The sequence below is a fragment of the Grampus griseus genome, assembly GCF_964374135.1.
Source record: "Grampus griseus genome assembly, chromosome: 3".
In the NCBI taxonomy this organism is placed as follows: domain Eukaryota; kingdom Metazoa; phylum Chordata; class Mammalia; order Artiodactyla; family Delphinidae; genus Grampus; species Grampus griseus.
In genome coordinates, this window is record NC_139019.1 from 171,884,501 (window position 1) to 172,122,157 (window position 237,657).

General features: G+C 61.2%; 12 protein-coding genes across 21 annotated transcripts; 3 read left to right on the plus strand and 9 right to left on the minus strand.

Moving 5' to 3' along the window:
* The first annotated feature begins 4,522 nt into the window (after positions 1-4,522).
* On the plus strand, positions 4,523-7,827 carry GAMT (guanidinoacetate N-methyltransferase). The gene is made up of 6 exons (XM_082651052.1): positions 4,523-4,772; positions 5,798-5,943; positions 6,154-6,217; positions 6,505-6,572; positions 6,761-6,871; positions 7,429-7,827. The coding sequence occupies exons 1-6, from the start codon at positions 4,592-4,594 to the stop codon at positions 7,567-7,569; spliced, it is 711 nt and encodes a 236-aa protein (XP_082507178.1). The 5' UTR covers positions 4,523-4,591; the 3' UTR covers positions 7,570-7,827.
* A 602-nt stretch (positions 7,828-8,429) lies between these two features.
* Positions 8,430-15,161, minus strand: NDUFS7 (NADH:ubiquinone oxidoreductase core subunit S7). 2 transcript variants are annotated; one of them, XM_082651671.1, is made up of 9 exons: positions 14,860-14,895; positions 13,818-13,952; positions 13,131-13,164; positions 12,382-12,450; positions 11,745-11,862; positions 10,264-10,443; positions 10,034-10,080; positions 9,142-9,230; positions 8,430-8,598 (listed from the first exon to the last, which is right to left on the minus strand). In XM_082651671.1, exons 2-9 carry the CDS (start codon positions 13,825-13,827, stop codon positions 8,501-8,503), a joined length of 645 nt encoding a protein of 214 aa, XP_082507797.1. In that variant the 5' UTR covers positions 13,828-13,952; positions 14,860-14,895; the 3' UTR covers positions 8,430-8,500. The 2 variants fall into 2 exon arrangements, with proteins under 2 accessions (XP_082507797.1, XP_082507796.1); XM_082651670.1 differs by lacking the exon at positions 13,818-13,952 and having other exon boundaries at positions 14,860-15,161.
* Positions 15,162-17,870: 2,709 nt separating this feature from the next.
* Positions 17,871-36,744, minus strand: PWWP3A (PWWP domain containing 3A, DNA repair factor). Of its 3 annotated transcripts, none has more exons than XM_082652606.1 (14): positions 36,707-36,744; positions 35,571-35,699; positions 34,911-34,996; positions 33,527-33,597; positions 31,290-32,021; positions 30,055-30,156; positions 28,305-28,375; positions 26,917-26,993; positions 26,412-26,472; positions 24,896-24,971; positions 24,507-24,557; positions 23,656-24,092; positions 22,421-22,509; positions 17,871-19,313 (listed from the first exon to the last, which is right to left on the minus strand). In XM_082652606.1, exons 2-14 carry the CDS (start codon positions 35,622-35,624, stop codon positions 19,259-19,261), a joined length of 1,962 nt encoding a protein of 653 aa, XP_082508732.1. In that variant the 5' UTR covers positions 35,625-35,699; positions 36,707-36,744; the 3' UTR covers positions 17,871-19,258. The 3 variants fall into 3 exon arrangements, with proteins under 3 accessions (XP_082508732.1, XP_082508731.1, XP_082508733.1); XM_082652605.1 differs by lacking the exon at positions 36,707-36,744 and adding an exon at positions 36,584-36,689; XM_082652607.1 differs by lacking the exons at positions 34,911-34,996; positions 35,571-35,699; positions 36,707-36,744 and adding an exon at positions 34,659-34,876 and having other exon boundaries at positions 33,527-33,665.
* Positions 36,745-83,964: 47,220 nt separating this feature from the next.
* On the minus strand, positions 83,965-97,706 carry EFNA2 (ephrin A2; the record flags this gene model as incomplete). The annotated part of the gene is made up of 4 exons (XM_082651292.1): positions 83,965-84,086; positions 84,746-84,811; positions 86,872-87,185; positions 97,564-97,706. The coding sequence occupies 4 exons, from the start codon at positions 97,704-97,706 to the stop codon at positions 83,965-83,967; spliced, it is 645 nt and encodes a 214-aa protein (XP_082507418.1).
* A 6,957-nt stretch (positions 97,707-104,663) lies between these two features.
* Positions 104,664-107,304, minus strand: FAM174C (family with sequence similarity 174 member C). Its single transcript, XM_082650175.1, has 3 exons — positions 107,010-107,304; positions 105,778-105,894; positions 104,664-105,020 (listed from the first exon to the last, which is right to left on the minus strand). Coding segments are annotated over exons 1-3 (402 nt in total). The 5' UTR covers positions 107,294-107,304; the 3' UTR covers positions 104,664-105,019.
* A 1,009-nt stretch (positions 107,305-108,313) lies between these two features.
* Positions 108,314-113,028, minus strand: CIRBP (cold inducible RNA binding protein). Of its 2 annotated transcripts, none has more exons than XM_082650174.1 (7): positions 112,951-113,028; positions 111,782-111,890; positions 111,591-111,697; positions 111,359-111,497; positions 111,197-111,278; positions 111,010-111,080; positions 108,314-108,691 (listed from the first exon to the last, which is right to left on the minus strand). In XM_082650174.1, exons 2-7 carry the CDS (start codon positions 111,882-111,884, stop codon positions 108,687-108,689), a joined length of 507 nt encoding a protein of 168 aa, XP_082506300.1. In that variant the 5' UTR covers positions 111,885-111,890; positions 112,951-113,028; the 3' UTR covers positions 108,314-108,686. The 2 variants fall into 2 exon arrangements, with proteins under 2 accessions (XP_082506300.1, XP_082506299.1); XM_082650173.1 differs by lacking the exon at positions 108,314-108,691 and adding an exon at positions 109,859-110,633.
* Positions 113,029-122,537: 9,509 nt separating this feature from the next.
* MIDN (midnolin) lies at positions 122,538-130,197 on the minus strand (the record flags this gene model as incomplete). 4 transcript variants are annotated; one of them, XM_082652478.1, is made up of 8 exons in its annotated part: positions 122,538-124,590; positions 125,328-125,573; positions 125,802-125,946; positions 126,103-126,408; positions 126,492-126,620; positions 128,566-128,628; positions 128,836-128,923; positions 129,965-130,197. In XM_082652478.1, the coding sequence occupies 8 exons, from the start codon at positions 130,195-130,197 to the stop codon at positions 124,313-124,315; spliced, it is 1,488 nt and encodes a 495-aa protein (XP_082508604.1). In that variant the 3' UTR covers positions 122,538-124,312. The 4 variants fall into 4 exon arrangements, with proteins under 4 accessions (XP_082508604.1, XP_082508603.1, XP_082508606.1 ...); XM_082652477.1 differs by having other exon boundaries at positions 125,802-125,949; XM_082652480.1 differs by lacking the exon at positions 126,492-126,620.
* A 5,096-nt stretch (positions 130,198-135,293) lies between these two features.
* Positions 135,294-137,246, minus strand: ATP5F1D (ATP synthase F1 subunit delta). The gene is made up of 4 exons (XM_082652194.1): positions 136,990-137,246; positions 136,346-136,499; positions 135,765-135,853; positions 135,294-135,645 (listed from the first exon to the last, which is right to left on the minus strand). The coding sequence occupies exons 1-4, from the start codon at positions 137,128-137,130 to the stop codon at positions 135,523-135,525; spliced, it is 507 nt and encodes a 168-aa protein (XP_082508320.1). The 5' UTR covers positions 137,131-137,246; the 3' UTR covers positions 135,294-135,522.
* A 4,493-nt stretch (positions 137,247-141,739) lies between these two features.
* Positions 141,740-147,852, plus strand: CBARP (CACN subunit beta associated regulatory protein; the record flags this gene model as incomplete). Its single annotated transcript, XM_082652438.1, has 9 exons — positions 141,740-141,832; positions 141,909-142,048; positions 142,313-142,377; positions 142,720-142,864; positions 143,064-143,235; positions 143,449-143,586; positions 143,995-144,205; positions 145,587-145,797; positions 146,802-147,852. The coding sequence occupies 9 exons, from the start codon at positions 141,740-141,742 to the stop codon at positions 147,850-147,852; spliced, it is 2,226 nt and encodes a 741-aa protein (XP_082508564.1).
* Positions 147,853-149,196: 1,344 nt separating this feature from the next.
* STK11 (serine/threonine kinase 11) lies at positions 149,197-166,891 on the minus strand. Of its 2 annotated transcripts, none has more exons than XM_082650564.1 (10): positions 166,175-166,891; positions 158,119-158,202; positions 157,227-157,316; positions 156,505-156,637; positions 156,278-156,414; positions 155,399-155,526; positions 153,148-153,205; positions 152,733-152,926; positions 150,565-150,778; positions 149,197-149,738 (listed from the first exon to the last, which is right to left on the minus strand). In XM_082650564.1, the coding sequence occupies exons 1-10, from the start codon at positions 166,462-166,464 to the stop codon at positions 149,516-149,518; spliced, it is 1,551 nt and encodes a 516-aa protein (XP_082506690.1). In that variant the 5' UTR covers positions 166,465-166,891; the 3' UTR covers positions 149,197-149,515. The 2 variants fall into 2 exon arrangements, with proteins under 2 accessions (XP_082506690.1, XP_082506691.1); XM_082650565.1 differs by having other exon boundaries at positions 149,601-149,738; positions 150,565-150,783; positions 166,175-166,890.
* Positions 166,892-186,573: 19,682 nt separating this feature from the next.
* SBNO2 (strawberry notch homolog 2) lies at positions 186,574-230,096 on the plus strand. Of its 2 annotated transcripts, XM_082652384.1 has the most exons (32): positions 186,574-186,702; positions 199,153-199,344; positions 203,799-203,872; positions 204,467-204,575; positions 216,346-216,507; positions 217,677-217,760; positions 218,052-218,148; positions 218,476-218,630; positions 218,737-218,870; positions 218,951-219,041; positions 219,140-219,283; positions 220,866-220,983; positions 221,268-221,373; positions 221,792-221,945; positions 222,674-222,850; positions 223,339-223,436; positions 224,181-224,263; positions 225,167-225,358; positions 225,605-225,774; positions 226,340-226,471; positions 226,933-227,068; positions 227,142-227,254; positions 227,381-227,452; positions 227,564-227,672; positions 227,778-227,852; positions 227,943-228,086; positions 228,164-228,258; positions 228,331-228,423; positions 228,581-228,712; positions 228,929-229,005; positions 229,105-229,295; positions 229,403-230,096. In XM_082652384.1, exons 2-32 carry the CDS (start codon positions 199,192-199,194, stop codon positions 229,879-229,881), a joined length of 4,149 nt encoding a protein of 1,382 aa, XP_082508510.1. In that variant the 5' UTR covers positions 186,574-186,702; positions 199,153-199,191; the 3' UTR covers positions 229,882-230,096. The 2 variants fall into 2 exon arrangements, with proteins under 2 accessions (XP_082508510.1, XP_082508511.1); XM_082652385.1 differs by lacking the exon at positions 203,799-203,872.
* Positions 230,097-231,694: 1,598 nt separating this feature from the next.
* On the minus strand, positions 231,695-234,091 carry GPX4 (glutathione peroxidase 4). The gene is made up of 7 exons (XM_082650942.1): positions 233,963-234,091; positions 232,856-232,950; positions 232,634-232,778; positions 232,376-232,527; positions 232,238-232,262; positions 232,019-232,078; positions 231,695-231,946 (listed from the first exon to the last, which is right to left on the minus strand). Exons 1-7 carry the CDS (start codon positions 234,044-234,046, stop codon positions 231,914-231,916), a joined length of 594 nt encoding a protein of 197 aa, XP_082507068.1. The 5' UTR covers positions 234,047-234,091; the 3' UTR covers positions 231,695-231,913.
* Positions 234,092-237,657: the final 3,566 nt, after the last annotated feature.

The following is a 237,657-nucleotide window of genomic DNA, read 5'->3' on the forward strand; positions in this document are numbered from 1 at the left end:
GCGGCTGGGCCCGTGAGCCATGGCCGCTGAGCCTGCGCGTCTGGAGCCTGTGCCGTACCGCCAAAAAAAAAGAAAGAAAGAAAGAAAATACTTTCAAAAATACAGACACCTACCAGGGCTAAAACAACAAGCAGCTATGTACCTGCCACTGAAACGAACACATGTTATTAGCGTTTTTGTCACGTTTGCTTCAGATCTTTTTAAAAAAATGAACTTGACGGTTTGCTTTTCCCTCCTCCCCGTTCACTTCCTTCCTCCCACCCCAGGGCAAACGGTGGGACAAAAACGGGTATGTGCACACTTTCCTGAATTTACTCCTAACGTGGGTTCAGGCATACCCAATACACAGAATATAGTTTTGGCTCTTTTTTTCATTGTGGTAAAATACACGTAACATACAAGTTATCGTATCCCTTTATAAATACACAGCTTGGTGACATTAAGCACATTCACATTGCTGTGCAACCATCCCCACCATCATCTCCAGAACTTTCTCATCTTCCCAAACTGAAACTTGGGAAGTTTCAGTTTGACTCCCCAGCCCCTCCCCCAGCCCCTGGCCCCCACCATCTACTTCCTGCCTCTGTGGATGTGACTCCTCCAGGGACCCCCTGTGAGTGGAATCAGACAGTATTTGTCATTTTTCATCTAGCTTATTTCACTGAGCATCGTGTTCTCAAGGTCCATGCACGTTGTAGCGAGTATCAGTGCTTCACCCCTTTTCACGGCTGAGTGATGGTCCCCTGCGTGGAGGGGCCACATAGCGTTTATTCATCATCTGTTGATAGACACTTTGGTTGTTTCTACCCTTTGACTATTGTGCATAATACTGCTAAGAACGTGGATGTACAAATAAATGCCCATTTGGTCCCTTTTACTTTAAAACATAACTACATGTAACACTGTATACACAGAAAACATACAGCTATGTGGACATTGCCTGGTAGAGGGGAGACCTGGGCAGAGGGTAGGGATCATGGGGACCTTGTTCTGTCATAGCTGCCATGTGACTTGTAATTATGTCATGTACTTATTCTTGTCCATCCCCCCAGTAGGCTATGAGCTCCAGAGGAGTCAGGGCTGGGCCCCCTGAGGTGAGGAATTCAGTATGTGCTGAATAAATGGGTGACTTTCACTTCCCAGGAAAGAGCTGCGGGCTGCTCTGTAAGGGGGGCTGACAAGCTTTCTGCTCAGGGCCACACAGTAAATATGTTTGGCTTTGCCAGCCTTCAGGTCTCTGTGGCAATGACTCTGTGCTGTTGTAAATTGGAAAGTGCCAGAGTCCATATGTAAACAAGTGGTCCTGACTATAAACTTTATTTACAGACATGCCAGTGTGACTGTTGTATAATTTTCACGTGTCTGGAAATAGTCTTTTGATTTTTTTCAACCATTTAGAAATGTAAAAAGCAGGACTTCCCTGGTGGCCCAGTGGTTAAGACTTCCTGCTTCCCCTGCAGGAGACATGGGTTCAATCCCTGGTCAGGGAACTAAGATCCCACAAGCCTCGCAGCATGGCCAATAAATAAATAAATAAATAAAAATGTAAAAAACATTCTTAGCTCACAGGCTGTATCAAAACCACAGAAGGGGGCTTCCCTGGTGGTGCGGTGGTTAAGAGTCCGCCTGCCGATGCAGGGTACACGGGCTCGTGCCCCAAGTCCGGTAAGATCCCACATGCCGCGGAGCGGCTGGGCCCGTGAGCCATGGCCGCTGAGCCTGCGCGTCCGGAGCCTCTGCTCCGCACCGGGAGAGGCCACAACACTGAGAGGCCCGTGTACCGAAAAAAAAAAAAAAAAAAAAACACAGAAGGGGGATGTGACCTGCAGGCCAGAGTTTGCCAACTCTATAATGTTAGAATGTTTTGATCAACTGTGTCCCTTTTGTTATCAGAAAATAAATATTTTCCTTCTTTTAAAACATCTTTTAAGACTGTGGTCTGGAGTCAGGCACACCCCTGTTCCCATCCCCTCTGCCACCGATTTGCTGTGTGTCCTTGAGAAAGCCACCTTCCCTCTCTGAGTCCGGGTCTGCAAACTGCAGATAACAGCAGCACACGCACGCTAGACTCTCTTGAGAAAAGTGGACACAATGAATGACCACGTGTCAGTAATTCATTTGAAGACATCAGCTGGGCAAGAGTGGTCACTCCATTGAGAGAAGAGGACCCCAGCCAAGGCTGGAACAGAGACCCCTTGGCTGAGTCGCCAGCCAGATTGTGCCATGCCATCAGCCACTCTTGGAGATAGAGTCCAGGCTGCATGTAGGTGACAACTGGGAGGTGGCAGCTTGGCCAGACACGGGCGGTTCCTTATTTCCTGGGCACCAAAGCTGCAGGAAAGGATCCCAGTTGACCATCGCCTCAGCTTCCTCTTAGTGTCTGTGTGGGCAGTAGCCTCTGAGACTGACCCCTACTTCTTGATATTCATAGCCTCCTGGGATTCCCTACCCTTGTGTACCTGGCTTCTAACCTGTAGGATAATACGGCCAGGGTGAGGGGATGTCCTTCTGTGATCAGATGGCAAACGGTTCTGACTTCCATCTTGCTAGAAGCAAGTTGTCACTTCAGGGAGCCCCACATGGCCAGGGACTGAATGGAGTCAACAGCCAGTGAACAAGCCTGGAAGCGGATGCCTTCCCCAGCTCTGGGCGACACCTTGACTGCAGCCTTGCCAGAGGTTGTGAAACACAGGACCCGGCTAGGCTAAGCTGCACCTGGATTCCTGACCCACCGAAAAATGATAAACATGTGTTGCTTTAAGTGGCTACATTTGGGGCAATTTGTTACATAGCAGTAGCTAATGAATACAGCCTGCCTTCTGTCTCCGGCCGGGCATTCCAGGGCATTGCTTGAGTTGGGTGCCAGTAGTGAGTGCCACCTGTTTATGTGGGTGGCCCAACGATACTGGCATAAGGATGCCTGCAAAGCCCCCGCCACAGTAACCAGGACAGCTGTAAGGAAACTAGACAACACAAATTCACATGGGCTCACGAATTCAGCGTGAGCCCAGCCCTGGTGCCTGGTGACATCTACTCATCCTGCCTCCGCCTGAGGGTCTCATGGAATCCGTGCTGTCCCATCCAGACCACATTAGACCCAATGTGCCCTCAGGAGTCATCAAGCATTTTCTGTGTGCCAGACGGGTCGGACAGACGATATAACCATGAAGAAATACCTTCGCTGAGTGAAATACCAAAGAGAGGTACTGAGAGATGAAACAGCTTCAAATGGGCCATAAGCAGCCTGGGGGGACCCGGGGGGCCTCCCAGAGGAGGTGTGGGCTCGGGCATGAAGCAGAAAGAGAAGTAGACCAGGCCAGGGGAGAGGGGAAGCTGTCCAGGCAGAGGGGAGAGCATGTGCAAAGGCCCAGGGGCAGCAGGGACACAGGAGCTCTGCAGGGAGTGGGAAGGGCCACGGGGAGGACTCTGGAGCCACGTTAAGGCTGTGAGCAGCCATCCAGAGGTGGACACAGAAGGGCAGGGCTGCCTGGGTTCAAACTCTGTGACCTCAGCCTCTCGGGGCCTCAGTTTCCCCACGTGTTCACTGGGATGTGCAAAACACTTGGCCCAGATGGGGTGTTCCAGGCTCACAGCCGGTGGCCCCCTATGTGCAGATAGATGGGAAGGGGAAGTCATGTTTCAGAACCTAGAGGAAACCCCAGCTTACCTTGGGGGCTGGTCTCAGCGTGGCCGGCAGAGGACACAGCTGACCCCCAGGGCTGCCCTGGGGCAAGGCTTTAAGGGTGGGCGCTGCAGGGCTGCCCCGCCTGCCGTCATGGGCTGGAGGGCCCAGGGACCGCTGGGGTGGGCATTTCAGTCCCAGCACTGGAGGCCCCTGTGCGCTAAGCCCCTCATCAGGCCCCTGGGGTCTGAGGTGACCTGGGAGAGTGAGGTGGGCTCAGGAAAGGGGAGAGGCAGCCCCGCACAGGAGTCAGAGTGGGGTTCATCAGGGGTTCCCACACCCCACCCTCCCGGCCATGAGATTACCCGTTTTGCCTCTGGAGCCTCAGTTTCCCCACCTGTAAAATAAGGACGATAGAAGAAACCACTGCAGCGCTTCTGAAGATTAAGTGATTGTATTTATTTATTCTACTTATTTTGGCCGCGCCATGCAGCTTGTGGCATCTTAGATGCCGGACCCGCGTCCTGGGCGGTAAAAGCGCAGCGTCCTAACCACTGGACCGCCAGGGAATTCCCTAAGTGATTTTATATACTTAAGGCACTTCCAACCGTGTTTGGAAAATCCTTAGACCCTCACACCCCGGCAAGGAGGGGGCTATTGACGCGGTGGTGACAGACGAGGAAACCGAGGCAGGAAAGCGACTGGGTGAGGACTCCGAGAGCTCGCTGCTCTGGTGCCGAGTCCGCCCGCCAGGCGCTGGCGGCCCGGGAGGCGGGGGCGTCGCGGGGGTCCGGGAGTCAGTGGGGGCCGCCTTCCCCGCCGCGGCCGCTAGGGGCCGCGCGGGCCGCTGGGCAGTGCAGTCGCGCCCCGCCCCCGCCCCGCCTCCCGTCCGCCCCCTGCCCAGAAGGCCCTGCAGGGACGCGGCCGTTCCCCTCCCCAGCTCCCGGGGCGCGCCGTCCAGTCCGCAGCATGAGCGCCCCCGCCGCGACCCCTATCTTCGCACCCGGAGAGAACTGCAGCCCCGCGTGGCGAGCGGCGCCCGCGGCTTACGACGCGTCGGACACGCACCTGCAGATCCTGGGCAAGCCGGTGATGGAGCGCTGGGAGACCCCGTACATGCACGCGCTGGCGGCCGCCGCCGCCTCCAGAGGTAGCCCCCGCCGGGCGCGCGGGGTCGACCGAGGCCGGGGCCGCTGGGACCCGGCGCCCGCCCGCTCTCCAGCGACGTGGCGGAACCTCTGCGCTCCTCTCTTTCCTCGCCTGGAAAACGGGGCCGCTCGCGAGGGCAGCGGGGTAGTCCTGGGGCGCTGCGGGCGCCCTGAGTTCCGGGAACCCTCTCTCCGGGGAGCACCGAGGCCCCGACCCCAGGAAGGGGTCGGGGTGGGCCGGGGGATGGGTTCTCAGCCGCGGAACTCAGCCGCCGGACCCCACCCGAGGTCGAGGACAGGGGAGTGGCGGCCTGGCGAGGTGCTGCCCAGGCCCACGTGGGTAATGCTCCTGCCCAGGAGTCGCGGGAGGCCCTGCCCTGGCTAAGAATAGCTCTGGTAACGCTGAGGCCTGGAGACAGCTGTCGGGGGTGGCCCTGCACCTGGTGTCAGAGCCCGCGGGGTGACGAGGGCTCCCCACGACCCCCAGAGGCCGGGTGCACCAGCTCTGGGCCTGTGTTCCCATCTGGCAAATGGACACAGCCAGTGTCCCTGCATGGTTAGGGCGTTTCTCCCCTCCTCTTTGACCCAAAGGGGCTCGACCCCTGCCCCTCACTGTTCCAGGCCTGGGCCTTGAATCCTGGTCCTCCCTTGCCCTTACTTAGTAGACTTCATTGTTTGTTGTGGGGGGGGCAGGGGACGCTGCCCAAATCAGGAGATAAGCGCCCTCAGTGCAAACAGCATGGGCCGGGGCTCAAAGTCCAGGGTCTGCCCTGCTCCGTGGGCCAGACCAGAAGCCGCTGTCCGTGGCCTCCCCGGCAGGCCACCCTCTCTGGCTACTGGCCCCGGGCCCACGCTGTTCCCTCTCAGGGCTGCTGTGTTCTGTCCCACCCCCCACCTTTGCTCTGCAACCTGTCTCTCCTAGTAGCAGTCGTTTTTCTCTGCCAAGGCCCTGCCCCCACGCCCCCTCCTCCAGGTAGCCTCCCCAGCCCCACCCAGTGTGTGAGGCATGGGCTCTCTGTCTGCCCAGGGGGCCGGGTGTTGGAGGTGGGCTTTGGCATGGCCATCGCAGCTACGAAGGTGCAGGAGGCCCCCATCGACGAGCACTGGGTCATCGAGTGCAATGAGGGCGTCTTCCAGCGGCTCCAGGACTGGGCCCCGCGGCAGCCACACAAGGTGCCCGCCTCTGCCCGAGGTCCCGCTCCTCACGCTCCTCAGGGGGAAGACCCTGCCCACGGAGTGGGCTGGGGACCTGGGGTGGCCGCAGACTTGGGGGAGGTGGTCTTCTCTCTTGGGAGTTCCTCTGCCCCCTCCCTTGCAACAGGTGGAGAAGTCCTGGGCCCCCTTTGACCCTCAGCCTTATCTTTCTTTCTCCCCTGCACCAAGGTGGTTCCCCTGAAAGGCCTGTGGGAGGAGGTGGCACCCACCCTGCCAGACAGTCACTTCGATGGTGAGAGGCTCTGGGCACTGGGCGGGGGGCCTCTGCCTGGTTTGCCAGCCCCTCCTTTGCCTGCTTCTGAGGCACACATGCCTTGATGTGTCACTGGGGTGGCAGAGCCCGGGGGGCAGGCACAGACACACATACAGGAGCCTGGCACTCAGGTGCGTGGACATCTCAAGAACGACCGGATGGGACACAATTCGTAGGGGCAGCTGCAGCATAGCGAACTCTGGGTTCCCGGCCGCCTCAACTTGCAGCCAGTGTCCTGACCACGTGGCTTCTGTTCTCCCGAGCAGGGATCCTGTACGACACGTACCCGCTGTCTGAGGAGACCTGGCACACGCACCAGTTCAATTTCATTCGGGTAGGATCGCTTGCGGTGGGACGGGGTCTGCCAGCCCTAAGGTGGGGGTCAGCCCAGTGGGTGCGCCTGCCGTCTCCACAGGAGGCACCTCTCCTTCCGGCGTTCCTCTGGCCTGGTGGGAGGCCCGCTGGGAACGCCTCTGCCCATCCCCACCCCCTCTTGACCACTGTCCCCCCAACCCCGGCCAGGACCATGCCTTCCGCCTGCTGAAGCCAGGGGGCGTCCTTACCTACTGCAACCTCACCTCCTGGGGGAAGCTGATGAAGTCCAAGTACTCGGACATCACCACCATGTTCGAGGTGCTGCAGCCTGGGCACTCCCTGCCCCGCCCCACGCCCCACCCCTGGCAGCGACTTTGGGTGGGGAGGCAGATGGGGTCACCTGAGACCTGGGGAGGGCCCCTTGCCTCTGGCCCTGGGGGCTCATCTCTTGGGTGGACTCTGAGCCTCCACTTGTAAGTCAGGAGAGGTTTCTCCCTAGCTCAAGGACCTTAGATGGCTCCCAAGTGCCCTCAGGATACAGGGATTCAGCCCAAGGTCCCCAGCGGCATCCCCTCACTCTGCCCTTGTCCACTCAGGGTGCACCTTTATGGGTCTAGCCACCCCTTGTCTTGGGCCTTTGCCCACTCGGTTCCCTCTGCCTGCGAGGACGTGTGGGTGAGCAGCCTGGTGATACCCCATGACAGCCAGGAAGCTGTGTGTGGACACCTGGAGATTCCCACCCAGACCTGGGCTCCAGCATTTTCTTAGCAGCCCCGCCCTGCCCCCAAGGGCCTTGGCACTTGTAGGGGTGGCTGGCAGGGTGCCTCCTGAGGCCCCAGGGCCCTGGAGGTGACTCGGCACCTCCCTCTGGCCAGGAGACACAGGTGCCAGCCCTGCTGGAAGCAGGCTTCCGGCCGGAGAACATCCACACACAGGTCATGGAGCTGGTCCCACCGGCCGACTGCCGCTATTACGCCTTCCCGCAGATGATCACGCCCCTGGTCACCAAGCACTGAGCCCACTGGGCCCACCGGCTCAGCTGCCCACGCCACCCTGGGGGCTCTGGGCTTCAGGAACCCCTAACCCCCAGACCCCTACTGAGCGCCTTCGTGGCCGGGAGTGCAGGCTCTGGCCCCTCAGCCCTGGTCCAGACCCACACCAGCCACATGACATCAACAAGCTTCCCTAACCTTCTCTGCAAGGGGACGGCCACTACCTTCCTACCATGGTCCTGAGAATGAAATAAACACTAACACTGGGTTTAGCCAATCAGCACGAGGACACAAACGTGTGCTTGCTTTACTCTTCCTGCCCCTCCAAAAGAAAGTGAAAGGAAAGAAACCTGTTAAATTGACCACCACCGAGGCAGTGGCTCTACCACTCCAAAGTTTCTGATCCTGCCTTTGAGCCCCCCGCTGTGCCCCCTGAAGACATTGCCAATTAGTCACCCATGGCCCCTCCCGCCCGCCCTCTGGTGGGCAGCTGGGGTCCCCAGAGGAGGTGGAACTAGGTCAGGACCTCATAGCAGGTGGCAGCCCCAAGGCCCAGACCCTCTGGTCCCACCCAGTCAGGCTGCACCACGATGCCTCGCTCTGAGTCGACGCCCCTCCAGCCCCAGCACAGGGACACCATGGATCTGTCTGCCCTGGACCCTGGTGCCCAGCTGGTCGCCGCGGTGTCGTCTGCTTCACCCCGACCCGCTCTTGGACGTGTCCACTCCCCTCCTTCATGGGTGGGGCCTCCCACTGGGCCACGCTGGGCCCGGCTGTCCACTCCAGGGGCCTCGGCATCTCCACGCACAAGAGACAGGCCTGACCCCGCCCACCTCCCAGGCCCCCACCCCGGCCCCCACACCACGTGGAGCAGGGCAGCCAGGCGGATTTATGGGCTTTATTGACCGCCTCTGGGGGAACAGCGCAGACGCCGCAGGGCGGCCAGGCAGCGGCACTACCTGCGGTACCAGATCTGGAGCCTCTTCTCGCGCTTGATCTTCTTCTGCAGCTGCAGGATGCCATAGAGCAGGGCCTCGGCTGTGGGCGGGCAGCCTGGGGGCAGGTGGCACCTCAGTCTTCCTGCCCTTCCCCCTCCCCTCCGCTCTGCTCCAGGTGGGGGCAACCAGGCCACTTCCCAGGGTGGGGAGGGGCAAGACAGGGCTCTGCACCAAGAGAGCTGGGGGGCTTGGCCCATCACGGGAAAGGAGCCAGAGGGGGGCAGGGTGGGCAGCTGCTGACCCCAGGGCCGACCTCCCAGCCAGGATGAGGGAGGCCTGGGCTACCCCTCCCAGGCCGAGCTGCCCTGTCCCTGGCCCTCCCGCCACGTGACCCGGCTCGGTACCCGGGAGGACAATGTGGGCTGCCTGCCAACCCCCAGGCCACGCCAGCGTCCGGTGAGGACCCTTGGAAAGGAATGGGGGCAGACTCTTCAGACTGGGAGATCCTCCAGAGACAGCGAGGGGGAAAGGCTGCGGTGTCACTCTTATTCTTGGACCCAAATCTGCTTATTCTTAAAAGGGGGCAAGCTGTCTCAGTGGGGCTGTGGGGATTCTGTGAATCGGGTGAGGGCCGCGTGGGCGCCACCTGGGGGCTCACCTGGGACGTAGATGTCCACGGGCACAATACGGTCGCAGCCTCGCACCACAGAGTAGGAGTAGTGGTAGTAGCCACCTCCGTTGGCGCAGCTGGTGGGGAGGGGAGCGCCAGCCGTGAGAGTCTCTCCAGCGACCCCGGCCTCCATCCCTCCTCACAGCCCCCAACCCGCACCCCCTTCCAACCTCAAGCAGGTGCCAGGCGGTCAGGAAAAGGGCAAGACTGGGACACAAGTCACAGGAAAGACAGCGGCCACCTAAGACCTTCTGTGGGACCGGGTAGGACAGAAACAAACGGTGGGACTATGAACAGACCACCCTCAGTGAGAGAAGCCAGATGTGAAAGGACACAGCGTGTGATTCCATTGATGGGAAACGTCCAGAACAGGCCAGTCCACAGACAGAGAGTGGGTTCCCCAGTCAGGGGCTGGGGGAGGGGGTGGGGAGTGACTGCTGATGGGGACAGGGCTTCTATTGGGGTGATGGAATGCTCTGGAATTAGATAGAGGTGATACTTACACAACACTAAGAATGCATTAAAATCCACAAAATTGTACGTTTTGAAAGGGTGAACTTTGTAGTATGTGAATTCTACCTCAACCAAAAAAGTCAGGTGACTAAATGGCTTTTAATGATATGGAGAAATGAAGTGCTGGCTAGACGGTGAGGAGGCTGCAACGCCCCCCCGAGCAGGACGTCCTTCCTGTGGTCATAACACAGAGAAACAGAATGAAACTGGACAGGCTGTTGGGGTGGGGGAGCGACTGTAACAGGACAGAAGGGGACGTCCTGGACAACCCCGATCAGAAAGCAGCACAGAAACGAGACTGGAAGAGACAAGCCAGCGTGTCACCGGCGTGTCTGCTGCTGGAGCCCCCGCCCCGCCGGGCACTCACCTCCCCATAGACACGACGTAGCGAGGCTCTGGCATCTGGTCATAGACCTGGAAGAGACAGGGGTCTGCGTGCAGCTCAAGCCTGGGGGGTGGGGGGGGGCGGGGCTGGGAGGAGGGGAAGGGAGGGTTGGGAGGAGGGGGAGGGGAGGGTTGGGGGAGGGGGAGGGGAGGGTTGGGGGAAGGGAGGGGTTGGGGGAGGGGGAGGGGAGGGGGGTTGACGGTGAGGCCCACCTTGCGGAGCGCGGGGGCCATCTTGTTGGTGAGCGTCCCAGCCACGATCATCACGTCGGACTGGCGGGGGCTGGCGCGGAAGACCACGCCGAAGCGGTCCATGTCGTAGCGGGGCGCTGCCATATGCATCATCTCCACGGCGCAGCAGGCCAGGCCAAAGGTCATGGGCCACAGGGAGCTCTGCAGGGCGGGGCAGTCGGCCCGTAAGTGGACGAGTGGCCCACTGTGTTTAAAGAAATTGGACGATTTCACATAGAAAAATCTGTTCCTAGCCTTTTCTGGGCCCTGCCCACAGCAACCATATGACCTCCAGACCCCGAAGGCCGCCCTGGACACTGGTCATCGGCCTGGGCCTGATGCCCCAGCCCAGGACTATGTGACAGGAGGGCCAACTGAGTTAGGCCCATGGGTCTACACTTCCCAGCAGCCACGTTACCAAAAGGTAAAACAGACAAAAATAAAACCAAGTGCAATTAGCTTTAATAATATAGTCCACATAAACCAGCATATCCTAAATCCCGGCCTCCAACATGGGCACTTGCTGCTCTGAGTGCCCAGTGGCCACACACGGCACAGGTCTAGACCCCGGGGCTCAGCACCCTGGAGGGTCTTGTTCCCAACACCACCTGGACTCAAAGTGCCAATTCCTCCAGGAAGCCCTCCTGGTTGCCCTCTGACTTCTCTCCATCCTTTGGTGCCCGATATCGCCCCTGCCCCCACCCACAAGCTGTTCTCCACCAGAGCTTTCTCTGCTTGTCTGTGTCCAGTCTGGGATCTGGCCAAGGTCCCTGCTGCCCTGTGGATGTCCCAATTCAGGTGACAGGGCTCGGGTCACACAGCAGGCAAGGGCTGCCCAACATGGCAGGGCCATGACTCCACAGCACACGGCCACAGCGACCATCGCTGCCCTGGAGCTGTGGGCCTGGAGGGACACTCGCTGTGGACTCGCTGGTCACACACAGACACCAGGACAGCACCAGCCCGCCCGTCAATGGGGGATTGTTACCCAGCTGGGCGCCCCGAGAGCACTGAAAGGAACCACTGTCCTGGGACAGAGGACACATGTCCGGGGGGAGACATGGACAAGCACGTGAGCAAGCAGACTGTCCCACGGCGAACGTGGGGGTGGGGTGGGGGATTAGGATATTTGCTGGGAAGGAGCTACTGTTTCCATCGTGTATTTCCAGTTCAAAACATGGGTTTTACGTTAAGAGAGAAAAGAGAGGAATGAACAGAAGATGGAAGGAGAAGAACAGGAGGGAGGTGGCTCATCTTCTCTGGGGGCCGATGCGGGGGGCAGGGAGCACCGAGGGAAGTCAGGCCAGGAACTGCTGGGGGCAGGGCAGGGGTCCTGAGACAGAATCAAAGCCACAGGTCCCCACACGGAGGGGCCCTGGGGGAGTCCGGCCCACTCCATAGCCATGGGAGTGTGGCTGAGCAGCCAGAGGGGGCCCCACGGACGCAGACGAGGAGGGGCTCACCCGGCGGGCCCAGTTGATGAGGTCGTCCAGCTTGGCCACCACATACTCGCCCCGGCTGCTGGGAAGGGCGGCGGATTTGGGGACCACGGCTCCGGCCTGGGACACGGCGGGGTGGGTGCTGGGCACGGGACACAAAGCAAGGGGAGGCATCAGCCAGGCAGGTATCCTGGCCGGGCCCAGCCCACAGCAGCCTCTCCGAGGGCAGGACAAAGCCGTGGTCACGGCGGGTCCCCAGAGCAGCACTGGGAGTAGCCGTGAGGCCAGGTCTGCAGCATCCCTGCGCCCGGGCCTGGGGCAGGACATGCCTGCTCAACAACGGAGTGAAAGATGGTGTGGACGGGCCTCTACCGCCTCACTGAGGCCCAGCAGGACCCTGTCCTCTCGGGGACTGTCTCCCCATCTGGAAAACAGGCTCGGCCGACACACTCTTTAGCGAGAGCCCTCCTGGTCTGGAGTTGTGCAGCCATTGGCCTGCGCGCACAGGAGCGGGCTGGGCAGAACTCTGAGGGCAGGGACCCCCTCACATACCCCGCTGGGTGGTGGGAGTGCCCCGGAGTTGCCACAGGCTGCTGCTGTGCTGGGGTGGGGGGATGTGGAGACTTCAGGGTGTGTGGGCTCCCGGGAAGGCCGACCTCACCTGCTCGGGCTGTCAGCAGCCAAGCTCGGATGGACCCCGCGCACCTGCAGAGCTGCGCCCACGCCAGAGCTGCGGGGAGACAGACTGCCCATGACTAGCAGCCCAGGGCGCCCCAACACGCTGTGACAGGGTTACCCCGGGGCCAGGATGGGGAAACTGACCAGGGGGTCTAACCCAGCCCACTGCCGGCTTTTGTAAATAAAGTTTTATTGACACATAACCACACCTACTCACTTCCTTGGTGTCTGGGACTGTTTTTACAGAGGCAGAGCCAAAAACGTTTACCATTTGGCCCTTTAAGGAAAAAAAAAAATCTGCTGATCCCTGGTCTAGAGAGTGCCTGGTTTTCATTTGATACTTCCCTCATTCTCCCCGTCTTCCCTTTGCTTTGCAGTGAGTGTGTATTTTATCTGTAGGAAAAAGGCCGTATCAAAACAAACTCAGCCCAAATCTGAGGGCCTGGCAGCCACCTGCCTTCCTGCCCCAAGGAGGCCTACACGGGGCTGCCATCAGAGCAAACGTGCTGAATGCCTTTCGTGCGCCAGGTAGCGACTGGGCTCTGAGGGTACTAGGGCAGGCAGACGTGGGGCTGGATGCCAGGCGGCCCCTGGCCTGGTGCTGATGGAGGGCCCGCCCGGATCTGAGGCCCCCTGACAGCCCCCTCTGAGCCCCTCCCTGCCAGGGCCTCACTGCGGGGTGTCAGGATCAGAGATGCAGACACACAGGCAGGCAGGCAGGCAGGCACTCACCGAAGAGCAAGGATCCCACGGAGCAGGCCAGGAGCTGCAGAAAGAACCACAGGGTGGGGGCAGTGAGTTGTGGCAGCACCAGAGGCCACGAACAGCCCAGACGGTCCAGCCTCCAGGTGTTTGCCCATCAGGCCCCCCACGTGGCGCACCCGCCCTCTCACCCTCAGTCTATCTACATTCCATTTAACAATTAATAAAGAGCAATCTTTCAGGGGAATTCCCTGGTGGTCCGGTGGTTAGGACTCCACGCTTCCACTGCAGGGGGCCCGGGTTCAATCCCTGGTCGGGGAGCTAAGATCCCGCAAACCGCAAGGTGTAGCCAAAAAAAAAAACCAGTGATCTTTCAGAATGTGAACCAGACAGTGTCATTCCCCTGCTTCCAACCCCACACTCCACGTCAGAGCCACCTTCCCTTTCCTCAGGAATGTCAGTGTCCCTCCTGTCTCAGAGCCTTTGCACTTGCTGTCCCCTCTGCCTGGAGCACCACTCTCGTGGGGCAGCTTTCAGCTCAAATGCCTGGGTCTACACTAGCTCCGCAGGCCCTCTAGATCCTGTCGCTCTGTTCTAACTCTATCCACATGTCCTCCTGTGGCGCCTGCCTCCCCCTGATGCTAGGGCTTCCCTGGGTTCCCCAGTGTCTGTCTCGGCCTCGGCTCAGCCTGACAGGCATGTGTCAAGTCAACAAACCCATAGACATCAGCGAGGCTCCAAGCCCTGGGCTGGGAGTTCCGGGGTTTCAGAGGCTGGGCAAGGAGTCCAGGCCAACGGCCCAGCCTCGGACTCTTGTGCAAGCTGTTCCTCTTTGAGCCTCAGCTCCCCCACCTGAAAATGTAGGGCTTTGGGTAATCTCACAGCACAGTAAATGTCCTTCACCTCCAAGGTGAGGGGATTCCAGCCTCTGGACCAGCCATTCTTAGCAAGGGGCCGCTGGTGAGGATTCAGCAGACCGGTGAGCTTGCACGGGAAAGAAAAATACCCTCTCTATTGTCACCAACGTCTTACTGAAAATTGGCCTTTCCTTAAAATCTGAGTGTAGCCAAAACCACACCAGTATTAGCGAGACCGAGGCTTTTCAACAACAGAAATGACAGTGGTTTCCTAACCCCGACATAGAGGCTGCAGCCAACCCTGTGTAAAGGAACGTGTCCACTTCTCACTCCTTCAAAGTCACAGCAGTAGGCAGATCCGCCACTAAACCTCGGCTTTCCAGGCATGAATAATGAAGCACCCGGGCTGCGAACTGACCCCCGGTTCCCAGACAGAATCCTGGCAACTGTCAGTATAACCGCTTTCCTTTGCAACCCTGTGAATCCATCCTATGCGTTTAATCGCTAATCGGAGGAAAGGTCCGCGGAGCAGCCAGGGTTTGGACGCCTTCTCTGCGGGTGACCGTCCCCTTCCCGGGGTGGCAGGGTGCCCCGGGGTCGCGTCCCTGCCCGGACAGGCCGCGTGACCACCAGCGGTTCCAGCCGCTCTCTGGGCCTCAGTTTCCTCGGATGTCGGGGCTGCTGCCCCCTCGCCGCCTCCTCCCGGGAACTTCAAGGGCAGCATCCCGGGCCGAGCCTGGGTCCCTCCGGCTCCCGCCCTGGCCCTCTCCGAGGCTGGGAGCCTGCGTTGCCCTCGGCATCCGCTTCCCCAAGCGGCCGGGCGGAAAGGCGCCCGGAGCGACCCAAGCCCCGACCCCGCCCCCGCCGCCCCGACCTCGCCCCCGCCGCCCCGACATGCTCACCCGCCAGCGCCGCCATCTTGGCCTCGGCCTTCAGACAACCTCTATGGTCCGTCCTCTTCAGAGCTCCGGGTCCCCGGGGCCGTCGCCCAAAGTGCCTCGGCTCGTGCTCGGAAACCGGAACTCGGGCGGGGACGTTCCGCCTCTGTGGAATCCCCAGCACCGCGCGCCGCCGGACGCCCCACGCGGGATAGAAGGATACGGAAGTGCGCGGGGAGGGTTGTGGCAAAAGAAGGCGAGCCGTCCCCTCTCTTCTTACCCGGGGAAGGAAAAGCGAAAGCACGTCCCTGGGTGGGCTCGAACCACCAACCTTTCGGTTAACAGCCGAACGCGCTAACCGATTGCGCCACAGAGACGGTGCTAAGGCCTGCTTCCAGGCGCCACCCTACGAGGCATGCGCGGCCCGCAGGGGCGGCCCGAGCTGCGCCTTCACGCAAGCGGCTCAGCGTGGGGCGGAGTCGGGGGTGGGGGCAACCCCCTGCTGCGCAGCCGAAATAGCTCAGTTGGGAGAGCGTTAGACTGAAGATCTAAAGGTCCCTGGTTCGATCCCGGGTTTCGGCAGACGTTTTGGTGCCCCCCGCGAACAGCGTTCTGTTTTGCTCCAAGCTGATCCAGCTTCTCCCAGCACTTTTACCCAGAATGTGTCGGTTTTGACCTCTCCTCCCCAGAATACTCTCCATTCTTCAGGTGAGGAGCTGGGCTGCTGGCTCATGCCAATGCGGGAGGGCTTAGAACAAGGCCTCATCCCCATCCACCCCGGTCCACCCCCAAAACTTATGATCCCAGCCCGAATGACCCCCTTCCCCACTCCCATTTACAATATTTTTTAAGTGGCAGGATCAGAACGAACGTAATTGTCAAAAGAAACACTACTGAATACCAAAAGGGAGTTTGCAGAGACACCTTCTGCTCGGATGTCGTTTAACTGTGACAGTCCTGCTGGGTACCTATTCTGCCCATTTTACAATACATATGGGGAAACTGAGGTTCCCCCGTTCCCAACGGGGGAACGCAGGTGAGGAGCAGGGCTGGCTCCTGGCGAGGGAGGACCACCCCAGGTGTGTCCTGGAGCCCGACTGCGCGGTCCCGGGAAGGGGAGGCGGGGCGCCGGTAGGTGTCACCATCCCGGTGGTGACACACAGGAGAAAAGAGAGGGGCTGGGCCGAGGGCTGGGTCTGTTGGGAATCCTACACCTCCTTGCCCTCAGTTCCCACAGCTGGCCAGGCTGTGGAGCTGGAATTTTTTAATTAAAATAAACCTTGTACTTCCAAATAGTTTGATTCAAAGAAAAGTTGCAAACCTAGTACCAGAGTTCGCTGTACTCATCACCCAGTCTCTCCTGCTGCTAACATTTTACACTGACGTTAACAATTCATGACCCAATGTATATACATCGCCAGCTCACGTCCAGGCATTATTCAGGCTCCTGTTTTCTCCTAACGTTCCTTGTCCTGTGAGCCAGGCACCTGGGAGCCGAGCCCCCAGCCTCGCTCGAGCCTTCAGACACCTGACTGCGACCTCCTGAGACCACAACCCAGTCAAGAGAGAATGTTGCTTCCAGCCGCCAGGGGCCGGTACACTGCTAAGGCAGGGATGGATAACTAATACAGGAGGGGCCATCGGCTGTCAGGGTGATGGATTGGATGGGGAGCGGGGGGGGGGGGGTGGATAGGGGAGGTAAGAGCCTGCATCAGGAAACTGGGACTGTCAAGGGCAAGCCCTGAAACGGAGAAGCAGGTCTGACAGGGCAGGGAGTTAACAGAGGGTTCACCATAATTCCAGGAACACTGAGGGTGAGGGGGTGAGGGCAGATGGGTAGGTGGGGAGGAGGTGGGGGGGGAGAGGAGGGGGAGCCAGGGCTGGAGGAGGTGGGGAGCAGGACCTGGAAGGGACGGAGCAGGGGCAGGAGGATGGGGGGTGCAGGGGCTGAGAGGGGAGCCGGGACAGGAAAGCCTGGCCATAGAAGCCATGCATTGGGGGGAGGGCCACTGACCGCACTGCATAGACGTGCCTGTCTGATTTGAGATTCTGTGTGTGTGTGCATCCCTCGTCTTAATCAGCTTCCTAGATAAATGATAGACTTAAAGAGGTGCTCAAGTGAACACAAGGAAAACTCCCCCTTCCAGGAAGTGGTTTTGTTGATGCACTGCTCCTCACACTGGGGGGTCTGATCGTCCCCTCATGCCATCTGGGCTGGAGCGAGAGAGGTACAGCGACTGTAGGACAAGCATCGCAGGGTCTGGGGTCAGGGGTCTGGCTGAAAAAGGTTCAGGAAGGGTGGCTGTGAGTGGTGGGAGGTGACCGGGGCAGGGGTGGACGCCTGGGGAGGGGACAGGACACAGTGGGGGAGCAGGGTGGCCGTGCAGAGGTGTGGGCTGCTGAGACGCCAGCTGGCCGGAGCCCAGACAGCTGAGGGGGGACACCGGGTGAGGGTGGGTGCAGGGAAGCTGGGGCTGTGGTGGACGGGGGTGCAGGAGGCCACGGGCCGGCCGGTGGGGGCCCTGGCTGCACCCCGTGTTGTGCTGGGTCTCTCTTCTTGATGCAGAAGCAGCCCAGTGCGCTGGCTTCCCGGGGGCCAGGGCCACCTCACTGCTCCTCCTGGAACATTCCTCACTTGGTCGGCTGGCTCTGCCTTCCTAACTACTACCCAGCGCCAATTTGGGGCATCAACAGACGCCCACCCAGCACTGCCTGCCCCAGTGGCCCTGGGACAAAGTTTCAAGACGAACAAAAACATAATACAGTGGGAGTGAGGAACTGAAGACACCTGCTGGGGCACAGGACTGGGATGGGGCTGGGCGCCGAGCAGCGGAAGCCTCCAGCACTTCTGGTCAGCACCCGGCACACCTGAAACACCGGCTCGGCTGGGCTGACATGGGACCCGCCCCCCCCAGCCAGGCTGGGGAAGGAGCCTCCAGAAGCAGCCATCGGGGACAGCGTGGCCGGCCCGAGTGCCCGAGGTGGGCTGCGCGTGGGGCCCAGGAAAGAACAGGCAGGGCTGCAAAACGGCATTTAATTCCAGTCTGAATAGTTCAATTCCACAACCAGAGCTCAGAACACAGATATATAAAAATACTTCACGATAACGGAATAGTCCACGTGGATGCCTCACCCACAAGAGCACCCTGTTCTCCATCCTGACCCACTTCAAGGAGGCTTGCTGTCTAGACCTTTCTAGAAGGGAGCGAGGCCACGGTGGAGATGCTAGCGGGGCCATTCTCCCAAGCCTGGCCCACACGGGATGCCCCTCCGACCGCCCTGGGGGGCAGCTCAGCGGGACCTCCAGGGCCGTGTCTGCACCTCTGCTTGGGTTTCAGCAAAACCAGCAGAGACACCACACGCAGGTCCCCGCAGTGATCTCTGCACCTCCTTCCCGCAGGGACCCAGCCTCCCGTCAGGATCAGGGCCCGTGTCCCCGGCGCCTGCGAGAACCTCTCCCCAACTGTCCTCTGCAGCGGCCGCTCGCTGGCCGGTGCCGGCTTCAGGGAGGACTGGCCGAGCTCAGATGCCGCGGCGCAGCCATCATGGTGGGGACTTGGCTGTTTCCTTCCACAGGCAGCCTCGCGTCAGCTTAGAATAAATAATCCACCGTGTGTCGCTTTAAACCAGAACAGAATTTCTGTGACCACGTCAAGGACCGGGCCTTCACACAACTCTCTCCAAAGGTGGGGGGGGGCCCCTGAGCCTGGAACCCTCAGGCATTGGGGGACCCATCTGTGCTTCGGGCTTCCAGACAAAGGACTGGTTTCCACTGGTGCCGGGCCGCGACCCCACAGCCCAGGCCCAGGCCGTGCACACAATGACCTTGGCCGGGCTGGGGGGCGCAGCAGCCCGGTGGGATCGTCACAGCTATCTGGGCAGTTGGCTGTGCGGTGACAAGGCCGGGCGGGGAAACCCACATGGAGGCCGGGCGGAAAGAGGCTGGAAAGACTGCCGGTCCGTCTGCTCTCCTGCACGAGTCCCAGCAGAGGCTAGAGCACGGGAAAGCAGCGGCTCTCGGGTCCTGCCTCTTACAAACACGGGTTTGCCTCAAAAACACGTAACAGAGGCACAGCAAACTCAGGAGCCGTCATAAGAGGAGCCATACACAGGAGGGAAACAAACGGAAAAATACACTGATGTTGCGGGAGCCGTACGTTCGTATCAGAGTCTTTAAAGCTCCTGTTTAATGTTGGGTACAGTGCTTTTCAACACAAAACACAAACGTGCACCTTCTGTGAACCTACACGGTACAGTCACAGGTAATGACGTAAAGTTAAAAAAAAAAAAAAATGCCTCTGTCCTTTCAAACCCTTTAAGGAGCTGTACCTTCCACAAGAGCCAGGAAAACAGAGGCAGCAGCCGTCAGGAAGGCCAACGGCCCGCCTGTGCTCCAGAGCGCAGGGCCTTGCCTCCACCGGCCTCAGCTTCGCCGGCTCCTTTCTTCCAGGAGCTGCGTATCAAATATTTCTTTTTCCCTGCAAAACCAAAAGGAGATCACTTCGTTTTAGTCAGCAATTCCCTCTCCCAAGGCAAGAGAAATCAAAGAAAAATAAACAAATGGGATCCTAACCAAACTTATAAGCCCTTGCACAGCAAAGGAAACCATCAACCTATGGACTGGGAGAAAATATTTACAAATGATGTGACTGAAGAGGGCTTGATTTCCTAAATATACAAACAGCTCATACAACTCAATAACAGAAAACAACCCAATCGAAAAACGGGAAGACCTAAATCCAAATTTCCCCAAAGACATACAGATGGCCAACAGGCACGTGAAAAGACGCTCAACATCACTAATTATTACAGAAATGCAAACCAAAACTACAGTGAGGTATCACTCACACTGGTCGGAATGGCCATTGTTATGAAGACGACAAGTAACGGGGGATTTCCCTGGTAGCGCAGTGGTTAAGATTCCGTGCTCCCAATGCAGGGGGTATCACCTGATCCCTGGTCAGGGAACTAGATCCCACATGCATGCCACAACTAAGACCCGGTACAACCAAATAAATATTAAAAAAAAAAGAAGTCTACAAATAACAAATGCTGGAGAGGATGTGGAGAAGAGGGAACCCTCCACCCTCCTCCTACACTGTTGGTGGGAATGTTAAGTTGGTGCAGCCAGTATGGAAAACAGTACGGAGATGCCTCAAAAAAGTAAAAACAGAATTACCATATGATCCAGCAATCCCACTCCTGGCATATACCCAGACAAAACTCTAATTCGAAAAGACAGGTACTTCCCTGGCGGTCCAGTGGTTAGGACTTCACCTTCCAATGCAGGGGGTGTGGGTTCTGTCCCTGGTCAGGGAGCTAAGATCCCACATGTATCATGGCCAAAAAACCAAAACACAAAACAGAAGCAATACTGTAACAAATTTAATGAAGACTTTAAAAATGGTCCACATCAAAAAAATATTTAAAAAAAAAAAATCTTAAAAAAAAAAAGAACAGATACATGCACCCCAACATGCATTGCGGCACTCTTCACAACAGCCAAGACATGGAAACAACCTAAATGTCCATCGATGAATAGATAAAGAAGATGTGGTACACATATACAATAGAATACTACTCAGCCATAAAAAAGAACAAAATAATGCCATTTGCAGCAACACAGCTGGACCTAGAGATTATCATACTAAGTGAATTATTGTAGTTTTTTTTTTGCCACGCCACACAGCTTGTGGGATCTTAGTTCCCCAACCGGGGATGGAACCTGGCTGCGGCAGTGAGAGCACCAACTCCTATCCACTGGACTGCCAGGGAAATCCCCATACTAAGTGAAGTAAATCAGGCAGAAAAGGAGAAATACCATACGACGTCACTTATATGTGGAATCTAAAATATGACACAAATGAACTTATTTACAAAACAGACACAGACTCACAGACATAAACAAACTTATGGTTGCCAAAGGGGAAGGGTGGGAAGGGATAAAGTGGGAGTTTGAGATTAACAGATGCACACTGGTATATATAAAAAAGATGAACATCAAGGATTTACTATATATCACAGGGAGCTATACTCCGTATCTTGTAACAAACTGTAGTGAAAAAAATCTAAAAAAAAGAACACAGACACACACACGTGTACACATATAACTGAGTCACTTTGCCGTACACCTGAAAGTAACATAATATTGTAAATCAATTATACTTCAATTAAAAACAAACAAACAGGGCTTCCCTGGTGCACAGTGGTTGAGAGTCCGCCTGCCGATGCAGGGGACACGGGTTCGTGCCCCGGTCTGGGAAGATCCCACATGTCGCGGAGCGGCTGGGCCCGTGAGCCATGGCCGCTGAGCCTGCGCGTCCGGAGCCTGTGCTCCGCGACGGGAGAGGCCACAGCAGTGAGAGGCCCGTGTACCGCTAAAAACAAACAAACAAACAAACAAAAAAACCAACCAACCAAAAAAAAAAAAACCATAAACAGAGAAGTGAGTGTTTCATAGGGACCAAGTTTCAGTTTGGGAAGATGAGAAAGTTCTGGAAATGATGGTGGGGATGGTTGCCCAACAGTGTCAATGTGCTCAATGCCACTGAGCTGTGCGCTTAAAACGGTTAAGACGTTGAATTTTACGTTATGCGTATTTCACCACAATGAAGAAAAATAAACTACAAAGAAAAATTGATGAAACAGCAAATTGTCCTTTAAAATGGCTATCTGTTAACAAAAAATTACATGATCAGTTAGTTGACTGGCTGCCCCTCTCAGGATCAACAAGGAATATGATCCTGAGGGGGACGACCCAAAGGTAAACGGAACACAGCAGCCTAAGAACCCCAAGAGGAGACCCAAACCCTGTCGTGGTGCCGAGGCTCGATGGTTTGCGCACAAGAACCTAAACGCAACTACGGTGTGAAAAGAAGCGGGAGGTGGATGCACCAGGACAGACCCACTGCCCGACTGACACCCGGCCCAAGGGACCCCTGGCTGCCCAGGCTCGGCGCCTGAGGCGGCAGGGCGCGGCCGGGGCACAGCCCATGGCTCTCCATAGGCATCTGGGGTGCCTGCAGCCGGTTGAGGCTGCGGGAAACTCAGGACGCCCTCCGACCGGCAGCCCGAGCGGGAGGGTGGTGCCAGCTGGAGATGGGCCGCTCAGACCTCACTCTCCCGGGAGCACCGTCTCTTTACCGGGTGTGCAGGGCAGCCGCTGAGGCTGGGGACAGTCTGTACCACGAGACCCTAGTTGAGTCTTCAGCCTGTCACCGCCACGCGGCCCCGCCTGCTCCCAGCGAGGCCTGGCAGCCCGCCCAGAGACAGGATTAGGGGCTCCAGACCGCCAGTCCAGGGCGCTAACCACAGCAACGTGAGAGGAACATCTTGATCACCGCATTCTTCCCACCAGCCAGGGACGTCCGGGCAGCGGCTGTTGCTTAATCTCACTGTTTCCTCAAATAGCCGTGGCATCGAGGCAACGGGGAAGAACGCTGGGGAGGCAAACATCAGCCCCACGAAGGACGCAGGGCGTGGCGGGCCCAGCTCTGCCCGCTCGGACCAGGGCCCCTCAGCCCAGCCACCGCAGCCGCCGGCGCGTGGAGACGAAGCCCTTCGGGACGCAGCGCGGCCTGCCTACCGGTAGCTGAGTGAAGGTCCTCGTATGTACTTCTCCTCAGCCGTCTTGTAGTCCACAGCATCCACAGCGGAAATCGCGCAGATGATGGCCTGCAAGAGGGCAGCACACGTCAGGCTCGGGCCAGGCCCGGCGGCTCGCACGGAGCTTGGAGGAGGCCGCGTGGGCGGGTGGTCCAGCCACGCCCCGGCCGCCAGGGCCCTCCCAGCTCAACACTCGTGCAGTCTGCAAAATCTCTGCTCCTGGTGTTTCCTAATTAAATCTACAATGCTCTCTTTTGGATGAGACGAAACTTCATGTCACTAAAAGCAGCGAAAGGCAAAACCTGGGGACTTCCCTAGCGGTCCAGTGGTTAGGACTCCATGCTTTCACTGCCAGGCCTGGGTTCAATCCCTGGTTGGGAAACTAATAAGATCCCACAGGCCGTGTGGTGTGGCCATAAAAAAAGAAAAAAAAAGGAAAAAAACAAGAAAACACAAAGAAGTAATCTGAATATACAATAGATGTCTGATATCAAAAGATCACTGTTACTTTTTGGAGTGAAATCATAGTATCGTAGCTATTTATTTTTGAAGAGTTCCTCTGGTTCAGAGCAGGGTCTCTCTCCCCTCGGCACAGCTGACACAGGGGCCGTCCTGGACTGTGGGGTGTGGAGCAGCATCCTGGTCCCCACCCACAGGATGGCAGAAGCCCCCCACTCGTGACGACCACAGACAACCCCAGACATCCCCCAGTGTCCCCAGGGGGCAGGATCACCCTTTGTAGAGACACACATGAAAGTATGCACGGATAAAAAACAATCCAGAAGGAGGGACTGGAGGTGCAAGTGGAGCAAGGCCACACTATTCCAGCTGGTGACGGACACGTGAGGGTTCACGGCGCTACTTAATTTTTCTTAACGTATTTGAAACCTCCACAACGATAAAGCTCAACACTTTAGAGCCTGGTGACATTTTCCCACACATTCATTCATGGCCAGCAGCATCCTCCCTGAACTGAAGAACGGCCGAGGGGCCGTGCACCAGCTCCTCGACCGCCCGCGCCCCAGCTGAAGCGCGTTCGCAAAGCTTAAGCTCCCCTTCCCCGGGGCCAGGGACCGGCCGAGGGGCCCAGGCCGCAGCACCCAGCCCACAGCACCTCGGGGAGACGGCTCAGGCGGCACCGCCCCAGGAAGGCTTCTGGAGAACGACGCCCAGGCCCCGGCACCCCAGGGTGCCGCAGGGTCCGCCGGCGCTCACCTCGGGCAGAAGCACGTCCAGGACGAAGCGGATGCCGTCCGCGTGCCCGCGTGCCAGCAGCCTGCTGCCCGCCTCCTGGTACACCCCCTGCAGGTACTTCACCACCAGGTCCAGCTGCTCCTCGTCCTCCAGGTAGGTCTCCACGCAGGTCACGTACTGACCCGAGCTCAGGAACGTTTTTAGCCACCTGGACGGCTTCCTGTTCTTCAGGATGGCCCGCAGGTGGCTCTCGGCACCCCGCGCCTTCACGATGTACTCCACCAGCTTCTGGTTGGCCCGGTCCCGGGCGGCCCGCGAGCGATCAGGGAGCACCTTCCTGCAGGCCGGCCTCCTGCCCCGCGGGTTCCCTGCCGAGGCCTCCTCGGGGCCCACCCCGCTCAGCGGGGGAAACCTGGTCCCCTGGACGTCCCGCTGGATGGACTTGCGGACGGGGGAGCCTGCGGAGGAAGCGCACTCCCGTGACTGGGCGCCCTCGGCTGTGCCGGGACAGTCCCCGAGGGCTCTCCCCCCAGTAGGACCCCCGCCCCTCGTCCCAGCTCTGCCCTCCACCCTGCTTCAGCGGCACCCTGCAGAGGCCAGTGACAGGAGGGCAGGGAAAGGGCCACGCAGATGCCCCGGCGCCAGGCGGGTGACCTGGGCGCTGGCGGCAGGTGTGGGTGTGCAGCCGCCCTCCCGGCCCCACGGCAGAGGGAAGCAAGGGGACCCCGTGGACCCAGGCATGGCTGGACCGTAGGCCTCAGGCTTGGGGCGCGCTGCCCGCCGCACACACCCCTCCAGAGCTCAAAGAAGACTGCCGCTCCTAATGGGCAAAAGAGCGGGTCCCACCTTAAAGGAGCTGCTGGTGAACTTACTTATATCAGCCGCGTAGTATTCCAGGAAAGAGCCTGCGAAGGAACCACAGCCTGCACAGGGGCGGAAGGGAAGTCAGGTCACACACAGGACTGGACTCTGCCGGGTCGTCCAGCCGGTGTGCACCCCGACCTCAAGCCCGAGGACCCCCCATGGCCGGACCTGGGACAGATAGAAACCAACCCCGATTCAAAGGAAACTGTTCTGTTCAGACCCAGGATGAGCCTCCACCAGGCGCCTGCCCATCCGCAGGGATGGGGAGAAAGCCTGCTCGGGGCAGGGCTAGACAGCTATGGGGACCGGGCCACCCTCCGCCCTCGGGGGCCCTCAGGGGAGGCCCCGCACTGCTGCCCCCCGTCACTTCGTGCAGGGGCACCGGAGCCCCACGTACCCAGTCGGACCCTGTAGTCGGTGATGAGGGAGACGCACCAGCCGATGGCCTGGTCGAAATCCTCCTTGGCCTCGTCCTGCAACAAAAGCCAGACGGCGGGCATCAGCCGAGAGCACCTCCGAGGTCCTGCGTCCTCAGTCCCCTCGTCCAGGAAGGGGCCTGCAGACGCCCCCACACAGGGCTCCCTGCGAGGCATGTCTGGGGCCGGGGCTGCTCAGAAAACGGTCACCTGTGAGCCAAGCCCTCGGGGCCAAGAGAGACACCACAGACCCTGAGAGCAGGAGGGCGAAAACCCACCGCAGGGCAGCTGACAGGCCATCAGATTGACAAGACGTGAGGTTGCAGGAGATGAACCCTGTGGAAGACGCCTCTGGGCCCGTGGCCCTCGACTGTACACGGTCAGTGGGAAGAAGTGCTGCCCCGGGGGAGGGACCCCTGGCCTGTGATCCTCACAACAACCGAAGGCCGTCACCCCCGGTGAGAACCCCTAAGCTGGGATGACCAGCAAGACCAGCCTGAGACCCACAGGCGTGTGATGGGAGGGGCAGGCAGCTCCAGAGGAGGAGGGTGCTTGGGCCGTGGCCAGGCCCGCTGACCAGCACCTGCGACAGCAGGGTGGCGCTGGCACATGCCTGAGCTCCCACGGCCCGTTTCCAGGGGACGTGCCCAGGCATCCGGGTCCCGCGAGACCTACGCGCCATCTTCTTGAACCCAGGCGTCCTTGCGATAAAACCCATTCCTCAGGTATTTGAGGCACACGAATCTCAAACTCGATTCCCCCCCCTCTGCCCCCGCCCTCCGGTCCCAAGAGCCCAAGGCTGGGTCCAGCGTGGGTGCCGACCTTCCGAGCAGTGCCCGCACTCAAGGCCCGTGGCCTGCTGCCCTCAGAGAACAGATGGTCGGCGGGAGACGCCCCGACAGCCCTACCGCATCCCACTCACCCTGGGAACCAGCTCAGACGCTGCTTCCCACACGGGAAGGCATCACCCCATGCCGAGCGCAGAGCCCGCTGACCGGGGGCCAAGCAGACACCCACGTTGGAGCGGGGCTCACGGGCCCCACTGCCCGACCCAGTCGCAGTCTGTGTTTTTGAAAGTTGGGACAACGAAGTGGTGGGTATTTCAGAGTTAACAGACAGCACCGTGTGGACCAGCTCCTGGGGACTCGGGCTGGGCCAGTCACAGGGCCACGGCAATGGTGTTCCCTGATGTATGTGGCACTCAGGCTCAAGGCCTCGGGGTCTATGGTGCCCTTCCCGGGGGCGGCTCAGACACAGCCGCAACTTGTGGGCCTTGGCCCTGGGCTCTCCCACCTCCCTTCTGCGCAGGGCGCCCTGTCCTCCACGCCAAACCTGCTCAGTGGGGAACGGCCAGCAGCCGCCCGAGGGGCAGTGACCCCCAGCGGAGCAGCCGAGGCCAGGCGCCACTCCCACAACTACCGCTGTCTGAAGGGCCTCGTGGTGGTTACCAGCCACCAAGCCAGCCCTTCAAAGCAGCGCAAACAACCATCCACGTACCAGAAGCGCCTGCTTTTCTTTACAATCAAAGTGCTTCAGTCGCCGGAGAGACACCGTGATGCTGGAAGCAGAGAGAGCAGAGGTTCACGGGAACCAGCCCCATCTCGCGACCCAAAAGCGTCCTTCCTCTGGGAAAGCGTCGGGCCTCTGCCAGCGCCGGCTCGTCGGTGGAGGGAGCCCCTCGGAGCCGGGCCCAGGTGTGCCCACACTTCCAGGCCGGCTCCGGGCAGACGGTGCTCCTGCCCTCAGTCGAGGACTAGGGGGGTGACTGGGCAGGGGGCTGCTCACGGCCCCTGCAGGGAGCCAACTCTGCTGGGGCCCAAGGAGCGTCCAGCAGGGCTGACTCTGGAAGCCGACAAGCACTCTGGAAAACCCGACCATCTGGCCGCGTCCCTGAACACCACCTTCACAGGGATCCTCATCTGGGGCTCTGGACCCCACCCCAGCCCCCTTCGCCAGCGTCCACCCAGAAGCACTCGGCAAGAGCAGAGAACAGTGGGTTTACCCTCTCCCTTTGGGGTTCATGTTTCCTTCAATGAAAAGCACACTCGCTTTCTTATCTCTTCGCCTGACGCTTTTGACCTGTTGGCAGATCCAAGAAAACCAGGTGTCAAGGACCCAGAAGGTCGTGGGTTTTCGACACTTTCCTGATGTCACCTCATCAAGCATGTGACGAGGAACGCAGCCGGCTTGGACTGACAGCCGACACCGGGGAACGCTCAGAAATCGTCGCATGGCCCTCAGCGCCGCTCCGACCGAGCAGAGCCAGGGCTCTACAAGAGGAATCACGGCCGCTGCCTTCAGCACTTCCGCTCGGCTCAGGGCGCGATCCTCCTCACTCTGGGGGATGGGCAAAGCGAGCTCCGGGAGGCCCTGCCGGGCCCAGCAGAGGTCAGGCGGGAGGCGGCAGGCTGTGGACCCCGGAGGGGCCCCCCCTCCGTGTCACCAGCGCCGTCGGTGAGGCTGGAGCCCGCACACCACTGGCACCCATGAACCAGCAGGGCCCCCGGGAACTGGGGAAAGCGGAATGGCGGGGAGAAGGCTGCCAACCGCAGGGGGACACGGCACCTCGGGAAGCGAGGGTCCCCGATAATCAGCCCCCCAAACCCTGCCACGGAGCTGCACGGCAACCCCGGTTCAACTGCACGTCTGCGCTCTATCTACAGGTGCCGCAAAGATTTCATTCTGTCCTTCCCGGGACGGTCAGTCACGTGTCAGGAGGCCATGCTGACCTGGACGAGCTCAGACTCATCGCGACAACAAAAGCCGCTCCACTGTGGCAGCTATCTTTTGGATTTACACGCCACTGCCTCTTCCTAAAAGTTAAAGGACTACAGCTAGAACCATCAGGACCCTGTCCCTGCCAGAAGACAAAGGGGGGGGGGGAAATTAAGGTGGAAATGGCAGGAGCGAGGGTAACCGGGTGGTGCCCCTGCCTCACAAATTCTCCAACTGACCATGGGCACCGTCCAAGCAGGCGGAGGAGGCACAGCCAGGACGTCAGCCACACTTAAGGGTGTCCCCTGCACTGGGGGCGCAGCCAGGACCTCAAACACCTGCTGCGCAACCGATGCCCACCCTAATCTGCTCGCTAAAAAGCTGAAATGTAGAATATTGAAAATGAGCAAACTGTGGGCATTTTTTGGAGGCGGGCTTTCTAAGCCTGCTTGATAAAAACCTGACCTATAAGCCTCACAATCCTTTGTGCCAGAAGGCTGAGACCCCCTTCCCTTAGGGAAACGTGTCCACGTCGATGCTCATGTACCCAGCGTTTCCCCAGTAACAACAGAACAGTGAACCAGCTGCCCGGGTCCTGGTGTCAAGAATGGAGGACGCTGGACCTCAGGCTCGGGGGACCAACTGAGCAAGCAGGGGGCAGAGAAGGATTCTTACCACTGCGGGCCAGAAGGGGTATTTTTGGTATTTAAGCCAGACTAGCATTCCTACTTCAAACGAACGTGGTTCTAGAATCGAAAGAAAGAAAGGAAAACAAAAAGAGACAAGTTAGATCCATATCAGGCACAAAAAGCGACCGCTGGAGAAAACACAACCACGGAGACACTGTTCAAGCCCAGCGTCGACCCGAGAGTCTGAGGGGCAGGTTTGTAACTCCTGCCCCTGGAACCCAAATGCCGACCACAAGCGCGGCCAGGGCGACAGCTGGTTTCCTAGCAGTGACCGTGTGCCGTGCTCGTGGGGACAGGGGCGGGCGGGGGCTCGGTGCCACCTCTGCCACTGCTCTGTAAGCCTCAGGTTACTCCAGAATAGAGCACTTTTTAAAGAGCTTGGCACATAAACAGAAAGGAGACCACAGCACACAATGAAGACCCCATATGGGGACTGGATTTCTGAGAAGCTCATCTGTCTGGGAAACTGGGGGCTTTAAAGGGTTAAAATAAAGAGAACTATTCAAGCAATCGTAAGATAACTACAAGTAACTTCTCAACAAAATTTAACTGCATCCTCAACCAAAAAAGTTCCAGAATGTGTAAATAACTCAAATATTCAAGAACCGGCCGCGCTGTGGTGTCTGACAGGAGGAAGGGCTGTGAGAGAAAGGGGACCTGGGGCACAGGGAGCCGCCTGGGGCACACACAGAGCACTGGTCACCCGCGAGAGGAGCGTCGTGGCCCCCAGGACGACGGGTCACGGGTGCAGACAGCCAACCCGGGCCGACCGGCCAAAACACCAGCAAACCAAAACCAAATGGAAGACAAAACCGGGAGAAAAGAGCCAACGCCCGGGTTTCTGGGGCTGTAACTGACCCCCATGTGGAGACGGGGACGGAAACGCCCTCTGCAAGAAGGCACAGCGGCCCCCCTGCGCCCAGCGAGCCCGCGGGGAGCTGACCCCAGTGACTCCCCAGGAGCCCAGGCACTGCAGCCCAGGCGGAAGCATCCAGACACCCCAGTAACCAGCCGCCACCAGGAACAATCGGCAGAGCCCGCGGGAAACGCCCGAGACTCGCGTACACAGAAAGGGCAGGGAGCCTGCTGTGTGGGGACGACGGGGGATGGGGTGGGGTGGCTCCAGGCCAGCCCCCCGGCCGTGCAGGAGAAGCCCCCAGGCCTCCCGTGCTGCTCGTGCTGCAGCCTGTGCACGCGTAAATGTTTCACAATAAAGAGATCCAAAACCACCCCCAGACCACGTTAAGACTAACGGTTAACGGGCGAGTCTAATACTGAAACCGGTCCTCAGTTATTTAGTTGAAAGCAAACTAGCTTTCCATTCCTGGCCGGTTCTGACCTTGGGGCCTGTGTCTGACCCCCTTCCGGGGAGGACAGGGGCAGCTGACCTGTGCCCGGGGGCGGGGGCACTGTGCACACATGGGGGCGCCAAGCCCCTGCTTCTCCGGACGCCACCCGGGAAGGCTGCGAGGCAGCGCCAGGCCACACCCAAGTGGTGGCGACAGAGCCCATCTATTCACTTGGCTGCCGTCCTCCGTCCCCTCTGAGGGGACAGCAGGGAGGCTGGGCTGTCGCGCCCCAGGGAGCCCCCCTCACGTGGCTGTCCTGGACAGCGGACCCCGGACTCCCTGTCTGTAAGCCCTCGGCTCAGGACGAAACCCAGGCAGCGCCGCGAGAGACCTTCCCCGGACGTCAGGCACCGCAGGCCTCCCCCAAGGAAGGCGCCGCCCACTCACCACGGTATAGGAGGATTCTCGGGGGCTCCTCGTCCTCCTCGTCCTCTGCCAGGAGACAGTTCACGGCGTCCAACTCCACTGACTCTTCAGAAGGTGGACGGGCTGCCAACAAGGGTAGATCAGACTTTCCCCGTCACAGTCATGGGGACTCAGCCCGGGAACAACACCTCCTGATACATGGGCATCGGCGCAGAGAGCAAAGCTGCCGCGACGCAGACTTCCTCGCGGCCTCGCTCAGGCAGGGCACGTCGGTTAAAGCACATTCAACAGAATAAGAGAGAAAGGAGGGCAGGAGAGACCGCGAGCGCAAGCAGGGAAGGTGGAGGAACTGGGCAAGTGGTCCTCGCGTGCGGCTTGTCCCTTCACGCAGGCGCCCTCGGACACGCGGGGAGGGGGTGGCCCTGGGGCCAGGCCCCTTGGGAAACCATCCCCGCGCCTCCAGCGCTGGGGAGAAGGCCCCTTTCAGGGGCCGAAGAAAGGCAGAAACCCAGGAGTGACTGCGGGGCAGGCAGAGCGCAAGGTATCAGCCGTGCAGAAATGAAGATTTGCAAATTAGCATTTCAAAACTAAGTGGGATGCTACAAGGTCCAAACGGAGAGAATCATAGCGCCTGGCTGCAACCACACAAAAATACACGACACGGGAATCCTTAAAAAGTCAGGAGCCTTTCAAGTGAGTTAATCACTTCTGAGATTCCTGCCAATTTAACGGAGTGCATCATGGCTTCTGCCACGGGAAGAAGAAAGGAATTAATCCTCGGGGAGCAGATGCAGCATTATCACAGCCACATGCTTCGGCCCCGCGCCCCTCCACTCCCTCCCTCCGCCTCAAAACAAAAATAAAAACACGCAAGTATTTGGGAGCAGTTGAGGTAATTATAGCCCAGTGGGAGAGACAGACGAAAAGGACTTAGGAGATCTCTGCTTGGGATCTATCTTGGTAACAATCTAATTCAGGATCTGGTTAAAAATACACGGGTGGGGCTTCCCTGGTGGCGCCGTGGTTGAGAGTCTGCCTGCCGATGCAGGGGACGCGGAGCGGCTGGGCCCGTGAGCCATGGCTGCTCAGCCTGCGCGTCCGGAGCCTGTGCTCCGCAACGGGAGAGGCCACAACCGTGAGAGGCCCGCATAACGCAAAAAAAAAAAAAACACGGGTGTCTGGCTCCGGATGGGCCACAGGAGAAGCAGACGCCGCCCCCTCCCCGGCACACACCTCCTCCTCTCCGGGGCTTTTACCTCCCTCCAGGAGCTGGGCGTCTCTGGTCTCCTCTGCGGGGCCGAGCTGAGTGGGGCTGCGCGGAGCCATGCGGGGCCCCGGCCTCTGGCCGCTGTCCGGGCACAGGTGCTGGGCAGGGTGGCCACGGGCACTGGGGCCGCCCCGAGGACCCTCGGCCCCACCTCCGGGAGAGGAGCGCAGGGCTGCCAGGCCGGCCACCATCTCACTCTCTTCCTCCCGAGCTCCCTCTGAGGACGGAGGCGCTTCCTGACCCCAGCTGGGCCCCCGTGCTAGGTTCCTCTCCCGTTTACTCGGTGTCGTTGTCCGGTTCACCGTCCGGTTTGCCCGGTGTTTTCTGGATCCCCGTCCGTCCTGAGCACCACTGCCGGCCAAGGAGACAGCTCGGGCGCGCAGGCCTCCGCTTCTCCCGAGCCCCTTCTTGTGGTCCACTCTGCACCCGGGGTCCTCCTTGCGAGCGGGCAGGCCGGACAGCCTCTGGGGCGCACGTTCCCTCCTCGTGTGCCCAGGACTGCCCGACGCATCTTCGTGGAGTAAAGGCGAAGGGCTGGAGTGGCAGAGCGAGGAGGCCGGTTCCGTGGGCTTCACTCTCAGAGACTGAGTGGTCCTCTCTTCCCTGGAAGAGCTTCCTTGACGCGGACGGGTCCTCTCATTCAAAACATCCAGAGCCACGCGGAGCGACCGCCTGTAGGCCAGCTCCTCCAGGGGCGTGGCAGCAACCTCGTTCTGCAAGGCTGAAGGACAGAAAAGGAGCAAAGCCTGGTGATGGGCCCTCCACCGGCTGGGGCGTCTCATTGGGATCGCTGGTCTCGGCACCTGAAGGGAGGCTGACGCTTCTCACCTACATCTTCCCAAAGGAGGGACCCGGACGACAAAACAACAGTTGAGGGCTGCAAGGTTTCCCTTTCCCAAAAGCAAACTGACTGACCCTACCCTGATTGGGTTACAGAGATACATTCCTCCAGGTTACAAAACAATGCCGCCGGCAAAACCCATTCAGAGTTTGTCCGATCCTCTCTCAGCCTCACAGTTTCAAATTCAATCAGGGTCAACAGAAACCCACACCAACTAAATAAGAACTCTGTGGGCAGTGCACTCTGGGGTGGGGGTGACGAACAGACAGCTACGAGGCTCCTCTGCAAGGGCGTTTCCAAGCCAGCAAGCGGCACCAGGGGCCTGGGAACTTCAGCCTGAACAGCCTTCCTCGTTCACTCTGACGCGCAGGCGCCGTGCTCTTTATCTGAACGAGGGGACAGAGGCGACGCCACAGCTCAGCAGGCATAGATTACGCCTCCATCAACAGTGTTTGCCCGTCTAAAGGCAAAGGCATCCACAAGCAAGTGGCCCCCCAACACGGGCTGCACGGACAGTCACGGCATCCGAGAGGTGCTGGTCGTTGCCGCCCGAGGTGGGCATCGTGCTCTGAACGAGAGCTGTTTCCCCAGAGACGCAGGAACATGGACCCTACGTCACAGTCACCTCTGGAAGATACCCTGGGTAACCTTTATGCAAGACAGAAAGCTCTCCGCACGTGAAGTAAGCACTCCCAGTCTCAGCAGGGAGAACGCTTCCGCGTCTGGGCCTGCGGAAGGGCGCGCCTAGGCCGGTGCCCGGTCTGTCTCCCCCAGGGTGTGTGCACCTTGGGCAGAGCTGGGCCGGGCTCAGGCCAAGTCTGTCTGACCTGCGACGAGATGCCAAGGAGGCCGGAGTCTGGGCTCCATTTCCAGCCCGCCTCACGCCGCCCCCCGCCCCGACAGCCCGCAGACACCGTGGCAGCAAGGCTGGTGCCAGTCACACCCTTTTTTCTCCCCTGGGCTCAGCGATAGAATTTAAATACACATCCAACTGCTTCTCAGACCTTGGGCGGAGGCCAGACCAGCAACAGAAGCACCTCACTCTTGCTACGCGATAAGCAAAGAACATAAAAAGAGGAAAAGCCTCTCTCCCTTTCTTCAGGGAGGCGCCCCCCTTCTGCACGGCCTGCAGGGCCGCGGATGTGGCCTGTGGACCCTGACGCCACCACTGGCCATCCTGGGAGTCAAGAACAGGATGGGCTCGAGGGGCAAATTCTAGAAAGGGTGAAGAAAACAGACCCATCTCCTCCAGCTCAGGGAAATCACGTTCCCTTGTATGAAGGGGAAACCCTGAACAGGGTCGCTTTGCAGACCCGAGTCTCCATCTTCTCCCAAACTGCCTCTTACTTCATTAAAACCTCAGAGTTACTCAAAAACATGCTTACCTAACGAGGAAGCGATGCCTTCGATGTGAGACTTCTTCAGGATCTGGGCTCCCGTGCTTTTCACCTTAATTCTGCAGGGACAGGAACGGCCATTATACGCCACCAGCCATGCCACCAAGACGTTTTCAAACATGTTTTGCTTTAAACGACAAAAGAATTAGATTCATTTTCTTCCTTTGCACCCTTCCACTCAAACCAAAAGTCACGGCCAACTGGGAATTCATGCACCTGAGGTGAGAGGCAGCAAGGACCCTGGTGAATGTTTTTTTGTTTTTTCCTTTCCCCTTTTAAGACAGAAAAGGTTGGCTGGATTTAAGAGCAAAAATGAATTCAGGGCTTCCCTGGTGGCGCAGTGGTTGAGAGTCCGCCTGCCGATGCAGGGGACGCGGGTTCGTGCCCCGGTCCGGGAGGATCCCACATGCCGCGGAGCGGCTGGGCCTGTGAGCCATGGCCGCTGACCCTGCGCGTCCGGAGCCTGTGCTCCACAACGGGAGAGGCCACAACAGTGAGAGGCCCGCATGCCGCAAAAAAAAAAAAAAAAAAAAAAAAAAAGAATTCAAATTGTGACTTTTATGCGGCAAATCCCACTTTCAACTGCACAAATAACTCCTTTGTTAGATTCTCAGGGTAGAGGATAATGTCACTAAAAGCTGTTTACAGACCAGCAGGTGTGTTTTAGTTTAAAAGGATGGGCTTTCCTTTCAAACTCGAGTATTCAATTACCTTCCCAGCCTCAGGGAAAGTGTGAGCTGTGGACTAAGCAGGCTTAGGAGCGGCTCTGAAGAAAGAGGGATGGGGACGCAGGGAGGCAGGGGCAGGAGCTGACTTGGTTTCATTCTCTATTTAGAATTGGGAATTCTCCCGTCAGACACACATGACCTGGGCATTTTAATCCTTCCCGGTCATCTACGTCCTTCCACCACGGACGATCAAGAACACAACGTAACGTGCTTCCCCCACACCCATGTGTTTGCCTTCTGAACGCTAAACGACAGTTTCTTATGAGAGGCACAGGCTCAAACATCAAATATCCCCAAACTCAGGGGACTGTTACATAAGTTTCTGAAAAAAAGACACACAAATACATCTGTGGGAAGGAAACAGCCCTACTTGAACCCCAACGAGCGTTTACCTCCCATTTAATTTACATTCGTTCCATTTTTGTACTGATCTCGCTGGACATCAGTACCTCGTATGCATCTTCAATTTCCAAACTTTCGTGAAATAAAATCAGTTGTTTTCCTCTTTGGGTTATTTTGACCCCATTTATAACTAAAAAAATAAGAAGCCCTTAAGAGTGCTCTTCGCTTTTTTGGGGAAGGAGTGGTGGTATCCGAAATCCCATATGGAAAAAAGATAATATCACAAAAACACAACACTTAACTTTTTGTCTAGGGAAAGTATCTGAACGTTTAGAAAAAATTCCTTTTTTCTCTTATTTTTGGCTGACTTCTCAGTTCCGGCCAAGACCTACATTAGAAAAAAAGAAAAAGGAAAACAAAGCCTCGTTACTAAGACACAACAAACAGCTAACACAATGTAAGAAGCCGTGGCGACCCATAAATACAAATGCAGCAGATGATTCTTAAAGGAGCAAAGGACTCCAGAGGCAGGGAAACCGAGGCACAAGGTGCAGCAGCAGATCCAGACCAGTACCAGGGTTTTATCTGGCCCTCTTCCCACTATGCTGCTGGGAAGTCTCCCCGAGATACTCCTGTTATTTACTATCAGGGCTCCCGGCCAGCTATTTCCTTGAGTTACAGCCTCACATGCCTTTTTATAGCTGACTCTGTTAAATTTGTGTTTTTTTTTTCCCCAGTGTGAGGAAAAAAAAAGACACTTTCGGAAGCATAACCTTGTAAGCACTCAACCAAAACCCCATTAGACGGGGAAGGAGGGAGAATCGGTGCCAACGGAGAGGAGCGCCAACTGTTCAGACTCAATTATTTCGCTGAAGCAGCTCCTAGGTATCTCCTGATAAAGATTTTACTTGTCACCCGAAAGTCATTTCTAATTCCTGAAATTACAGAAGAATGGCTGTCACCTTTGCAGGCCATAATCGCTTTTTCCATCTGCAGAGGACATACTTGGCATCCATCGTGATTTAGACTCATGTGGTAAGCAGTAATGATTTGGCACAAACAAAGTACTTGAAGGTCTGACGCGATGTGCCCTGCAACAAAATTTGCACGGTGGTTTATAACATCGTTTGCTTCCCATTTCAATGCAGACACAACCCTCAAGGGCAAAGGTTAGCGGGGCTGATCCTCAAGGAGATGGTTCAATTCCATCATCCTGCACTGAGTGGGCTCAATGCCAAAAAGAAGTGACTGGCCTCAGTGCCTAGGGAGACGCCTGGATGATTTTCATAAATAAAATACAGCCAAAGTCCCTCCCAAAGGTTCTGTCTAGATTACTTTTAAAAGGCTCCTGAATAAATCAGCCTGCCTCCAACGTCGGCGGGAGAGGCGTTGTAAACAATCAAAGCTTAAAAACAATCAAAGCTTACAACCCTCCCATGTTTGGGGAGTTAACAGTTGACCACAGCGCAAAAAAATAAAATCAGAGGAAAATGACTGCTCTTTTGGCTGCCGTGTCCCTGAAAGGACTGGACAGCTGCAGACCGTTGATTACATCAATGGGGAAGGCTGGTCTGGCGGTGACAGTAAAGAAAAGGACGTGGGGGGGGTTCGTTTGTGCAAAGAGGGGTTCACCCCGGCAGGAGAGGGTGGGTCCAGTTAGCAGAGGATGGGGGCTTCAGGGAGCGGGGGGGCTTCAGGGAGCAGAGATAGGGGTTCAGGCAGCAAACGAGGGGCTTCAGGGAGCAGAGGTAGGGGTTCGGGGAGCAGAGATGGGGGTTCAGAATGCAGAAGTGGGGTCCAAGCAGAAAAGGGGTTTAGACAGCAAAGGGGTTCAATGAACAGAGACGGGGGCTCCCGCGGCAGGGCGGGTTACCGCCCTGGGAAGCCTCTTTCGGGGTTCGCCCCTCCCCCAGGCCCGCCCCGCCGCCTCAGCCCCCGCCCGGACGACCCGAGGGGCGCAGCCCGCCGGGCTCACCCAGCGCCCCGCCTCCCCAGCACGGCGTCCCCGAGCCCGGTGCGGAGGGCGAGGTGGCCGCGGCGGTCCAACAGCGGTTGCACCCGCGCCGCCCCACGCGCAGCCGTCCGCGCCCGCGCTCACCGCCTCCGCCGCCGCCGCCGCCGCCGCCGCCACCTCCGCCGCCGCCGCTCCCGCGTGCCGGGGGCGGGGCCAGGCTGGCGGCGGTACTAAGCCCCACCCCCACCGCCGACCAATGGGGAGCCAGCGTTCGCGCCACGGCCCCGCCCCTTCCGCCCGGATGGGCGCAGAGAGACAGGCGGGCGCGCGCTAGGCTGACTGAAGGGCGCGGGCGGGCCTGCGGGCTCGAGGGGGGCGGCGACGGCGGCGACCTCCATCTTCTGGCCCGTGCTCCCGCCTCCTCCTGCCTGCGCCTGTCAGGCCCCCTTGGCTCTCGAGGCCCCTCCCCGCCAAGGCCCTGAGGAAAGCCTCGAGAGCCTTCCAGAACCTTCCATGGCCTGAGGCGCCTGCGGTGAGGCGTCGCGGCGGTTCCGACCCGCGCCCACCAGAGGGGTGGTCGTGCGTTTCGCACATGACCCACTTGTGTGGGCGGTGACCCGGGAAGCAGGTGCCCCGCCGGCCGCGTCAGTGCGGTGGTCGCCGTGGGGTCGGTGTGAAGACACAGTGTGGGGTTCAGGTGTGTGAAGTGGCGACCCCACAGACGGCCGCACACGCTAGTGTGTCCCCTCCGCCCGGACCCAGAGTGTCTGTTGGGTCGAAGGCAGAATTCGGGGTTCGGCGTCTCGTGGCGCCGCGTTCGGGAGCCGGTTCTGCTCGGCCCGCTTCGTTTGGGGAAGTTTTGTGTCAAACGCGGCGGGTCGCGAGGGGGCCGTGGACACCGGTGCAGCCCACGCAGGGCCAGGTGGCCGCTCGCCCCGGTCATGCGGCGGTCGGAGTCCCTGTTCACAAGATCAAGGTGTTGAGCGGGGTCCCTTCGTGGCCTCCTTAGGGCCCCGAATGCATGGAAACACGGCGGGGCGTCTCAGTCCACAGGCCATTTGGATGCTCTTTGAGAAAATACAGATTCCGCCGTGGTGCAGGCTGGGTGGCTCGGGGGTGTGTGTGTGTGTGTGTGTGTGTGTGTGTGTGTGTGTGTGTGTGTGTGTGTGTGTGTGTGTGTGTGTGTGTGTGTGTGTGTGTGTGTGTGTGTGTGTGTGTGTGTGTGTGTGTGTGTGTGTGTGTGTGTGTGTGTGTGTGTGTGTGTGTAAACACGTCTTCATCTTTGACGTGGTTCATGGTTCAGTAACAAACATAATACGTTTTTTCTGCCATCATCCAATTAGCAAAGGTGAGAGAAATCCTCAGGCCCGGGCCCAGCGCGGGATGTGAGATGGGCAGCCGTAATTCAGGTCTGTGCTGAGACGTGTGAATTGGTACCTTTCTGGAAAACGACTTGACGTTATCTGTCAAATGCCTCGAAAACGTTGCAGACCCTCCAACCCTGCAATTTCCACTTCCAGAGATTTATCGTAAAGATATAATCAGATGTGCACAAAGATGGGTGTGCAGTGATGTTTTCTGCAGCGTTACCTATATCGTGGAAAAAATCAGGAGGCCCTGAGATGTCCAACAGTAGAGGTGTGGTTAGCTAAAACATGATCGAAGTTATTTTTTGAAATGTCTTCGGTAACAAGAAATATTTATGATGCATTTCCAGTAGAAGGGGAAAAACTTTTAATGAAAGCCAAACAGACTCTGAGAAGGGTGGATCTTGTCAAAGGATGTTCCCTCACTGACTCTGCCAGTCATTTGTGCTGCTTCAGAAGTAGACCCTTTGGTGCAGCTGTGAGTCTCGATGATTTGGGGTGTGTGCTTATTCTTTAAACGAATGTTTGAGAGACTACTTGGTGACAGGAACTGGCCATACAGTGGTGAGGAAAATAGCACTCAGGGAACTCAGCCTGATGGAGAAGACATTTAATAAAATCACAACTAAGACTGAAACACTTTATGCTGGCACTACTATATGCACTTTGCAATTGTTAATTTTATTTAACGCAAGAACCCTAAAATGTTAGTATAATAATCGGCCCCGGGACTCCCCTGGTGACGCAGTGGTTAAGAATCTGCCTGCCGGGCTTCCCTGGTGGCGCAGTGGTTGGGAGTCCGCCTGCCGATGCAGGGGACACGGGTTTGTGCCCCGGTCTGGGAAGATCCCACATGCCGTGGAGCGGCTAGGCCCGTGAGCCGTGGCCGCTGAGCCTGCGCGTCCGGAACCTGTGTTCCGCAACGGGAGAGGCCACAACAGTGAGAGGCCCGCGTACCGGAAAAAAAAAAAAACAGAATCCGCCTGCCAATGCATGGGACAAGGGTTCGAACCCTGGTCCGGGAAGATCCCACTTGCCGTGGAGCAGCTAAGCCCGTGCGCCACAACTACTGAGCCCACGTGCCTAGAGCCCGTGCTCCACAACAAGAGAAGCCACCACAATGAGAAGCCCGCGGACCGCAATGAAGAGTAGCCCCTGCTCGCTGCAACTAGAGAAAGCCCGTGGGCATCAACGAAGCCCCAAGGCAGCCATAAACAAACAAATAAATAAATAAAAAGAATTATACCGTTACTATGATGCATTTAAAGATAAAAAATAATAATCAGCCCCGTTGTTTTGGTTATCACTGTACAGCAAAGGACCATGAAGCCCATTAGCTGAAAGAACCGAGTTGTTTGCTCACAGTTGTGCAGTCTGGCCTGGGTTCAGCTGCGTGGTTCTTCTGCTGGTCTCGCCAGTGGCCACATGGGTGCTTGTGTTCACCTGGCAAGTCAGCCAGAGCCTGGGCCTGTCGGGTTTGTCTCTCCACATGCTCTCAGGGCCTGGCCCCTCCACATGCTCGCTTCAGCAGGGAAGCAGACTTGTTGCCTACACGGCTGCTCAGGGTTCCCAAGAGTACAACGGTGGACACTGCCAGTCCTTCTTAAGGTGTAGGCTTGGAGCTGGCACGGTCTCACTTCCACCATGTTCTCTTGGTGAAAGCAACTCACAGGGCCAGTTCAGATATAAGGGGAGAGGATTATACCAGCAGATGTGATTCATTGGGAACTTTCAAGGAAACTAAGATAGAAAGAGGTTAAGTCACCTGTCTAAGGCAGAGCTAAGACTTGAAACAGGAAGTCCCACTCCAGAGTCCAGATTGGTAACCACTGTACCAAAAAATAAATAGACGTTCTGAAGAAGTTAATACAGGAGAAGCGCAGGGAACTTTGAGAATTACAGAGACAACCTTGTCTGGAGCAGGGGTGTGGGTGGGGATCAAGGAAATAACGTTTAACCCTGAAACCTGATGTCTGATTGGGTTGGGAGAGAGCTTTCAGAGCTTAGGGAACTGTTTAAAGGCTCTGGGGTGGCAGAAGGCCCAACTCGTCAGAGGAACTAAGTGAAGCCTAGTGAGGCCAGGACCAAGGTGGAGGTGGAGTGACACAGAGGAGTCCCTCGAGGCTTGGATGTGCCCTAGGAAGATTTTTTTTCTATCTTATTATTTTTAAAATAATTATAGATTCATAGAAATTTACAAAAGTAGTACAGAGAGGTCCCTTGTACCTGTCACCCAGCTTCCTCCAAAGGTTATCTTATGTAACTATAATATAGTATCAAAACCAGGACGGTGACATGGGGACAGTGCGTGTAGACTTCTGAGTCATTGTATCTCTTGTGTGGATTTGTGTAACCACCAGTCAAGATACAGGGCATTTCTCTCCCCACAGAGAGCTCCCTCCAGCTACCCTGGGTAGACCCCCACCTCGCCGCCACGCCTAACCCCGGGCACCAGGACTCTTCTCCATCTTTGTCATCCTGAGAATGTTCTACAGAAGCGACAGTGCAGCACGGAACCTTTGGAGGTGTGTTTCTCTTACTCAGTGCAACACCCGGGCGATGCCTCCAAGCCCTCGAGTGTATCAGGACTGCCTTCCTTTTTGTTATCGAGCAGTATTCCATGCTGTGTGTGTGCCGGATAATCTCCCTATCTTAAGGTCCCTAACCTCAGTCCCATCTGCAGAGTCCCCTTTGCCATCTCACATGATACATACAGAGTTTCCAGAGATGAGGGTGTGGACATCTTTGAGGCCCATCTGCCCACTGCAGGGATCGAGGGGCAGTGGGGGGGTCTGAGTCACCTAGGCCTTGGATGTACCATGTCTGCCCCACATCCCACGGGTCCAAACATACCCACCCAGCTATGCCTAGGTGCAGGCCGGCTGGGAGAGTTGTCCTTATTCTGGGGGCCACATGCCTAATCAAGAATGGGGTTCTTCTATTTGAGGGAGAAGGGATATTGGAGGGCAGCTGACAAACTGTCACAGCAGAAGCCATCCACACCTCACCCCTGTGTAACTCAGAGCAGCATTTTTGTTACTTGGGACCCTTACCATAGCATGTAAAATAGAGGGGAGGCTGGTGCTGTGACTCTGGGGGGCCAAGAACAAACCCCAATGAGAAAGGCACCTACGTGTCCTGAATCGCTCCTGCCGAGACCCCAGGTGCCAATGGCCACACCTCAAGCTCTTGTGCCAGCGGCCTCCTGTTGGCCGTTCTCCACCCAGTCTCCCCCCTGCTGTCAGTGTCTTTAACTGGGTGGCAGGCAGAATCCTGAGCTGGTCCCCAATGGCTCACGCCCTTGAGCATGGGTAGAACCTGCGATGTGATGAGCACCACATCCTGATCATATGATACTCTGGCAAAGGCAAAGGGATTTTCCCAATGGAATGAAGGTCCCTAATCAGTTGACCTGTAGTTAATTAAAAGGGAGATTATCCTGGCTGGGCCGGGCCAGATCGAAGGAGCCATTTAGAAGAGAAAGAAGACTGGGTTCTCCTGGAGGCTGCAGAGGCTCTCCTGTGGTCCATGGGGAAGGGAGATGCCATGCGTTATGCAGCTCCCAGGAAAGGAACTCAGCCAACAACCTGTGAACTTGGAAGAGGCCCCAGCCTCGGATGCAACACAGTCCCAGGTGACACCTGGATCACCACTAGGGGACCCTAGCAGAACACCCAGCCACACGTGCCCGGGCTCCTGACCCACAGAAACTTTCAGATGGTGTTGTTTTAAGCTGCCATTTGTGGTAACCTGCTGCAGTGCAGGCGTCCCTTGGTCCACTGAGGCAGAGTTCCCAAGTTCCCTCTCCCGCCTTCCTCCGTTTCTGTTCTCTCCAGGGCCACCTCCCCCTCCAGTCCCAGCTCAAGTTTCGTGAAACCCTCCCTGGGAGCCCAGCCCAGGGAGCAGGTTCTCCCTCTGAGCCCACGGCCGGTCTGAACCTAAAGCATGGTGGTCACTGGCACTGCTCCCGTCTGTTTGGTTCTCTCTCCTCCGTAGGGCGCATCCTGCCCACTTGATGCAGACGTGGTCAGGGCACTTGCTTTGGCTGATGAAGTGTGAGCAGAGCACCGTGGCCAGCATGCATGTCCCCTCATCCCCTTTCTGTCCACCCTGGGGACTGGCTCTGCCCCTGATGCTGGCTGCCCCGCCAGCCGGGCCCGGGAGTAAGGAGGATGGTGATACACGAGCGCCACCAGCTCTGGTGGACAGCTGGTGGATGAGTTCCCGTGGCTGCAAACAATGACATCCCTGACCCCAGACTTCCGGAGACATCTGAGATCGAGGTGTGGGCTGTGCTGGTTCTTTCTGGGGGCTTGAGGGAGAATCTGCCACACACCCCTCTCCCCGCTGCTGGGGGCTCTGACAATCCTTGACTTGTAGACACAACCTTCCCCTCCCTGCCTCCATCTTCACATGGCTTTTTCTCCCTGCCAGGTGTCCCTGTGTCTCCTCTTATATGGACACCAGTTGTTGGATTTAGGGCCCACCCTAATCCAGTACGGCTTCATCTCAACTAATTACGTCAGCACAGACCCTATGTCCAAATAAGATCACATTCTGAGGTTCTGGGTGGACCTGAATTTGCGGGGGGGGGGGGTGATGTTCAACCAAGTCCCACTAGTGTCTGTGAGAAATGAACCTTAGTTGTTTATAGATGCTGAGCTGCGGGGTGTTTGTCACTGCAGCACCACCGTGCGAAGCCTCGCTGATTTATGCCGTAATGTAATTATTTGTCTGCATACTCATCTACCCGAGACGCTGACCTCCTACTGACAAGAGACAGTGTGTCTTTCGTTACTGTATCGTAGAGGGTGGTTGGGGGAAAAATTAATTTTACCAGCTGGTATCAGAACTCATTTTAGAGACCAACTGGGCTTGTTTAGGAAAATACCGTAATTAGTACTAGGGGACGGTGAGCGAGGCCCTGAGGACGTGAGATGAAAGGGCCCACAGGGAGACAGCTAAACTCTGCATGAGAAAATAGCTGCATTCTGGAGGAGAGGGAAAGGAGCCACGAGAGGTGGGGACCCATGGAGATCAAGAGACAGAGAGACGGCGGAGCAGGTGGGGGTCAGGGACCTCCAACATCCCATTCGCGGGCCTCGAGCCACGAGGCGGGATTGGCCCGAGCCTTGAGGAGCTGGAGCAGCTAAGCTAAAGCAGAGAACTGGCCTGCACGGCCCAGCCCAGCAGCCCGCTGGGGCCCAGCAGCCAGGCACCCCGTGCAGCACCTGGTAGGCGTGCAGCACAACCGTGTCCAGCAAAGATGAATGCTAGCGTGGTTGCTGGAAGGCGCCCGCGATTCACAAGAAACCCAAGGAGAACCAAGCTACTAATTAAAACAAGGAAACCCTAATGTGCCCAGGTCCCCACAGAGCCGAGGCCCAGCTCACCTGGTACTGACGTCAGCCAGACGTGGGCGCAGGGCCGAACTGGAGGGATGGCACGCGGGCTTCCGTCATGTTCTTTGGCCTTGTCTGGCTGCCTTAGGCCTGTATTCTGTATTGTTCTGTTTTTTTTAAAAAAAAAGTAAAAAATTTTAAGACCACCAACATAATGCTAGCTCTTCTGTGATCTGTGTCCGCCTCTGTCTAGGCCCCAAGGGGTCGTCAAGTGCTGCTGAGCTAACTGCTCTTTGCCGTACCGTGTTGACCCCCATCCCCACAGCCGCCCCACTGCCAGCTGTCCCGGGAGCCCAGACTCCTCACTTGGCCTTCAGGCCTCATCCATGGCTCCACTGACCACTGTGAAGGAGCCGTGTGCCCTTCTCAGCACTGACCCCATTGTGCAGTGGCCGGCTTTAACGCCAGGGTAGGGTCTCCCCCTGCGACTGCTGATGCTGAGGCCAGTCGTTTTCGGGGGGGGGGGCGGGGCGGGGCGCAGGCACTGTGGGGTGTAGAGCAGCATCCGTGGCCCCCATCCACTCGATGCCAAGGGCACCCTCAGTCGTGACAACCACATATGTCCCCAGACATGGCCCAGTGTCCCAGGGGAGCAGAATCCCCCTCGGGTGAGGCCCACGGCCACAGACTAATTGCATCACTGCCAGCAGTCCTGGAAGTAGCCGTGCCTGGGTCAGCTTGCTCCCTGCAGTGTCCTCAGGACGAGCCCTGCACCTGCACCCAGGGTATGCTTGACTACTGGGGTCTGAACAAATGAAGGGAAAGGCAACCCTCACAGCAGGCAGATTTCCTCCAGAACTTCCCTGTGTAGGTCAGCCCTGCCCTTTGGGCGGGGGCCACAGCAGGAGGAGGGGAGAGCCCAGGGGTCAGGCGGCCTGTCCCGGGACGTCCCTCACCAGGTCCCAATGTCAGCCCACCCCATCTTTCTCCCTCCGCCATCTCCTGGCATTCCCAACCTGATTTTGGCAAATGGAACTTGGTTTTCCTCTTCACGCAAAACCTTCCTGCCTGAGACCCGAGACAGTCCAGCCACGCACCTCAGTAACCAGCCGTGTGCATTTGGCACATGGTTATGCTCGGGGCTCAGGACTTGGTGCCATCCACGGGGGCTGTGCTGGCAGGGGACTAGCACCTCAGATGAAATGCTAACGGGGCAGCAGCTGGAGTGCCTGGCCCGGGAATCCCAACACAACATAGATTCCGTCTGTAGAGCGCTCCAGCTACCCCCGGCCTTGGAGAGAAAAGTGTGTCACCAGACAAGGATGCAGCCCCTCCAGAATCTGGAAAAGGCAGGAACCAGAGTCTCCCCTGTAGCCTCAAGAAAGAAATGCAGCCCTGCCCACACCTGGATTTTAGCCCGTGAGACCCATGTTAGACTCCTGATTTCCAGGACTGTGAGAGAATCAATGTGTGTAGTTTTAAGCCTTTGAAAAAAATTGCAGTTGTGGACAACAGAATAAGAAGAAATTTATCCATGCTTTCTAATCCTCATTTTATGTATTTCCAACCCACCTTTATAAATACCAAAAATATTAAGCATGGTGATATTACTAAGAACACAGTTCAAAAACACGTACCATCTCACACCCATTAGGATGGCAAATACTAAACAACAACAAAAACACAGGAAATAACGAATTGGTGAGGATGTGGGGAAATTGGAACCCTCTTGTGTGGCTGGGGGGAATGAAAAAAGTACAGCTGCTGTGGAAAGTCTGCAGGGTCCTCAAAAATTTAAACATAGAATCACGGTATGCTCCAGCAATCCCACTCCTCGGTACATACCCAAAAGAAGGGAAATTAGGGACTCAGAGATATTTGCATACGCATGTTCATAGCAGCATGACTCACAACAGCTAAAAGGTAGAAACAACGCAAGTGTCCATGGACGGATGATGGATAAACACAGTGTGGTCCATCTACACACTGGCATGTTATTCCGCCTTAAAAGAGGAGTGACTTCCCTGGTGGCGCAGTGGTTAAGAATCCACCTGCCAATGCAGGGGACATGGGTTCGATCCCTGGTCCAGGAAGATCCCACATGCCGCAGAGCAACTAAGCCCATACGCCACAACTACTGAGCCTGCGCTCTAGAGCCCGACAGCCACAAGTACTGAAGCCCGCTCGCCTAGAGTCAGTGCTTCACGAGAAGCCACCGCAATGAGAAGCCCACGCACCACAACGAAGAGTAGCCCCCGCTCGCCACAACTAGATAAAGCCCGCATGCAGCAACAAAGACCCAGTGCGGCCGAAAATAAAAATAAATTTAAATAAAAAGAGGAGATTCTGACACCTGCTACAACGTGGATGAACCCTGAGAACGTGATGCTCAGAGAGGCGCGCTGACACAGAAGGACAAATACTGTCTGGTTCCACTCACATGAGGTCCCTGGAGGAGTCAGATCCACAGAGACAGGAAGTAGATGGTGGGGGCCAGGAGCTGGGGGAGGGGTGGGGAGTCAGTGTTTCATGGGGACAGAGCTTCAGTTTGGGAAGATGGAAGACTCCAGGAGATGGATGGTGGGGACAGTCGCACGACAATGTGAATGTGCTTAATGCCACCGAGCTGTGCACTTAAAAATGATACATTTTATATTTTACCACATAAAATTGTTTTTCTCTCTAAATTCATCCCTACAAGCAAGCATTTCCTGTACCGTGTGGGATGCTTCCTGGTGTGTTCACTGTTCGCATCAGAGGGCGACCGACACCCCGCCAGGAACATGACCCCGTCGTGGTCCCCCTTCAGTTCTCCTGTCGCTGCGTCCTCCACTCCACGGAGATCCCCGGCGATCCCAGACCAGGAAAGGGCGGTGCGCTGCAGTGTCTCTTCAACAAAGAGTCCAGGATTAGGCCCCATTGAGTTTCCATCCTGTTTGCCTTTGATTTTTTTAAAAAAGCCTTTCATTTTACCTATTAGGCATTTCAGGGCAGGCTGCACAGTGTCATCTGCATTTCAAAAAAGCGCCGCTGTGAGGATTTGTTTTCTTCCTTTTTTCTGTTTCCTTGTTCTTCTCCCTGATGTCGGTAATCTACAACCGTCTTTTGTTTTCTTCAAGGTCCTCTATCATATTATCTCACATTGTTCCAGGCAGTAACTTTCTTCTTTGTCTGCAACTCGTCCACAGGACACGGCACTGACCGCCCCCGTCCAGTCCCCCCAGGGTCCAAGCCAGCACTCAATGTGGCACCGAGAACCCAAATTTCTCAGGGTCACCCCAGCCCCGTTTCGGTCCCACCCAAGACACACGGAGAGGAAATAAGGATTCTGCCTTTCTAAGTCCCCGAGAAGCTCGGCAGCCACTCTCGGCCGCCAGCTGCAGGAGGACCCCAGAACTGAAGCACCGGGCTGGCTCCTGGCTCCAGGCTGGGCCCCAGCGGGAATCGGGCTGCACACCAGAGGCACCGTGACTGTCGCCTGCGTCTCACTGGGCGGGTGCCCCTCAGTTCCACCGTGTGGATTCGAAGGATTGTTTATTTCTGTGTCTAATTGTCACGGGGGCAGTTTTCAAAAATTGTGGTAAAACACACATAATCTAAAATTACCATCTAAGTGCACAGCTCAGTGGCACTAAGCACATTCACACTGTCGTGCAGCCATCGCCACCCTCCATCCCCAGAACGTTCCATCTTCCCAAACTGAAAGCCCGTCCCCATGAAACCCTGACTGCCGTCCCCCACCCCCGCCGGCGACACTGGGGCCGTTTTGAAGCTTGGGTTCAACTTTCCGTGTCCATACACGTCTGTCGTTGGACAGAATAGGCCATCATGGATCTGGTTAAGAGATAATAACTGCAAGCACGTAGTGTTTTAGTTGAGGCATATTTTATATTCGCCACGGTTCACGGGTCAGCTTACGACACGCACCGTGGTATATTTAGGCTTTTAATTCTTTTGATAAGGAGCAGACGACTTCACTGTACAATCTTACTAAAACAAAGTGGGACGACGCCGGGAGGTGTCGGTCTCCCTACCATCCAGAATTCCATTCTCTAGAATGTGAAACTGATCAATAAAAATTGAAAACCCCACGACTGCATGTCAGAGCGACAAGAGCTGGAGAATGGTCGAGTTTCCAGCTGATGACGAGCACATCTGGAAGACGGACACGCTGCTGCCCTGTTCGCGCCCCCGAGTGCACCCCTCTCCCAGGCCGCCCAGGTCTGTGTGTCTCCCACCGTTTGGGACATCAATTGCTGACGCCCTCGGCCTGGCCGCTGAACGGCCCCACGTCACCCATCAGCGCTCACCAGGACGCACTGCCTCGGTGGTACAATATAGCTGTGAACGTTTCCGTAAACAGTCCCTTTTGTTCTTTCTTTTCTTTTTTTTCTTTTTGTATGAAAATCCTAGGCTCTGATACCCGCTTTCAACAGCGCCATACATCAGAATATAAGGGAGTGAGGGAAACAGAGGAAAGATAATAAAAATAAACTTTTGTTTGGATACAGAGTGCGTTAGCTGTATTCGCAATCGTGCTGCCGCTGGCTCAGTGATTTGCCTCGTCCTCGGGGGCGCGTGAAGTGGCAGAAGTAGCTCTCAGGATGGAGACACGGCCTGGCGAGGGCGGGCCTGTGGTGGGGGCCTGTGCTGGGGGCCTGTGTCCTTCTGTAACTTGACTGCAGGAGCCATGATTCACATCTGCACATGTAACCGAATGGCAGGGAAACACAGACAGATGCACACGTGGAACTGGCAGGATCCGAATGGGCTCCTGGGTTGTGCCGGCAGCAGTGGCCTGGATTTGATGCTCTGCTGTCTGGTTACCCTGGTGTCTGGGATCTAGCTGCTCTCTGGTATCTAGGTGCTGTATTATCTCGGTGCCATGGTTACAAGATGTCACCGCTGGGGAGGCTGGAGCAAGGGTGCTCTAGTACCTACAGAACTGCCTGTACATTTCTTTGCACCTTTCTGTGACTCTAGAATTACTTCAAGTAAAAAGTTTGAAACTGCATTTAAAAAAATGAAGGCAGTGCTCCAGAAATCAGTTCTCTCCCCAGGCCGGCGGGGCTGCAGGTAGACAGAGGCGAGTGGACACCTGTGTGACCACACGCCATGGAGAAGGCCTTTGAGCCCGCACGGCAGGGCGGGGAGCGGGAGGCCTGGGGATATGGGCAGGTCCTTCCTCTTGGGGGCTGCACTGTCCTGATTCTGCGTCCCCCTCACACTCAAGTCAGGAACGGTTCCCATCTGTTCAGGAGACTTGGGGGCCTCTGAGCAGCCCTGGCTACCCCCCGCCCCAGGTTCCTCCCGACCTCAGCGTTCGCAGGATGTCTGCCTGTGCCCCGACCCGCGAGCGGGCAGCTCAGAGGGCCCGGACTGTGGGGTGTCCCTGATGGAGCCCAGCTCCGTGGGGACAGAGCCCTGTAACGCATCTAACACCCCGCAGCACGTTGTGTTTCTGCAAACCCGTGTCAAGGTCGGCGTCCCCTACTTGGAGACAGTGCGCGTGTCCTCGTTAGGATAAAGGAGGGCGTTAACATTCTACTAGCAACCGGAGGTTCTGGAAGCAACAGGAAAGCGCCGTCCTGAAAACGCAGCCATGGTGGAACCCACAGGACTCCAGGTGAGAGGGAGGCCACCGCTGTGCCCCTCAGGAGGGCAGTGGCTTAAAATGAACTGCCCCACCGCCACAGTGACCCCGACACCCCCATGCTGGCTCTGGGTGCCTGGAAATTGCAAGGACTCCCTGAAAGCACCTGTCCCATCGGGGCACCGTCTCTGAAATCGGGGAGGCTGTCGCGGCGGGACGGTGCCCTCAGAGCTCTCCAAAAACAGTGCCTGTCCCTAGGATGGAGGTGGCGAGTTGAAAGGAAGCTTTTAAGTGCTGCTCCCGTCTCCTGAAGCCAACAGTCCCAACACAAAGGTGCCGGCAAGGACAGGACTGGAATCCCAACGACCTTGACAAGATAAAGACACCCTTCAGCAGTGGCGAGTCCAGTGTACAAAGAGAAAGTGGGTGTGGGGCTTGAATCGGACCTCCAAGTCCACGTGTGAAGACCTGAGCCTCAGGACCTCAGACCGAGACCTTGTTTGGATATAAGGTCGTTGCAGGTGTAATCAGGGGGCCCTGATCCAACACGATGGTGTCCTTACAAAAAGGGAACATGTGAACACAGATGGGCACAGGGGAGCGCTCTGTCAGCCTAGGGCAGGGTCTCCCCCCCCCCACTGCTGCATCTGCGGTCATCCTCTTTGGGGACCGTCCTGGCCACTGTGGGGTGTGGGGCAGCCTCCCTGACCTCCACCCACTCGATGCCAGGCGCCCCCCAGTGTGACAGCCACAGATGTCCCCAGACGTCGCGCAGTGTCCCCTGGGGGCAGGACTGCCCCAGTGAGACCCATGACTGTGGGTAAATCTCTATTAAAGGTGTCTCAGGTGATGTGCTGCCTTGTTCAGTTTAAAAGAACGTACAGTTTCCTTTAAAATGGTCCTAGAGAGACGCCACCAGCGATTAAAAGAAGTATTTCCTTCTGAAATCCAAGGAAGGGCGCATACTTTTTTTTTTTAATATGAATGACCAAACATTTGAGTATTTTTTTTAAGGACACAGAAATGTTACTTTTTGTTTTCAGATTCTGAGATCTGAGGTTTTCCTTTATTTATTTATTTTTTTTCAGAGTATGATTCCCGTTGAAGTTCAAACACAGGACAAAGTAGACATTTCCTTTAGGATTGCAGATACAAGTGGTATCCTTTCATTTTTAAAGGTCATAAAATATGAGTAAAACATACATAACGCCAAAACGAAATAATTTTAGAAAACAGAAGAGCCCGGTTATCAATGATGTGAAATATGCCAGAGGTGCTGACCCGAGGAGATCTGAACAAAGCATGGGTGTCAGTTCATCACGTCTCGAGTTCGTTGTTTGTGACAAATGTTCTGCACAAGGGGAACCAGGTGTGGGGCTCCCAGTTCCTATCATTATTTTATCGTAAATCTAAAACCCCTCTGAAATCTACAACTTATTCCGAAGCGACAAGGAAAGTGAGTTTGGTTTTGAGAAATGGGCGCAGAGGTGCGGGGACAGTGGGCCCAAGGGGAGACTGGGTGGCCATGGGCCGATGGACGGTGTCCAGGTGCCCTGTGTGCGAGGGCAGAGCACCGGGGAGAGGCCGGGGTAAGCTCTCCGTTCCAGGACCCACTCAAGCCGGCGCCTGGTCCTTCCGAGGGTGGTGGCCTTTACGATGCCTCGTGACTGCGGCGGAGGGAGCCATTGCTCCCAGGGCGGGTTTAGCGCCCGCAGGGCAGGGACAAGGCCCGACTGTGGGGGGCGGGGGGAGGAGCCAGCAGCAGGCGTGGGGTCGGCCAGGTCCCAGCCCCCGTGCAGCCCAGCCCCGTGGCCACCTGGGGAAGGCACACACCGAGCCGATGACAGTGCCCACCCCGGGCTCTCCCCTGACCCGGTGAGGGAGGGACGTGGACAACGGGCATGTCTTCTGCAATAATAGTAAAAATCAATGCCTGTGTTCGGTTAAAGGGCAGCCGTAACAAAGCACCACGAACAGGGAGGCTTAAAACAACACCTGAGATCAGGGGTCCCAGGATGGCTCCCGCCGAGGGACCACCTGCACCCCACCCCCATCCCCGCTCTCTCCCGGCTTCCGGGGGACACGGTGCCTCCGAGTGTGTCTGTGTCCAAACGTCCCCCCTCATAAGGACACCAGTCCTGCTGCGTTAGGACCACCTGCTTCCGTGTGACCTCCCCTTAACTAAGTACTCCTGCAAAGACCGCGTTCCCACACAGGTCCCACTCTGAGGTGCCGAGTCAGGACTTCAACTTCTGAGTTTTCTGGGGGGGCACAGTTCAATCGATAACAAAACCCGAACTCTAAGGACGTAAGTCCACATGCGACCGAAGCCAGCACCGGCGCCCAGACCGTTCTCTCCCCTCCTTCCTGGGCACGCGGCACAAGGCCCCGTTGTCCTGGCAGCCCCACGTGGCCACGTGACCTCTCACGTCGGGAGGAGGCACAAGGGCATCTCGCTTGGGATCTCAAGGGCCGGCCGGGCACCTGCGCGCTCCTTCCCACTGCCTGGACCTGGCCCGGCGCCCATCCTCACCTCCCGTGCTGGGACACCTGCTCTACGCCTGCTCCCCCGCAGCTGCCCCGTGAGCTCCGCCGTGGGATTTGAGGGCGCTGCTGGGCAGCTTTGCTCTCCCATGGGGGCCCCACCCCTGGCTGTGCGCATGACAGTGATACTGAGGCCGCAGGTCCACCTTGACCCCCAGAGCCCAGCCAGGGGTCCCGCCCCTTGGTTGTCAGCTTCTGTGGCAACGACCCCATTTCCAAACAGCATAGAGGCTGGGGCAGCTCAAAGATCAACCTGAAACCACATGCCAGGACCAGGAGAGAAGCTTGCGTGGGCCCAGAGGCTCCCAAACCCCAGGCCCTGCACTGCAGGGACTGACACCGCTGCAGTGCCCGCTCCCCGGTCCTCCAACTCGGGCACCAGGATGCAGCCCCTCTCTCGGCAGGATTCTCAGAGCCAGCATGCAGGGGCCCAGGTGGCTCCCTGCCCCATCTAGTCTCCCAGGGCCCACGCTCTGAGGCCTGGGCCTCGGTCTGGGTCCCTGGGGGAGGCTTAGGGGTGGAGGGGCTCTCTGTGTCTGCCCCCTGGCCACGCCCAGCATTCCCCAGCTCACAAAAGCTTTGTATATAGTTTGTCTCAAGGCCACAGGGATGGCTGCTGAGAGCCCAGACAGAACATTCACAATTTCCAGAGCAGGTGTTAGAACACAGCTCCCAGAGGTGTCCCTACCCTGGTTCCAGGACCTGTGGACATGTCATCTCACACGGTGAGGGTCCTCATAAGAGGGAAGAAGGAGGGTCTGAGGCCGAGAGAGACGGGAGATGCTGCGCTGCTGGCTGTGAGGATGCAGGAGGGGCCGCGAACCAGGGATGCGGCGCCTCTAGAAGCTGGAAAAGGCGGGAACCGATGCTGCCCTGGAGCCTCCGGAAGGACCAGCCCTGCCCACGCCTGGATTCAGCCCCGTGAGACCCGAGTCGGACTCCTGATGTCAGCACTGTGAGAGAACCAAGCTGTGTGGTTTTCAGCCACCAAGACTGTGGTGACTTGTTCCAGCCGCCATCGTTAATGCCCTACAGTGAGAAGCCCCAGAAAATCAGCCTCAGGGTCACGCAGAGCTCCCTCTGGCTCCAAGGACCTAATGCTTCAATGACAGCCTGTCCTAAACAGTAAAAACACAGTCTGCTTATCGAAACGCTTTACATGTTCCCGCCCGAGTGGGGGCACCAGGAGGTGCTGCAAAAGTGCCGAGCAGACATTTGAGGAGGACACCACGAGTCCAGGACCCCGGGTGGGGGACTGAGAACCACCAGCCGGCCGGTTCCCACACGGCCGCCGCACACAAGCCGGTGTAGCTCTCAGCCCAACAGGAAACTAACAATGCTTCTTGTCCAAGCGTTCCCAAGTTGTTCTGTTAACCATCCTCTCAACAGCTCCCAGAGTACTTGTAAGTAGACCATGAACTGAAACCCTGACCTACTTCCCAGGACCGGGAGCCAGGTTGCAGTGCAGAGGACGGAGACACAGGCAGTGCTGTCGCCCAGGAAGGGTGTTTGCAGAGCTTTGCTGGGAAAGGGCGTCATCACCCTATTGCAGAGAATCGTCAGGTCCCCAAGAAAAAGGGGCGTTCCGTAAAGATGAGCGGGAGACCGATAAGAAAAGAATTACAAATGGCCAATAAACTCGTGAGAAAGGTATTGTTACCCTGCGTGGGAAATTAAAAATAGGGACTAACTCCAAATAGTCAATTTTCAAAAATAATACCAAGAATTGGTGCCGACGCAAGTGGTTAAAATGTCATGTTATGTTCAATATATTTGACACGCTTTTTAAAAATATTGATAATGTAATATTCCAGAAACCATTGAATCGTACACTCTAAATACGTGAATTATGTCTCAGCAAAGCTGTTTGTTTTGTTTTAAAAGCAGTATTATGCTATGGCCTCAACCTTTTAATTTATATATTTTATTCTTAAAATATATACATATACATTTTATATTTACACATGTTTGTATATGTGTAATTAGTTTAGTGAATATTTTCTGCTCTCTTTTCTGAGTTTTCTCCAAAATTTCTACCACTTCAAAACTTTGTAACTTAAAAAGGGATTTTATGAAACCTACAATAACAAATGCTGGAGAAGGTGTGGAGAGAAGGGAACCCTCCTACACTGTTGGTGGGGATGTAAGTTGGAGAAAACTCTAATTCAAAAAGATATATGGGGGTTTCCCTGGTGGCGCAGTGGTTAAGAATCCACCTGTCAATGCAGGGGACACGGGCTCGAGCCCTGGTCCGGGAAGATCCCACATGCCACGGACCAACTAAGCCCACGCGCCACAACTACTGAGCCTGCGCTCTAGAGCCCATGAGCCACAACTGCTGAGCCCGCATGCTACAACTGCTAAAGCCCGCGTACCTAGAGCCCGTGCTCTGCAACAAGAGAAGCCACTGCAATGAGAAGCCTGCGCACCGCTACAAAGAGTAGCCCCCGCTCGCCGCAACTAGAGGAAGCCCATGTGCAGCAACGAAGACCCAACACAGCCAAAAATAAATAAATAAATTTTTTAAAAAAAAGATACATGCACCCCTATGTTCACAGCAGCACTATTTACAGTAGGCAAGACAGGGAAACAACCCAAATGTCCATCGACAGATGAATAAAGAAGATGTGGTACACATACACAATGGAATACTACTCAGCCATAAAAATGAACAAAATAACGCCATTTGCAGCAACATGGATGGACCTAGAGATTATCACTAAGTGAAGTAGGTCAGACAGAGAAAGACAAATACCATATGATGTCACTTATATGTGGTATCTAAAATATGATACAAATGAATGTATTTACAACAGAGAAATAGACTCACAGACATGGAGAACAGATTTGTCGTTGCCAAGGGGGAGGGGTGTGGGGGAGGGATGGATTGGGAGTTTGGGGTTAGCAGATGCTAACTATTATGCATAGGATGGATAAACAACAAGGTCTTACTGTATAGCACAGGGAACTATATTCAATATCCTGTGATAGAATGTATAAAAGAATATAAAGAAAAGAATATAAAAAAGAATGTATATATGTGTATAAATGAATGACTTTGCTGTACAGCAGAAATTAACACAACATTGTAAATCAACTATACTTCAATAAAAAATAAATTAAAAAAAAATTGCTTTTATGGACCCTTGGTACGTATGATGCGTTGATCTTCCTCCCAAAAAGCCATCACCCCAGTCTGACCGTGAAAAACATACCAGCAAACCCCAAGAGAGGGGCGTCCACATAACTCCTGACCCGTTCCCCTCACGAATGCCCAGGGCTCCAAAGAAGGCACATCTGAGAAACTGTCACAGCCCAGAGGGGCCCGGGAGACGAGGGCCTGGGCGTCTCGGGGGACCCTGCAGGGTCCTGGGGCAGAGAGCATGTGGGCTTCCACGAACCCTGACGCAGCAGTCAGTGTGGGATTGTTAGTTGTGAGCGACGGACGTACCAGGACACGGTAAGATGCTGTCTACAAATGGGGGGCACTGGGGGCAGGGCACATGGCAACTGTGCGCTGTCTTTGCAACTTTTCTGTGACTCTAAGACTGTCTGAAAAAATAAAGTCTATTAATAATAATAAAAGGTCCAGAAAATTCTTTACAAGCATGGCGTTCCTTGGCCTGTGAAGCAGTCAGCCCGGTTTGTCCTGGGGGCGGCCAAGGGGTCATTCTCTCATGGGCAGTGGGCGCCCGGCTAAGGCCTGCGCTGCATGCTGCACATCCGGTCCCCTAGAGCCACTAATCCTTCCACCCTGGACCAGGGCCCGCCCTGACCTGGGGCTGGGAGTCGGGGGTCCCTCTGTACCCGTAGGCATCCACACGCCCCCACTCCCACCCCGCCGGAGCCCCAGGCGGCACACGGAGGCGTTTGTCTCCCGCAGTTTTGAAACTATTTACATTTTCACCTCCAGGCAGATGATGGGTTTCACTCGTGTTTGGAAGCAGATTTCTGTGATGCAATTTGCGTACCTGGTGCGCTCCTGGGGGCCAGGAGCCTGGTCCTTCCTGCCCAGGCCTGTGCAAAAGCTCTGCTGTACGTCCCGAGATTCCCACGCCCGCAGCAGCTCCAAGGTCCGGCCTCCCGGGCTCAGGGTCTCCCGGTGCGGTGGGCCCTCCCGCGTGCGCACCACGGCCTCACCTGCGCCTCTTCGCTGGGCCCTGCAGGAGTGCAGATGACCCCCTGCAGCTGGCAGTGCTGCACACAGATGTGTGTGTGTGTCAGAGGGGCTCTGTCCGGAGAGGCTGCAGGTGCAGCGAGTAGGAACCCAGGCTGTCGGCCGAAAGGGGGTTTCAGAGAGACGACCGGTAACTTCAGTGAAAGCGTGAGCCGCAGCACCTGGGGCCTGCTTACCAAGAATCTGCAGCCATCCAGCGTGCGACCCCACTGATGGGAAACGTCCAGGACAGGCAGAGCCACAGGGACAGGGAGCGGTTCCTGGTTGTCAGGGGCTGGGGAGGGGGTGGGGGTCACTGCTGATGGGGACGTGGCGGGGGGCCTTCCTTTGGGGTGATGGAATGTTCTGGAATTAGATAGAAGTGATAGTTGTACAACAAATGCCACTGAACTGTTCACTTGAAAATGGTTACTTTCACTTTATGCAAGTTTCACTTCAATGGAAAGAAAAGAACTTCAGGCACCACTTCGGGGGGGGGGGGGAATTTGTCCTGTAAGCCGGGCATCCGACGGGCCCTGGCCTGCTCTGCTGGTCGGAAGATATTCTCCATAGGCGGGGCCATGACATCCCCACCCAGGGCTTCACAGAGACAGGGACCCCCCCCGCCCCCCAGTGGGAACAGCCACCACCTCTCAGCCCAGAAAGCCGTTGTTCTGTGTGCAAACGGGGCCCAGACATCCAGCTTCTTCCCCCACCTGCAGCCCCAGTTAAGGAAATACAGACCCCGGGTGGGGGTGAGGATATATTAGGAGACTGGGATTGACATACACACACAGCTATGCATAAAATAGATAACCTGCTGTAGAGCACAGGGAACTGTACCGAGTACTCTGTAATGACCCATGTGGGAAAAGAATCTTAAAAAGACTGGATATATGGATATATGTATAACTGATTATTTTTGCTGCACACCTGAAACTAACACAACACTGTAAATCAACTATACTGCAATAAAAGTTAATTAAAAAAAAAAAAAGGAATACAGACCACAGTGAGGAAGGGGGCGCAGCCTGGCCCTGAGGGGGCACATGGTGGCCAGGTGCCTAATGCACACCTCGGACCCCCGGTCCCCAGAGGTGCACCAGAGCAAGGACCAGCCGGCGAGGCAATCAGCCCTCTGGTGTGAATCATTGCCAGTCGCTGGGGTGCGGCCCCTCCACGCACAGCCCCACGTCCCTGCTGTTTTGCACTAATTATGCATTCGCCGGAGGAGAGGAAACGCCAACGCCCGGCCTCGTGTTTTATTCATGGTTCCTGGCTCTGTGTAACCATTACAGGATTTTAGCAGGGAGGCCAGGCCGGCACAAGGAGCTGTGGTCCCCACGCCGCCAGGCTTCTCTGGAGGTCAGGGGAGGGACAGCTGGCACCTCCAGGCTGCAACCCCACCGCGGGTTCTGCCCCGACAACTGGAGGCTCTGGCTGGAAATGTGCAGTGCCTGGTAACTTCTGGAACAGGCTGATGGGGGACAGAGGGCTGCTTATTAAAAAGAAATAAGACTCACCGCTTCCTGTGAGTCTGCTCTCTAAGCATCTCGGAAGTTGGGTCTGCCCTCATTTCTTTTCAGCGCCTTTCTGTAATTTTGCATTTTCTATGATTTTGCACCAGGCAGCTCGGAGGGTTGGCCTGAGCTGGACTGGGGGTTCCAGAGCCCCCCTCCCACCTGGTCCCCCAGATCGGAGCCACGATCCTTGGTGGTCAGATAATCGCCCCCTGCCCTCAGCCCAAGCCCACCCTGCTGCCAGCCCCTGTCACAGCTGGTCAGTGCCTGCACCGTCCCTGTCACTGTGCGTGGAGGGAGACCCCGTGCCCCCGAGGGAAACACACCAATCAAGGGTCAGGACGCTGCTGGGCAGGGGTGTGGCCGGTACCCGCAGAGCTGGCCGGAGGGGCTGCGAGGACCCCTCCCCCGCTGCTCCCCTGAGAGCCCCCCAGTGCCCAGACGACGAGGGTCTCACTGTGACCACCATCGGCCAAGAGCTGTCACCCCGCCTTGTTCAGAGGGTGGAAAGGAAGGTGTCCCATATTGTCTCCCCCAAGGGACGCACAGATCAGCGACAAAGACAGCCAGCCAGGAAGGGCCCCGGGTCCCCGCTTTCCGCAGCGGCTGCAGGGATGGCAGACAGCAGGCGGGGACGGCAGAAAACTCGGGACGACAGTCCGCATTGTGCGCCCTTCTCCTCACCGCGCCACAGGCCGCAGCTTTCCGCAACCGTGTCCATCCGATTTCGGGAGAACCGGACCCCGGGGGAGGGTTCAGCGGCCCATTGTGCCCCCACCTCCCCCCCCACGCCCCCCCACGCCTGGGGTCCCGCTGAGCATTGGCCCGCACGGCGTGTCCGGGGTTGGACGCCGAGGCCCGGGCCTTGTCCCCTTGTCATACGACGAGCTGAGCAGTGGCGGGTCACCCCCTCCCCCCCGCAGGTCACTCAGTCCCTCCCGGCCCACCTCATCCCCTCTCAGCCCACCAGGGTCCCCCTCCAGGTGCCAGTCTGCCCTCCCTTCCGCATCGGATCAGGGAGCTCTGCCTGCTTGCTGTGGGTCAATGTTCACGGGCTGTTCAGGGAGGATTGAATGTAATCTGCAGGAAAATTTCCAGAAGGTTAAAGGAAGCAACATTCTGCTTGCAGCCAAAGGGAAACAAACTCAGAACCCAGCATGGAATTTCCTGCCTGGAGCAGTGGGCAGGGGGGCTGGGGTGGGGGTGGGGGCGCAGCGGCTCTCCGGCCTGCACATGGGGCTTCCTGGGCAGGGGAACGGGGTGGGCAGCCAACCTGCACAGCCCCATTCATTCGTCCCCTCCACTTTGCAGATACGGACCACCTCTGCCCCCAGGGCCATCCTGGGGCCATCGAGAAAGGAGACAGAATGTCCCGCCAACCCCAAACCACACTGCTCAGCACCGCCACACCTCTCTCCCACCATCCAAGCCAGACGGGAGAGCTAAGCCCTGGCCAGAAGGAAGGAGACAAAGACCCAGAGGAAAAAATGGACCAGAGACAAGGCAGCAGGTGTCAAAAGACACAACCACTAAAGATACCCCGGGGGGGGGGGGGGAGAAAAAAGGATCGCATCGCCTGTGATCGCACACAAGTTAGAGTAACCACCTACCTCTGGGGCTTTTAAAATAGGCCAAGATGAAAAAGGAGGTCCACCCAGCCTTGCCCGGCCCGCAGGCATGCGGACCTGAGCCGCCCTCCTGGAGGGCAATTAGGTGACATCTGTCCAGAGCCCTCAGGGGGCGGGGCTGCCCCCTGGGAAAAGTCCCAGCGAGCGTCAAGCCACGGCCCTGACCGGAAGGAGGACGGTGCAGACACCAAAAGTTCTGTCCCAGGAGAACAATCCACGTGGGGAAAGGGCCATGATGGTGAAACACTTACGCTTTAAACGGGTTACAGATGAGCAGGCGAAACACCTCTGATCGGGAAAAGAAAAGTCGATGAGCACGTGCACACAGGCGCTCAGATACACGCACACGCACACACGCACACGCACGCACACACACACGGACATGGTGGGGCCAGGGGCTCACACTCCACGGTGCCAGTGTGGGTCCTGGTAGCCAAACTTTGTGGCTTGGTCTGGAGTGCTTTTCTGTGCCTTTCACGCCTTCTCCGATGCTGGTGCGCCATTGTCACAAGCAGTAAGAAGACAAGAAGTGTCTGTAATGGGCAACGCGCCACAGGGAGACCCAGGAGTTGGCCAGCCCGCAGGCGAAAGGGCAGGCATCCAGAAGCCGGCTTTGCACCCCGGCCCGGCACTGACACTCATTCCCTGTCGGAGCAGGGGTTATCACTGCCCTTGCACGACCCTCCTCTGGGAAACGGTGACAACTGGAAAATCACAGACTGTCGGGTCTGCGGAGACCACGTATAATGACGGCTTCCAGTCATCCATCCGGGCGCTGAAGGACGTGACACACACGCACAGGCTGCCCAAAATATAGGCGTGTATTTTCCAAAAATTAAAAACTGCTTTTTTTGTTGTTTGTTTGTTTGTATGGTAAAAATATCTCCTTGTGTAAAAACTTTGTAAACATTCAGAAAAAGGAGAAAGGAGACACTCCCCCAGACCGGATGGATGTCACCATCCCGGGAACACCCCATCAGGGAGTCTGTGTGTTTTTATACGAACAGGATCATATTTTTTATGCTGCTTTATTATTTTTTCTACTGTTTATTTGGAGCTAATGACAGAATCACATCAACGTGCACAGACAGCACGGAGAGGCCCGTCTACTCATCACCCAGCTTCCCTCCAAGGTCAAAACCAGGAATCTGATGCTAAGATGCTACATAATGTCGAGCATGTGTAGACTTCTTTGTATCGGTTGTATCACTGCATCTCCTGTGTAGATTCCTGTAACCGTCACCCCAGTCAAGATCCATGCCTCACCCCCCCGCCCCCAGCACCACGATTGTTCTCTGTCTCTGTCATCCTGAGAATGTTCTATAGAGGCAACCATGCAGCTTGGAGCCTTTGGAGCTTAGCGCAGTACCCAGGAGAGGCCTGCACCCATCCCCACGGCTGAGGAACATTCCATGGCGTGCATGTCCCAGCCGGCACGGCCGGTCACTTCTTTAGGGCATCTGGGTTGGTTCCCACTGGGGGCTTTCGAAAATAAGCTGCCCTGCACATTTGTACACAGATAGTGTGCAGGACGTGAATGTTCATTTCTCTGGGATGCACGCCAGGGATAAACACAGCAATTGCTGGGGCGCATCCTAAGTGTTTTCCATGCTGTTTGGCGAGCTTGACACCAGCACATCAAGGACACTATCCCTCACCGCTGGATACTCTCGTTCACAGCGGCTGCTCGGGATCCCCTCCACACAGAGGTGAGCCCCTGGGTTCCTTGGAGATGAACGTGCAGGTCGCTGGCGGGGACGCAGCCCCAGACACACGGTGCCCACTGACTGCTGTGACTCTCGGACTACGCTTTTCTAGAAGTGGAACCACTGGGTCAAGGACTCGTGCTCGTGTTGATATGTGGGGCCACGTGCCCTCCAGTGCATTGAAACTTTTTCTGTGTTGCCTTTTTTTTTTTTTGGTAAATTGAGATATAATTGACATATAACCTTGTGCTAATTTCAGATGTACAACCCAATGATTCCATAAATATTTGTGCATATTACGAAATGATCACCACGATGTCTAGTTCACCTCCTTCCACACTTAGTTACAAATTATTTTTTCTTGCTTTTTCTGGCCATGCTGTGCCGCATGCAGGATCTTAGTCCCCCCTACCAGGGATTTAACTCTCGCCCCCTGCAGTGGAAGCTTGGAGTCTTAACCACTGGACTACCAGGGAAGTCCCAAATTATTCTTTTCTTGTGATGAGAACTTTAAATATCTCTATCAGCAACTTGCAAACACAGGATACAGTGTTAACTATAGTCAGCAAGCTGTAAGTTACCTATCTTGTTTGTACTTTCTGACCCTCTTCACCCAATTCTCCACCACACCCCCTCTGACACCCACCCATTGGTTCTCTGCATCTATGAGCTTGGGGTTTTTTAAAATTTATTTATTTATGGCTGTGTTGGGTCTTCGTTGCTGCGCGTGGGCTTTCTCCAGTTGAGGCGAGCGGGGGCTACTCTTTGTTGCAGTGCACAGGCTTCTCATTGCGGTGGCTTTTCCTGTCCCGGAGCACAGGCCCTAGGCGTGTGGGCTTCAGTAGTTGTGTCATGCAGGCTCAGCAGTTGTGGCGCACAGGCTTAGTTGCTCCACGGCATGCGGGATCTTCCCGGACCAGGGCTTGAACCCATGTCCCCTGCATTGGCAGGTGGATTCTCAACCACTGCGCCACCAGGGAAGCCCTAAATCCTATTGTTTGAAGCCACCCAGTTTGTGGTCATTTGCCACGGCTGCCCCAGAAAACCATATACCCAGTCACCTGCAGAGCTCTGGGCGCACAGCGCAGGAGGACAACCGGGCCAGGGCCAGGGGACGCTGAGTGGCTGCAGCACGTGGGGGCACCCTCCAAAATGCCGCTTCGGAGCTCCCCCCGACAGGGAGCCCGCACGCAGGCCTCTCTCCAAACCGGCTCTCCTACAGAGGGAGACACCACAGAGGCCGGTGCCCCACATCTGCATTTATTATGAAGACAGCCAGTAAAAGCTCAGTGACCAAATGTAGCATCTCTGCCACAACGCAGGGTAGCCAGGCTGGCTGGGTGCTGGTGCACGGCTGGTGGAGCAGGACACAGGCAGCCGCTGTGCAAAACAGGATGGCGGGCCCCCAAAATTAAACATTGAGGCACCACGTGAACCAGCAATCCCACTTCTGGGTCACCTTTGGGTGTATGCCCAATAGAACTGCAAGCAGGGTCTCAAAAAGATATCTGCACACCCATGTTCACAACAGTGTGCTTTACAACAACCAAGAGGTGGAAAGAACCCAAGTGTTCATCAATGGATGACGGATAAACAAATGTGGTCCATACACACAGTGGAATATTATTCAGCCTTAAAAAGGATGGAGATTCTGGGGACTTCCCTGGTGGTCCAGTGGGTAAGACCCCATGCTCCCAATGCAGGGGGCCTGGGTTCGATCGCTGGTCAGGCAACTAGATCCCACATGCATGCCGCAACTAAGGAGCCCGCCTGCAACAACTAAAGGAGCTGGTGAGCCACAACTAAGGAGCACGGTTGTCGGGACTAAGACCTGACTCAACTAAATAAATTTAAAAAAAAAAAGGAAAAAAAAAGATGGAGATTCTGACACCTGCTACGATATAGATGGACCCTGAGAACACGATGCTCAGTGAGAGAAGCCAGACACAGAAGGACCCACTGTGTGTGATTCCATTGATGGGAAACATCCAGAACAGGCAGATCCACAGACACAGAGAGTGGGTTCCCGGTTGTCAGGGGCTGGGGAGGGGTTGGGGGGTTGACTGCTTATGAGGACAGGCTTCCTTTCGGGGTGATGGAATGTTCTGGAGTTAGAGGTGATGGTTGCACAACCTTGTGAATGTCCAAAATCCCACTGAATTTTTTGTCTTAAAATGATTAATTTTATGTTGTGTGAAGTTCATCTCAATTAAAAGGTTGCCTTCCTAATTTCTGTTCTTTGTATCACAGAAGTCAGGCATGGTCACTGCTAACTAAAGCCATCGTGAAAGTCTGTAGCCCGCCAGGAAGCTCGCACCTGTGTTCAAAGTTCTCTCCGGGGAGAGAGGTCTGTGCAGACGATGCCGTTTTTTTTTTGTTTTTTTTTTGTTTTTGCGGTACGCGGGCCTCTCACTGTTGTGATCTCTCCCGTTGCGGAGCACAGGCTCCGGACGTGCAGGCTCAGCGGCCATGGCTCACGGGCCCAGCCGCTCTGCAGCATGTGGGATCTTCCCGGACCGGGGCACGAACCCGTGTCCCCTGCATCGGCAGGCGGACTCTCAACCACTGCGCCACCAGGGAAGCCCAACAATGCCGTTTTTATGTGACAGTGAAAAAGTAATGTCAGTCACGGCTGTGGTCCCCAAGCTGAGGGCAGCTCACGTCCACCCCTGCTAGCTGCGAAGGACCTCAGAGCCCACAGAGTTAGAAGTGGCTGCTGATGAGGGTCCCAGGCCCACCCTTCCTGCTGGGAGGCCTTCTCCAGCGGCATCGCTGCTCTCGCGTTTGCAAATCTTCGCCTCGCATCTGCTTCAGACCCAGAGGGGCTGCTGGGTCCCTGCCCCAGGCCCAGGAAGGGGAGAAGGAGACCCGTGGCCTCTCCCAAGCCCCAGCTCATCCCCCTGGGCACTGCCCAGACACAATGCACTTGCGGGAGACTGGGACGCCAGCCAAGCCCCAGGCCCTGACTGCTGTGTCTGAGCCGCTGCAGGGCTCGGGACTCTGCAAGTGACTCCATACCAGACCAGGCCGGGGAGGGGGTGTGTGTCCCACTTCACAGCCCAGAACACCGAGGCTCACGGAGGTCTCAGCAGGCCCCGGCCCCAGCCAGGGCGGGGCTGAGATCTTCTCTGTCCCCACGTTCCTCCCAGGGCCCCCATGCCCCACCTCGCTGTGCTCAAGCTCCCAGCCTCCCGAGGCCCCCTGCCCCCAGAGCTCGCAGCCAGGGCCCTCGCACGGGGCACCTCGGGGAGGGGAATCGTCTCTTCTCCTTAAGCCTCCATCTTTAAGCCGGCCGTTGCCTTGGCAACGGTCTGTGGCTGACCTTTGTGCAGGAAGAAAGGGTGACCCTCCCAATGCAGCCCCCCTCCTTGCCATCCCCACCTCCTGCCCCGCCATGGTTTAAAGGCATCTGTCTAAACAATACATGATGGATTTCTCTGCCGGTGCTCACGGCCTGAGAATTTCAATCTAGGTGCTCCACCGTGTCCCAGACTTGAGGAGGGAACGGTGTCCTGGGAGAGGGTGTTAGAAATGCATGCTCTGGGCTGGGGTGGGCCTGGGAATCAGCAAACGCTGCCCGGACAGCCCAAGACACAGTCGGGCCAAGATTGGCGCCCCAGCCTCAGTCTCCCCGTCTGTACACTGGACACGGCAGAACCCAGCAGGTGGAGGTGACTGGCTGGCCGTGCTGGAGCCCGTAAGGGGCAGTTCTCCGAGCAGAGCCACGGCCACACCAGGCACAGGGACGCGCTGGTCAGTGTGCAAACCAGGCCCCCCTCTATTGCCCAGGACGGGGCTGCAGCCGGTCAAGGCCCGGGGTCATCACTGGGCCCGGTGCTCCCTCAGCGGTCACACAAGGGCTGAGGGCGGGAAGGGGCGGCTGGCTCAGCTGGGCCACCCACACACACAATGGAGAGTGGCTTCGGGTACCAGGACCCTCGCCACCAGGCACAGGAACCAAGCCCCAGGCCCCTCCCTCCAATTCCTTAAACAGTGAGGGAAACAAGGAAACGAGGTCGGGGAGGAGAAGTTTTCCTCTAAGTTCCTGTTGGCAGGATTTCTGCCCTGGGCTCCTGCCCCCAGCTCCAGGCAGCCCTGTGTGCCTGGCCCCCCTGATGGGCCCACCATCGGATCACGTCCCTCCCCTGCTCCAAACTCTGCCATGGCTCCCCAGGGACCTCGGGGGGGAAACCAAACTCCTCCCTGAGGTCCCCCAAGCCCTCACTGGCCTCCCCACACCAGCCTCCCCCGCTGCCCATCACACCAGCTGCCCAGAAGACCTGCAAACACACCTGGCTGTCCCCCATCTCAGGGCCTTTGCACTTGCTGTGTCTTCTGCCTAAAGTCACCTCAAGACACGCCTCCCCTTTCAGCTCAAATGACACTTCCTCTCCGAAGGCCTCCCGTTCCTTCCCTTAGAGCTTGTTGAGACAGACAGGGAGAGATTGAGGCAGAGAGAGATCCAGGCAGCTTTTGGAGCTCACAGACTGCCGGCTCCCTGAGGACAGGCACCCGCTCTGCCTTCATTTTTATTGGATTATCTTTTAAAATTTCCTTTCATGTTCAGACACGATGCACATGGATTCTGTGCCACACATGGTTCCAGGCGCTTTACAAATACAGACTCACTGGACCCATAACCACCCAGTTACCCCAATGTCTGAAGGTGGAAACTGAGGCCAAGGGAACAGGTCTCTCTTTTCCTGCCGCTCCCCTACACCCAGAGCACACAGTCGGTGCTCAATGTATGCACACGTATTATGCGTTATGATACCAGCCACTGGGTGAGGGTTCACTCTATTGACCTCATCTTCACTTGATCACATCTGCAAGGACCCTATTTCCATACACGGTTCCATTCCAGGGGTTGGGACTTGGACACATCTCTCTGGGGACACGATTCCACTCATAACAGCACGTCAGTAGGTGTGGGCCCTCCCTCCTCCGCCCCACTCCGCACCGAACCCTCAGCCTCTCACCCTTCCCTGCGAGGTCTGGGGAGATGCCGTGAGCGTGCCGAGGGCAGTGCCTGAGGCTCCACCGTCTGAAATATTGGGACCTGACATTAAGAGGGGCCCCTCTTAGGGACTACCCTGGCGGTCCAGTGGTTAGGACTCCTCACTTTCACTGCCAAGGGCACAGGTTCAATCCCTGGTCGGGGAACTAAGATCCCGCATGGTGCAGCCCAAAAACAAAATAGAAGGCCCCCCCTTAGATCCAGAGTCAGGCCAGGAGGCCCTTCCTGGGGGCCTGGGACGCTTGGGGCCAGCAGAACCCAAGGGTGTCTGAGCCCTTTCCTGAGTCCCTACGGCCGCTCCTGGCATATGGCAGGTGCTCACAGATGGGGCCACCCCAGAGCTTCGGGACACTGGGAGTGGACATGAGGCAGCCCCTAGGCCCCCGGGGCGGCAGCATCAGCTCACCCTCAACCCCAGACTCAGAGGAGTCATGCGGCTGCCCGCCCAAGGCCACAGAACGGAGCCATCCGAACAGCCAGGGCGTGGGGTTCGGGCAGCTGCTGGGCTCAGGGGGCCCGGGAGTGAGGCCGCTGGCCTGGCAACATCGTCCCCAGCCCCGGCTCCTCCTGTGTCCCTCTGGGTCTGTCCCTCTCTGGGTCTCTGTGTCTCCCACCCATTGTGTGGCCTTTGGCCCCCGTCCTCTCTGGCCTCTGTCCAGCAGTCTCCACTCTGTCTCTGAGATCTCCTTCAGGAAAAGAAGGAGATGGATGCAAGGGCAGGGACTTATGCAACCCCTCCTCCTTGAGGACTGGAACGCAGGTCACCTGGCGCCCCAGGCAGAGCGGGGCAGCTTCCAGGGAGGGCCTGGAACCTGCCAGCTGCCTAGCCAGCGGACAATGGGGCTTTAGGGGCCCCACCTTTAGGCATCAGGTGGGTGCTACCCACCCCCAGGCCGGGCTCAGGGACTCCATGCCCTGCCATCCCCACCTCTGAACAGCAGGTGCGAACTCACTCCTCTGGGACCACCCCTCCAAGGTCGGGGACCAGAGGAGGAAAGTGGCATTCCTGGATTTCTGGACAGAAAACCGAGGGGTCGTGGACGCTGGGACACCCCCTCCACATGCCCAGATTGCCCTCCAACAAGAGCGGTGGTGAGACCCCCATCTGTGGGAGCATGCAAGCCAGGACCCCCTGCGCAGTTGCCTTTAAGTGAAAAGCAGGTCCGGGCACAGGCGCTGTCCCGGTGTGACGTGAACACATTAGGTGCTGTTAAAGCCCTTTGGCCAATGGAGACACCGGGGTCAGGGCAGGGTCACCCGGAGAGACTCGGGGTCCATGCCCCTGACCCTGCATGAGGCTTTTTCCCGGAGCTGCAGATGCCCTGACCCGCACTATACTTTTGGCCTTGGTGGGCCTTGACGTTGTGTGAGGGTTTCATGCACAAGGCAAGGGATGATTAAAGGGTTTTCAAGAACAGCATCCCCTTGGGCTTCCCTGGTGGCGCAGTGGTTGAGAGTCCGCCTGCCGATGCAGGGGACACGGGTTCGTGCCCCGGTCCGGGAAGATCCCACATGCCGCAGAGCGGCTGGGCCCGTGAGCCATGGCCGCTGAGCCTGCGCGTCCGGAGCCTGTGCTCCACAACGGGAGAGGCCACAACAGTGAGAGGCCCGCATACCGCAAAAAAAAAAAAGAACAGCATCCCCTAGGGCTTCCCTGGTGGCGCAGTGGTTAAGAATCCGCCTGCTGATGCAGGGGACACGGGTTCGTGCCCCGGTCCGGGAAGATCCCACATGCCGCGGAGCAACTAAGCCCATGCGCCACAACTACTGAGCCTGCACTCTAGAGCCCGCGAGCCACAAGTACTGAGCCCACGTGCCACAACTACTGAAGCCCAGGCACCTAGAGCCCATGCTCCGCAACAAGAGAAGCCACCGCAATGAGAAGCCCGCGCACCGCAAAGAAGAGTAGCCCCCACTCGCCGCAACTAGAGAAAGCCCGTGCACAGCAACAAGGACCCAACGCAGCCAAAAATAAATAAATAAATAAAAATTTTTTAAAAAAAGAACATGAACTCCCATCATGAACTCCAACAGAGTGGGAAACAGCCCAAGTGTCTCTCAGTGGTGAAGAGATAAACACCACGTGGTCCCTCCACACACGGAAACATTACTCAGCCACGTAAAGGAGAGAAGCCCTGACACTCGCTACCACGTGGACGGACCTTGAGAACACGACGCTGTGAGAGAAGCCAGACACAGAAGGACACACAGTGTGTGACACCACTGACTGATGGGAAACGTCCAGAACAGGCAAATCCACAGAGACAGAGAGTGGGTTCCTGGCTGTCAGGGGCTGGGGTGACTGCTGATGGGGGCGGGGCTTCTTTTAGGAAGGATGAAAATGTTCTAGAATCGACTGTGCTGATGGACACATAATCTTGTGAATATAGTAAAACAAATGAGTCATACACTTTAAATGAATGAACTGTAAGGTATGTATCTCAATAATGCTGTTAAAACCATGACATGCCCTCCTGCCCTGTGTCCCATTCCTCCCTGACTTTGGAAGTCCACCCCAGGTAAGGCACAACTTCGCCCTCACCCAGGGCCACATGCAAGGAGGCCTTGTCTGGAAGCCTTGCAAGGTAGTGAGCTTCCCGTCTCCAGAGGCATGCAAGCAGGGAGCAGCAAGCTGCGGGCAGGGCTCCCTGCTCTTGGTGATGAATGGCCTCTGACTCAGGCCCAGCACTGAAAACCCTGGAACTCCTGGCTGCTAAAACTACCTGGTATCTCAGACACTGTGCCTGGTGTAGGGGCCCCAGGGGTGAGCCCTCTGCTGAGATGGCACCTCAGGGACGCAGCCTCAGGGCACGTACATACATGTACGTTCACATGCACACATATAACTGTTTGGGGATTTTTCCCTTCTTTTCTTCAAGTAAAGGAGCCTGTCATGGTCACGGGGCAATGGTGACACCACGGATTTCACGGTGCTTTCATCATCGCCGGCCTGGCTCACAAAGGCCCCTCTAAGCCCTCTCCTCTATTCTCTACGTGGGAGCCTCCTCGTTCCCTATTAACTACAAAAGTCTCAATCCCACTAGGGTGGGGGCAGAGGGACAGCAGGCCAGCCGGGGGCCCTGGGGACTCTCATTAGGCCAGCGGTGTTCCCGCAGGTCTGAGGGTCTCTGACAACCCCCCTCCCCACCTCAGCACCTCCGGAAGCAGCAATAGGATGCTCAGCCACCCATAAGGGCCACTCCTTCCGGGCAGGAGTGCCGGGCGGGGGGCAGCGGGTTCTGGGCATCTAGGGGTTCAGCTGACATCATTTCGTGCAGCTGAGAAGCGTCTCTGGACCCTGACTTATGCCGCATCCCCTGAACCTCCGTCTCCTTACTCGGAAAATGGGGCCAGTGCCACATCCCCCAGCTGTCGCCCACCCTACCCTTCCTATGCGAGCCGGGACCCTCCTGAGGATCAACTGGCCTCGCCGTGTGGCCGCGGGAATGTCCGGCCATGCCCTGGAATTCGGATTAACCCTGAGGGCAGTGGGGAGCCTTGGATATAGGCAGGGGAGGGTCACGGTTTGACTTGGGGTTTTGAAAAGTGCCCTGGTTGCCCCAGGAAGCAGGCAGTGCGGGGTAGTTAACCGCCCTGACCCAGAGCAGAGTCGTGGATGAGGGAAGGGGCAGATGCCATGTGTGTTGTACAAGATGGGGACAGACACGGGGGTCAGGGAGGAGGCAGATCCCTGTGGGACCCCGGCCTGGGTGTGCTGGCCCACAGGGAGGAAGGAACGAATCGGGCTGCCTACATACGATGTTCAGACACGAATCTCATCGGCACCCTGACCAACACGGAGAAGAGGACAGGACAAAATGGGAATATCCACGCACGGGAGCATCACTCATCCACGAAAAGGGGTGAAGCCCTGACGCTACAGTGTGGATGGACCCTGAGACCACGATGCTCAGTGAGAGAAGCCAGAAGCAGAAGGACCCACAGGGTGTGATTCCATCGATGGGAAACGTCCAGAACGGGCCAATCCACAGACACAGAGCGTGGGTTCCTGGTTGTCAGGGGCTGGGGGAGGGTGGGGGGTGACTGCTTATGCGGACAGGGTTTCTTTTGGGGTGATGGAATTTTCTGGAATTAGACAGAAGTCATGGTTGCACCACACTGTGAATGGACTTGAAAACACTGAACTGCACACTTTGAATGGATGAAGTATGTGGTATGTGAATCACACCTCAATTAGAAACAAGAGAATCACTGGGTCTTCTGGGTAAGCATGTACCGCTCACTCCATCAGTGTACGAAGCCGTCCTTTTTCAAACACATTTGCCTCCTGTACTCGACCGTAACTTTCTGGAGGCAGTGGGGCACAATCCCCCAGCCTCTTTGTAATAAATATTGTTGAACTGAAAGTGAGAATGGGGTCGACACATGGGGGAGGGTGTGCCCCGTGGGGCTGCCCTTCACCGGATTGGCCAAGGGTTGTCACACACGGGAAGGGAACAGACCTGTGCAAAGGCCCTGAGGCAGGCACAAGATTCATGTGTTCCAAAGAACAACAGGATAGCTGGGTTGGAGTGAGCAAGGAGGAGGGGCGGCCTACGGGGCCAGATTCCTTACTCTCCGTGCGCCGTGAACCTGCATAGAGAAGCGCCTGGGGAGAAGGTTCAGGGGCGGAGCAGGGCGGCTGAAAGACGCTGGAACCCCAGTGCCACCCCACAGTAGATGGCATGCTGGGGAAGGATAGAAGCCAGTGCTTTGCGGGGGACACCTCCCCACAATGAAAACAAGAACGGCTGCCAGGGCAATGTGGCCTTCCTGGGGCCCAGGACATGGGAAATGGCCACTAGATGGGCTAATCATACCGAAGGAGGGACCCAGGTGTGCTCATTACACAGAAGGGGACCACAATGTGCTAACTGCACAGAGGAAGCACCGCACATGTGCCAATTGTACAGAAGAGGAATCCCAGATGTGCTAATTACACAGAGGGAGCGCCATATGTGCTAATTACACAGAAGGGGACTCACATGTGCTAATTACATAAAAGGGGTCGCAAAAGTGCTAATTACACAAAAGCGGGTCCCATATGAGCTAATCACGCAGAGGGAGCCCCACATATGCTGTGAATGACCAAACCCTCTGTGCCTCAGTTTCCTTTTCTGAGAGATGGGTCTTCCAAGAGGATGAAGCCATACAGCAGAAACTAACAACATCGTAAACAACATCGTAAAGCAACTATACTCCAAAAAAAAAAAAAAAGAGGGATGAAGCCAGAAGCCACTCCTCAGGCGGCAGGTGGAGCTGGCAGAGGCAGGAGGCGGGCACGGGGCAGGCTTGGGGTTCCAGTCGAGGGTCAGATACGACCCTGAGGCTCTGGCAGACAGGGGACAGCCTGGGGCCGGTGGCTGACACCTGAGCCCACTCTGGTTGTCCACAGCTTGAACCCTGCGGCTCCGTCCCTGCCAGGCCCCACCTGGACCCCACCCAGGGCCCCCTGGCCCTGCTGGGCCCCCACTCCTGCCTGTGCCCAGGCAGCTGGAGGGAACTGGGAAACAAAGTAACTTAGACCATATCACCCTCCCGTCCTCACCCACCATGGCTCCCCAGTGCTCTCTGCACAGAATTCAAGTCCCTCCTACCCTTCGTAGCCTACAAAGGCCTGGGGTGGAGGCAGCCCTGCTCCGCCTCTGCCGCCCAGCCTGTGGTCCACCTTGGGGCGGGGAGAAGCTGCCCGCTCTGTGCAGGACACTCAATCTGCCCAGTATCCCTCATGCCCCAGGTTTCAGCTGCAACGCCACCTCCTCAGAGAAGCCAACCTGGGTCCTCGCCTGGGGGTGAGGAGGGGGTCCTGAGGACCTGAGAAGACCCACCCAGCCTCAGCAGCGCCCTAACTCAAAAGGACCCTCGCAGCCCCTGCACGCTGACGGGCACCCAGCCTCAGCCTCCCCAGCCGGCTACTCGCGCCGCTGCCAGGCTGCGGGCGTTAGCTGTGAGCTGCCGAGTCTGAACTGTGCGCCGGTTTACACAGCGGCATCCGCGCGGCGGCCGGGTCAGGGGGTCAGGGGTCAAGGTCGGACGGGTCCTCACCGCGTGCGCGCTCTGGACCCCGCCCCTTCTGCTCCCGCGCTTACCCCTCGCAGGGTGTCCGGGCCGCGGGCGACGCTTCCCTCTCAGGGCCTCTGTTTGCAGGGCAGGGGGCTCGAGCGCGGAGTGGTCGCGGGCGTCCACCCAGCAGCGTCCGCTCAGGGCCTCCGCAGCTCGGGACCGCGTGTCCGCCCGCGCCGCGTCTCCACCGGCCTCCTTGCTCCACCTAGCGGCGGCCGGAGCCGGAGCCACGCGGGGCCCAGGGAGGGCGCGGGCCGCCAGGCGCACAGCCGGGGTCGGGACCCACGGGGCGCGCGGGGCCCCGGGTGCACAGCTGGTGTCGGGGCCCAGGGAGGGCGTGGGGCCGCCAGATGCACAGCAGGGTCGGGGCCCGGGGGGGGGGTCCCCGGGGCGCACAGTGGGGGTCGCCCCCTGCCAGGTGCACAGGCCGCAGCAGGACTGCGAGGGTGGGGGGCGGGGTTCACAGCCAGGAGAGGTGGAGCTTCATACCCCACCCCTTACTCTGAGAGGGAAGAGTCTCCCACGGTCTCTTGTTACAAGGTGGGGAAACCGAGGCACGAAAGGGACAGGCATGCCCCAAGGTCACCCAGACCTTTGGTTCAAACCAAAGTCCACCGACTCCGGACCCCATTTATGTCCTTCCTCACCCCAGAAATTGTGGGGGCCCTGGAGTCCCCAAATAGTGGGGTGAGGAGAGGGGTACGTGGATGGGGGTGCGGAGGTGGTGGCTGAGAGTCCACCTCACAGGGACGGACGATCCCCACCACCGTCCTGCCTGGGACTGTAGGACAGATCTGAGCTGGGACCAAACCCCAGCTCTGCGCCGTCAGTAAACTTGGCCAGCAGCCCCCGCCTCTCATGGCCTCAGTTTCCGGATCATAGGGTAGTTGATCATCGTGTAGTTGTGAGGGAGATGAGGCATACAGTAGGCACTAAATAAATGTTGGCTGTTGATTAGCATTGAGTCATATTGTCACCAGGCTCATCCACGCTCCCTCTGCTCCCCGCTCCTTACCTGCTCCTGCCACACGGGTCTCCTCGTGCTCTTCCAAGGCCCTATGCTCCTGCTGCCTCAGGGCCTTTGCACGTGCTCCCCCCCCCCCCCCCCCCGCCCAATGCCTGAGAGTCCCCTTACGCTGATTAACTCCAGCTCAGTTTTGTCTACTTTGGTTCCCACTATGTCCCCAGTGTTCCGCCTGGGATCAGGCGCACAGCTGGCACTCAAGAAATGCAGGAGGTCTGATGAAACAGGTCTGGCCCCAGGCTCCCTCCCCCCATTTCATTATTCCCGGGAAACCGAGGCCCAGAAAGGGGCAGCAACTGCAGAGTCCTCTTGGCACCAGGCGCAGGTGCCCGGGACCTGGTGGGGCAGGCTGAGGAAGCCACCACGTCCCCCACCCCGACCCCAGCCCCCGAGGAGGGCCAGGCTGCAGAGGCAGAGACCAGGCCAAATTGAAATTGATTGTGGGGAACAGCTCGGCAGGGTGGAACAGACACGCGGCCACTGGGGAGCCCAGGGGCGCCCGGGCGTGCGAATGCATCCCAGCCAGCAGTGGAGAATCATTTAATCTTCACTGAAGGCTCCTAGCGGCGGCCTCCAAGGAGCCGGAAGGCTAAGTCGCCACAGCTGCCAGAAGCGGGGACACCCCCCTCTCCTCATGCCTTCACCCCGTTCTTCCTCAAGCATTTAACAAGCATCTGGTTATTCAGTGTCTTAGTTTCTCCTCAGCCAGCCCTGCCGGGTCGGTAGAAGCAGAAAGAGGCAAAATGCTCCTCCATGGTGGCCCAAGGTCAGGACTGGAGCCAGGGCTGAAGTCAGCAACGTCCTGAGCTGCATCTATTGAGCGCCTGCTGTATGCCTAGCCCTGGGCTCAGCCTGATTAGTGCGGTTCCTCATTTTATCTTCACAACAACCCTGGTGTTACTATCCCCCGTAACCACCGGGGGAGGCCCAGAAAGGAAGACGGCTCACCCACACCCACGCCAACGGAGTGGGACTCACCCTGGGGGGTGGGGAACTGATATTTGAACCCAGGTCACAGAGCTCAATGGCCAAAGCGTTTGCCACTGTTTCTGAGGCCCTTGTCCAGGTGGGGAAACTGTCTTGAAGACAGTGGGAGTTATGGAGGAGTCTAGAGCAGGGTACGGCAGTCCGGTCAGAAAGTCCCTCCCACACTCCAGGCCAGGGTCTCCTGGGGCCTTCCCAGAGGGGACACGGGAGCCATCCTTAGCCATCCCCCAGCCCAGAGGGGTACACTGAGGCACAGAGCCAGTTAGGAGCCCAACACCCAGCATGGCTGTGGGATGCCTTCCAATACGCCCGAGCTGCCTGTGACCTTCCTATTTTCAGGCTCAGAGAGGGCAGCTGCTGGCCTCTGGTCACCAGCCTAGAGGCAGCAGGGCCTGGGGGCTTCCAAGGGCTCTGCCTGCCCTCAGTTTCTCCCACGGGCCTCTGCGGGGTGGTGACCAGACACGTGGCCAATGGGGCAGCCGTGTTCCCTGAAGCCCCTGTGACCCTGACCCGGAAGCCCCCCCTTGGTGCCTGGGGCGGGGGTCACACCCTGGCCCATCTCTCAGGGTCGCTCCCAGTGAGGGCCTCAACCCCGGGATTAGGGGGCCGGGGTCAGGGGTCAACAGCATTTGCCTCAGCCCCTTTCAGGCCTCGAGCAGATCCGTTCTCCCTGCCACCTCGAATTTCCTGGACAAAGGCTCTGTGGAGGGACTGGCCAGAGGGCCGGGCCGAGCACCCCTGGGAAAACTGCGGCAGCTCAGGGAGGGTGTCTGCCCCCCAGCTGCCTCTGCCCACACGGCCCCCGTCAATCCCCAAATGACTCATGGGCAGCCCCGGCAGGCGCGCCCATGCTACAGATGAGGAAACTGAGGCTGGGAAGGGACTCAGCTGGGCCACTGGGCCGGAAGCCTCTCTGCTGAGGGTCTGCTGGGGTTTTGTGCCGGCCTCACCCGGCAGGGGCCACAGCTGAGTGTGCGGCACTAGAGATGGCGTCTGGGCCGGCGCGCGGGCGGGGCCTGCGGCAGACAAAGGCCAGCAGGCTAGGCCCGCGGGGGCGCGTTCCGCTCGTCAGCGTCGGTTCCACTTGAGTCCATCCTGGACAGGCTAGAATAATCCCTCCCGCGACCGCTGCTGGGCCGTGAAGACTTGAAGGGGCCCCGCGGGCCTGACTGACGGCCAGGCCGGTGCGGGGGGGCGCCGGGAGCCCGCCAACAGCCCCCAGTGCTGGGAACAGCACCGAACCACCACTGATGACGATGTGGGGAAACTGAGTCACGGGAGGCGCACATACCTCTCACATCACGCAGCCTCGCTGGGACCTCCCCGCCCCCACCAGCAACACAGCCTCACCTGTGACCTGGAGGAATTTGGGGGCCTGGGCCCTGCTGAGTCATGGGAACCACCCATCTCCTGTTCATTCCCGAGCACCTGGGTGGCAGGTACACACAGGTGGCTGGACTGGAGCCAGGCCAGGGTACCAGGGAAGGCCCCGCTGGCTGCTGCCGAGGCCGGTAGACAAGGCTACCTGCCACGTGCCTCCGACTCTCTGGCTCAGGCCTGGAAGGGTTTCTGCAGGAGGGGACAGATCCTGGGAGGAGGAAGCAGCTGGAGGAAGGCCCAGGGGCAGGATAATTAGCAGACTCGTGGAGCGTGAGGGTCGGATGGGGTCTGCGGGAGTGTGGGGACCAGGCTGGGGAAACTGAGCCCCAGGGGGAGGTGTCCTTGGGGGTCAAGTTTCCGCAAAGAATGCTGGGAGGGGGATGGGGACCAGTTGGGCTAAAATCCCTCACGGGGCTCCCTTGTCACCCTCAGAAGGAAAGATGAGCTCCCTTTCTGCCAACCTCCTGCCACACCACCCTCGGGCCTTCCTGGGCTCCGGCCTTTACTGCTTCTACCCAGAGTGCCTTCCGCATTGGCCTCCTCCCCCTTTGGTCCCCAGAGCTGCTCCCCAGTGGGCATTTCTCTCCCACCAGACCACTGGCTGCACGGGCCCCAGTCTCCCTCCCTCCTGTTCACTCTTTGGCCTCAGCACTGGGCTTGGCAAACAGTAGGTGCTCAATAAAGCCATTCTGAAACCACAAAGGAATAGGAGCCGCTTAAAAAGGCCTGGGTTCCAGGGACCCTGGACTCATAGCCCTGGGATCCGGCTCCTCCCCTTATGCCCTGAGAGGCCCCCTTCGCTCTGGGTCTCTGGTCTATCTGGGCCTCAGTTTCCCTCGCTGAAAATGGGTCCTGGCTTCTGCAGAGGAAGACCTCTCTCTCTCTGCCTGCCCCGCCCCCCACCCCCCAGGGATAGCTCCCTTGCAACCCTCGAGGGGCCTCGCTCCGCTAATCCACCAGCCAGCCTGCGCCTCGGTTTCCCCTCCCGGCTGCCTAATCCCAGGATTGTCGGAGGCCGGTTTTACATACATTTAGAGGCTTTTCATAATAGATTTACTGGGCCCCAGAACGGCCCTCGCTGGGTGATTAGCTTCTCCTTAATTGAAAACTCCCTTCCCACTCCCCCTGCCCCTTTGGGCCGAGCTCAGGCAGAGGGGTGGGGCCAGGGGGCACCCCACAGCTGTGCGGGCCCCACGGGGGCCTCCCCCTGTGCTCAAATGGGGTCTCCCTGGTATCCACCTTGACGGGGGCTGCCAGTACTGCTGCCACCCCCACCCAGGAGGGGCTGAGCCTGGATTCAAACCTGTTCTGTCCCAGCCCCACGTCCATTGCTACCATGGCTTGCGGGGGTGGTCTCCCCAGTGCGGATGGGGGGGTCTCACTCAAACCTGGGCCTGTAGGACCAGGTCGTGGGCGCCAACCCTAGGGCTCAGAATTCAGGTCTTGGACCCAGATCTCGCTCCCTGAGGTTCCCAGGATGCGCCCCCCACCCCACCCCGCCCAGGTCCGCAGCAGGCTCCAGCGGTGCCAGAATGTTCGCAGATAGAATGAGGGATGGTCAAGGGGCAGAGCCAGTGACGCATCCCCACCCACCACCCCAGCCGGGCGACTTAATGCCGCCTGTCACGAGGCTGTGCACCGGATTATTTATCTGGTGTATATACGCATTTTAATGTAAAGATCTGCCAGCCAGCACAGCTGACTCCTGCGGCGCCCCCACTGCCCCCCTCATCCAAGAGAGGCTGTTCCCCAACACCTCCCCAAACCCGGGCTTCCCCCAAGGAACAAACGCTAGAGGAGGCCGGCACCTGCATCGCTGTTGGAGCAAGAGCGCTTGATTTGGAGTCCACGTACAAAACACACTCAGTAAGGGCTTCCCTGGTGGCGCAGTGGTTGAGAGTCCACCTGCCGATGCAGGGGACATGGGTTCGTGCCCCGGTCCGGGGAGATCCCACATGCAGCGGAGCGGCTGGGCCCGTGAGCCATGGCCGCTGAGCCTGCGCGTCCGGAGCCTGTGCTCCGCGACGGGAGAGGCCACAGCAGTGAGAGGCCCGCGTACCGCCAAAAAAAAAAAAACACACTCAGTAAGTCATTCAACAAATATTCGCTGAGGGCTGGCTGACATTGTGCCAGATGCTGGGGCCATGGTGGGAGGGGAGAACCAAAGGTCCTGCCCTTAAGGGTCATCAAGAACCCCCAGGCAGAGTCCCCTCTGTGTGCCATTATAGCTCCATTTTCCAGACTAGCAAACTGAGGCTCTGAGAACAGCGGTGGTTCATCCGTGGTGGGTGGCGGGCTGCCTCCCTCCCCACCCACCTCGTGCTGACGGCAGGGTCCCAGCTGTAGGGCCCGGGGCTGGCCCGCCCCTCCTCTGGCCTCAGCACCTCATCTGTAAAATGGGTCTCAGCTGGGTCTCATCTGCTTGCAGAGAGGTCAACTGAGGCCCAGAAAGGAAAACGCCCCCTCCCTCAGGGGGTCCCAGTGGAGAGAAAGGGTGAGTGGAGGCTGGGACCCAGACCTTGGACCACACCACACAGCTGGGGAAACTGAGTCCCAGGGGAGGAGGCAGCTTAGCCAAAGCTCTCAAACCGGGCCTGTCCTCCCTACTCCAGACCGGAGCTCACACCCCGACTTTGTAAACAGGGAAACTGAGGCCCAGAGCTGGCCCTCCAGGGTGAGATGAGCGCAGGGAACCGCGCCGCTGGTTTCGGGGCCCATCTGCGGGGAGGAAAGGAGGGAGGGGGGAGCGCAGTGGGCAGGGCCTCACGGGAGGAGTGGGGCCTCGTCCTGGGTACCTGGGGGCCAAGCAGGGATTTGAGCAGGGGAAGGAGTGCGGGGTCCAGGACCTCGGCCTCTGCGGCGTTGGAGGGGGGGGAGGGGGCAGACGTGCCAGGATGCACCGTCTGTCTCAGGGGCTAGGACTTTTCCGGTGGGGGCACCCCCAGCCTCAGCCCCTGCTGCCCTTCCCCCGCCTGCCCGCCTGCCTGCGGGTCCCAGAGGCCGCAGGAGGCTTTTAAGCACTTAGAGCTGGAAACCCATGTGAGAGAAGCAGCTGGTCCTCTGGCCTATCCCAGCCCGGCCCGAGGGCCCCCAGGGATCCAGCACCACATCTCTAGCCTCTTCCTCCCCGCAGGAACCCCGCCAGGGCTGGGGCAACTCCCCTGAGGCCTGCCTCAGATTCCCGGGGAGGGATCAGTGGATGGTGCAAACAAATCCTGGAAGCCACGGAGGAGAGTGGCCCGGCGGGTGCGGGGATCCGGGTGCCATAGACAATACCCCCCACGTCCCTGCACTGGGAGGCCACGGGGGTGCCATAGACAATACCCCCCTCGCCTCCCTGCACTGGGAGGCCACACGACCTAGTGTTTCCTGGGGGAGGGGCTTGCAGGGCGGCCCGACCCTGGCTGCTGTCGGGGGACCCAGGCCTCCCGCATCACCGGCTGCCCCCCCTTCCCCAGGGATTGCATTGTCCATTAGGGCCCATCGATCACCTCCGGGCCTCAGCCTCCATTTCCGGATCAATGGGGCAGGTGAGGGGCTGTCAGGTGGGCGGCCCCAGAGGGAGGGGGGAGGGGGGAGGGGTCCCGCCCCGCACACCCCTGCCTCCACCCCAAGTTTCCAGGCTCCCATAAGTGAGCCGGGAAGCGTGGAGAGGATGGATATGGTGGGCTTTCTTCTCCAGCAGAGAAGGCACAGAAGGGTCAGTGGCCCCTTGGACACCTCCCTGAAGGGAAGCCGGGGTCCTCGGGCTCAGCAGTTCCCCACCCAGAGTCCTCTCCTCCTCCCTGGCCTCCAGTCCTGCCCCAAAGCCTCCCGTGGCCCCCCCTGCCCATCTCCTTTGCCCCTGCCCCCCACCCCACCCAGGCTCCATCAAGATCAGGCGAAGAAATGCCTCAATCGCCCAGCAGTCCGTCTGTGTCCTGCACCTGCCCCGTGCCCAGCATTTGAGGCCCCTCCCTGTCCCAGGTCCACACCCAGCCCCAGCCCTAATCATCCTCACAAGTATTGTTTCAGTAAGGACCACCACCAGCAGCTCCAGGGAGAGGAAACTGAAGGTGGGAGGGGCTCCTGGCTCCCCCCGCCCCCACCTGTCTCAGCCACACCAGCCACACCAGCCCAGCTGCAGCCACTTGATTTCCGACTTGTGTGTCATCGCATGTGATTTATGGCTCCTCAGGGGCTCCCGGGCTGTGAACCGGCTTTTTATTTGTCTGTCAGTGGCCGCCTGGCCACCTGCACCCTGGTCCACACTTCCCCATTACCTAGGCCTCCTCCCGTGTCCCATAAGCCCACCAAATATGGGGCCCGGGGCCCACCGGGGCTGGCCCCACTGTCCTCGCCCTGATGCCACAGGCAGAGGGAGGGCCCTGCCCTGGCTGCACACAGTAGGTGCTCACTGTTTGCTGGGGGGCACTGGCATTGACATGGGAAGTGGGGGTGGGGTGGGGCGGCAGCGCCTAGACTGGGGACGTGAGCCCCAGAGCCCCCGGGATGGTGGCCTTTCCTCCGAGTGACATGACCCACTGCGTGACTGTGGTCAAGGGACTTGATCGGACCCCTGAAAGCCAGGGTGGTCCCCATCAGTCCAGAGGGCAAGGCGTGAGCCCCCTCGTCACGGTCACGGTGGGGGGGTGTGGTCGGGGATCCAGGGTGTGGCCTGGGGCTTCTCCTGAGACAGCGGCATAGATTAGATAGGGACTCAGGGGCCCAGAGGGGAAGGGCTGTGGGGTGCTCTCCTGTGACTGTGGGCATTGATGCCCCCAAGCCAGGGCGGCCATGAATCTGAGGGGGCCCCGACCGGGAGGCCTGGCTCCACCCGACAGCGACCGTCAGGATGTGGGGGAAACCTCAGGACCCCCCCCTTCCCACTTCCCTGACCCCCCGCCCTTGGGGATCCTCTGGGTATGCACAGGACCCCTTTACCGATGGCTGCCCTGGGGGTACCCCACTGTGCCCAGTGCAGCCCCAGGAGTGAGGGGCCACTCTGCACCTTGGTGGTGGCCCCCGAGGCCATGGCTGGTGACCAGTGATGGACAGCATGGCCCCTGAGAGATCCAGGCCCCAAACGCAAGCATGTGTCGGTACAGGGGTGCGCACAGGTGGGCGCGGCCATGAGGTTCCTCCACACAGGTGTGTGCACGCGTGTCTGTGCAGGTGGCAGATGACAAGTCCCGGGGGAGACTCCTGATGGTGGGACTCTGGGGACTCCCAGCCGGTGGTTAAGACGGACAAGTAAAGAATCAGAGATTTGCGTTGTATGAAAGGAGAGAAGGTCAGCACTCCCCTCGACCAGGATGGAAGAGGCCCTTGGGCCTGACAACACGCATACGGTTAAGGCATTGCCACCTACTTCGTGGCATCTAACCACTGTTTTTGACGTGTACCATAATGTTCATTGCAGCACTAGTTACAATAGCCAGGACATGGAACCAACCTCAATGTCCATCGACAGATGAATGGATGAAGAAGATGTGGCACATATATACAATGGAATATTACTCAGCCATAAAAAGAAACGAAATTGAGTTATTTGTAATGAGGTGGATGGACCTAGAGTCTGTCATACAGCGTGAAGTAAGTCAGAAAGAGAAAAACAAATACCGTATGCTAACACATATATATGGAATCTAAATTTAAAAAAAAAATGGTACTGATGAACCTAGTTGCGGGGCAGGAATAAAGAGGTAGACATAGAAAATGGACTTGAGGACATGGGGTGGGAGGGGGAAGCTGGGGCGAAGTGAGAGAAGCATCGACGTATATACACTACCAAGTGTAAAATACTTGGCTGGTGGGAAGCAGCCGCACAGCACAGGGAGATCAGCTCAGTGCTTTGTGACCGCCTAGAGGGGTGGGATAGGGAGGGTGGGAGGGAGACGCAAGAGGGAGGGGATGTGGGGACATGTGTATGCACATGGCTGATTTGCTTTGTTGTACAACAGAAACTAACATAGTATCGTGAAGCAATTATACTCCAATAAAGATCTAATAAAAAAAGAAAACATGTGGTAAATTAGATGTAAATAATGCCTGGTAAATAAATACACATTATTGTGAAAAAGAAAAAGAAGAATCAGAGATTTGACAGCAGGGGGATGGGGTGAGGGCCACTTGGCCAGGGAGGTCTAGAAGGGACATGTACCCCTTATGAAAGGGCTGGGGGAGAGAGTCAAGCAGTGGTCTGCAGAAAGGGCACACCAGATAGGGGGGAACAGCATGTGCAAAGGCCCCGCGGTGGGAATAGAGCTATTTTTATACTTACCCATCCAAGGTCACCTTTTTGTGTTAAAATTTTGTCTCAAAAGTCCTCGGAATAGCTAAAAGGAAAAAACCCAAATGTCCATAAAAGAGTGAATGGGCAGAAAGTCATCCCCCCACACACGGGAACATCACTCAGCCATGAAAAGGACAGAAGCCCTGACGTTCCTACAACGTGGGCGGACCCTGAGAACACGATGCTCAGTGAGAGAAGCCAGACACAGAAGGACACGCAGTGTGTGATTCCATTGATGAGAGACGTCCAGAACAGGCTGATCCAGAGGTACAGAGAGTGGCTTCCTAGTTGTCAGGCAGTGGGGAGGGGGAGGGGGCTTCTTTTTGGGGTGATGGAATGTTCTGGAATTAGATAGTGGTGATGGTTGCACACCCTGTGAATGGATAAAAATTGTGGAATCGTACTTTAAACGGATGGATTGTGTGGTATGTGAACTATATCTCAATAACATTTTTTTAAATAACAAAATCAAAGTTAGCTGCTACGATTCTGCCCCACGACCCCTGCATTTAATCCTCGCCTTCCAGTTTCCTCTGTCCCCGTGGTCGAGTTGGGGTGTTCGAGCAAGGGGTCTCAGGAGGGTGGACATAGGGGGACCTCCTCCCTCTCTGAACCTCGGGGTCCTCTCCACAGAGTGGGGGGATCCCTCGGCTCTCCCTCCGTGGTGCTCGGCAGTGGCCACCCTCCGTCCCACTGCTGCTGGGCAGGGCAGGCGGGGCGCACACAGGGGTCTTTGTGCCGCTTCCTGGCCTCATTAAGAGGCAGCCCCCGTCGCTGGACCCAGCACAACCGAATTAATTAGCTGAGAGCCTTCCCTCTCAGCTAATTGTGACCGGGACACCGCAGTCCCTGCGGGTGGCACTGAGGCAAGGAGCAGCCCCGAGGCCCCAGTCTCTCCGCCCTGTTCTGTGCCTCTCCGGGGCCAGGCTGGGGTGAAGGCCCCTGGGAGCCCAGAAGACTCTGACACATGTCTTTTGGAAAGCCAGGAGGGAATTCGAGATGACAAACCCCCACCCTTGCCTGGAGCAGTTGGAGAAACTGAGTCACCCCTCCACAGAGCTTGGCGACCAAGATGGCACCGAACTTGGTTGGATCCTAAAAGACCTGTCATAGAACCCAAGGACCGCCCCCAAGTGAGGACAAGGGTACAGGAGGTCTTGACTGGCCCTGGGGTCCAGGGATTCCCACCTGCTCAGGTGCATCGGGTGACAGACACTTAACAAGCCCCTGCTGTGTATTCAGAAGCCAGCCCCCATCTCTTCCCTCCATCCTCCCAGCTGCCCCAGGGGAGAGGGGCTTGTTCCCCTCTCCTAGGGGTGGTATGAAGGGCACAGCACCCCATAAGATGCTCAGTTCGGGACCAGGCACCCCAACGATACACAAAACCAAAGGATCACAACCGGCCCCGGCGTCTCCAGACATTCCTTAAAGACACCCCTCCCCAGCAGATTCCAGACCCGACCTGCGGCCCCAACACAGACACGCAGCCTGGATGCTTACGCTTATTTTATTATAAAAAAATACAGAATCCAAAGTTGATTGTGATGGGGGGGCGGGGCCCGTCGCCAGCTCCAGGCGTGGCAATGCCGCACGCCCACGACCCCTACAAAAGTCCCCCACTGGCGTGCCCGAGCCATCTCCCGGCGGCCACACGCCATATATATTTATATATAATATATATAAAACACAGATCAGGAAAGGCGGGTAGAAATATGAAATCTGTATAAATGCGCTGTTTACTTCATTAGAGTGTTTTGGGGAGGGGGTATCTCTTTTTTGGTGGTGATGTTCCCCGCCCCCCCCCGTTTTGTTTTGTCCTGTTTTCCCTTTTCTTACAAACATTATTAGTCATACGGTAGAGGGAAGGGGGTCTCACAGACAAAGGAGCTTATTTTGAAGTGCGGCTTCTACGCTAAAAAGTCTACCCCAACCCCCCCATCAAAATAAAAGCCCCCCCCCCATGAAGGGGTGAGAGAAAAAGAAACATTCCAGTCCATCCTCAGGAATACAGTAAAAATAAATCACAGTATATACTTGCTGGCTCTATTTACAGAAATATAATGTCTTCTCGGTCTCGGGGGCGACTGTGTGAGGCTGGGGGGACAGGTGGGGCCTACGTCATCTCTAAGACGTTGTAATGCTATGATTTTGAGGGTGCCGGGGCTCCATGGTGGCTGCTGGTGAAACCCCGTGGTTTTCTGCTCTAGGAGACAATCACCAGGAGGGAGGAGGGTAGAGCTGGCAGGACAGGGGTCTGAGGGCCCCGGACCAGAATCGGGGAGACTCACCACCCACCCCTTCTGCCTCAGGCCAGCCTGTCCCATGGCACCTGGGGTTCCATTCCACGGTTGCCTCCACCCAGGACCCAATAAATGGAGTGACCAGGCCAGGGGTGCCCCAATCCCCCTCCCCTCAAGGGGGCCAGGGACCCCTGCCCCGTCTGTCTATTCTGTTTCCTTCCCAAAGTCACAGATGACAGCAAGGAATAAATTAAATTAAAAGCTCAAGTCTTTCTGATGCAACCATGAAAAATACACTTAAAAAGCAAAAACAGAAACCAACGTCACCAAGAGATCCCAGGGTTCAGCAGGTCCCCCGGACAAGACAGCATGGCCAGCTGAGCAGACACCCGGCCCCTCTGGCACGGGGTGGGGGGACCTCGGCTGCCCTCACCCCCCTCCAGCCCTGGGGCGGGTGGACGGCCCCCTGCCCGGCGAAGCAGCACCAGTCGTGGGAGAAGCGGCGTCTCTATTTGGTCTCGGAGGCGGGCCATCAGGGCGGGGCCAACGTCCCATTGGGCACTAGGAGCCCAGGAGGGTCCACAGCACGGGGACGGTGCTGAGGAAGAGCTGGCAGCTGCGCAGGCCGCTGCATGAGTTATTGCTGGTGAAGATGGGCTCGGGGGCCTCATACAGGGTCTCATCTGGGGGGACAGGGAGACAGGGGGGTCAGTGGCAGGCCTCCCACCCCCCACCCTGCTTCCTAGACCTCACCACGACCTGACATTGTTAAACATCTCCATTACGGGACTTCCCTGGCGGTCCAGTGGTTAAGACTCCACACTCCCAATGCAGGGGGCACGGGTTCCACCCTTGGTCAGGGAGCTAAGATCCCATATGCACTGAGCAGCCAAAAAAAAAAAAAATCTCCATGTCACTGCACCTCCAAGGGCACAGAGATCTCTGTCCACCTCGGCGGAGGCTGTGCCTCCAATGCAGAGCATGGCAAACAGAAGGCTCCAGGCGAAGTGGCGAGGCTGCAGGACCCCCCTTCCCTATGTTTCAGGAGCTCAGAACACAAACCCGTTGGTCCATCTCAGAGAACTTCCGTGATACCCGCTCACTGGGTGAAGGGGGCTTCGGCCTCAGTGAAGCCCAGCCATGGACTTCAACCCTCATTCTTGAAGGTCTGAAATGGCCCCATTTGCAGATGGAAAAACAGAGGCTCAGGCAGGGCCTGTCCCAGCCATCGCTGAGGTTGTGGGACTCCCCAGGCTATGCCATGACCGCCTCCTAACTCCGCTGATGACTCACTGGGTTCTGTGAGTTAAGGACCCTACATGAACCCCCACCAAGAACTTACTGGTCGGTCGCACGTAAACCTTCAGCCGCAGGCAGGGTCGGTCCACAGCATTGGGGGGCGTGGCAGCTGGAAGAGAGGGGTTGGGGGTTAGTAGGGCAGGAGGCTCTTGGTGCCTGAGACCTCTTGGGGCTGTATGCCCTTCCCTACGCCCGTAACCCAACCCTGACCCCAGGTTGGGGAATCCACCCATAAAACTCCTTATCATACATCAAAGCCCCAGACACAATGCCCATGATTTCCCAGAAGTCCTCTTGCACTCTTCCCCTACCTCTCACTTTGCTGAATCCTAACCCCAGAGACGGGGGTCAGGTGAGGTGTCAATGTCACCACAGGGCTCCATCTCACCCCAGGGCATCACAGGGCAAAGTTCAAAGGTGATGAATAAAAATAGGTGTGTTTCCAATCAGCAAAAAAAGGGAATTCCCTGGCGGTCCAGTGGTTAGGACTCTGAGCTTTCACTGCCAGGGGCACGGTTTCCATCCTTGGTCGGGGAACTAAGATCCCGCATGCCGTGCAGCACGGCCAAAAACAAAACAAAACAAAAATCAAACAGCCAAAAAAAAAAATCAGTGTAACCAAATGATTGACCAGGGATCAAAGCCCTGCTCTCAGGGTGCCTGTCGGCAAGTCACCCCCTATGTGGACCTCATCTGGCCCATGGAAGTTGCTTTGGAAATCATTCTTTCCATCTGGGTGACGCCGGAAACCCAGTTACCCCTGGGAAGGAGGCAGCTTCCGGCCTCACCTGGAGAGCGACCCACACCGCCGAGTCATGTGCAGGCCGAAGTGCATTGGGTCCTCACACCTAAAATTCCACCATAGGGCTCCCAGCTTCTTGGCCCACTTGGCGGGCGGGGGAGGTACCAGAGCATCAGCCATGAGTCAGGAGGGAGGAGCTCAGGGACCAGGACAGGGGCAGGGAGGGAGGCCTGAGGCCCTGCGGATGGCGGGGCTCACACACGTGAACAGGCACGGGCACCCACACGGCTGCGGCTGGGCCTGCCCCCGCCTGTGCTCTCGGCCGGTCCTCTCTGCGGCCATCACCTCTGCCCGCCCCCCAGAAGCCCCTCGTGCTGGGAGATGAAGATAAAAAGCACGTAATAAAAGTAACATTCATCACAGAGATAGGACGAATAATTACAATAATTATCTTTATGAAACTCCCGTCTCGGAAAGAAAAATGTAATTTTTCTTATATTACGGAGACTTAATTTAAGCACCTTCTTCCCCTCCCCCACCCCCTTCTTCCCTGAATTAAAAAGAAAAAATCCAAATAGAGCAGAGAAAGAAGGAAATGGGAGCCTTGTAGAGTTTAATTTGACTCAGCAGGAACCGGGGTGGTGAGGCGCTGGGTTCCTCTCCAAAGCCCCGGGGGCAGACCCCCCTTCCCACCTGCTCCCCATCAGCCCCCAGGACGCTGAGAAATGGGACCCCACAATCCGTTGAAGTCTCACTGCCTCGGGAGAGGCATGAGTCCGATGCCAAGGTGGGCTCCCTGATACCCCCTCTCGGCAGGGGCGATGCCTGGACCCCAGTGTTCCTGGTTTAGGTTCTCAGACTACAGTCTGCCAAGGCCCCACTGAACGGGAACTTGAACCCAGCCCCGACTCTGCCGCCTCCCCAGACCCTGCCTTTGGCACTTGATGGGAAGGAAAAAGGGGCCCCTTGGGAACCCCTGATGCCCAGGACAGGTGGGGGCAGCCTAGCCGGCCCCCCCCGCAAGGCTCACAGCGGGGCACGCATGCGCAGTGTCCCAAGGCCGCCACCAGCCGACAGTGAAAAGCTCCTCGGGGAATCTGGGCGCGGGTGGGCCGCTGGGAGATGGGGGGGTGGGCCCGGGAGACCCCTGCCATGTCCAGGGTTGGTCGCCCTCACCCCCTCCCTCAAGATTCCACAGGCCTCAGTTTCCCACCTCCTGCAATGGGGGGAATGGCACCCCTGGTCTCAGTGTGGGACAGGCTGACCACATGGTCCCAGTCCAGAGGCCCAGAGGCTTATCCAGAGGCCGAGGTCACAGGGGGGCTTGCGGGGAGGAGGGCGAGACCACCGGAGCGTCCGCCCGGAGACAGAGGCCAGCGCGGAGGAGGGCCCCCCACCCCCCGCGCCCCTGCCCCGCCCCCACTCACAGATGTAGTAGTACTCATGGCCCGGGCGGAACTCGAAGCCCAGCGAGAAGGGCGTGAAGAGCTGGAACTTCTCCGAGAACTTGAGCGGCCCCCCGGGCGCCGCGGGCCGGTTACACTCCCAGCGCTTGAAGCCGCGCTGCCGGTGGTCGCAGGAGGCGTGGCCCTCGCCGTTGACCATGTACAGCACGTAGTGCTCCATGCGCTCGGCCGGCGGCAGTGGCGCCCCGTAGTGCGGGCAGTAGATGTCCAGGTAGTCGTTGATGCTCACCTCCACCGTGTAGCCGCCGCCGTCGTCCGCCGCGCCCGCGTGGAACCTGGGGGCGGGGCCGGCGGTCAGCGCGGGGGTAGGGGCGGGGCCCGAGATGCGGATGATGGATCAGTGCAAGGGAGAAGGGGAGGGTCAGGGATGGGGTAAATGGAGAGGGGTCAGCGGTCAGCGCGTGGGAGGAGACGGGGTAGGGGACAGGAAGCACGAAGGCGGGTGGGGACGGGTCAGTGCAGGTAGAAAGGGGTAGGTCAGAGATGGGGAAGGGGGAGGGGTTCGGGGACCGATGGGCGGGCACCCTACCCACAGACAGGTGCCAGGGTCCGAGCCCACGGCCCCCTGCCTGGCACAACCCTGCCCCACCAAGGCCACAGCAGGCTCCTTGAGACTGGGACTAGCGCTGAGCCCACGAGGTGGGTGCTGGGGAAGAGGGGCTGCCGCCAGGCATTCTGGGTAACCACATGCAAACGAGCAGGCGCCACGTGACTCGGAGCCCCCCCCAGTCTCTCCACCCGCTGCAGAATCCACATCTGGGCCCCTCAGCCGCAACAGGCCTGGCACAAGATGTCCGCCCCCCCACCAGGAAGCCCCTCTCCAAAAACCTTACTACTTGACATCGATGCCCCCTCCTCCAGGCAGCCCCCCACGCCATCCCCAGATGCAGCCTCCTCAGCTTTCCTTTGCAGATTTGCCTGCCAAGAAGGCCGAGGGCAAGACTATACTTTCAGGAATCATTTCTATAGTTCGTTACTAGAAAGGTTTCAATATTACTCAGCCATAAAAAACAATGAAATTGAGTTATTTGTAGTGAGGTGGATGGACCGGGAGTCTGTCATACAGAGTGAAATAAGTCAGAAAGAGAAAAATAAATACCGTATGCTAACACATATATATGGAATCTAAAAAAAAAAAAAAATGGTTCTGAATAACCTAGGGCCAGGACAGGAATAAAAACGCAGACATAGAGAATGGACTTGAGGACACAGGGAGGGGGAAGGGTAACCTGGGACGAAGTGAGAGAGTGGCATGGACTTATATACACTACCAAATGTAAAACAGATAGCTAGTGGGAAGCGGCTGCATAGCACAGGGAGATCAGCTCGGTGCTTTGTGACCACCTAGAGGGGTGGGATAGGGAAGGTAGGAGGGAGACGCAAGAGGGAGGGGATATGGGGATATATGTATATGTATAGCTTTTTCACTTTGTTATAAAGCAGAAACTAACACGCCATTGTAAAGCAATTATACTCCAATAAAGATGTTTAAAAAAAAAAAAGGGGGCTTCCCTGGTGGCGCAGTGGTTGAGAGTCCGCCTGACGATGCAGGAGACACAGGTACGTGCCCCGGTCCAGGAAGATCCCACATGCTGCAGAGCGCCTGGGCCCGTGAGAGCCTGCGCGTCCGGAGCCTGTGCCCCGCAACAGGAGAGGCCACAACAGTGAGAGTCCCGCGTACCGAAAAAAAAAAGAAGGCCGAGGGCAGTGTGGGACATAGGCCAAGTGTTCCCAGCCTCTCTGGGGCAAGCTCTGACCCTCCTCTAGCCTCAGTTTCCCCAGAGGGGGCAGGGTTTGGCATAAAGGATGCTCAGGCCCTCCCTCGCTCAGTCCAACTCAGGGGTGCCCTGGGTTCAAGACCCCCAGTTCCACCCCTTCCATCCTGTGTGACATCCTTCCTTCTTCCTCCAGAGCCTCCAACTTCCTGGTCACCCCACCAGCTTCCCCACCCCTGACACCTCCACCCCCAAGCCCTGCCTCCCAGGCTTTGCTCTGGAGGTCTCCCCACACCATCATGCAGCCTGCACCCCTTTCTCTGGGGGGAGGCCCCTGACCCAGGCTCATCTGTCAAGGATAGAGGTCAGCTGAGCGAGGGACCAGCAGCTCCCCTTCCATCACTGCCTCGGGCTACAGCGCCAGGAGCCCCTAGACCTCATGGACGTGGTGCCCCAGGCCCCTGTCATGTAAACGTGGCCTGGATCGAGGGGGGACAAGGGGGCCTCCCGAGAGGGGCTTATTAGCACATAAAAGGCCTGAGCATCAGAGGGTTGGGGGGCGGGCTCCCCCAGCCTCCTCTACTCCCTGTATCGGCCAGTAAACTGAGGCCCAGTGTGGGTCGGAGGCAGGGAGGGCTGCTAGGATCCCAGCCACGCCGCTGCCTCCGTGCCCGCCATGCCAGCCACCCCGGCCCATGGGAGGGAGCCAGGCAGCCTCCATGCCGGGTGCTGGCACCTGAGGGGGGCTGGATTATCAGATGGCATCGGCTGGCCCCCCGCCACCCGTGAGACTGTGCCAGGTGGGGGCAAGGGGTCCTGGGAACTCAGAACTGGAATGACGGAGACAGGGGACCAGCTCACGGTGCCTGAGTCTCCCCCGCCGTCAGCAGGGACCCAGCATGATGATTCACATCTGTGGCTGAGGTCAAGGGCCGCAGAATTTCAGCATGGGGAGCAGGGGCAGTGGATTCACCTCCAGCCCCTTCCCTGCTCCACTGGGTTCGTCCAGGGACGGGGAGGCCACCCCTTCTCGCAGAGGTGAGAAGGCGTTTGCAGAATAAATGTGTCTGGTCTCGGGGGTCAGTTGGGAGCCGAGGAACCTCAAATGTGGTTCAGTCACAGGTTGGAACCCAGCTGGGTTCTCAGCTCCTCTTCTCAAAGCCTCAGATTCCAACTCTGTGCCGTGGGGATGGTCCTCGAGGCTGATGGGAGAACTCCAGCTCTGTACACAGCAGGCACTACATAGATGCATGCGGGGCGGCCCTGGGTCGGGCTGGGACCCTGCCCGTCCCTCAGGCAGCTCCACGGCTGGCCAGGCACGGGCGTCTCATTGACCGGCCCGTCCTCCGGCCCCTTGGGCACAATCGATGCAGAAGCTGCTCCAGGCTTTTTGAAAAGTCATTTTCGCCCCTTGCCGGCCCCACTGAAAGCCCCATTGATCAGCCGATCGATGGCAGCTGTGGCCCGGCAGCCGCCCAGGGACCCAGCCTCACCCAGGTGGGCCCCGCAGGGGAGGCTGTGACGCGGAACCACGGGCCGTAGGGGGAGTCCTGGTCCTGCCCTCCAGCCCTCAGCGTTCCCTCTTGTCCCTGGCACGATGCGGAGGGGTGTATACTCAACCTGAAAGGGAACGTGACTCCACGCATGGTCTTTCTGGAGAGAACAGACTCCAGAAGGTGGGCTCCCCTTTCCTCCTGCCTGTCCCATCAGGCTTGCCTCCCTCCCCCCGTGACACCTGCACCATCAGGTCCCCCCAGCTCACTTTCTGAAGAACATCAGAGACTGAAGCTGCTTTGCTGCCTCAGAGGCTGGACGCCTGGGCCCCACTAGGGCGGCCAGACTCCTGGCCTCCCAAAATCCAGGGCTCACTTTTCTGAGTGTACATCAGACCCCGTGACCCACTGTCTCAAAGCCCTCCATTGGCTCCCCACACACACAACAAAATCCATAGTTCTCCCAGGCCCACGAGGCCCCGTGTGGTCCCCATCCATCCCCAACCTCATCGCCCTCTGGCTCCCCCAGCTCACTCCCTTCCAGGCACACCAGCCTCCGGGCTGCCCCTGGTCCCACCCCAGGGCCTTTTCTTTCCGGCTGCGTTGGGTCTTCGTTGCTGTGCACGGGCTTTCTCTAGTTGTGGCGGGCGGGGGCTACTCTTTGTTGCCATGCGTGGGCTTCTCTTGTTGCAGTCGCAGAGCACGGGCTCTAGGCGCGCGGGCTTCAGTAGTTGTGGTGCCTGGGCTCAGTAGTTATGGCTCGCAGGCTCTAGAGTGCAGGCTCAGTAGTTGCGGAGCACGGGCTTAGCTGCTCCACAGCATGTGGGATCTTCCCGGACCAGGGCTCGAACCCGGGTCCCCTGCATTGGCAGGCGGACTCCTAACCACTGCGCCACCAGGGAAGCCCCCACCCCAGGGCCTTTGCACATGCTGTTCCCTCTGCCTGGCACATTTTTCCCTACTTTTCCCAACTCATCTCGTTTGGACATCATCATATTTATACCTTTAAGCAGCCCATTGTCTGCCTTCCTTGGATCCTGGGGGTTGGCCTCCTTCTCCGCCCTTTTCCCTGTAGCCCGCACAGGCCCTGTATACCGTGGTGCTCGATATATGTTTGCTAATCAAACAAAGGCCAAAGACTCGAGGTCTTTGAGGTGCTAGAGTCATGGGGAGCAGAAAGCTGCCCCCAGGTGGGGGCGTGAGGACCCCAGACAGGCGGGTCCCCAGGAGACGCCTACAGCCACACACACCTGAGCTCTGGCCGCCTAAATGGACCATTCTTCTCCCTTTCCTGCTCTAAAATAGTGGCGGCCTTGCTGCGTTGGCATTCCCGTTCCAAACTGGCGCCTCGCCCCTGCTCAGGGTGACGCTTATGCAGGGGAGTGGGCCCCCACCCCAGACGGAGCCTGGTGAGAGCAAGACAAAGCCTTCATTTCCTCCCTTAGCACCGAAGCCTGATATGCAAATGCTCCACTAGAGCGAGAGCGAGCGGCAGATAGAGATAGAAATTCTCACTAAGGGGTTAATGACTGACTTGGGATGGTTCCCAGACAGAGGGCTCCCCGCCCCCGCCCCACCACACCTTCACCCCCAGCTGCTCACCCTGCTGGCCCCCTGCCAACGTCCACCCTGCAGGCAGCCCCCCCCAAAGCCCAGATGACCCTTACCCGCCACCGACCCACCCACCACCCCTTCCCCAGCAACACCCAGCCCGCAGCTAATCAGCTCCAGTCGGGCGACTGTCAAGTCATTAGATGCTAATAGCAAAAGCCACTAATTAGGGGTCTCACCCAAAATGGGGGTGGGGTGCTGTGCCACCTTCCCAGACTGGAAACTGAGGCACAGGCAAGGCGGGCAGGGGAGTCTGTGTCCCCCTCACTCTCTGTGGCTCTGCCTCTATCTCCCTGGTCTGAGTCCATGCACAGCTCCTACTAAAGGCGCTCAGACCTGCCAACAAAGATCCCAGCAAACAGCCCCAAGGCCCAGCGTGGGCCGAGCTCGCCCATCCCCGCCTGCCACCCCCAGCAAGACCCCTGCGGCCTCAGTGTCCTCCCCCAGCTTTTCTAGGGGCCAAAAGACATGTCCCCCATCCAAGGCCTGGCCTCCTTCCTCCTGCTGGCGGGACGTGGGGAGGACCTCCCAGAAAATTAGGGCCCCAAGGTGGTGCAGGATCAGCTGAGAAAGGACGATTATGGCCTTGTGTGTGGATGGGTAAACTGAGGCACGGGCCCCAGAGCTGAAGCAAGAGGTAAACAAATGGGGCTGGGTGGGCGGGAAAAGTAGGGTGAGGGCCTCAGGGCCACCCCACCCCTCAGGCCTTGGTCTGAGGCAGGAGGAGGCCCAGGTGCACGGTCCATGGGGCACACCTGCCTCGGTCACCCCACCCTCCTCTGCCCCCCGGTGTGCACGGTGTCCCTGATGCCCCTCGGCCAGCCCCAGACGTGGCTGCCTCTTGGAGGGGGTCACCCCACTGGACCCGGCTTCCTCATGACCACAGATGAGTCACTTTCTCTGGGTCCATGAAACGGAGGCCTAAGGGGGAGCCCGACCCACAGGGTGGGCAGATTAGGGGGTGCATGGCTGGGTTGGGGCGGGCGAGGGGCAACGTGGCCCAGGCGGTGGAACGAGCCCCTCGAAGCCAGGGTCCCTGCGTGGGAGGGGGTGTGGGGACAGGCACCCCCCCCCCCCAGGGCCGGCCGGAGCAGAGCTCGGACTCTGGCTTCTGTGCTCCCAGCCTTCAGCTGCGCGTCTGCCACGGGGCAGCCACAAAGGCGGCTCTGCCCCTTCCCCGCATGGCCCACTAGGTGGGGGACGCAGCCAAGCCCCCTCTGGACCCATCTTCCAAAGAGACAATTTCCCCAAAGCAGCACCTTGGGGGGGCAAGGCTGGCTGAGTGCCAGGTCCTGAGGAGGAAAAAAGGGGAAGGGGGGTGTCCCGGAGTAAAGCTGCTGAGAGGCGGGACCCCCCAGCAGGCCCAGCTCGGGAGCGGCAGAACCAGCCGGCGGCCCTGCAAGAGGCCTGTCTTCCAGAGCCCCGTTCACGCACCTGCCATCCCGAGGAAAACCACCTTTGAACCCATGACCTCGAGGGACCCGTGAACTTCACGGGACGTCTGCTGGAGGGTCCCGAGGTCAGAGACGGCCGCCCCTTCCCCGGCCCAGCTCCCAGGCAGGCTGGAGGGCCCCCCCGCACCGCCCTGCGTCCTGAGCTGGTCCCCAGCCTCGGGTCCTTCCTCTGCAAACTGAGCAGCCTGGGGAGGGGAGAGGCCCACTGCAGGGAGGGACCAGGGCTGGGGACAGGGAGCCTGTGGACCCCAGCTTCAGCGCCCAGGCCCCCCACAGGGTGGGGGCATCTCAGAACCAACCCCCAGCCCCGCACTGCGGTTCCCCCCTAACATCGCGACTGCTGCAGATGTGAGGGCCTGGTCCCCCAGGCTCCCCCACTTGCCCACAGGGGCTGCGTCGGTTTCCTCTCCCCCTCAGGGGCCTCTGATTCCCTGGGGTCACGCCCATGCCTCGCCCGTCCACACCGCGCCCTGCTGCCATCCGCAGAGCTGCCATCCACAACCCACCGGCCCACTTCCTGGAGGAGGCGCGGGGGCTCCGAGCAGCCAAGCTGCCCACCCGAGGGCACAGCCGGGCTTCCCGGATCCCCGAGTCCGAGCCCCGGCCCCCCACGGCCCCCCAGACCCATGGATTCTCAGTCTCCAAGCCACCCCCCACCCCACCCCACAAGCCGGCTGGTCGAGCCTCTTCCAAAGGAAACAAAAAAGCCTCATGCGGCAAAATATGGCATCTCCCTCTTCAAAGCCGGTTCCCCAGAGGCCTGGGCGAGGCTGGCAAGGACAGGGTGCCTGACATTCCCCGCCATGGGGAAGATGCTGCCCCAGTCGCCATCTTCCCACCCGGTCGTTTGAGAGGGGAACGTGGCTGCTGTCCACACCCGAGGGCAATCAGAGCCTCCACCCGGGTCCGCACCGCTGGGTCCACCCGGGCTACAGGCCCCCAACCAGGTGGGGGCCCCGGGGACGGCGGGTGTCCTGCCGGTGCCAGCTCTGAACCTCGATGGCCCCTCTGCACCGAGGACGGCACAGTGCCCATGGGACCTGGCCGCGTCCCCCCAGCAGGAACCCACCGGGCTGGAGGAGGGGGCGGGGGAGGAGTGGCCGGGTGGGCAGGGAGGGCAAGCTGTGTCCCCACTGGTGTGGAGTGTCTGCCCCCTCACCGGAGCCCCCGGGACAGCCAGAGCCGGGCCGCACACGCAGACACTCTAAAGACATGCATGCATCCCACATACAGATGCACCTGCTCCCCAGGTGCCAATCTGCACACACGGATATACACACGCACCTCAGACACCACGTACATTCCACACCCAGACACACTGCTGCAAACATGCATGCACCCCGCACACGTGTGTACTCCAGGCACACTCACGTGGGCGCGTGCAAACGTCCAGGGCCAGGGTCGCTGTGCACACGTAGGCACACGAGCGTCTGTGTGGCAGGGTGACGCATGTGCTCCACACACACAGTTCTGCACCTCCCAGGGCCCCAGGACCCCCGAAAATCATGGGCAAGAACACGCAGCTACACGCAGTGACACATGCAGACACACCCTGCAGCCCAAAGAGACTCCTGGGTGCCCCCGGGTCCCCCACGTACACAGATGCACCCGTAGCCCCACGCTCGGCCCGTGAGCAGCCAGCCAGGACCCCCGGCCCAGTCCCACCCGGGCCGCAGACAGGTCCAGAGACACCCGGCAGCCAGCCCGGGAGTGCCCGGCCCAGGCAGGGGCCGGCCGGAGAGACGGCTGGACAGCGGCTGGTCGGGGTGCCGGGGCCAGGTGGCTGGACTGGGCTCCACCCTTTGGCTGCGGCGGAGGTGGGTGCAGGGCTCCCTGGCAACGTCCGCCAGCCTCACGTGTGCAGGAAATACACGGCACAGCAGGAGAACGCAACTGGGGAGACATAGCCACATACGCATTACCTCGGCGCGGGTACCAGGCCCGGCCGGGCGAGGGTGGCCGGCCTCACTGCGGCGTCACCTGGGCCTGGCGGCCCCCCACCTGAGCGCACTCATCCCCTCCCACCCCCACTCCTCTGCTGGCTGCCTGATCGCCCACCACCCGAGCCCGCCCAGCCCTGGCTCCGTCCCCGTCCCCACGGTGCCTTTTGTGTGCACCCCTGTCTCCGGCACGGCCCCCGTCCCTGCGTTCCCCGTCACCTCCGCCTGCCGCCACCACCAGTCTCTCTGTTTCGACCCTATCCTTGTCTCTCCCCGCACAGGCCCGTCTCTGCCCGCGGGACTGCCTCCTGCGTGGGGCCCGTTCAGTGACTCCACACCTCTCCCCGTACCCCCCGACCCTGGCAGCTGCCCCCGGGACTGGGCGCCCTCAGGAAATCTCCATTCCGGGTGCCCTCGGACCCCAAGGCCGGACAGCACCCCTCCTCCTGTGACTGACACATACCCTGTCACTGGACGCAGATTCCAGTCCAGACACCCCTGAACACGAAACCTCCTGAGGGGCCCCCGGGCCTCCAAGGCCCCCTTTGGAAGAGCCCCTGAACCTCAGCGATGGATGGAGCCCCAATTCTGGACCCAACCGGGCTTCTTGGTCAAGTGGCTCCCCAGGGCCCCAGACCCCATCGCAAGAGGTCGGGGAGGTCATCTCCCACCAAGGATGCCCCAGGCAGAGAAGGGGGAGGAGAGGTAGGAGAGGAAGGCCCTGACAGCCAGGGTCTGCTCTGGACAGCAAGGCCGTCCCCTCGGACGGCTGCTCGGAGCGGGGCTATCAGGTCAGCAACAGGAGGCGGCCGAGTGGCCGGCCGGAGCCCAGCCCCAGGGGCTACCTCCTTCCCGGCCGAGATCCTGCCTGCGGCCCAGTGGCAGGTGGGGCAGCAGGCAGCCCCAACGACCCCTTTCTGTCCCCGTTCGAGGCTCCTCGCGTGTCTGGCGTTTGCTAGAACAAAGGACAGGCCATGCCGGGACGGAGATTCCGGAGCTGAAACCAAAAACTTGGGCCGGGGAAGTGCTGCCCGCTGGGCTCCCTGCTCGGCCGCAAGGAAGAGCCTTAATCAAACCCACATGTGACCAGTGGGGCGGGCCGCATGGGGGACCAGCTCCATGATGGCCCGGCCAACCCTCCTAGGCCCGGGGTCTCTGCCCTCGGCCCCGGGGCCCAACCCCACAGCCAGGCAACGGACGGGGGTGTCTGGGCGCGCTCCCTGCCCCCACCCAGGACGCTGACTGCCCTGGTCCCAGGCCTGCCTCAAATATGGCCCTTTATGCAACTTTCCAGCGGAGGATGGAGAACGGTGGGGGACACTGAGGGGACGGTGGGCTGTGGAAGGCGGTGCGGCTGGCGCTTGAAAACCAAGAGAAGGTGACTGGTAGCAGAGGGTCATGGGGCCGGGAGGCCAGCGGCTCTGCCCCCAAGTGCAGCCCGGCTGGCCTCGATGTGACCGTGACCCCGACCGTGGGGCTGACCGGGAGCAGCAGGACCCCGAAGCCCCATCTCCCACGGATCCCCGGCCCGCTCCAGCCTCCCAGATCCTGGGTGGCCCGAGGCGTCTGCAGCTGTCCAGGATGTGGTCAGTCACCAGCAAACTTTTCTCACTCGACAAACAAGGGCTTCTGCTGCCCCCCAGATGGCACTCAGTGCCTGACACCGAGGAGGACTGCAGGCAGGCGGGCGTGACAGGCTGGGCACAAGGCCACCTGGGTCCCTGCCCCAGCTCTGCTCCCCTGGCCGTGACCTTGAGCCAGCCGCTCGGCCCCTCTGTGCCTCAGTTTCCCCACCAGCGCCAGGACAGGAGAGGACGCCACCTGGTCAGGACTCCCGGGACAGACCCCCAACCCCCTTGGTGCCTCAGTCTCTCTGTCCCTGCAAAGCAGGAGTCAGGGACCCCCTGCAGCGAATGTGGACGCCGGGCCGTAGGGAGGGACATTCTAACTTCCCCAAGTTCATCTGGGGACCCGCCGGCAGAACGCACTCCTGGACCTCTCCCCCGAGGGGCCACGGTCCCCCATCTCCGGGCGCGGCTCAGTGACAAGGTTCCCGGGAATCCCCACCAACTCTAAAGCCAGCGGGGGTCCCTGGAGAGGCAGAAGATGCGGTGCCCCAAGTCCGGGGAGGGAACTCAGGGCCGCACTGCATCTGAGGGTGCCAGAGGGGATCCCCAAACTCCAGGGCCGGCGGCGCGCCGGGGCACGCAGGGCGCCCAAATCTGCAGGCGGCGGGGCGCCCTGGGGGTAGATGCACACGGAGCGCGAGTCCCCCAAACTCTGGGGGCCGGAACTCCCTGGGGGCGCCCGTGGGAAGCGGGCGCCCCCACTCCGGGGGCAGCGCGCAGGGTCGCCCCGAGCCCGGGGCGGGAGACCAGGCTGGGATGGGGGCGTCCGGAGTCTCCCGGCGCCCGAGATCCCCGCCCGCGGCCACGCTCACCTGGGGTTGCTGCGGTTCCAGTAGACGGCGTAGCGGTCCGAGTTGGCGCGGGCGGCGTCCTCGGCGCGCGCGAAGGGCGGCGGCGGCGGCAGCGGCAGCAGCAGCAGCAGCAGCGGCAGCAGCGGGCGCTGCGCGGGCGCCATGGCCCCGGTCCGGCCGCCGCGCTCGCCTGGCCGCCGCCTGCCAGCCGTCTCCGCCTCCTCCGCCGCCGCCGAGCGGGCGGGCGCGGGGCGGGCGGGAGGAGGGAGCGCCGGCGCTTGGAGATCCCCAGCCGCCCCCGCCTGAGCGCGCGCGACCTCGGGCGCCGGAGAAGTCAGGCGGCGGCGGGCGGGGCGCCGGGGTCGCCCCGGGCGCCGGCCCGGCCGCTAGGACTCTGAGAGCGCGGGCCGTCGCCGCCGCACCGCCGGGGAGGGGCCGGGACTCCGGCCTTTGTCCCGCCCGAGCGCCGGGAGGGCCGCGGGCGCCCCCTCCTGCCGTGCCCCAGCCGCGCGGGGGCTGGGAGGGGGGCTCCAGCCCCCGCCGCGCCCCTACCTCTCCACCCCCCGCCCCGCCCCGACTTTCCGGGACGCGTCCCCCGCCGCCGTCGGGCTGCCTGCACCCCCGGGGTCCTGCCCCCTCCAGCCCCCCGGCCACCCCAACTCTGCGGGGCCCTGCATCTGCCCCTGTCATCACGAGACCAGGCCGGGGTCGCTGAGTTGCTCTCGATCACCTCCATTCAAGCCACCAAGCGGGTCTCCAGAGCCTGGCCTGGAGCCAGAAGCAGAAGACACAGAGATTGCTCACCCCCATCTCCCCTCCCTCATTCAAACCCAGACCCCAAAATCCTAAACCAGGCCCAGCCAATGCCGTACCACCCCGCCCAGCCTGGTGAAGAGTTTTACAGTCAGGCTGACCAAAGTCCAAAGCCAGTGTCCACTGCTGCCACCCAGGGGGACCGCAGGGCAGTCACTTCTCCTCCTTGAGTCTCTGTTTGTTCATCTAGGAAACAAAATAGGAATCCTGACCTCAGCCCCTAAGGGTGCCAGGCATAGTAGGTGCCCAATACTCCCCGCAGCCCAGAGTTGGGTCCAGGCCAACAGCAGGTGGGAGCACGGGTGTCTGACCAGGGTGGAAGATAGGAAAGGCGTCAGGCGGAGGGTGCAGCTTCAGCAAAGGGCTAGAGTGCCTGATGGGTTCGGGGCACTCAGTGACCACTCCCGGAGGAAGGGGGCAAATTGCTGACTGTGGAACTGGGAGACTGTCCTTCAATTCTGTCCTCATTCATGCCATAGTCTCCCTCACCAGACTTTGAGTTTGTGGAGGTGTGCTGTCACCAAGTGCTGGCAGGAAAGTGCCAGAGGTGCCCAGCCAGATTGCACTTCTCTGGCTTTGTTTCACTCTCCCAGGCCTGGCGCAGGGTCTGGGAGCCAAGAGCTGGAAGGTCCCCATGTGAGGGATTATCCAAACTCCTCGCAAGAACCTTGAGAGGCCAGAGACCGGCAAACTAAGTTTCGCCCCAGCCAGGCGGGGATGGCAAATGCACCCGCCCCAGCTACAGATTTTCCATGTGCTGTGGCCACGTTCCACACGTGCCCTGAGCTTCCCGCTCTCCTACCGGCACTCACCCCTCTTTGCTTGGGCTGCACCGTGCCTGGGAGGCCTTCCCTGCTCTTCCTGTAAAATTCTGGTTCCTCCTTCAAGGCCCATCGTCCTCCCTGTACTTCAGTCACCCCCCCCAACCCCCACCCCCAAGGTTCTCTGTTCTCTGCCCTCCAGAGAGCTCTGCCCATCTGTTTGGGGTGTTCTGGCTTCTGGGTCTTGTGCATTGACTGCAGGTGCCCAAGTCTGAAGTCCCAGGGCTGGCTGAGGTGGCTCTACAGAGGAGGGTGGGAACCTGCCCCCAGGTGGTGGGTGGGGCAGGCCCGGGAGGCCGAGGGAGGACCAGAACTGGCCCAGGGTCACGTGGCAAGGCCCCAAACAGACCATGTGGACACCGCTGGAGTGAGGGCCTGGGGCTCCAGCCACACAGGCCAGGCTCGGCCCGGGATGGCTGGTCTGGCTCTTTGGGAAGTGATGGGACCACTCTGGAAGGCGTGGGGCCTGAGCCCAGGAAGAGGGGCTGCGAGCCCAGGGGTGCCAGGCCTGGCCGGCAAAGGGGTCCACCCAGAAGCTCTCTCTGCCCTGGGACAAGAGCACCCTCCATGGCATGGGACCTCATGGATGGGTGAGGGTCTCTCCTGTCACACCCAGCAGGACTTGGACCCGCAGGGTTGCAGGGGTGTGGGAGACAGAAGGGCACAGCAGGTGAGGGGACATCCAGCAAAGGCCCGGATGGGTCGGCTCATTTGCATGCAGGGGCCACCGAGGCGAGAGCCGCCGCCACCGCCGAGCGGATTTGAGCAGAAGCTCCGTTTTCCTTCTGTTCTTGTCTCTCTCTCAAGGTCAGAGCCCGAGCAGGGACAGGAACAAAGGCGCACGTCCCCCATTCAACCTCCCTGCGCCCGCCGTGCTCCCGGAGGAAGGGCCCTCGAGGAGGGGAGGGGAGGGCAGAGCTGCTCCACGGTCCGGCCCCGGGCAAGGCGGGGACGGGGGCGCGGGAACAGCTGCCCAGCTGCCCTCGCGGACCCCTGCCCGATGGGTCCCGCTGTGGGCCCCCAAGAGGCTCTGTCGCCTCCCAGAGTGGGTGGCCATCCCAGCCTCCAGGCTCTGCCGGCAGGGGGCGTCAGCTAAGGTCAGGGGTCGTTCTGGAGTGAGCTTCTGCTGGAATCAAGGGTCAGTGGTCAGGCTCACTTTGGGGACCGGGGTCAGTCTTAGGTTCAAGGCCCAATCAGGGTCAGGGGTCACTCAGAGTCGACTGTCAGCCCCAGGCCCAGACCCAGGGCAGGGTTTTTGATGGGGTCTGTCCCCGTCCACTGCAGTCTGCACTCCTGGGCTCAAAGGTCCACCTCAGACTCAGGGAGGGTTTTGTCCGAGCCAGGCCCAGACCTGCCCCTAGTCTGTGCCCAGCACCCCTGCTCCAGCACCCACTGCCCACCGCCCACCAACCCTGACTGATCACCCCTACCCACTGTCCCCTGCCCACCCCCACTGGCTCCTGACCCACCACTGGTCACCCACCGCCCACAAGCTCCAACACATCACACAATACCCATCACCCTCTGCCCACTGACCCCTGGCCCAGTGCCCACCACCCATTACCTGTCGTCCCAGCCCATAGGGTGAATTCCCAGGGCTTGGCATCAGCGACCACTGCCCCCTCAACCTTCAAAGGCCACAGCGCTTTGGAGAAAGCTAAAAATATGCGGGCAAAAATTTCTCATTACAGAAAATATTGGACCCAGTCCACCGCCCACTCCGGCTCGAGCGCTTTCCAAGAGGCGGGATGGGCTCGCAGGGGAGGGCGGGGGGCCTTGGCGGGTCTGGGGCTTCACTGAACCAGTTCAGAGCGGGTCTCAAGGAGAGTTCTCCAGGCTGTGACTGAGCATAAACAAACTAACCTGTCCCTTTCTCTTGCTGGTAAATTAAAATTCCCACCCTCGTGTCCAGTGTCCAGTCAGGCCCTTGAAACCTCAGCCCGGACCTCAGATTCCTGCAAGCTCCACAGCCAGGCCAGCGCCGGACCAAGCAGGCGTCATCCCAGCTATTCCCCCCCTCCTCCCCCCTCCCCTCCCTCCTCTCCACCCTCCTCCCCCTCCCAGTCCCAGGGCCCTGGACACAGACCCCCTCCTCCCAGTGGTCACCTGACAGTCTGGGGGCTAGACCACCGCTGTCCAAAAGAACTTCCCACAAGGATGAACAAGTCCAACACAGGCACCACCAGCAGCTCCACATGGCTACTGGGCACATGAAATGTGGTCAGTGCGATTGAGGAACAGGACTTTAGACTTCACCTACGTTTAATTAACGTGGATATAAATAGCTAGTCATGGTCACCATACTTGTGGCACAGCTCTGGGTGGAGCCGTGCCCGAGTGGGCACCTGGACCGCCACTCTTGTCCGGGACCAGGACATCAAGGCCTGCGTGGAGAAGGGAGGTGGCGGCTCAGACAGCGCAGAGAGGAGACGTGGGCGGGGCTGAGCCCCCGGGTAGGATGGGGGATCAGGGGAGGGGTCCTGGGAACCCCAGGGAGGGCACAACTCCCTTGCCTGCTGACCCCAGGGGAGCGGGGGCCACGTCCGAGGGAGAGCACGTCAGAACCAGCAGAGGGGCTCTCACCTACAGGGAAGACGCCTGGCCTTGACCAGCTTCCCCGCCCCCTCCCGGCCCCAGTCCCCAGACGGAGAACCGAGGTTGGGGGCGAGGCCGTCTAGCCGCACAGCGACCCTCCCGGGAGCCAGAGACCCCAACGTGGCCCCCGGGCCGAGGGGGCTGCTTTGTTGCGTGTCCAGTGGGCACCCCCAGGGTGGGGGCTGGGGGATGGAGGTGGTGGGAGGGGCCTCGAGGGCGCCGGGCTGTTGGTCCGCGCGCCCTCACCCGGCGCGGGCTTGGGACCCGCTGCGGGCGACACCCGTGTGTGCGCGCGTGTGGACTTGTGCCCTGTGTCCGTCCCGCACGCCTGGCGGCCGTGTCGCCTGTCCTCGCAGCCGTGTCATGCCTGTGCCCGTGTGTGAGTGCGGAGAAGGTGCTGGAAGGCCTCCCGAGCCGGCATGCACACGCACACGCGGCCCTCCAACCATCCGGGCCCGGGGGCCTTTCATCTCGCGCTGACAGGCCCCTCTCCCGGCTCTTAGCCGCCGAGAACTTCCCGCTAATAGTGCATTAACCTTGGCGGAGGCTGCCAATTACTCGGCACTAACGCCGGGGGCGCGGTGCGCGCGCGGACGGCGCTGACAGGCGCAGGGGCCGGGAAGCGGGCGGGGCTCCCCCCCCACCCGAAGGGGGCGGGCAGGAGGCGCGGGGCTGCGGGGGCACGCGGTGTGTTCCCGCCTCCGGATGGCAGAGCGCCGGGTCTCTCCTGACCTCATTATAGTAATTAATGTGCCTTTTGAAGCTCGAGAAATCGCTCAGAGCTGTGGGAAAGGGGCGCAGATCACGGGGTGGGGGGCTGGGGGCGGGCCGCGGACGGTGTCTGAGCGCCTGTTAAAAGCGTGTCCCAAAAAAAAAAAAAATTGTGTGCCAGCGGGTCAGACACGGGGAGAGACAGAGTGACAGAGAGGGACAGACGGAAACCCAGGGAGGCTGAGTGAGAGGCGGTGCAGATGGAGAGAGACACCAACAGGGAGACGAGCAGAGGTTCAAAGACAGAGACGCAGAGACAAAAAGACAGAGATGCATAGAGAGAGACCCACAGGGGGAACAGGTGGGGAGAAAGGGCGGCCAGAGCCCGGGGGTCAGGGGGCATGACATCTCAGGGCCTCCCAGGGACTATGGCCTCACTTCCTCAACTCTCCCTGGCTTCTGGGGACCGGCTCGCCACTCCGTACAGGACCCTCCCAAAGAATGGGGGTGGCAGGGGCAGTGAGGACTTCCTGGAGGCGGCAGCTGGGCACCAGAGCGGGGAGAGGAAGTGTGAGCAGACTTGGAGCAGGGCCGGGGGCTGCCAACAGAGATGCCCAAGGAAGCCAACTGGGGGCCAAGGCAGAGGACCCCGGCTGGAGAGAGGGGTGGCCAGCTGACCATGACAGCTCTTCCGCAGGAACCCGGGCTCAGGCCGGGCCAGGAAGATCAGCAGGACTGCAAGGTAGACGGGCCACAGGGGCTGATGGGTCTTGAGTGGGCAGCAGGCTGGGACCATCCCATGGTGGCCATGGCAACAAGGTGGGGTCGAGAAGGCGTGCGAAACAGGGCCCCCGACTTCGAAGTACTTCCCCACCTGTACAACGGTTTGCCTCAGGCCACCCCAAGACGACAGGGCAGCATGGTAGAGGCCGGGCAGCACAAGGCTGCCACCTGGTGGCAGCTCCTCCTAATGACAGCTTCTGCTAACGACACGGCCTCGGTGCCTCCGGCCAGCGGCCCGGGGAGACCTCAGGCTGTGGGCAGCCACAGGCCAGCCCCACCTCTCCCACTCTCCAGGACCACAATGACAGGGTGCGGGCGGGGGGGGGGGGGCGGGGAACAGGCCAGAGCTGGACTCCGCCTAGAAACAAGGCCCACAGAGGAACTCATCAAGCCCCTCACCAGGGATGGGGACTGAGGTACCCCGATGGGACTCAGGTGCCCAGTATGGATCTCAGATGGCCAGGATGGGGATTGAGGCACCCCAATGGGGTGCAGGTGCCCGGGATGGGGCTCAGGTGGGAAAGGAGGTCAGGTGCCCAGGATGGGGGTCAGTTGCCCCAGTGGGATTCAGGTACACAGGATGGATCGCAGGTGGCCAGGATGGGCAGTCAGGTACCCCAGGGGGGCTCGGGTGCCCAGAATGGGGCTCAGGTGGGAAAAGGGTTAGGTGCCCAGGGTGGGGGTCGATTGCCCCAAGGGGATTATGGTGCCTGAAAGGGGTTCAAGTTCCGGGGATGGGGCTGAGGTGATCAGGATGGGGGCCGAGGTACCCCCCATGGGACTGAGGTGCCTGGGATGAGGGTCAGGTGCCCCAGTGGGACTCAGGTACCCACGATGGATCTCAGATGGCCAGAACGGAGGCCTGAGTGCCAGAATAGGCTTCCTGGGATGGCGGACCAGGTTCATCAGTGATTCCACAAGAGGCTGATGGGGGAGAGGCAGGGTGGGCACAGGGAGCCTCGGGCTGCACAAAGCTCCAGACCCGTACACTACAGCCTGGGGTTCCTTAGGAAACACCTCCAAAATAGTGGTGTGAGTGTGGTGAGGCAGAGAGCATGGCCCTTAGGAGCCCCAGGCTGAAGGCATTATGGACAGGGGAGCCCTGAGCAGGAGCTTTGCTGGATGAATAGGAGTTCTCCCTAGGCTCAAAAACAATGACTGGCAGGGTCTTTTTCCAGGCAGGTGGGAGTAGTTCTCCCCCATCTCTTTGTCTCCTTTGTGGGATTCTTCACGGGACCCTCTGGACACCTGAGGATGGGACCAAATGGTCACAGGTGGGAGAACTAAGGCCCACATGGAGCCCAGGTCTGCTGCCCACCCCCCACCTGTGAGCCAGAGCGCTGGGTCTGGCCCACTGTGGAGCTGGGTACCAGCTACAGAACCACTGACTGCCTTTATTGTCCTCAGCCCAGGGATATGGTGCTCCCAGACAGGCCCCCCAGCCCACCCGCCTACCAGGCCTCAGCTTGGGGCTGCCGCATCCCCACCAGGAAGGGTGATCGGCACAAGTCACAATGTGGCCAGGGGACCTCAGAGTTCTGCGTGCTGCTGCCGGGGACCCTCTGGCTTCCAGCCGGTATCCTGGGCGGTCTTGTCCAGGGGCAGGGCTGGGGCGGCTCCTGGCAGGCCGGGCAGGCCCCACACAAGCTCTTTGGCGGCAGGAGAATCAGCAGGGCATTCCAAGCACTGGGAGGGGCCCTGTCTCTTGTCCTTCCCACAAGGCCGCTGGAAATGCTGCCTTCCCGACCTGTACATCTGGAAACGAGAGGTAGGAGGTGAGAAGTGTTGGGTGGGGAGCCCGCCCCGCCCCCGCCCCACTGTGCCTGTGCCTCTAACATGCCCAGCCCCCACCCCCAGCCTGCAGGCCCTGCCAACTCCCTGCCTGGGGGAAAGGGGTGCCCCAACCAGGAGATGCCGGGACCAGAGGGATTCCCAGGCCATACTCGCACCTCCCTCGGGGGGCTTGGAAAGTCAGAATCATCCTGTGGTCTCTCAGCTTCGGTGCCTGAGCCCCCGATAAGCTGGGGTTAAACAGGCCATCCCTCCCCGCTCAGGCCCTGTCAGTGGCCCTGAGCCCAGTGGCCACTGGGTCACCTCCGTTGTCAACCCTCTTTCTTTGTCTCTGCCATTGCCTCTGCCTGGGATGCTCTACTCCTGGCTGGGGCCGTGGAGAGGCCGTCTCTGACCCACCCCCCGGCTTTGGTAGCACCTCGCAGTTCATTCTCCACCTCTGACACTGATTTTGGCCTTCGGGGTCAGGCCCAGAGCAAGTGCCCACTGACTCAAGCACTGCAGCCCGTTCCCATCTTAAAGAAATGGGAAACTGAGGCTGGGAGATGGACGTCCCTGGGACGAGGCCACACAGCCTGCGACAGCAAAGCCAGGCCCGGCCACTGTTGTGTGCTGACCGCACTGAGGACCTCACCGGCCGACAGTCTTCCTAACTCGCTGGCCTGCTGACCCCACCCCCCAACCCAAGGAGCCCCTGAAGGTGTGTGGAGGGCTGCCTTACCATCTCAGGTTCCTTGTTTCAAAGACAGTCTCCTCGTCGCTGTCCAGCGATGCCATCTCGGTGGGGTCCTCGGTGTTGGCCAGGAGCCCGTACCTCCTCTGCTGCGGCTTTTTCAATCTGGAAGCAGACCCAGGCTCGCTCAGCGGCCCTCTCATGGCCCTTCGCTGGAGCTGCTGACACCCTGCCCTGCTTCCCACCTTCTCCGATAATGCTCGTCTGCTCGACTCCCAGAGTCTTGCTGTGAACTTTCCAACTGCGTTTCTTCTCATAATGGTCACAATCGTTATGAGTTGCTGTGCACATCTCCCTTGGCAGGCCCCCAGGGCGTAGGCCCTTGGGCGAGGACCCCTGGGAGGGGGGCGCTGTAATTCCATTTTACTAATGAGCCGACTGAGCCTTAGAGAGAGTTTGCCAAAGATATCAAGTAGAAGGCTGTCGCGGGCAGAAGGCCCGGCTCCTGACCACCACCAGGGAAAGCACGGGACCCTCTGTGGTGGATGTGGCACGTATTCAGATGGGAGACGAACATTGTATACCCACAGCAGTGTCAATGCAAGACAGAAAAGGCCCCTTCAGAGCATCTGGATATGATCAGCTCTGCGTGACAAAGGCCCTCTGGAGATCAGCCCCAGAGAGGAAGCCAAACGGGGAGGACGGGCCTGAGGAGGGGGTCACGGGCCTGCAGGAGGCAGGGCGTATGCCGCGGGGAAGGCAAGGGGGTCCTCAACTCTTGGGGATAGCGTGGGCAGAACCTAAACACTGATGATCACAGCCAGCTCTGGGCTGAAGAAACAGGAGGAGCAAAGTGCAGGGGCAGGCTCCCGCCGGGCCCTGGTCAGGCTGTGGACGTTAACTACAGGAAAGGATGCGGCCAGGCCCGCGTGGCAGATGCAAGTTGGGTTAGTGGGCGCTGCGCTCGTCGTCACCGGGCTGGGAGAGCCGCAGAGGATCCCGGGAATTCCCGGTGCCCTCATCATCCCGCAACCTCTAGTCTCGGTGGCTGCGTCTAGAAAACCAACCCCAACATCCCGAAGGAGCGGCTCGTCACGTGATTGCATGACCCCACCCACTCACCACCCACGTCCCCACCCACTCACCACCCACGTCCCCACCCACGTGACGATGGCGAACCGCGCCGGAGAGGCGGGGCTTTCGCGCCGCAGCACTTGGGGCGCGAGACGCGCGCCCATTGGCCGCGCCAGGGCAGCGGCGGCGGCGTGCGCCTGACGCACCTGAATGCCCGGATGAGGAAGTAGAGCACGGCTAGGACGATGAAGCCCGTAACCACGTAGAGGGAACGCAGAAGCGGCGAGTCCGGCGAGCCCAGCGGCCAAGGGCGTGTGGTGTTGTGCGGCGCGCCCGGCTGGCTCCCGTTCGTCACGGCGGGATGCGGCAAGAGCGTGGCCTGCGTGCGGGGCAGTGACGGGGGCGTGGGGTCCGCGGCTCCGAACAGCTGCACCGGCAGCAGCAGCGCCGACAGCAGCAGGAGCCGCGGCGGCAGCACACGCAGCCCCATAGCCCGGCGGAAGCGGTAGCCGCGCCCCGCCCCCGCGAGGAGCAGTCACTCACTGGCGCGGGGGCGGGGCCAGCCAATGGCTCGCGGGGGCGGGGCCTGGCTCCCGGAAAGGCCCGGGCCGCCACCGCCCCCGGCCTCTCACCTCGCTTCACCCGAAGCGGGGAAGTACCCCGCGCCCCGCTGGCTCCGCGAGCACCCCGCCCCCGAAGGCTCGGAGCCGCAGTTCTGTGTCCCCGGCCCAGAGCGTGAGCACCGCGGCCGCCCCGCAGGGGGACTACGGTGAGGGGACAGGCGCGACAGTGCCCTGCGGGCCTCCCTCCCACTTGGACCCTGGAACTCTCGCGTCCCCGCCCCCAGTCGCCCTGGGCTTCGGTGACACCAGCACGGTGGCCCGCTGTCCCTGGCCCTGCAGGAGGGGAGACCTGTCCCGGCTGTGAGCCTGGGCATCCCGCCTTTGGCGGGGGCCAGGAGGGACCAGACACCCCCCGTGGGAGAAGGGGGGGGGGTACCGGTGACCCGGACCTCACCCTGCTGAGACTTGAGGTAACTCGCCCAGAGCCCAAGGCAGCTAGAACCGGGGCTCAGCCCCAACGTTCTGCACCCCAAGACCAGGCCTGGAGGCAAACAGCCTGGGAAGGCAGGCCGGCTCCGGGGGCGGACAAGCTGAAGGTGCCCGGGGTTACTCTGACAAGGCCTCTGCCTGGCTCCGGGGGACGCGCCGCCAAGGGACCACCTCCTCCACGGCTCCCTCTGCCCGAGAGAACTGCCCCGGGGGGGGGGGGGCAATGAACTGCCGCCTGGCCTTCCGCGTCTGGATCCAGCTCGTGGCCAGAACGAAGGCCCCAAGAGGAGGCTATCTCTAGCGGACTCCCCGCCACAGCCCCTCCAGCCAGGACTCAGGCTGAAGCTCAGTGTCCGCCCTCCACGACGCACCCCACACCAGACTCAGATTTGTGGGTGTACACACCATCCCTTTATTCAAATGCACCTTCCACATTTGTCTTGTCACATCGCGAGTGAGGACTGGCCGCCGTGCCAGCACCACACGCCCATCCTCCTGGAGCACCTTGAAGCCCCGCACCCCAACCTCGCCAGTGAAGCACCTGCTGGAAAGACGGGAGAGGTGAGAGGGGGACACGAGGGCTGCTCCAGCAGGAGATGAAGACGCTGCCCCCGACAGAGGTCACACAGCCAGGACGGGGGAGAACCCACCACAAGGGCCAGGGCCACAGGGCCACATGTCTCCCCCGCCGAGAAGCACTTACAGGTGACGGGCTGCAAGGGCAGGCAGCTGTGCCGCTGGCTCTTGCTCCCGGGTGAAGTTCCTCCTGGGGCAGTGACCCCAGGTCGTTGTTGCTCTCGGGTCACCCTTCCGGGTCGCACTGGCTTCCATTCAACCTGTCAAAGCAAAGGAGTGTTAACCCTGACACCCTGGCTGAGCTCACAGCCGCCCCTCCCCGACTCCCGCGAAACCATCCACAGCTCCTAGGAGGGTCTCAGCTAGTCACCGGGGCCAACCCAAGAGGCCCCGCCACGGGCCAGCGTGCCCAGGGCGGGCCTGCGCCTTTCAGACGGGCCAGGCCACTCTGTGCTCTTAAGCAGAGCCAGCTACCCACTTGGGATGCAGCTGCTTAGAGATCGGCGCGGGCTCTGAGCAAAAACTCATGGCAGCAACAGACATCAGAGAGAGCTAGTTAGGAGTGTGACTCAAAGAGGTCTGCAAAAGACAGTCAATTGATGAACAAAAAATTCCAAAAGGCGGGGCGTTTGGTGGTCTCTAATCCTGCTCAACTGCCCGGGCCGCTCGCCTGGCTGCAGGCGGGGAAGGGCAAACGGCCGGGGTCTGCCTTTAGTTCTAGCTTGATTTTTTTTTTTTTTTTAAAAAGGAAAAAGAAAAAGCAAAAATGTCAAAGGAACATTCCCCGGGTACACGACTTTACTTTCAAATGAGCTCTCAACAAGAGGAGGGATGCGGACGAGCAAAAGGAGTTACCTCGAATTACAGGACTATCTCCACATATGAGCTAGCCCAGGGAGCAGCTTGCGTCTCAGAGCTTTCTGTTGGGCGCACAACACTTCTGTCCTCCGAGGGGCTGCAGCTTCCATAGGCTAGCAGAGAACGCTCAGAACTTGTAAAGCAACAGCAGAGCTAGCTAATGAGCCGGTCAGTCTGGGGTCACCCGGGGACCCTGCCTGTGTCTGCTCTCTGGCCTGCTTCTAGACTAAGGAGTTCAGGGTCAGCGTCGGGCGCCCGCGTGTCCACCGTCCCTGCTAGGCTGCCCGCCCCATCGAGCCTTCTGGCTGCCACGGCCAGAAGCGCTCCGGGGCTGCCCTGCGGTCCGAGAGCCCGCTCCCGTCACCCACCTGCTCGCCTAACTGGGGCCGGTGGTCGTTGGCTGTCACAGGGGCCCAGCCAGCGTCACTGACCCTGCCTTTCTCCTCTAGCTGTGGCAGCCTCGGGCGGGACTGCGGACCTAGTCCTCTAGCTGCCCTCTCCGCTCAGGTCTGCCTGCCTCGAGCCCCTGCAGGGCGCGTGTGGTGCAATCAAAGGGAGATGGTCAGAGCGAGGTTCATTCAGATGGTCTTTTAATCGGCTTCGTGAAGCCAAAGAAAACTGCGTACAAGAATTCCTTCACCACTTCAGATACAACATTGACGGGATATGCGTACGTCTTCCGGCAAAAAAGGACAATATAAATACACATTTTCAAGAACCTCTCGGGGATGTCTGCAAGTCTACTGTGGGTCCCACACGACAGGTGGGCGCCCGGGCCGGGCCAGGGCAGCCCGGGTGCTCTGCTGCCACCCGCACGGTTCTACCACGCTACACTCAGAAACGTGACACCGAGTTGGAAAAAAGCTACAACTTGCTCAGCTTCCGACAAAGAGCAGATTCAGTCTGTTCAATCTCAAAGAGAAGTGACTCGGGGCACCCAAATTCATGGGGCCAACCCCACTGAAAAGAAAAAGAAAAAAAGCAACACAACCGAAAACAAAAAAACAAAACTCTCACAACCCCTGGTGATTTTCTAAAAAAAGAACTCTTGGCTCACGGTAAAAAGGTGAAAGTAAAACTGGAAGTGCTCTTCAAAACGTTTTTAAGACTCTTAAAAACGGACAGCGCTTCCTTAAAATGCAAAGTGTAGTAACGAGGCCATCTGGGGGCCAGAAGCAGTCAGGCTGTGTTTGACAAGATCAGAACCAATAAGACTACAAAAGTGGGTACAAGGAGGTGTGATCACTACACATTAACGATTCAGCGGAGCTCCCAAAATCTTTAAATATACGGCCATTGGAAGGACGATCTCGAGCAGGAAGGATTTTTACTCGTTGTGTGTAGCTGAGAACAAGAAGCAGGCACAGTGTAAAGGCGCTGAAGCACGCGACGAGAGGCAGCATTCCACTCCCGGCCCAAACCTGGGGGCTCAGCCCTGGGGGCTCGGGAGCGACCAACCCCCCCCATGGCCGAGGGTGGCGGGCACGGCCCACATGCACGGATGCGGCCTGCTCTGCTCGGTGGGCCCTCGCTCTCCCTTTCCTCCTTGGTCAGCCTGGTTTTGCCTTTACGTTCTGTGGCAGAAGTGGCTGCTGGCACCGAGACCCAAGAGGACAGTCTCGTCCCTTACGGGGCAAACATAGTGACCGGGTCTGAGCACTGCCCAGAGGGCACCGAGGCTCACTGAGCTCCCACCACAGGCCCTTGGAGCGCCGCTTACCGTAACTGTCGTAGCTGTCTCTGTAGGACCCGCCCGAGCTCCGGTCACCGCAGCTGCCACTCTGACTCCGGCTGCAGGAAGGACACAGGTGAGCGCTGGGGGCCACCTCGGGGGACTCTCACCAGTCCCCGTGCCAGCGTCCCCACAGAGCCTCCCAGGCCCCCCTGCGCAGGACCACCGCCCGTACCTGCTGTAGTAGTCTCTGGAGCCTCCATAGCCCCCACTCCTGGACTCGAACCGGCTCCCCCCGTAGCCGCGGTCCCCTCCTCCTACAGACGGGACGGGAAGGAGAAGTGAGTGTCAGCTTCTGCAGCAGTGCCCCCACCTTGTCCCTGCAAGTGGCACTCACCTCTGGAGAACCCACGGCCCCGACCTCGGCCCCCGCGGAAGAAGCCCCGGCCCCCGACAGAGCCACCTCGGTACCCGCGGGATCGGTTATCAGACGATTTGCCAGCCTGGTCGACCCGGATCTGCCGCCCATCCACAGACTGGAGACCAGAAGTGGACACAGTTAGCCTCTGCACCTCCCGCCCTCGGTCTACAGCCCGGACCCACTGAACCCCAGAGCAGCCGGCCCTCACCTTCCCGTTCATGGCCATCATGGCGTCCTTGGCATCGTCGATGTTCTCAAAGGTGACAAACCCAAAGCCCCTCGATCGCTGGGTCTCCCTGTCCTTCACGACCACCACTGTGCAGGGGAGAGGTCCGTGGTCAGCACCCAGCCCTCCCCGTGAGCAACCCCACTCAGCCACCAGTCTGGCACCAGCCTCACCTTCTGAGATCTGTCCATATTTTGAGAAGACCTGCTCCAGTGACTGCTCGTTGGTGTCAAAACTCAGCCCTCCGACGAAAAGCTTGCCTTCATCTGATGCCATGGCGGCCTGTGACAAACATCACCAAAAGCCTCAGAGGTCCTGCAGGAGCTTTGAGACTCAACGCCCCCCCCCACTTTACTTTATACAAATAACGTATGTTTCGGGGGGAAACGCTGGGAAACTATTTTTCTGCCCTTTAACCATCCCAAGCCCACACCCAGGACTTAATTCAAACAAACCCTTAATTCCTTTATCACTTTGGGTCCCTGGCCGCTTTTCTGTGTTTGGGCCAACTCCGCTCCCCAGACTGGGGGGGGGGGGGTCCCTGAAAGCTGGGGCCACACTGCGGTTCTGCAGTACTCAGTGCTGCCTGGCTGTGGAGCCCCAAAACTCCAGGCAGGGGACGCCCTCACGGGACGTTTAGGGGTACACCCTGAAGGCAGGCATCGGCCACCATCGTCACTGGCTGAGTGCACCTTGGTTTCTGCCCGTTGCAAACAGCGGGGGGGGCTAACTCCTAACCCGACCGTCGCGGGGCGGGCGGAGTGGCAACGTGCTTGGTCCACTGCAGGGCGCTGTGCAGGCGGGGCGGGGACTCTGCGCCGGGATATCAAAGCGGGGCGGTGCTTATACCGACCCTTTACAGGCTGGTAGCCTACGCTGAATGGCTCCGAAATACAGGCCAGAAGGCGCCCTGCAGCACGTAACTGGGACACAAACTTGGGGCGTTGGGGGTGGCACCGGGGTTGTGTCGCCCTCGCACTACTCCAACGGGAAATCGGGGAGGAGCCCCAGCCTGGCCCCACCCACGCGCGCATGCGCCCCACGTCACTCCATCCGGGCACTCGGCGCTCCCGCCATTTCGCAGGGCGCAGCTTCGTGCTCGCGGCCGCCATTTTGCGGCGGTGTCCCGCTCGCGAATACCCTGGCCCACGGGGGATGCCCTCCGACCGCGGTTCGGCCCGGTCTCCGCTGCCCCTCGCCGCCGGCGGGGCGGACTACACCCCGGGCCCGCCCCGGCACCGCCCCCGCCCAGGGGCGTGCCGCCGCCGCCCCGCCTCCTCCGGCCGGCCGCAGGCCGCCCGCCGCCCCGGGCCCGTGGAGCCGGTGCCGCCAGGGCCCTCACCACTGAGTCGGGCAGGTCCCTGGCGCAGGCGGGAAGACGGTACAGCACAACGACCCGAGCCTCCTAACGCGCGAAGTGACTGGGGGGGCGCCCTGCGCCCGCCTTATGTACTTCTTCGCTAGGCCCCGCCCCCGAGCCCGCCCCTCCGCCCCTCGCTGGCCAATCCGAAGCTCTGGAGGCCGTGGCTGTGCCTCATATTCATGAGCTGGGGGCCGGGCCTGTACCGGCCGCGCCCCCTCCCGCGAGCGGGCGCGGGGCACAGTGAACGGCGGGGACGCGCATGGTCCGCAGTTCCCCGCCCGCGCGCGGGAGGCGGGGCCAGTGCTCGGCGGGGCGGAGCTGACCCACTTCCGCGCGCCCGCCCCCCTCCCCCCCCCGGCCTGTGGCGGAGAACAAAGGGGTTCGGGCGGCTTCTGCCAGTGGCCCAAGCCTCCTGGGAACCTTCTGGGAGTCGCTGGAACCCAGACCTTTGCGGTGCTCCCGCAGTCGGCGACTTACCGACCTCACCCAGGTCCCCACACCCACCCGAGATCAAGTTCTCGGACACCTCAACTTCATGTGAACCCCGATATCAGTCATTATGTACTTGCCAACATAACCGACACCCCAGAACTCTCAGAACCCCAACGTTCCACTTCGTGTGATCCGCCCCAAGGCCCGCCCAAACCCTAACACTGAGGCAACTCCATTTATGTGGACCCCAATATTCTCCACGATCCCAATTCTTCCTGCTTCCCAACTTTGGGTCACCCCAACTTCACCCAACCCAGTTTGCCTACGAATCCCAACCCGCAACCACACCTAACTCCCACCCCAATCCGGACTTCACCCAGTCTGGTGCAGCACCCACACGCCACAGTCACCTGGCCAGACACTTTTTTCATCCCAGCTCTGGACCTCAGGCTGACCTCGACTTGGGCTCTCAAATCCACCACTGTGCCCAACTCTTGAGTCTCCACTGCACCCCAAAATTCAGCTCAGCCCCCCATCTCCCTTTCACCGCTGTGCTCCAGCCGCCCACCAGCACACCCAGAACCCACTTGGCTCCTCCCCCTGCATCTTTTTTCTGTCTGGGAGTCCTGAGACCTCTGCTATCGGAAGAACCAGCTTTGCAGAGATCTTCACCCCCAAGGCTGCTCCTGGGAGCCCCTCTTGTGGTCACCCCTTTCCCCCTGCCCAGGCCTTGGCTCATGTTACCTTCTGTGGCCCTGGACCCTTCCATGGGTGGAAGAAGCTAGTGCAGACCCCTGCCTGCCCAGACCAGAGGCCCAAGCTATACCCCTGCCCCAGAAAGTCTTCAAAGGGCATACCTGCTGCATAAAAGTTAGGGGGAATTTGAGGGACTTCCCTGGATGTACAGTGGTTAAGACTCCGCGCTTCCAATACAGGGGGCGTGGGTTCGATCCCTGGTTGGGGAACTAAGACCCCGAATGCCGCACGGCACAGCCAAAAAAGTTAGGGCGATTTGAGAACAGAGACCCCTGCTTTGCTGCCTACCCCAGGAAAGTTCCAGCCCCACTCCAGGCCCCAGACTCGGTGGGTCTAGCTGACGCAGTAGGAACGAGAGCATGGACACTGTCTCCTGTGACAAGGCCACTGGGACACCCTCCTCGGGCTCAGGACCCCTTCCCCCAGGCAGCAGCTCATGATGGCAGCCATGTCCGCACCTCGTCCCCCCACGCCACAGCCCCCCCCCCCATACAATTCCCCGTCAGCCACAGCCGGCTGCTGCGTCAGCCACTCACGCAGGGCGGTTACTAAAAGGAGCAGAGAGAATCAGCACTCAGCTCTCGCCCTCCCGCCAGGGCCCATGGAGGGGACCTGGGGCCAGGCATGCCCAGCCCAGGAGTAATCCCCTCCCTTCTCATCTGCTCCCCCAGCAAAGTCAGGTCGGCAGCTCCTGTCCCCAGACCAGGCGAAGGGGTCCTTGCAGTCACCGGGGCCCCTCGTCACTCTTTGCACCACCCCCCGTCCCCGCCCTCACTGTTCTGTGGTTCCTAGTCTGCCTTCTCCTGGTTTTGTGAAGTTCCCTGGTTCATTCATTCATTCCACCAGCAGTTATCAAGCGTGTACTTACTACGAGCCTGTTGCTGGGTACGGGGCTCCATGCGTACCCACGACTGTCCTGGGTTCCCATCACGGTGTGGACCTTTACCTATGGATATCTATGGATACCATACCTTTACCTATGGATACCATACCTTTACCTATGGATACCTGTCCCCAGGTGCGCCTGCACCGGATATTGTGTGGGAACTGTGTGCTTGCGTCTCAGGTGTGTTACCTGTCTGCCCACCTGTGTTTCTGCGGCTACCGACGTCGGCGAGTCCCTGTGACTCGGTGTGTACCTACGACCTTGTGAACCCGTGAGAGGCGAGATGGGGGACTGGTCTCAGGGGGCTGGCACCACCTTCCTCCCTGGAAGGTGATGCCAGCTCCCTCGGCCGCGACTCCACGCTCTCCCCGCGGACACAAGGGGGAGCTACGGCCTCGCTGTCAGCCTGGCCGGGGGCTCCCGGTCCCGCCCCGCCGTCCAGTCGACGGCCGCGAGCACCAGCGTGGGAAGGGGCTCCCGTCCCGCCCTCAGGCCCGCCCTCGAGCCTCCGCCCAAGCGCTGGGGGGTGGTCGGCGAGGAGGGGACTTAAAATAGCCGCGGGCGGGGGCGAGGCTGCTATTCACGGCCGGGACACGCGGTGCTCACCGCCTGCCCGGCGGGACGGGGCTTAGGCCGGAGGTCCCCGTCTGCACACTCACAAGACGCCCCTCCCCGGGCGCCCGCCGAAGACCACCCCCGGGGCTGCGCCGGCGTTGCCACGGAGACGGGGGCGGGGCCTTCTTGCTCCCGCACCGCCCCCTCTGTCCTCCCCGCCGGGTCGGGCCCGCCGGACGCCGGGTCCTCCCCCGACCCCGGTTAATGACCGGGCGAGAGGCGGTAATGAGCGTCTGGGCTCGGGTCGGGCGTGGACGGGATGAAAGGCGCGTGGTGGGGGGGAACCCTGGGGCCGCGTAATTACCGGCCCCTCCCGGCCGGCCAGGCGGGGGCAGGGACGGTGCACCTGGAGGCCGCCCGGCGCGGGCGCGGAAGGGGACCGCCCTGGCAGAGACTCCAGCCCGCCCGCCTGGCCCAGATCCCCGGGGCTCAGAGCCAGGGAGGGGGAAGCGGGGACTGGATGTGTGTGTACGTTGCCAGGTGTGGTGCACATGTGTGCCGTGGGCAGGGGACTCGTGGGTACAGAGATGGAGAAACAAGGTTTCTGGGGACCATGCCTGTGTGAACATGAAAATGGGGCCGTGTGCCTGTGCACATGGCTGTGGAAGTGTGTGCATAGAACTCACATGTGTGTGTGTGTGCGTGTGCACACATGGAAACATGTTTGCATGGTCATGCCTTATGTGCAAGAACACAAGGGGTTGTGCGTGGACCCCAAAGCATGTGCATAACCAGGATGTGGGATCAGCCGGGGACAGCGCTGCTGCGTGTGCATGACGCGGGGGAACCGGGACTCACAGATCATATGTGCCCATGGCTGGTGGCGTGACTCATGCCCCTGGGGTGGGAACATGCCACGCACTGTCAGCAGCCGTCGGGGTCTCTAGGGCAGAGGAGAGCTACAGGAGCCCAAAAGCCAGGAGGAAGAGTTTAACTTTAACTGACTCCCCCGTCCCCACCCACCCCGTTTCCCACCTGCATGAGTAGGTGGGGACATCTGAGATCCCTAGGTGGCTGCCAACTGTGAATTGGCAGGAGATTCAGCTGCCTGTGCCCTGGCCTCAGTTTACCTCCTGTTCCTAGGAGGGGTCTTCCTGGCGGAGGGGGACGTGGGAGGGGGCACCTGGGTGGAGCTCCCTGTGACTCATGGCCCAGGAATGTGGAAGCTGCCACTCTTCTGCTCCTGCCCCAGCCCCCATCCCAGAAGTGCAAAGGCCAGGCAGCGCATCGGCCTTGCTGGTGACCGCAGTCCCCATCAACGGCAGGCACACGGGCTGTGGAATGGGACCCAGGGGACACCCGGAGGCCCACACCAATAACATGCATTCATGCAGAGGACATACGTCAGGTGTGTATGAAACGCCAGGGCCTGTGCATGCGCAGAGACCCCTGTGTGCTCGTGGAAACCCCAAAGCTTGCCTCGGTGGGGGCTGGGGATGCAACCCCCTGGGTTTCCTAGACGGGGGGAGGGCTGAGGTTCACAGCCCCGCCCCAGGGGTGGGAGGAGCTGACCCCCACTGATGCCCTGTCCGCTCCCTTGACCTTGGCCCCACGTACAGGCTCCCTGCAGGCACACAGAGGGGCCGAAGCACCCCTGACTGGGGCTGTGGCATCTCCATGGCAACACTGGAGTGGCAGTCATGGAGAGCACACCCCCCTGGGGCAGCTGCCAGAGGCTCAGGGAAGACACCTGTGTGTGTCCAGGCGGCCGCACACAGCAGTCCCACATCCTGGCCCCCACACCCAAGCAGGAAGACACAGGTGCCCATGGACCTCGTCCAGCCTTCGATCACCATCCCACCCTGGAGTGTCAGCGATGGCCCGGTGCCCAGCTGTGCAGGTAGGCGGTGTCTGGGCTCCTGTCTGAGCCTAGGGTGCATCATCTGAGAAGTGGGCACAGCAGCAGCATCTCCTGGGATCAGCGGGGGTGATGGAAGGGCAGCCGGTGACAAAAACACACCACGGAGCGGCTCCCAGTTCTCTGCTGTTCTCTCCTTTCTCCGTGTCTCAGGACACTCAGGGAATCGCCGGCCATGCCGGAGGAAGCCCCACTTCTTCTGTGGGCGCACACAGGCCCCTGCACCTGCCCCAGCCCAGTGGCCGGCTCTGCTCGGCTGGGCCTGCAGGCGCGCACGGTGCGTGGGTAGTGTTTGTGGCTGGAGCGTCCGCGGGTTTGGGTGCCGCCTCGGCTGAGCTGCGTCTCTGAGGGTCTGAGTTTGAGCTGCCTGGTGTGACCTTCAATTTTGCGGGTTTTGTCAGCGAGGTCTTGGCCCAGGGTGAGAGTGGGTTTTGAGGGTCACACTGTTGATTGAGGTTGTGGCCCCCAAAGTGTAGCTTGGGGCGGGTTTGGGGGTGTGGGGGCGGTGTGCATTGGGGTCCTTGTGCTGCAGAGCCGGAGCCTGTCACTCAGGTGGGATCGGCATGTACCCGTTGACTGCGGAGGGTGTGCAGCGCGTGTGTGGGACGGGGAGACGGGTTGGTCTGGGTCTGGTGGCGGTAAGAGGCCCTGCGTGGGCGTCTGGGCTTGTGTTGATTTTCCGCGAGGCCTATGGATAGCGTCTGGGGTGTGGGCCGTGTGCAGGGCAGATGTAGCCAGCTGTCTCGGGCCACCGGCTCCGCCTGCCGGCGGGCGACCTCCTCCCCCCGACCCCGTGGGGCCGGCCCCGCCCACATTCCAGAAGAGTTAGGGGGTGCCCTCCCCATCCCCCGCCCGCTCCCGCCCTCTGACCCCGGCTCAAGCCCACTCCTAGCATCCCGGGCACCGAACGCCGCAGCAGCTGGCCCCAGGGAGGGGCGGCGAGGCGGGGGTGGAGGCTGGAATGTGTGCGGGGGGTGAGGGAGGGTGCCCCCGAGAGGGGGCGGAAGCGGGGGAGGGGCCAGGAGGAGGAGCCGGTGAGACCGAGACGGGAGGAAAATAGAGATGAGACCTCCAGGGAGAGATGGAGACCCGGACAGAAATACAGACAGGCCCAGAGATCGAGGAAGGCGGAAAGGGGAAAACAGAAAGGCACAGGAAAAGAGAACTCAGAGGGAGCAGGGAGAGGGGCACACGTGGGTGGGGGGAACAGAGGCAGCAGGCCAAGGACAGAGGCCCCTCCGAAGGGCAGTCTCCAGTCGTGGAAGGGCCCCAGGTGACAGCGGCCCCGCCCGCACCTGCGGGCTGGACGCTCTCCCATCCCGAGTGACACCGGCGGCTGCCTGTCCTCTGCCCTCCCAGGTCTGGGCGGCCGTGGGTGGGGCCCCAGCACCCTCGGCCGTAGCTCGGCGACTCCCGTTCCCAAGGTGCCTGGAAAGGAGGGCGTTCCCGCCAGGCGCGGTAGGGGTGGCTGTGCTGGGGCAGCCTCCGGGTGCTGGGGGTGCCGGAGTTGGCCCCAGCGGGGCACCACTCCCTCTCATCTTTCTAGGGGCCTGGCTCCTCCCTGCCTTCTTCCCAAGCCACCCCTCACCGCGTCCTTTGGCATTTCAAAACCGTGCAGCTTGCCCCAATTACCCATTTGGCCGCCCCCAGGGGACTCTGGCCTCCAGCAGAAAGACGTGACCCCAGTGACCTTCTATTGCCCGCCCACAGCAGCCTCATCATCCCAGAAGCCAGCACCTGGATCCAGGCCTCCGTCCGGACTCCACACTTTGGTAGCCACACCTGTCCACACCGCCAGCTCCAACCCCCATCAGTCTCAGGGCTCTCTGCCCGTCCGGCTAGCCCCAGGGGCTAACCTCGGACCAAAGGTTTGCTCACATCCTCGCCACCCGGCAAAGGCGACCCTGTTTACGCCGACCGCGGCCTGCTGCCTTTTCAGAGGGGACTCCTGGCCACAGCAAAACTGCGCCTCAGCCAGGCAGCGATGAGGACTTCCTGCCGCCATAAGCCCCCCCGGGCCCCCAACTGTCCCGGCTCCTGGCTTGTAGGCTTCCAGGTGCACAGGGGCGTCTCCAACTGCTCCCCTCCCCCAAATCTCCGAGCTCCCTGCAGCCCCCTTGCCAACCACCTCACTGTGAACCAGAGGCCACGTTCAGACAATGCCCCATCGGTCCCTTCCCAGGCCTCTCCGAAGCCCAAGCACAGCGTTCAGAAAGCTCCTGGGGTGTTCTGGCCTTTGCCCTCTCCACCCGCCCCTCCTCCCTGGGGTTCCCATCTCATCCCCCCCCAAGCCAGACTTGAGGAATCACCCCTTTCGAGTCCTTGCCTTCGCCTTTTGGTTTAGGACCCCAAATGGACTTCCCAATTGTTCCCCAAATGCACCCGCTTTCACGTCTTCAGACATTTGCACACGCCATGCCCCCCACCTGGGGCACCAGTTCCCTCTTCCTATCCTTGGCAAAGTCCTATTCCTTTGGCAGGGCCTCAATCCAAGTGCCCTCCTCCCGCTCCTCGCCCTGCGCTCCCCCCAGCCCGGGGCTCGCGCACACGGGGTCGTGAGGAGGGGGCAACAGGCAATGGCCCGGCTTAGAATGGGGGGGTGCACGTGCGGCGCCCCCGGGTACGCCCCCTCTTCCGTCCCGGAGCTGCCGCAGGCGTCAGACCCCTTGGCGCGCATCCCGCCTCCAAACTGAGGACGGCCGCACGCCTCCGCGCCGCGCCGCGCCTGCGCACTCAGCCGGGCCACGCCGCAGTCCCACCTCCGGGCGGCAACCCCGCGCAGCTATTGGTGCGTGCGGAAGAGCGAACGACGTGGCCACCAATGAGGCGTCCCAGGAGTGGGCGGGGCCTGGGCCGCCCGACGCGAGGCCGGGGGCGGGCGGGGCGCCCTCCCCACGGTGACGTCAGGCCCGGTTCGCGGCGCGTTGCCATGGAAGCCGCGTTTCCATCCCTGCGGGCTTCCGGGGGCCGCCCCCTCCCATTCAACTTTTTCCTCAATGGGGGGAGGGGGCGGTGCAGGGCTGTCCCCGCCCCCTGTGATTCCGCGGCCCCTGCCTACTCTGGGCCTCGGTTTACCTTTCCGTGCTGCCCACGCCCACGTGGCCTGGCGTGCTGCCTTTCCGGTCGCTGCACTCCCTTGGCTGGGCACCTCTCCACTCAGCCCCCGCCTCAGGTGTGTGCGTTTCAGGCTCGCGCAGTGGGAAGGGGCTAATGGCCGCAGCACCCAACCAGGGTGGAGTTCTTCTAGGACTCCCGGGCAGGGCTGTGACCCTCGGACCCCAGGGCTGGGCGCCAGGCAGCGCCCTGTGGAGTGAGTTCCCCGGCAGTAGGCCAAGTGCCCCCTGCTCTGCAGCATGCAGACACAGCCCCCGTGATTCAGCGGGTGCCGCCATCTACTCCCTCCTTCCGCATCTCCCACCCAGCCCTGTAGCGGCCACCTGGGTCACAGCCCTGACCTCCGGGGACCCGGCTGCGTGGGCAGGGGGCTCGACCTGAGCTGTCCCACCCACACTTCCACCCTGCGGTCTTCCGGGCCCGCGGGTACGTTTGACCTGAAGGTCTGAAGGGATCAGCCTGACCTGAGTATCCTACCTTCCTGGCGTGGGCGTGCGATGATTTGGGGGTGACAGGGTGGCAGGAGGGACAGAAAGGCCTTAGCAAGCTGCTCCCAGGACACTCCTGGGACTGCACCTGTTTCCGTTCCCCATGGGCGGGACTCCTAGAACTGAGGCTTGGGAGGGCAGGGTCTTGGGCTATAAGAAATCAGCCCGGGGATGGTGGTCGCTAACGTAACAATCACCCCAGTGCTCTGGAGCAAACGGTATTTCTCTTCGGGCCTCGGTTTTCTCATCTACCAAATGGGAGGGTAATTAGTTCTCTTAGGTGGCTGCGTTAAGTGAGGAAATACATGTGAAATGACCTTCAGTGTTGTTGTGATTGTGTGTCTTTGCCCAGCCCCAAAGTGGATGAAGGTGGGACTCGCCACCTGGCCCGGCCCTCAGGGAGCTCCAGGTGGGCAGGGGTGGGAGTTGCAGACAGGGGAAGTTCCCAGGCAAAGCAGGGGCGCTGGCTAGGGGTGTTCCTGGGTAGGGCACGGCCCGGAGGCTTAATCCCGATGGTCAGGGATGGGGAGCGCTGGAATGCAAGGCCGGGCAGGCCGAAGGGAGTCCACGCAGGGCTGGGGTGGAGCCAAACCGGGAGGCCTCGAGCGCCAGCCCCAGGCCCTGGCTTGACTGTGGGAGGGAGAGGGGGTGCTCTGGAGGCCTGGCGCCATACCCCGGGGGGGGGCTCGGGTCAGGGTTCCTCAGGCTGGGCCCCCCACGCGTGGGCGGGCAGGTGGAGCTGCTTCCCCGTTTCTGGGGCTGGGGAAACCGTGGCGCAGAGCCTGCAGCCAGGTCTCCCTGGAGACTGAGTCCCTGGGCTCGCCTGCAGCCCACTTTATTATTTATCTTTGCGGTACGCGGGCCTCTCACTGTTGTGGCCTCTCCCGTTGCGGAGCACAGGCTCCGGACGCGCAGGCTCAGCGGCCATGGCTCACGGGCCCAGCCGCTCCGCGGCATGTGGGATCTTCCCGGACCGGGGCACGAACCCGTGTCCCCTGCATCGGCAGGCGGACTCTCAACCACTGCGCTACCAGGGAAGCCCCCTGCAGCCCACTTTAGAGCCTAGAACGGAGAGGCCCCACCCAGGGCACGCAGGCTGGCAGCCCCGTGCCCACACCCTGCAGGACTTCCGGCCTTGGGTACCGGGAAGTGGCCGGCCCTCCCTCCCCCGCCAGGCGGCTTCCTGCCCACCCTCACCCCAAAGCGGGGAGGGGGCGTGGGAACTGTTCCGGGACGCGCCCCTCCCCCCGCTGGGCGCCCTGGGAGCACGTTCCACCTCCCACTCCCTGGGGTGGCGGGCTACCCCAGCATCCAACCCGACCCTCCTGAGACAGATCACCCACTACCGTACTCAGCCCACTCTGTGACATCCAAGACCACCCCGCCCCCCGAGATGAGCAGGCCGGAGGTTCACTCGTTTCATTTTGTTTATTCCTTGAAATCACGGTGTTTGTGGAGGCTGTTTTCTTTTCCAATTTCATGTTTTCATACAGGAAACTCCCGCAAGGTGCTGGGACACCCCACAGCCCGACCCCCCGAGGGTGGGTAATGCTTTCTTGGGGGGGGCCCTGGAGAGGGCAGAGAGGGGTGGGCGGTTCCTGCCTGGGGCCTCCACTCTCAGACCAGCGGAGGCACAGACGTTATTTAAAAATCGTTAAAAAAAAAAACCCCATCAGAACACACATTAAATAGATATCCAAGACAGCGCTTCAAAAACAAACCCGCCCCTTTTTTTCTTTTTTCTTTTTTTTTGGAAAAACGAAAACAAAAACAAAGATCCTTGACCCCTACCCTCTGACCCCTCCCTGCCCACCCCCCCCACAAAAAATGTACAGAGCTACAGTTAACACAAGATGTTCACATCTGAAACCATTAACTTTAAACACATAATCGGGGGCAGGGTGAGGACTTGGGGTTCATCTAGGAGGGAGGGGCAGGCAGAGGGCGAGGGGTGTTGCGCAGCACAGAGGGGCGGGGCCAGGACGAGACTGACAGGTGGGGGGGCAGGGCCCAAACATCTCCTTTATCAGTAAAAAATAAAAGTGAATGAAAAAAACCCTCCACCCCACTGAAATGGCCCCAGTAAGGGGGGAGAGGTCTGTCCCTCTGCCCTGGGGGATGCCCCTGGGGCATGGGCATGAGTGGGGAGGGTCCAAATTAGACCAGCAGCGAACCCCCCCCCAAGGGGGTTAATGCTACACAGCGTTGCCCCTCCTGGGGTTTCACAGCTCAGCACCCCCTCCCCTCCCCTCCCAGCTGCCGGAGGGCCCCCAGACACAGTCCACAGGCCCAGATCCCTCAGGTTGGGTGGGGAAGGAGGGCTGGGGGCGTCAAGCCCGCCCCCCCAGCCATTGCTCTCCGTATTTTTCAAGAGATTCCCAACCACTATTGGCTCAGTCAGAAAATTAATAGTCTATAAATACCCCAAGCTCAGAAAAACGGGGTGGGGCGGTGGGGTAGCGCTGAAGGAAGTCGCACAGTGCGTGGACGGGGTGCAGGCTGGCGGCGGGCACCACCCCTCCCTCCCTCTCCTTTCCTGGCAGGAAAGGGTCCCCCCCCACGCACCCCAGCCCACACCGAAAGGCAGGCTCTGGCCAGCCTCTCCCCTGAAACGGCTTTTCTTTTCTTTCCCAGGAAAAAGAAAAATGGAAAAGGAGAGACCAGGAAGAGAAAAGAGTACGGATGTGGAAGAGAAACAGTCCCTGGTGGTCAAGGTCGCACCTGCCGAGTTGTTTTAGGGCCAGGGTTTGTGGTGGGGGCCTCTCCTCTCCGCGGCCCCCTCCCCTGTCTGTAAAGTGCATAATGAGGCATCTACATTTTTGACTTCAACCTGAAAAGGGTGGGGAGGGCGGCAGAACGGAAGTGGGGGGCGGCTTCCTTGTCGCCGCTCTCAACCATCTGGAAAGACTGCTACATATTTGGAGCTTGGGAAGGTGGGCGGGAGGGACCCGGCCAGGTCGGGGATGAGGATGGGAGATGGAGGGAGGGGCGGGCAGTGTGAGCCAAACCGAGGAGGCAGGAACCCAAGTCCATGGAGAGTTCGGAAAACCACGGTAGGAAGTGAAATTTCAAAAAAAAAAAAAAAAAAGGCCGCGTAACCGGGAGGGGGAAGCGCCCCACTGCACCAGCCGGCCGCTGGCCCTCCCGCGTGGGGCCACGCTCACAGGCCACCCTGGGCGAGGGACAGGGTTCCTAGGCCACCACGAACTCTGACTTGATGTCGGGGTTCACTTCTGGCTTCCAGACGGCGTCCTCGAAGTCAAGGCCCAAGCCAGCTGCCTCACTGGGGCCGCCGCCTCCCCCGCCGCCGGTGCTGTCGCTGCGGCCGGCCTTGCGGCTGGGCGGCCAGTGGTAGGGGCCCCGGGCATCGCGCCGGGCCTTTCTGCGGAGCCGTTTCTGCTGGAGCAGCAGCTGCAGGCGCTCCACCTTACAGCGGGTGGCTCGGTTTTCTGTCTGCCGCAGCCGGTCCCCTGCAGAGGCGGCAGTGACCATGACCCTGAGCGACCCTTGGAGGCCAGACCCCCAACCAAACGCGAGGACCCCCAGCAGATGGGCATCAGGCCCGATCCAGCTCTTGTGGACGCTCCCGCCAGCGAGTGAGTGGGTCAAGAGGGTCTGCTGGACCTTTAGGTCATTAATTCCACGTCTGCTGAACAGCAGGCTGTGAGCTCCATGAGGGCAGGGGCTGGCCTGAGCCGGGCACCGGGGACACGGCTGGCATAAAAATGAGCTGGAGCTTGAACCCTTTAGGCTATTTCTGTGACCCAGGGTAGGACTCAGGCTGTGCCCTGGTTTCCCCTTTGAGACCGGGCCTGGGGGCCCACATCACGGTTCTACAGAACTCCGGAGGCATCCGGAATAACGAGATGGCTGTGGTGGTGGGGCGGCGGAGGCCGCCCTTGAGCGGGAGGGGGAAGCTAACCCCCTCCTCAGCCTGACTGGCCCATTCACAGAGGCCCCACGCACCATCTGGAGAAGGTGCCCGAGGGGGGCGAGGAGGAAGTGAGGATGGACTCCCCCCCCGGGGAGGGCACAAAGATGCTGTGTGCCCCCAGCACACACACTCCCTTCTCTACACGCGCCTGCAAAGCAGGGCGAGTGGCAGCTGGCGGCCCCCTCCCCGCCACCAGCGGCTCAGCTGCTCTGAGAGGCGCACAGAGGGGCCTTGAGAGACCCAGGACGGGGTGGGGTGGGGGTGGACACTCACCCGGGGGCTTGCACAGGCGGGCCTGGCTCAGGGAGGCCGGGGTCGCGGCCGCCAGCTTCTCGCAGGAGGTAGTTTTGGGGGCGAGGTCCGGGGCACACTGGGCGTGGCACCGCAGCTGGGTCAGCGATGGGGGCATGCCCTGGTAGTGCCGCGTGGCACTCAGGAGGTCGTTGAGGATCTGCAGGATGGTGCCGATGTCCCGCCTCGGCCGCCCGCTGCTGTCCTGGCAGTTGGGGTGCAGCGTACCTGCGGGAAGGGGTGTGGATGAGGACCCCAGTGGTGGACGTGAGGCCTCGGCAGTGCCCGGGTCTCACATGTGCAGGCGGAACCCTGGGTGACACGGGCGCTCGCACCCACCCATGAGGACACGTGGCTTGCTGTATGGCCGGGCACACGCGTGGGGATCCCGGGGAGTGTGTCCCATGCCTGGCGTGGGTTCACGTGACTGCTCGCAGGGCACGCCATGACACCTACCAGAGAAGGTCCCTGAGAAGACCCCCGGGGCGTGGTTCACGAAGCTCTCGATGACTGCGCCAGGTTTGCGGGAGCGGGACGTGGGGCTGCCCCCGGCGGGGGACGTGGGGCTGGCACCGGTGCTGGCGGTGGGGGAGCAGTCCATCTGCTGATGGGGGAGGGAGGCACATGAGCTTTGGGGTTCAGGGTCAGGGGATCACCCACCAGACCAACACCAGCCCAGGGTCTGAGGACGGCCCTTGATACAAAAGACGTATCCAGGGCTCTGACGTTCTCCCACCACGTCCTCCCCCAGACTCACCTCGGGGCAGGTGGCAGAGGCCGAGTGGGAGCGGAAGGAGCCGGCCGTGACAGGGGAGGACGTGGGCGCAGGGCCAGTGGGCACTGGGGGGACGCGGGTGGCACTGGACACTGGCCGGCAGGGAGAGGACACAGGGGTGGTGGTCACGCTGGGGTCTCCACGGGCGGCAGCAGCGGCGGCAGCCAACACGTGGCGGTGCTGCAGTGGGGCGTGCTGGGCTGCGAGCTGCAGCTGGACGAACATCATATGGTCACCCACGCGCAGCGCCAGAGTCAGCGGCGAGCGGCCCGACAAGAAGTCACTGACCTGCAGAGAGCGGCCCGTCAGCCCAGGGCTCCAGCCTGTGGTGCCCCCAGCCCGGCCCGGCCCGGCCCCCCGCGCTGCGTGACCTGGGGCCTCTCGCCGCCCCTCTCTGGGCTCTGGGGTCCCTGTCGGTGCCACGGATGCTTAAATAAAATGAATCGGTATTTCCGGAAGCTGCCTCCGCCAGCCCGGCCCGGGCTGGGCGCCGCTGGGGGCTGTGGGGGGACAGAGGCGGATGAGACGGGGGCCTGGCCCGCCCTGGCCAGCTTGGTTCTTTCAAGGGGAAACCGAGGCCAGAGGGGGCGGGGCCCAGCCAGCAATCACTGTTCTCAAAGAACCCTCACCTCACACCTCTACCCCACCCTCTCTCGCCTGTGAACACTGCAGGGGCCTAGCTCAGGCCCCCTCCCAGCTAAGCCACTGGAACAGCGAGTGGGCGAAATTCCTGGACAAATTCTTGTCCTAACCTTTGCTTTCTCAAGATAAATATTTATCTGTCCTGGGCGGGGCCGAGGCTGAGGGGGAGGCGTTGCCTCTGCGGGCGCTGGGGGGACCCTGACCAGTTCCCTGGGGCCCGAGTTTCCCAGGGCTTCAACACAGCCCATTCAAACATGAACCTTCAGTCTGGCAGCCCCTTCGCAGCGGGAGAGGGGTGCATACCACCCCCATCTGCACTGGACCCCTCCTCTGGGGCCCGGCCAGTGCCGTGCTCTCCCCGGGCAGGGATGGGGCGGAGGTTTCTGAGAAGTGACACAGGCCGCGATGACTCAGAACCACCCCCTCCCTGCTGGCAGTGGCTGGCGTAACCTTCCCTGCTTGGGGGCCATGGGGAGAAGGCAAAGGAGGCGGGCCGAGCGCAGCCCCCACCCCGCAGTCCCTGTGCACACGCCCTCCCCAGCCCCAGAGATGCCCTTTGCAGGAAGGGCCTGGGGTGGCTTCCCAAGAGCAGCTGGGGTGTCCCCCCCCACACTCCACCCTGCAACTTCCTCCCAGGGGAGGGTGAACGGGCAGGCATGACTCGGTGCCAGGCGGAGAAGCAGCTCTGGGAGCCCAGTCACTCCGCCCAGAGCCTCCCATCTCCCTCCTGACGTAGACACCCTGCAGCGGATGTGAACCAAACACGCCCAGGGGCCCCCTGCCAACCACAGCCCCCCCAGGAGCAGGGAGCTCAGTTCACATCTGCCCCAGGAAAGCACACGCTAGCCCCACCCGACTCCAGGGACCCTGGCTCTCCCCCCACCCCACTGCTCCTCCTGACGGCAGACCACCCAGCTCCTGGGTCCCCCCCCCTCCTCCGCGCCAGCTGGCTGGTGAGGGCAGGATGCTAAACGCCGGGAGGGGGCAAGGGCCTCAGGGCAGGAGGAAGGGAAGCCGCTGAGCAGGTTCCTGAGGCCGGGGACCTGCCACCCCCACCCTGGCAGCGGGCAGATAGCTGAGGCCTGTGTCACCCTCCTGGGAGGAGGGCCCTGCTGCCAGAAAAATGAGGAAAGGAGGAGGAAAGAAAAAACCTGCAACAAAACCGGGAACCCAGTGTGGGCCAGCCCCAGCCTTCCTCCTCGTCGCTCTCCCGGCACTTACTAAATATTTCCCTAACATCCTGTCTGGTCTGTGCTGGCCCCAGGGGCTGCGTGCCCCCGCCCCCTCCCCCTTTTGGGGCAGAGAACAAAGGGTAGAGGGAGGAGAGGGAGGGGTGACTCCCCACCCCTCGCAATGGGGTCACGAAAGGCGGAAAGAGTATCACCCAGTCCCATCCCTCCCCCCCCATCAGAAATGTTAAAAAGGTCGCTCTGTGGAAACCACAGTGGGGCAGGGGGGAGAGTGCCTCGGCACGGCTGGTGAGGTTGGGGACGCAGGCCCGGTGGTGTGGGAGCATGGGCCAAGGTCACCCCGCAGGCAGGCTTGTGAAAGCTAGGCCCCCTCCCCCATGGCGGCCACCGTGGGAGAGAAGGCTCTCAAGGTCAGATGGTGAGTGCTGGGGGGGCGGGGAGGAGGAATAGGAAGCTGGGTGACCAGGCCAAGCTGGCACGAAGGCGGAGCGGCGCGTCCCCTCCCCTCCTCACAGGCCTGCTGGGGGCACAAACAACCCCCAGGCCCTCCAGAGTGGCCGGGCACTGGGCCTGCTGCCCCCAAGGGCCAGGAGGGGGCCGGCGCGGGTCTTACCTGGGTCTCAGTCAAGCTCTCGAGGGCCTGCATCACAGACTGTTCTGGCCTGGAGGCCTGAGACTACAGAGAGAGGAAGAAGAGACCCTGAGGGCGCACCCGAGCACCGGGGTTGGGAGGGCCCCGCTTGATGGGTGGGGTGGGTGGCCCGGAGGGGAAGGGGTCCAGTGTGTGATGGGGACTGTGCTGGCAGGGGAGGGGACTGCGCTCGCAGGGGAGGGGGCTGCCTGTCAGTGCGGGGCCTCGAGGCGCACCGCCCCAGCCATTTACCATGAGGCCCGCCTCCACGGTGGGCACGAGCGTCAGCTTGCTGCCATCCCCCACGCCGAGCTCCTGCAGCTTCCCCGAACTGAGCCGGCTGAGTGGGGAGGAAGGAAGAGGGTGAGGCTACACCGAGACAAGGCAGGGGCTCGGAAGCGGAGTCCGCGGGGGAGGGCTGGGCTCGTGAGGTAGACACAGACGTCCATCACCCCCACCCCTTCCTGGTCTCCAGATCCAGAGACCTGAGTGTGTGCGTGGTTGAGGTCAGACCCTGGGAGCCCCTGCTGACGGTGCAGATCCCTTCTTCCAAGGAACCCCAACTCTGGACTGGGGGCACTCCCTCTGCGCCTCAGCGAGGCACGTTTTCACCATCTAGGCCCAGCGAGTCCCTTGGCACCCTCCCCCAACCCTGGGGCCGCCCCCCTGTAATTCAACCACCGGGGCCTGGGCTGTCCCTGCGGGCCAAGCGCTTAGCCTTTCCGGGCTTCGCCGGGCGGGCCTCCCCTCCTCCCTCCCTCCCTCCTTGGCGCAGGCCGCCGCCGCGGCCGCCGCTCAGACAAAGGAGACCCTCCCCCTCCCGCCCCTCCCCCACCGGGGCCCCTCCGCTGGGGATGGACACTGCGTGTCCCCAGAGGCCCGCGGAGGGAGGGCTCCCGGCTTGGAGGCGATTTAAATGGCGGGGGGGGAGGGGGAGACTGCGGGAAGGGCTTGGTGGCGAGAACAAAGGGGGGCAGAGAGACGCAAGTGGGGGGAGAGGCAGCCAGACGCAGAGGGGGCCGCCGAGCAGATGCGGAAGCCGGCGGGTCGCAGGCAGAGGAGGCAGCCGCCGCGCCCCCCACCCCCGTAGCTGTGACCCCCGCGCCGCCCGGGACTCCTGCCTTCCGGTGGGGGACGCCGCCTAAGCCCGACCCGAGGCGCCCTCGCAGCCGCCTTTGTGCAGCGACCCCGGGCGGGGGAGGGGGCCAAGACTGGCAGGGCCGAGCAGAGGGCGCCCGAGAGCGCGCGGCGCGCCCCCGCCCCCCGTCTGGCCGCCCCCTTCCTTCCCCGAGCGGCGCGCTCTTTGTTCCCGCCCCGGGGCCGGGGCCAGAGGGGGCGTCGGGCCCGGGGGGCGCGGGGGCTGGGGGCGCGCGGTACCTACGTGTCTTTGTGGAGCAGCGCCAGGCGCTCCTTGGGCACTTTGAGACGTTGGGACAGCCTCTTGCGCAGCCCCTCCACCGTCTCGTCGGGGGGCACCGACAGCTCGTAGCGGGTGCCCGTCGTGCTGTGGATGGCCAGGCTCATGGGCGCCGTCTCGGCCGCCGGGCCCAGCTCGCAGGCACCGCCGGGGGCACCGCGCCGGCAGCTCCGGGCGCCGCCGGGCTGCGGCTCCATCCCCGGCCCGCGCTGGGGGGCTGGAGTCCGCGGGGCGCCGCCAATTCTTGCCGCGCCTCCGGGCAGGGCGGGGGGGCTCCCCAAACAGGGGTCCTCGGGGCCCCTGAGGGCGGGGGGCAGCGCGCTTTCCCTTCGAGAAGGTCCCAGGAGCGGAAGGCGAATCAAGAATCAAAAATCCGAGTGGCGCTCCGGAGTCGCGTCGGCTCGTCGGGGCACCTTCCTGGGTGGGGACTACACTCTCAGCTCCTTTCAAGGGCGGCGGGCGCGGGAAAGGGTCCCGGAGGAGGGGGCGCCACTCAGTCGGCCGCGCTCAGGGCCGTCTGCCGCTCGGGCCGAGCTTCCCCGCGCGTCCCCTCCCTTAGCAACAGCCGCCGCCGCCGTCGCCGCCGGAGGATCTGGGGGTGAAAGTAACAAGAAAAAAAAGTTATAATGTATCAACGTCCCGAAGGGCGGGGCCTCCGCCCCCTCCCATTCACTACTTACTCCGCCGGCCCGCGCCGACCAATCAGCGCGTGCTGAACGCCCAGTCGGCCACACGGGCCGGCCAATGGGAGCCCCCGCGGCACCGCCCCACGTGGCCGCGCGGGCCCACCCCTCGCTCCGCCCCTGTCCCGTTGGCCAAGCGGAGCGCGGCAGGGGCGGGGCCGGCGCCGCTCTGGCCCGCCTCCGCACCCCCGCCCCGCCGCGGCCATTCATAAGGCCCGGGCCCGCAACAAAGGGCGGGCGGCCCGGCCCGGGGGGCGCGGGACCCAGAGTTGGGGCGGCGCGCCGTGGGGGAGGGCAGTGGCTGCGCGCCGAAGGAGCAGGAAGCCGGGGCCTTCCCTAAGCGCCGATCCGGGAAGCCGCCGCTAGCGGAAGCTGGACGCTGTCCCCGCGCCTCGTGGCCGAGCCCAGGCTGGGGCGCTCGCGGGAGGGTCGGTCCGGGGTGCCCCCCACCCGTGAGGCGTGAAGCCCCGGCAAGGGGTGGAGCTGCGGGCGGGGCCTGCACCCCCGTGGCCGGTGCCGTGGTGACGTGGCCGGTGCCGGAGAGGCCCTCCCGCGCCGGTGCCACCTCGCGTCCCACCCCCGTCCCGCCGGGCCGGGCCCGCTTCCCGACTCGCGCCCGCCCGAGCCGTGACGTGACGCGGCGTCCCCGGCTGCGCCCGCGCGCGCCGCTCGGGGCTGCGGTGAGTCAGCAGCGCCGGCGCGCCCTCTGCCGGCCCCACCTGGGAGCGCTGCCCGGAGACCCGGGGAGGGGTCGCCGAGGCCTCCAGGGACGGGGGCAGTCCGACAGGACTGCGGGCGTTGTGGGAGCCTCGCTAGGGGTATGAAGCCTCCAAGTCAGGAGACTGGGGCCTCACATTCGGGGAAACTGAGGCCGGAAAGGCAACTAGCTCAAGGTCACTCTCGGGGAGGGGGAGTGCCCGGGGGGCGGGGCGGGGGCAGAGGTCCCTCCCGGGCTGTGCTGGCTGCGCCGAGTGCCTCCCACTCCACGTCCCGGGGGGCTTCCCAGGGCTGGAGACACCTTTGAACACTGCCTGCTCAAAGAACAAAGAAAAGTGGGGCACCCTCAAGAGCCTATAGTGAGAACCCCCTTCCTCGGCCCGCGAGGTCCCGCCCCCCACTCACCGGGAGAGGCAAGTCCGAAGTCCCAACTGTCCTGAGTGTACCCACGTCCAGGCTGAGTGCGCGGTGGCGGAGCCGGTCTGGGGCCGAGCGGGCGGCCCCCGAGCCTTTATCCGCGCCGCCTTCCCTCGGGGTGGAGTTTGGGCGGCCAGGGGGCGGGGGGCCGGGCAGGCGGTGACGCAGGCCGGCCCCCGCCCCTGCCTGCCGGCCAGGGCCCTGGGGCGCCGTCGGGCCTGGGCCACCCGCCCCCTAAATCTCGCATTTTAAACGGGGAGGGGGTGGCGCTCCTTGAATGCTACGAACCTGGGGTCACGGTCGGCCGCGTTGACGACTCGGGCGCACCCGCACTCCGGCCCGTGCTTCGGGGTTTCGGGGTGCACAGCTGGATTCTCTGCCCCGCCCCCTTTCTGGCCGAGTGCTTCCGCCTGGGGGCGCCCGCGTGGGGGAGCGGTAAGGGGGGCCTGAGTCAGCGGCCTCGGTCCAGGAAAACAGGCTGGGGTCACCTGCCTGCAGTGGGGGGGCCCCAGCCAGCTGCCCTGGCGGCCCAGCCAACTACATCCCTTAACGGTGACCTCAGAGGGCATTTATGGAGCGATTCACCAGCGCCAGGCCTGCCTTGTGCATCCAGTCACCGCCCGCTGGGCTTTGTGACCCCGTAGGGCACTGACCTTTGTGAGCCTCAGTTTCTGCAGGGTGGCAGTAGAATGAAGTGAGAGAACACAGCAGACCTCACTCTGGAGCCTGGGGATGTGGGGCCCTCACCTAGGCCTGGCAATATTGCCATCATCCCATCAGGCATGCTCACCTGCTGGTATCCTGCCTTTGTGGTGGGCGTAATCACCCTACCCATTTTACAGGTGAGTAAACTGAGGCCACACAGCCATTAACAGGCAGAAGCCTGGCATGTCCTCAGGTGTGTCCCTACAGGTCGCCCTGTGTAAGGGGTTTTCTAAGGATGACCCTGGCTGAGGGTAGGGCCCTCTCAGTCGTCCCTCCCTCTCTGTCCAGAGGAGGGGGACCCCAGGCCACTTGTCCACTTATCTGGTGTCTCCCTTTATCTGACCCGACCACCTCCGCCCCCAGCCTTGCCCTGGGGGCCCCTCCCAGGGCTGTGCTCCTTTCCAGGTCTGCCTCCTGCTCCCACCCAAGGGCTCCTGCAGCCTCTGGCCCCCCACCCTCTCACAGGCACACCCAGACACTCCCAGCCCCATAGGGTCAGGGCTGGGCTTGAGGGAGGGATCAGGAGGCTGGGGTTGAGGCACGGATAGGAGTTTGCCAGATAAACAGAACAGTGCTCAGATGAGAAGCAAGTGAGCGCAAAGCACCGGAGGCTCTCACGAGTGCCCCGAGACCTGGTGATGGGGCCGGGCTGAGGGTCTGCGGGCCCGGCCTGCTCTGCCTGCAGAGAGCAGGAAGGCAGCACAGGGGACCGTGCGCTCTGAAGCCGGAGCATCTGAACGCTGGAGGGCTCACGGAGGGACAGGCCAGGTGGGACCCTCAGGTGGGCAGGTGGCGCTGGGTGGGGTGCGGCTGAGACCTCCAACGGGTCTGTGATCTCACTGGGGCTGGTTCGTCTGCCTGCAGGGAAGTGGGCTGTCTCCTGGCATGGGGCCCCTGAGGGTCACACACACACAGGAGACCAGTGGCCCCTGCCTGGCTTTGCAAGTCCCAGTTGATAAACGTGCCAGATCAGCCTAAGGCCTGTTCTCTCCCACTCATAGCATCCCTGTGCTATGGGGGGCAGTCCCAGGCCGTGAGCGCACTCAAAGCACGAGGGGACCCCTTCCTGGGAAGGAGATGAACCCTTGGGCACCGCCTGCCCCCACAAGGCCCAAGGCCTGCACTCTCAGAAGGGGTCGTGACCCCTGGTTCCTGGCCCTGTGACCCATCCCACCCTGGGTGCCTCCCACCCCAGGACGCAGCCTGGCCAGCACAGGCTGTTCCTGAAGCTGTCAGGGCGCAGGTGTCCCCAAGCCGGACTCTGAGGCGTGCACATCCCCCAGGGGGCCTGCACCATGCTGGGGGTCCTAGCTGTGTGGCTGTGTCCCATAGCCCCGGGCTGTGGCCTCAGGGGGTGATGGTGCAGGCAGGTTCCCTGGTGTGGGGACCACTGGTCCAGGGTCTCCTCCCACAAGCCCCCACCAGCCCCCAACTGTGTCCTTGCTCTTATTTATAGAACAGATGAGAAGCCAGTCCAGGAACTCGAAGACCTGGGCTCTAAGCCGGGAGACAAGGAGGGGAGGAGTGGGGCTGCACCTGTGACCCCACGGCTGTCCCAGCTTTAGCTGAGCTGGGGTTTCCTGAGGAAGTGGGGGCCGGCTGCTTGGACCTCACCTGCACAGAAGGAGCGAGCCCCAGACGGACACCGCCCAGAGCCGCAAGCTTGCCTGGAGACTCCCCAGACATCGAGCCTCTGAGGCAGCTACGGGACAGTCATTCGTATAAGATCGTGACACAAGACCACACAGCCCACCCGTGCCAATGACAAGCCCGGGAGTGGCCTCTCCGTCACCTTCTGGCTGCCGGTGACACACAGAGAGGCCCAAGCGTTCCCACACACTCACCCCCATGAAATGCCCCACCAGCTCTGCTCTGACCCAGGGCCGGGGAGGGGGACAAGGAGGTGGCCAGTGCCTGGGTCACCCCCATGGTTGCAAAAGTGAGTTACTGGCTGAAAGAAATGGGACAGCCCTGAAGCTTCAAGGTGCCAGGACCGCCCCCGCCTGGCCACCCCACCCATCTGGGGCCAGTCCAGGGGCCCCGGTGCCACGGAGGTGCCAACACCATCAGGGATCGGGCACCTGGCCAGCTGGGGCCACCCACAGGCCAGGCAGGCACAGGGCAGGGCCTCCGTTGGAGCAGGCAGGACCCACCCCCTCCCAGTGCAGCTGGGGCGGGGCCGGGGAGCCCACGGGACAGGCGTCACAGTCTGGAACCTGGCAGAGCCTCATGTCTGTCCAGCAGCCCAGGCCCAGCCCAGAAGTGGCAGCCACGCTGCTGCCTGCCATCCCCAGCCCTGGCTGGTGACCTTCACCTGTGCCCACCCTCCCGGCGTGACAGCCAACAGCCTTCCCACAACCCAGTCTAGTTTTGCGAGCTGAGCCCGCACCGCCAACACCCCAAGCGGTTCAGACTACAGCCTGCTGAGCTGGGAAGGCTGAGGCTGGCTGCCCCACCTCGCTGCGCAGACACAGGACACTGGGGGAGAGGCCGCGCTGGGTCCCAAGCCCACCACCAAGCAGGATAAAGTCAGCGTATGCAAACTGGATTCCAGGTGTTTAATGAGGGTTCGGGCAGGGAGCAGGCTGTCCGTTGCCGGTGGCTGGGAGCAGAGGTCTCTGCGGCAGATGTGGCAGAGGAGTGGTGGCCAGCACGTCAGGTTGGGGAGATCTTAGGAAGTGGAAGAGCCTTCCGGGGTGAGAGTAATCCCCACGGGTAGGGCAAGTGCCCGACCTTGACGCCAGCCCCCAGACCTACCAGAGCTGGCTTGTTTCCCTGGTTTATTCACCACAGAGAGGCAGAACCCTGAAAGGCGCTCTGCGCAGGCGCCGGCACTGCGCTGCCCCCTGGTGGCTTCCTAGAGAGGATGGCTCCCCCAGGATCACTCCCCCAGCCTCCCAGACAACCTGCACCCACAGGAACTGGGTCCTCACGCCAGGCCATCCCCTGCCCAGCTCTGGCCCAGTCTCCCTGCCGGAGCCAGCATGGGGCATGCACCACCTACTCCAGGGCCTTCACCAAGGCCTCGTTGGCCTCGATGCGGATTTGGATCTCGGCCCTCATGGCCTCGTCCGTGGCCCCCAACAGCTCCGACTGCGCCTTCTCCAGGTTCGCCTTGGCCACCTGCAGGGGGTGGGTGGCGGGTGAGGGCGAAGCAAGGAGCCCAGCCCGGTACCTGTTCCCTCCCTGCAGTTGGGGATTTCGTGGCAGCTCGGAGCACCAGCTTCCCCTGGGACACTCACCCCCAGATCCAACATGTCCAGTGTGACGGCTTCCTCAGCCAATAACTGCACCGAAGAGTCAGCGTTCACCGTGACCGAGCCACTGCTCACTGCAGGAGGAGGAGGAGTGAGAGGTCCATGTACGTGTGTGGGGACACAGTCAGCCCCAGAGCCCCTGCAGGGCCAGGAGGGTGACCACACAGCGTGGCTCCACGATCCAAAGGCCCCAGCACACAAGTGAACAGAGACCACCCAGTGCATCTACTGTAGACTGGACATGGGGACAGAGCCCCCTCCTTTTGCCCAGCAGCCCAGGAGTTGAGCCAGGGTTAGGAGTGAGCCGAAGCTGATTTCCAGTCTGGGTTGTACCGCTGGGGCCACGCTGTGGAAAACCTCCTCCGAATTGAGGATCCTTTCTCCTCCGATGGGCCCCCGCCCGGCCCACTGCTGACCACTTACATCCCTAACCACACCCAGCCCAGTGCCGGGGAGTTCTATATCCTTGGTGTCCTTCCTGACACTGCCAACTGAAACGAGAACTAACCCGTTGAGACAAGCATCTCCCACCCAGCCCCTTCCCTCTGCCCTCCCAATCAACTCACCAAAGTATTTGGAGATGGTGCCGTCCTCAGCGTGGACCACAACCAGCCCTGGTCGCAGGACCTGCAGTGTGGGTACGTGGGCTGCCAAGATGCCAAACGCTCCGGTCTGCGTGGGCACGTCCACCTGTCGAACGTTGACGCCGTTGAAAAACACCTAGACAAGATACATAAAGAAAGGATCACTTAAGGCTAGTCCCTCGGGGAACAGCAGTCAGTCTCCGCCGCAGTTAAACAGCCAAGGCAAGACTGAAAGCTGACGGGGGACACGGAAGCAGCCGATGCTTCGGTGGGGTCCTCGTGCAGGACTGCAGCGCCTTCGTCTACTTGACAATGGAATCCAGTCACCCTAGCCCTCGGGTAAGGAGGCGCGGTCAAGGCAGAACCAGCGAGCCACCTGGGGAGGAGCGTACAAGAAAGGTGCCCAGGGACTCAGGTTCTGAACCACGTGAGGAAGGGCGCACATCGAAATGGGAGGCTGAGGAGCGACCTGAAAGTTGGGCGGTCAGATCCCGGACCACACGGGGGAGGGGCGCGGGTCGGGAATGGGGGTCGCCGACCTGAGGGTTGGGGGCTCGGATCCTGGGCCACACGGGGGAGGGGCGCGGGGTCCAGAATGGGGTCTCGAGCCCGGCGGACGTCCGAACCTGCGTGGGTGAGGCGAAGGTGAAAGACATCTGTCCCGGGCCCGCGGCGGGGGCCGGGGCGGCGGCGGCCTCGGCGTAGGCGCGGGCCTGGCGCACGAGGCGGCCCAGGCCTGGGCGGCGGAGGAGCGCAGCGGGCAGCATGATGGAGGGCGGACGGCGGACAGCAGAGCAGGGGCGGGCGGACTCCGGCTGGACGCCAGCGGCCTGGAGGTCGAGGAAGACGACGCTCGAGGACTTCTGGGAGAAGAATCCCGACGAGGGCGCAGGCGCGAACTACGACTACCGGCGCGCTGTGCGCGATGTTGTAGACGGCGAACCGCCTGGACGCGCGGCATGCTGGGGGTTGTAGTTTCCTTCCGGCAAGAGCTCCCAGCCCGGTGGTCAGGTGCGGGGGTCGGTTACACGGCTCTGCACGGGGAGCACCAGAAGCCCGCGCGGAGAAAGAGACACTTAATTCAAGATTTTGGGGGCGCTCATTGGATGTCAGGCGCTGGGGAGACATCAGGGAAATATTAAGATTCCTGCTCTAGTTTGGGGTGGTGGGGGCGTTTAACAGACACTCAACGTAATAAATTGTACAGTATGTTAGGAGGTGACAAATACTTAAAAATGAAAAAGAGTATGGGGGCCGGATAGGGCAGGCAGTGATTGTAGGAGGTGCAGGCGTCCCGGGAACGGTATCCCAGGCGGAGTGTCCAGCTCCCGTAAGCGTCCAGCGGTGTAGGAATCGCTTGGCTGCACCCCTAAGGGCGCCGGCAGAGGGCGCGCCGCGCCCGGAGATGCGCCCCCCGCAGCCCCTCCCGGCCACCGCCTCCGCGCGCTGCTGACGCAAGGGCGCGTGCGCGGGCGGCCCTGGGCTCCGCGGACGTCACCTCGGCCCGCGCAGCCTCGCTCGCGGCGCTGACGTCACCGCTCCGCCCCCGCGCGCGGGCAGGTCGGCACCCCGGGTTGGGCCCCAGCCCCCACCTTGGGCTCCGGGAAAACGTGGAGTCCGGCTAGACCGGGCTGGGGTCCACATCCGGAAGGGCCTTGGGTGAGGAGCGGACGGGTGCAGGGCGCGGGGGGTGGGGGTGGGTCACACCTGGGCTCGTGGCTGGGCAGGTGCTGTGGCCGAAAGAGGCTCCCACACCAGGGAGGCCCGGGGCCTGGCGCCCAGGCCCCCGCACCCTCTCTAGGTCAGCGCTGTGAGAGGTACTCGTGGAATCAGTCCTTATGCGCTGGGCATCCTGGCCCTAGTCAGGTGTGTGCAGAGGGAAGCTCTGCTCCCATTTCTTAGGGGTGCGTCCTGTGCACGGCTTGCTCGTCCCGGAACCCTGGATCCTACTGGAAAAGAGGCCTATTTTCATATGCTTCTCAGACCCATCTATTGGACTTGTCTCTAATCCCCACTCCAGGGTAGCCAAGGGGTCGGCGCATCACCTGTTACTCAGGTCCCCAACCCGGGTTTATCCTGGAATTCTCTGGTGTACCCATCGACAAGCCACCCAGCTCGGCCCCTGCAGCTACCTTTACTGACTTGGATGGCCACAGGCTCCTCCCCTAGCTTCACCAGGGCACCTTCTCCACAAACAGCCAGAGGGACCACATCATTCCCCTGCTGGGAACACAAGCTGCCTCCCCCTGGTCCTCCAACACATTCACCTTCAGCCCACACACTTGGGGACCTCAGGGACTTTGCCCATGCAGTTCCCACACGCCTGGAGCCAGCCTTCCCGGGTAATTGTCCACTTGACTGCCCCTTGCCCTCCTTGGGCTGTGTCACCCTTTCATCCACTGGACACACACCTTCTCTCCAGGGTGCTGCCCCTCTGCTATGCTCTGCTCTCGGACCCAGCTGTAAATGAACTGCTTTTGGAGGTCACCGCAGTGGGGGCAGGGGTGAGGAGGGACACAAGGCAGAGGAACAAGTAACAGGCAACGACGTGCAGGGCCTCGGAGAGAAGCAAAGCGCAGCAGAGCTCCGGAATGTGGGGTGGGAGTTGCTTTGTTAGCAAACGGAGTCAAGAGGAGATGAAGACTTCGTCGTTGGGAAAGAGGTGAAGGAAGCTCCGGAGGGGACAAGCTGTCCGGGCCTGGCACCTGCACGTGCAAAGGCCCTGGGGTTGGACTGGGCCTTCCTCTTTCACTGGAGGAGAAAGGGGTGCCATTGTGCTGTGCTGAACACAAGGCCTGGCAGGCTGGGATGGGACCCCGACCTGGCCTGAGCATCTAGAAAGATGAGGCACAACTGTCTGAGAAAGAGCAGTTTGGGGTTGACCAGGCATGGGGTTTCTGCAGGGGTAGTCCTGTTGTCACCCCACCCCAGGCAAGCCCTGGTGGCACTCAGAATGCGTTGTGTTCCATTATCTTTGCTGCTCATCCTAACAACAAGACAACCCTGACAGTGCTGCCCATGTAGGGGAAGAAAAGTGGGACATGTGCCCTGGAGCCCCTAGGCTGTGCACCCCGGAGACTCCCAAACCGGGGAAGCGATGGTTAGGGAGTCTGGGCACCCCCGGACTCCAGGCCGCGGGGAGTCGTGCGCCCTGGGACCAACACCCCTTTGGTTCCCCGTCCCCGGGGATCCAGTGAAGGTCGGGGAATCGTGCCTCAGGGGCCGGGGGCGGAGATTCAGCTGCCTCGGGAGAGGGCGGCTTCGCGTGGGGAGGGGGCGCCCAGGAGCACAGGCTCCGCCCCCTGCCCCCGCCGGAAGGGACGGGGAGGCGGTGGCCGGCGCGGAGCAAGCGAGAAGCGGCGGCGAGCGAGGTGGGGGCGGCCGGCCGGGGACCCGGCAGCACCGGGCGGCACCGAGCGGGTCGGAGCGGGCTGGCCGCCAGCGCGGTCACGTGTGTGACCCCTCCTCTCGCGCCTGCCTCCCCCGCGCGCCGAGCTCTCCATTCATAAATTCTCCGCCTGCTCCGCGGCTACCGGGCGCCGGAGCCCGCCGGGAGCGCCGTGCAGCAGCCCGCCCGCCGCCCATGGGCCGCGCGCCCCGGCGCTGAGGTAGGCGCGCGGGCCTGGGGCTGCACCGGGGCGGGCGGGGGACAGGCCGAGGCCGCACGGCCCGCCCTGGCTAGAGACCACCGGCCCTCTCCCGCGAGGCGGCGAGGCCGGAGGCAGGGAGCGGAGGGGCCAGGGCCGGCGTGGGGGCCAACCTGCCAGGCTCTGCACCCGTCTTCGGCGGCCCGGAGAGGGACCCTCGCCCACGCCCTCCCTCAGCCTCAGTTTCCCCCTGAGAAATTCGGCGAGGGCCGTGGCGTTTCCGCCCCCGGGCTTAGCCCGGGGTTGAGATGTGCCCGAGGTCGGCTGTCTGCATCTCATCGCTCGCCATCCCGGTCCCCCGGGCCGGTTGGGGACGCGGGGGTGGGCGCGGTGGCGAGCCCGATCGGGAGCCGAGGCCCGGCAGGACTTTAGGGTGGCCCGTGGGCAACCTCCGCCCTGGTCTCCCGTCCCCACCTGCTCCCTAGGAGTCCACCTCCCTTCCCCTTCGGCCTCCTGCTGTCTTTCCTGGTCTCCTGTCATCGTCCCTGTTCCTCTGCCCCCTCCCCCCTAACCTGAACTCATTTCCCGACCTACATAGAGGCGCCCCCTCCCCCGAGAATGCAGGGGAGCCGCGGCCAGCCTCTGACCCGAAGTGCCGAGGACACCTGGCTTTTCCCGGACCCTCCCCTGCTATGGGCCTCAGTTTCCCCCGCTGTCGAGTAGGGTGAAAGTCCCAAAGGGTTGGGGGCGCTGGAACCTGTACACAGGCTTTCCCTTTCGTGTGGGGACGGGCCGCGCGCCGTGCCCACTCAGGGCTGCTGGTCGTCCCGGCCCCGGACTCGGTTTCCTGAGATTCCAGAATGCGGCCACCGGTCCTTCCCGCCGGGAAGAGCCGCGTGTTGGGGAGGGCGGTCAGGTGCAAGGTCCAGGCAGTCCCTCTCCCGAGAACTGAGACCCTCTCTGCCTCAGTGCCCCCGGCTCCAGGCAGACGTGGAGCCCGGCCGGCTCGGGCGGGGACGGGTGCGGCGGGGGCGCACAGCCGACCGGGCACCGGCGGGCGGCGGCGGCAGCAGCCATCTTGCCGCCCGGGGCTGGCTCCAGCCGCCCCTGCAGGAGGCCTCCCTCCCCCGCGCCCCCTCCCCTCCCCAGTGCTCCCTGGCAACCCGCCCCCCCCCCCAGCTTGGCCTGCTAGCTCAGTCGCCATGGGAACCAGATTCTTGAGGGTTGGGAACAGATGCGCCTCCTTTGGCCTTTTCACTCCCACCGGTACTGGGCGGAGGGGGAACCTGTACATCCAGGAATCGTAACCTGGAGTCCCGGCGCTCAGCCCCTCCACCCCCTCCCCGGGCTGGCCAGCCCCAGGGATGGCCCGAGTCCCCGCTATTCTGGAACCAGTCTCCTGGGGCCGAGGCGGCCCCTCCCGCTCCCTGATGGTGCAGGCAGGGCCCCTGGGGTCTGGCGGGAGTGAGTTGACAGCCTCAATTTGCCTATTCCTCGCAGAGGCACTTCTCCTTTCCTGGGCAGGGCTCCGGCCCCATGCCACCTTGCCGGGCCGGCCCCACCGGCTGGGGAAGCTGTTGATACGCACGCGCCTCCCCCTTTTCAAAGATGGGGACATGGATGTCTGATCTGACCCGGGTGGGGGCTGCCTCGGGGCTCCTCCCCACCTCTTCGTGAGTCACCGCCCTGTGTGGTCCCCTGCTCGAGCTCCCGGGAAAGCGGGAGGAGGGATAGAGGAGCTGGAGCTGAGCAGGCCCTGCCCCTCCAGGCCCCTCCTCCTAGCCTCAGAATGCAGCCCACGGCCACCATGGCCACGGCCGCCACCACCTCCACCACGGTCGCCTTGACCACGACGTGGGACAACGCCACGGGCCGCCCCACCGTGAGTGAGGGGGGTGGGGGGCGGGGCCGCCAGAGTCCACGCCCACAGGCCCTGACCCTTGACGCTGGCCCCGCAGGGGGAGCCCGACCCTGTCCTGGACAACTACATGCTGCTGGTGGTGGTGATGGCGCTCTTCGTTGGGGGCACCCTCGTGGTGCTGTCGGGCACGCTGCTGCTCTGCAGGCGCTGCTGGGAAGTCCACAGGCGCGTCCACAGGTGCGCGGGCCCCCAGCCCCACGACCTGCCCCGCAGGGGAGCTAGGACAGGTCAGCCTAAGAGCCCACGCCGCAGGGGCGCTGGGCCTGCTTCTGAGTGACGGTGCCCACGTGTCTGCGCAGGAGCCTGGGAGAATGGGGTGGGTCCGAGGGAGTGGGCTCCGTGAGCTCAGGATGCCCCGGTGGCCATGAGCCCTGCGGGGGACCCCGTGGGCAGCGCCCTGGGTCCTCTGGCCCACTTTGCTCTCCTGCTGCCCCTCCCCAGAGCCACAGAGGAAGCAGAGAAGACCACCACCAGCTACCTGGACAATGGCGCCCGCCCTGCCCAAGGTGAGGAGCCCTGCCAGGCCTGTCGCCGCCCGTCTGTCCGCCCCCCCCCCCGCCCCCGGGCCGCCTGACCATCTGTGTCTGTCTGTCTCCCCCACCAGACTGGGCGCAGCTCGAGTCCGACTCATCTCTGTTTCCTTAAGCCCACGCGTAGGTGCTCACAGGCGCGTGCTGCGTGAGTGAGTGTGTGAGCGGATGAGCGAGTGCCCTCCACACCCCCACCCCGCCCCCGGTGGTCAGTCGGGCCCTCGGCGCTTCCTTCCCGACCCGGCCCCGCAGCCCAGCCGCCCGCCGGCGCCCGGCGCGGCCCACCCGGGGCCCACCCTCTCTTGGCTCTCCTCGCAGACCCCGAGTTCAGGGGGGAGGAGCCCGAGGGCCAGGACGCCGAGACCGAGCGCTTCCTGTCCACCAGCTCCACCGGCCGCCGGGTGTCCTTCAACGAGGCGGCCCTGTTTGAGCAGAGCCGGAAGGCGCAGGACAAGGGCCGCCGGTAAGGAGGGCCCAGTGCCGGGGCTCACCTGGGAGGTCACCTTGCTGCGCTGGGCTTGCGGGGCAGAGCTGGCCCCCGCCGGTGCCTGGCTGTCCCCCACTCTCGGCGAGCAGGGTGACGGTGGGGCCGGGGAGGACGCTGGGGTGTGGGTAGAGGGACCCAGCTCGCCCAAGGTGACGGGCAGGCGCGCTGGGCGCAGGTACACCCTGACTGAGGGGGACTTCCACCACCTGAAGAACGCCCGCCTCACCCACCTGCACCTGCCGCCCCTCAAGATCGTCACCATCCACGAGTGTGACTCAGGCGAGGCCAGTGCGACTGCCACACCCCACCCCACGGCCGCCCCCAAGGCCAGCCTTGCCATCTTCCAGGTGAGTTGGGGGTGGCAGCTGGCCCGGAGCTCAGGGGCGGCCCACCCTCCCCCAGCAGGCACCACTTTTCCCACCTTCTGGCTGCGCCTTTCACCTCCGGGTGGGGAGTGGGGCCTGGCCGGGTCCAGCGGGTGGCGGGTCCAGCACGCATCCCCCCCACCCGTGCTCTTTGACCTGTCACTGCTTCCTCCCCACCCCGGCTCTGTCCCACAGCCCCCGGGGAAGGCCCTCACCGGCCGCTCTGTGGGCCCCAGCTCCGCCCTGCCAGGTGACCCCTACAACTCGGCCGTGGGCCCTGCCGACTTCGAGATCAGCCCCTCGGCTTCCAGTGACTCTGGGGAAGGCACCTCGGTGAGGCCCCCGCGCATGCATCCCCCATCCCACTCCAGGACGGGGCAGCCTGTGGCCCCCTGCCTGGTCCCCGAGCTTGGGGGGAAGAGGGGCAGGTGGCACACAGGGCACATGCACGGCTGGCTCACCTGCACACAGGGCAGTCCAACAGCTGCAGAGGGTGTGGTCAGGGACCCATCTCAGCCCAGGGGACGGGACCCCTTGTGTCCAGGGCTGGGGGAACAGAGGTGGCCAGCGCCTGGCCGAGCCCTGGGGAGCCTCTCTCTCGGGGGGAGGAGGCCCCAGCCCACCCCCAGCCCCCTGTTCTTCCTCTGCCTTCTGTGTGAGTGCCGGGTGGCCTGGGCTGGGCTGGCACTAGTGCAGCAGGGAGAGGCTGGGGGGTCTGAGAGCATCCCTCTTCCCTCACAGTTGGATGCAGGGGCCAGGAGTGCAAAGCCTGGTGGGCCAGGGGCCGCAGCAGGGCCTGGGGAGGCAGGCCCAGCCTCTGGGGCAGGCCCTGTCCTGCAGTTCTTCACCCGCCTGAGGCGCCACGCCAGCCTGGACGGGGCCAGCCCCTACTTCAAAGTCAAGAAATGGAAGCTGGAGCCCAGTCAGCGGGCGTCCAGTCTGGACACGAGAGGTGAGCTGTGGTCCCTGGTGGGGAGCGAGGCCCAGGGGCGGCCCCAGGAGAATGTGGAGCAGGCGGCTTTGCACCCTGGGAGGAGTCCCCAGCGCCCACCCCATGCTGGCCGGCATCGCCCGCTTACCAGCGGGCATCTCGCCCAAGGTCAGAGCTGGTCAGGAGGAAGAGCCAGGGCTGCACGCTGAGCCCCGGTAAAACAAGGGGTTGTCAGGCTAGAGCGGGCATCTCGCCCAAGGTCAGAGCTGGTCAGGAGGAAGAGCCAGGGCTGCACGCTGAGCCCCGGTAAAACAAGGGATTGTCAGGCTAGAGCGGGCATCAGCGAGCGTCACTTACGAGGCACTGCATGGTGTGTTTCTGGTTCTGCGGTCAGTGTTTCTGCTGCGGTGGCGTGAAAGCAGCCCTAGATGGCGTGTAAAAGAGTACAGCTTTGGCCAATAAAACTTTATTTACAACTACAGGTGGTGGGCCTTCGATCCTGCAGACCCCTGGTACGGGGCCCTGGATACAGGGCTTCCAAACCTCAACCCAAGGACCATGCATGTGTGTCTTGGGGGGGAGGTGGCACCAACAGCTACAACCATCCCTGCTCATGGGAGCTCAGCGGGGCCAGGCGCTGGGGTGCCTGCTGCCCTGTGGCGGAGGTGGTGGGTCCCACTGCCAGGAAAGGCGGGGCGAGGGGATGAGCAGTGTTGGAGGCCAGAGAAGGTGCGTGGCCAGTGACAGTGCCAGTCCCCTTGTTGGGGCCCGGCTCCAGCTGCTGTGGGGTGGGGGGAGGGGTCAGTTCTGGCTGAAGTGCTCCTGGCCGGGGAGGGGAGGGGAGGGGAGGGCTCGTCCCACTGTGCCATTGGGAGCCCAGACAGAGCCTGTGATTTGGGAGGTTGATTATAGGCAAATGCAGGCACAGAAGCACCCAGAACCTGTTTGCTGGGTGACTGTCATCCCCACCCCTGAGGCTTTCCCACTGAGGCCTCCCTTGTGGGAGGGTCCTGGCCCTGGGCCGGCAGGGCTGGAGCTGGCAGGAGAGGGCGTCACCTCTCTCCCCTCACCTGTCCCTCACTCTCCCCCACCTTCGGCCTTCTTTGGCACTCTAGCCGGGCTGTGTCTGTTACCTGGTGTCCAGGACAAGGCTGTGCTCTGGCCACACCTGCCTGCCAGGGCCACTCGGACCAATGCTGCCACCTTGGCACCTCCAGTCCCGCCTGCCCTGGCTGCTGGGCTTTCGGTCCTGGTCTTTCTGCCCTCGGCACCTTGGTTTCCCCACCTGCACGGCTGGGTACATGCTCACCTGGTCCAGGCTGGCTCTGTTGGCTCAGGGGTCAGGGGGTGGGGCCCGCGGTGGGAGGGGCCCAGGCAGGCTGCTGTACCTTCCTCTGCACAGGCTCCCCCAAGCGACACCACTTCCAGCGGCAGCGGGCAGCCAGCGAGAGCATGGAGCACGAGGAGGGGGACGCCCCCCACGTGGACTTCATCCAGTACATCGCCAGCGCTGGCGACACCGTGGCCTTCCCGAGCCCCCGCCCCTTCCTGGCCAGCCCCGCCAGCCCCGCCAGCCCCGCCAGCCCCGCCAGCCCGCCCCCCACTCTCGGCAGGTATTTTTCAGTAGATAGAGGTGCTAGGGGTGGGCCCCTGCCCCACCCCGTCCCCCATAGGTGGCCCAGGGAGCGCTCTCCCCGCCCTTCGGACAGGTGGTCGTGTTCGTGTTCCTCTGGCTCCACCGTCCTTCCCGGAGGCTGCCTCGCTGGGGCCACCTCTCCAGCACGGACCAGAGGAGGGAAGCAGGGGGAGACTGGGTAAGGGTAGAGGGGCGGGCGGGGCCTCCAAGACAGAATGCCTGCTCAAGTAGGGCCGCTGTGGGTATGTGTCCGCGTGGGTATCGCTGCTTCCTGGTGGAGCCTGAAGGGCTCCGCTGTGGCCCCAGGGTCCCTCTTGCCTGTCCATGCTCCTGAGGGCTGGAGGCCGCTACTCAGAAACTGCTGTGACCACTTCTGCCAGCGGTACCCCCTCCCCCAGCCCAAGGACAACTCTGCTGAAGCTCTGGGCCCACGTCAGTGGGATGGGGAACTGGATCCCGGGAGCAGGGCTCCCGACTCCTGGGCATTTCCTGGTCTGGGTAGTTAACACTTCCTTCGTGTGTATCTTCCTCCTGGCTACTTGTCAGTCTATGGCGGGGGGCTGAGGCGACACACTCAGAGTCACCCAGGCGTAGGGGCTGAGCTGGACCCTGCTTGGTCCAGTCCATCCCCAGCCACCCCTTGGTACACGAAGCTCTTAGTCAAAGAAGGCCATCTCCTGAGAACAGCCTTCACTCTTTCTGGGCGAGGGGCCAACCTCCTGCAGTGGCAGCAGATGCTCTGGTCACATTTTGTAAGAGGCCCTGGTTGAACGGCAGGCGCCAGGACGGCTCCGGGTTTACTCGAAAAGCATCCAGTGCAGAGTGAACAGGCAGCATGCAAATACATCATCTTCCACAGGGCCTGGCCAACCCTAGAGGGTTCCCACCCGTGCCCACCCTCCCGGACCCAGAGGCAGGGTGGCCGGGGAGGGGGTGCGGGGGGCCTGGGCTGCCTCCTGACGGCTGTGGCCTGGTTTGCAGGCTAGAGGCAGCCGAGGAGGTGGGCGCCGCAGGAGGAGCGAGCCCCGAGTTCCCCCCGGAGTGCGGCGTCAGCGCGGGGCCTGAGCAGCAGCAAGACTCAGATGGTGAGCGAGACGCGGAGCCAGAGCAGGCCCAGACCATCTATCGCGACATCTGGAGCCTGCGCGCCTCGCTCGAGCTGCACGCGGCCACCGCCTCAGACCACAGCAGCAGCGGCAACGACCGCGACTCGGTACGCAGCGGCGACAGCTCGGGCTCCGGGGGTGCCGCACCCGCCTTCCCGCCACCCTCGCCGCCGCCCACACCACGGACGGCGGACGGCGAGGCGGGCGGGCCGCGCAAGCTGCTGCAGATGGACAGCGGCTACGCCAGCATCGAGGGCCGCGGCGCGGGCGACGACGGGCCCCCCAGCGCGCCCGAGAAGCGCTCCTCCTTCACGAGCTCGGGCCGCGAAGCCACCGTGGGCTGCAGCTTCGAGGGTCCCACGCCCGAGGCGCCCGCCCGGCCTGGCAGCCCGCGCGCCTGGCCTCGCCGCGCCCCGCGCCGCGACTACAGCATCGATGAGAAGACAGACGCGCTGTTCCACGAGTTCCTGCGCCACGACCCGCACTTCGACGACGCCCCTCCCGCCGCAGCGCGCCACCGCGCGCGCGCACACCCGCACCCCCACACGCGCAAGCAGTGGCAGCAGCGCGGCCGGCAGCACAGCGACCCAGGCGCGCGTGCCGCACCCTCCGCCCCACCCGCAGCCCAGCCCGGCGCCCCCCGCCCCGCACGCGCACCCCTGCGCCGCGGAGACAGCGTCGACTGCCCACCCGACGTCCGTGTGGGCGACGACCCGGCCGCGCCTCCCATCCCCGTCATCGAGGAGGAGCCCGGCGGCGGCTGCCCTGGCTCCGGCTTGTGCGCCGGGCCCCCGGGCGCGCTGCTGGATAAGCTGGCGGCCAGCCTCGACGACAGGCTCTTCCCGCCACGCCTGGCCCAGCCTGTCGCCGCGGCCCCTGCGCTGGCCGTGGCCGCGCCCACGTCCCCCGACCACAGCCCGGTCTAAGCCTGCGCCCCGCGCCCACCTCGTCAGCTTAGTCGGCACCGGCGGGGCCTCGGCGCTGGACACACCTGAGGTGCGACGCCCCGGCGCGCCTGCGCTGGGACCGCGGGCCTCGAGCACGCACGCAGTGCCCCAGGCACCCTGCGCCAGCCCAAAGTGCGCACGCACACAGTCCCCTCTGGGCACTTCATCGGGTCGACTAAAGGGAGTGTGGCGGATTCTCAACTTAGGGGTTCCGAGGACCACATTCAACTTCCCTTGGCCCCAGACAGCGGCCTCGGGCTAGTGACCGGGGTCGCCGCGTCCACGGCACGACGCAACGGGAAGCGCATGCGTAGGGCTTGCATCCTGGAGGGGCAGTGCGAGCCGACTGCGCGAGACGCATGCGCAGAGCGCCCCTCCCAACACCAATGGAGCCTAGCGACGCGTCCGGTTCGCACGCGTCCGGTTCGCACGCGTCCGGTTCGCACGCGCCGGAGTTCGCGCTAAGGCGCACGCGCAGGGACCAAGGGGCGCCGAGGCTCCGCGAAGAGAGGGCGCGCGGGCCCGGGCTGTGAGGTTAGCTCGAGGCCGTGGCCTCCAAGCCCCCGAAGCCGTTTACCTCACCGCGGCGAGTGCTCGCGGCAGTCCGCGCCCCCTCCGAGCAATAACCGTACTCGCCGCCGCCGCCCCCAGCCCTGTACACGCCCCCCGGTCCCCTTCCTCCCGGTGTCTGCACCCTGAACCCGCCCTCCGCATGTTGAGCGGGCCGCACTTCCCGTAACCACACCGTCCAAAGAGCAACCAGGACTCACCAGTGTTTGAGACACAAAACCCAAACGGTCAAAGTTTCAAGTTTCCCAAGCTTTATTTATTGCCAAAAGATGGGGCAGCCCTCGCCAGCGGCCGAGTCGCCCTGCCCCGCCCCTCGAAGCTTCGTGCTGTCTGTGTACCATCCAGTGATGGAGTTTGTGTTCTGTTTTCTGATTGATTATATTTACTGCATACTCTTGCTTGCTCTGGGTTTTCTCTGGGGACCCAGGAGTACAGAGGCCTTGGGCGAAAGGGGATCAGGCCCCCCTGGCCACTGCACTGTGGAGCTGTGGCCCCTGGGCTGAGCAGAGGGGCCTGTGGAGCTCTGGGGAAGCCGGGTCACCAGAGAGCACAGAGATCCAGCATGGCCAGAGGCAGACACGCGTGGGAGGCCCACGTTTCCACCCGGCACCACCAGCAAGACCTGCAGACCCGGGCCAGCCCGTCCACTGTGGGGTCCACAAAGGGCCCCAGGCTCAGGCTCAGACTCACACCCCCCCACCTGACAGCACGTCCTGCCACCCACAGTTCCCAAACATCCCTCACAACCACAGCTCAAATCCACCTGTTTTATTTTTTCTTAAAAAAGGAGAAGAAAAAAGAACCAACCAAACAATGAAAACAAGGCAGCCGCCGGGCTCCCCTGGGCACTGGGCATGCATCTCGGTCGACAGGCCCACTTGTCCTGCCCGTCCCGCTGAGGCTGTGGTTGGTGGGAACACATCACCAGGTGTGGGAGGCGCTAACGAGCGGCAGAGTAAAAAGAGGGGTCGGGGCGGGCTAGAACCAGTAGTCTCAACGTAAAGTGCATGGCGAGGGCTGGCGTGGGGCCGCGCCGGGCCCACTCCCTCCTCCCCCGGCGGGGGGAAGGGGCTCAGCACAGGATTGCAGTCAGCAGGAGGTCGTGTCCACCGGCCACCAGGGGAGGGCGGACCCCAGTCCCTGCTGTCCCCCAACCACAGCCCTCCAGGACCCTCCGGCTTCCGGAGGGGCAGTCAGCACGAAGGGTGCAGCGGCCGCCTTCCTGGGCAGTGGGCGGCAGGCCAGCAGTCGGCGCGAAGACTGAGCAGGACCTGGCCGGGGCTCCTGGAGACAGGCTGAGACCAGAACAGAAGGTGGGTCACTTTTGGGTCAACGAAAGGCCCTGCATCCCAGGAAGCAGGCCCCCCTGGGGCCGCCCAGAGGGTGGGGAAACTGAGGCCTGGTCATGCCTCAGTGCTGTCAGACGCCTCAGGAGGCTAGGGAGGGCTGCGCTGCCTCAAGAGCCACCCCGGGCATCTCTGGCCACCTGGTGGGATTAAGCACGGCCTTTCTGCCACGGAACCGGGCCTCCCTCCAAAGAGTTCCTACCCCACCTGGCTGGTTCTGCTGCTGGCATACAAATTCCTTGGGAGGTGTTTCAGGGGCAGCTCCCTGGGAGAGGGGACATGGCTGGACAGGGGCTGTAGCCTCAGACCCCTACCCCACTGCTCACATCCTGAGCAGGCGATGGGGTCTCCAGTGCCTCTGGGGCCCAATCACCCTTTGTGGACTGGGCGGTCAGGGCTGGGAAGAGGAAGCAGGGAGGGGAGATGACGGCCTCAGTCAGAGCCCAGCCCCTCCTGACCTGCTCACCCCCCAACCCCCAGCCTGGTCTGACACCAGCATCGCCCTGTTGCAGAAGCAGCCTGGCGGGGTGGGGGTGAGCCCCGCAGGTCTGCAAGACAGGCTGCCGGCTTAGGGGCCCTGATCCTGCACACGCCGCCCCCCGACCCCAGTGTGTGGCCAACGCCCTGATGAAAGTGACCTCCAACCCAGACCCCGGGGGCGACAGGCACAGGCCGTGACAGTGACACCAGCCAAGCAGGACAGTGACAGCAGCCAAGCAGGGCAGTGCCCACGGCACACCCCCAACCCATTCCTCCGGTCCCCGCCACTTCCCACCTGCAGGCGGCCACCCTCACTGCTGCTTGCAGGCTGACAGCCGGCGAATCTTGCTGCTGGCCGAGCAGGCCTTGCGGGCGGGGTTGGAGGCGGCACTGGCCCGGCGCTCCGCCCTCGACCTGGCGCTCAACTGGGCTGACTCGGTGCCATTCACACACACGGCTTTGGGCGGGCCCCGGCTCTGTGCGCTCCGCCCAGCCTCCTCCTCCGGGACCTGTCCTAGGAAGGAGAAGGCAAACTTGTGCTGACTGGGGGTTCCCGACCAACACGCCCCCAGCGCCCCGCCTGCCCGGGCCCAGGGCACCTCCACCACCTGTCCCACCAGGTCCTGCCAATGGGGAGCAGCGGGGCTGGCCTTCGAGCCGGCTGGGGCGGGGCCCAGCCTACGCTCACCTGCCTGTTCAGGTGTGAGTGGAGCCCTGCACTCAGGTGGGTGGGAACACGGTGGACATCAGGGACCTGGGGCCCGAGCCTTGGCTCTCTCACCTGTGCGATGGCCAGACCTCGCTGGGCCCCGTGGGACTCGGAGGGGCTGGGCTCGGGCCGGGTGTCCGGACTCGCCGTCTCTCCCACAAGAGCCCGCCCCGGCTCTCCACGCCGGCACAAACGGAGAGGCCGTCACAGGTGCCTGCCATGCCCCGGCCCCAACCGTGTGGGCTGCCAGTGCTCACCGGGTCCCAGGGCCACTGGCCCGGGGCCGCCCGCCCCACTCTGTCCCCGCTGAGGCGTGGGGGGAGGGAAGGGTGCGGGAAGCCCGTGCTGCCCACGGTGCACCCCCCTCCCATGGATGTCGGCAGGAAACTGCCTGCAGCTGCCTCAAGCCCATCTCCTCCGCACACGGAGCCCCGTCTCCACCAATGGCGTCCTATGCCTGACTCAGCCTCTGAACCTAGCCGGGAGGCACCGGCCCGTGACCGGGAAGCGTCTCAGGTCAGAACCCAGAGCGTGGGGCAGTGTCAGCTGCCTGCTCTGAAGGGGGAGGGGGGCTGCAGGGGCGCTGAGCACCGAAACTCTGCGCAGATCACCTGGGGCCCAGCCTCTGGCACAGTGACCACGGTCGGAGGGTGGCTGGAGGGCACGGGATCTGCCCCACATGCCCTCAAGGCACTGGGGCCACTGGCCCCGACCAACGAACACCCGGCCCAAGGCCCAGCACCAGCCCTCAGGGTGGACGGCAGGACCAGGGACCCAGGGGAGCAGCTGAGAGCCAGCCTCTGACCGTGACCACACGACAGGACCAGAACGGGAGAAGCCCCAACACGGCCCTCTGCCGGCCCACGGGCAGGTCAGCGAGAAGCGGCTGCCCAACCTCAGCACAGGACCGTCCGTCCCCACGTCTCATGTGGAAGACGTTCCCAGGCCAGGGATCTGGCTCCGGCCCAGAGAGCCGCTCTTGAACAAGCCCTCCCCCACCCAGGCAAAGCAGCCCCAAGCCTCTGGAACAGGCCTGAAGAGACGGTGTGTGGTCAGTGCCTCTACAGCCGGCTGACCAGCAAGGCTCACGCCCAGGCACCTGTCCCGGGGCCCTAGTGCCTCTGAGAGACAGGACACCTTGCTTCTATCCTGTGGAAAGGACGGAGGATCCAGGAGGCCTCAGGACTGGACCGTGGCCAGGGTTCCCAGGGCGGGGCATCCCACCTGACCCCAGGACCCCATGGGGAACAGCTGCAGCCAGATGCACCAGAGGCCTGAGTGTGCCCCCAGGAGAGTGGGACACGCGGACCCACCCTGGGGCTGCTCCCTGGAGGCCCCACTGGCCACCCTGCACACGGGCTCTTTCTACAGTAAACGCCTAAGCCCTAGGCGGCGAGCCGGAAAGAAACAAGCATGACCCGCACACGCTCAGCGGGGCAGACCTTTATGCAGGAGCCTGCGGAACCAGCCCCGGGATAGCACAGCACCGCGGGGAGGCGGGTGGGGCAGCGCTACACTAGGGCCCGAGCTCTGCCCGGAGCTCCTCGGCGGCCCTGGCCTCAGCTTCCTCTCCAGAAAGGTCTGAGCACTGGCTCTCCTGCGGGTCTCTCTCTCTAAGCCCTGCCTCAGACGCCTCCTCGCCACCTGGGGAAGAAGGCCACTCGTCAGAAGGGTGGCCACTGCGGGGAGGGCCACTGGACCCTCGGGCCGGGGGCGGGGCCTCCCCACTTCTCCCGTGACCCCCGGGGACTCACCGGGCACCGTGAAGTCCTGAGTGTAGATGATGTCGTCCTCAATGTCGAAGAGCTCGTCATCCGCAGCGTCGGCACAGCCGTGCAGGTCCTCCAGGTAGGGCACCACTGTCATGCCGCGCCACCGGTCCTTGCAGTCCGCGCTCGGCGGGATGGGCACCGGCTCCTCGGCCGGTGGGTGCTTCTTCCGGAACCAGCTGCGGAAGCCAGCGGGTCACGGCAGCCGGAGGCTTGCCTGGCTCCCCACGTGGGCCCACCCCCAATTCCCGCTGAGAACCACGCGGGGTGGGAGAGGGAGAAGGGGCCCAACGGGAGAGACTGAGCCAGCAAGACCCCCGCAGCCCTGACCTCCCCCTCCCCTGCTCCCACTTGCTCTCACCACATGGGCCCCCAAGTGGGGAGCCCTGCGGGGACTCACCTGTGCTGCCGGATCTGCTGTATGGAAAACCGCTTGGCCGGCTCGTATTCCAGCATCCCTGCCGGGGAGACCAGCGGTGGGTGCAGGGGCCAGCACGGGCAGAGGGCCCTCCCCTGCCTGGGAGAGGTGGGGACGCCCGTGGGTGCCCGTACAGGGGAGGGGGTGGCGTGAGTGAGCGGAGCCCCCTCCCCCGCAGGCCTGGCCTCTACAGCCGGGTGCCCAGCACGGGGGCAGATGCTAAGCCCCCAGCTGAACGGAGAAGGACACAGCTGGGGCCGTCTCTCTGTCTTGACACGAGGGGCTGCCCGGCAGACACTACAAAGCCAGGTTGGGAGGACCAAGACCAAAAAAGGCTGGGACGCAGGACGGACAGCCCACCCCAGTGACCCTGAACCTGTTCACACGCCCTAAGGAGACAAAGCACATGGCTCGCCCCTGCTGGTGCCCACCGGCTTTGGCCAGCAAAGCCTGTGACTGGCCATTCTAGCTAGGACACCAAAGCCCCCCGAGGCAGCGGCAGGAGAACCGGAGGCCTCGAGGGCAACACACCGTATGTAGACACTGGTGTGAGGGCCTTTTGCCTGGCACCCGGACACTCAGAAGGGGCAAGGCTGACCTGCAGGCTGTGCTGGGCTGACCCGAAGCAGCAAAGGGCGGCACCCCCCCCGCAGGGCTGCAGGGGGCCTAGGGCCCAAGGTCCCCAGCCCCCACCATGCTCAAGTGCCCACCCCCTTCCCCACGGGAGGACCGAGCGTGACGCAGAGAGGGGGATGGGGGCGGCAGGGCTCTGCACACCACCTCTTGGAGGTGCCTTTGTTCTCAGGAAACGAGAGGCCATTTCAGAAGCTGGGGCTCAGAGAGCTGAGTGTCTGAGTGATGTGAGAGAGGAGGAAAGGTCAGGGTCGCGGGCTCGCTGCAGGAGGGCAGGGCCAGCGCGGTGTTCCAGACACTCACGGGGGAGGCGGCTCAACAGCCCAGTGGCCGGGAGGAGCCTGCATGCGGAGTGCAGTGCAAAGGCCCTGAGGCAGGCCTGGGCGGAGGAAGCGAGAATGGGACACCCTGCCTGGACCTGGGGACAGGGACACGGGTGCCCTCTGCCATCTCGTCGGCCCCTCCTGGGGCTGTTTTGAGCGTTTATGAGAGCGAGGGTGGCAACAGATCATCATCTGTGTCACTGGAGCAAAGAAAGCTCCGTACAGAGGAAACTCCAACCCACCAGCCCCTGGCGAGGGAAGGAGAGTCCGAAACAACAGCTCACCGCCTGCAACAGCCCTCGGCCCTCAGTGGAGCTGGGGGAGGCCAGGGGGCACGCTCCGGGCACCCCCAAGGACGGGGCCCACGAGCTGCTAAGGAGCGCTCAGGTGGGGAGGGCTGGGACTGAGCCAGCCGGGCCACCGCCTCCCGCTTGCTGGCTCCTCCCACATTCCAAGAAGACCCCAGGCAGGCGGTACGCCCACCCCTCTGAGGGCCCTGGGGCAGCTGGCAATGCAGGCCTGGACTGCGGGGGGCGGGGGGGGGGGCCGCAGAGCACTGGGAACGCGGCTGCCCAGCTTCATTTCACCTTCACTAACAAGCCAAAGAACCGGCGAGACTCAGTCATCAGAAAGCTCAGGCGCCACGCAGGGCTGTGAAGATCTTCTTGGCTGTGCCTCACACGAAGGCCGGGCACTGACCCAGCGTCCAGCACAAGCCGAGGGTCAGGTCAGTTACACAGAGCCCGGGACTGTGGGCAGGGAACCTAGGACGGTGCCGGTCACACAGGGCGATACCCTGCATGTGCTGCGTCATCAAAACTAACTTCAGGCAAGCCCCAGATGCTGGTGTGGCTCTCACCCATCCACGCCCAGACAGGCCCCTGCCATACACAGACAGCGCCACCTGCTGTACAGGCCGGGAACTGCAGCAGGAAGAGCCCCCCCCCGCCCCCCCCCCCGCAGGAGACCCCCACTCAGCAGGCGGACTGGGGTCCCCGCTGCTACTTCACTGTAGGGATGGGGGATCAGAACAGGGTGGAACGAAGGCCCAGGGCAGGCAGTGGAGCCCAGAGGAGCCAGCGGCCCCTCGCAGGCGCCCCTGCGCCCACTGCTCTCCACACCCGACTAGGCTCTGCACCACCCCACCCCGCCCCACGTCGGGGAACTGCACAGAGAAGGGTCGGCCCACGGGAAACCCACGGGGGCCCCAGTACCCGCCGCCAGCCCACCCACCCCACCCACCCCTACAGCCCAGCCTCCTGCCTCGAGGGCCTCACCTTTGAGCAGGTCTGAGAGTGGGGGGCCGCAATCCCCCGGGATGGTGTAGTCCCCCTTCCCGATGTTCTCAAACAGTTTGTAGATATTGTCCCCCTCGAACGGGTACAGGCCTGTCGTGATGTTGTAGCTGCAGCCCCAGGAAGAACAGACCAGTCAGGAGGGCCTGCCTCGCGCCCCAGCCTGGAGCCAGTCTGGTCCCGAACCTTAACCACCCCCACCTGTGGGGACTTGGACTTGGTGAGGAGAATGTTCTGGAACACATGGTGGTGGCGGCTCACTAGGAAGATATGGAAAGCCACCGGATGGCACGCTCTGACATGGTGGGTCAACGGTATATGAGTCAGCTCTCAGTAACATGAAACGGGACACCCACGCCACTGGCTGCGCGCACAGGGGGCTGCAGCGTGAACTCGCCTCGGGCAGGAGAGGCTTCCAGAGAACACAGGCCCACCCAGTGCCGCCTGAGCTCATGGAGGAACAGACGACCACGTGGCGGCGTCTGGGTCGGGGGTACGCAGCGGTGGGCCGAGCATCGCCGGCGACTCATGGTGTCTGAGAATTCTCAGCCCCAGGAGTCAGGATGGAAACACCCACCCAACAGCGACTGTGGCCGGTGTGGGAAGCAGCGCAGGTGGAGACCAGCACAAGCCCAAGGTGGGCAGGGGCCAGGAGGATGGCCGGTCCCAGTGCCTGTCTCCCCACCCATGGGGGCTCCTGACCCCGGCTCTGTGGCCTTCACAGACTAGGGGGCAGCAGCAGCTGGGGGACCTACCAGGAGGGGCAGGTCAGGGAGGCCTGGAGCCCAGACGGGGTACCTGGGGCCGGGGGGGTGATGGAGGACCCCTGGGGTGGAGGGACCCAGGCCCAGGGGCACTTACAGTGTGACCCCAGCTGACCAGATGTCCACCTTGAAGCCAGAGAAGGTGTCCAGGCCATTGGCGATCTCGGGCGGCTGGAACGCGGGGGAACCCTGGCTCGTCCGGCACGTGTCGTCCTCGGCAAACGGGTGCAGGGCCTGTAGCAGCACCAGACAGCCCTCAGGGAGCGGCCCTCGGCGGGGCCGGGACCCCACCCCGGGTCTGGCTTGGGGGTGGGGGGCACCTACCTCGGCCACGCCCAGGTCGGAGATCTTGAGCGTGCCACCCGTGGTGAGCAGCAGGTTGCCGGGCTTGATGTCCTTGTGCACGATGCCCTGGCTGTGCAGGTACTCCAGGCCGTCCACCAGCTGGCAGAAGTACCTGCAGGGCACAGCCTCTGTGACCCACCGCACCAAGAGGCGCGGCCCCACCTCTCGGGAACCTCAGCTGCCTGGAACAGCTGCCTGCAGCGACCCAGCGGGACCAAGGATGGGAGGCCGAGGCTCAGGGGCCGTCGGTGCCGGGCAGCCCATCAGGGAACCAGAGGGCCAGTGGCTGGGCTGAGCCACTCCTGGGCCCCCGCTGCAGTAGCTCCCACCACGGGCACCTGCCCCAGCTGCCCCCCCAGCCTGGGCAGCCCAGGGGCCCTGCTATCATCCCAACCTCTGTGGCCTGGATACAGCCCTGCTGCCCCCCCCGTCCCCGCTGGGGCCAGGGACCCAGGCCAACCCACTGACCCCTCACACCACAGGCCAGCTGGTCCTACAGCAATTGGGTGTTAGGGGTTGACTGCCCAGGAGAACTAGCCAGCCGGGGCAGTACAGGCCGCTGTCAGCAGCTTCCCAAGCACAGGAGGCCCCAAAGCCTCGGTGGCGGCCACAGTGGGGCAGGGAGGTGCACAGAGAGGAGCTTGGACCCGTGAGTGACCGGGCGGGGGCGGAGGGGGCAGCAGTGGGGTCCGCACGCTCACCCGTGGGCCTGGCACACGGGGAAGCGCTTCTCGGGCACGCTGTCCAGCATCTCCTGCATGCCGCACACGCAGTACTCCATCACCATATACGTGCGGCAGTGCTAAGGAAGGCACGCTCAGCCAAGCCTCTGCCCCAGATGGGCCATCCCCAGGGAACAGACAGATGCCAGGGGGTGAAGGCTGCACTAGTGCAGTGAGCTGGAGACCCCAGAGGGATCACAGGTGCTGCAGGAAGCCCCCCGGTCATTCCACACCCCAAGGAGGAGCTCAAGCCCCAGCCCTGGCCCCCAAAGGAGCGAGGAGGGGCGTGCTGGCCCTGTGGAGAGAAGGCCTGAGCAGGGGCGGGAGGCCAGGGAGAGACGAGGGCAGCACAGGGGTGGGGCTGCGGAGCAGGGGTGGGGAGCCCAGGGCCAGGCTGAAGCCCCCCAGCCGCATCTACACCGTGGAGGGGCAGCCCTGCGACTAGGATGGAGAGGACCCCCATCACCCTGCATCCAGCGAGTCAGTGACAGGCCCCTCTGCGACACAGGCCCCTCAGCAGGCCCTGGGGCCCCTATACCCTGCTTCTCGGAGCTGCAGCCCAAGAGTAAAGGGCGAAGGCCGAGGACACTCCCAGTACACCACTGCCGCAGTGACACACTCCCCATCCCTTCCCCCATGCATCCGCCACAGGCCAGGGCGCACAGCCCCCCAAACAGAAGCCAGGAAAGCGTCTCGCTCCTGGGACCAGGCTGACAGCAGGGCCCCAGCTCCACATGAGAACAGGAGATCTAAGCAGAGAACCAGCCTGCATCCTGCAGCGCCCCCCGTGGGCACTCACTGGAGAGGGGCCCCAGCCCCAAGGTCGGCAGCGCTCAGGGAACACCTGGCACCCCGAGCCCCAAAAGGATATATCTTCTGCTTCTCCTCGTTGTACAGCACGTCCACCAGCTGGATGACGTTTTTGTGCCGTAACCTCCTCAGCAGCTGGATTTCCCTGAAGACAGAGGACGGAGGCGTCAGCCAAGCCCCCTGGCCCGGCAGTGCCGCCAGCCCCCAGGAACCGTGCAGAGGGCAGCACCGGAGTGAGCAGCTCCGCACAGGGGCAGCTAGTCCTGGGCATGTCCCCGAGCCCAGCAACACGACCAGGCCCCGTACCCGCATTTTAACTGAAGACGCACAGAGACCACAGCGAAGGCCGCGCGGGGACAGCAGGAGAGCACGCGGGAGTTGGGGCTCCAGCCAGGTCTCCGCATCCCCCCACCCACTCCTCCCTCTGGAACTGAAGCCCACGCTCCCCGCCGCTGTCAGGGCAGCTCCACGAGGACTCCCTGCAGGAGCTGGGGGCGGGGGGGGGGGCCGGGCAGCTCCGCAGAAGGTTGAACAGTCACCAACTGACCCAGCACCTCCAATCAGGGCACGTGCCCGGGAGGACCGAGAGCACGGTGACCCGGTCACACGTGCTCATGGCAGCACTGTCCACGGGAGCCCAAGGGCGGATACAACTCCAGTGTCCCTCCACACATAGGAACATCACTCAACCCTGAGAAGAGGTGAAAGCCCTGACACTCACTACAGCGTGGACGGACCCTGAGAACACGATGCTCAGTGAGAGAAGCCAGACACAGAAGGACACACAGTGTGTGATTCCATTGATGGGCAACGTCCAGAACAGGCCAGTCTACAGACAGAGAGTAGGTTCCTGGTTGTCAGGGACTGGGGATGGGATGGGGTGACTGATGAGGACAGGACTTCCTTTTGGGGTAACGGAATGTTCTGGAACTAGACAAAGATGAGAGTTGCTACGAAGATACTAAATGTCACCGAATTGCATGGTATGTGAATAATACGTCAATAAAGACTTTTTAAAGTCCTCACAGGGAAGTCCAACCATGAAACATAAGACCAGCCGGGCAGGTGAGGGGTCCCCAACGTCATGAGACCCGAGGCGCATGCCTCCCACTGTCCACATTCCATGAAGAGGTCGCCTATTCCAGGAAGCCGTTCCTGACCACACCCCACCCTCGCACACCAGCACGGATCCTGTGCCTTCGACATCACCCACCCTCCCCAGCGTAGGTCCTCCTCCCATGCAGATTCCCTGGCCCGGCACTCATGCAGCCTCTGAAGGGAGGGTGCCCCGGAAACAGCATTTCTGTGTAGCACCCACTCCCCAGACCCATAGCACAGGAGGCCACCGACTTGCTGGAGGAAACACAGCTTTACAGCTGCTTCCCGTGAGCTCACTGCCTGCCTGGCCTGCCCCCCACCCCACTCCCACCCTCACCAGAGGGTTGCGGGGCACAGCAGTAACTCTGCCCTCATTCCCCCCATCATTCCGCGCTTATCCCTAACCACCTGACCTCTGAGGTCTGGGATGCTGCACACATTTCAATCCACACCTGAGTGGGAGGGAGGGGAGGAGACTCACAGACGTTGGGGTCACCCTGGTTTACACCGCCTGACCTTTGGGATTTATCCTGGTGTCCAGTGTGAACAGGGATCACACTCAATTTTCCCCCAAATAAATGACACACAGTAGCTCCGCCTCAGCACTGTGACGTTGGCGTGTCCTGGGCTCTACGGGGTGTGGAGCAGCATCTGACCTCCACCCCTTTGATGCCAGGAGCCCCCCTCCCTCATCGTGACAACCACAGATGTCCCCAGGTATCGCCAGGTATCCCTGGGGGCAAGACGGCCCAGGTGAGAGTCCTGCTATAAAGGACCAGGAACGTTCTGGGGTGTGGGGAGCAGACCCTGTACCGCCCCTTCTGGCCTGTGAGCCCCTCTTGACCTCTGGCAAGTGCTCCCTGAACCTTCCCACCTCGGGCCCCAGTGCTGGTCCCCCAGATCTCACTCACTCACTCAGTCTTGCAACGGACGGACCTTACCAGGCCCCTGTGGGTCAGGCCCCGGTCAGGTGGGTGCCCTGTCCGTGGGGGCTTGGGTGCACCTCTGACGCTCCGGGTCCACCACCACTTGTCAGGGAGCGGCGCTGTGCCCCCAGGCGTCCTTCCCGCTCTCGCCCAGACCACCCCACAGCTCTGACTCCCAGCCTTGCTTGCTGCCAGCTCTCCGGGGCCAGAGCTCAGCTCTGCTGACTCAAGGACCCTCCCCCGCGGGCAAGTCCCCTCCCTTTCTGACAGTCGAGGGCTGGTGGCCGCCCCGGGCCACACGGCACAGCAGCCTTTGTCATGACAGTGGTGACCAGGCCTTTGGGGTCCCTGCCAGGACTGAGTATAGAACTCCTCCTCGCAGGGGTCCCAGGGGCAGGGGTTCCAGGGGCAGGTGCAGAGCCGGCTCCCCTCAGAGACCAGTGTTTGGCACCTGCCGTCCACCCAGCCAGCCAAGTACCCGCTGAGCTACCTGGCCAGAGCCGCCATGGGGTCTGCGGCCCAGAAGGGAAGGGTGTCACGTGGGGAGCAAGCTGTCGCGAGCTACAAGCTGGGGGGGCTGAGGGGGGTGCCCAGCGCAGACTCTGACCCTGTGCCAGCCTCCCTGGGAAGCTGGCTCCGGGGGGGCTGAGGGAGGGCCCAGCGCAGACTCTGATCCTGTGCCAGCCTCCCCGGGAAGCTGGCTCCGGGCACTCTCCCTCTCGTCTCCATCCAGAGGCGCTGCAGCGGCTAACTAAACCACACGTGTGGACACCAGAAGGCCCTTCGTACCTGGAGCCAACACGTGGCCACCACCTGGAGCGCTTACAGCCAGGCTTCAAGCAGCGTCTGCCGACCCAAGTGTGGGAACCCGCCTGAACTCAGACACAGGCTGCCAATAACACGCGTGGCAGCTCCGGGAGGGGGGCCCGCGGCTAGTCCAGGGGCCCCGGGGAGCTCACCCCAGGCCTTCCAAAGCGAGGACAAGCCCCATGGCTCTGCCTTCTGTGCCGTGAGATACCTGGGCCTGGAACCATCTTCCGGGCCGCACCTCCCCATCCGCCCACTGCCTTTGGGGCAAACTTCTGTGCGGGAGGAGGCGGACGGCAGCACCCCTCCCTCCATAATTAAACAGCTCACCCCCTACTCCGATGCCGACAAAGCCAGCCCTGAAGGGAGGTCCCCGCGCTGTGGGTGCGTCAAGCGCTCATGTGGTCAGTTAACCGTGATGGAAACCTCCTGGAGAAAAATGTGTAAGTTCCAGTATGGATACCAGAGAAGTGGCTACAGTGTCCAGCTCCTCCGAAAGAGGAGAACCACACCCACAGGCGGCATGGAGACGTGCACTCCGAGCGGGTAAAATGGGTGTGGAGGACCCCCGAGACATTCACTGCAGAGACCCGGCCAGGGAGGAGCTGCTACACCTTCTCTGAGTTCTCCGTCTCCTACAAAGCACACCACTGACCGGAAAAATAGAAAAACAGTATTTAAAGAAAGAGGAAAAGCCAGGCGCTCAGCCAGGATGCAGGAAGTAAAGTGACAGGAAGCTGAGCCTTCCGGCCCAGCCGCAGCTGCTCAGGGCGGGTGTCACAGGGACCTGCCTGCAGTGCCGCCTGAGCAGAGCGGACTGCTGGGGATGGACTCGCTGACTACCCAGGAGGGAAACGGAAGAGCCCCTGGAGCTCACAGAGGAATGGAAAGGAGCTGCCACCACGGTCGCCCATCCCACAGCCGCCGGGGATGCACCCACCTCTTTCCCTCCAGACGGGGATGGTGACAGGCATGGGTCCACAGAGAGCAGGGGAGGGGACGATGGCAGCTCTGGACGAGGGACACTGAGCAAGACCTCCCTCACCCCCTGGCCTCTCTGCTGATGCTTCTAATCATATGGCAAGAGGCCATCAGGGATCCGGGAGAGAGACTAAAATGAGGAGGAATTCACTAAAAGTGAAGTTCAACACAAACACTCGCTCACGCAGCTTCCCAGAAGCACAATTCCTAACGGGCACCAAGTGGGGACAACCCGAATGTCCACTGACGGTTGAGTGGATACACCACGTCCCTCCACACCCGGGAACATCACCTGAAAAGGGGTGAAGCACTGACACTCGCTACCACGTGGATGGACCCTGAGAACACGATGCTCAGTGAGAGAAGCCAGACGCAGAAGGACACACAGGGTGTGATTCCACTGGTGGGAAACGTCCAGAACAGGCAGATCCATAGAGACAGGGAGTGGGTTCCTGGCTGTCAGGGGCTGGGGGAGTGAATGCTGATGGGGGCGGGGTTCCTGTTGAGGGGATGGGAGGGATGTCCTGGAATTAGAGGTTATGGTTACACTCTCTGAAAATACTAAACGACACTGAGTTACCTGCTAATAGTTGAATTTTACGTCACGTAAATTATGTCTCATTAAAGCCGTTAAAAGAACGAATCGCCGTGTAAAAGAACGAATCGCCGTGCAGCATGAGGTCAACATGGGATAAAGGGCAGCTTTGATGTGATTCCCAACACACTCCTGAGTGAGGAGCCAGTGTCCCCCCCCACCCCCTGCGCCACAGCCTGGGGTGTATCCCAATGGCCCCTGAGCTCCCACTGCACCTCACAGTCACACCCCTTGGCCAGGGAAGGACCAGACAGGGAGGCCGCGAGGACGTTCAGTGCGGGGCGCCTCAGTGGACCAGCCGTGCCCTATCGCTGCCAGCCTGGCCTCACGGCAGAATCCTTCCCAATGGGGGGTGGGGGGCAGGTGCCCAGCAGATGCCAGGACCTGGCAGAGGCCACTCAGGACGGGAACAAAGGCCAGCAAAGTCCAGGCTCTGCTGTACATGCTAAAATCCCAACCACTCACCCCCCAGGTTTAAGTACCTGCCAGTCGCTACTGGCCTGGCCAAGGGAGGCCCAGCCTAGAGACTGGCGTCGGCCTGCTGGGACCCAGCCACACGGGCAGGGACGCCGATGAAGGAGGCTGGCAGGGCCGCGAGCCGCCCAGCGCCAGCCCCGCACGGCTAAGTGCCCGCACCCCGCACACACTGGGTACAGACCCTGACCTGCCTCACACAGACGGGCCGTGGGGCACACAGACTGCCCTGGCCACTGTACGCTTCTAAACAGCTGATGAAAGCCCACAAAGAACAGTATCTTGGGACAGGTGAGAATCCCGTGAGCGGGGCCCATCTGCCACCCAACTTCCCCGGGGGGTTGCGTCAGAGGGGCGTGTGCCCACCGTCTGTATGGGTGCGAAACCCCACGGCTGCCCCCAGCCAGGGAGGCGCCAGCGCGGCTTCTGCTGCCAACCGGGAAAGCAAGCAGGTACAACTTACTGTTGAAAATGATCTTTAGGGGAGTTTAATTTTTCATTAAAAAGTGCTTGGATAGGTGACGAAAACATGCTAAACAAAGGCTCGAAGGGAGCGTGGCAAAGGCATTAGTATTAAAACGATGAGTAATTTCTGTCTTACTTCTCGGTGGTTTTCAGAACTTTCGTGTTTTACAATAAGAGCAAATTAGTCTTTGTGAGCAAGAGGGGGACAAGCACAGACCCACAGCAGCCCTCCTGGGAAGAGCCACAAGGGGGGAGGACCTCCTTTAACACAAAGTGCATTCTTTAAGGAAAAGCTTCCCATCCCAACTGGAGCTGGAGGACTCCTGAGGCTTCTCTGGAAAATTCTGGATGCTTCACTCCAAGAGAAGAGTCTGGAGTTGAGTTCATTAAGTCTCTCCAAGACAAAGGAGCCTTTTTTCCCTGCAGCCGCCTGGCGGCAAGGCTGACCCAGAAGCCTGGATCTCTGGGCCGGGGAGTGGACACCCAGCCCTTGCTTGAGCCCAGGGCCTCACCTCCTCCGGCCTCCAACCCGGGGCACTCTGTCAGGACTCAGAACAAGGGGACAGGGTGCCTCCGAGCAGGGCGCGCCCCCTCACAGCGCCCAAGGAAGGAGGCGCGGTGGGTTTTAACCCGCAGCCGCATACCCAGCGGGTCCTCACGCCACACGCTGCAGACGGCAGGTGAACGCACGGGGCCAGCGCTGCGCTCCAAGGGGCCTCAGAGAGGTGAAGACCTGCGCTTCTAGGGCTAAGCTGGAGGAACCGGCCCAGGCCCTGCAGCTGTGACACCTCGTGTTGACTGCCAGGCCGGCTGTGGACCGCCAACCACTCTGCCTCCTGGGCCTCAGTTTCCCCTCCGGTTCTTCGGATGGACACTGTGTCTCCACAGCTCCTGGGACCGTGGCTGACCGCTCAGGAAACGAGGACTGGGAGCCAGCAGGCTGCGACCCTCCAGTGGGGCAGCAGAGCACGAGGGTACGCTTTGGGTGGTGAACGAACGTCCCCTAACTTGACCTTGAGCATGTGCATTTGCATGTGGGGAGGGCCTTTATCACGTGTACATCATGCTTTGGCAGAAGTGGGCGCTCGACACCTCCATCGCGTCTGCGGATGTGCTGGGACCCACTCAGCTCTGCTGCCCCCAGTCCACGCCCCTGGACGCGTGCACTCCCTGAAGCCCCAGGGATGGCCAGCAGGGTGGGCTTGGGCGACTCTAGCCAGACAGATCAGTTGGGGCTGGAAAGCAGCCTGGCCCCTTGGGGACGGACTCTGGGAACCCCTCCTACCTCGGGGTGCTACTCCCAAGAGGCTGGGGCCTGGGGTGCCAAAGCAGCTCAGCGTAAAGCACCGGCACCAGAACACCTCCACGGACCCAGGCTGACCTCAGGCGGAGGGAGGGTGCATCCATTCTGCAAGAGCACAGCACCGCGTTCCCTGGACAGATCCAGGGATGAGGCCTAAGAGGAGCCAGGAGGACGAGGACCAGCCCTGGAGAGTGGGGGGGCCGAACCCGGAGCAACGGCCAACTGGCATCCTGAGGGCCACGTCTCCCCCACACGCTTCTGCCTTAATGAGAAAATGTGACTTAGAAGCAGGGAGTGGGGATCTGATGAGAGGCATGGCCTCGCTTGGCCCACAGGAGGGCACCCGCTGTCCCCTGGCCTGTCTCCCCAGGACACCGGTGGCCCCTGCCCCACCCCCACTCTGCAGGTAAGAGACGGGCACAGAGAACTGAACAACTGGCCCTGGGGCGCCTGGCCCCACCTTCGCCGGGGGTCCACAGCTGAGGCACTGACCACAGCCAATCAGGTCTCAGCACCCTGCTCCCCGACTTGACCACCCTAGGCAGCCCAGAGCAGGCAAAAACAGCTGGGCAGCGCGCTGTCACACTGCATGAGAGCAGGGGGGCCAGGAGGACGGAATGAAAGTGGATCTGGGAGCAGCACTCCCAGTACCGGCCAAGGTCACCAGCCAGTCCCGCTGCCGCCTGGCCCGTGAGATAAACCCCTCGGCTCGGGCAGGGCAGCAGCGATAAGGATGGGTGGCCCCTCCTGAAACCAGCAAGAGGGATGGAGGCAGGGCTCCCACTGTCCTGGCGGCGGTGGGGTCTGCACACAGACCCCACCATCTCTGGGATGTCAAGGGGCAGACGGGTGCCTGAAAAAATACGTGTAAAAAGTTTGCGGGGTCACAAGTTGACCCCCTTCTCAGGAGTCACCGGGCCTGCGACTCGCCAAAGTGTCCTGTGTCACATCCCAGGAAAGTGAGAAAGGGCGAAGTTCCCCCCTGCTGACTGATAAGCCGGTGCAAACAATTATTTTTGGCAACCGCACGGTCCCCCTCCAACAGGATAAACAAACCGCGTGTCCCCAGCCCTACTAAGAGCCGCGCGCTGCGCGGAAACCTGCCGGCGGCGGGCAGGCCCCTTTCCGAGCCCAACTGCTCTCAGCCAAACCAACGCCGGCCGCTTCCGCCGGGCACCTCAGCCCTCCGGACAGCCGGGAGGGCAGAGGGGGTGAGGGGCGCCCCCTTCCGAGGAGGGTTCCGCATCGGCCGAGAGCACAGGACGCCCAACCGCAACAAGCTAGTCTGACTTCACCAAAGTACCCTAGCGAGTTGCCCACGACCTTCCCCGGCTGGTCGGCTCGGGTGCTTAAGGAAAGAGAGGACGAAAGGAAGAAAGCGAGAAATGGAGGGAGAAGAAAGGGAGGAAAGGAGGAAGGAGGGGGCCGCCCAGCGGGCCGCGCCCCCACCCAGGAAGCCCGCACTTACTTCTTTACGTTGGCCTCCCCGTTGGGGATCCTCCGCAACTTCTTCTTCTTGAGAATTTTGACGGCTCTCCGGCACAGCGTCTCCGAGTCCAGCACCTCCTTCACCTTGCCGTACGACCCCTCCCCCAGCAGGTCCCCCATCAGGTACTTGCCGATGAGCTTGGCCCGCTTGCGGCGGGGCTGGTAGATGACCTCGGTGGAGTCGATGCGGTGGATGAACGTGTCCATCCCCACCGACATCAGCTCGCCCTCTGTAAACATGCCCAGCTGCTGCGGGTCCGCCACCTCCATCCTAGACCCCAGGCCTCCGACTCCCGCCGGCGGTCCCTTATCCCCTTTCTGAGCTTCGCGGTGGACGGTTCTTCCGTTTGTCACCCCCCCCCCAAATTCCCTTCTTCAAAAATAAAAGTCAACAAAATCTCAAAAAAAGAAAAAAAAAAAAAAAGGAAAACCCTTCTTGGAAAAGAAACGATTGTACTGAACGTGAGTTCAAGAGGCGCGCCTGGTCCAGAGCCCGGGCAACCGGGCGTGCGCAGCGTCCCAAGTTTGGGGGCCGCCCGGCCTCGCAGTTTCGAGGCGGGCCGGCGCGTCCACGGGGGCCCTCGAGAGGCCGGTGGGGCCGGGAAGTGCTAGGTCATTCTCCAGGGACTTTAGACCCTCGAACGAACACGGCCGCGGCAGAGTCGAGTCTTCTCCGCGCCGTCCATTACCAGCGGCCCATGGCGCGCGCCGGGGGCCCCGCACAGGCCGGCCCCGGGGCCCCCAGAGCTGGGCAGGCGAGCTTAGCCGGGGGCCGGGCGCGCCTCTCGGGGGCGTCTCCCGCCGACCTCGCCGTCCGGGGAGCCCGAAACGCCGGCAGGTGCGTGTCCTGAGCGCGCGGGGCACCTCCGTCCGGCCCAGCCGGCTCCCGCCAGCGCCGGGGCAGCCCGGGGCCCGCCGGCCGCAAGGAACAAGCCCCGTCCGAGCCGCCCACTGCCCGGGCGCCCGCACACCGGCCCGGGACCCCGAGCGGCCGCGCGGGCCCGGCGGGCGCCCCTCCCCAAACGGCAGCCCGCGCTCGCTCTCCGCCCGAACGCCGTCGGCCGCGGGCCGCGGGCCGCGCGGGGCTCCGGGCGGCCGAGGCGGCGCAGGCCGCAGGCTCCGGGCCGGGGTTCCGAAGGCCGCCGGAGCCCGGGCGGCGCGTCCCCCGCCGCGGCCGCCGCGCGCGTGGAGCAGGCGGGGCGGCGCGGGGACCCAGCCCATGCAAGGCGGCCGCACTGCCGGCCGGCGCCCGCCGCCGCTGCCGCCGCGCCCCGCCTCACTCGCGGGGGCCCCGGGCCGCCTCCCCCTTCCGCGCCCGACACGCCGCCGCCATCTTGTTTACCTCCTCCCCCGCCCTGGGCCGCCGCGCCGCCGCACGCCCGCCGCGGGCCCGCCCCTCGCGGCACCGACGTGCACGCCCGTTGGCCGAGCCGGCCTGCCCCGCCCCCTAAGCGAGCCCCGCCGCCGCCCCCCATTGGGCCGTTTGGACCCAGGCGGGCGCCCGAGCGGGGATTGGCTCGAGCCCGGCCCCGCCCCAGGGGTGGATACTCCTTGATCATTGGTCCGCGGGGGCGACCGTCAATGGGAGGGGGCGGGAAACAGGCGTGCGGAGGCGAGGCCAAGACGCTGACCTGGGAGGGGTTGGGGGCTGGGGGCGGAGGTCGCTAGTGCCAACAGCGTCCTCGGAACCGGCGGGGTCGGAGCGCAGCTCTTGCGGCCGGGACGCGGCTCGGGGACCCTGGTGGGTGCCTACCAGGGCCTCTCCCCCGAAACCCCGTTTGAGGCTAGGTCAAGGGTCAAAAAGTAGCCGAAAGTGGCCAATTCGAGGCAAAAAGCCTTTAAGAATCTCTCGGCCCAGATCGTGAGAGAAGTGCGCTGGGCGGAGTCTGCCCAGAGAAACTCACGGGCTAAAATTCAGAACCCAGCTGGGATGGTGCCAGCAAAGTGCTTTGGATGAAAAACAAACAGTTGGCAAAATACTACGTCTTAATGAAACTGAAAATACTTCCAGGCCTGTGTTTTTTTTTTTTTTACCTTTCTGTTTTTTATCATTAGATTCTTACTTTGCCGGAACAAACTGCTTGAGTGGAAACGTTGGGAGCTGACACCATCGGATTTGAGCTCCAGGTTGGTGGTTCTGAGCCTGACACCTGTGAACTACCTAAACCTATGTGCAAAATTGAGTGTGCGCATGTGCATGTTCTTGGGGACATCCGTGAGTTTCATCAGATTCTCAAATGACCCACAGAAGAGGGATTGCTGTGGCTTTGGGGGTGGGGGGCCACAAGTCACACCAACATACCAACAAGTCCTAATCAGACCATGTGGATTAGCCTGAGATTTCTAAATCATAAAGATCAGAGCAGAAACCACTGAAACAGAATAGAAAAAGAATAGCGAAGGGCTTCCCTGGTGGCGCAGTGGTTGAGAGTCCGCCTGCCGATGCAGGGGACGCGGGTTCGTGCCCCGGTCCGGGAGGATCCCACGTGCCGCGGAGCGGCTGGGCCCGTGAGCCATGGCCGCTGAGCCTGTGCGTTCGGAAAAATTAAAAAAATAAAATAAAATAAAATTAAAAAAAGAATAGCGAAAATTGATGAAGCCAAAAGATCGGTCTTTGAAAAGATAAAAACAATTGATAAAACTCTAGCCAGACTGACCAAGAAAAAAGGATGACCAGTATCAGGAATTAAAGAGGGGATATCACTACAGACCCTGCAGATATTACAAGGATTAGATATAGGAACAACTCTATGCCCATAAAGTCAACATGAAATGGACCGACACCTGAAAAGGCACTAAAATGAAAGCTTACTCAAGAAGAAATAGATAATTTGCATCATTTTATATCTATTAGAGAAATTAAATCTGTAGAGAAAAACCTTTCTTATTTTGGCTGCACAGCTTGTAGGATCTTAGTTCCCCCATCAGGGATTGAACCCAGGCCCATAGCAGTGAAAGCACAGAGTCCTAACCACTGGACGGCCAGAGAATTCCTGGGAAAAACCTTTCAACAAAGACAATTAAGGTCCAGATGGTTTCATTCATGAATGTCCATCAAACATTTTGGGAAGAAATAACATTGGTTTCAAACAATCTCTTCCAGAAAACTGAAGAAGAAGGAACACTGCCCAACTCCAATTCCTTTTAGTATTTTCTATGTTTTTGACTGCTGGCTTACGCCCAAATTTCTTGGAATCTGGGGTATTTGATAATTTTGGCATCTGTAGGCCTCACTCTCCTTCACTCCACCCCTCTCCTGATGTTCAGGACACATGGAAGGGACTTGGGAAATGTTTGGTGACCATTGCAGAAAGAGTCCATGAAGGTGAATCTCAGTTCAGACGCCACCTTTTCTGAGAAGTCCTCCTGATCATTCCCTTGAATGTAACCCCTTTCCAGTTTGATTTTCTTCTTAACACTTGTCACCAGCAGAAACTCTCATTTATACATTCCGTTACCCGTTTTTCTTCGGTGTCTGGAACTACGCTGGGAACTCTCTGAGGCAGAGCCTGGGTATGTCTTGGCCACTGCTGCATCCTCTGCAGTTTGAGCTGTGCTGTCCAGTACGGCAGCCACTGGCCACATGTGTCTGTTAAGCTCCTGTAATGTGGCTGCTGGAATTGAGATGTGCTGTGGGTGTAACCGCACACTGGAATTTGAAGCCTTAACGTGAAAACATGTTAACATAATATATGTGTATATACATATATATATGCGTATATATGTATATCTTAATAATTGCAATGTGAAAACACCCAATAACTTACATTGATTACATGTTGAAATGATAAATTTTGGATATGTTAAGTTAAAATAAATGTTATTAAAATTAACCACTTCAGGGAATTCCCTGGCAGTACAGTGATTAGGACTCCACACTTCCACTGCTGGGAGCCCAGGTTCGATCCCTGGTCAGGGATCCCACAAGCTGTGCGGCACAGCAAAAAAATTAATTAATTAAATTCAATTAGGTTAACCACTTCATACCCACTAGGATGACTATGGTCAAAAAAAAAAAAAAAAGAAAGGATGATAACAAGTATTGGCAAGGATGTGGACAAACTGGAACTTTCATATAGTTGGTGCAGCCGCTTTGGAAAAAAAGTTGAGTTTGACATTGAGTGACCACGTGGCCCAGTAATTCCACTCCTAGGTGTCTGCCCAAGAGAAATGGAAGCATACGTCCACACAAAAACTTGTACACAGATACTTGCAGGAGCATGATTCACAGTAGTCCAAAAGTGGAAACAACTCAAATGTCCATCAACAGATGACGGATAGACAGAATATGACATATACACACACTGGAATAATATTCAGCCATGAAAAGGAATGAGTCATTGACACACATGGATGAACTTGAAAACACGGTGCTCAGTGAGAGAAGCCAGACACAGAAGGCCACCCAGTGTGATTCTATTGATGGGAAACATCCAAAACAGGCAAATCTGCAGAGACAGAGAGTGGATTCATGGTTGTCAAGGGCTGGGGGAGGGGCTGGGAGTGTTTGACTGCTGATGAGGACGGGGTTTCCTTTCCAGGTGATAGAATGTTCTAGAATCCTCCCACCCTCCTTACAGGTGACTGAGGTTTGCAGAGGCCCCGACCAGGTGCCTGGTGGAGCGGGCACTCACATCTCAGTGCCCAGCCTGGGAGCCCCCAGGAGCCCAGTAAGAATTCTAGCATCATCCTCTCCGGGTGATGCAGGCCTTGGAGCTGCCCAGCTGTCGTGCTTATGTAAGGTTCAAACCCAAGCCAGGCTAGCACAGAGCCAGTTTTGGGGGACCTTCCCAAGCACGATGAGGTTGAGACCCCTGTGAGGGCTGCTCTAAGCCTCAGCTGTGGAGCTGGTGGGGGGGAGGCGGGGGGGTGGGGGGTGGTGGAGTGCTGAGGGGGTTCCTGGCTTCTCCTATACCATTTCTCTGAGTGGGGGAGTAACAATACCGTGTCATCAAATATAAGAGCCATGGGAAGTGAGATATACTTTTACTTTATGAATCACCACAAAAAGAAAAGACTTAGCAGCCAGTGATGACACTTTGGACCTAGAGAGGCAGCATGACCTCTGGGACAGTAAACTGTGACACATGGGATTAGTAATAGGCCTAAGCCGTAGTTACAAATATCTACGGGAGCCCTGGGGAAAATGCTTTGCCAGCACGCTCTCACCCTCACCATGCTTCGGGTTCTGTTAAGGACCCTGGGTTACAGGTGGGGCCCAGGTTATAGAGGTGGGGGGCCCCAGGATGGGGTCTCAGGTTACCATTGAGGGGCTCCAGTTTCTAGGTGGGGTCCCCAGGTTATGCGTGGAGGCTCTAGGTTTAGGTGTGGGGCCCAGGTTACAGATGGGAGCCCCAGATTACAGGTAAGGGGCCCCAGGTTACAATGGGAGGCCTCAGGTTATAGACGGGGGCCGCAGGTTGTAGTGGGGGACCCAAGGTTATAGGTGGGGGGCTCATGTTACAAGTGAGGGGCCCCAGGTTTGAGGTGGGGACCCCAGGTTATAAGTAGGAGCACCAGGTAATAGCAGGGGGCCCCAGGTTATAGGTGGGTGGCCTCAGATTATAAATAGAAGTCTCCAGGTTACAGGTGGGAGCCCCAGATTACAGCTAGGGGACTCCTGGTTATATGTTGGGGCCCCAGGTCATAGCAGGGGGCCCCAGGTTATAGGTGGGTGGCCTCAGATTATAAATAGAAGTCTCCAGGTTACAGGTGGGAGCCCCAGATTACAGCTAGGGGACTCCTGGTTATATGTTGGGGCCCCAGGTCATAGCAGGGGGCCCCAGGTTATACATGGAGCCCTCTAGGACTCAGGACTTTCCTCTGCCCCTGTCTCCTCCTGTGTACCCCATCCCTCTCACCTCTCACTTCTCCCAATCCCGCACAACTGTCACACACAGACACGCATACTCAGCAGGGCCCCAGACTTGCTCGCTCCCTCGCAGCCCCCTCGCTGACCCCCTTGCTTCCCTCAGCTCTGATAGCAACACCCCTTCACCCATTCCGTGAGGACCGAGGAGGCAAAGGTCCTCCTGGACCCTCTCCTGGCCAGCTGCCCCACCCTGGGTCTCCTCCCACTTGGCGGGTCTCTTAAATGTTGGGCTCTGGGCCCCAGGACCACCCCTCTCCAGAGGCCCAGCTAAGCCCCCCACCTGCGGAGTGGGGCTCCCAGGAGCCGGAGGTGTCGTGGGGTCAGCCTCTGCCAGGAAGCCGGCCATGGTTAGGTTAGGGGCTGCGTCTGTGTGGGCCAGCGTGGCCGCCAGGGGGCGAGTGGGGATCGTGGCCGAGGTTAGCCGGGTACGGAGCGTGAGCATGTGCATGTGTGCGTGAGTGTGTGTGTGTGTGTTGCCAACACGAGAAGCCACCTCAATGAGAAGTCCGCGCACCGCAAGGAAGAGTAGCCCCCGCTCGCCGCAACTAGAGAAAGCCCCTGTGCAGCAATGAAGACCCAACGCAGACAAAATTAAATAAATAAGTTTATCAAAATAAGAAAAAAAAAAAAGCCCCCGTTCCCCCCCTGTAGTTAAATCCCTCCCCCAGCCCTTCTCAAGTGCGGATCAAGTTTTGGCCTCTTATTTTGATCTTCTCTGGGATGTCACGCGGTGGAATCAGACAGTAGGAGCCTGCTCTCCTTCACCTCACATAATTCATCTGCGATTCATCAGCATTCTTTTTTTTTTTTTTTTTTTTTTTTGCGGTACGCGGGCCTCTCACTGTTGTGGCCTCTCCGTTGCACAGGCTCCGGACGCGCAGGCCCAGCGACCATGGCTCACGGGCCCAGCCACTCCGCGGCATGTGGGATCTTCCCGGACCGGGGCACGAACCCGCGTCCCCTGCCTCGGCAGGCGGACTCTCAACCACTGCGCCACCAGGGAAGCCCGCATCAGCATTCTTGAGAGCACTGACTACTTGTTAGGTCTGGATGATGTTCCTTCGTACGGACATCCTGTAGGGTTGTTTCTCATCCTTTGACCAGTTGAGAACCATTTGGGTTATCTTCAGTTTTTGGTGATTACAAGTCATGCTACTATGAACACGTGTGTGCAGCTTTTTCTGTGGACAGAAGACTTCATCTCCCTTGGGTTAACACCCAGGAGTGGAACAGCTGGATCATCTGGCAATTCTGCATTTCACATTTTGAGGAACCGCTGAGCTGTCTTCCAAAGTGGCTGCATCCCCTCTGGCAACATCTGAGGGTTCTGGTGGTTCTGCATCCTTGCCAGCACTTCGTTTTGTCTAAATTTTTTTGGTTTTGGTTTTGCCATTCAAATAGGTGGCACGTTAACACACAGGCATGCACAAAAATGTGGCCACATAGAGGAAAGGATGGAGGTTCAGTTATGTGCTAAATAAATATAGTAGAATGTTAATCGTAGGAGCTAGGTTTTGAGTTTTTAACCACAAAATCCTTTCAACTCTTCTCCACACTTGAAAATATTCATAATAAAAAGTTGGAAGAAATAATCCAAGGGACTTCCATGGTGGCGCAGTGCTTAAGAATCCTCCTGCCAATGCAGGGGACACGGGTTCGAGCCCTGGTACGGGAAAATGCCATATGTCGTGGAGCAACTAAGCCCGTGTGCCACAACTACTGAGCCTGCGCTCCAGAGCCTGCGAGCCACAACTGCTGAGCCCGCGTGCCACAACTACTGAAGCCCGCGCGCCTAGAGCCTGTGCTCTGCAACAAGAGAAGCCACCGCAATGAGAAGCCCGCGCACCGCAACGAAGAGTAGCCCCCGCTCACCGCAACTCGAGAAACTCTGCGCGCAGCAATGAAGACCCAACGCAGCCAAAAATAAATAAATAAATTTATAAAAGAAATAATAATCATCCAAGGGTGAACTGGAGAAAAAACAGGGGGTGGATACTGGTTGAGGCTGGATGCGGGGGGGCGGGGGGTGTCCATCTACTTTCTCCTCTCCTGTGTGTTTGAAATACTCCATAACAAAGAGTTAGGGGCTCATACCTCACGCCCCTTAGGTTGGCTATGAAGGAAAAAAAACAGAAATAACAGGCTTTGGTGAGGATGTAGAGAAATTTTTGGAAGCCTTGTGGACAGCTGGAGGGAACGTAAGAGGGTGCAGCTGCCATGGAAAACAGCCTGGAGGTTGCTCAAAAAATTAAACATAGAATCACCATATGACCCAGCAATCCCACTCCAGCGTACATACCCAAAAGAATTTAAAGCAGGGACTCGAAGAGGTATTTGCACACCCGTGTTCACAGCAGCATGATTCACAAGAGCTGAAAGGTGAAAGCAACCCTAGTGTCCATCGAAATATGATGGATAAACACAGTGTGGTCCATCCACACCACGTGGTCCATCCATGGTCATCCTCAGCCATGAAAAGGGTAGAAGCACTGATACTCGTTACCACGTGGATGGACCTTGAGAACACAAATGCTGAGTAAGAGAAGCAAGGCATAGAAGGACACACAGTGTGTGATTCCACTCATAGGAGGTCCTTACGGTTAAGATAGTGAAATTTATGTTATGTGTTATGCTATTTTATGTTACGTTACCCCTAAACGTACGTTACGTTACATTCTCTAAAAATTTGGAGGTCCAGGAAACAGTCTCTGGTCTTCGCTGGTGGGACCAAATGGTCCCCCCAAGGGCAGTGAGGCCACATCTTCTGAAATGACAGACAGCTGCCAGGGCTTGCTCCCTGGTTCACTTGCCCACGTGGAGGACTCGGGACCACGTGGCTGCCCCTGGCAACCCCAGGGGGCTAGGTCAGGGTATTGTCTGGCTGAGATTCCTCTGGAAGGACACCCAGGGCACCGTGGGAGGGGGGTGTTCATCTGGGCACACCTTTTTGTGGTAAAATACACATAATATAAAATTAACCATCTTCCCCATTTTTAAGCTGACAGCTCAGTGGCATCGAGCACCTTCACACTGTTGGGCAACCATCCCCACCATCCATCTCTAGAACTTTCTCATCTTCCCAAACTGAAGCTCTGTCCCCATGAAACCCTGACTCCCCACCCCTCCGCCAGCCCCTGGCCCCCACCATCTACTTCCTGTCTCTGCGGATGTGACTCCTCTGGGGACGTCATGTGAATGGAATCAGACTGTATTTGCCCTTCTGTGTCTGACGTATTTCACTGAGCATCATGTTCTCAAGGTTCATCCGCAGTGAAGCAGGAAATCTTCCTTTTTAAGGCTGAGCAATATTCCACTGTGTGGATGGCTCATGTGTGTTTATCCCTCATCTGTCGATGGACACTTGGGTTGCTTGCACCTTTGGCCATTGTGAATCCGCTACTGTGAACATTCACACAGAGGCAGGTACCTGTTTGGGTCTCTGCTTGCAGGTCTTCTAGTTCACACCTGGTAGAAGAGCTGGTGGGTCAGGTGGCAATTCTGTTCAACTTTTTGGGGAGCCACAGACTCTCCCACAGCAGCTGCCCTCTGGATGTCCTTTTGACTCTTGAATTTTGAAACAAGGGAATGAACTACCTATTCAAAAACTTAAATCATCACAGGGAAACAAATCAGCAAGTTCTAGACTGTGGGAAACTTAACAGGAAAAACAACCGGGTTTCATGCATAAAAGCACAAAGAACAAAAAAACCCACCAAACCACAGAAAAAAAGGGGGGGGAGGTGAAGCTATAAATTAAGACGTGAGCGGCATCAGCTACATTTTGTTTATTTGTTTATCCATCGATAGGCATGAAATGACCAGGTTGGACTGGGTCACCAGGGCCAGCATCTGCTGAGATGCTGTGGGCACCAAAAACCTTGAGCAAAAGAATGAGTGAGTGAATGAATGAATGGGTGGAGTGAATGAATAAATGAGTGAGCGAATGAATGGAGTGAGTGAATGAAGGAAGGAAGCAAGGAGTGAGTGAATGAATGAGTGAGTGAAGGAAGGAAGGAAGGAGTGAGTGAATGAATGAGTGAGTGAAGGAAGGAAGGAGTGAGTGAATGAATGAATGAGTGAGTGAATGAATGAATGAGGAGTGAGTGAATAAATGAGTGAGTGCGTGAATGGAGTGAGCAAATGAATGAGTGAGTGAGCGAGCGAATGAGTGAGCAACTGGGGTGATGAAGGAGGAGAAAACCTGCCCGTGACCACTCCAGCTTGCTTAGGACTCCAGGTTCCCAGCCCCAGCTCTGGGTTTCCAGACCTACCTTGAGCCTCTGTGGGCCCACCTCTGAGATAAGCTTCTCATTCAGATCCAGGATCCCTGGGTGGCCAGGGAAACGCCAAGGAAGGGGCAAGGCCGACGGCCAGCCCTGTGGGAGCAGGGTCCTGGCAGAGGAGGGTCCCTAGGGTATCTGTCCCCACTGTGCCCAGGGCTCTGCTCTCCCTGACAACCGCACCCTCACATTGATCCTTCTTGGCCTTAATGGCAGGGTTGGGGCTTGGGGGCAGCACTTACTAGAATCGGACACCTGTGGGGTGGGAGAGACATCTGTCAGTATTACCCTCCCTCCCGGGACCATTAGCCCATCAGCCCATTGCTGGGCTTTGGGAGCCAGAGATGTGGTGGCCGGCTTGACACACAGCCAGGCCAGCACAGACCTGAAATTCCGGGACATCATTGGGTACTAGCCCCCATTCTACAGTTGGGGAAAATGAGGCTTGGGAGGGGAAGGCTGGATTGGGGGTGGATGAGGGACCCACCTGCCCAGTGTGCCTGGTGGTCTGGGGCATGTGGCTTTGGCTAGGGGTCATTTTGTTCCAGTCACATTGTCCTTTCATCTCCAGTCACCAGAGCAGCTTCTGTCTTACCCCAGGGCCTTTGCAATTGCTTTTCCCACAAGTGTCCACACAACTCACTCATTCAGGTTGTGGCTTCAGGTCCCCTGACCCTCCTGGCTAAGCCCCCACCCTGACACACACACACACACACACACACACACACACACACACACACACACACACACACGCTGCCCCCATCAACCCAGGCTGCAGGATCCTGTTGCCCTATTCGACATGATCTCACAAGGTTGTGCTGTGGTTCTAAGGCACAAGCATGTGTAGGTGCACAGGATTCAGGTGTGGCTTCTTCTCCCACCTGCTGCCTGGGAAAGCTGGAGGCCTCATGCCCCAGGCCACCTAAAGAGTGACAGTTATCATCATAGTGCTGACCCGGAGTTCACCTCTTGCTGGCTTGGAGGCCAAGATCCTTCCTCCCTCTCACCAACCCCTTTTTTTTTTTTCTTTCCGGTACGTGGGCCTCTCACTGTTGTGGCCTCTCCCATTGCGGAGCACAGGCTCCGGACGCGCAGGCTCAGCGGCCATGGCTCACGGGCCCAGCCGCTCCGCGGCATGTGGGATCTTCCCAGACCGGGGCACGAACCCGTGTCCCTTGCATCGGCAGGCGGACTCTCAACCACTGCGCCACCAGGGAAGCCCTCACCAACCCCTTTTGACAGAGGGGACTCCTGGGCTCAGAGAGGTCCCTGCATCCTTGCCCAGGGATGTACATCCATGTAGAGCAGGGCTCAGCCAATCCTTTGTGTCAAGGGCCAGAGAACAAACATTTTCAGCTTTGCGGCTGGATGAACTCTCGTAACTGCTCAGCTCGGTCCGTTGTGTCACCGAAGTAGCCACAGATGATGCTTAATGGAAGGTATGTGTCCGTGCCAGTGAAACTTTGTTCGTGGACAGTAAAATGTGCATTTCATGTCATTTTCACGTGTCACAAGAGAAGGCTTCTGATTTTTTTCACCCGTTTCAAAATGTAAACATCACTCTTACGGTGATAGAGTCCTCATTACAGACGGACGGTGGCTGGACCAGGCCTGCAGACCAGAGTCTGCAGACTCCTTCAGGCAACCTCACTCTATTGCACTCAAGCACTGAGCTGCAAGATGGTGGTCCTTCTTTGCTAAGGCTGGAGGCTGTGTGGAGGACAGGCCCTTAAGTGGCCTGTGATTCCACCTCCTGCTGGTCATGCCTTGGTGTCGTCCACTCCCCTTGAGGTGGGCGGGACAAACAGGCTGTGGACGAGGTGACATCATACACGACCAGACCTACATCCCCTCCCTGTGGGTTTGACAAAGTGAGAAGCTGAGTTGGAGAAGCCCACGTGCAGCCGAGGGCAGCCTCCAGCCAACAGCTAGCAAGAAACAGGACCCTCAGTCTTAAAACAGCAAGGAAATAAATCCTGCAACAACGTGAGTGGGCTGGAAAGCAGCCCCCTCCATGGTGGAGCCTCCCGATCAGCCCCCAGCCCTGGCCAACACCAGTGATGCAGCCTGAGCAGAGGACCCAGCTCCACCAGCCTTGGAAACTGTGAGATAATCAATGTGTGTGTTGTTTTAAGCCTCTGTGTTTGGAGAAATTTGTTATGCAGCAGCAGCTAACTAATACAAGCTATATGTGGGGACCATCCCAGCTTCCACCACTTGTCAGTCCATTCATTACTTTACATCCAGCATGTATTTATTGAGCACTACTGTATACCACTCATTCATTTATTGATGCTGCCACCCCCAAAGCCCAGAGCGGGATGACTGGCCAACCTTGCCCAGCAGGGGTCTCTGCTGCCCAGGGCTACTCCTCCTGTTTCCAATCCAGTCCAGAGGGTCCTTATCCCACTGGCTGACTTTATACACCCCACTAGCTGACACCATGGAGTTCTTACCCCATTGGCTGACTCCATACAACCATGTGATCCCAGCTCGGCCAATCAAGGCTTTCCCTTACCTGGCCACAGAGATTGGTTCAACAAGGACATGTGACTAAAGTTGGGCCCCAGAGATTGGCTCAACAAGGACATGTGACTAAAGTTGGGCCGATCAAAACCTTCCCTGTGACTTTTGCTGCTTTTCTTGAGGAAGAAGTGCTGACCTTCTTCTGGGGCTGTTAGGCTGATGGGGGGATTTGGTCTGGGGCTGCCGGCACCATCTTTGTCCCCTCAAAGGGGGAGACTGTTGAGGAAAAAAGCCAAGAAAGAGGATGGCAGAACTGAGAGATGGAGAGGTAGACAAATCTTTGCGACACTGTTTGAGGGTCCTGGATCCAGCTGAGCCTGAAACTAGCTGGACCAGGGACGGTCCTGCCCCCAGGGGACACTGAGCAACACCTGGGGCGTCTGTGGTTGTCAGGACTGTGGGGCTCCTGGCATCAAGTGGATGGGGGGCAAGGAGGCTGCTCCACACCCCACAGTGCCCAGGATAGCTGCAAAACACAAAGAGCCATCTGGTCCCAAATGTCAGCAGTGCTGAGGGGGAGAACTCTGAGTTAAATCTATCCCTGGACCTTTCAGTTCCATGAGCAAAATTTCTCATTTAAAAGAAAAAAGTGCCAGTTTCAGTTGCAGTTTCTGTCACTTGCAACCAAAAGATTCTAATCAAACTGGAGTTAAGACTCATGCAGGGGGTTTTGGATATGGAAGCTACGGTGGCCAGCCTGGCTGGGTTTCATTCCACAGGGTGGGGTGGGAAGACAGGTCAGTCCTTACACTTTCATTATTTTTAATAGACTTATTTTAGATTCATAGAAAAGTTGCAAAGATGGTACAGGGAGTTCCTGTATCCTGGCACCCACTTTGTCCTGCCGTTAACATCTTCCACGAGTGACAATGACATTTGTCGTTGATACATTATTATCAACTAAAGTCCTCGTTTTTTTTTCAGATTTCTTTAGTTCTTCCCTAATGTCCCTTTTTTGTCCCCAAGACTCCATCAGGATCCCACATGACATTTAGTTGTCACATCTCCTTAGGCCCCTCTGGGCTGTGACAGTTTCTCAGACTTCCCTTGTTTTTGATGACTGGACAACTTTGGAAGGGGTTTGTCTGGTGTTGTTCTCAGGGTTCAACCGGAATGATGGGCTTGGGGAGGAAGACCATAGAGGGGAGGGGGCTTCTGATGCCATCACTTCAAGGGTCCATGCTGCCCACACCGATGATCACAGTCAGGGGCCACGGAACTTCTTGAGTGTGTTTGCAACTATTTTTTTTGTTTTTTTGGAGGCCTTACTGGGATTTGAATGCAACTTTAGTTTAGGATTTGATGACCACCTGGCCGTGACATCTATCACCCCTTTGATTGCCTTTTGCTGCTGCTTCTTTTTTTTTAATTTTGGTGAAATTCACATGACATACAATGAAGGATTTTTTTTTAATGTTATTTATTTATTTATTTATTTTATTTATTTATTTTTAGCTGCGTTGAGTCCTCATTGATGGGCACGGGCTTTCTCTAGCTGCGGCGAGCAGGGGCTACTCTTCTTTGCAGTGCACAGTCTTCTCTTGCTGTGGAGCATAGGCTCTAGGCACCTGGCCTTCAGTAGTTGTGGCACGCGGGCTCAGTAGTTGTGGCTCGTGGGCCCTAGAGTGCAGCACACGGGTTTAGTTGCTCTGTGGCATGTGGGATCTTCCCGGACCAGGGCTCAAACCCGTGTCGCCTGCATTGGCAGGCGGATTCTTAACCACTGCGCCACCAGGAAAGCCCCATGGACATGGGTTCGAGCCCTAGTCTGGGAAGATCCCACGTGCCGTGGAGCAACTAAGCCCCTGCACCGCAACTACTGAGCCTGCACTCTACAGCCCGCGAACCACAACTACTGAGGCTTCGTGCCACAACTACTGAAGCCTGCGTACCTAGAGCCCGTGCTCCGAAACAAGGGAAGCCAGTGCAATGAGAAACCCGCGCACTGCAACAAAGAGTAGCCGCTGCTCACCCCAACTAGAGGAAAGCCCGCACACAGCAATGAAGACCCAACACAGCCAGAAATAAATAAATAAATTTTTAAAAATAAATAAATAAAAAATAAAGTGTACAGGACAGTGGCTTTTAGCACATTCACCTTGTACAATCACCATCTCTCTCTAGTTTCAAAATATTGTCATCACCCCCTAAAAACATCGAGTACCCAATAGCACTCCCCCCCACCCGCCTTCCCAGCCCCGAAAACCACGAACCCACCCTCTGTGTCTGTGGATCTGCCTGTTCTGGACGTTTCCCGTCAATGGAATCACACCCTGTGTGTCCTTCTGTGTCTGGCTTCTCTCTCTGAGCATCGTGTTCTCACGGTCCGTCCACGTTGTAGTGAGTGTCGGGGCTTCACCCCTTTTCAGGGCTGAGTGATGGTCCCGTGTGTAGAGGGACACATCATGTGTATCCATTCATCAGCTGAAGTACATTGGGTTTGTTTCCACTTCTTGGCTGTGATGAATCGTGTTGCTGTGAATTTGTTTTTTTAAACAATTTTTACCATAAAGTCCCCAAGCTCATACTGGTTCATGACAAATTCTCACAAAAACCCTCCAAGGGAGGTACCATGATTTTTCCCATTTTATAGGTGGGGAAACCGAAGCATGTAGAGATTAAGTAACCTGCCTGGGGTGACCCAGCCACTGGCAGAGCTGGATTTGAACCCAGGAAGTGTTAACCTCATGGTCTGCTGCTGGACCTCCACTCCATTCTGCTGGTCATTTTTGCAGCCCTGGGGACATGACACGACCATCAGAGAAGGACAAACACCCCAGACCAGCTCCAATAGCCACCCCCAAATTCTCACCCATTGGAACCCAGATTCCTGGCCTCACCCTGCAGATTCTGATGGGGACACCTGACCCAGGGCTGGGGAGTCTGGCTTCTCCCTCAACTTAGGGGATGCAGGAGGGTGGGATTCCACAAAGTTTTACAAATGCCCCCAGTGCCCCTCAGCAGCCTGGCCGCTCACGTGCCACTGGGGCCTGGACGTGAGTCAGCTTGGCCCCGGCTGGTTTGGAATTTCCCCGTGGGTCCGGGCAGATCCAAGGTGAAGGTTCAGAAAGTTCCAGCGCAGGTGACATCAGTGTGCAGGGCTGGCTGTGGTCTACACCCGAGAGGACGGGCCGGGGCAAGGAGAGGTTTGGTCCACCTGCTCAGACCCTCTTCTGGCCCTTGTGTTGCAGGGACTTGCCGGGAAAGGCCAGCATAGCCGTGCCCTGTGCTGCAAGGGTGTCCTGTTCCCTTGTGACCCAGGAGCATAACGGGTGTGCCCTGCTCTCTGTTCCATCCCTTGTGCCTGGCCCAGGATGATAAATGTTTAATGGATGAACATGTGGCCTCAACTTGCGGTCAGCCTCGTCTCTGTGCCCTGCGGCAGCCCACCCACCTCCCTCCCGGGGCCCTCTCCCCTTCCTATGTCCACCCTCGCCCTAGCTGCCTTTCTGCTGGTGCTCTAAATCCTCCTATTTTCCTACTGCCCTGGGGATAAAGCCAAGCCGAGTCCCCCTCTGAAGTGGGGTTGGGGGTAAGAGCACATCCTGAGGGTCCTCACCTCTCTCCAGCTCAGGCCTAGCTCACTGCTGGCCTTTGATAAAAAGAAATTCAAAGTTTGGTTCCTTTGGCTTTGGGACAGCAGCTGCACCTCCTCCAGTCTCCATCTTTCCACCAGATGAGCTTTGGAGAGGTGGCCCCTCTGTGCCGCCCTGTCCAACATATGTGGCAGATGGAGTGATCTCCAGCCCCACCCTGACCATACCACACCATTGCTCCATAACCTTCAATAGCTCCCTAGTGTCCCCAGGATAAAGGCCTCGCCCTAGCTTTCCACGCCCCCCACCATGCCACCTCTCCCTTCCCAGACTCGCTGCCTGTCCCCGCCCCCCCCCCGGGGGGGGGGTTCCTAGTCAGGTGTCACATTTAACCCCTGCTGCCCTTGTGTCCCAGGCTCCGTGCAGAGGCAGGAAGCCCTGTCTGGGGCGGATCTCAAACCCGTTAGACAGGTTTGCTGTTCCCTGAAGTGGCTCTGGCTCAGAGGCAGCCCTGCCCAGGCCTGGCAGGATCCCGCTCTGGGCTCAGGCCAGGCAGGAGGGAGCCGTAGGGCCCTGGAAATCGCCAGCCGGCGCCACCTGAGGACACCTCCGGGCAAGTGGCAGGTGGGCCGGGTACAGGGAGGGCGTGGTGGCTGGACTGGACAGAATAGGCTCCAGGCTGGAGGGCTAGTGAGAGCCGGAGATAGAGGTGGGGACAGCGACAGAGACAGACAGAAAGACAGAGAGAGAGGCGGCAGAAAAGAAGGAAAGTGACCAGAGACAGAGGCCGGGGAGGGCACAGACGTGGCTTGTGGGACCTTGCTGCCTCTGCCTCAGTTTCCTCTTCCACACCCTGGGGAGGCCTGACTGGGACTTGAGAAGGAGAGAAAAGAGGGGAGTGGGACAACGGATGGGAAAAGATGGGGAGGAGGGGGAGAGGGGAGCGGTGGGGTAGGTGAGAACCCAACCCGCTGAGCCGGGGGGAAGTGGGTGTGGAAAGGAGAAGTGGTGAGGGACCCAGGCCCTGAGGAACAGGGAGGGAGGAGGTGCTCCGTGGCCCGGGAACGCCGGGGCTTTCCAGAACGTGGAGAAACAGGAAGTGGCTAGTCTCTGCCCCCCTGGCTGGATGGGCCAGGCAGGGCCCACCTGCCCCGCCTCACCTGCCCGATCCCCCAGGGTTCCTCCTCCCTGGATGGGCCTGGCCCAGGAGTCCTTCCCAGGAGGGAAACAGAGGCTGGCGGGTGGGTGGGGCGGTTTCTCCTAACTGAGGGTTAGCCCAAGAATCTCCTGACTCACAAGGAAGCCCCCAGGGATCTGACCTCTGTCAGTCTGAAGTTGTCTGCTCTTTAAAATGATGACCTGCACAGTAAGCTTGCCTGTGTGTTGGTGCTAGCATCTCGCCAATTTAGCAGGCGGAAACACCAAGGCTCGGAGAGAGGGGGCTGCTCGCCTGGCCCCCTCCTGGCTTGGCTCATGGGCCCCATTTCTCTCTGTGGTCTCCCCATGTCGGGTCCCTTAATTTCACCGATAAAAACACTGGACTCCCAAACGAGTTAGATGTGAATTTCAGATACATGGAGGCTACTTCTTTAGTATAAGTATATCCCAAATATTGCCTGCGATCTACTTGCACTAAAAAGTTATTCTCCGTGTCCCTGAAATTCACATTTAAGTGGGTGTCCTGCATTTTATCTGGCGACCCTACTTCCTCGAGCCTGGTCAACGTGCCTGGGGTACAGTTAGGGGGCCCCTGCATGGGGCGGGGGCAGAGGGAGGGCTTGAAGAGGAGGCTTTTTTACCTCAAACAGCGCTTCACCAGACACACCTGTGGCCTTCTGTGAGCCCTTTTCTCACCGGACGAGGAGCCTTGGGCATTTCTGACTATTGAGTGTTCACTTAGGTGACCAGATCCAGATGTTCACCTAGAAATATTCATAATGGCTTAATACTAGGCACTGTTCATTTAGCTGTCTGAACAGCCTTGGAGATGGATACTATTATCCGTGGGAAACGGAGACACAGAGAGGTTAACTCACTTTTCAGGGGTCACACAGCACCCAGCCCAGAGCCATGCCTCGAGTTCCAGAGCTGCATCCTTTCTGCTCTCCCAGGCCTCCTCTTGCGATTCCCTGGAAATCCCCAAATCTGACTAATTCCCTAGACATCCCCAGACTTGGCTGTTTCCTCCATGCTGAGATGGCTGGACCCACCCCGGCCTGGGCAAACTGCCCCCATTTCAGGCAGAGTTACCCATAGAGACCCTGTGTTTACCCGAGGTGGACGTGGTGGAGGTCGAGTCCACGCCTCCCTTCAGCTTGCTCCCTGACCTGGGCCAGCTGCGAAACACTTCTGTGCCTCACTTTCCCCACCAGCAAAACGTAGGTAATACCGGTCCCGACCCCAGAGGGCCACAGTGGGAACAGGGCCCGCTTCGGGGGCGTGTGACTCAGGACCTTGCCCAGGCCTGGCGCTGGGGCGGTGGCGGTGGTGCTCTGCTCAGTTGAATGCTCTGCGGTCTCCAACTTGAAGTTCTTAATACTTTTTGAACAAGGGGTCCTGCGTTTTCACGTTTCACTGGGTCCTGCAAATTGTGTGGCTGGTGCTGTGTAAGTGGAAACGGGAAAATGCCACCAGGTACCCTGTAAATCAGTTTATTCACCCTTTCAAAGCTTAAGTGTCTGTTGCTCAATTTGATTTCTTCTCATTAGCTGTAAAAAATAGTTCCAAAGTCAAGGTTATAACCCAATTGCCAAAAACTACACATGCCAAAGTGAAGCTTGCTCTGGATAAATCACTTCTCTCTGGGTCTCAGTTTCCCCATCTCCTCCCTTGTGCTTGTGGGTTTGGGCATAGGGGTCCTTGGCCTGAATTTTTTAGGGCAAACAGATTTTAAACAGACCAGGCCTTTGAACAGCTTATAATTTGCCCTTCTTGGGACTTCCCTGGTGGTCCAGTGGTTAAGGCTCGTGCTTCCAATGCGGCGGGTGCGGGTTTGATCCCTGGTTGGGGAACTAAGATCCCACATGCTGCACAGTGTGGCCAAAATAATAATAATAATCATTTCCTAAGTTTAGCTGCCTGGCAAACTCCTACTTGAACTTCAAAGCCCCAGCTTCAACACCCCCTCAACCCCTCCTTCCATGATGCCCTAGGCAGACACTGTACTCCTCCCTGGGCTCTAGGCTTGATCTTGCAGATGGAAGTGTCTGGTCCTGGTCCTATTTCCCCTAGCCTGGGGGCTTCCTGAGGGCGGGGTTGAGAACTGAGTCCTCTCTGGGGCCCCGGATTTGTCTCCAGGCACATAGCAGCATCCATAAGAATTCACTGAATAGATAAGCAAGTGGAGAGGTGATCTCTAAATTCAAGGGGTACAGGAGGCCTCTGGCTGGTGGTGAGGTGGGTCCAGGGATATGGTGGTGTCTTCATTCCTGCACATCCTGCTGGGGAGGGGATGGTGCCTCCTGCCCTGGCTCTGCCTGAACCACCAGGCCCACCCCGTGGTGGGCCCAGTGGGCTCTAGTCGCAGGAACACAGCTTGTCTGTGCCAGGGCTGAGTCCCACCCTGTTCCTGGCAGTAAGGCAAATCCCAGCATCATCTGCATCAGGCCCCTAGAAGCCCTAACAGGGAGGAAGCCAGGAGGGGAGCCACCCAGACCCCGTGGCCCTGCCTGAGAGGATCCTGCTTTTTCTCCTGGTGGCCCCTGGGGCTTATCAGACGCCTTGTGTCAGGCTCCCCGTTGGGGTGGGGGGTGGTCCCAGGACTCCTATTCTGGGGTGGAGACAGATTCATGAGCAGACTACTTTCGGTGGGGAGGCAATAAAGGGAGGGGGCATGACTGGGGGGCCCAGGGCCCTTTCAGATGGTTTCGAGGCCAAGATCTGGGTTGTCCAAGAGCCCCAATGGCTGACAGGTCAGGGTCGGAGTGCACCAGGGGAGGGCACAGCCGTGCAAAGGCCTGCAGGTGGGGGTGATTCCTCATGCTACAGAGGAGGAAACTGAGGCTCGCGAGGGTAGCCAGTAACAGTCAGGACGGGATTCAAATCCAGGACCCATGTAGTCCGAGCCTCTCCCTAAGGCGGAAGGGCCTCAAGGGCCTCAGGGGCCGTCGCGAGATGGCCCCGCCCACGACCCCGCCCACAACCACGCCCACCAGAGGCTCCGCCCCACGGCATGACCGGAAGTGCGCGGGGCCCCCAAGATGGCGCCCGAAACCCGGAAGTGAGCGGGGCCGCGGCGAAGCTCGGAGGAACGGAGGCGTCGCGGGCTCCGCGCCCGGCCGGACCCGGGTCCGAGGTGAGGCGCGCCCGGCCCCACCCCCCGGCCCGTCCCCGCCGTCCCCGCCCGGCTGAGCCGCGCTTCCCGGCCTGCGCGGGCCCTGGCACCCCGCGGCCGCCAGCGCCCCGTGCCGGGGGTTCCGGGGTTCCGGGGCAGCGGGCGCGGGGAGCTCGGTGGCGTGTCCCCGCCCTCCTGGGCGACCCCCGACAACGTCCTCCGCCGCGATCCTGCGACGGCGTCGTCCGTCGTGAACTCTCTCTAACCGCGTCCTCCTCGGCGACCCTCGACCTTGCGCTGCTCCGTGACCCCCGCCCGACACTCGCCTTGGCGTGAACCCTGAACCCAGCCGACTCCCCAGCCTTTTCCTCTCGCCCTCCTCGGCGATTGCCTGACCCCTCCCGTCTTGGTGATCCCCGGACTTTACTTTGGTGACCCTTCACCCCGCACTTCTCTGTGACTCTCCTGCAGTTGGTGACCCCCTCCTGACTGCTCCTCCGTCATTCCCCGATCCCTCTCTTCTTGTGACTCTCCAGCTCCATTACCTTAGCCCCTCTTTTCTGGGTGACCCCTGACCCCAGGCTGCTTGCAGATTCCTGCCCTTCCTCCTCAGTGTCCCCTCTCCCAGTACCCCTCCTGTCCTGGCTTCTCCACCCTGGGGCTGTTGTTCCCTGTGTTTCCACGGGTGGGATCCTGTGGCCTTGGGATGGGGGCCTTGCTGGTATTAGCTGAGCTGGCAGAGCGTGTTGGGTGGGAGTGTCTCCTGGAGCTGGCACTGGGAACAGCCCCCAAGGATGTGCCGGGGGGAGGTGGTGGGCAGAGGGCTGCCGGGGCTTGGAGTGGGTGGAGGAGCAGCCTGTGACGGTGGATGGGGACAGTGAGGCCCCTTCCCAGCACCCCAGCACTGGCCAGGAGAGGCCGGGGTGGGGGAGCAGAGGCGTGGACAGCCAGGCAGGAGTGTCTCATAGCATCGTGTTGTTAACGTCCTGGAAAAGGAAAAAGAACCGAGCGTGTGAAGTGTGTCTGCCCCCCCTCGGCTTCTGCTTCCTGGAATGCGCCTTGGTCCCGCCTGCCCTGGACATCCTTTCTGCCTGTCCACTGCCTGGCCCGGCCAGGTTTGTTGCCATCTGTTTGCACGAGGGGCAGGCCTGGATGTGGCCTGGGATGGAGCTGCTGGCAGTCGCGGGGTGGGGGTGGGGGGGTGCGAGTGAGTGTTCCACGTGTGGCGAGGGGGCTGGTGTCGGACGGACTTTAGGTGGGAACCTGCCTACCTGCTGCCGGGCCAGGTGATCCAGCCCCGAGCCCACCACGGTGGGTCTGTCCCCGTATTAAAGGTTCGAGGGATCTGGGGCTGGTCCCCAGGGGCTGGAGAGCCCGGAGGGAAGAAAGGCCACCTGTCAGAGGCGTGAGACTCCAGACAAGTCAGTGGATGTGAGGCCCGCCCTTCCTCCAGGCTGGGCGGCCAGGGCTGGACCTGACCCTGTGTTTCCGGTCCCTGCCCTGGGCTCTTCGTGCTTGGCTGTGTGGGGAGCTCTGCCCTCAGGGACCCTTGTGAACAGAGGAGAAGCTGCGGGCTCCTGTCCTTGGGGCTGAGACCTGGGGCTCTTGGGCAGTCTGGAGAAGCCACCGCCAGCCCAGCTGCACCTTTTCTTCCAAGCACCCTGGATTTTCCCAGGGGAGTCCCCACAGATGGGTAATGGCTGTTCAGGGCTGTCTGCTTGGACCCTGGGTGGGTGGTCTGGGGAAGGGTGGTCCTGGGACACCCCAGGGCCGGGGAGATTCAGGCAGGCGCCTGACAGACCCTGGGGAGCCTGGCGAGTGTGAGACACTGTCCCCAGGGACAGCCAATGGGGACCCAGGGGAAGGCTCTCTGGGATTTTGGAGGGCTGGAGGGCCCTTTGTTTAACTCTGTGAGATGTCTACTCACACCTGCCTGGAGCCGGACCCACCCTGTCTGTGTGTGTGTGTGTGTGTGTGTGTGTGTGTGTGTGTGTGTGTGCGCGCGCGCGCGCGCGCACGTGCACGCACACACTGGGGAGGTGTTTACACTTTGGCGGCAGGATGGTGGGCCCCAGGGCCCAGATGAGGGGCCTGATTTCCAGGGGAGCCTCGCGGCACAGCACAGAAGAGGCAGTTGGCTTTGAAGTCCAGGTGGGGTGGGCCTCAGGTGTGCAGCCCAGGGCCAGTGCTCTCCGGCTGCCTGACCACCTCGACCTGGGTGGGGTGGGGGAACGGAGCTGGCCCCCACTGGGAACATGACCAGCCCAGCTGGCGCAGCTTGGTTCTAGCAAAGTCTCAGACACCCTTCTAGCAGGGGCCGGGCCGGAAACGCTGACCCAGCACAGGGCTCTGGCCACGTGAACAGCTGGGCTGGGAATAAAGAGGCAACTGTGCCCAGTCCCCAGAGGCCGCCTCCCTCCCAGGACGGCCTCCACCCTTGAGGCTTTTACAGAGGCTGCTGGGGGCGGGGATCTGCTTGTTCTCCGTGCAGGGGGGTCTTGTCATCAAAAAGAGGCATCTGGAGGCTGACACACAGAGTGAGGAGGCAGGCCCCCGGGGTGTCAGCACAGTTCCAGGGGGTGCGTGTGTGTCTGTGCGCGTGTGCGAGTGCATGTGTGCAGATTCGTGTGCAGCAGTGCACATACATGCCAGAGTGTGCACGCGTCACGTGTGAGTGCCACGTGCACACGTGTGCATGCGTGTTGCACGTGTGTGCGTGTGTGTGTGTGTGTGTGTGTGTGTGTGTGTGTGTGTGTCTTGAGTATGTGCAATCCGTCAGTGGGCAGGCTTGGAGCATCTCCAGCCACTTTTCCACAGCCAAGGGCCGTGTGTTCAGATGCGGGGAGGGCTGGTTACGGAAGGCTGCCTGGAGTAGCCGAGAGCGAGGTCACTCAGGCCCGGTCCAGGCCTGGCCAGCCCTGCTCACCCACCATCTCCCCATCTGCCCAGCTTGGGTGCGGCCTGGTGTCCGTGGGCCCCCTCTCCCCTGAGTGGAACCCCAGTCCCCGTCCCTTGGAACTACCCTCTCCTCTGCTGCTGGCAGGTCAGTCCCACATGGGTGACCTGAGCTGGGCTGGGGAGGACAGCAAACTTCCTTCATCTTCCTGCCATGGTGACAGCCACCAGCTTCCTCACTGGGAGGTGGGGCCGCCCTGCCCTCAGGCAGGTGACTCAGGTGAGGGCGATTTCTGAGGCTCTGGGCTTGCCAGCCCCCTGGGGTGGGGGGCAGAGCTAAGGACTGTCGTTTATGTATAGCAACAGGGACTGACTTTGAGAACAAGATGCTCAGTAAGAGAAGCCACACACGGAAGGACACACAGTGTGTGATTCCATTGGTGGGAAACATCCAATCCAGAGAGACAGGGTTAGTGGTTGTCAGGGGCTGGGGAGGGGGTGGGGGTGACCGCTGATGGGAGTGAGGTTTCTTTTTGGGGTGACGGAATGTTCTGAAACTAGATGGAGGTGGTGGTTGCAGAAGTCTGGATGTACTAAAGGCCACTGAATTGTTCACTTTAAATTGGTGAAGGTATGGCGTATGAATCTCGTCTCCATAAAACAAAGAAGTGTTAAAAAAAAAAGAGAGATAGCAGGGCCTGACTGAGCCTTCAGATGCCCAGTGCTGCGGCCTGGGGTGAGCGGGCATCAGCCGGCCCAGAGCATGGAGGTCTGTCTTCTCCCAGCCCCACAAGGAGGGCAGGGGAGGTGCCATCTGCCCATCTTATGGTGGGTGAACGAGGCTCCCCTGGGAGCCCCCAAGCCCCAGCTCTGCCCTGACTGCCACCGGCAGGAAGCGGTCTTGCGGGGACGTGGGCTCTGGTGTCTGGGCCTTGGTGCCTGGGCCTTGGTGCCTGGGCTGTGGTGGGAGGCCTGGGAGCCCCTCCCTGAAGCCCGGCCCTGTAGGAGGTAGCAGGCCCTCCTGTAGGTTCCCCTGATTGGCAAGGACACCCCCCCCCCCGCCCCTGCATTCACCCATTAGGTGACTTGTCCCCTCCCGGGTCGGCTCGGCGCTCCCCCCGTGCAGCCCACGGGGCAGAAAGGGTGTCCCCCGCACGGCAGGCAGGGACACCACCAGGGAAGGCATTGAACTTGGCCCCGCTGTGTGCCGGGGGCGGGAGTGGGGGCAGCGGTCACCCCGCGCCTCCCTGGGTCCTCAGGCACCCGCTCCCTCCAGGCAGGCGACCGCCCCGCCTTCCCCGCTGGCGCCTTCCCCCGCTGGCCTCGCCCCCGGGCTGCGCCCTCTCTCTGCGGGCAGGTACCTCCCTCCGGGTTGGCCTCCGTCCCCATTGCAGCCAGTCCCCAAGTGAAACCGAAAGAGGTCTCGCCGGCCTCGCTGCCAGGTCCGCAGCTGGCGCGGGAGCCGGGCCACATTCCGGAAGGCCGGCGCCTGGCATTTCCCGGGAGCCGGGGTGGGAGTTGCAGCCCCCGGGTCAGAGGCTGACACAGGAAGCGGGATGGAGGAGGACGGGAGGAGGGAGCGTCCTGGGGCTGCTGGCGCAGTGAGCCTGTATGGCTGTGACTCATCGCCGGATGGAGATGGGGTGAGAATCCTGCGTGGAGTTGGCCGGGAGGCGCCAGGAGCGGGTGTCCCCCAGCACCTGAGGTACGGTGAGGAAAGGCTGGCGCAGGAGCTGGGACAGTGGTGGGGGCAGGGCGAGCCTGAGGGATTGGCCCCTCAGCCCTCAGCCCTCACCTCTCGCGGACCGGACGACGCAGCCCTGCGGCGTTGGGGGGCTCGGAGCTCGGCAGGGGCCGCCAGCAGAGCCGCTCAGAGTGTCTGCAAAGCTCTGCGTGGCCTGCACGGCTTGGGGGCGGGGCTCGGCCCTGGAAGCTTCACAGTGGGGGCGTGAGACCCTCCCCACCACCCACTCCTTGGCCGGCCATGGTGCCACAGGGCGTGGGGGCCCTCCTGGTGTTGCCTGGGGTATGTCTGTGGGCCGGGGCATTTGGGGGCAGTTCCGTGAGATTCAGGCCCTCCAGAGGCCCAGCCACCGTCCTGGGCGCCGGGCTCAGGGTAAGTGAGTCTGCAGGTGGGCGTTGGGCGGCGCTCAGGAGAACCCTGGGTTGGGGGGGAGCTGGGTTGTAACTGGAGAGTCTGGCAGCTCTGCCCCCAGCACCGTGGGCACCAGGAGGAAGGCACCCCATGCTGGGACTGCACCCCAAAATCCAGACCTGCCACTCCCCTTGCAAAACCAGCCCATCTGGAAGCCCCGGGCCGCATCCCTGCGCAGAGGAGGCCCCGCAGCCCCTTTGTGGCCCTGAGGAGGTTCCCTGGCGGCGTGGGGTGGTACTATGCACAGGGTCAGGCCAGTCCCAACCAGGCTGCCTGTCCACTCGTGGGCTGTGTCCTAGCTGGGTTCAGGAGTCTGCTCAGTAACGGCCCCAGAGATGCCCCCGTCCTGGCCCCGGGACCTGCAGACGTGTCACCCCACACACAAAGGCACTTTGCTGGTGGGATTAAATTAGGGGCCCTGAGATGGGGAGGACCCTGGATTCCCTGGGGGGCCCAGTGTCATCACACAGTCCTTATAAGCAGAGGACTTTCTCCATGGAGGCTGAAGGGGACTGAGTCGGAGCTCAAGGGGCCTCCATATGCTGCTGCTGAAGCTGGGCCGCAGCCCCACCTTGCCGACAGGATCAGCACCAAGCCGGGCCTCCGGAGACCCAGAGGCGAGGGCCAGTGAGCTCGCCTGGGCTTCTGACCTGCAGGCCTGGGAGAGGGCCTGAGTTTGTGGTCCTTCATCTCGACAGGAGAAGGGGACATAGGCTCCATCTGCTGTGATTTGGGGGCGGGTGCCCTTTGGCTTGGGCAAAGGTCTCTTAGGATGTTCTTGGCACCAGGCTGGACCTAAGGAGCCCAAGGAGGGTACTGACAGGTCTGACCACTCGCCTGGGACTAGTGCGACTTGGCTGTGGGCAGCACCAGCCACTGTCTCGCTCTGGACTCTCTGAGGAGCTGGGTAGAGAGACCTGGCATGCCAGCTGGCCTGAGACACTCCTGTCATCAAGCAGCAAGCGACAGGAGGGACAAACCCTTCTCCCCACAGAGCTTGGACAGACTGGGGCACGTCAGTGTCAAAGGACTAGGAAGTTGGGCCTGCTGAGATTTGGCTTTAACATCCACTCAGGGGAAGAAGACCTGGGGGTCAGAGGAGACCACAAGCTCAGTGTGTCTAAAGCCTTTTATTTTAATTATTTTTTATTTTTGGCTGTGTTGGGTCTTCCGTTGCTGTGTGCGGGCTTTCTCTAGTTGCGGTGAGTGGGGGCTACTCTTCGTTGCGGTGCGCGGGCTTCTCGTCGCAGTGGCTTCTCTTGCGGAGCACGGGCTCTAGGCGTGCGGGCTTCAGTAATTGTGGCTCGCGGTCTCTAGAGCACAGGCTCAGTAGTTGTGGCGCATGGGCTTAGCTGCTCCGTGGCATGTGGTGTCTTCCCAGACCAGGGATCAAACCCGTGTTCCCTGCATTGGCAGGTGGATTCCCAACCACTGTGCCACCAGGGAAGTCCTTCTAAAGCCTTTTTTTTTTTTTTTTTTTTTTGCGGTATGCGGGCCTCTCACTGTTGTGGCCTCTCCCGTCGTGGAGCACAGGCTCCGGACGCGCAGGCTCAGCGGCCATGGCTCACGGGCCCAGCCGCTCCGTGGCATGTGGGATCTTCCCGGACCGGGGCACAAACCTGTGTCCCCTGCAACGGCAGGCGGACTCTCAACCACTGCACCACCAGAGAAGCCCCCTCTAAAGCCTTTTAAAGACCACGAGTAATCACAGGCCCTGAGCACGCGCTTCCCAGTGGAGGAAGCCCGCGTGAAGATGCCCTGCCGCTGTGGGCAGCCGCTCCACACATGTCCACGTGGACGTAGGTTGGAAGGTCCACCACCAGCAACGGTGGGCCAGTAGGCACCACAGCTGGAGCTTCATCCTGTGGGCTCTCCCCTGGTAAGGCTGGACCACACCTGGGAGTGGGGACCAGGGGTCGGGGCCCCAAGACCCAGGCACAGTGTCCCCAGCTGTGACTAAGGAAGCTCCCGGTCTTCAACCCCATTCCCCACTTGGCCCTCGGGTGGATACAAAGGGCTACGTGCCTCCAAGCTGTGCCCTGAGGGCTGGCGGGGGCGCTGACTGTCCTTCTGAGGGCTGTAAGGCAATGACAGGCCCTTATGGATGCGGGGCGGCCGCTCTGGGTGTGTGAGTTGCTTTGTGAAGCACCCGACCTGCCGTGGGCCATCAGAGCACCCCAGGCCGGCTCTTCTGTGCCCACACGCGGATGGGTCTGTGGGCGCGGACACAGCCAGTGCAGGTGAGCCCGGGTTGGTGCCTCTGGGGCTCAGCCTGAGGGTCTCCTTTTCTGCATAAACATTCAGCAAATATCGCTCTGTCACCTGGATCTGGGGTCGGTTCTGCATCCCAGGGTGCAGTTTCTCCTAATGGCTGGCCTTGCCCTCCTGGCCTCTGGTCTGTCCGAGACGCGTGGGGGGAGCCCTGACACCCGCCACCTGCTTTTCTGGCCGGGGCCTGTCCTCAGGCATGTGCCTGCCCCCGTGGTGGCTCCTGGGGTAGCGGCACCGTCCCCGAGTTGGTGTCCGGGGTCACCGTGCGTGTGCCCTGTGGCCGGCGCCCGTGTGGTCTGGCTCTGCTGTGGTTGCCCTCCCCCCAGGGCCTCCTCCGTGCGGCCTGGTGTTGACTGTACCAGGCCGGAACCGAGGCTCTGACGCTGTGGCCCCATGATGGGGGTGGGGGCCGGCGGGGGGTGGTCTGTGTCCCAGTAGGCCGGGAGGTTTTGCAAGAGACTGCTTGTCACTTCAGCCACCCGCTGGCAGTGAAGTGTGGGAGCTGGGGAGCCTGCAGGTCCTCCCCCCACTGGCAGCAGAACTGGAAGTTGGACCCCTGGCCTTCTCCGCGGGCCCACCTCGTCCTCCTTGTTCCAGACCATGGGGCTCCCCGTCCCGCCCAATGGGCGTGTGCTCAGGGGCTGGGCCCTCCCCACCACTGGCATCCCAGGGCTGCTGTGTTCCACAGGCCTCCTGGGAACCCGTGGAGGTCCTGGGTCGCACGCTTGGTGCCAGCCTCGCCCTGGTCAGCGGTGCGCCCAGCCCCGGGTGGCAGGAATTAGAGCCCAGTGTCAGGGTGGCTCCTTGGCTCTGCTGAATGAAGTGGCCGAAGGAAGCCCCCCCCGTCCTGTCCGAGTGTCCGGGGGCGGCCGTAACAGCTGACCGCACACTTGGCTTAAACCAGAGATTTATCCTCTCCTGGCTCTGGAGGCCAGCCGTCTGAGATCAAGGTGCGGCAGGGCTGTGCTCCCTCCGGAGGCTGGGGCGGGGGGCGGCTGGGGGGGGATCCTTCCCGCCTCTTCCAGCTCCTGGGGCTCCAGGTGTCCTGGGCCTGTGGCTGCATCACCCCGGCCTCTGCCTCTGTCTTCCTGTGGCTTCTCCCTGTGTCTCTGTGTCCAAATTTCCCTCTTATAAAGGCACAGTCTTTGCGTTAGGACCACCCTGCTGCAGTACGACCCCATCTTAACTGATTTCATCTGTGAAGACCCTATTTCTAAATGAGGGCCTATTCCCAGGTTCCTGGTGGACATGAACTTGGGGGACACCAGTCTCTCCAGCACACCTCCTCTGTCCCACCACCTCCCTCCTGCACACTGGGTTCTGTCCACCAAATCCCCATACCCCCATCGCTCACCAGCTGACCCTGTGTCCCCATGCGTCCCACCCGAGTACCGGGCCTGGTCAGTTGGTGGAGAGGCCCCTGAGGCTTCCCTCCCTTTCCGGCGTGTCCATGGAGGTGACTGTCCAGTGGCACGTGCCCTCCTGGGGGTCCTGACACAGCCGAGCGGTGCCAGCCAGCCCAGGTGGGACCTCAGAGCGTGGCCGGTGCCCGCAGGACAGGGCCCCATCCCCTTGCCCGAGCATCCCTGTCCCTCCATCCCTCCGACTTCAGCACGGAGCCTCTCCGGGCGCCCCCACTGGGGACTGACCCCAGGCTGGCTCTGATCAGCAGGGCGAGGAGGGAGCTCCCCACTCCGGCCCTCCCCCAGATACCCCGTTCAGCCCAGTCGGGGCCTGGCCAGGCCTCCCGATTCCACCAGGGCCTCTGTCCCCACGCGCCCCCAACTCTTCCCCCCGTCCCAGGATCCCAGGGCTGTTGCTCAGACCCCAGTGGAGGGGTGACCAGAGGGCTGCCGTCCTGTGGCCTGGAGGAGGCCGGCAGGTCCCTGATGCCTGGAGACGCAGTTCCTGGGGGGCCGGATAACAAGTGGCCAGCGGGGCCAGGCACCACCCGGCGGGGGTCCAGGCGGCCGGTTCTGAGGGTGCTTGGGGGGCTGAGCCAGTAGCACGCATCGTGGGTGAGATCCAGCGGCCTGCCCTGGGGACACCGGCCCCGCGGTGAGGTCTGGCCAGGGTGATGGGGTGAAGTGGGCTCAGGCAAGAGGCAGGGGTGGCCGCGGTCACCTGCCAGCTGGGCGCATCCTAGGGGTCCGGCTGTCCCAGATCTCGCCTCTTCCCACATCCCGCCCCCCCCCCCACCGGTCGTCTGGTCTGGGCCACCAATTCTTTGATCTTTCTCTTTTACAATGACTCATTCGAAACCTGATCTCAAAAGGAAATCCTGCAACTCAAAGCTGGGTGAAGCGTGGGCCCTTCCCTGAGAGCACCTTGTGGGCACCCACGTGGCACGTGTCATGGGGCTCACGTTTAAAAATACACTCTGACCCCGCCTCCTTCAGCCCCAAGGCCCCGCCTGGTGGGGTCGATCCTAGGCGGCTGGAAGCCCCTCAGGGACGTGGTGAGGTCACCCTCTGCAGCTCTGGGGCTGGCGACAGGGTCTTGAGCCCGGGCCGGGGCGGGGCTGGTGGGGCTGCTTAGCAGAGGTCAGAAAGTGAGGGGATGGGTGGGGGGACTGTGTTTGGGGGCTGCCCCAGTGCCAGCACTGGTGGAACGGGGGAGCAGGAAGCCAAGACTGTGGAGGTGGGGGCGGGGAGATGACCTTGGGCCTGGGCATCGAAGGACAGGGACACCATAGGGGTGGCCCTGGGGGCATGGGCATGGCGGTGGGCACAGTGTCGACCCCTCCCCAGCCCCCGACAACTGCTCTCTGTCTGTGGATCTGCCTGTTCTGGACGTTACCCATCAGTGGAATCACACCCTGTGGGTCCTTCTGTGTCTGGCTTCTCTCACTGAGCGTCACGTTCTCAGGGTCCGTCCACGTGGTAGCGAGTGTCAGGGCTTCACCCCTTTGCGTGGCTGTGTGATGCCCCCGTGTGTGGAGGGACCACGTGGTGTTTATCCATCATCTGCTGGTGGGTACTTGGGCTGTGTCCACGTTTTGGCTGCCACGGTGACCGTTTAACCGTGTGAGGAGCTGCCGACCCCCAGGTGGCACCACGTTCATTCCCACCCACCGCGTCCCCCCTGCCCCATCCCGGATAATGGTGCCCTGCAGACGCCTTGACTCGCAGGCACATCGCTCCCCTCCCCACACCCCCCTCCGGGTCCTGGTCTGAACCCCCGCTTGGCGGGGGTCCCCAAGGCATGCCCCCTGCCCCGTGTCTTTGAGAGGACAGGATGTACAGGCTCCGTTACAGGAACTCCCACCCAGTCATGGAGCCCTCGCTGCGGGGACAGACCTCTTGCTGGGGGAACGTGATGCCCTGGATGGCAGGTGACGGCGTGGGGCCTGAGCCTGCCGGGGCTGCTACTCAGAATGGGGGCCATGGGGGCGCGCAAGCCTGGCCTGCAGCCGGGGGGTTCCTCGGGCGCAGCGCACCCTGGGGACGGCCTGGGGTCCCCCTCCCATGCTTTTTGGCCGTGGGCTCTGGATGGTGCTTCCCAAGAAAGCAGCCCCGCCCTCCGCGGCTGCAGAGCCTGGAAGTGCCCGCGAGTGGGACGGGGTCGGTGGTGCTCGGGGTGTGGCTGCCGAGAGAGGGACGCTGTGGCAGCAGGGGTGTCAGTGGGGTTAGTGGGGGTCTCAGGCAGAGACACATGCCCTGCACTTGCTGCAGACAAGTGACCCAAGGGACACAGCGAGCCAGCCCGCCTTCCATCCCAGAGGGATCCGCTGAGGGGTCCCATGAATCGAGGAGCTTCCCGGGGCCTCCGCGGAGACAGCGGTCACTGGAGTGGCTTGGGATCGCGGAGGCTCTGGGCTCCACTGCGCGCCAGGTGAGCCTTGTGCTCATACCCGAGCAGCCCATCCTCCCGATGACCAAACCGAAGCTCAGAGGAGCTCAGGCGCCCCGAGTTGTGGGAGGTTCTCCGACCCTTAGACGCGGAGCTGGGCTTTGACCGTCCTCCTGACCGAGACCGTGGGTCCCAGAGCAGCCTCGCATTCCTCCTCCTCCCGCCGGGTCTGGCCTGCAGGAGGCTGGGGGCCGTGGCACTGGCGGCCGGCCAGCAGCTGGAGCCCAAGGCCTGAGCAGAGCGGGGCGGCCCGGCCTCCACTCCCTTCCTGAAGGGCTGGACGCAGCTGTGGGCTGTGGCCCGGCCCCCGGGCCCCTTTCCTTCTGGGTCGCAGGGTGAGGCGCGCACGGGCCGCTCAGCCGGTGCAGGCGGCCCTCCCCGCCCCCACGGGATTGCACAAGCTGCCCGTGTGCGGCAGTGATTACTGGAAGTCCCGAGGATTTCTTCACTCTGGGCTTGGCCGGGAGTGCCAGCCGCCTCCCCTTCCTGCCTCCCCGGGTGATTAACGTCCTGGGGCTGCTTCCCAAGGTGTGCTCCGCCAGCCTGGGGTTCCTGCTATCCGAGGCGGGCGATGGGGCCTGGGGCCTGGGGTCCCAGGCCACAGGCGGGTGCGAATTGGGGTATCGCGTGGGGCTAGGTTGGCCCCTGCAGCTTTTCCCGGCTGGGTGTCTGCCCTCCTTCTCAGTGGGGACCCTGTGCGACGTTAGCCCCATCTGGGTCTGGGGGCTCTTCCCCACTCAGCTTGGCCCCAACCACCCGGAGACCCTCGGCAAGCCTGACCTGGTTGCAGAGGTATGGGGTTTCCCAGCCCCGGTGGGCCCCCCAGCTCAGAGCTGCTGGCTGGTCGGGCTTCCTCTCTGCCAGACATGCTAGGTACAGAGAGCCAGGGGTGCGCCCCCCCTCGGCTCATGCTGGGCTCGCTGGGCTCCCAGGGCTCGAGGCCCACTTTGTGGGTGGAGGGAGCAGCCCCCGGCCAGCATTATTCAGGGGCCTGAGAACGAGGGTGGGAGAGCGGTGGGGCCTGGCCACCCGGAAGGGGTTGCCCTCACCCTGGCGGTCCCAGCCCGGGTACCCAGGAGGGGGTGGCCGGACAGCAGGAGGGCCACCCCGGCAGCACTGCGATGCTGGGAGCATCAGCTTGCCCCCTGCGTGGATGGGTCAGTCAGAGGGGCTGGGGGGACATCTACAGGGTCCCCTGGGGGTCCCGCCACCCCCTAGCCTGCTGACCCTGTCCCTGGAGGGCGCCCTCCCCTGTCGGGATCAGAGGGCAACCTCAGGACATGCGTGTCTTTCCCCAGGTCATGATGCCACCACCACGGAGCAAGAAGCCCAGATAGATGCCCCTGCGGCCCGGCGTGTGGAGCCCCCCGATGCTGGCAGTGGGGCCCACCATGGATGGGGAGTTCCCTCCGCACGAGCCTCCACCAGCCGGCAGCGTCCTGTACAGCCCGCCGCCCCTGCAGACCCCACTGTGCGGGCCCAGCGTCCAGGTGAGCCCCAGCCCTCAGGGTCTCCTCCCGGCCCCTCGGCGCTTCTCTGGTGCCTCAAGCCCATATCCCAGCCCCCAGGTTTGCAGGCAGGACCCTCCAGGGGCTCCCGTCACCCCCAAGTCCCTCACGTGTTAGCCGTGAGGTTTCTCCTGCCAAGGCCTCGGCTGGCCCTCGGGACGCTCGGCCCAGGCGGCTGCCCTCACCTGCGGGACGTCGAGGGCTTGGACCACTGTGGCAGGTCACACTCGTCTGCTCTGCTTCATCACTTCTTTCTTCTTACTTTATGAGACTTTATTTCTTAAGCAGTTCTAGGTTTACAGGAAAATGGCACAGCAAGTTCCCGTACACCTCTCCCCCCCCACTTCCCCACTGTTAACATTCTCACACTCGTGGGTGTGCTGTGTTCCAACCTGGGAGCCGGTGCTGACCCAGCATCGTTACCTGAGGGCCACGGTGACGTTCGGTTCACTCTTGGTGTTGGATGTTCTGTGGGTTTTGACAGATGTCAAGATGACCCGCATCCACCATTACGGCGTCACACAGCGTAGTTTCACTGCCCTAAAACCCCTCTGGTCCCCACCTGTCCATCCCTCCTCCCCCCAGCCCCCGCATTGCTGATCCTTCCCCTGGCTCCAGAGACCTGCCTTTTCCAGAATGTCCCAGAGTTGGAATCACAGTGTGTAGCCTTTTCAGATCTGCTTCTTCCGCTTAGCGATGTGTATTTAAGGTTCCTCCGAGACTTTTCCTGGCTTCACAGCCCATTTCTTTTTAGCACTAAACAACTTTCCATCGTCCACATGTCCCATGGTTGGGCTGTGGCTGTGGCTTCCACCCACTGAGGGACATCTTGCTTGCTTCCGAGCTCTGATGACTGCAATAAAAGTACCACGAGTGGTAAAACGACCCGAGGGGCCAGGCCTCCTCATATCACAAAAGGTACAAGAGGCCTCGTGAAGAGAAGTGTCCAGAGTCCTCCAGCGAGTCAGGCCTAGAGCCAAACAGGGGCTCTTTCCCTGCAGAAAAGAAAAGAAGCCGAGTTTCTCTGTGTGGAGACTCGAGCTGCCGGGTGGGGAGACCAGATGGGGTGCGGGCACCAGGAGGCCGCGTGGGCTGCGGCAGTGACGCGCACACCTGCGTGGGGAGAGAGAGCAAGGATCCAGCTTGGGGTTGGGAGAAGCCGGGCCCTGGGCCTCGGGACCCAAGTGGAGCTCCAAGTTGAGGGTCCAGAGCTGTCATGAGGCATCCCAGACCCCAGAGTGTAGCATCAGATGGGGCTGGGAGGTGCGCGCGAACCCAGGACTCACTCCGTGCCTGGCTGTGCCCACAAGGCACCCTAACAGGGCAGAGCACAGTGCCAAGCCACATTGAGCGGGCCTTGCCAGTCGGCAGGGAGGGAGCAAAAACGGGTCACAGCTGCAGACCCACCCGCAGCTTCCAAGCCTCGGCTGATGGCCAGAGCCTCCTGCCAGGGCCCCGGGCACACGTGTGCCAGGCCAGCTGTACCCACGGGGCCCCTGCCCTCCTCAGCCCCCACCTCCCTCCAAGCCTCTGGCCGCCCGCGCCCACCCTGAGGCTCTCGGATGCCCCGGTGCCATCCCACACGCGGCACAAAGCGTGCTCCTTCCTTGGGTGCTATGTCGCCCTGTTCTGCAGGCTCGGAGCACGCGCCTGTCATTCTTGTCTTTGTTTTTTTTTTTTTTGCGATACGCGGGCCTCTCACTGCTGTGGCCTCTTGCGTTGCAGAGCACAGGCTCTGGACGTGCAGGCTCAGCGGCCATGGCTCACGGGCCCAGCCGCTCCACAGCATGTGGGATCTTCCCGGACTGGGGCACGAACCCGCGTCCCCTGCATCGGCAGGTGGACTCTCAACCACTGCACCACCAGGGAAGCCCGCGCCTGTCATTCTTATAACGCCTCAGGGTTCCTTCTCCTCAGCATCCCATCATTTGCCTAATTATTTTCCTGTTGTTGGGCCTTTGGGGTGACTCCAGTTTTTTCTGCTGCTATAAATAGCGCCACTGCGTTTTCCTCCCCCCTCCTGGATGAGTCCCTGGGGGTGTGTTTCTGGAATAGAATTCCTGGGTCAGAGCGAGCCCCAGCTTGGGCGGGTTTGCAGAGGATGGAGCTGTTCCACAGGGAATGGGCTCCTGCCACGTCCCGTGGTGTTGACCCAGGAAGCTGACTGAGGGCCAGCACATGAGCTCTGTCTGGACAGCCCGTGTGGACCAGAGGGGCTCAGATACTCCCTTTTACAAGGGAGGTGCCGCATGGAGCCCGACCTTGGCTCCGAGCCCCACTCCGGGCAGTCAGAGCCAGCAGGGCAGGCTCCCCAGTGCCCTCCAGGGCTCAGGCTGTGCACAGAGCCTGTTCCTCTTGGGCCACCGAATGTGGGGGTTGCCCCTCAGACCACACTGGGCCTGGCCCAAGAGTGACCAGAAGCCCGGGCAGCCCGTGTAGGCTGGGGGCATCAGTGTTGGCACTGTGCTCCTTACTTCTCTCATGTGTCCTGGCCGAACCAAGCTTGTAAGGAGGATCCCAGGGTGGAGCAGGCAGGGAGTGGAGCTGGCCCAGGACTGCCTGGCAGGAACATGCCCCCAGGACTGTCAGTGTCCCTAAGGTGGCCAGATTTAGCAAATAAAAATACAGAGCCTGGTGAAATTTAAGTTTCACATAAACACAAATAAAATTTTAGTATGTGGGTGTTCCATACAGTATTTACACTAAAAATTATCTTTTGTTTATCAGAAATTCCAATTCCTGTTTTTTATCTGGCAGCCCTATGTTATCTGCCGCCCTTGCTGCCCTAGCAGGAATGTCATCTTCCTTCATCAGTTTGCACATGGCCTAGTAAGCTTCTGGCTAATCTCCCAGGGCCTGCTCCTTCCCAGAAGAGGGCCAGCCTCTCTGTCTCCAGGCAGGCTCTGATTGGCTAGCTGGGGTAAGGGCCCATCTTTGGACCAATGTGGTCCCACAGGCCTGCCCTCTGAAGGTGGAGTCAACCCTCTGGCTGCAAGTGTAAAATCCCGAGGAAGGCTCTGATTGGCTGGCCATGCTGTACCACCCCTGTGAGATGGGGCCGGATGTCCTTGGTTGGCAGCCTTGCCAGAGCAACGTGCTGGGGGAGGAGGTTGGGGGGCTGGGTAGACAAAGTCATAAGGGACCCTCCCCAGCCTGAGGCCTCCCCAGCTTGAGGCCTCAAACTCCTCAAGGACCTGGGGGTCCCCTGGTCTGGAAGCTCCACAGGGACCGCCCCAGGCCCAGTCTGGGTGCAGGTGGAGAAGGTTGGTGAGCAAGGGGCCCCTTGGACCCCTTCTCCCTGGCTGCCCCCTTCTGGGCCCAAACTACATCCTGGACTGGCCTCTAGTTTGGAGGCCAAGGGGCCTCTACCAGTTGATACCATCTCACCACATCTCCTTCATGCCTCTTCTCTGAGCTGGACCGTGGGGAAGCAGGCGGGGCCCTGTGGGCAGCCCAGGGCTGGGGGCACAGTGATGGAAAGTGGGGCTGGCAATCCCCTTGGTAGAGAGGGGTGGTCCCGGCCCCGCAGGCTGGTTCTGGGCCGGTACTAGGTCAGTGAGTCCCGAGGCGTGGGCCTTGTGTGGCCAGGGCTGGCACAAGTGGGCACGGCAGCTGCAGCCAGCGGGCCTCCCTGATGGAGCTTCACGTGGCCAGCGGCTCGTTTAGGGCAGGGACGCAGCACCCCGATTCTACAGAGGGTGTGAGTGTCCACAGCCCTACCCCTCAAGCCAGTCCTGGCACATGCTGCCCCTGCTGACCTCAGGCTCACCTTCCAGCCATCCTCCCTCCCCCTGGTGTTTCCTAAAGCAGGTTCTCCAGAACCCCTGCCTGTGCCTCACTCTTGGGCCACACGGGCTTGGCCTCTGGGAGCTCTGAGAAGGCTGGGCTTCAGACCTGCCTGGAGTGGTTGGGCTGCGAGAGTCTGGCTGGGACAGGGCCGTCCACGGTGCTGGTGGGAGCCCTTCACCCTGACCTCAGCCCCCGCCCCTCTGAGAAGTCCCCTGCCCCTCTCCCCCACCCACCCGCTGGCAGGCTGCGCGTCTCGCTTATGGGTGCTGGCTCACGAGGGACTCTTACTGTCTTGCTTTACACAGGGTCCCCTCCTCCACTTTCTAGAATGCAGGCGTCCAGCCTGGGCTCCCCAGGCCCTGCAGGGATTCTGGGGGCCCTGCCAGTCCAGAGTCACAGCCATGCCCGCCATCCCCTCCCCGGCTGGTCCCCAGACCTGCTTGTGTACTGACCAAAGCCTTCCTCTTCACCACAGCCCTCTGGGTGGGTTCTTCTGTGCACACGGGGAAGCTCCTGGGCAGGCGGGCTCAGTGCTCTCTGGAGCCTGCCCCAGGGCAGTGCAGTAGTGGGGGGGGGGGATGGGGGGGAGGAGGGCCAGGGACCCTGCCCTCCTGTCCTCTCCCCTGACGCCTGCCACTCTGTCTCAGAATGCCATGCTGCATTATCCCTGGTGGAGCAGCTTCTCGCCCACGCCATACCCAGCCTTCTCCAGCGAGAGCCAGTAAGTGCCCAGCCCCACTGTGTCCTGCTGGGGGGTCCCCCCTCACAGGGGCTTCGCTATGCCTCCTCATCCCGCAGTCATGGGCTAAAGAAAACTAGAGCTCTCAGCCACGGGGGCTGTGGGCCCGGCCCTGGCCACATGGGGAGAGCTGAGACTGACCTGCTGTGGTCTGTCTAGCGAGAACTCTCCAGGGAAGAGGGCAGAGGTAGTGGGGACGAGGGGGCCAGGAAGGGCTATACTGTGGGGGGCACACCAGGTGGTGGTGAGAAACTTCAGGGGTGAAAGGAGCTGGGAGGACAGCTTCCCCATGGAGGGCATCAGCAAGCTGGGTTTTGAAGGGTAAGTAGGAGTTTGCCAAGAGAGCACGCCTGGTACCAGGCCAAGGAATGGCCCATGCAAAGGGCACGGAAGCACATGTAGCCAGAGCCTCGGGGTTCTTCTGGGGCGCCATGTCCCGAGACATGGGTGCGTGGGCCCCTCCTGAGCAGAGTTTCTGAGGCGCCGGAGTTGTTCCTGCTGGCCTGTCCTGCACCTGGGGTGGGCAGGCAGCACCCCCATCACGCCTGCTGGCTCAGCTTCCTTCTCCGCCTCCAGCCAGTTCATGAACTCCTCCTTCATTGTGGGCCAGCCCTGCGTGGACACCAGCTATGGGCCTGCAGCCGCCACCCCCAGCTTCCCGCCAAAGAGCAGCGACTTTCCTCAGGTAGGAGACCTCGGCTGGGCTGTGCCCTGCGTGGGGTGTCAATGCTGGGGGACTGGGCTTGTTTGGGGGACGGGCTGGTGTGACTTCCCCGCAGCAGACGGGGGTGCCGGGTTGGAGGTCACGAAACCGAGGCTGGGGGCCCAGCTGCGCTTCTGCTCGTCTGCGGGTTATGGGGCCACAGCTCGAGCGTCCGATTTCCTCGCCCACTTGCTCCATCTGGGTGCCCTAGCGCCTTGGCGGGGTCCACGTTCCCGGCGCCCCCCCAGGCCAGAGTGACGCCCCATCAGGTCGAAACAGCATAGTGAGCATTTATGTCCCCGAAATGGTAGCCGCTTGACGAACGTGAGCCCCTCGAGTTGGAGGAAGGGAGGACGTCTGACCTCGATCTTTTGGGGGACGCCAGGCAGCTCAGCCCCCAGGGAGTCAGGCGGACCCTGCCTTGTAGCCTTGTCCACGGGGTTCACAAGTGGGTCCCACACCTCTGTCCCGCACGGCAGCTGTCGAACCTGAGAGCCTCAGAGGGGGTTTGCGGGAAGGAGCCCAGCAGTGTCGTGGGGTGACCCCAACAGGGGCCAGGTGGCGCCGAGTTTCCCTTGGGAAGCTGAAACCGTTGGCAGCTTCCGTGCTGGCCTCTGGGTCTGGGCTGCCTCGGCGCTCAGTTAGGGAAGCATCCACGTGGGCCCGCCAGGGAGTGGGGTGTCAGGTGCTCAGCTCCCCTGAGCCTCAGTTTCCTTCTGTAAAGTAGGGGCTCATGGGCCCCACCAGGTGACAGGCCGAGGGAGGCCACGGCACACACGGGCCGGTGCAGACCTGCTGGACTCACTTGGACCAAGGCCAGGGCCGTTCAGACCGGCCCACACTCACTGGGGCAGCAGCAGGGCCGGGCAGAGAACTGGACCGAAGGTTGTGTGCTGCGGTGACAGCATCCCCCCAAATCCAGGTCCTCCCGAGACCTCAGGACAAGACCCTACTTGGCAGTCAGGTGTTTGCGGGTGTGATTAGGTAGACGGAGCTGAGGTCCTCCCAGTTAGGGTGGCCCTAAACCCTCTGGGGTCCCTGTGGAGATACAGCTGCGGGGGCCGGGCTCGGGGGCAGGCACGTGGCCGGGGAGGTGGAGCTCAGGCGCTGGGGAGGTGGGGGAACCCGGAGCCTGGGGGGCACAGCCCTGCCACACCGTACCCTGGACGTCTGCCCTGAGCTGCCCTGTCAGTGACCCTCTGTGGCCACCCAGGAAACAACACGGCTGGGCCTCGTGGCGACGGGAGCAGAGCCTGCCCCTTGGGAGCCCCAAGTACCCCAGGGTGAGGGCGAGGGCCGTGGGGCAGGAACAGGAGGCCCGTGGACGCAGCCTCCCTGCCTTTACAGAGGCATACGTGGTTTCCTCTGCCCGCCGCCAGCCCGTGAGGAGACCCTTGGCCTCCAGGAGAGGAAGGGCCAGTGGGTTCAGCATCCAGGGCGCCCGGCCGACGGCCCAGGACCTTCTCCCCACCCACTACGGCCCCATATCTCTGGCTCATCTGCGAGCTGGCGGCTGACGGGCCTCCTGTGCACCGTGTCCTGGGCACCGCTCTGCGTCCAGACTTGGTCCCCTGCTGGGGCGTCCCTGCTGGGTGGATGAAGCCTTTGGGGGTGTCCCGGCCCCTGCGGCCACCCGCCTGGCCTCGCTCCGCCCCCCACTCGCCCGCTCCCGCTGCTGCCCCAGCTCTGCGAGGGATCCACGCGGCTTCCGAGCCCAGCAGCCCCCGGGGCGCCGCGTCCGCTCCTTGCTGCAGGTGGGGAAGCGCGCCCCGTGTTGGAGGTTGCTCATCCACCTGACAGATGCTCGCTGAGAGCGGCCGCAGCCCACCCTCTCTCCAGCTGCCCTTGCTGGGGGCGACTTGGACCCAGATCTCCCTTTAGAGCAGCGAAACCTTCTTCAAACGCAATCTCACCTCACTGCCAACCATGGGGTCAGACAGATGTGAGACCACAGTTCAGCCAGGCTGAGGGTCTGAGGCCTAGTGGTCAGCCTCCTCCACCTCCCCCGGACCCTGGGCCTGTGCGCCAAGCCAGGATGGAGTCCAGAGCGAGCCTGGCATTCAAGGCCCTTCCCAGCTCAGCCCTGGCCCGGTGGGTCCACCACAGCCACCTCTGCTCCTGGTTCAGACTGAGTGACGTCGCACGGGGGCCGGCACAGGGACAGCCCCAAAGACGCCCTTGTCCTGGTCCCGGGACCTGTGGATCTGTTGCCTCACGGGGCAGAGGTGACTTTGCAGGTGGGATTAAATTAAGGCCCCTGAGATGGGGGTGACCCTGGATTCCCTGGGGGGCCCAGTGTCATCACAGGGTCTTTTTTTTTTTTAATATATATATATTTTTTTCAATTAATTAATGTACGTTTGGCTGCGTTGGGTCTTCGTTGCTGCGCGTAGGCTTTCTCTAGCTGCGGCAAGTGGGAGCTACTCTTCGTTGCGGTGCGCAGGCTTCTCATTGCGGTGGCTTCTCTTTTTGCAGAGCACGGGCTCTAGGTGCGCGGGCTTCAGTAGTTGTGGCATGTGGGCTCAGTAGTTGTGGCTCATGGGCTCTAGAGTGCAGGCTCAGTAGCTGTGGTGCACAGGCTTAGTTGCTCCGCAGCATGTGGGATCTTCCCGGACCAGGGCTTGAACCCGTGTCCCCTGCATTGGCAGGCGGATTCTTAACCACTGCGCCACCACAGAAGTCCACAAGGTCTTTATGAGAGGGAGGCGGGAGGGTCAGAGGCAGAGAGAGACGGGAGATGCTGCGCTGCTGGCTGTGAGGATGCAGGAGGGGCCGCGAGCCAGGGATGCGGCGCCTCTAGAAGCTGGAAAAGGTGGGAACCGCTGCTGCCCTGGAGCCTCTGGTAGGAACCGACTCTGACAACCCATCTCAGACTTCTGACCTCCAGAAGCATAAAGTAATAAACGTGTGTTGTTTTAAGCCGCTTCACCATGTGAAGCCTTCATGAGGCCCATGGCACACCGTTGAAGCGTTCACTCCTGTTTGTACATTAGAAGGAGTTGGAATGGGGAATCCAGACCTGGGCTGGGGGCAGGAAGTGAATAGAAGCCCACAGGCCTTAACACACCTCCTGGTTACTAAACTTGAGCCCTGAGTTTCCTAGCAGCCAAAGCAAAAAGAGAAAGGAGATGGGTTGTGTGACTCTTGCTGCCTAGCAGGAGAAAGCTTCTCCCCGACTTCCGTTTTGGGCCGGGAGCAGTTCCCTGGGGGCTGCACATGAGCCAGCCCAGGCCAGGACCTTTGGTGAGGGTCGAGCCAGCCTCTGTGTGGGGTCCCCATTTCCCAGGTACCTGGGAAGGATCTCTAGCCAGAGGGACTCTGCCCTGGGGAAAGCGGGAAGCCAGTCCGGTCCCTGCTCTGGGGCAGCTCTGCTTCACTGGACAGTCCTGGCCATCAGACCTGGCACCCATTGAGCCCCCAGAGCCAGGGCCCTGGGTTCCAAGTGTGGGAGGGGAAGTGCCCCCAGGGATTACCTGAAAATTTCAGCTCTGACGCTCTTGCCTACACATTACACATGGCATCTTACGTAGCTGAGACCAGTGTCACAGGGCAGAAATGAGCCCTGGTGCAACACTGGTGACCACACCCATGTACACCCATGGGTGTGCTGAGGCGCCGAAAGAACCGGCCAGGTGTCTGTAGGGTGCCCCACACTGGGAGGGGGTCTGCGTCCCTGGCAGGAGGCCCACAAACACGGCACGTTGTCTTCAAGGCCTTGTCGATGCGTTTCGTTGCTGATGGGTTGACCTTGACCCCTGGTGAGGCAGCTTCCTCTGGGTCCCCCCACTGTGCACTGTCCTTCCCGCCCTCAGGTTGACACAGAGTTGCTCAGGCCCTTATACCCCTTACACCTTGAGGGGCCCCACCTGGGGTCTCCCACTGCAGGGTATGGTACGTGTTGGGGGGTGTGGACATGTGGCTTTTATTTCTTAATTGGAATGTGACTTGCATTTCATACGGTTCAGCAGCTTTTGTGCATTCACAGTGTTGTGCAGACATCACCTTTGTCCAAAGTCCAGAACCTTCCATCCCCCAAAAGAAACCCCATCCCCCTTAGCAGTCACCCTTCCCCCTCCTCCATCCCGACACCACAAGCCCCCTCTCTGTGTCCGTGGATCTGCCTGTTCTGGACGTTTCCCGTCAGTGGAATCGCACACCGTGTGTGCTTGCGTCTGGCTTCTCTCACTGAGCATCGTGTTCTCAGGGTCCGTCCACGTTGCAGCGAGTGTCCGTGCTTCACCCCTTTGCGTGGCTGAGGGACGTCCCCGTGTGTTGGGGGACACGTGTGTGTATGTGTGTGTCCCTCGATGGACATTTGGGTCGTTTCCACCTCTCGACTGCCGTAAATCACGCTGGTGTGGACGTGCGTGTAGACTTCAGTGTGAGCGTGTGTTCCAGGTGTGGCTGACTCTCGCTAGGAGGGCTGTTTGGGGCCTTGCTGGAGTCGGGGTTGGGGGGGTGCCCAGCCTTCCAAATGCCCCCCGAGGCGTTGTGCCTCCAGCTCTTGCTGCCCCTGCCCCTCCAGGCCTTCCCCTGGGTTCTCCCCACCCTGGTTTCTCTGGGGTCCTGGCTGCAGGAGTGGCTGCCCCGCCCTCCTTCACTGCCCCCCAGTGCCGAGCCCCGCTGCAGCCCCCGGGATCAGGTGCTGCCCTGACCCCTCCTCCCAAGGCCCCCTGGACCCTCACGTCTCAGCCGGGCCCCGGGGAGGGGGAGGGCTCTTTTTGGTGAGCTGAGACCCCCTCACGCAGTCGCAGTTGGCAGGGCAGGCGTGCGCCCTGAGGGTCCCTCCAGGCATCTCAGGTGGGCCCCGCGTCCGCCCGATAAGGACACTTTCTGTCTGCCAGCCCCAGCTTCTGGGAAGCAGGATGAGGTCACAGCTCAGAAAAGTGCTTTGCAAACTCTGGGCAGCTCCCCACACGGAGAGGGGTCGGCGACATCCTCTGCTCCGCGAACAGATTTCCACAGGGTCAGAGGCTTGGCCTACCCCGCCAGCAGGCTCCTGGCGATTTCTGGCGCTGGCAGGGCGCGGTGGGGGGCCGCTTCCCATGGGAAGCCCCTGGGTCACGCGGGGCCACGGCCAAGGTCCCCCGTCCTGGGGTCCGCACTCCCTCCGCAGGCTCCAGGGGAGGGTCCATCATGCTTCTCACAGCTCCTGGGGCCCCAGGCGTCCTGGGCTTGTGGCTGTGTCACCCCACCTCTTCCTCCGTCTCCACGTGGTCTTCTCCTCTCTGTCTGTGTCCAGACCTCCCTCTTGTAAGGGCACCGGCCGTCGGCTTAGGGCCCGCCCTGCTCCAGTGCGACCACATCTTAGCCGACTACATCTGCAGTGACCCCATTTCCAAAGGAGGTCCCGACATGGGCCGCGCCCACCCCTCTGTGGCCAGCCCGGGGGCAGCCTAGGGACCAGCGAGCGTCCTGTTGGCCGGGCAGCCCCACGGATCGGACGCGCCGGCCAGACGGCCGACCAGCCATCTGGTGATGAGATACAGGGGGCAGAGAGTCCGAGTTTAGAAACTGCTGGCAACCTGACCAGTTTCCTGCTGCTGAAACCCAATCACAAAAAGTTTGTGCTTGTCCTTTGTGGGTTTTCTTTTCAAGTCCGTTTCCTAGTAAGTCTTTTTAAAATTGAGACAAAATCACACACCTTAAAATTCATCCTTCTAATGTGTATTCACAGGGTTTTACAACCACCACCTTTATGTAATTCTAGAACGTTCCATCACCCCAAAAGGAAGCCCCATCCCCATCAGCGGTCACTCCCTCACCTCCTTCCCAGCCCCTGACAGCCAGGAACCCACTCCCTGTCTCTATGGATCTGCCTGTTCTGGACATTTCCCACCAGTGGAATCACACAACGTGGGTCCTTCTGTGTCTGGCTTCTCTCACTGAGCATCGTGTTCTCAGGGTCCATCCACGTTGTAGTGAGTGTCGAGGCTTCACCCCTTTACGTGGCCGAGTGATGCTCCTGTGTGTGGAGGGACCATGTGGTGTTTGTCCGTCATCCGCTGGTGGACACTTAGGTTGTGTCCACCTTTGGCTGCTGTGGACGTGCGTCTCCATTGCTTCTGGTGGGCACCTGGCAGTGGAATCAGGGTCATGGGGTGACTATGACTGTTTTCCGAGGATGCTGCCCCGTTTCGCGCCCCCACCGGCCGTGTAGGGGCTGATTTCTCCAGCTCCTCCCCACACTGGTCCCTGCTGGCTTTGTGGGTCCAGCCGTCCGGGCGGGTGTGAAGTGTGTCCCGCTGGTTTCGGGTTGCGTTTCCCCGTTGCCTGACAGTTTGAGTGTCCTTCCTCCCCTTGTTGCCATTTGTATACATTCCTCACCTGCGGCAGTGGCCGCTGGCCATGTTCCCCCCACTTCCTCTGCCGGCTGTGGGCTGGAGACAGGTGAGGGCTGCAGCATTGGGCCGAGGTCTCCCTGACCCCAGGGACCCTCCCCAGTCAGAGCTCTGGGGTGCTGGGCAACCGCAGGGAGGCCCATGGGCCCGCTTGCTCCTCTCGGCCGTGGATCCGCACAGAACCGTCCTGGAATGGGGGTGATGGAAAGAAACAAGCAGGACGGGCACCAGACCTCAGGGCTTTGTGCCCCCCGCCACTGGCCCTGTCTGCGTCCTGCCCTCTGTTCTGGGCTGCGGGTTGCAGGGGCTGACGCAACAGGGAAGAGCAGCGTTTTGGGCACAGCCAGGCCGCTTGCCAAGGCTGGAGGAGGAAGAGCAGGGCGGGGCCTGGGGCCCCATGGGGACGGCCCTCCAGGTGTGGCCACAGCACAGGCAAAGGCCCTGGGGCGGGCCCTGTGAGGCACTGGAGGCGGGCTCTGGGACAGTGAAGGTCCAGGCTGAGGAGCTGAGGGCAGGCCCAGGAGGGCGTGGGGGGCACGGAAGGGGCAGCCAGCCTAGGTTTCCTCCCTGCGATGCAGGGGCCTCTGAACCTCGAGTCACTGCTGTGGGCATCCCAGGGACAGCCGTGGTCCCTGCCAGGCCCAGCTGGGCACATGCTCTGGGGGGACAGTGGTCTGGGGGAAACTGAGGCCGGGGCCAGGAGAGCGCCCGGGGCAGGCAGGGGGCGAGCCAGTGGCAGCCCGCGGGCGTTGTTGACAGCCGTCTGTGGTAGATTCCGCCCCGTTCAGTAATTCTCCGCGCTTTGCCAGTAATCGTCCTGACTTACCAGGCAGGCATCATTTCCTGAAAGTCAGCCGGCCTTAGGGGAAGTAGGCGCAGGCGGTGACTAAACCAACATGCAAATGCGGCCGGGCGGGCTGAGGGCTGAGGGCCGGCGGGCTGAGCCGCCCGTGGTCATGAGGCAGCTGCTCCCACCGCTTCCTCGGGACCTGGCGGCCACCATGTCCCAGCTGCGCTTCTGGCTGCAGTTTGCAGCCCTCGGCAAGGTAACCCTGGGCTCCTGCCTTGCGAGGGGGGCCGGGCTGGGAGGGCCCGTGGGAACCGCCCGGAACAGCCGGGCTGGGGGCGGGGGGGAGGGCTCCCCCAGCCTGCTCCGTCTGTCTGTTTTTGGCAGCGAGGATGACCCCGCTGGAGTTTTCCGAGCAGAGCCACGTGGAATGTGGGGACAGCCAAGGAGGGCAGGGGGCTGCAGGGGGCTGAAGCCGTCCCACCTGGAGTCTTGTGGGCACTCCGTGTCCTGGGATGGTGGCAGTGGCTCTGTGGGGCATGGTTTGAGACGGGCTCTGATTGGACAGGCAGACTCGGTCCCCATCCTTCCGTCTCTCTGTCCCGCTGTCCCTCCTCAGGGCCCCTGCCCAGGACCAGTGAGAGGACCTGTGTCCGAAGAATGTTTCTGGGGTCACTTTCCTGGCTGGGAGGGGGTGCTGAGCAGACCCAGAGCCGGGTCCAGTCTGGGGGCCATCCTGTCCCAGCCTGCTGGGCGGTGGCAGAGATGAGGTGGGGGGGGGTCACTGCATGGGCAGCTCCTCGCTGGTCCAGGGTCCCCGACATGCTGAGAGGCAGTAAGCACAGTGGGCAACCCTGTGCCCTCCTGGCCCCCCAGAACTGTCGGGGTAACCAGCCAGCTCCCCCGCATTGGGGCCTGCAGTGGGAAGAGCGGGGGCAGGGGGGCCTGGGATCCCGGAGGAGTTCCAGGTGGGGACGCAGGCCGGGAGGTGAGCCCGGGGACGGGTGGACACAGGCTGCCGGGTTGGGGGCTCTGGTGAGGGCCTGGGAGCTGCGGCCCTGCCCTGACTGGGCCCCTGGGGACCCAGGGAAGGTGATTCTGGGTTTGGGTCATCTTGGAGGTCTCCTGTGGCTGCTGGGAGTCAGGTCCCAACACTGGCAGGCAGCCCACCAGGGGGGTCCACTCTCACTTCCATCCAGCCACCCGCCCTCCACGGTGGGGAGGGGGAGGGACCTCGGGAGCCCCACCCCCACCCCCTGGGGACCCAAGTGAGGCCCACCTCCCTTTGCCCCCAAGGATCCAGGGGCCCCCAGACGATGCCAGCTGCCCATCAGGGCATCTGGTGGAGACGGTGTCCACAGACTGGGGAGAGAGCACCCACTTTCTTGATAAATTACATTTTTTAGAGCAGTTTTAGATTTACAGAGAGACTGTGAATCAGTTCAGAGGGACCCTGTGTGCCCACGACCAGCCCCTTGGCACCGCCCACGTCCCAGCTGATGGGCCCGTGTTCATACGTTGTCCTCAGGGCCCCAGAGTCCACGCTTCCCCACGTCGCCTCTGCCCCAGTAACACTGTGGCACCAGGACCCCCAGGCTGTGCCGGTGTCGCCCGCTCTCCTGGGGTGGGCTGGGGCCCTGGGCAGTCGTGGGGAGCCCGGCCTGGGACTCCTGAAGGACGTCCCCAGTTTGGGTTTGTCTGGTGTTTTCTCATGGTTGCACTGGGGCCATGGGTTCCCCGGGGGAGAACTCAGAGGGGAGGTGCCCTTCCCAACCATCACCCCAGGGGTCTCTGCTGCTGAACTTGACCTGACCTCCTGGCTCCTCCACGGGGGGCTTCTTCACCTGCACGCTTTCCTCCTGGGAAGGGTCTCCGTGCTCAGCCCTCCCACAGGGTGGCCCCCTGAGCGCCCCTTTCAGCCCCTGCCTCTGCCATCTTCGGGGCTGGCCCCTGAGGTCCCGCCCAGCTCCCTGCCCACTGCCCAGTGACTGTTTCACCTTTGGGAAGCAGGCCCACCTCTCAGGGCTCCAGGGTCATCGTCACCCTGACCAGGCTCGGCGGCGCTCGCTGGGAGGGCCACGCTGGTCCCAGAGGGACTTTAGCAAAGACAGCTTTCCCCGACTGTACGCGGACCCCACCCCAGCCAGCCTTCGGAGTCTCTGGGGGTCACTACCCCATGTCACTTCATGGGGTCCGGGCGGCCAGCTTCTGCAGCCCACCCTTCCCTGGCATTGTCCACCAGACTCGGGATGTGCCACCTCTGATCCCAGCTGACCGGGGGTGGGGTAGGGAGCAGGCCTCAGGGGCAGCAGAGCCAGACCCACTGCTGCCGCCTCAGTGTCCCCCGAGATGGATGCTCTGGCCTGTTGAGTCGCCGGGCTCTCGCATGGGGGTGCAGCGTGCCCCAAGGAGCATCATGGAGCACCTGTTCCCTGCTCTGGGATTGGCATCCCCCTCTTGCTTCTTCCCAGGCTGCTGAGCTGGTCCTGCTAGGCACTGTCTGCCACGCCCCCATCTCCTCGCCTGGACTTGCCCAGTCGCCAGGTCCTGCAGCTGCAGGCGGTGGGGGGAGGTTGGGGTCTGCCCCCCTTCCGTGGGACCAGCCCTCCTTGCAAACCGCCGGAGCCAGGGCACCCTGGGCAGTGGGAGGCGTCCACAGGGGGCCCCCAGCCTTATACCAGCTGAGCGGGCCCCACCCCTTCCTGCCAGGCCCGCTGTCCTTTTCGCACAGTGCTCTCAAGCCTGCCTGTTGGGGGCTGTGCACGCACCAGCATCTGAGCACGGGGTCCTGGGGAAGCTGGACAGTGTTGCCTGGAGGCCCCTGCACCCCAGGGCATGGGGGCCTGATTCCCATGCAGATCAGTCGGAGGGGAGCCCCAGAAACACGGCCCTTGAGGGGTCGTGGGGCAGGACTGGGAACTGGCTGAGATCAGGGGCCTGTTCTCGGTGACCTGGGACTGCGGAGACCTGCCCTCCACCCCCAGAAGCCAGCTCAGCTGTGGCCTCCAGGCCCGAACTGGTCACATCGGGTGGACCCTAGGCCCAGGCCCACCCTTCCTCCCCAGAGTCCACTGATCTGAGCCCCTGGGGCCCCGAGACCCCCACTGGTCAGCCCTGCCCACCCTCCTGGCCTTCTCTCACTGGTTAGTGGGACACCACACCCTCTGTCCCAGCCCGCCCCACCGCGGCCTTCCAACAGCCCTGATGGGCCGAGATGTGTGAACAGTACACGGGGCTGGGGGCTCCCAGACGGCCGCTCTCCCTCCTCCTTGGCCCCTGCCCTGCTTGGGAAATGCTCCCGTTGATGGGCACGTTGAGGCCACAGCCCACCTGGCTCCACCCATGGCAGGCAGGAGGGGGTGGGGGGTTCCCTCCCTGGGGGGCTCGGCTGAGGGCTGCCCCGCATCTGAGCCTGGAGGGGCTGAGGGAGGTGGGGGGCCTGCACCTTCCCCAGCTCTGGGCACGGGGAGCTGTGCTGCACTGCCCTCCCCAGGTGGCAGGCGGTGTGGGCACCGTGACCCAGCGGGGCACCGCAGGGGACCCTGGACCAGAAGCCCCAAGGGGCTGTCTCTGCATGTCCCCACGTCCAGCACAGGCCAGGCACACTCAGGAGCTCCATGCCTGTGACCAGGGCTGGGAGGGAGGGGGGCCGTTATGGGACCCCCCTGCGCTGCACCTGATTCCCTTTGTTTATTTATTTTTATTTATTTATTTTGGCTGCGTTGGGTCTTCGTTGCGGCACGCAGGCTTCTCTCTAGTTGTGATGTGCTGGTTTTCTCTCTCTAGTTGTGGTGTGCGGGCTCCAGGGCGCGTGGGCTCTGTAGTTTGCGGCATACGGGCTCTCTAGTTAAGGCGCACAAGCTCAGTAGTTGTGGCGTGCGGGCTCAGTTCCCCACCCAGGGATCGAATCCCCGTCCCCTGCATTGGAAGGCGGATTGTTTACCACTGGACCACCAGGGAAGTCCCCCGATTCCCTTTAAATTTAGGTTTAGAAACTGCAGCCTCCACAGCAGCAGATGTCTCCTGAAGCTGTGGCGGTCCGTGCGTCCTGGCATCCCTACACCGGTGTCACCTCTTCCATGGGGATGGGCCAGGGCAGGCACGGGGTGTCCGTCACCTTCTCCCGGTGTCCTCTGAGTAGAGTCCAGCGCAGCGCCTGTGGGGTCTGGTTTCTCTCACCTCCACTTGCCTTTTTCCTTTTTTCTTTTCAAACAGCTTTATTGATACAGTTCACATATTGTAAAACTGACCCATTTGAATTGCATAATTCAGTGTTTCCAGTGCATTCACAGAGTCGGGCAACCATCACCTCTGTTTAGTTCCAGAACATTCTCATGGCCCCAAAGAGAAGCCCCGTCCCCATCAGCAGTCACCCCACACCCTCCCCAGTCCCTGACAACCAGGAACCCCCTCTGTCCCTTTGGATCTGCCTGTTCTGGATGTTTCCCATCAGTGGAATCACACACCGTGTGTCCTTCTGTGTCTGGCTTCTCTCACTGGGCGTCGTGTTCTCAGGGTCCATCCACGCTGTAGCGAGTGTCAGTGCGTCACCCCTTTCTGTGGCAGAGCAGCATCCACCGTGTGGCTGGGCCTCACAGCTGCCCTCACCCGGCCTGTCTTGCAGGACTCCTCGTACCTCGATGACCTCTCCAATGCCTCCATCTTCTCCTCGTCCGTGGACTCCCTCTCAGACATCGCAGACACACCTGACTTCCTGCCCGCCGACAGCCTCAGCCAGGTGCCCACCATCTGGGACGTGAGCACTGGCCCCTCCACCCACGACAAGGTCAGTGTGCCCCATCCTCGGCCGAACAGACACGGAGGAGGGTGTGGCTCGAGGGTGCTCATGTCTCCCATGTAGGCCAGAAGATGCAGGGGCTCCCCAGGGGGAAGAGGGTCTCCGGGGAGCCCGGCATACACTAGTGGACACTGGTGGGCATATGCCTAGATGCCCTGACGGGTTCAGTGCCCATGAAACCCCCGGGCCCTCGGGAAGCGTCTGGGCCCAGTCTGGGGCTGGCAGGGGGATACGAAGTGCCCAGAGTAGGTGCAGCAGGCGACCCAGGCCCGTCCTCGCCTCGCCAGGGCCCTCCTACCGGTTCCCAGCCTCCCGGGAACCTGAGGCCCAGGCGGGCAGCTGAAACGCCACGCCCACTGCTGCTGCGGCCAGCCCTGCCTGCGGGAACCTGAGTCAGCCTTCCAGGAACCTGCGTCTGCAGCTGTTTGTTTGTTTTCGTTAATTCAAAAAAAAAAGGGAGAGGGAATTGAGAGTAGGTTTCAGACCTCCCTGTGCCTCATTTCCATTTTATTTTCATTTCAAAAAAACTTTGTGTTTTTTTTCCTTTCAGTTTTATTGAGATGTGATTGACAGACAGCAGTAAGTTTAAAGTGTACATACAGAATGGTGATTTGACTTGCATACATCATGAGATGATGACAAGTCAGTGAACATCCATAGTCTCATATAGATACAGAATTAAAGAAATAGAGGGAATTCCCTGGCGGTCCAGTGGTTAGGACTCGGCACTTTCACTGCTGAGGGCGTGAATTCAGTCCCTGGTCAGGGAACTAAGATCCCACAAGCCACACAGTGTGCCCAAAAAAAAAAAAAAAAAAAAAAATTAAAGAAGTAAAAACCGTATTTTTTCTTTGTGCCGAGAACCCCTAGGGTTTACTTTAAGAACTTTCATATATAACATACAGCAGTGTAAATTCTATTTATCGTGTTGTACGTCGCATTCCTAGTACCTATTTATCTAGTACTTTATGTATCCCAAGTACTTATGTATCTATCAAATCTAGGTGGGCGGGCAACAGGAAGGAGGCCGGTGGCCAGCTGAGGGGCTTGAGGACCACAAGGCGAGCCCCCCTGGAGGCCGGGGGGCCCATAGAGGCACTTCCTCCCCACCTGTGGCCTGCAGTCTCATGCCTACTCTCCCTGCCTCTCCCCTCCAGCTGTTCCTGCCCAGCGGGCCATTTACAGGCCTTGAGGACCCTGTGTCCTCTCTCTCCAGCACCCCACTTCTCGTCAGCTACCAGGTGAGCCAGGCCCCTTCCCTACCCCTGCCCATCCCTCCTGGGGACCAGGGAGGGCCACTCACTCAGGCTCCTGCTGTATGCGGGCCCTGGGCCGGCTTAGAAGCATGGTCTGACCATTATACAGATGGGGAAACTGAGGTCCCAGGGAGGCACCATGCTAGGAGGGGGGACCTCTCCCTATTGCCCCAAGTCACTGGGCTGGCTGGTGGACCAGGCTCCTGATCCGGGCAGGGAGGCTGGCGTGGTGCAGGGGACAGTACTGTCCCCAGCATGACAGCACCTTGCCCTCAGTCTCAGAGTCACCCCGAGGAGGACGACGAAGCTGAGGAGGATGAGGCAGAGGAGCTGGGCCACGCGGAGACCTACGCCGACTACGTGCCATCCAAGTGTGAGTGTGCTGTGGGAAAAGACCCCCAGCAGCGACCACCGGGCTGCACAGCCTCATGGGGTCTGCGTCCTCCGGCCAGGGGCGCCCATCCCCGGGGTCCCTGAAGGTCCCAGGGCCCCTTAAACTGCCAAGGCAGGTGTGGGAGCTGTGGGCGGGCTCCGGAGGGGCGGTTCTGTAATCGGGGTTGTGCTCCTCACTCGGCACATAGGCGGAGGGGGCAGTGGAGAGGTCAGCCGCCTTCCTGCTCTGCATCGATGGGCCACGCCCCCAACCCTGTCCAGACCACGCCCCTGACCTGCCTCCCCCTCCCACCCCATGCCCCTCTAGCCAAGCTTGGGAAGCAGCACCCAGACCGCGTGGTGGAGACCAGCACTCTGTCCAGCGTTCCGCCGCCGGACATCACCTACACCCTCGCCCTGGCCTCCTCCGACAGCGGAGCCCTTTCCGCCTTGCAGCTAGAGGCCATCACCTACGCCTGCCAGGTGATCCCAGGGTCTCCAGGCAGGTCTGCGTCCGGCGTGAGGGGGTCTCAGTGCCCACCCTGACCCTGCCGCACGCTGACCCCCGTCTCCTCCTCCTCTCCCGCAGCAACACGAGGTCCTGCTCCCCGGTGGGCAGCGCGCGGGCTTCCTTATCGGCGATGGCGCGGGCGTGGGCAAGGGCCGCACAGTGGCCGGCATCATCCTGGAGAACTACCTGCGGGGCAGAAAGAAGGCCTTGTGGTAAGCTGTCCCTCCCTGGGCAGGGGGTGGGCCGGCAGGTGGGCAGGGGGTTCCTGAAGCCTACTGGCCCGCACCCGCAGGTTCAGCGTCTCCAATGATCTCAAGTACGATGCGGAGCGCGACCTTCGGGACATCGCCGCCCCTGGCATCGCGGTGCACGCGCTGAGCAAGGTGGGTGGCCCGCAGCCCCTCGCCTGGTAGGGGTGGGGGTCCCGGAGCGCGGGCGTGGCTATGCCCCGGCGCGCACCGATGCCTGGCCCTCTCCCCAGATCAAGTACGGCGACAACACTACCTCAGAGGGCGTCCTCTTTGCCACCTACTCCGCCCTGATCGGGGAGAGCCAGGCAGGCGGGCAGCACCGCACGCGCATCCGGCAGATCCTGGAGTGGTGTGGGGAGGCCTTCGATGGCGTGGTATCCTGGCCGTGATGCGGGGGCGGGGCCGAGCGCAGGGGGCCGGGAGGGGCGGAGCCGAGTGCAGGGGGCCGGGAGGCCTTGGTCCTGGCCGGTGCCGGAGGGTGCGGAAGCGCGGGAGGAATTCCCGGAAGGGAGGGCCTGGTGGCGCAGGCTCGCCCTCAGGGACAGCTGTTACCCGCCCTTGGCCGTCTGGCTCAGCCTCCGGGCTCCAGCTGGCCAGACCCGTAACCACAGGGTCGGGGTGGTGTTTGCTGCGACACCGCGGGCGGCGGGGCCGGAGGTCTGGGGGTGCAGAGCACTTCCTCCCCCGTCCTTGTCCGGCCCCCAAGCTGGTCCCACCCAGGCTCCGTCGGGGCGGGGCGGGAGGCAGTCCAGGAGAGCCAGAGCACAGCTGGGCCAGAGGCCCCGCTGCTCTAGCTCTGCCAGCTGCTGTGGGTCCCAGGCCCTTCCTGACTGGGCCGAAGCCCCAGGCGTCTCCCTCCTTTGCTTTTCAGCCTGAGATCACTTTCTTTTTGCTCCCACCAAACTGTAGGAAACAAAGCATAGGAGAGTCCACCAGGGACTGCCCTGGTGGTCCAGTGGTTAGGACTCCCTGCTTCCGTTGCAGGGGGCACGGGTTTGGTACCTGGTCGGGGAACTGAGATTCCGCAAGCTGCCTGGTGTGGCCAAAAAAAAAAAAAGAATGTCCATCAAGCTGTAGGAAGAAGAAGTTTAGGGGACTATAAGCTAGAGTCTGATGTGTATCTGGTGTTAACGTTTTCTTGTTTCACACATTCCTCTTACCAGTAACAGCCTTCAGGCCAACCCCCCTCGGCCTTCTCCCCCGCTGCTCCCCCCCTCCACACACACACACACACACACACACACACACAGAGGGGCCACAGCTTCCCCTGCGGATTTCTGCAGGGGCCCTTAGAGGACCCTCGGGCTCTATCTCCCTGGGATTCACCCTTGTCCTCAGAAGTGGGGTGAGTGCACTTTCCCGAAGCTCCCCTCGCTCCCTCCGATGAGACAAGGCCTGTGGGCCCTCTGTTCACGAGGCATAGTCTGTTTAGAGCTCCCATGAGCCAGAAGAAGCAGCAGGATTACTGATGCTTCTGGGCGCCCGGTGTCAGGTGACACCTCAGCTCAGCAACAGCAGCATAAAAAAACAGCAATGTTAACCTCACACCTCGGGGGCGGCCACATGGCATCGGGCTAACCTCACTCGCGTTTCCGCTGATCCTCCGTCGAACCCCTGTACATACGTGTGGACACGTGCGCGTGCGTGTGGCACTCACACCTTGCCTTTCAGGTAGGTTCGTGACAGACATACTTGTCTGTAACTTGCGCTTTTTCCCCTGAAAACATTAAGAACTTTCTGTGTCTTTCAATTCCTGTCCACGTTGTTCGGGGCCTAGAGGCTGTTTCCCTCTGGCTTTGGTGGCCTCACACACCCCAAGGACCACACCCCGTGGCCAGATCCCCCCAGGCACCTTCCAGAGTTCCCCCCAACCAGGAAGGGACCACCTAGGGTGTCGTGGTGGGTCTGTGGGGCGGCCCGCCTTCCAGCACAGTCCTTAACCCACGCCCACCCCAGATTGTGTTTGACGAGTGCCACAAAGCCAAGAATGCCAGCTCCACCAAGATGGGCAAGGCCGTGCTGGACCTGCAGAACAAGCTGCCCCTGGCCAGGGTGGTCTACGCCAGCGCCACAGGTGAGGGGCCTGGTCATCGACGAGCGAGCGATGCCTGCCCTGGCGCAGCTGTGTGTGGGAGAGAGTTGGGGGGGGGAGCGTCTGGTCTGCAGCCCAGCTCCTGCCAGGCCCTGTTCTCAGACACCAACCCCTGTCAGGGGCCTCCCTTCTGCCAGCTGGCCGTGGGCACTTTCCCGAGAGCCTCAGGTCCCCATTCCTGGCCCTCGTGCCATTTCTGGGGCCACACCTGAGGCCCCCAACCTTCCCAGGTCGGAGGAGCTGACGGTGGCTCCCCCTTCCCCCAGGTGCCTCTGAGCCCCGGAACATGATCTACATGAGCCGCCTGGGTATCTGGGGCGAGGGCACACCGTTCCGGACCTTCGAGGAATTTCTGCATGCCATCGAGAAGAGGTGTGCGCTTTACCCCGTGCCCATCCCCCACATGATGGGAGCGGGGGCCAGGTGTCACGCTCACCCCTGCCCATGCTCCTCTGACAGCCAGAGAGATCTTAAAATGCAAATCCTATCCTTCCTCTGCCTAGTACTTCCCATCGGTCTCCGGGCGAAAGGGCCTCCTCCCCACTTTTCCTGCTCCCGTGCAGGCCCCTCCTTGGTCCAGGCAGACTACCTTCTGTGTGTTTCCAAGGCCCACCAGGCCCTTGGTGACGACAGGGCCTTTGCAAGTGCTCTCTGCTCCATGCACCTGGCCCTTCCTCGCTCTCCAGGGCTCAGTGCTGGGTGACAGCCCCTCCCCAGGTTGCTCTGCCCCTGGGTGGGACCTAGCATGTGGTCCCAGGCCGTTGCCCAGGCAGCCTGTGTTCACCTGCAGGGGTGTGGGCGCCATGGAGATCGTGGCCATGGACATGAAGGTCAGCGGCATGTACATCGCACGCCAGCTCAGCTTCTCTGGCGTCACCTTCCGCATCGAAGAGATCCCGCTGGCCCCGTCCTTCGAGCACATCTACAACCGGGCGGCCCTGCTGGTGAGCCTCTGACTGAGTGGACAGCCTGCATGTCCCCTTGGAGTTACGCCCCCGTCACCTTCAGCGTCTGCCCTTAAGACACCACAGGGATTAGTCAGACTGGACAGGGGGGAGCACCTGGCCCGCCCGCCTCGGTCTTTGGCAGGAGCCCAGCATCTTGAACCTGTTCAAGTTGGGGATTCTGTACGGACTGTACGCCCGCATCCCCGCCTCCCCTCCCCATGATTTCCTGAGCATGTTGCCCCCAGAACAGAACCCAGAGCTGGTGGCCGTTTTCTGTCTCTCTCCGTGGGGCCGTCCTGGGCGCTGCGGGGTGGGAGCACCTCCCTGGACCCACCTGCTCGATGCCTGGATCCCCCCAGTGTGACAGCCGCAGATGCCCCAGACATGGCCCGGTGTCCCCTGGGGGCAGGACCACCCCAGCGAGACCCTGGTCTGAAGTGTGGAGAGTCAGAGGCCGCTGGCAGGGAGCTGGCAGGGAGGGTATCCCTGCCGCCTCGGGAGGCGGTGTCCACCCGCCCCTGGGCTGCACGAGCACCATTCCACCACGGTCTCACCAGCATCACACTTGTTGTTTCTTAACATTTCCGACCGTCCAGCTATCGCCAGGGCCTCCTTGTTGCTCTACTTACAGCCCCCCTTCCCTGGCCCACATTTCCACGGGGCGGGGGCAGCCAGGGTCCGGGCAGAGACGGTGGTAGTGAGCTCAGCCAGGCGTGTCATTTCAGTGGGCCGAGGCCCTGGGCGTGTTCCAGCAGGCAGCCGACTGGATCGGCCTGGAGTCACGCAAGTCCCTGTGGGGCCAGTTCTGGTCGGCCCACCAGCGCTTCTTCAAGTACCTATGTGTTGCCGCCAAGGTGCGCCGGCTGGTGGAGCTGGCCCGGGAGGAGCTGGCCAGGGACAAGGTGAGCTGGGCTGTGCCGGGCCCCCTGCATCCCTGTGTCAGGGGCGAGTGGGCAGAACCCGGCACGCCGTGTCAGCCTCACGATCGCAAAGGAGCCTGCGTGTGGCTGGGCCGAACCCGCAAGGATGGGGCTGGTGAGGGCGATGCTGAGACCCGGAAGGTTCTGGTCCCGCCTTGCCCCAGGCTACCCGTGTGCAGGCTGGGCTGGCGAGTCCCAAGAAAGAACAGGGCAGAGGATGGGGGTGGGGGTCCGGGAGCTGAGGCTGGCTGTGGGCTGCCAGGTGGACTTTCCAGGTGGATCTGGGCTTGTCGGGGCCTGGCAGCCCGAGGGACACGGGGGTGGGAGGAGGGAGAGACTGAGGCCCGCCCTGGGTTTTGGGTGCTGGGACAGGGCCAGTGTGGGGCCTGGTGCTTCCCTGGGGGCCCCTCTGGGGCCCGCACTCCGGGGCTGGTGGGCAGGCCTCTGCTCACCACCACCCACCCCCGCAGTGCGTGGTTATCGGGCTGCAGTCCACGGGTGAGGCGCGTACCCGGGAGGTGCTGGGCGAGAAGGAGGGCCAGCTTGATGGCTTCGTGTCCGCTGCCGAGTGAGTGATGCCTGCGGCCCGGTGGGGAGGGTGGGGGCTACGCCAGGGACCCCTCCCTCTGCGACCCACCCTGGGGCCGACCTGTGGCCTGGCCCTGCCTGTATTCCCAGCCTAGGGAGCGGCCCCGGTCCTAAGTGACCTTAGGCCCATCTCGCATCGTAAAGCCAGAAAGGGTAACCGTGGGGACCCCAGGACTCGGAGAGCGCTGGCCGAGGGTCCCAGGGCTTTAGAATGAGGCTTCCCGGTGCCTGCACCCACACCCCCACGTGGGAACCGTGCCGTTTCAAGGACGACACTGATTTTAGGGACTGGCCTTGCTGGTCCCCAAAGCCCCTGGCCTCCCTTCCCACCCTGGGTGAGGGTCCCAGCACGAGGCCCCTTGCCTGGCTCACCTCATCCTGGCCTCTCCCCCTCAGCCCAGCATCACCTCCCTTCCCCTGGGACCCCATCCTGGGAGCCTCCCCCTCGGCCAGTCAGCGCGTGTGGGCAGAGCTGTGGGCCCTTTGACGGCGGGAGCCCCACCCAGCTTCCCACCCACGCTCCGTCCATTGCCCACCACGTGGGACCCCCGCCCCCCTGTCCTTGCAGCTCCTTTCCCCTCCCACGCGCCTTCTCTGAGCCCCTGCACCCAGACCCACCCGCGGGGCCCCCTGGCGCTGGGTGTCCCCACCAGAGCAAACCCACACACGGGACCCAACCCCTCCAGGTCTCCCAGCAAAAATAAACTCTGCTTCTCACTTTCAGAGGCGTCTTTCTGTCGCTAATTCAGAAGCACTTTCCTTCAACCAAGAGGAAGCGAGAGAGGGGACCGGGCAATAAGCGAAAAAGTAAGCGCCTGCCGCCCGCCTGGACCTCGGGCGCCTTGTGGCCTCCTCCCTTGCTCCTGCCGCCTCCCTCCGGCCTCCCTCCTTTCTGAGCCTTGATCTGGGTCAGGCTGTCACTCCCGCTGCCCCCTCTGCTGCTGGCTGCACAGCCACGTGGCCTGACCCCTGATGCCCTCCCCAACCCTCCAGGGCAGCTTGCTCAGTCAGCTAAAAACCCCAGCGCTGCAGGATGGGGGTGTGGCTAGCGCATCCCCACGGCCTCTAGCCTCACCCCCAGAAGGCGGGGCCTCGCGCTCTCCAGGTGAAAGTGAGCGGGAGGCCAGAACCACGCTGGTCCAGGGATAGGATGGAGCCCTTAGAAGCACCCCGGGATGGGGCAGTGGCCTCCTAGCGCCTTCTGGCATGCACTGCCTGCTGCTCTAGGCAAAGGCTGAGCATCCTCGCCCAGGGGGGACGTAGGGCTCAGAGAGGTCAAGCAGCTTACCTGAGGGTACACGGCCAGCCTTGGGGGCCCAGTCCTGCTCCTCCCACTTCCTGGGACCGGCCTCCCGGGTGTCCTGGATGGTAGCTTAGTTACGTAGGCCCCTGGACCATCACCCCATCAGGGCCTGGGCTCATCCTCTGGCCGACCCACCCAGGGCCGCCCTGTGAGGGTGGGCGTGTGGCCTCCCCAGGCACCACCCGAGGACACACTGCCGTGTCAGGAAGTCTGGCAGGGATGTTAGAGGTGCCCCTTTACGCTGTGCCCTGGCCACCAGCAGAGCCCAGACCTGCCAAAGGTGGATGGAGCAGGGGGCTCTGGCCCTGAGCCCTGACCATCCTGGCACCCGGGCCTGTCCCCAGACCGTGCCGCCAGGACAAAGGCGTGGGGCCAGGCGGCAGTGACCCCTGGCTGCTCCCCTGCAGGGCGGCCACGGGGCCGTGGGGCCAAGGTGCCCAGGCTGGCGTGTGACGCAGCGGGCGTGATCCGCGTCAGTGACGACAGCAGCACAGAGTCGGACGGCGGCCTGGACAGCGACTTCCACTCCTCCCCCGAGTCCCTGATGGACGATGACGTGGTCATCGTGGACGCCATCGGGCTCCCGGCCGACGACCGCGGTGAGGGCCGTGGCCACCCCCACGCCCTCCCCCCAGGTCCTCCCCCCACGTCCCTGCTTCTCAGGCTCCGAGTGCGGGCGTTGGGGCGCGCGGCTGGCAAGGGCTGGTGGGGCTTAGGGAGAAGGTTCTGGACCCCTGGCTCAGCCCCGCTCCCCAGAGACCCCCGTCATCCTCAAGGGCCAGGGCTGGGAACAGGGCCGTGGGCAGGCGGCCTGGACAGTCCCCCTTGACCCCCTGGCCCCACAGGCCCCCTGTGTCCCCCACCGCGGGACCTGCACGGCCCCGGTGTCCTGGAGCGGGTGGAGCGGCTAAAGCAGGACCTGCTGGCCAAGGTGCAGGCGCTGGGCCGGGAGCTGCCCGTCAACACCCTGGACGAGCTCATTGACCAGCTCGGGGGTCCAGAGTGCGTGGCGGAGGTGAGCTCTGGTGCGCCCAGCTTGGCGGTGGCCAGCTTGGCGGTGGCGGCGGAGCCGGGGGTGGGGGTGGGGGCGTGGGGGGGAGGGGGGAGGGGGGCGGCGGTGCTGCGGCTGCTGGGTCTAGCGTCCCGTGTCCTGCACTACCCCTTCAGCCACTGCCGCCCAGCTCCACGCCCACCTCCCCCGCACGCCCCCCTGGGCCGGGGCTCCCAGGCCTGATCCCCGACCCCGTCCCCCACCCTGTCCCCGCTCCCGTCCTTCTTTCCCCCTGTGCTCCTGTGCTCTTTCCTGGGACGTCCCTCTGGTGCCACCTCAGTTTCATCTTGGCTCAGGCGGCTGGGTTGCCTTAAAAAAACTTAGGAAGATGGCAGTTACCATTCCTGCTGATGGCCCCGTGGGCACCCGAGCCTGGCAAGAGGCCGGGTCCTGGCAGCCCCCTGCCACACACACCCAAGAGCCCCAGGGTCCCAGGTGGGGGGACAGGGAAACTGAGGCCCATGGGGACCAGCCCCTGGGCGACCACAGCGGCTGACAGCCTGTCCCCTCGCCCCCACCACGGCCACAGATGACCGGCAGGAAGGGCCGCGTGGTGTCCAGGTCCGACGGGACGGTGGCCTTCGAGTCCCGGGCGGAGCAGGGCCTCTCCATCGACCACGTGAACCTCAGGGAGAAGGAGCGCTTCATGAGCGGAGAGAAGGTGGGGTGCGGGGCTGTGCCTGGAGGGCACCCCTGTGCACCTGCGCATGGGCTGGGAGGCACAGGGGTCCCGAGCGGCTGGCTGGAGGACCACCAGCTGTGTGGGGGTGTGTGTGCTGTGCTCCTGTGCCTGTGTGGGGCCCTCACAGCACCCCCCGGCCAGCCCCGCCTTCAGCCCGAGTCCCACGTGCCCTGTGTTGGTGCCTGGCCCACCGCTTCTCTGGGCTGCCCCGTGGGAGCTGATGTCCACAGGGCAGGCAGACCCTCCAGGGGTGACCCGGGATGGTCCAGATTCCATTCTAAGCCTTCGGAGACACCTTCACGGACACACACGTCTGAACTTCCTGTGTGGGTCCCCCCAGGTGCAGCCGGTTGAGCCAGGGCACGCAGGGTGCGGGGCGAGGAGGAGCAGGCTGCCCGCCCTGCCGCCCCACAGACCTGTCCCCGTCCACGTCCCTCTAGCTCGTGGCCATCATCTCAGAGGCCTCCAGCTCTGGCATCTCCCTCCAAGCCGACCGCCGGGTACCGAACCAGCGGCGCCGGGTGCACATGACACTGGAGCTGCCCTGGAGCGCCGACCGGGCCATCCAGCAGTTTGGTGAGCCCCGCCCCGCCCCAGGCCGCCCCACCCCGGGGCCTGCCTGGTCCCTAAAAGCCCTCTCTGCCTCCAGGCCGGACCCACCGCTCCAACCAGGTTTCCGCGCCCGAGTACATCTTCCTCATCTCAGAGCTGGCCGGGGAGCGCAGGTTTGCCTCCATCGTGGCCAAGAGGCTGGAGAGCCTGGTGAGCCTGTGGGCGGAGGGGGGGGCTGGGTGTGGGACTGGGCGGGGAGGCTCCCTGGGGAGGGCGGAGGGCGCAGGGAGGAGCACCACGTGGGCAACGTGTGACCGCTTCCCCCATCCCGGGCAGGGGGCTCTGACCCACGGGGACCGCCGAGCCACCGAGTCCCGTGACCTGAGCAAGTACAACTTTGAGAACAAGGTACCCGAGGTGGGAGAGCCCAGGAGAGGAGGGTCCTCGGGGTGCCAGGACCCCGAGACCTGGGGTGCCCCAGCCTCTGACGCGGCCCGCGGCCCTCACCCCTCCCCACAGTACGGCGCCCGGGCGCTCAGCTGCGTCCTCACCACCATCCTAAGCCAGACAGAGAGCAAGGTGCCGCTGCCCCAGGGCTACCCTGGAGGGGACGCCGCCTTCTTCCGTGGTGAGTTGGTGGACCCTCCCCACACACCCCAGGGGGACACGGGTCATGAGGGGGAGCCCCCGTGGGCTGGGGCGGGCAGGCGTGCGAGACTCTCCCTCCCCACAGACATGAAGCAGGGGCTGCTGTCCGTCGGCATCGGCGGGCGCGAGTCCCGGTCCGGCTGCCTGGACGTGGAGAAGGGTGAGTCCCACGCCCCCGGCCCCGCACCTCCTGGGTGGGTGGACAGGGAGGGCCGGCTGGACGCAGCCTGAGGCCCCCTGTCGCCAGCAGACTGCTCCATCAGCAAGTTCCTCAACCGCATCCTGGGGCTGGAGGTGCACAAGCAGAACACGCTCTTCCAGTACTTCTCCGACACCTTCGACCACCTCATCGCCGCCGACAAGAAGGAGGGCAAATACGACATGGGCATCCTGGGTGAGCCCCGCTGGGGATGCCCTTCCCCCCGGGCCCGGGCCCCCAGACCCGCCGCTGACCCCGCTTGCCCTCCCCAGACCTGGCCCCTGGCATTGACGAGATCTACGAGGAGAGCCAGCAGGTGTTCCTGGCCCCCGGCCACCCGCAGGATGGGCAGGTGGTCTTCTACAAGGTGAGCGGCTGCACCCGCCCGCCCCGCCCCCTCCCCTTACCCCCAACCCCCCTGATGCCTGCGTGTCCGCAGATCAGCGTGGACCGCGGCCTGAAGTGGGAGGAGGCCTATGCCCGGTCGCTGGAGCTGATGGGCACCCACGACGGCTTCTACCTCTCCTACAAGGTGGGCCCCCCAGCAAGCCCCCGGCGCACCCCCACGGGCAGGACCCTGGCTGGTGGGCCGGGAGGGGAGGGCAGCGGGCTGCACGGGCCCGCACACCGTGGGGACCCCTGCCCAGCACGTGCGGCGCAGCCCCAGCCTCACGCACGCCCCCACCCAGGTCCGCGGCAACAAGCCCAGCTGCCTGCTGGCCCAGCAGAACCGCGGCAAGCTCTTCACCGTGTACAAGCCCAACATCGGGCGGCAGAGCCAGCTGGAGACCTTAGACAGCCTGTGCCGGAGGTTTCACCGGGTAGGCCCCGACGGCCCCGCAGTGCGCCCCCACTGTACCCCTGGCGCGCCCGTCTTCTGCAGCCCCCAGGCTGGCCCTCCACCTCCATGCTCCGCTGCCCTGGCCGCCAGGCGCGGGATGAGCGGGCCTGGGGCCTTCGGACCTCCTGTTCCCCACCTGCGCGCTGGGGAGCATGGACAGGCCGCGGTCCAGGGGCTCAACCGGCTGTGTCCACAGGTGACAGCGGAGGAGGCCAGAGAGCACTGGGAGAGCAGCTACACCTTCTCTCTGACTCACTGCAGCCACACCACATGGTGAGGGCCCAGGGCAGCCCGGGGGGAGGGGGGGGGGTGTTGGGAGGGGCTCGCCCACGCCCCGTGCCGCAGCTGGTCTGAGCCGTGGTCCCGGCGCAGGAACCGGCACTGCCGGCTGGTGCAGGAGGGCAAGGACTGCGCGCAGGGCCTGAGGCTGCGACACCACTACATGCTGTGCGGGGCCCTGCTGCGCGTGTGGGGTCGCATCGCCGCCATCATGGCCGACGTCACCAGCAGCAGCTACCTGCAGATCGTGCGCCTCAAGACCAAGGACAAGAAGAAGCAAGTTGGTGAGCAATGGGTGCAGGAGGGGTGGGGGAGGGCGGTGTCCCGCCGGGAGGGGGCGCCCCGCCCAGCCCCTCGGGCCCTGACCGCCGGCCCCGCCCCCACCCCGCAGGCATCAAGATCCCTGAGGCCTGCGTGCGCCGCGTCCTGCAGGAGCTGCAGCTCATGGACGCCGATGTGAAGCGCAAGCAGGCACGCGCCCGGGGTCTCCCCGCGCTGCCGCCCGCCCCACGCCCGCTCGCGCTGCCCTGCGGCCCCGGCGAGGTCCTGGACCTCACGTACAGTCCGCCGGCCCAGGCCTTACCGCCGCCCTCGCCCTTCGCCTTCCCGGCCCCGGCCCCCGGCCCCGGCGGCCTGCTGCTGGGTGTTCCCGACGCCCCGGCTGACCCCGCGGCGCTCCTGCACCAGGGTTGCGACATCAACTTCAAGGAGGTGCTGGAGGATATGCTGCGCTCCCTCAACGCCGCGCCGCCCCCTGAGCCCCCCGGCCTGCTGGGCGCCGGTGGGGGGGCAGCAGGCGCGCCGGAGGGCAGCGGGGGCCCCGAGCGGCAGAGCGTCATCCAGTTCAGCCCCCCCTTCCCCAACTCCTAGGCCCCGGGGCATCCTTCCCGCACGAAACTTATTTATCTATAATAGGCGCCCTGTCTACACTGGGGAAGCGGGTGGTGAGCAGGGCCAACAGCCCTGCGGACTACTGAGAGGAGCAGGCGGGGCCAGGAGCCCTTCGAGGCGGGGACAGGGGCCCTTCGTCCGGCCTCCCGAGGCCTCCACTGCAGTGCCTTCCCACCGGTGCCTGGGCAGACGCTCGAGACGCTGCCGGCCCTGGGGGTGCCCTCCAAGCCCTGCCTGGTGGGCAGTGGCCATGCGCAGGCCCCACTCAGGACACTCAGGGGCCAGGCAGGGCCTGGGGGTGGGGGGCCTCCTCTGTGCCTCTGTCCTCTCCTGCCCCCTTCCAGGCTGGGGTTGGGGCTCCCACCCCACCCACCTTACCAGGCCCGGTCAGCCCTGAAATCCACAAAACTGGGTGGCCCCAAGAGCTGGAAACTCAGGAAACCCCAGGTGCTCAGGGCCCCACCGCCTCTGGGGGGCTCCGTGGGGCAGATCTTCTATTAATATATGCAACCCTCTCCCTGCTCTCTGTGCCCTAAATTATTGCCCAGCCACCTCTCCCAGGGCCTGGAATCTCCTGCGGAGCTGGTGGGTGGCCCCCTGGTTTCTATGTGTATTTATAATGAATTCAAGTGTATATATGTAAAGAGATCTTTTTTAAATATATGTGCCTTTTCACTACTTCCCAGGCTGTCTGCTGCTCTGGCCTGCAGGGACGGCGGGGAGGGGCCGTACGGTGGTCCGGGGAGGCTGCTGGCGCTCCCTCTGCTGCCTCACCCCACCCACAGCGCCTGGCCTTCTGGATGACCGGGGCCAGGCTCGGGGAGACACCCGCCCCAGGAGGCTGTTTGTCCACTGCATGGTCCTGGCACCAGGGTAGCAGGCCAGCTGCCTCTGCACTGGCCGTACCAGGCCCCAGGCGTCTTGGAGCAGACACTGCTGCCTCCTGCCCACCGAGACGTGAGCCGCCTGGGCTCGTTCAGAACCCCATGTTCAGGACTGCGGGCTCTGCCTTGGTTTCTTTCCAGGTCTTCCTCGGGGTGTTTGTTGGTTGAGGCAGGCAGGGCAGCCTAGGGACAGGAGAGCCCAAGAGCTGGGCCCAGTCGGGAAGGCAGGACTGGACGCCAGGCCCTTCCTGGAAGCTGTGGGGAGCATGCCCGGCCTCTGGCCCGGAAGTGGGAGGGGGCTGCCCCCAGCCAGGAGGCGGACTGGTGGGTGGGAGTCGGGAGGCCCTGGTAGAAGCAGGCCCTGGTAGAGCAGCTCAGCCACTCTACAGCTGTGCCCCCCCCAACTCTCACCAGGATGGCTCTCCTGAGGTGCAGGCAGGCAGGCTGTGCCCACCAGCCCTCCTGGGGGGGCTCCCTCTGCCAGGTGAAGCCCGTGGGCAGGCCTGGTGCAGACTCCGCGTCCTCACCGCGAGGCGGGCTTGGTGCCCAGCTGGGCCCGACGCCCAGCTCAGGTGCAATGGGCCTCCAGTAGGCAGGCCCACAAGGCCCAGGTCGCCTGACCCTCCCACCTGGGTACACTGGAGGAGACCAAGGCCCCCCCGCGGGCCTAGAGCAGCGGGCCAGTCAGGAGGCGGCATCTCTGCCAGGATCAGCTCTGCCCTGGCTGGGCTGAGGAGATTAGCAGCTGGGGCAGCAGGGCAGGTGCAGCCCTCTGAACCCCGAGGGAACTCCACCTCCCACATCCCCCGCTCCCCAGCCTGGGGAGCTGACTACACCTGCACCTGAGCCCAGAGGGGCCTGGGACAAGACACCCCCCACCCCGCAAGTAAGCAAAAGCAACAAGCAAGTCAGTTTGTATTGTGTGTTTTATTCCCACAAGGCAGCAGGGGGTGGGGTTGCCGAGCCGTGAGCCGGGCCGAGGAACCTTCCTCCGGCAAGGGTGCACGCCGGGTTCTCGGGTCTGCCCCACCAGGGGCTGGTTTTCAGGCAGACCATCATGGACGCCGGGTGGAAGGCTCCGAGGGGCACAGGCGGCAGGCTCGGGTCGGGGGAGCACACTTGTGGAGCTAGAGGTAGCACGGCAGGTCCTTCTCTATCACCTGCGGGGGAAAGGGGGTCAGGGGCAGCTCTTCCCAGGGCACTCCCGGGCAGGCTCCCCAACAGACACCTACCAGGGGCTCTTCCATGGGACCGTACCGCTTCACCACACAGCCGTTCTTGTCAATGAGGAACTGCGGGGGAGGCCGTGTCAGGATCCGAGGCCACCATGGGGCTGGGGCGAGCCAGCAGTCCCCATGCACCGCCCCATTTAGGTCAGGGCCAGGGACCCTCGAAGCAGCCCAGCTGTGGCTGGGTCTGTCCCCGTCCCCCAGGCCCCCAGCATGCCTTACCTTGGTGAAGTTCCATTTGATGGCACTAGAAAAGAAGCGTGAGATCGTGAGGAATCCCGTGGCAGCTGCAGACCCCCCATTGCCCCGGGGGAGCCATCCTGACCCCCCCCCCGCTCCCCGCCTCGGCCCCCAACTCACTTTCCCAGCATGCCCCTCCCATTGGGCTGGACTTTCATCCACTTCCACAGTGGGTGGGCATCATCCCCATTCACACAGATCTTGCTGAACATGTCGAATTTGACGTTATGGCCAGCAGCGAACTCTTTGATCTCGGCGTTACTCCCTGGCTCCTGTGCAGACAGGGGTGCTGGGGTGAGTAGGGAGGAGCCTGTACCCCTTTGGCTCCCACGCCTGCACACAGGGACACAGGGACATCCAGGGCCAGCCATGACGCACCTGCTTCCCGAACTGGTTGCAAGGGAAGGCCAGGATCCGTAAACCACGCTCAGCGAATCGGGCGTGCAGGTCGACCAGCTGAGTGTAGTTTACCTCCGTCTTGCCTCATTGCGAGGCCACATTGGTGATGATGCACACGTAGCCCCTGGAGGCAGGACAAGGCGGTCAGGTCATGGCCGCGACCTTCCCCCTGCTCCCTCCACCAAGTGGGCAGGTACCCACCGGTACTTGTCCAGGTTAACCATGTGCCCGTCGATGTCCTTAGCTGAGAATTCGTGCATGGAGCGAGCACTGCGCCAGTCGTCGCGGGACGCGCACTGCAAGGCAAGGGCATGACGAGTGGCCGGCGGACCTCGGGGCCTGGAGCCCGCGGCCGCCCGGCCCGCTCGCCCAGCGCGCTCGCCCAGCTCGCCGAGGGAGGAAAACCGGAGTCCTGGGGCAAGTAAAAGGGGAGGCTCCATCTCCTCAAAGGCGCACGCTCCCCTTCACAGCAGGGCACATTTGACCGTGGACACTGAGACCCAGGAAGTGTTCGGAACCCCGCCAGGTACCCCAGCGGGTGGGGACGCCGCCCGCGGGTGTGGGGGCCCCGCGCGCACCGCGTCTGGGGACTCGCTGCCGCAACCTCTTTCCCCGGCCGCGGGCCCCACCTGTCCAGGGCTCTTGGAAGTCGGTGGAAGCCGGGGGCGCGCCCTCCTGCGACAGCACGCTCGAGCCCTCCGCCTCCGGGGGGCTCGGCGCCGCCGCCCGGCCAGCAACCGGCGCCGCTGCCTGCGACGACCCGGGGAGCGGGCGGCTGCGCGGCCCATGCCCGCCCGTCTCCGGCCGCACCTGTGCCCACCGAGCGCCGCGCCCAGGGGACAAAGGGCCGGTAGCCAAGGGCGCTGGGCCGCTCCTCTGTGACGCCACCGCGCGGGACCCCGGGGCGCGCAGGGCGGGGGAGGGGCAGTGACGCCCCGTGGCGCGTGATCCCGGATTTCCACCCCGTCGGACACCCCCGCTCTCCGGGCCTTAGGCGGGGCTCCAGTGGCCAACGACGCCTCCCCCAGCTGCCCCGACGCTGCAGCTTCTGTGCGTCTGGGGCGCCCACCCGGGGGTCCCGACCGCCCAGCCCTGTCCCTGGCTCCCCCGGACGCGGCCCCCGCCCCCCACCGAGACTCGGACCGTGATCCCGGCCCGCGCGCTACCCACGGCCCCGACGGCCGCGGACGGGGCGCCGAGCGCTGTCCGCGCGCCCGAGGCCGGCGCCCCGCGTCCAAGGTCGCCGCGGCCCCGCGCGCCGTAAGGCAGGCCGCGCGCCCGCCCAACGGCCAGTGGCGCCGCGCTCACCATGGTGCTGGCCAGGCCGGGCACGGCCAGGGCCCCGCAAAGAAGCGTCGGCTTCAGCAGACGACACAGGCGGTTGAAACTCATAGCGGCGGCAGCGGGGGCTCCCCGGGAGGCAGCGCTCCTCCCCTCGCCGAGCCGACCAATGGACGCGCGCCGGCGCGCCTTGCCTCCCTGCCCTAGGCCACGCCTTCCAGCGCCCTCATTGGTTGGATGCGTCGGCTCTGCAGACGCGTGCCGGCGCCAGCCAATACGGGGCCGGGGTGTGTTGGCGGCGGGGGGCGGCGGGAGGGGGGGGCGGCTGGGCGGGGCCGGGGCCCGACGGCGGTTTTCGTCACTGTGACTGCGCATGCTCATCGGCGGGCGGGTGGCAACGTAGACGCCAGCGGTGCGGAGAAGGCTTGCGGACAGTTATCTGCACTGAGGGATGCCCGACAACTTGAGATACTACTGGAAACCCGTGGCGGGGGGGGGAGGGGTGGGTGGGCTGGCTCGAACTCTCAGAAAACTCGCTCCAGCTCATTGAAAACTGTTTTTTGGGGGTTTTTTTTGCGGTACGCGGGCCTCTCCCGTTGCGGAGCACAGGCTCCGGACGCGCAGGCTCAGCGGCCATGGCTCACGGGCCCAGCCGCTCCGCGGCACGTGGGATCATCCCAGACCGGGGCACGAACCTGTGTCCCCTGCATCGGCAGGCGGACTCTCAACCACTGCGCCACCAGGGAAGCCCGTGGTTTTTGTTTTTAATGTAAATAAAACCACGCTGGTTGTCGGAGAACCCCCCACTCGGGCTGCGGTGTCGCTGCGAGGGCCTGGGGGTCACCTAAGGCGACAGCCCCGGACGGCGGCGTCCCTGCTGCAGGGTGCGCCGTCAGCACAGAGCCGAGTGTCGCCGCCCTTGGACACCGCCGCCTTAGCTGCTTGTATAAGTGACACGTGAGCCCTGGGGAGGGCCGTTAGCAATTTACCCTGTGGTCCCGCCCCCCTTTCTCCTGGAGGACGCGCAGGTGTGTGCTTAGCAAGGAAAGCGCCAGCCCAGAGGGATCTGTTGTCATTTGCAACGTGACACAGCGTGCAGTTCGGGATGGGGCTCCCGCTGGCTTGGTTCCAAGCTCATTTCCACTCGAGGCTCAGGCGTTTGGCCACTGCCCAGACCCACCCCATTCTCGGGACCTGAGTCACAGAATTCCACACCGGCCTGGCTGCCCCCACCCCCAGCCGTAGCTGGACGTTGACCTGCGGCCAGGAGGGTGTTGTGCTGCCCGTGAACTTCTCTCTCTCCTTCTTGGACCCTCCCGGTGAACGTTTCTGCAGAGACTTTGGGGGCAGGACTTTCGGGGCTGGGGTCCTTTGGGGGAGAAAACGAGCCCCCTCCCTCTGCCCCAACCCAGGCCAACCCAGGGCTTAGATGGCCGAGTTTGGTGGCAAAGGGGACAGGATCCCCGGGACCAGGTTGCTACATTCCTTCCTTGCCCAATAGCCTTCACGTGCTTCTCCCTCTCAGCCTGGTCACGAGGGGCCGGCGACTTCTGAAGTCGTTTCTTGGCTGGGAGCTCCCATTATCTCAACTGGGTGCCTCACTTCTCAGGAAACCCCCTCCTCACTTCCGCCCCCTGGCAGCACTGGGTGTCAGGCCACCCTGGTGAGTCTGAGTGGCCCTTGGGAAGCCTCAGCTGTTCCCAGTTTCCCTTCAGCTGGTATCTGAAACTTTGTCGTGAAGATGGCCACCGGCTTGCTATTTACTTGAGGGTTTCCAGAAAAACAGCTCAGGGCGACCTTCCCTCCCCTTGGAGCCCACCGAGGGGGAGAGATGGAGCAAGGCCTCAGCCCATTCCTGACTTCAGGCCAGTTAAAATAAGAGCAGAACTGGGCAGGATGAGCTGCCCACTGTGGTCCCACTTGCTCTGAGGTTTGTGCCTGGGTTTCACCGCTTTTCCACACTTTCCCCACTTTACAGAGGAGCAGTGGAATCCTGGGGAAGTCTCAAGGCTCCAGCGAGGCTCCCCTGTGGTGACCAAAGTGCCTGTGTCCCCCAGTGGGGACGCTGAGTTGCTTACCAACCAGAGGCCTTTCCGGAACCAGCGCCTGATTTCTTCTTAGAAAAAAAAATGTTTTTAATTGAGTTAAAATCCACATAACATAAATTCACCATTTTAACCAAAGTGTACAATTAAGTCATTTCTAGTATATTCACAACATTGTGGAACCATCACCACTATCTAATTCTGGAACATTCTCATCACCCCAGAAAGAAACCCCGTCTGCATTTGTAGTCAACCCCCCAGCCCCTGGCCCCCACCGTCTACTTCCTGTCTCTATGAATTTGACTTCTCTAGGGACCTCATATGAGTGGAATCAGACAGTACTTCACTTTCTGTGACTGGCTTATATCATTCAGCACCCCAAAAAGTAACCCCCTGTCCCCATTACCAGTCTCCTCCAGCCCCCTCCCCCAGCCCCTGACAGCCATGAATCCACTCTTTGTGGATTTGCCTGTTCTAGACGTTTCACATCATGTACTGTGTGGCCTCTTGCGTCTGGTGTCTCTCACTGAACATCACGTCTTCAGGGTTCATCCACGTTGTAGTGTGAGTCAGTGCTTCTCTCCTTTTCATGCGGAGTAATATCCTATTATATGAATGGACCATATTGCGTTTATCCATTTGTCCATTGATGGGTTGTTCCACCTTTTGGCTTTGTAACGCTGTACAAGTTTTTGTGTGGGCATATGTGTTCATTTCTGCTGGGTATGCACCTCAGAGTGGAACTTCCGGGTCACATGGTAACTCTGTGTAACTATCTGAGGATCTGCCAGACTTTCCCACAGCCACTGGTCCATCTCACATCCCCACTCAGGAGTGTGAGGGTAGTGGCCTGATTTTTTTTTTTCTGATTTCTTTTTTGTTTAAACATTTATTTTATTGAAGTATAGTTGATTTACAAAGTTGTGTTAATTTCTGCTGTACAGCAAAGTGATTCAGTTATACATATATAACTTTTTTTTTAAATGTTATTTATTTTATTTATTTATTTATGGCTGCATTGGGTCCTGGTTGGTGTGCGCGGGTTTTCTCTAGTTGTGGCGAGCGGGGGCTACTCTTCGTTGCGGTGTGTGGGCTTCTCAGTGCAGTGGCTTCTCTTGTTGCGGAGCACGGGCTCTAGTAGTGCCCGAGCCGGGCACTGAATGTGGTCAAGGAAGTTTCCAGCAAAAACCCAAAGGGTGAGAGGGTAGGAGCCGTGGGGATGTCTGGAGGAAAGTGTATCAGGCAGGGGTGCAGTGTGTGCAAAGGCCCTGAAGCTGGACCTTGCCTGGTTGTGTTGGCAGCAAGGAGGCCGGTGGTGGGGGAGGGGTGGGAGAAGAGGTCAGAGGTCAGGTGGGGCAGATCCTGGGAGGCCTTGCTGGTTGGGTTGAAAAGTTCAGGTTTGCAGCCATTTTCAGTATATCCGCGGGGCAGAAGCAGGGAGACCAGGGAGGGGGCTGAGGAAGACCGTTCTGGCCAGAGATAGGTATGGCTCCAAGGGAAGGGTGAGCAGCGGGCAGGTCCAGGGTGTCCGGAGGGCAGTGCCCACAGGATCTGCAGGTGGACAGGACGTGGAGATGAGAGATGCAGAGGCGGGCAGAGGAGGGAGAGCGACTGGGGTGGGAAGGTGTGGGGCGGCTCGGGAGGGGGTCTTGGACGTGGTCAGCTTGGGGTTCCCAG

Bases quoted from the DNA above. Each gene is read 5' to 3' on its own strand.
- NDUFS7 (XM_082651670.1), bottom strand. The intron at 11,863-12,381 runs GTGAGGTCGGCC...TCCCGTGCCCAG, and splicing joins GCTGCTGACAGCCCGAGCAG to CACCCACCCCGCCGTGTCCC. The intron at 10,081-10,263 runs GTGGGCCTCACC...TGTCTCTTCCAG, and splicing joins TGGCCCCCGCGCTCCGCAAG to GTCTATGACCAGATGCCAGA.
- PWWP3A (XM_082652606.1), bottom strand. From the start codon at position 35,624: ATGGATGCCAAGTATGTCCTCTGCAGATGGAAAAAGCGATTATGGCCT. The intron at 33,598-34,910 runs GTTAAGTGTTGT...CTGTCCCTGCAG, and splicing joins ATACTTTCCCTAGACAAAAA to AATTAAGGTGAAAAGCACGG. The intron at 30,157-31,289 runs GTAAAAGCCCCG...CCTTGTTGGCAG, and splicing joins CGCCCAGCTCCTGGAGGGAG to CCCGTCCACCTTCTGAAGAG.
- STK11 (XM_082650564.1), bottom strand. From the start codon at position 166,464: ATGGAGGTGGCGGACCCGCAGCAGCTGGGCATGTTTACAGAGGGCGAG. The intron at 157,317-158,118 runs ATATCCTTTTGG...GCACTGCCGCAC, and splicing joins AACGAGGAGAAGCAGAAGAT to GTATATGGTGATGGAGTACT. The intron at 156,638-157,226 runs GTGAGCGTGCGG...TGTGCCCTGCAG, and splicing joins CCCGTGTGCCAGGCCCACGG to GTACTTCTGCCAGCTGGTGG.
- SBNO2 (XM_082652384.1), top strand. From the start codon at position 199,192: ATGCCCCTGCGGCCCGGCGTGTGGAGCCCCCCGATGCTGGCAGTGGGG. The intron at 227,069-227,141 runs GTGAGCCCCGCC...CTCTGCCTCCAG, and splicing joins CCGGGCCATCCAGCAGTTTG to GCCGGACCCACCGCTCCAAC. The intron at 228,424-228,580 runs GTGGGCCCCCCA...GCCCCCACCCAG, and splicing joins GCTTCTACCTCTCCTACAAG to GTCCGCGGCAACAAGCCCAG.
- GAMT (XM_082651052.1), top strand. From the start codon at position 4,592: ATGAGCGCCCCCGCCGCGACCCCTATCTTCGCACCCGGAGAGAACTGC. The intron at 4,773-5,797 runs GTAGCCCCCGCC...CTGTCTGCCCAG, and splicing joins GGCCGCCGCCGCCTCCAGAG to GGGGCCGGGTGTTGGAGGTG. The intron at 6,218-6,504 runs GTGAGAGGCTCT...TCTCCCGAGCAG, and splicing joins GCCAGACAGTCACTTCGATG to GGATCCTGTACGACACGTAC.
- FAM174C (XM_082650175.1), bottom strand. From the start codon at position 107,293: ATGGGGCTGCGTGTGCTGCCGCCGCGGCTCCTGCTGCTGTCGGCGCTG. The intron at 105,895-107,009 runs GTGCGTCAGGCG...GTCTGCTTCCAG, and splicing joins TTCCTCATCCGGGCATTCAG to ATTGAAAAAGCCGCAGCAGA.
- CIRBP (XM_082650173.1), bottom strand. From the start codon at position 111,884: ATGGCATCAGATGAAGGCAAGCTTTTCGTCGGAGGGCTGAGTTTTGAC. The intron at 111,698-111,781 runs GTGAGGCTGGTG...TCCCCTGCACAG, and splicing joins ATATGGACAGATCTCAGAAG to TGGTGGTCGTGAAGGACAGG. The intron at 111,081-111,196 runs GTACGGGCGGTG...TCCTTCCTGCAG, and splicing joins TCCAGAGACTACTACAGCAG to CCGGAGTCAGAGTGGCAGCT.
- ATP5F1D (XM_082652194.1), bottom strand. From the start codon at position 137,130: ATGCTGCCCGCTGCGCTCCTCCGCCGCCCAGGCCTGGGCCGCCTCGTG. The intron at 136,500-136,989 runs GTTCGGACGTCC...TATCTTGTCTAG, and splicing joins CCTTCGCCTCACCCACGCAG to GTGTTTTTCAACGGCGTCAA. The intron at 135,646-135,764 runs GTGAGTGTCCCA...CACCCCCTGCAG, and splicing joins TGGACATGTTGGATCTGGGG to GTGGCCAAGGCGAACCTGGA.